At 40.7% G+C, this 210968-nt stretch overlaps 2 protein-coding genes, 2 long non-coding RNA genes, 2 other non-coding genes and 2 pseudogenes across 20 annotated transcripts in view; 5 read left to right on the top strand and 3 right to left on the bottom strand.

The window, feature by feature from the left end:
• Positions 1 to 891: 891 nt before the first annotated feature.
• On the bottom strand, positions 892 to 77797 carry XIAP (X-linked inhibitor of apoptosis). 3 transcript variants are annotated; one of them, XM_035008310.1, is made up of 8 exons: positions 77672 to 77797; positions 77276 to 77402; positions 40464 to 41372; positions 39295 to 39394; positions 38176 to 38254; positions 37459 to 37501; positions 31948 to 32148; positions 23296 to 23593 (listed from the first exon to the last, which is right to left on the bottom strand). In XM_035008310.1, the coding sequence occupies exons 3-8, from the start codon at positions 41338 to 41340 to the stop codon at positions 23400 to 23402; spliced, it is 1494 nt and encodes a 497-aa protein (XP_034864201.1). In that variant the 5' UTR covers positions 41341 to 41372; positions 77276 to 77402; positions 77672 to 77797; the 3' UTR covers positions 23296 to 23399. The 3 variants fall into 3 exon arrangements, with proteins under 3 accessions (XP_034864185.1, XP_034864201.1, XP_034864194.1); XM_035008294.1 differs by lacking the exons at positions 23296 to 23593; positions 77672 to 77797 and adding an exon at positions 892 to 1125 and having other exon boundaries at positions 77276 to 77519; XM_035008303.1 differs by lacking the exons at positions 23296 to 23593; positions 77672 to 77797 and adding an exon at positions 23620 to 24295 and having other exon boundaries at positions 77276 to 77517.
• On the top strand, positions 45047 to 47551 carry LOC118011006 (annotated as a pseudogene).
• On the top strand, positions 77409 to 100620 carry LOC118012609. Its single transcript, XR_004679760.1, has 3 exons — positions 77409 to 77492; positions 78814 to 78897; positions 100581 to 100620. It is a non-coding gene; the product is annotated as an uncharacterized LOC118012609 (long non-coding RNA).
• Positions 91451 to 91557, bottom strand: LOC118013735. Its single transcript, XR_004680110.1, has one exon. It is a non-coding gene; the product is annotated as a U6 spliceosomal RNA (small nuclear RNA).
• Positions 98302 to 98700, bottom strand: LOC118012598 (annotated as a pseudogene).
• A 101-nt stretch (positions 100621 to 100721) lies between the features above and the next one.
• On the top strand, positions 100722 to 116337 carry LOC118012616. Its single transcript, XR_004679761.1, has 3 exons — positions 100722 to 100756; positions 115780 to 115859; positions 116080 to 116337. It is a non-coding gene; the product is annotated as an uncharacterized LOC118012616 (long non-coding RNA).
• A 35151-nt stretch (positions 116338 to 151488) lies between these two features.
• On the top strand, positions 151489 to 151591 carry LOC118013640. Its single transcript, XR_004680079.1, has one exon. It is a non-coding gene; the product is annotated as a U6 spliceosomal RNA (small nuclear RNA).
• Positions 151592 to 173080: 21489 nt separating this feature from the next.
• Positions 173081 to 210968, top strand: part of THOC2 (THO complex 2) — a 119788-nt gene continuing 81900 nt past the window's right edge. For 9 of the 13 annotated variants that reach the window (XR_004679747.1, XR_004679746.1, XM_035008252.1 and 6 more), the window contains exons 1-7: positions 173121 to 173211; positions 192997 to 193055; positions 197907 to 197998; positions 200464 to 200515; positions 204763 to 204833; positions 205682 to 205803; positions 206383 to 206516. Coding sequence is in view for 9 of the 13 variants with exons in the window: in XM_035008252.1 (XP_034864143.1) it covers positions 173141 to 173211; positions 192997 to 193055; positions 197907 to 197998; positions 200464 to 200515; positions 204763 to 204833; positions 205682 to 205803; positions 206383 to 206516 (601 nt within the window). In the remaining 4 variants the exon portion in view is untranslated. Of the gene's footprint in view, positions 173212 to 192996; positions 193056 to 197906; positions 197999 to 200463; positions 200516 to 204762; positions 204834 to 205681; positions 205804 to 206382; positions 206517 to 210968 lie in introns of all 13 variants that reach the window. The other 4 variants (XR_004679754.1, XR_004679749.1, XM_035008281.1 and 1 more) reach the window with 1 other exon arrangement.

Here is a 210968-nt window from a genome sequence, read left to right as displayed (position 1 = left end):
CATGATCCTGGAGCCCCGGGATCGAGTCCCGCATCGGGCTCCCTGCTCGGCAGGGAGTCTGCTTCTCCCTCTGACCCTCCTCCCTCTCATGCTCTCTGTCTCTCATTCTCTCTGTCTCAAATAAATAAATAAAATCTTTAAAAAAAAAAAAGTTATAGTTAATCAAGGGAAAGGAAGAATTCTGAAATCAGCTTTCAGAAGTATCCTGATAAATGAATAGGTTTGAAAAAAATATTCAAAAAGAAAAAAAGAAAGAAAAGAAAAAATATATGATTCTATTTGGATAATAGGGCATTTTATTTGTGTAACAACTAATACAACATTTTTAATTTAAAGGTCAAACCATTGATTTGAAATGTGGCAGAGGACCCCCCCAAAAAATCTAAGATGCAGTAGCCTTTTCTTCTTTTGGCGGAAAGGGGGTTTCAGCTTCTGTTGACAAGAGAAAGAAACACTTTTATTACTATTTTCCCCTTTTAAGTAAAACAGAAAATCCCCCAAGTAGATTTCATGTCAATATAAATTTCGCTAGAAATAGTCAAGAGATGGGTCACCTGGGTGGCTCAGTCATTAAGTGTCTACCTTGGGCTCAGGTCATGATCCCAGGGTCCTGGGATCAAGCCCCATGTTGAGGTCCCTGCTCACCGGGGATTCTGCTTCTCCCTCTCCCTCGCTTCTCCGCCCTGGCTTGTGCGCTCTCTCTCACTCACTTACTCTCTCTCAAATAAATAAAATCTTAAAAAAAAAAATAGTCAAGAGAGCTCAGGATTATATATTCATATAGTTCCCCCCACCTTTTAATTTGTTTCTGCCTCCCTCTTACTTACATATTTCCAAGCACATTTTCCCTGTCCAGAAGAATTATCCCCATCCTTTAACCTGGGGTGAGAGGAATTTTCCACCGCAAATGTTGCTGTCTAGCAACTGTTCCCATAAATTATGTTTCTGAAGCACTGATTCTCCATGATTTCCAAAGCAGTATTCACTCCATACCCAAGGGGTCAACTTTTGGCACATCCTCAAATCTTGAAAGTAACATGGAGTTAATTACCATGTTCATGAGACATTGGTTGCCCCCTCTCTCTTTCTCCATGCGTGTGAGTTCACCCCTTTGGCGTGGAAGATCTGAGAAAAGAAGGTGAGAAGGAAAAATCAAAATATGATACCTTTAATTTCTATGTCCTAACAAGGGGCTGTAAGTACTTTTCTTTTATAATGCATTTGCCTTTGCAACTTCCCTTCGCATTGTGTGTGTGAGAGCTAAGGAGAATGAGGCAGTCACTTACCCTTCCAGTTTCATTATCTGGTAACTGGGAATAGTAAGACAGGCTTGACATGCTTTGGTTCTTTGAAGATAAAGTTAATAAATACAATACATGAATCCATTCTCCTTTTAAAAAATCAGAACATTAAAAAGGATAAAGCTGGGGTGCCTGGTGGCTCAGTCGTTAAGCGTCTGCCTTCGGCTCAGGTCATGATCCCAGGGTTCTGGGATCGAGCCCTGCATTGGGCTCTGTGCTCCGTGGGAAGCCTGATTCTCCCTCTCCCACTCCCCCTGCTCGTGTTCCCTCTCTCGCTGTGTCTCTCTCTGTCAAATAAATAAATAAAATCTTAAAAAAAAAAAAAAGGATAAAGCTAAAATCTCTATTGGTTAGGGCTCTCCAGAGAAACAGAACCTGCAGTATATATATACCTATGTCTATATAGACACTTATGCCTGTGTATGTGTATGTGTGGAGAGATAGAGAAAGACAGAAAGAGAGAGAGAAACTGGACTTATTATTAAGAATTGGCTCAGCACACAGTACGTGGCTGGCTCAGTCGGTGGAGCGTGTGACTCTTGATCTCAAGGTTGTGAGTTTGAGCCCCAAGTTGGGTGTAGAGATGACTTAAAAATGAATGAATGAATGAATGAATGAATGGCTCAGCACAATTATGGAAGTTGAGAAGTCCCAGGATCTACAGTTGGCAAGCTGGAGATTCAGGAGAGCTGACAGACTGGAGACCCAAGAGGAGCTGGTGTTTCAGTCTGAGCTGCTTGAGCAAGGAAGCCAGAAGAAGGGTCAGCCTTTCTGTTCTATTCAGGTCTTCAAGTGATGAGGGCCACGCACATTGTGGAAGGCAAGCTGCCGTGACTCAGTCTACTGATTCAAATGTTAATCTCATTCAAAAACATTCTCACAGACACATCCAGAATAAGGTTTGGCCAAACATCTGGGAACCCTGTGGTCTAGTCAATTTAACACATAAAGTTAACATAATCGTAACACATAATCACAGACCCTCCTGCTGGCCACCTTCCCAACTTGTTCCCCTCCCTTCTTCCCATAGAGAAACATTTTTTAGTTTGATGAGCATTCTTCCAGATAAATCTTTCTAAATACTTTTACTAAATAGGTATAGAAAAATACGTAGTATTGTAGTATGTTACATAAATGGTATCTTGCCATTCATATCCCTTTTTAAAAAAGATTTTATTTAGGGGCGCCTGGGTGGCTCAGTTGGTTAAGCGACTGCCTTCGGCTCAGGTCATGATCCTGGAGTCCCGGGATCGAGTCCCGCATCGGGCTCCCTGCTCAGCAGGGAGCCTGCCTCTCCCTCTGACCCTCCCCCTTCTCATGTACTCTCTCTCTCTCTATCATTCTTGCTCTCTCAAGTGAATAAATAAATCTTTAAAAAAAAAAGATTTTATTTATTTATCTGACAGAGAGAGAGAGCACAAGCAGGGGGAGCAGGAGAGGGAGAACCAGGCCCCCCACTGAGCAGGGAGCCCAATGTAGGGCTCGATCTCAGGACCCTGGGATCATGACCTGAGCCGAAGGCAAACACTTAACTGACTGAGCCACCCAGGCTTATGATCAGGGGGCTAACATCAGCAGACAAGTTTGGTGGAAGTGTGGAGGATGGACAATGGGGCAAGACTAGTCTCATGGGAACCTGCCAACAGGCGGTGACACTAGGTCAGAGGAGAGACAATGAGGTAGACCCTGGACTAAAGCTATGGAGGGGTGGATGGGAGGATGGGACAGTCAAGAGATATTTAAGAATTGCAATAAGAGCATTTGGAGGCCATTTGGATGAGGTAGGTAGAAGATGTGAGTCCCTATTTCTGCCATTCACTAAGATAGGAAATAGAGGAGAAAGAGTTTGGGGAGAGATGTTCTTGACTTCAGTTCTGAGTGCTTGCAAGATAAAATCTAAATTCCTTAGCGTGGCATTCAAGGTCCTCTATGATCTGGCCCTAAACTCTATTTCCAAGTGCATCTCATCAGTGTAGCTTTCCCCAATCAGATGACGGAAAGCTGTTCTTTCAGACTGTTTTCCTAAACCCCTGCCTCCTTCAAGTGTGTCAGGAGCAGGCCGGAGTATAACAGGGGAAACGGACATAGACAGAAGAATAGGTAATGTCCATGAGATAATGAAATAATGTGATGGTCCTTCCTCTCTCGCTCTCTCTCTCTATCACACATGATGAACAAAGAGGTGACATTTCAGCCGTAAGGTTGTTAAAAATGGCTCCCAGTGAATTATGCCTCCCTGTGTTTCACGTCCCTTTGTGAAGTGATTCTGTAACTCCTCCTAGCAAGAGGTGGAGTCTATTTCCCTTCCACTTTAATCTGGGCTGACCGTTTAACTTGCTTTAACCAATAATATGCAGCAGAAATGACATTCTGGGATTTCTGACCCTAGGCAGGTCTTAAGATAACCAGCAGTTTCTTGCTTTTGCTCTTGGAACCCAGTTGCCATGGCAGGAAGTCTAGGCTATGGTGCTGGGAAGAGGCTGTGTGGAGACAGAGGCCCTGGAGGATGAAACCACATGGAAAGAGGACCAGGTGTGACAGTGTTGCAGCTGAGCCCAGCCCTTAGATGACCCACCAGCTGAGGGAGCCCAGGCAAGCCCACAGAATTTTGGGGAAATAATAAATCAAGTTGTTTTAAGCGACTCAACCTGGGGGGAATTTGTTATGCAGCAATAGGTAAATGAGACATACTGGTAATGGATAGGTGGATAGGAATTCTTCAGGAAGATAATGGAGGAAAGAACTTTCTAGTCAGAGTGAGTGTTATGGACAAAGGCACAGAGGACAGAAAGGGCACAGCCTATCGCAGGAAGAGCAAATGGTCTTGTGTGTAAAAAAAAAAAACAGAAGGTGCACAGCAGGGAGTAGCTGATGAAAGGGAAGCTGGATCTAAGTCTGGAAGGGAAAAGTGTTATTACCAGTTGTAATTTAATGCTGAGCTTTGACTACATCACATCTTAGCATGTCATACAGGAATTGTGTTTCTCTGGTATTGTTCCTTGTTTCTTTGTGAGCAGTTCTCTCCCAAACTTCCTCAAAGAAATTATTAGGTCACCATCTAGTTTCTTTCAATGCCATCATGTAAAGATTACTAAGAAATGCTGTCAGAATTTAGCTGCCTGCCCAGTGGGTAGGTTAATGTTGCCTTTCATTTTTCTTTAATTTTTTTTAAGTAGGCTCCTCACCCAATGTGGGGCTCGAACTCATGACCCCAAGATCAAGTCGCAGGCTCTGCGCACTGAGCCAGTCAGGTGCCTCCCGCTTTCATTTTTCTTGAGTTTTCCTTGCTGTTCATTTATTAAAGACACATTCATTGAGTTCCTAGCATATGCCAGGCACTTGGAATTCGGAAAAAGTAAGCCACACTTTTTACCTTCTAGTAGGAAATTACAAAATAGCATGCTCAGCCACAGAAAGGAAGAAGAGGCTTCCATATAATAATTATCTAAGACAATACTGTATTTACAGAAAGAATTAACATCAAGATCCATTATTTGTTTCTGAAATAAGAGACTCTAAGTTTTTAAGTGGCCACGAAACTGTGACTGGCATAATGCCACCAGCTTTGGTTAGAGACCACATGGAATACTTGAATGTCAATGTAAACTTTGCTCAAAAAAAGCCAAATTAGGGGTGCCTGGGTGGCTCAGTCGGTTAAGTGTCCAAATCTTGGTTTCGGCTCAGGTCATGATCTCAGGGTCATGGGATCGAGCCCCACATAGGGCTCTGCACTCAGCGGGCAGTCTGCTTGAGATTTTCTCTCTCCTTCTCCCTCTCTCCCTGCCCCCCCCCCCACTCTCTCACTCGCTAAAATAAATAAATAAACCTTTAAAAAAAGCCAAATTACATATAGCCAGACTCTCTTTTCAGTTCCTATGTAATACTTTTCTGAAATCCTCATTTTTTAAGTTCTTATTAATTATTGTCCTTTCATTTTCTTCTTACAGCCTACGACCAGTTCTATGTTTTATACATTTTTCATTCATGTATAATTTCTCAGCCATTTGGAGGTGTTGGAATCAGCTCTGGACTAATACTTGCAGCCTCTGCATCTGGAGATTTTCATTGCTTTTCCCCTTTTTGCTTTGAATCATACTTAGGTCAATTCCCTTCACCCAGTCTTTCTTCTGGCTCATTAGCAGTTACTGTATAGCCCTTTTGTTCTTTTATAGTGTACCTAGCTGTCAGTTCCATTTTTGCCCACGTGTCTTTGAAACCCTCTAGGAGAGCAGCCCTTCCCTCTCTCCCATGTTTTCCCCAACATGGTAATCTTGATCCTGTGTCTGCTAAGTTATGAGCTCTCTCCTATTCCACGCTGACACTGAGATCCCTAACTCAGCCTCCAGGAAATTATTTTCCTCCCTGCTTGGATGATATCCTTCAAGTCTTCCTGGGGATGGAAAATATCATCCTGCTGAGCCTTCAGGATGTTGTTTGAAAGAATGTTGTAATCTGCCAGGAATATCTGCACAGTAGTTGGACTTTCAGTATATGCATTATGTATTATTGTTCAGCCACACCTAGTCTCGCATATCATACCCATAGGATACTACATGAAGATTTGACTTTGACCCGGAATTCTTTTCAGTTCTATATCAAGGTGTTTGTTAGTTTGAGTCTATCATACCCATAGGATACTACACGAAGATTTGACTTTGACCCGGAATTCTTTTCAGTTCTATATCAAGGTGTTAGTTTGAGTCTATCTGAATTACCTCATTATTGACTCGCACAGAATAATTTAATTGGAGAAGGTTTTAATACTTAAACAGATGGGCTGAGCTGGTTTTTTCTCTTTTATTCCCTCAGGACAATAATTACCTCACAGAGAATGTCAACTAGAGTCTTCCTCATGTCGCTTTGGTCCTATCTACTGCTACCTTTTTGGTTCAAATATATATTCAAAACCTAGCCTTAATATTTCTTCATTTCCAAAAAGAACCCTGTATCTACAACCTTTGCTGTACTTGATACTTAGTATGAAGGTTTAACCTTTATAAGATTTATTCATTTCTCAAAACAAATCTGGAGCAGTCATTTTGCAGTGATGGTACCTGGGTTAAGGTAAATTTCTGCCTAACCATCAGCATGATTCCCCATCCTTATTAATAAAAATACAATTCTATAATAAAAATAATAGACATTAGGAAGTAACATTAATTTGTTTTTAAAGTTGATATCTTAGGGGCGCCTGGGTGGCTCAGTCGTTGGATGGCTTCGGCTCAGGTCATGATCCTGGGGTTCTGAGATCGAGCCCCGCATCTGGCTCCCTGCTCAGCAGGGAGCCTGCTTCTCCCTCTCCCACTCCCCCTGCTTGTGTTCCCTCTCTCACTGTGTGTCTCTCTGTCAAATAAATAAAATCTTTAAAATAAATAAATAAATAAATAAAGTTGATATCTTAGACCAACTTTTACAAGAAATAAACAAAGATTGTACAATTCAGCATCTTTTTTTTTTTTTTTCCCCTAATTTGAAACCCAAATCCTTTACATGGAATGTTAAGTTGTAATCAAAAACCATTTCTGGGACGCCTGGGTGGCTCAGTGGATTAAGCATCTGACTCTTGATTTCAGCTCTGGTGGTGATCTCAGGGTCATGGGCTGGAGCTCTTTGTTGGCTCTGTGCTCAGTGAGGAATCTGCTTAGATTATCTCCCTCTCCCCTTGCTCCTCCCCCCACGCTCTCTGTCTTGCACTCTCCCTCTCTTTAAAATAAATAAATAAAAATGTTAAAAAATACAAACATTTTCTGCTTTTCTGATGTATCAAACTTTGGTTCTGAATCACTCAATCCTCAGAGGCCAGCTTACCTCTCAGGGGTGAGCTTTCTTCTTTTTGTCTCAGCCATGGGTAGTTTGTCTCCTTGCCTAATGTTTTTGAGTAGGGCCTAGAAAAGTCCTGGTTAACTTTTTTTAATTCAAATTCTTATTGAGATAATTGTAGATTTGCATATAGTTGTAAAAAATAATATAGAGATCCCTTGTACACTTTGCCCAGGTTCCCCCAGCGGTAATGTTGTGGGGTTCCTGAGTGAACAATCAAGAAAGAATTCTTTTTTTTTCTAAAGATTTTATTTATTTATTTGACAGAGAAATACAGCGAGAGAGGGAACACAAGCAGGGGGAGCTGGAGAGGGAGAAGCAGCCTCCCCACTGAGCAGGGAACCCGACATAGATCATGACCTGATCTGAAGGCAGACGCTTAATGACTGAGCCACTCAGGGGCCCCAAGAAAGAATTCTTGAGACTTTGTATGGTGCAACTTAATAACTTTATTTGAGTAGCACAGGGCCTACAGGACCTGTGGGCAGAAAGGGCTGCATTTTTCTGTATGAAGCTGGTGGTTATATGCTTAGAGCTCAAGGGAGAAGGGATGTACAGGGAGTATTAGATCATAAATGTCTTCTTCAAATTTCTACTCCTAAAACTACTTTTGTAAAATTTCTCTGGTGGTTATAATTCATTTTGATATCAACCATCAGTGAGATAGATATACAGGCAGTCACAAGACCCTTTAAGAATGTAGCAACCATCACGTATTTGATCCTTATCAGAACTGTGCAGGCTATAGGTCAGCCTTCTGGGCTAAAGGTGAACATTTTTCTGCTTCTATGCCTCATCAGTACATCTTGCAAAACTACAGTATTGTTGGGGAGGAAGAAACTTACTCTTCCTTTCAAAGTCCTTCTAGCTGGACTAAGAATCACATTGACATGAGACAGATTAATGGGAAAATTAAATTTAGTTTCATATATATGGGGAGTCCACACAGACATGAAATTTCAAAGACAGGCAACATGAGGCATAAATGACATCCTGAGCTAAGAAGAGGGGAAGGATCTAGGGATACAAAGGGGAAGAAGACAATTAGCAGGAAAAGTGAGAGGAGATGTTTGGAAAAAACAGTTGTCCATCTCCCTCTGCCCTCCTCTACCCAATCCTTGGCAACCACTAAGCTCTCCTCCATTTCTTCAATTTTGTCATTTCAAAATTGTTATATAAATTATAGATACTTTTCAAAAGTTTTCTGCACTTAGAGTGAGAAACATATACAGTGCTATAGTATTTCAAGAAGGGTAAAAGCCAAGCCCTCTTGGTGTTTTTTACTCCAATCAAAGGAAAATATTTCCTACCAGCAAAGTAAAAACAAAACTGACCCACTCTCTGGATATCTTAGTCTGTTTAAGTTCTAGTTTTGTTATGGTAACTGAAGCCATTCAGCAATGGGCACGGCTTTGAGTAGTGGTTGCTATGAAAGGAAGCTCTGTTCCCCCAGGTAGTGCAGACAGAACTCTGGGGTTGGAGGGAATGAAAGAAAGCTTTTGCCTGAGATTCATGTAGAAATTGTCACACATACTGCTCAGGTAGATGAAGATACTCCTATCACGCATGACATTCCAAGGGCTTAGAGACTACCTCTCAGAAGTCAAGAACAAAGATCAGACCTCTTTGGGGGCAAGGTTAAATTCTTTACTACACAGGGAAATCAACTGTAAGATTATTACAATCACACGATTGTAATACACAAACAATTTTATATTTCAAGAAATGTATTTGACTATTCTGAAATATATTTGATGCCTTTAAAGCCTTTAATAAACTACCAACAGCATTTTTTAGTTATTTTAAAAATAAAAACCATAACTTATTTTTTACTTCAGTTATAGCAAATAAAAATAAAGCTACTTTTTAGTTTTGCTTGGAAGGAAAAAAAGAAGAGAGGGCAGATCATTTGTATGTCCTTATATTTATCTTCCATTTCAACATCATCACTACCAACAGATTTTATTTTCTTCCTTAAAATGGGGAAACGCCACAGATAGAAGGAAATTAATGAGGCACACAACGATATGCAATGTGGGATGCTGGACTAGACCCAGGAACAGAAAATGAACACGAGGGGTAAAACTGGTGAAATTTAAGTAAGGCCAGTTGTTTACTGTTAAGTATTACTCTTGTGTATTTACCAAGGCTAATTTCCTGGTTTTCATTATTGTTCTAATTCCTTGAGTTGTTACTATTAGGGAAAGCTGAGTGGAAGATAAATGTGAAAATCCAGTATTGTTCTTGCAAGTCTTCTGTAATTCTAAAATTACTTCAAAATAAAAAGTTAAAAAAAAAGGAATCGTCACACATACTGACAGAATTCAAGCTGAGCTTAAGAAGAAGTTTTGATTTATACTCATATTCCATTTCATATTCCATCTTAGAACCAAATGTTCAGGAAAAAGTGTGCTTTCCTTTGAATAAAGATGGCACTATGGATCCAAGATCATTAGGATAGATAAGCTTGACATGCTTTTCCTGTGACGGGGAGGGATACCACATTCTCTCACTTCCTTCTGTCAAATGGTGAAATGGCAAAAGGAGTTTGTGAAAGGTGGCCCGAGTTAGGGGTCAATGGTTCTTTTTTCCTGTGTTCTCAATTGGCTTTGTTTTTCTAGGTTTCCCCTTACTACCCAGATAGATTCGAATGTTGTCAAAACATCTTGCTCGCATCTCCCCTCTAGTTTTCTGCTTGGCCAATCCCAGCCCCCCTCCCATCCCCAATTCAACAACTCAACATTTGGATTTTAGCATCTCTTTTCTTCTCCTGCTGTGGAGTCATCTAAAGAATTTCACCTGCTGTGTTTCCAACAGGCCAATTAAAATGGGGGAGAGGGGAGGAGGGAAAGAATAGGAATAAGAACAGCAAAGAAGAAATTACCAAGTATTAAGCAAAGCAAAGAAGGGCCTCCCGTTAGGTTTCAGTGAAGCCATTGAGCTGATCTTTTACAATCTTTGGGGATTATTATCAGAGAGGAGATGAGTGAGTCAATTGAAATGGGAAAATTGAGAAACGTAGGTAGAAAACTAAACTCCCCAGAAGGAAAGACTTTAAGAATCCTAAAGCCAAAGGATTAGTGGTCCTTACTACTACTGTGGGCTGCATTCGACTTAAAGGCAACTGGTATCAGGGCTAAATCATGTAGTAGTAACTTGAGAACAAGGAAAAAATCTACCTGAGCTGTGTAATTTTGAATACCTATTAAAGAATGAGTAGAAGGAGCCAGTCTGAGAGACTCACTGCAGGGTGTAATTATGCACTTTGAAAGCCAGGTTCATCCATGGATCTCAAAGCACATTACCAACTTCAATTATTTTTCATAACACCTCTGTGAGACCATTATTTCCTACAGACAGATGAAGAAACTGAGTCAGAAAGGTTACCAGGCCCCTTCAATCACACCATGACTCACCTGCTGAGTTGCTCCTATTTCCAATTTGTCATTTGAATTAACTGACAACTTCCACATGAAGAGGGAACACTAGAGCAGTGCTTTGAGTGAATTTTGGCTTCTTTTTTTAAAAAGATTTTATTTATTTATTTGTCAGAAAGAGAGCACAAGCAGGGGGAGTGGCAGGCAGAGGGAGAAGCAGGCTCCCCGCTGAGCAAGGAGCCCGATGTGGGGGAGGTGGGGCTCGATCCCAGGACCTTGAGATCATGACCTGAGCTGAAGGCAGACGCTTAATCGACGGAACCACCCAGGCATCCAAATTTTGGCTTCTTTGTTTGGATGCAAGGGAGGCTGAATTCTTTTTAAGATAGAATGCTGTTCAAAGAGTTATTATTTAATGGAATATGTGGAAATATATTAAAATATTATTCAAGACACATGCCAGAAACCACAGATAAGCCCATATAGCATAACAGCCCAAGTGGGTCCTTTTGTCCTCCATCATTAACCTTGCATACAAAACAAAACAAAACAACAAAGGTGTCATATACAATCATGAGGTTTTAGTATCTGGAATGACCTTACACAATCTCAGATCCTTTAGCTTTGGTCGCACCAATTTCATGAAACCTACTCTAATTATTGGTTCACACCCTCATTTGTCCTTCTGTGTTCCGACAATAATGATAGTCTATACCACACCATCTAGCACTGTATTACACCGTATTTACATTCTTTTGCTCCTTTGATATTCTGAGTTAGACAACACAGTGGTTACCAAAGACCCATGTAGTATGTTTGGAATGGGGGAATATCTTGTGAATGATGAATGTAAATCTCCTTTTGCCAACAAGACTGTAAACTCCAGGAGGGCCAAGCCTGGGTCTTATTTTCCGCTATCACTACCTCCCAGAATTTCTGAGTACACTGCAAGCACTCAATACACACTGTTGGTATGATTTAACAGGAATTAGGAGACGTTGGTGGAGGTCAGCAATGAAGTGAAACAAGGTTTCAGTTAACTCATTAAACAAGGTGGCTTAATTTGAATATATATTTCAAATAAAAAGGTGCCTATGTGAAAGTCATATATTCCATCTAGCCCCAGCAAAGGTGATGATGGCTGGAGGTGATGGTTGCCTGGTAAATGAGTATCTTTTCCCTTATCCCCCAACACACCTCACAAAACCTACTTTAGAAAATAACTTTACAAGTTTCCTGCTCAGAAATTCAAAACCCATCACATACCAGCTTGAATTTCTCTCACCTGTAGGGGGAGAGATGAAATGTGTACCCAAGGAGACCTAGTGCACATAAAGAGCCCTTGAGAATTTGCAATAAATGCCCTCGAATGGGGCGCCTGGGTGGCTCAGTCGGTGAAGTGTCTGCCTTCGGCTCAGGTCATGATCCCGGAGTCCCAGGATCTAGCCCCACGTCGGGCTCCCTGCTTGGCAGGGAGTCTGTTTCTCCCCCTGCCCCTCACCCGGCTCGTGCTCCCTCCCTCTCAAATAAATAAATAAAATCTTAAAAAAAAAAAAAACCGCCCTCGAACCTCTCATTCAAAACCCCCATTTTTAGTTCTTCAGACGTGTCAGACTTTGTTGACTCTAAGCTCTGCACATGCTTCTCTCCTAGCAAAAATCCCTTTCTCCACCTCCTTGACTACTTCAAGGTCCCCTCCTTCAGAACAGTCTCCCCGTGACCCTCCCCCAAACAGTTTGAATTAGAGAGTTCCTATTGCCCTTCAGTGCTCTATGACAGAACGGACCCCCTAGCATCTAGCACGGAGCCTGGCACATAGCAGGTGTTTGACGTTTGTTCATGAAAAGGGATGAAAGTTGTAGAAAATCAGCATGAATTCTAAATTGTATTATATTTGTCAATGCACAACTTTTAGATGAGGTTTTCCCACTCTGTTCATTTATTAATTTCTTCATTCCTTCACTTATACATCTATGTACTGAAAAAAAATAACTCTGTGCTTATTAATGGACTAGACAGCATGGTAGTCATTGCAAACACAGTGATTAGGAAGACATGGTTCCTGACCTCCAAGGTTTGCTTTGGCAATGTAGTGAAAAGTTCTCTTTCCCACTTCCAAATCCTTGAGATCAGAAACATAAATTTTGGAGGCACCTGGCTGGTTCAGTGGGTAGAGCATGTGACTCTTGATCTCAGGCTCGTGAGTTCAAGCCCCACACTGAGCACAGAGCTTACTTTAAAAGAAAAATTAAAAAGAAAGAAATATAACTTTGGGTTTTTCAGAATTAATTTTGCAATTCTAGTTGAGTAGATATGCTAAGGACCCCATACACGTATTTATTGCTTCTATTTGGTCTTGTGGTTTGGTATCATATGGCCAGCCAGGTCTTGCCATCCAAAATAGACCCTGGATTTGGACATATATACTCTAAGTTCAGACAGTGAGGCAGCCAGTCTAGCTAATTCATGCCAAAAATTAGCTAAAAACATTCTCACTGCCTATAAGAACAGCTTGACTGGTGATTCACCATATGATTTAGGTGAGTCACATAACCTTTATGTCTGGGGTTCCTCAGCTGTAAATTACAGAGATGCTAGGAATATAATGAATGAGAGACACAATGATGTAGTGTAAGAATACCAGACCGATTATTTTATTGTCCCTAAATTTAATCTGGTTTATGTATTCTTATTTTCACATGTTAGAAAATAGAGCTGACCTGACTGCCCAAGTAAATCTATTTGAGAGCCACTTGAATGGCAGGGTTTATGAATACAATTTCTACAATCGCACACAGCAACAATTTCTTCAATTATCTCTGTGCCAGTACCCATATACTTCTGATGTAAACACAAAGAGTAACCATGTAGGGGTGCCTGGGTGGCTCAGTCGTTAAGCGTCTGCCTTCGGCTCAGGTCATGATCCCGGGGTCCTGGGATCGAGCCCCTCATCGGGCTCTCTGCCCCGCGGGAAGCCTGCTTCTCCCTCTCCCACTCCCCCTGCTTGTGTTCCCTCTCTCGCTGTGTCTCTCTCTGTCAAATAAATAAATAAAATATTAAAAAAAAAAAAAAGAGTAACCATGTAGAGAGTGGAAGACATAGAGGTAATGTATATAAAGGTTTTTGAGAGTCATGGAAATGGCCAAGAAACTATATAAATGAATTTCATCACTGTATATCCCCAATTAATCAGATACTGGGTCCAGAACTGTTTCATTTTGTGTAAAACTAACCCATAATTAGTGCAGTAAACTCTAATTAGAGGAATGATTGCTTGGGCTTATATAGAGGGTTTATACTTTTTGAAGGTCTTTCATGTGCATTTACTCATGTGATCCTTGCAATGATCCTCTGAGGTAGGTGGAGTGGGGATTCTTATCCCCATGTATTAATATTTTTGTTACATTTTATTTTGTATAACTAACCAAATCTTGCTTTAGAACTTGTACTTAGCATAGGTCTTTTTACTTAATTCTTATATATCACATAAGAATATAATGTATACAAAAAGTTTATAGTGGGAAACCAAGAAAGGTTTTTAATAATCTTTTTAATAGTCGAATGACAAACAAACAAACAAAAAACCTAGTTGAAAGAAAAACAGGTTTTTCCAGACAAGTTAGGTCATTCTCTTAATGATTAACAGGCCTTTGTTAAATTTCTACTAGGAAATCCATGCACAATGTTTACTTAATGAAAAATAAAATGATGTTTAGTAAGTTTTTCTCCATTTCAGATTAATTTAATGGGGGGAGAATTGGGATATTTTTGTTTTTTTGTTTTTTTGTTTTTTTTTTTTAAAGATTTTATTTATTTATTTGAGAGAGAATGAGAGACAGAGCATGAGAGGGAGGAGGGTCAGAGGGAGCAGCAGACTCCCTGCGGAGCAGGAAGCCCGATGCGGGACTCGATCCCGGGACTCCAGGATCATGACCTGAGCTGAAGGCAGTCGCTTAACCAACTGAGCCACCCAGGCGCCCCGAGATATTTTTGTTTTTAATATAAATTCCTCTGGGGGAAAAAATAAGTTCCTGTGAAACATCAGTAACTGTTCATGAACATACTCTTGGGTTCTGTTTTCCTCAATACGGTTGTCAGTACTCTGGCAGAAGCAGAGCCTAATCATTGCCAAACAAAATTCCAGTATTTAATGAGAAAATACATTTTTGATGCTTTATACAAAAATGCAAAGCCCCTTGCATAAGCTAATGGAATTAAAAAGAAATCCCTAGTCCCTGGTCACGGAATAAAATTAAAGAAATACAATGCACAGACTTAAAGAAAAATAACTCTCAAAAGTTTATGTAACAAATGGACATCTAGAATTTTGTATGGACAGCAGTCCCCCCTTATCTGTGTGGGATACGTTCCAAGACCCCCAGTGGATGCTTGAAACTGTGGATATTACCAAACCCTATATAGGCTATATTTTCTCCTATAGCTACATACCTATGATAAAGTTTAATTTATAATCTAGGCACAGTAAGAGATTAACATTAATAAAGTAGAATAATTATAATATACTGTAATGAAAGTTATGTGAACGTGGTCTCCCTCAAAATATCTTATTGTACTGTACTCACCCTTGTGAGGATGGGCGATAATAGCATGTCTACGTGATGAGATGACGTGAGGGGAATGACGTCAGCGTGGTGACGTAGCAGCGTGAGGCTACTACTGACCTTCTGACGATCATCAGAGAATCCTGTTTCGGGACCACGGTTGACCGCAGGTAACTGAAACCATGGAAAGGGAACTAGATAAGGGGAGACTACTGTAAAATGTATCTTTTTAAAATACATATATATTTTTTAAAGATTTTATTTATTTATCTGACAGAGCGCACAAGCTGGCGGAGCGGCAGAGGGAGAGGGAGAAGCAGACTCCCCGCTGGGCAGGGAGCCCAATGCGGGGCTCCATCCCAGGACCCTGGGATCATGACCTGAGCCGAAGGTAGACGCTTAACCAGCTGAGCCACCCAGGTGCCCCCCAAAATGTATCTTTTTGCTTGTTTCATTTAAGTGACCTCTACATCCAGTGTAGGGCTCCAACTCATGGCCCCGATATCAAGAGTCACATGTTCTTCTGACTGAGCCAGCCAGGTGCCCCTGTAAAATATATCTTTAGTAAAGTTTATTGAAACAAAAATTAGACTTTGAAGCAGGATCATTGCTTAAATACCCTTACCTCAATTAATTATACTCTAGTTGTTCTTTTTTTTTCAAATTTAAATTCCTCTGGGAAACTGACAGGGGAAAATAATGATCAAAGTTTGGTTTCTCTTGAATTTTTATTCCTTATTTGTTTTGAACCAGTATCCTTCCAATATTTATTCCTAAGCTAAAGTTAACAAGTATCGGCCCATACAAAATATTTTTTATGCTGTTGTCATTAATTATGGTGAATATATGGTCTTGGAAATCTCAAATTAAACAGAGTAAGATTGGGGAAAAAAAACCCTGTGAGCAGACCAAATCTATTGAAAGCCCAATGGCCAGTTTATGTATTTGTTATAAGCAAATTAGTGGTTTGCAGGAATAGAACAGAAAAGAAAATCACCAACTTTCATCTAGCTTTAAGATTTTAATTTTGGTTACAGTTAAAGAGACCTATAGTGATTGGTAAGTGTGGATTTATGCAACTCTGAAGGCCTTTAGAGACCTGACACCACTACAGGAAAAAAGAATTCAGAGCTGCTATTTATTATGAATTACAGAGGCTTCCAACTCTTACATTCTATCATTGTAGATTGACTCTTCACATTTCACTGAAGCTTTGGCTCTTTCTAGAAGTGCAGATCTGTTCTGTACAATTTCAACCGATTCCCGTCACGCTACCGCTTGTGAGTGCATCTTCAAATATTTAACTCTTTCATTGCTTGACTGGAGGATAGTTTAATGGCATGGGCAATGTGGGGTTATTATGAATTTAGCAGTGAAAGGGCTGAAGATTTATACTCATAAAAATTCCAAAGAGTACTATGCAAGAAAGTTTTGTTGAAAAGTAGAATCAGAAGGGACTCTCAGGATGTTGTATTTTATGTCTTCGTGTTTTGATAATAGGAGAAAATACAGGACTGGATCAGCAATACGCTATAAGGAAAAGAAAGGTGAGGATGACAGTCATTTGCAGAGAGCTTATCAGTTTAATTTGTAGGTTTCAGCCATTTAGTTCTTTCTGGATTCAGACCCTTTACCATGTCCCAGGGGTTTTCAAACTTTAGCCTGCATCAGAACCACTTAGAGGGCCTGTTAAAAGATTGCTGCGTCAAGCCCCAGAGTTTCTGATTCCGTAGGTTTGAGATGGGGCCCAATAATTTGCATTTCTAACAAGTTCCTAGCTGATGCAGATGCTGCTGGTCCCAGGACCACACTTTGAGAAGAAGGTATCCATTCACCATGCAGTTAGCCTACTCATATATATATTTTAGATTTTATTTATTTGAGAGAGAGAGAATGAGCGGGGAGGAGGGGCAAAGGGAGAGGAAGCAGACACCCTGCTGAGTGCAGAGCCCTAAGCGGGGTTTGATCCTAGGACCATGAGATAATGAACTGAGCCGAAGACGCTTAACCGACTGAGCCACCCAGGTGCCCCCTTTTTTAAATTAAGTAAACTGTGTCCAGTGTGAGGCTTGAATTCACGACCTCAAGATCAAGAGTCACATGCTCTACCGACTGACACAGCCAGGTTAGCCTACTAAATTTTAATAAGTACCACATTTGTTCTATAATCTATAAACAAACTACAAATGACATAGTGAATACATACGTTTTTTTATGTTTTGGCTTTTTTTTTTTTAAGATTTTAAGTAATCTCTACGCCCAACCTGGGGCTCAAACTCACAACTCCGAGATCAAGAGTCGCATGCTCTACTGACTGAACTAGCCAAGGCACCCCAAGAACATAGTTTGAAAGTATTTTTAAATACCAGTTCTGAGGAGGTTTATTTACCCTAATCTTCAAATAGTTGACTTTAATTCTTATTCAGATGTCCATTAAAATTCAGCAACAGAAGGGAGTTAAAAATTCAATTTTTGTAAAAAAAAAAAGTTCTAATCTGGTATAGGTAGGTAACGGTAATTACAGAAGAAATGACACAATGCCTAGGATTTGTTCTAGAATATGCAAGCAAAAAAGGGGAGGGAAGGGGGAAATCCCAGATGAAACAAGATGGGCAAAATGTTATTTATTGAAGCTGAATGAGGAATTTCGTGGGGTTAGCTATACTTTCCTTTCTACTTTTGTGTAAGTTTGAAAACTTCCGTAAGAGAAAGCTTTTTATTTTATTTATTTATTTATTTATTTATTTAAAGATTTTATTTATTCATTTGAGACACAGAGATACAGAGAGAGAGAGAAAGCATGAGCAGTGGGAGAGGCAGAGGGAGAGGAAGAAGCACACTCCCCGCTGAGTCAGGAGCCCAATGCGGGGCTTGATCCCAGGACCCCGGGATCATGACCCGAGCCAAAGGCAGATGCTTAACCATCTGAGCCACCCAGGCGCCCCAAGAGAAAGCTTTTAAAAAAATTTTTTTTTGGTGCCCTCTGGGGCTTGAACTTTAAGAAAAAGCTTTGAAAATTCACATCTGGGCGCCTGGGTGGCTCAGTTGGTTAAGCGACTGCCTTCGGCTCAGGTCATGATCCCAGGGTCCTGGGATCGAGTCCCGCATTGGGCTCCCTGCTCTGCGGGGAGCCTGCTTCTCCCTCTCCCACTCCCCCTGCTTGTGTTCCCTCTCTCGCTGTGTCTCTCTCTGTCAAATAAATAAATAAAATCTTTAAAAAAAAAAAGAAAAGAAAATTCACATCTTTCTCAATGTTCACTAAAAGTGTAGTTGACATGTAAGAAGAAAGGTAGACTGCATTTAAATTGCTTGCTCAAGATTTGTTACAGTGACTATATTATCTCTTGGGAGAAACGGGCCAATCTTTGTGGGGAGAGGGTGTTATTATAGTTCATATTTTTATACATTTTAAAAACAGACTTTTCATGCACTTACAGAATTCTACAAATTAATATGAAAGCAGGTGTTTTTCTTTTTTTTTTTTTTAAATGTTTTATTTATTTATTCATGAGAGTCAGAGAGAGAGAGAGAGGCAGAGGCAGAGGGAGAAGCAGGCTCCCCACCTAGCAGGGAGCCCGATGCGGGACTCGATCCAGGACCCTGGGATCATGACCTGAGCTGAAGGCAGATGCTTAACCATCTGAGCCACCCAGGCGCCCTCTTTTTTCTTTTAACAGGACATGACTTGATGTGTACCTTAATGCCTGGCCCAGTGGCAGAAAATATATTTAGGTTTCATTTTAGTATTTTTTTTTTAAAGATTTTATTTATTTGATAGAGAGAGACACAGTGAGAGAGGGAACACAAGCAGGGGAGTGGGAGAGGGAGAAGCAGGCCTCCCACAGAGCAGGGAGCCCGATGCAGGGCTCAATGCGGGGCTCGATCCCAGGACCCCGGGAACACGACCTGAGCCGAAGGCAGACGCTCAACGACTGAGCCACCCAGGCGCCCCTCATTTTAGTATTTTTAAGAGGGCTATTTTATTTTTTCTGAGAAAGTAAAATAAATACAAAGTAGTAAGATATCATTTTAAAGAATAGTACTTTATTGAATAAGTTTTATTCACAGAAAAATAAGCTTTAATCTATGATGATTGCCAGATTATACAGTGGAAAGCAATTTTCTTTGTTTTCCATAGTGATGGAAAGGTTTCTACTAAATGAAAAAAGTCATAAAATTATATTCACAAATATAGCACTCTATCTGAAAACATTTCACGATTATTCACAACACTAATACAATGACATAAGAATCCATCATTCTGTCAGATTAAATATAACAGTAATGAAAAAATGCAAAATCTTCTAACAAAAATTACATTAAAGCCTTTATTACATCAAATCGAAAATGCAAATTTGTTACTAAGTATAGAGAAAATGACAAAATATACTTATATAGTAATTTTAAATGTTGCATTAATGATACACAATAAGAATGTAGGAAATGCCAAAAAAACTCTACGCATATTTTCAAACTTTAGTCTTCAAAATACAATCTTACCACCCAAAATATTAATGTAGTATTGTACAATTTGAAGATATATGTATTTAAGATTGTCCTATTGTATTAGTCATAAAGTGTCATTTAATATGTAGTGAAAGTTATGGTATAAAAGAAAGAATAGTTGAAAAAATAAACATTTGAGACCTCCCAGGAGAGGTAACTTGAAGTTTTTCACCTTCAAACTATGTCCCAGTCTGGGCTGCCACTAAGTAGCTAGATAGCTTTGAATAAATCACTTCACCTTTGAGCCTCAGTTGTCTCACCTGTAAAATGAGGAGGAAGAATCAGATCCTCTCTAAGGTCACTTCTAGCTCTGACACTCTAGGATTCTAGTATGCCGCTAGTGAAATTCACATTGTGCTAAGTGATTAAGAGTCAAATTGACACTGATAATGAAAGTGGGAATAAGCCAACTGTTCCTATTAGGAAAGCTCACCGAAATCGGTAAGAATAGTTTTTTCTTCCAGATTTTTTACGGAACTTAAATATTTTTAAGGACCTGACCTATTTATTATAATTTACATCTTAACTATGAGAAACGCCAAAAAAGATGAGTAAGAGTCACTGAAAGAGTTATCATCTAAGTTTCAGCCCAAATTTCCAGAGTCAAGGCAAACCCCTGGAGGGTGAGAGAGTGTGCTGGGAAGGGAATGAACATTTGTAGCAAGTATCTGACATCCAGGGTCTCCCTGAACTCTCCTGATTTTGTAAGATAGGTATTATTCTTATTTCAGAGATGAAGAAACAGCTCTCTTTTTTAAAACTATCCCCTCCTGTTTTCTTATTTCTCTAATGGAAATGAAAAACCTACCCCATTTCTCCCACTCCCCCACCCTTTCCCCTCATATTCATCCCCTGGGGAATCAGGAAATAAAACAATGATTTGGGCTTAAAGAGTACAATACACGCACCTAATGCTGTGGTGGTAGTCTCCATTCAGAGAGTTCAAAATACCAGTTTTATCCACTCAAAACAGGAAAAAAAACAACCTACCAAAATTTAAATAATATAACCACAAAAACAAAAGATCATAGTTAGGCAGGACCAAATCACATTATATACACCCATCACACCCACCCTACCCGATCTTAGCCCTTAACCAAAGGGGAAAAAAAAAAAAGAAAACTAAGATCGAACCTAGCAGGGAAGGCAATACAAAGCCGTTATTTAATATATTGGAGTTTACTTTATAAACATGAAACCCATTTTTCAAAAATTAAAACAAGGCTTTTGATCAGCACACCAAATTATTATGAATAAAGAGAACTACTTAGTACCAAACAACCTGACTCTTCGCATGACTAAAATGTAGTAAAATAGGTGGTGACTTCGAAATCTTTAGAGTGAACTTTCTAACAGAAAAGGAATGTCTACATGTAGATACGGAGAACTATTTTGGGAAAGGGGGAGGCGCAGATTTGGATCTGGTTATATTTTTGACCTTGCAAGTAATCATTTTTTGCACAACTAGATGGAAAGGATCCAGTGCTTTTTATAGTGAGAACACAGACAAACATTGGTAAGTCTTAAAAAAAAATGTGATTAGAAGTTGGAGTGCTGAGTGATTTCAGAACCTGAAGCAACAGCATTTCTAAACAATTCTTAAAATAAACTTGTTAGCCACATCAGCTTCATGCATTACATTTCACAACTCATGGGGAGAGAAAAGGTCTTTCTTAACTCTGAACATACAAGTTTTAAAAGAAGAGTTTTAATGAACTGAGGCTCCCAGAACAGGAAAAGCCTTATGTTAAAACAATTCAGTCCTTGGCCAACAACTAGATTGAACTACCTACCTGACTTGGAGCTGATGTGTTCTGGAAAACACATTTAAGAATCTTTAACATTTTTCTCCCCTTGTAATTTAAATTCAAAGCTTAGACTATATATGTAAAATTTAACTTAATGAACATTTAATTAAACCTAAGTGGAAGTGCAAAGGTAAAGAACTGAGAGTTTACACGATAAAACAAAAACCCCTAGGCAGTCATTTAATTTAAAAAGTTCTCATTTAAATTTGCAATGCTTTAAATGACTGTCACTTAAAATAGTCATCCACAGAGGTGACGAGAACTTGACAATACTCTTCCTCTTAGAAAATACGATGAAAATAGAATTTTTAAGTTTCACTCTCAAACATTTCTCCGCAGTAAAATGCCTCATTCACCTCTATGACAGGTCGGTTTTAGAATCCTGTAAGCAAACCCTGGGTGTTGTATGAAGCACTTCTAAACTTCTTATTTTTTATCTCTATTGACTTTTATTCAAGTTTTATTTTCTTTTTAATATTTAAACAAATATTCTCATTTTCTTGCCAATATTTTGTAATTTCCAAGAGATTTTAAGGATCTTGAGAGAACATTTATTTCAGAAGTATCTACTACTATTACTAGTCAAGGAAACAAAACAATTTAGGTAAAGACTTGACATTTTGTCCTATATACATCTTAATTATCCTAACAGTAAAAACACACACGAAACTTTAAAATACGAGATGATATGAGAAGCTCAACATGGAAAAGCTGTCCCTAAAACTACGAGCAGTGTACAAACATGCTTCTACTTTTTCCTACATAAGCTGACAGATGGTTAAAATACTGGGTTAACAAAGATCTTTTAGTAAAGTGACTTAGGCAGGCTTAAACTAGCAAGGATTAAAGATGAATCCTTACTAATTAATTGGAAGATCTGAGACATATTTTATATTTCATTTTACAAAATCAGGAATATTTATTTCGAAACAAGAGAAGACATGGTCTACCTGTCAGAAAACTACCACTCAGAAATATTTTTCATCCACAAAGCAGGAAAAACATAAAAACATTTAAATTTCACATTGGCACCAAAAAGGTTAACTGCTCTGCCTTCTTGGATTAGAAAAACTAAAGCTGAGCAATAAGTAGTTTTGCAGGCGTTTGAACATGCCTAAGCCTTTAAATCAGTAAAATACTTTCTAAAAATTCTGATTACAAAAGTAATACATACTTATAAAAAATCCAAACAGAACAAAATGAAAAAGTAGAAAGTGAAAGGCCCCTGCAACCCCCCTCTGGGCCCTACCCACCCCCCACCCCCCTCAAGAGAAACCACATTTAACAGTTTGGTGCTTTATCCGTCCAAATCTTTTGTTCTATACATATACAAAACACACACACCTTCATCTGACTCATTCTATACACAGTGTTTTGCCACTTCAGTTTACACTTAATATACCTTTGATATCTTTCCATGTCAGTACATGTTGGCTAGATGGTATTCTATCCTTAAATACCCTTTTAACAATGGCAAAATCATTTTTTACAATCACCCACCCAAGCACGTGTGTATAATTTTAAAAGAGAATGGACAAAATCCTAAAACACAAAGCAAACATCTAAAAATAATCTGTATCTTTCTACCAGTGTGGAACAGTTCATTCCTTTTCACACAAAACATTATGTGATTGGGGAGATTAACTAATCTCCACGTTTACACAGAATGCTCCATTTGTTAAGCCTATATGAAAAGAATGAAAAATTCAGTTGATTAATTCACTTACACTTAGAAACTAAGTTAGTGTACTACGAATACACATTGTGATCAGTTACAATATGCTTCTTAGTCTAGATTTCAATTAAATAACAGTAAAAAAAAAAAAAGATATACAACATAGCTAATATCCCCCAAAATCAAGAAATTCAAATTTTAGATTACGAACTAGAACACTGTAGTTTACATTTTGTCTACTTGGTAGCAAATGCTAATGGCATTCAATGCTGATTACTTAAAGTCAGTTCACATCACACACTCAATCAGGGTAATGAGAAGAACATAATGCGCCTAACTGTAGAGTTAGATTAAGACATAAAAATTTTTTGCTTGAAAGTAATGACTGTGTAGCACATGGGACATTTGTCAACTGCTTCAGCGCATTGTTTACAAGTGACCAGATGTCCACAAGGAATGAAAACCACAGCAATATTTCTATCCATACAGATTTTGCAAAGCTTCTCCTCTTGCAGGAGCCTTAGCTGCTCTTCAGCACTAATCTCTGCACAAAGAGAAAAGAAATGTGTTAATTTTTGACTTTCTTAGTTGTTGAAATGTATTGAAACAACACGAACCCCTACTATGTGCCAGGCGCTAATCAAGGGCGGGGAGACAGGATGACTCACACATGACACCTGCTCTTAAGCAGCTTGCAGGCTAGAGGAGAGAAGGACGTGAGCTGAGGCTATGGAGGGAAGCACAAAGTACAAAGTGATAAGTGCTATAATAAAGTTATGTACAAAGTGCTCGGGGACGAGATGAGAGAACGAGTTCTTCTGTTCAGATGAGCTGGGAAAAGCTTCTCAGGTTGGCAGCTGCAGGGTGGGGGATGGGGGAAATGGAGAAGTGACATTTAAACACGGCCGGCAACTTGCCAGGCACAGAAGCCAGGGTTAGGTAAAAAGAAGTGACACATGGAAAGGGCATGACTTACTCCAGAAATGGAGGAATGGATCTGAGGGACACTTCTGAAGTGGGACTGCTAGGATTTGGTGACTGAGTAGAAGTGAGGGGTGAGGAAAAAAAGAGGAAACAGTTGATTTTAAGATTTCTAGTGTGGCTGACAAGGGGATGGTGATGCCAAAAGGAAATATAGGAGGAGGTACTGGTTTGGCATTTTTCAAGTTGTTTTTGAGGTGTTTGCAGGGCATCCGTATATAAATGTCATTGGACAGTCACGTCTTGAGGTCAGGAGAAGGTAGGGCTAGAAAGAGAGATTTGGGTGCCATCAGCATACAGGTAATACTAAAGTGCTCGCTAAATTCAGCCTTTCCCAAATTAGGTTTGTGAAGTGTTAACAAATACGTCACACAAATGTGTTTCATGGTCAAACAGAACTATAATGACAGAGGCGCCTGGGTGGCTCAGTCGGTTAAGCGTCCGACTCTTGATCTCAGTTCAGGTCTCGATCTCACGGTTGTGAGTTTAAGCCCTGCGTTGGGCTCCACAAAAAAAGAACTATAATGAAATCATCATCAACAATGGCAGCAGTTAACAGTAACACAGCACTTATTACTACGTGCCAGGCATTATTCTAAAGGCATTACATATCTGTAATCTTTGTAGACCAGTGGTTTCCAAATGTGGCCGCACGTGGGAATCACTTGGGGCATATTTTTAAAAAGATTTCTTTATCTTTTTCCGAGATGGGGGGAGGGGCAGCAGGAGAGAATCTTTAAGCAGACTCCCCACTGAGTGGAGCCCCTAGGGGGCTCCATCACAGGACCCATGAGATCATGACCTAAGTCAAAACCAAGAGTTGGACGCTTAACTGATTGAGCAACTCAGGCGCACTTGGGACATTTTTTTAACGATAGATTGCTAGGCCCCATTAACTAAATCTAAAATTTCTGGGGTTGTTTTTTTTTATTTTGTTCCGAAATTAAAGTATGCAAAATAAAGAAGATATGGTTTTACACAATGACAACAATTTTTGGGATGGCACACACAGGCTCGGGAACCACTGCTATGAAGTACAGGTCAGTACAGTACAGTCTATGTCCCCTCTTAGAAAGTCACAATGCATGGCCCTATTTAACTACAGAGCTCCTTTTACTCCCCCCACTTTTTTTTTGTTCCCTCTTCATGGCATCCCTTTTAACATCTTGGGGAACACTTGTGTTGTTGTTGTTTTTTTAAAGATTTTATTTATTTATTTGACAGAGAGAGACACAGTGAGAGAGGGAACACAGGCAGGGGGAGTGGGAGAGGGAGAACAGGCTTCCCACGGAGCAGGGAGCCCGATGTGGGGCTCGATCCCAGGACCCTGGGACCATGACCTGAGCTGAAGGCAGACGCTTAACCACTGAGCCATGCAGGCGCCACATTTTTTTTTTTTTAAAGATTTTATTTATTCATTTGAGACAGAGCATGAGCAGGGGGAGAGGCAGAGGCAGAGGGAGAGGGAGAAGCAGGCTCCCAGCCGAGCAGGGAGCCCGATGTGGGGCTGGATCCCAGGATCCCAGGTTCATGACCTGAGCCGAAGGCAGACGCTTAACCATCTGAGCCACCCAGGCGTCCCCTTGGGAACACTGTTTTGAAAACAAGTTTGGGAAATAGTGGTTGAGTTTTATTCAACAAATATTTACTGAACATTTAACTAGGTTCTAGGAACTAGAGATACAACAATTAACAAATACATAGGCCCCAGGCCCCTAATTGTTCATAAACAAGAAACACAAGTAGACAGGAAATTATAATAGAGTGTACTGATAAAGGTAATTACAATGTGTTATGAAGAACACAGGAAGCGTGTGAGTGTGCACACATACATAAACAGAAGGCCTCCTGCAAGAAATTATACTTAAACTGGGTCCTAAAGGATGAGGAGGAGTTAACTAGGAAAGATGGAGAGGGGACTCTGAGGGAACAGAGGCAGTGGGAGAAGAATGTTCCGGGCAGAGGAAATGGCACAGGCAGGCTCCAAGGGGAGAGACAGAACAAGGCCTGTAAGTGCACGGGTAAGGCCTGGGGAGGGACACAGCATGACATGAGGGTACAGAAGGTTACAGGGGCCCGGTCATGAAAGATTTGGCAACCCACATAAAGGAGTTTGGACTTGATCCTGAGGGCCCTGGGGGCCAGTAAAGGGTATTAACCTGGAGAGAGAGAGAGAGAGAGAGAGAGAGATTTGTGTTTTGGAGAAGTATGCCTGACCAGGGGTGGAAAGTATTATTTAATCTCTTTCTTAAAAAGCAACCTCATGGTTTAATAATCAAGACTATAAGCTCAAACATGGACTGCATCAGAGATAAGATAAAGCACCTGTCCTCAAGAAGCTTGGTCTGATGTGCAGGACAGAAAAGAAAACCGTTCTAAAACAATGTTACGAATGCTCTCATAGCAGCGCAAGTAGAGAAGAAGGAGCTCCGGACTCTGTTGTGGGTCCTGGGGAAAGCTTCAAAGAAGGACCTCTAAGTGGAGCCTTGAAGGATGAGTTCACAAGATGGATTTAGGGGACTGGGGGTGGAGTGGGGAATGAGACTAGGTACACAGACAGGGAAAAGGCAGCTGGGGCAGAGGGAACAATGGAAGTAAAGGGTTGGCAACTCTACACTGATTTGTATTATATTAAAGCATTTAATCAAAAAAGTCAGAATCAAGTACATACTCATGCCCCCCAAAAAGGAGGAAAACAATTAAGAAATTCACACATGACTTTTGGATGTGACGCTCCAATGAGTAAAACGAACACTGGACCTCGAAGAGTCAAGTTTATAGAGACAGAAAGCAGAATGGTGATTGTCAGGGGCTGGGGGAGGGGGAATGAGGAGGTGTTGTTTCATGGAGACAGAGTTTCAGTTCTGTAGATAAAAAGATTTGTGGAGACTGGTTGCACAACTGTGAATGTACTTAACGCTACTGAACTGTACACTTAAAACATTTTTTTAAGAGGACACTGGACCACATGTCAGGAAACCTGATTTTTATTCCCAACTAGCTGAGTGATCTTTGCCAACAGCACATCTATACTTCAGTTTTCTTACTGAAGTAATGTAAGTTATTACATGATCTTTCAGGTTCACTTTGGTTCTGATGCTCTGATTCCATTTTACAGACCACAGTGGAATGAAATGTCTGGCCTACCAAACACTGTTATCAACTTTTTCTACCTTATTTCAGCCTTATGTACAGCTGCTTACTTGACATGGTGAGGCTCTGGGCATAGATTTTACCTCCTGAGACCAATAGTTTATCTCTGACAATTTTATTTCACTCAAGCCTTAGGGTAACTATTAGATTCTACGTCCTTTACTATGGCACCTTTCCCCTTCTAATTTCTTTAAATAATTAATTTATTTGAGAAAGAGAGAGGGAGAGTATACAAGCAGGTGGAGGAACAGAGGGAGAGGGACAAGCAGACTCCACGCTGAGCACAGAGCCCAACGCGGAGCTCAATCCCACGACCCTAAGATCATGACCTGAGCTGAAATCAAGAGTCAGACGCTTAACCACTGTGCCACCCAGGCGCCCCATCTTTTTTAAGATTTTATTTATTCATTTGAGAGAGAGAGAGAGCACGAGTCGGGGAGAGGCAGACTCCCCTGCTGAGCTAGTAGCCCAATGTGGAACTAGATCCCAGGACCCAGAGATCATTACCTGAGCTGAAGGCAGACGCTTAACCATCTGAGCCACCCAGGCACCCCCAACTTTTTTTTTAATTATTTATTTATTTGAGAGACAGAGAGAGTGTGAGCAGGGGGAGGGGCAAAGGGAGAGGGAGAGAGAATCTCAAGCAGACTCCCCACTGAGCATAGAGCCCGATGCAGGGCTTGATCCCACAACCCTGGATCGACCCTGAGCTGAAATCAAGAGTTGGATGCTTAACTGACTGAGCCACCCAGGCGCCCCAGCACGCTATGTATTCTTTAAAAAGAAAGAAAGATGCTATTTGGTACTATTTTTAGAAGACCATTTCCTGGGCTATTCTCTGTCACACAGCCATTGGGATAAAGCTAGTACTGAATCTAGGATTTCTCAGTAAACAACAGTAACAGTGTAGTTTTTCTAATAACTTCCACCTGCTTCACCTCAGTTAGGCCCGCCTTCTATTTTGTATAGAATTAAAAGAGTCTCTGTGCCAATCTTTACTCATCAGCCCTGGGGAAGAGGAACAGGCAGCAGCCCTAGTGTGAGAAGATAGCCTGTATCAATTAACCTCCCTCTCAATTTAATGAGACCAAGGAGAGGTCAACTGATGAATTCCAAATCCTGAGAGCTGCCCTTTGCTTAGGCCCTCCTTCCCACACCATCCTAGCTTGTAGTCTCTGTGATAAGAACCCCCATCAACTCCTGTTGGATAGAAAAGACACTCCCTAAAGCACTCTGTTCTCTTCCTATTACAACCCACTAAATCATCCTGTTGCTGACAGTACCTTCAGGTATAAAAACTAACACCTTATTGTCAAACTTGAGTTGTGGTTAAGATGCAGGGAAAAATGATATGATCACTTGTATTTCTATTACAGTAGAAAGATGACCAAGTCAGTGGTTCATTTTACCATTACCAGGACAAGTGAAGCTATAACAGGTTTTAAACAAATATCTACTTAGGAAAAGAGTAGTAAGCTTTCTGCTGAATGTTTTACATCAACTGATGAAATTTAAAAAAATCACTGTTATACTGTTTTGTGACTGATGTAATTATCTGAATGTTTTAGAAGCATTTGAAATAACTTAAAAATCAAAAGGGTCTATTCATTTTTTAATTTTAATTTTTTTTTTAAGTAAGCTCTACATCAACATTGAGCTTGCACTCAACCCTGAGATTAAGAGTCACATGCTCGGGCGCCTGGGTGGCTCAGTTGGTTAAGCGACTGCCTTTGGCTCAGGTCATGGTCCCGGGGTCCTGGGATCGAGTCCCGCATCGGGCTCCCTGCTCTGCGGGGAGCCTGCTTCTCCCTCTCCCACTCCCCCTGCTTGTGTTCCCCCTCTCGCTGTGTCTCTCTCTGTCAAATAAATAAATAAAATCTTTAAAAAAAAAAAAAGAGTCACATGCTCTTCTAACTGAGCCAACCAGGTGCCCCAAAATGGTCTTTAATGTAAAAAAAAAAAAATAGTAAACTTTTAGATTTATTAGCACAGGGAGAATTTTCAAACTTTGGGAGAGGTGGTCAAGAGCTCAGAGAACAATGACTATAACAACGTACCTCAGTACCCAAAATGTATTCACAGTTTGAAACCTTTTTTTTTTTTTAAAAGATTTTATTTATTTGACAGAGAGAGACACAGCGAGAGAGGGAACACAAGCAGGGGGAGTGGGAGAGGGAGAAGCAGGCTTCCTGCAGAGCAGGGAGCCTGATGCGGGGCTCCATCCCAGGACCCCAGGATCATGACCCAGGCCAAAGGCAGACGCTTAACGACTGAGCCACCCAGGCGCCCCTGAAACCTTTTCTTTAACCTTCGATGTTGCCATCAAACACTAGAGTTGCTTTCATTCTGAAAGAAGGAACTTATATTTTTTATCTTTTTTTCCTAAAAGGAGTTTATATGCTTCTCTTGCATATTATTTAATATACTTTTTAGAGGTGCCTGGCTGGCTCAGTCAATAGACCATGAGACTCTTGATCTCAGGGTTGTGAGTCCAAACCCCGACTTGGGCGTGGAGCCTACTTAAAAAAAAAGTTTAATACACTTTCTCTGTATGATTTACAGTACCAGGGGACTACTCATTCAAGCTGTATTTAGTAATATAGTGCTTTTACAGGTTTATATCACATGAAAAGTTGCAGAACACTCTAAGTCCATTTTAACTACAAAACTTACAGATTTCACACACAATCATAAAAGCCTTCATTGTTCTTTATCTAAATTAAAACACAAACCCACACTTAAATAAATCAGGGGTGCCTGGGTGGCTCAGTCAGTTAAGTGTCCGACTCTTTTTTTTTAAAGACTTATTTATTCTAGAGAGAGACAGAAGGGGGGAGGGGCAGAGGGAGAAAATCCTCAAGCAGACTCCCCACCGAGTGCGGAGCCTAATCCCACAACCCATGAGATCATGACCTGAGCTGAAACCAAGAGTTGGATGCTTAACCAACTGAGCCGCCCAGGCACGCCAGCATCCGACCCCTGATTTCAGCTCAGGTCATGAGGATCAAGGGATCAAGCCCTGCAAAGGGCTTCATGCTCAGTGGGGAGTCTGCTTGAGATTCTCTCTTTCCCTCTCCCTCTGTCCCTTCCCCCCTGCACTCTCTCTAAAATAAATAAATAAATCATTACAAAAATAAAATTAAATTACTAAATCAGTGGATCTTACTTGGATACCAATTAGGACAAATCAACTGTTAAGAATGTTTTAAGACAATGGGGAAAATTAGAACCAACTGATTTTCAAATGATATTATGGAATTATTGGTAATTCTGTTAAGTGTGGTAATAGTATGTTATGGAATAAATGTATTCCCCCCCCAAATTCATATGTTGAAGCCCTAAACTCCCAATGTGATGGGACTCACAGATGGGCTCTTTGGGAGGTAATTAAATTTATATGAGGTCGTAAGGGTGGGATGTGCTCATTATGGAATCAGTATCTCTTTTATTTCTTTTTTTCTTTCTTTCTCTTTATGTATGTATGTATTTTTATTTTTATTTATTTTAAAGATTTTATTTTTACATAATCTCTACACCTAACGTGGGGCTCAAACTCACAACCCCAAGATCAAGAGTCGCATGCTCTACCGACTGAGCCAGGTACCCCTGTATTTATTTTTAAAGTAAACTCTAGGGGCGCCTGGGTGGCTCAGTCATTGAGGGTCTGCCTTCGGCTCAGGTCATGGTCTCAGGGTCCTGGGACTGGAGCCCCGCATCGGGCTCCCTGCTCAGCGGGAAGCCTGTTCCTCCCTCTCCCACTCCCTCTGCTTGTGTTCCCTCTCTCGCTGTGTCTCTCTCTGTCAAATAAATCAATCAAATCTTTAAAAAAAACAAATAAACTCTATGCCCAACGTGAGGCTCAAACTCACGACCCCAAGATCAAGAGTCACATACTCTACTGACTGAGCCAGCCAGATGTCCCATGGAATCAGTGTATTTATAAGAAGAGGAAGAGAGACCAGAGTGCTCTCTCTTGGCCACGTGAAGACACAGAGAGAAGGTAGCCATGTGCAGGCCTGGAAGAGAGTCCTCATCAGGAACCAAATCTACCAGCACCTTGATCCTGGACTTCCCGGCCCCCAGAAATGTGAGAAATAAATATCTGTTGTTTAAGTCTATGGTATTCTGTTAGAGCAATCTGAGCACAGTTTAAGTTACTGTTTAACACAACAGTATTAAGATTATGTTAAAAAAAAAAATCCTTATCTGTTAGGTATATTTAAAGTATTTATAGGTAAATGATATATGGGATACCTGGAATTTTCTTTGAAATACCATAGCAAAAAAAGTTGGGGGAAGAAATGAAACAAGATTGAAAAATTGTTGATAATTATTGAATCTGGTTTATGGGTACGTGAGGGTTCATTTTAGTATTTTCTCCACTTTTGAGTATTTGTGAATTTTTTATTAACAGAAAGTTTTTAAAAAATGTTTATCCTAAGGGGGATATGAGAAGGAAAAAAAATGAATGGGTCACAAAGTCATATAAGAAACTAACCGGGGGTGCCTGGGTGGCTCAGTCGTTAAGCGTCTGCCTTCGGCTCAGGTCATGATCCCAGAGTCCTGGGATCGAGCCCCACATCGGGCTCCTTGCTCAGCGGGAAGCCTGCTTCTCCCTCTCCCACTCCCCCCACTTGTGTTCCCTCTCTCGCTGTGTCTCTCTCTGTCAAATAAATAAATAAAATCTTAAAAAAAAAAAAAAGAAACTAACCATAATGAAGTACTGTTAGGTGTTTCTTGCTTTTTAAAAACAGCCATGCATACCTTTTTGCAATGAAGTCTGGCTTGATTCATCTTGTGTATTGTCTTTCTGAGCACTCACTAGATCTGAAACCAGAATCTCAAGTGATTTATAGTTGCTCCCAGATGTCTGAATTTTTTCCTCCATTATTTTCTTAATGTCCTTGAAACTAAATCCCATTCGTATAGCTTCTTGTAACATAGGATTTTGGAAGATGGCATCATCTGAGATAAAAATTGGTGAGGAAAAAGAACACAGAGTTTAAACAATTATTTTCATTAATACAACTCAACAGCAAAGTACAGTTAAAAAGAAAAAGGTAAGCAGCAAGAAAAAAACAAAAAACAAACCAGCAAATCAAAGCTACTTTGGGAAGAAGATTTTGAAATATTTATTGAAATATTTAAGCACTGAAGAATCTTTCAGAATCTTATAATCATTGAAAATACAGTATTATTTTGTAGCACTATGAATTGAGATTAGGTGCTTTAAAGACCGAAGAAACAGTAAAAGATTAGGTAAAGAAATAGTAAAAAATTAGGTAAAGCCGATTCAAAGAAAAAGTTAAATGCTTCAAAAATCAGACCTTTTTTCAAATCAGCTGTACTCATTAACAGCTAACCTAAGTACTTAAAGAGTAGGTATCTTTCCCAAGTCCTTAGCAATTATTTTGGAAAAATCATGGGAAACAGGAGGAATTCACAGTCTGTGACCTTAAATGTGTGAGTTTCCTATCTCTGAGACTGAGTTTCTGCAGTCAAGGGGGGTGAACCAGATAAGGCAACAAAATGAACAGAAATTCACTGTAATGGTACTCAAAGTAGAAATACAGGTTATGTAGAGAACTGCTAAAAGAGGATACTTATTTACAACCTCTGATTCATCAATTCTACTTGAGTATTAAATGTAAGTACAAAGGTTCACCAAAAAAAAAAAAATCCACCAAAGACATGCACAAGAATATTCACAGCAGTGCCATTTGTAACAGCCTCAAACTGGGAACAACTTGAACATCTATCACCAGGTGAATGGATAAGTAAACTGTGGTATATTCAAACACTACACAGCAAGAAGAAAAATGAACTATTGCCACAGACAACATAATGAATCTCACAGATCTGATGAACAAAAAAGTCATCATAATGATGAGCCAGAGACAAAAGAATATACCATATGATTGCATTTATAAGATGTTCAAAACTAATCTATGGTAACAGAAGTCAGAACATAACTTAGGGTAGATGTTGATTGGGAAAGGGGCCTGAAGGAGTTTCTGGCATGGTGGAAATGCTCTATATCTTTTTTCTTAAAGATTTTATTTATTTGAGGGAGAGCACTAGCGGGAGGGGGATGGGCAGAGGGAGAGGGAGAAGCAGACTCCCCGCTGGGCAGGGAGCCCGATGCGGGGCTCAATCCCAGGACGCCGAAATCATGACCTGAGCCGAAGGCAGATGCTTAACTGACTGAGACACACAGTTGCCCCTGTTCTATATCTTGATTTGGCTGATGACTACACTGATAAATGCACGTTAAAATTCATTGAATTGAATACTTAAGATTAGTCTATTTTAAGCATTTTATTGTATGTGTATTGTATTTCAATAAATGTTTTTTAAAAAGAGCCGTTGGAAGGGGATTTGATTATAAGAAATATTACATGGTAAGTAACAAAAGAAGTAGGAAAGTAACTTAAGATTTCTGTTTGATAAAGAAAAATTCTGTTGGGAGGCTATAATGCACATAAAAGACCATTTATGAGACTACTAAAGCATCTGAATGAGAAATAAGGGCAGAAACTAGGGCAGAACCAGTGGATTTTAGACAATATTAAAAAGGTTGACTTCATCAGACCTGGTGGTTAATTAACTGTAGAGGGATTAAGGAAAGCAAAGAGCTTAAAATGATTCAAATTACTGGGTGACTTTGTGAACTGTGGAGCTATTAACCAACTTGTGGGGGAGGGGAAGAACAGGACTGGATTCAGTCTGAGTGGTTTTTCTTTAAAGATTTTTATTTATTATTTATTTGACAGACACACAAGCGAGAGAGGGACCACAAGCAGGGGGAGTGGGGGAGGGAGAAGCAGGCTTCCCACGGAGCAGGGAGCCCCATGCGGGGCTCGATCCCAGGACCCTGGGATCATTACCTGAGCTGAAGGCAGGCGCTTAATGACTGAGCCACCCAGGCGCCCCGTCTGAGTGATTTTTAGAAATGCTGAATTTGAGCTGCTTTTTGAGATTTCTAGGTGGAGATGTCCAGAGGTCAGCTGGACATCATGCTTTCCTGGTTCTACTATTTGGTTTTTTTTCCAGCTTGTTTCACTGGCTCCTTCTGCTCACCTGATTAGACATTGGTGGTTCCCTTCCATTCTCTCACTGATCGCCCCCTTTTTAACAATCTCTCTGGATACTTCCCCCACTACCACAATTTTACCCTTACTTATGTGAGTTCCAGGTTTTAAGACCCACCTACTTGGATATCCTGCAGGTATCTCAAGCTTATCTTGCTAAAAACCAAAAGCAGGGACAGCAGGATATCCACATGAAGAATAATTAAAATGGCCCCCACCTTACACATATATAAAAATTAACTCAAAATGGATCAAAGACCTGAATGTAAGAGATAAAACCATAAAACTCTTAGAAGAAAACATAAATGACCTTGGATTAGGCAATGATTTCTTAGATATAACACTAAAAGCATAAGCAACAAAAAAATAAGATAAATTGGATTTCATCAAAATTAAAAAAATCTATATACTTCAAAGGTACACCAGCAAGAAAGTGAAAAGAGGGGTGCCTGGGTGGCTCAGTCGTTAAGCGTCTGCCTTTGGCTCAGGTCATGATCCCAGGGTCCTGGGATCCAGTCCCGCATTGGGCTCCCTGCTCCGAGGGAAGCCTGCTTCTCCCTCTCCCACTCTCCCTGCTTGTGTTCCCTCTCTTGCTGTGTTTCTCTCTGTCAAATAAATAAATAAAATCTTAAAAAAAAAAAAAGTGAAAAGAACAAGTGAAAATATTTACAAATCATGTATCTGACATGGGACGTATATGTAAAAAACTAGAATATATAAAGAATTCTTATAACTCAATAACAAAAAGATAAATAACCTAACTAAACAATGGGCAAAGGCAATGGACATTTCTCCAAAGAAGACATACGAATGGCCAATAAGCACATGAAAGGATGGCTGACATCATTAGCCATTGGGAAATGCAAATCAAAACCACAATAAGATACCACTTTACATCCACTAAGATGGCTGTAATAAAACATACGGGGCGCCTGGGTGGCTCAGTCGTTAAGCGCCTGCCTTTGACTCAGGTCATGACCCCAGGGTCCTGGGATTGAGCCCCGCATCAGGCTCCCTGCTCTGCGGGAGGCCTGCTTCTCCCTCTCCCACTCCCCCTGCTGTGTTCCCTCTCTTGCTGTCTCTCTGTCAAATAAATAAATAAAATCTTAAAAAAAAAAAAAAGACATACAATAACTAGTGTTAACAAGGATGTGGAGAAACAAACTGGAAACCTTATACACTGCTAGTGGGAATGTGAAATGGTGCAGCCATGTTGGAAGACTGGCCCTTTTTTTTTTTTTTTTTAAAGATTTATTTATTTATTTGAGAGAGCGAGAATGAGAGAGAGTACACGAGAAGGGGGAGGGTCAGAGGGAGAAGCAGGCTCCTCGCTGAGCAGGGAGCCCGATGCGGGACTCGATCCCGGGACTCCAGGATCATGACCTGAGCTGAAGGCAGTTGCTTTAACCAACTGAGCCACCCAGGCGCCCCTGGCCCGTTTATCAAAAGATTAAATGTAGAGTTACTACATGACCCAGCAATCCATGCTGAAATATATACTCAGAATTAAAAACCTATGTCCACACAAAAATTTGCACACAAATGTTCATAGCAGCATCAGTATCCTTCATAAGAGCCAGAAAGTAGAAACCCAAATGTCTATCAACTAACTGATGAATGGATAAAGAGAATGTGGTATTATCCATACAAAGGAAAATTTTTCCACCATAAAAAAAGAATGAAGTACTCCTATAGGAGTACCACAACATGGATGAACTTCAAAGCCACATATGATTCCATTCATATGAAATGTCCAGAATAGGTAAACCCAGAGAGACAGAAGTAGATTGGTAGTTGTCTGGCTGGACCTGAGGGTGAAGGGGCAGCAATGGGGAGTGACTGCTAGTGACTGCTAATGGGCATAGGATTTCTTTTAGGGGTTACGATAATGTTCTGCAATTAAATAGCAGTGATGGTTCCACAACCTTGTGAATATACCAAAAACCACTAAAGTGTACAGTTTATAAGGGTGAAATTTTTGCTATATGAATTACATCTCAATTTTAAAACATTAATCCTAAACTAGAGTCTCATTAGTCATAAAAAGTACAGGATGCATTGTAAGGATGATTACTATCAAGAAATGTTATAGAATCTTCATTTGTGGATAATTTCAAAAATATAGGCTGGAATAAACGATTTCTTAAACTTTATTACTTATGTCCATTACAAACCTGTATCAAACATTATCAAAGTGGCTCACCTTCTTAAGCATATTTATGCATATATATAGTTTTGTCTTGTAACCCTTAAAATACTAAATAGATGACACTATAAGGAGTGGGGAATCAGTAGACATATTCTAAATTTACTATTTTTGAAACATGATGCCTAAGTTGAGAACGAGATCTACAGTGTGATGTAGGTTTCAGAAGACCCTGTTTATAGTCCTAGTTCCACTAATGATTTGTAATGTATCTGTGGGCAGGTCACTTAACCTCCTTGACTCTGTTTCTTCACCTGAAATGTGGGGATAATGGTATCATCTCTGCTTAACATAGTTATCTTTCTGGTTTTTAAAGAGGTTTACGATGAGTAAATAATCTTCGGGATAAAAACCTCTACACCTCTCTATAAGGGAACAGGAGGTAAACCAAACCATGTCCCTCTGTGAAGAAACTGGGGGAGGCACAAAGATGGCACGGGATAAGGAAGCAGGTAGGGCTGATCATGGTGATGGCACATTAGAGTGTTGGATTCATGATCCTGGCTAACTCAAGAAGCACCTGGGACAAAAATACACTTAACTCCTCCTTTTGTGATTTTAACAGAAATGACAATGGACAGCCTACAGCTGCTGCGCCTGAACTTAGAAAAGCTAACTGCCCAATCTCCATAGGAATGTTCTTTCTTAAAATTTTATTTTTTATTTTTTAGTATAATTAATATAATTTTATTTATATATAACTATATAACTTATCATTTAATATGATTTAGTGTAATTTTTAAATTTTCCAGTACAATTAATGTACAGTGTTACATTAGTCACACGAATGTTAATATATAAATATCTGGCTTAAATTTATAAGCACTTCATTAATTCTTAGATTTATAGCAATCTCATCTCAAATAAATATACCTTGATTACTTGAAAGAACAAGCTTAAGTCTCTACCCCATAAATAACAACTGTAATAAACTGGCAATGAAATTAGGAGTATAATTATTTTAATAAACATATTTACCAATTCTTTTAGTTAATGATGGTGTTTTTTCAGCAGTTCTTACCTAAAATAGAAATATGGATTATAAGTTAGAATTCTTTTTGGTAGAAGGCAATTACCTCAATTTGAAAAATTACACTAATCATGAATTTATAAATTGGCTTTATTCCAATTCAACACACGAAGGTTCGCAAGAGGCATAACGAGATCAAGCTAGAAGGAAGTTAAAAGATCATCTAACCCAATACATTCACTTTATAGACAAGACACTGAGGCTCAGGGAGCTAAAACAACTTAATGGAGGCAAGAGAGTTCACGGTAGGGCCATAATGGCAACTCTGGCCTCCCACTCCCACATGGTACCTTGGCCACTCCAGGACGCACCATCAATTTAGACACAGTTTTGAGATTTAAAATATTGTCTATGAAAAGCTTACAACTATTTATGACTATAAAACACATTACACAAAAGTCTAATTTCAGAAAGCTGAAGGATTAAGTATTTTAGTTCTTCAAGCCCACTTTTGTTTACAGTGAGAGGTAAATCAATCAGCTCATGGTGATTCCCTTTTCATAAATCTGCTTCAGGTTAAGAATAACAAGCATTCTTCAAGATCTCCCCTTTAAAGCTCACCATACATTATTAATTTAAGATACTATACTGTGAATTTTACACCAAGAAATCATTGCAAAAGAAATTAATATTTAAAAATATATATTCTACAATATGTGACTTACCATAGAGTCCTCAAGTGAATGGGTTAAATGAATATTGCTTATATATTCTTGTCCCTTCTCTTCTAACAGATATTTACACCTAAACAATTAAAAGAAGGTTAAACTTTGGTAGCTGATAAGTTAGTAAAGTATAAGTAAAGATATAATCTCTATGATCTTAATTCCATTAACTTGCTTTTTGGTATTTCTAAGAAGCTGCAAAATGAAATGTTATCCAATTCCCTATCAACTGTCATTTTAAAGTTAAAAAAAAAATGTTCCCTTTGTTATGCTACTTTGCTAATCTCAGTGAGGCAAAAAATACCAACTTGAGAACTTTCAACTTTTAAGCAAGTTATTAAATTATCGCTTTAAGATTTAAAATTTTTTTCAAATAGTTCATCTTAAATTTTATTTAGAGGATTAACCAACTGTACATTTTGAAGGAATTCTTTGGGCTTTCAACCTTTCCTTTTAAGGCTTTTTAAGGTTAAGGTTTATTTTCAAACAATTGCTCTGAAATTTTAAGTTGTACTATTTTGCAGGCCAAAAATTCTACACCACTTATATATATGTATACCTTATTTTTAAAGAAGCAAGATGGCAAAGAGACATTTAGTGTATGTCATTATCATTCTAAGATGCCATTGATTATAAGAAGCGTGATTATTTTATGTACCACCACTGCCAATTAAATTATGACCCACCACCAGATGTGTCCTCATTTCAAAAATTTGAAGATGTGAACAACTGTATGTCTTAGAAGCAGTGAGATACAGTACTATTTGATAGGGGGTGTGATGGGTTCTTAGGGAAAATCCTTGGCAACAAGCGCTCTCTTGTGCCCATCGTGAAAAGAGCCTACTTCCAACAACAAAACTATATATTCCCAATTTGGTGTTTAGAAACAGAATCATCTGAATGTCATAGATACAACACATAAGCAATGAATGCTTTGGTCACCACGGAAGGCTTAGGACTTTTTTTTTTTCTATAAAGTAGGTTACCCCATTTTTATAAAACTGGTGTGAATTGCAAGCCATGGTAAAGGCAAAAATAGTTGAGGTGAAAAGTTATTCAAGATTTTCCCACTGCAGTGTCTAACTTGCCTGCTTCTGAATAAACATTTAAATACCTTACCCTGGATACCACTTAGCGTGTTGTTCCCAAGGGTCTTCACTGGGCTTCCAATCAGTTAGCCCTCCTCCACAGTGAAAGCATTTTACTTTATCACCTTCCCCTAAAAAAAGACACAAGTAAAAATACATGTATTTGTGCAATTAGAAGCTACGCAAAAATACCCCCCTTAACACCATGAAACTAATCATTTCTAAATTACATGTAAATCTTATAGCTTCAAAGACAACATTCAAATTCACATCTAAGTCATAGACATGATTGTTTGAAGAGGAAATACACAGTAAAATCACTGATTCAATCTGAGGTATTTTACAAAAGGCGAAAATAAAACTGGCCAATTTTTATGTGAAAAATTACAATTGTTACCTTCTTTCTAATGTGTCATTTGGGGCCACCAATACTACACTTTTTCAAACTGTGAAACTTTAACAGTACTTAGCATAACAAAATTACAAAGTAAGTTTCTCTAAGGTTATAGCTACAGGACACTAAACAAGCCTTCAAGATTGCTGTAGGAGACGATGTAAATAAAATACTGAAATAAATAATATTTTGCATTTGGGCACTACTCAATCCTAAAATAAATGGGTCAGATATATAATGGTATAACTTTCCTGAATACACCTGGAAGCCATCACACTAACGGCCCTTCCTGACAAGTTTACAGCCATCCGTTTGAGAAGTGCTTATTTGAAGCAAGAAGGCATCATACAGGACAGCTTTCAAATATTCAGTCTATATACAAAAGGCAGAGATCAATTTTAATATCAGCCAAACTAAACTCTTTAATGTTAACTCTTTTTTAAATGAGGTGTAGAAAGAATGCATGTAATACTTGTACTGAGCACATACAGTAGGTGCTCAATTAATTAGAGTTACTGTCAGACCCATTCTTCTATCGAGGAGATCTATCATCTTTTGCATGTCATCCTTCTCCAAAAAACAATCACATAAAGGTAAACATAACTCACAATATGGTTGTCTTTCTCCCATACATGTAGTGGTTACATTGCAGATTCGACATAAGGGTTCGCAGATTAATACTGATATAAATAATCATGCCAGCCTACACCTAAATATTTACCAGTTCAAGGGGCTAAAGGCATCTACTTTTTAGGAGCACTGCAATAGTTGGAAACTTAGTAGCCTGGTTAAATAAGAAAGTTTACCTAAAGCATAAAATCCAGCTCTTGCAAGCTGCTCCTTGTTAACTGAGTATATCCATGTCCCAAAAGTAATGATCCGTGCTTCATAATCTGCCATGGCTGGATTTCTTGGAACGTTTGTTGAATTTGGGAAATTCCTATCAGAACTCACAACATCAGATTCACTTCGAATGTTAACATTCCGGCCCAGAACAAAGAAGCAGTTAGGAAAGTGTCGCCTGTGTTCTGACCATGCACGATCACAAGGTTCCCAATTTTTCAGTTTTCCACCACAACAAAAGCACTGCACTTGATCATCAATACCTGTGTAGTAGAGTCCAGCACTAGCTAACTCTCTTGGGGTCAAGTGGGCATAGTCTGGCCAGTTCTGAAATGACTTTAATCTAGCTTCTTCACTATACATGGCAGGGTTCCTCGGGTATATGGTGTCTGAAATATCTACGACCTGTCCAGTTCTCAAAAGATAGTCTGCATGAGTCTCGGATGGCCTGTCTAAAACAAAATGATTTCTGTTTCCCAGGTAGCTTTCCGCTTTATACTGACCATTTTGGATACCCGGATTTGTAGGTTGTGCAGCAGTATTTTCAAAATAAAAGCCACTGATAAATCTGCAATTTGGGGATACTTTCCTGTGTCTTCCAACTGCTGAGTCTCCATACTGCCACCTATCTATTGCTGCATGACAACTAAAGCACCGCACGGTGTCTCCTTCACCAGTATACAGAAAACCAGCTCGTGCTAGCGTTGATGCGGAAACAGGACTACTACTTGGGAAATTAGCAAAAGTTTTTAATCTATTAAATTCTTCTAGAAATTCTTCATCCTTATCGATGTCTGCAGGTACACAAGTTTTAGATCCTTCAAAACTGTTAAAAGTCATCTTCTCTTGAAAATAGGACTTGTCCACCTTTTCTAAAAAGAGAACATTACATTAGGAAATCCAAAATGTGAAATACAAGCAATATAATTTTGATATTAGGAGCTAACAAATTACTTACTGATGACATAAAAGTAATTACACAATCTCTAAGAAACACTGTAATTCCAAATACTAGAGCTCAATATTACCACATGATTCAAGTTATAAAGTAAAACCTAGCATTTTCATTTTTTAGAGGAAATAATATTTAAGCAGGTAAAATAGAACTATTCATTTTTAATTGCTTATTTTACATAAATGTGGAAACTATGTGATACAGAATATATTAAAATTATTAACCATGTAAAATTATTAATTAGGAAAAACAAAAGCATAAAATATGCAGATTCTTAAACTCTGCGTAATTGTTATAATGGATCATTATATATTCAAGGCATCAAAGTTCAGTTTTTACAATTTAAAAAAAAAGTATGTTCAGAATGTTAATGAATAAATTTTTTATTATTTACTTTTCTGCTTAGCAAAAGGTTGAGTTTTACTCACAATATTGGTTCCAATATGTCCTTTTTTTTTTTTTTTAAGATTTTATTTATTTATTTGACAGAGAGAGAGAGACAGCGAGAGAGGGAACACAAGCAGGGGGAGTGGGAGAGGAAGAAGCAGGCTTCCCGTGGAGCAAAGCGCCCGATGCGATGCGGAGAGCCAGATACGAGAGCCCAATGCAGGGCTCGATCTCAGGACCCTGGGATCATGATCTGAGCCGAAGGCAGATGCTTAACAACTGAGGCACTCAGGCGCCCCAGTTCCAGTATGTCCTTTCAGAGCATCAAATGTTTCTGATTTTCATGCATATGAAAATGGGACTCTTGTAGTCCATTTTTTGTTGGAATCGGATCATTTAGGATGTATATATTACTGCCCTCTAGAGGGTAGCTCAGGAAAAATACTAAGTATGTGTAGACCTTAATTGCAGGTACTTTTGCTATCAACTTCCCATGGTCAAAAAACAATCTGTTCAAATGGAAGAGAAGTACTACCACAGCCTCATCAAAGCTGCCAGATTACAGCTGTGTAACATTTAACCCAGATAAAATACTAAAAGGGACTAGCTGGGCTATGAGAAGGGTAGCCAGATAAATTATCCTCCAAACTTGGACACCTTGGAAAGTGAAAAATAATGCTGCTAATAATTACACTGGGACAACAGGCATAATTCAGGGTTGCCTCAGGCAAACCTGATTCTCCAGAATCTCACACTATTCCTAATACTCTGCTCAGTACATGCTTGGGGGGAAAAAAAAAAAAGACGGTCACAATAATTCTGTCTCTACTTTGTATGTGCATTAATTGATTTCTTGGGAAGAATTAGCAACCCCTGCATTATGTTGGCACAACAGGTCTTGGAACATCATCTCGGAGTAATGTTCAACGCAAGGCTTCTGTCTTGCAGGCTGGCAATAAACTTCAGTCTTTCCTGGCCTTGTCATTTACAATGGTAGTAATTCATATATACCACAAGAGCTGAGATATATCTGGATACAACAATTTTTGGAAGATAGACTCCATGACTCTTCATTATTGTTTCCCAGATGTCTGAAAACATTTTGACACTAGCGTCAAGACCCCTTGTTCAATCAGCATAAGGTGGATGACAAAAATCAAGATTCAAAGAAACCAAGGCTGGCTGACAGGCTGAGATGAAATTTTTTTTTTTTAAAGATTTTATTTATTTATTTGAGACAGAGAGAATGAGAGAGACAGAGAGCACATGAGCAGGGGAAGGGTCAGAGGGAGAAGCAGGCTCCCTGCCGAGCAGGGAGCCCGATGTGGGACTCGATCCCGGGACTCCAGGATCATGACCTGAGCCGAAGGCAGTCGCTTAACCAACTGAGCCACCCAGGCGCCCGCTGAGATGAAATTTAATAAGGATATTAAACATTACGTTCTGACTTTAGAAATCTGTTGCACAACTAAAGGAAAATGGAAACTTGGTTTAGAAAGAAGTCATGTGAAGGCAAACCTCTAGATTAAAATCTTGGGATTTTAGTTAATTAAAAATTCCATTATGAGGGGCTGGCTCAGTTGGTAGAGCATGAGACTCTTGATCTTGGGGTTGTGTGTTCAAGCCACATGTTGGGCATAGAGCTTATTTTAAAAAAAGTTCATTATGAGCCAACATTACATGGCTACTAAAAAAGAAACTTAAAGCAACTCCAGGCTGCATTAATGTCCAGATGTACAAGGTCCAGATCCAATTCAACTACATATTGAATATTATTTTCAGTACTGAAAACACTTCAGAAGGAACATTAACAAAGTGTCGTATCTACAGAGAGCAATCGGGATGATGAAAATGGTGTCCAATGAGGAACAGGTAGAAGAGCTGAGAGTGTTTATCTCAAAGGGAAAAAAAATGTGGGGAGAGGGCTGTAGAGGAAAGAATAATTACCATTAGCTATCTAAAAGGCTGTTATACAGGAAAGGGATCCAAATTCAGTGTAGCCTGAGGACAGAAGTCGAGTCAATGAATATAATTATAGCCAGTAAATTTTAACCCAATACAAGGAGGAACAGTTACAACAATCAACAGCGGTGCAGAATGGATTGGGGGTGCCTTGTAGATTTCTCCCATCATGAGAAGGCACTTGGGCATAGAGTAGGAGGCAGGACAAAACATTTCTAAGTCTATAATGACCCTGAAGAATTAATGCTCAATGTAATCCAGAACATATGAAAATTACCTTCTCTGAAGTGCTAAGTTTTATTTCTCAGGTCAATCAAAATAGAAGTATAAAATCAAGGATCTATTCTCATTTTGTAATAGCAGATATTTGTATGGTTCAAGTAGTCACCCCATTTCAGATATTATTACATAAAACTCCATCATTCAATAATAGCAGGAGAATCTCTATTTGAAGCTTTCAAGTGGAGACCTCATCTTCCCAGGGGTTATTTCCATGCTAATAGTTTGGATTTCACTGTTTTGAAAAGCAGATACTTATTTTTTTATTTTTTTAAAGATTTTATTTATTTATTTGACAGACAGAGATACAGCGAGAGAGGGAACACAAGCAGGGGGAGTGGGAGAGGGAGAAGCAGGCTTCCCGCAGAGCAGGGAGCCCGATGCGGGGGCTTGATCCCAGGACCCCGGGATCATGACCTGAGCCGAAGGCAGACGCTTAACGACGGAGCCACCCAGGCGCCCCGAAAAGCAGATACTTATTCAGAAGCACCCAACTGAACACTACATATACATTATCAGAGTGTGAGCTTTTGTTGAAGGGTGCGAAAGCAGAATTACCAGAGAGGTTAAGGGTGAAAAGGAGAAAAATGACTGACAACAGATAGAAACCTTGGGATTGGCGGAAGGCACCAAAAGAAAGGGATGAAAGAGAGGATTTTATTTATAAAGGATTTAAGTGAAGTGAAGGTGGAGAGATGATATTTAGAAAATAAGTATATATGGAGCACAGGAATTGTGAATAGAGAAGAAAATGGGGTATGGATATTGGAGAAGGGTGATAAAAAGCTTTGGATGTGAAAAAGTCTTAAGTGCAATAAAGTATGCTGAGATCATTTAAGGCTTCTTTGTGAAAGCACACTCACGCTCTGTATTGGGTAAGCAGAAAGGTAAGAAGGCACACAGAAAAATGTCAAAGAAAGCTCTGTAATTAAAGGGGCTAGGCAGTCAGTAATCTTGAACGGAATGGTGGTTGGGAAAAATGGTACTATGGAAACCAACAATGGCACAGAAAAAATCAGCAAGCAGTGCCACATGCATGGAAAATTTCAAGATCATGAGATGTTGTGTTTAAAATATACACATACCAAAAAAATACACTTACATGTACATATACATACATACACAGCACACATATACATTTAGCATAGTCAACTGAGTAAAGATAGCCACATAAAACCCACCTACTGGTATCTGCACACAATACAAAAGTTTCTACTTCTCCTAGGCTTTTATTACTGAAGTTGTCAAATATACAGAAAAAAGGTTATTTTAATGGAGAAAAGGACATAAAGTAAGGTATACATCAGACTGCCACCGCATGAAAACATATACTTACAGATAAGACTTGTTTTTGTTTTTTGTTTTGTTTTTTAAAAGATTTTATTTATTTATTCATGAGAGACAGAGAAAGAGAGGCAGAGGGAGAAGCAGGCTCCCCAAGGAGCAGGGAGCCCGACGCGGGACTCGATCCCAGGATCCCGGGATCATGACCTGAGCCAAAGGCAGATGCTTAACCCTCTGAGCCACTCAGGAGCCCCCAAGACTTGTGGGTTTTTTTTAAAGATTTTTATTTTATTTATTTGACAGAGAGAAAGAGTGCACACATGTGCACTCGAGCAGGGACAGAGAGAGAGGGAGAAGCAGGCTCCCCACTGAGCAGGGAGCCTGATGCGGGGCTTGATTCCAGGACCCTGAGATCATGACCTGACCCGAAGGCAGATGCTTAACCAACTGATCCACCCAGGTGCCCCTGGATAAGACTTATAAGGTAATTTTTTTAAAGTAAACTCTTCCCCAAACATGGGGCTTGAACTCATGACCCCGAGATCAAGAGTCACATGCTCTGCCAACCGAGCCAGCCAGGCACCCCCCCTTTTTTATTGTAAGGCAACTTTTATTAAGTGGGTAAATTAGGTTAGGGTGGCAGGAGTACAGGTGATCCTTTTCTCCATCCAGAATGTCTTTTTTTCCCCCCAAATGTCTTTAATAATATTTTCACTTACAGTCTCTCAGGTTGGCGCTGTTGGCCCGGATCAGGAGCCCAGTCATGGGCTAACTGCCCCCTCAACCTCCTCCACTGGAGCCCTGCAGAGAGTAGGGAGGGAATTGTGCCTCTACCGGCTGCACTGCCAGACCAGTCCTTGCTGTCCTGTGAAGCCCTGTGGAGCTCAGCAGAGCTGAGCACTGAGATCCAAGCTGACTCTACAGATGCATTTGGTGAGCTGTGGATTCCTGGCCTGCGGTTGAGTGTGCGCATGCGCCCACCTAGCACTCCACAGAGGCAGCCCGGCACTCAGCCGGACTGTGGCTGCCAGGGCATCCTGGAGGTGAAGAGTATGTCTGACAATCAATTTCATTGGTTTTTTGCTAGAAAGAGCAAAACTTGGACATTTTGAGTTTTGTGGATTACTACAACATGATCATAAAATACCTAATGTTGACAATTTATTAGGCCATGCAGATTTCCAGGGAGACTTACTACCTATAAATAACGATAATTATCACAAAGGTATTTCAACAAACAACCCACTACTTAGGATTTTTATACAAAAGAAGGGAGAGGCAGATAACAGTGCTTTTGGTACAGACATGCTAATGAAGAAGGAAAATGTTTTAGTCAATGCATTGTGTTCTGTCAACCACAGAAAAAAGCCACATCCAGTCATTGGTATGCCCCAAGATGTTAGACCTGCATCTTCTATTACAGACACAAATATTCTCCCAGAAACACATCATAGGGTTAGTTTATCTTTACAAACACAGCACTGAACATTCTCTAGGACTCTATAGCCAGGATGGTTTCAGAAAGCCCAAGGGAGACACCACATGGTTTAGATAAGTCCCAGGGATCTTTAACATCCTGGCTTATTCCAGATCAGGTTCACAGCACAGGGTTACTGGATATTAATGATGAAGTTTTAGAAGTTAATGGCATAGAAGTTTCAGAATAGAGTTTTGATCAAGTAATAGGATGACTGTAAACAGTTGCAATCTCATCGTAACAGCGAGACAAGTAAACCAGAATAATGTTAGGAACAGTAGGACTTTGGCAGCTCTAGCAAATCTACTGTTAATAATAGCCTTCTTTGCCATCCACAGCAAATTAAACCGTATGTTGACCAAAGGATGAAGACGACATTATTATTGAAGATAATGGTATGCTACAGAAGATTCCTAAAGCTGTTCTCACTACCAGAAAGCCTGGAATGGTTAACACACATAGAACAAACTTCGTTTCAAGTCTGGACAAAATGGTTTTATCCTTCTAATTGAGTTTAACATCCCTAGCAAGTTGCACGAACAGAATTTGAAACACATGTACCAGATCAAAAACTCTTAGATTATGGAACAATCATTATGAAATCATCATTCGAATGTTTTCTGAATAAAGATGTCGCTGGACTTGTAAATATGGCAGGGCTTGTAAATATGGCTAGTCGAAGAACTTTTAAACCTCTGAGTCAATGACCTGGAACAGGCATGAGAACAATAGTGTTGCAAGTTTAAAATGTTATGAAAATAAATAGAAACAGAAAGTAGATTAGTGATTGCCCATAGCTGGGGCAGGAGGGGAATAGGGAGTGACTGCAAATGGTTACTGGGTTTCTTTTCAGAGTAACGAAAACATTCTAAATTAGGCTGTAGTGATGGTTGCACAAATGTGAATATACTAAAAGCAACAGAACTGTACACTTTAAAATTAATTTTACGGTAGGTGAGATACATCTTGATAAAGCTGTTTAAATGCTAGTTTGGCAATTGTTAGTATAAACTGGTGGATCAGAGGTGATTTTTTTTTAAAGATTTTATTTATTTATTTATTTGACAGAGAGAGAGACACAGTGAGAGAGGGAACACAAGCAAAGGGAGTGGGAGAGGGAGAAGCAGGCTTCCCGCCGAGCAGGGAGCCTGATGCGGGGCTTGATCCCAGGACTCTGGGATCATGACCTGAGCCAAAGGCAGACGTTTAACGACTGAGCCACCCAGGTGCCCCTCAGAGGTGATTTTTTTAAAATTAATTAATTAATTAATTAATTAATTTATTTGAGACAGAGAGAACGAGAGAGAGAGAGCACATGAGAGGGGGTAGGGTCAGAGGCAGAAGCAGGCTCCCCACCGAGCAGGGAGCCCTATGCGGGACTCGATCCCGGGACTCCAGGATCATGACCTGAGCCGAAGGCAGTCGCTTAACCAACTGAGCCACCCAGGCGCCCACAGAGGTGATTTTTAATTAAAAAAAATTTTTTTAAGTAAACGCTACGCCAAACATGGGGCTTGAACTCACAACTCTGCAATCAAGAGTCACATGTTTCACCAACTGTGCCAGCCAAGAGCACTGGATCAGAGGTGATTTTAAGGCTAAAACAAAGGGAGCTTTGCTAATGAAATTATGCGCTTTTTATACAGAAAACTAGATGTTACTATACATTTTCAGAAGTAGGTGAGAGGGGCACCTCTCTCTCTCCCACTCCCCCTGCTTATGTTCCCTCTCTCGCTGTGTCTCTGTCAAATAAATAAATAAAATCTTAAAAAAACAAACAAACCAGAAGTAGGTGAGAGGACAAAATCACTTCTATTTGAAGTGGTTAAATATTTAACCACTAATATTTCTTTCAACTACATTCTTTAAATTCTAATATGAAGTCTAATTCTTATCTCTTTTGATACTCTGAGGACCTCAGTTCTTCTCAATATTTTATTTAATGTTCTTCTGTTCCTAATTGTTACAAATCATTTTCTGAAATGCATTTTTTTCTAACTTCTAAGAAAGCAAACCAATTGGCTGTTTTTAGGAGCTTCTTTCCATATTATGAAGCACTGAAGCTATGTTCCTGAATTATGAAATTCTGTGGGTTTTTAACATTCACTTTGTTCATCTTATGGCTTACATATTTATAAACTAGTTCCAAATAGATATAATTTGTTATGAAGTGCAGTTAATTGCACTGACTCTGGTAATATAGGAGACTCTCCTTTGATTCTTATCTTCATTCTCTCTCTCATTGCAAAGCATTCCTTTTGTTGTGTCTACATTTATGTTAGTGTGCTTTTGAACTCTTTTAATGTATTCAAGTAGTGTGAATTGTTTTGAATACAAAATACACATAGATTAAAAGATTTTTACACACAGGACAGATTTGTGTACTTTTTTTATACAAAGATTTTAGATCTTCAGTGGGATTATTACAGGATCACTGACTACACTTTAGGAGAAAGTTGTGGTATTTATTGTTGACAGAGTTTATCATCATATTATTTTCATTAGGCTATTTATTTCTCGCATATCCACTTAGAACAAATAAGAGTAAGGCTGCCAACTTTCATTCTTTGCCTGACTCCTTGGGTATTTATCATTGTACAATGTGCACAAGCACTACAGTATGCATGTACATAAAAATTAAGAATATCATGAAGTACATAGGTTCCCTACAGTTTACGTGTAATTCCCCCAAAAGCTATTTATTAATTTATTATTTTATTTTGATTAAGTAATCTCTATGCCTAATGTGGGGCTCAAACTTAGGACCCCAAGATCAAGAGTCACATGCTCTACTGAGCCAGCCAGGGACCCTTACTAATTAATTTTATGGTAGATCTACTAAAGGGTGCCTTTTTAAATTTATTTTTTAAAAATTTATTTATTTGGGGGGGAAGGGTGGGGCAGAAAGAGTCTTTGAAGCAGACTCTGTGCTGAGTGCAGAGCCCCATGCAGCCTTGATGCCAGGCTTGACTGATCTCACAACCCTGAGATACGACCCATTTAACCGACTATGCCACTAAGGCGTCCTTATGCATGCCCTTAGAAACAGTTGTGTGCTATTAAAACACTGAAAGAATCAAATGACTACATTCTGAAGGGCATATTCTCTGAACAGTGTAAAAAGAAAAAAAAAAGAAAGAAAAAGAAAATCCTAATTGGGGAAAAAAAAAAACCCTCTAATGTCAAAGCAATAGAAAAAATCCCATGCAGAGAGAAGTATTTTTTGTGAGATTTAATATCAGAACACTATTCAGAAATGTATTAAGCTTTTTAATAAATACCTGCCTTACTTGAAACAAAGATTAACAATTTTTTTAAAGATTTTATTTATTTATTTGATAGAGAGAGACACAGCGAGAGAGGGAACACAAGCAGGGGGAGTGGGAGAGGGAGAAGCAGGCTTCCCACTGAGCAGGGAGCCTGATGCAGGGCTCGATCCCAGGACCCTGGGATCATGACCTGAGCCCAAGGCAGATGCTTAACGACCGAGCCACCCAGGCGCCCCAAAGATTAACAATTTTTTTAAAAAGTTGTCTGGTAGTCAATTATTACTTGGCTTAGGCAATTTTAAAAAACAACGTACTCGGGCGCCTGGGTGGCTCAGTCGTTAAGCGTCTGCCTTCGGCTCAGGTCATGATCCCAGGGTCCTGGGATCGAGTCCCACATCGGGTTCCCTGCTCGGCAGGAAGCCTGCTTCTCCTTCTCCCACTCCCCCTGCTTGTGTTCCTGCTCTCGCTGTCTCTCTGTCAAATAAATAAATAAAATCTTTAAAAAAAACAAAACAAAACAAAACAAAAAAAACAACGTACTCCATAATATCATGAGTTTCAGTTATGACAGCATCTTCGAAAATATAAGTAAGCAGTTTCATATGTATACCAGACAGTGATGAAAGTCTGCAAATTAATACAAATTTATTTAAGATAGCTAACTAGGAAACTGTCTCTGATGACTGAAAATTAACCACTATAAATACCTATTAAAATTTAAGTCAAGGGGCGCCTGGGTGGCTCAGTCGATTAAGTGTCTGCCTTCGGCTCAGGTCATGATCCCAGGGTCCTGGGATCGAGCCCACACTGGGCTCCCTGCTTAGCGGGGAGCCTGTTTCTCCCTCTCCCTCTGCTGCTCCTCCTGCTTGTTCCCTTTCTCTTTCTGTCAAATAAACAAATAAATAAAATCTTTATAAAAAAAGAAAAAAAAATTTTAAGTCAAAATAGCACCTGAGTAATAAATCACCATTCTTAACAAATAAGTAAAAACCTTTAGTGTTGGGGCGCCTGGGTGGCTCAGTTGGTTAAGCGACTGCCTTCGGCTCAGGTCATGATCCTGGAGTCCCTGGATCGAGTCCCGCATCAGGCTCCCTGCTCGGCAGGGAGTCTTGCTTTGCCCTCTGACCCTATCCCCTCTCATGTGTTCTCTCTCATTCTCTCTCTCTCAAATAAATAAAATCTTTAAAAAACAACAACAACAACAACAAAAGACCTTTAGTGTTTGTTTTTTTTTTTTTCTATGAAGCTCATAGATCTTTATAATCTATCTATGCTTCACTCTTCTGGTCTCTGGAAGAAATTTATCCAATCACTACAGGCTCACTTAATGAACTACAAATTCTTTTCTTTTTTTTAAGATTTTATTTATTTGAGAGAGAGCACCTGAGAGAGCACAAGCAGGGGGAGCAGGAGAAGGAGAGGAAGCAGCAGGCTCCCCGCTGAGCAGGGAGCCTGATGTGGGGCAGGGCTCAATCCCAGGACCCCAGGATCATGACCCAAGCCAAAGGCAGCCGCTCAGCCAACTGAGCCACCCAGGTGCCCCTGAACTACAAATTCTTAACGTTATTCCTGCAACAAGGGGCTTTGTTAACCTCTCATCATGAAAAAGCATTTTTTAAGTAATTATATTGATATGGCACAACACAAAAGGAACTAAATGATTGTTACAGGTTGAATCGTGCCCCCACAAAAGATAGGTTTAAGTCCTAACCACTGGTTAGGAATGTGAACTTATTTGGAAATAGGTTCTTCGCAGATGTAATCAAGTTAAGATAAGGTCATTAGGATGGGCCCTCATCCACTATGACTGAAGTCCTTATGAGAAGAAACACAGACACAGAGGCACGTAGGGAAGATGGCCATGTAAAGATGGAGGCAGAGACTGGAGTGATAATGCATCAAAAAGCCAAGAACACCAAGGATCAGTGGCAACTCCAGAAGCTACAAGAAAGGCAGGGGACAGATTCTCCCTAGAATCTTCAGAGAGAATGTGGCCCTGTCAACACCTTCATTTCCAATTTCTAGCCTCCAGAACTGTGAGAAAATAAATTTGTTGTTTTAAGCCACTCAGTTTGTGGTATCTTATTATGGCAGCCCTAAAAAAACTAATACAATGATGTTAAAAATATGACAGGAATTATGCAAGCAATATATCCCTATTAGCTCCCACTGGAGCACTATTATGCTTAAATGCATTAAGTAATTAAAGGTATCTGTTTAAAACTCAGAAAATGTAGTTTTTAGAATCTCACCTATGACATCTTTGCTGATTCTTCCACTCAAAACCCCAGAATGATTACTCTTTATGCCACTACTATATCCTCTACACAATTTGCTGATGCTCCAAGTTGTACTAGAACAAGATTTGGGAATTTCTGCATGCATGTCTGTATGTGTGTATATATATAGTACATTGTTAGAATGAAGGTCTTTTTTGGCAAGGACTGTGTCTTATCATACCTGTATTCCCAATGCCTCAGGCAACGCACAACATGCAGTAGTGCTTAATAAATGTTGGGCGAAACAACAAATGCTGAACCACCTCTATTAGGTTACTGCTGTTATTATGCCACATCCTACCCACCATCTCCCCTGGACACTTGAGATCACCGTGAGCACTAAAAATTGTTAATATATGCCTAGGAAATGTGAATAAAATAGGAAATACATGCATACCATGCAAACAGTATAATTCTTCAGTGATAAAAACCTATACTAAAATCACATTTCAGGGGCACCTGCCTGGCTTAGTAGGAGAAGCATTTGAATCTTGATCTTGGGGTCATGAGTTCAAACCCCACCTTGGGTACAGAGATTACTTAAATAAAAACTTATTAAAATTCACATTTCAAAAATGTTATAGGATTAAAAAATTTTTTCATAGTAACAATCAAAATTTTATGTGTGTTCACCATAAAACACCATCATAATTTCAAATTTATCTTAAGATTCTTTCTTATTACATGCAGAAATATTATAAGTTTTGCTCATTAGTTGCCTTTTCCCCCTATAGAAGATCCAGCACAGAGATCTTTTTTTCCCATTTATTATTTTTAAAATTAATATATAACGTATTATTTGTTTCAGGGGTACAGGTCTGTAATTCAACATTCTTACACAATTCACAGTGCTCCCCATAGCACATATCCTTCCCAATGTCTATCACCCAGCCACCCCATCCTCCCCCCCCTCCACTCCAGCAACCCTCAGTTTGTTTCCTGAGATTAAGAGTCTCTAATAGTTCAGCACAGAGATCTTTTAAGATAAGAAACATCCTCACTGACATAAAAAGGAGGCCAATCCCTCTTTTAATTACCTTAAGGTATTAGCCAGTTAGTTCCCTGTTCACAAATAGCATTTTGAGGGGCGCCTGGGTGGCTCAGTCATTAAGTGTCTGCCTTTGGCTCGGGTCATGATCCCAGGGTCCTGGGATCGAGCCCCGCATCAGGCTCCCTGCTTCGCGGGAAGCCTGCTTCTCCCTCTCTGTGTCTCTCTCTGTCAAATAAATAAATAAAATCTTTAAAAAAAAAAAGCATTTTTACAAAGTTGTAGTATGTACGTAAATTTATCATAATATTAAGAAACTGAACTTTTAAAAATGATATGCCCTGAACAAAAAGAGTGTATCACCTTTAAAGTTCAGCTATATTTACATTAAAATTCAAATTTTAGTCAAATTGTTTCTTTATACTAGTAGGGTTCTTCAAACCATGAAGCCTATTTTAACTTTAAGTCATCTCTATACCCAATGTGGGGCTCAAACTCACGACCCTGAGATCAAGAGTCGCATGCTCTTCCAAGTGAGCCAGCCAGGCACCCCTCTTTCAACTTTAAATTAAAAGGTCAACAAAACATTTTTGAGGTTAATTACATTCAATCAAATCAAAAGTTTATTCCCTAAAATTAAGCACTATAGCCATTCAAATAACTAAATGGCTTTATGAGCACTTAGCTCATAAGCTCAGTCAATAACCTGAACTTATGAATACTGCTATATACAATATGTGCTTGATCATGAAACCTACTTCTGTAAACACCTGCAAGGGCATACTGAGAATCAACAAACAGAATATCAATTACATGTTCTATACTTGGTTTATAAAGTCATAGTAATACTTAAATTTTGAGCACAGACCTCTAGTCTTTGCCTAATTATTTATAATAATTAACTCCACAGGTACAGTTGCTCAGAATGGACACACAGTAAGGTATTCCCTCATCTTTTAACAAATTATGCAACTGTGTTCCCCAAAACACTGTTTTGAATGAGCAATACACAGGTTTGGGGCTCAATAATTCACTGAAGGCTATTACTATTATAATACTATACTATCACTATTACTATTATTCCCTCTTCCATTTCATTGGAAACTGTTCAGAACTTAAGCAATTTACAGTGCTTGCTAATCAGTTGCCTTTGATTAAAAAACAAACGATCTACAGTCCAAACTGTAGATCCATGACATAATTAATACTATTTACGCTTATTCAGAGCCCAGATTAAAACCGTTGCTAAAATTGGAACAGGCAGGAAAAAAAAATCTCAAGATGGATATTAACTCAATCTTTAATACAAATATTTTCCTTTTTATTTTTTAAACAATTTTAAAGATTTTATTTATTTATTTGGGGGGGGAGAGAACACAAGCAGGGTGAGAGGCAGAGGAAGAGGGAGAAGACTCCCCACTGAGCGTGGAGCCGAAACTGCTGATCCCAGGACCCCGAGACCATGACCTGAGCTGAAGGCAGACGCTTAACCCACTGAGCCACCCAGTCGCCCCTAATGTTTTCTTTTTTAAAAGAGAGGAATTAAAAAAGAATCTTACTACCCAGGCTGTGACCTTTAGTATATTTATCCTTTCAGAACCTTTTCTGTGTGCATATTATAAATATTTCTAGAGGGGATTTATTATACATGGTATTTTATAACTTGCTTTCTTTCTTTTTTTTTAAAGGTTTTATTTATTTTAGAGAGAGAGAGTGAGAGCATGACAGCAGTGTGAAGGGCAGAGGGAGAAGCAGACTCCCCACTGAGCAGGGACTCCCCAATGCAGGGCTCAATCACGGGACTCCAGGATCATGACCTGAGCTGAAGGCTGACACTTAACCGACTGAACCACCCAGAAGCCCTTTTTTTCCATTTAATAATATATCATAAGCATCTTCCCACATCAATCTTTATCTGAATTAGAACATTATTTTAAATGGATGACTAGTACATGACTATACAAATGTATCATGACCTCATCAAATCATAGTTCTTTTTTTTTTTTTAAAGATCCCATTTATTCATTTGACAAAGAGAACACAAGCAAGGGGAACGGGAGAGGGAGAAGCAGCACCCCCCTTGCCCGCCCGCTGACCAGGGAGCCTGACATGGGGCTCTGGGATCATGACCTGAGCCAAAGACAGAGGCCCAACCCAATGAGCCACCCAGGCACCCCTCAAATCATATTTCTTTTTTTTTTTTTTTTAGATTTTATTTATTTATTTGAGAGAGAGCATGAGAGGGAAGAGGGTCAGAGGAAGAAGCAGACCCCCCATTGAGCGGGGAGCTCGATGCGGGACTCGATCCCGGGACTCCAGAATCATGACCTGAGCCGAAGGCAGTCGCTTAACCAACTGAGCCACCCAGGCGCCCTCAAATCATATTTCTGAACACTAACTTTAGATGTATATTTTTAAAAAGAGACAATACACACATGATCAAACAATTCAAGAAGTCACCTCATTCATGCTACCCTGTACCTTAAACCCTCTGGTATTCCTTGAAGGGTTTCAGAACAAGCCTTCCCAAAATATGCCACTTTGGCATGTGGATTACTTTAAGCTGAAGTCAATCAAGGCCCAAAGAGGAAAAGCTTTACCTTCCCCTTAACTGCCTAAAGGAATTTAGATAAAGGGCTTGGTCCAGGAAGAGAAATCAGAGATAACTATAAAGAATTTGGGCTAGGTGTGCTTAAGCTGGGGGACGCTCTGCAGGGCCTGGAGATCAAACTCCTCTCTGTGTCCCACTCTCTCTGTAAGGCCTGGCAAACATTTGTTTATCAAACATTTGCTCTTCCCACCTTCTTGTAAACTGTCTTCCTCCCCTTTGAAGTCTCAGACCCCTATCCCCCTTCTCCTGAGCTCAGGATGGCATATAAGCCTCAACCACCTGACTGCCTGTGGCTCTCATGTTCTTACATGGCTTCTGTATGTACTTAAATTTGTTTTTCTCCTGTTAATCTTTTATATCAATTTACCAGCCAAAGAACCTAGAATAGTAGAGGAAAAAACTTTTCTCCCCAACAGTTGGTGAGCCAAGCAGGAGCAACTTTACTGACTGATCACTGCTTGCTCCAGGGCTATGGCACCTGAGAAATCTGGCACCTCTGATAGGCATGGCAGAAGGTAAGAATTCTTACCATGTCAGTCTTCTGGATCTCTGCCTGAAGGGTCCAGTGGAAATGAGAGTGGTGCAAGTCCTTTTTTTCCTTTTCTAAATTTAGATTAGCAGGAAAAAATATTTGTGAAACTAGTTCCTTGGGAATAGCAACTCTGGTAAAGATCTGTTATGAGTACTCTTGATTTTTTTTTTTTTGAGTACTCTTGATTTTTATTGATCCTTTTCCTCCCAGAGACTGTCACTGTTTTTCTTTGTCTCTGTTGCGTTGTTTGTCATAAGAAGGAAGACCATAGGGTAGAAACACAGGCATGTAAGTCTGCTGTTCAAGCAGGCCTCCCTGATTGGTGAATTCATGGTTCTCACCAGACCGGTGTCTGTTTAGACAAACTTTGCTGTGGGTTAATGAACACATGAGGTAAAGGCTGTTGCTAAGAAACATCTCGGAAGCCAAAGCCACAAGACTGGAGGGCATGGGTCAAGTATTTAAGAGCTATTACAGCACTGGCCACCTAATCCAAAGATTCCTGTATTAGAATAAATTGGAACAGAACAGGTTAGATTTATATTAGGTCACCTGCCAATCTCAAAGAAGTTTCCATGCAAGTTACTCTGTAAACTACCACATGATCCCCAAACCAGTGGCACATCCCTCTTAGGTATTAGTTTGGCTCTGAGAGACCCAAGGCTTAGCTAAAGCTGTTAACATACATATATAAAAAGCTGGATGAAGTTTTCCTTTTGTCTTGTTCTATGTCTTGAGAGCGTGGCTGTGTGACCAGTGAGAATACTGTCTCTTGTCTCTGCCAGCCAGAAGATGCACATACCAGTGTGCATCTTGGTGGCCAAATAGACTGGGGTTCTGAGACATGAAGTCACAAGCAGCACTCTTTTCATCTAACATGCCAGCTCTCAGGGGAGTCTGTCATAAGAGGTCCCAGTCCATAAGGGGCTTTTGTCATGTCAACCTTCGTTGTTTTGTTAGTGTTGGAAAAATCCCATTCTGGTAGTGCCTGGTGGGTGCCAGATTAGTGGGTCTGCGAGTGGAGGTTTTCTTGTGGGAAAACAAGAGACACTGTTTTCACACCATTCTTACAGCCTGTAACAACAAAGGGCTTTACTTTCTTAGACTATCTTTGGGAGTGAACTTTCAGGATCTTGTAAGGACTGAATCTTTTGCATTCTCTTGTGGGATACCTCTTGCATCCTTGGTTAAGCCATAAAAAGGCTTCCTGATCTGAACTGCTGTCAACATTAATAGACGCTACTTGTTGGGGGACCTCGGTGGTTCAGTCAGTTAAGCATCTGGCTCTTGATTTCCATTCAGGTCATGATCTCAGGGTCATGAGATCGAGCCCCCATGTCAGGCTCTGTGATCAGCAGGGAGTCTGCCTGAGATTCTCTCTCCTCTCCCTCTGTCCCTCCCCGCCCCATGTGTGCTCTCTCTCAAATAAATAAATCTTAAAAAAAAAAAATAGATGCTACTTGTCAATGGCCAGATGATGGATCTTCTGAAATGAAGAAGTTCTATATTTGAAAAAAAATTTTTTTAATGATTTTATTTACTTATTTGACAGAGAGAGACACAGCGAGAGAGGGAGCACAAGCAGGGGGAGTGGGAGAGGGAGAAGCAGGCTTCCCGCTGAGCAGGGAGTCCGATGCGGGGCTCGATCCCAGGACCCTAGGATCATGATCTGAGCCAAAGGCAGATGCTTAACGACTGAGCCACCCAGGCGCCCCTGAAAAAAATTTTTTAGAGAGTTCCCATCCTAAACAACTGTCTTCATGGTACCTATGGGAAGACCAAATTAAAAAGTAGACACAAAGACACAGAAGAGCTAGCCTTAGAGACTCCCTTAACAAGATGTAAGAATAGGGGAACCTGGGTGGCTCAGATGGTTAAGCGTCTGCCTTCGGCTCAGGTCATGATCCCACGGTCCTGGGATCGAGCCCCGCATCGGGCTCCTTGCTCAGCAGGGGGCCTGCTTCTCCCCCTCCCTCTGCTTCTCCCCCTACTCATGTTCTCTCTCTCTCTCTGTATCTGTGTGTCTGGAATGAATAAATAAAAAAATCTTTAAAAAAAAAAAAACAAGATGTAAGAATAGAAATTAGAATAAAAACTAAAGTCCCTAGTATGAATTCCCCTTCTTAAAATCTGGCCCATCTCTTCAGCAAATTCCTTTAGCCCCCAAAACTCCTTCACCTTCCTCAGAAAATTCCTTAAAACACCTAGCTGCTTATTTCAGCTTCCCTTTTCCTACAAGATTTACAGGGTGCACTCCAGCATGATCTCTAAGCCCAGGATAGACAGGTTATTCATGTAAATACTAAAAGTCAGAAAATAAATTTAACAGAAGCACCCAGGATGGACAATAATGCTCAGACATAAGGCTTATTTTGCTGGGTTCTATAATCAGGCTCCTCCAGCTTCCAGCCTTCCCATGCAATATCCCAAAGAATTCATGTCCCCTGGACAGCAGCCCTTTTAAATTATAAAAAGCCCTTTTACCTCTACTTTCAGGAGCCTACCAAATTTAAAGAGGAATTAAAAAATTAATGGCCATTTACAACCCCACTCAGAGGGATCCTGTTTGGCTAAGTGGTATTCTTTCCACCCATGATTATGCTGCAGTTATCAGACAAGCCAGACCACCCCCTGAAAACCTCCCCCTGCCTGGAATTTCTCCTAGGCCCTCCTACAAATATCAACTGAAGGCGATGTTTGGGGGCCGAAAGGGAGGCTCCTCCCCTTAAGGTGAATTCAAGGTTGAATTGTACACTAAGAAAGAAGGCCTTTATTAAAACGTCTTATACAGACTTTACAAAGGCATACTGCATTAAACTCAGAAAATGCTTGCTGTCTATCTGACAAGCATTTAAAAACTGACAAGATATTTAAAATATTTTTTTTCAGGGGTGCCTGCCTGGCTGGTTCAGTTGGTAGAGCATGCGACTCTTGATCTCAGGGTCACGAGTTCAAGCCCCACGATGGGCGTAAAGCTTACATAGCTCTGTGGCAGGAGACTGGCCAGATTTAAAGGTAATATTCAGAGCTTGACAGGAACTGTTTTGGCCTCCTCCCCTAGTTAAAATAAAACTATGTACCCAGAGGGAAAGAAAAATCTTTTAAAGCCCTTGTGAAAGGATTTATGGGTGGATCAACCTACGAGACCATTTAAGTTGCAACCCAATTCTTTGAGGAACTGAGAGCACCTGTCTTTATCTTACAAATCTTTGCAAAACTAGAAATGCAACTCTAGAGGCAATTCAAAGTTCAGCTATTCCTTTTCACCATTCCTAAAACCTCTATTTATCTCACAAGGCTTGTAAATATTGGCCTAAAGAAACCAAAATCTTTCTTGGAGGAACTTGCACTCTTTCCCTGTGACTTTGAGATGTAAGTGTAAACTCTTACATAGACCATCCCCAGTTCCTAAGAGTGGTGTGACAAAATGGCAGGGGGGACGGAGACCGTTTTAAAATACAAACTGCGAGCTTTGCTCAGCGGCAGTATCACAGCCGAGGAGGTTCATGTGAGGTGCAATTGTTGCTAATACAAACTGCTAAAAAGGCTTTTGTGCCCTAACTCTAGACTGCAGCCTCCTTAAATATTACCTGTCAAGGACAAATAACAGATCTTATAAGTCTTCTCCATAAATATGAGCAAAAAAGCTTCTATTCAGGTAAGCTAAACTTACTCTGTTCTAAGATTTTTTTTTTTTTCCCAGAGAGAAAGAGCGTGCCTACATGCAAGCATGAGCGGGGGAGGTACAGAGGGGGAGAAGGAGGAGGGGAAAGAATCTCAAGTGGACTCTGCCCTGAGCATGGAGCCTGGTGTGGGGCTTGATCTCATGACCCTGAGATCATCACCTGAGCCAAAACAAAAAAGTCAATAGCCACCAGGCACCCCCCAACTGTTCTTTTATAAACTAGTGAGTTTTGCATTATCATACCCACCTCATGGCTAAAATGCCCAGTGTGGATCTTGAATTCACAACCCCAAAATCAAGAGTCACATGCTCTATCGACCGAGCCAGTGAGGCACCCCTCTCATAGTTAAAATTTTAAAACAAAACCTACAAGGTCTCTAATTGTATTTGTGTATATGTTTATCTGTGTGTTGTAGATGGGTGGCATTTTCTATCTCCGGATGGTATTACTAAAATTAATTTGTAAAAGAGCTCTATGTAATTGGCTTAAAATTAAGTGCTTATAAATTAAGTATCCCGGGGCGCCCGGGTGGCTCGGTCGTTAAGCGTCTGCCTTCGGCTCAGGTCATGATCCCAGGGTCCTGGGATCGAGCCTCGCATCGGGCTCCCTGCTCAGCGGGAAGCCTGCTTCTCTCTCTCCCACTCCCCCTGCCTGTGTTCCCTCTCTCGCTGTCTCTCTCTCTGTCAAAAAAAAAAAAAAAAAAAACCTTTAAAAAAAAATAAATTAAGTATCCCTAAAGTTCTCAGGAATATAACAGAAATTAACCCAAATGCTTCTCAGGTCCATGTGATCTGGAAAAATATTCAGTACTGAAGTCAGTTAAAGTTGATTAGTTTAAGATAGGAGTCTGCTTGAGACTCTCTTCCTCTCCCTCACTTGGGCTCGCTCTCTCAAATAAATAAATAAATAAATAAATAAAGATTTAAAAAATAAAAAATAACATAGGCATGTCTTTAAGAGTTATCAACACTGAATATAATGCAGACATTCAACTTCTATTCTGCCTAGGTTTGCTAGTCAAATAAGTTCATGTTTGTTTTTTTTAAAGATTTTATTTGACAGAGAGAGACACAGCGAGACAGGGAACACAAGCAGGGGGAGTGGGAGAGGGAGAAGCAGGCTTCCCGGCGAGCAGGGAGCCCGATGCCGGGCTCGATCCCAGGACCCCGGGATCATGACCTGAGCCGAAGGCAAACGCTTAATGAATGAGCCACCCAGGCGCCCCAAATAAGTTCATGTTATAGCTTTTACAAAGTTTGTCAGCAAGAAAAATAGCTTGGGATGATGGCTGTCTAATGTCTCATGAAGTTTTTGTGACTAGTCTAAACCTAACTGTTGGGGAGCAAGTGATTTAGACAGATGTGAGATGTGAGTGGGATAAGAGTTTTCGGTTGAACTACTGAGCAGTAACTATATTTTACAGTATGTGTACTTAAAAACAGCTTCTAAAATCTTTTTGGTAACTTTATTATTTTATGTTTTTTTTAAAGATTTTATTTATTTATTTGAGAGAGAGAGAGAGCACAAGCAGGGAAAGCAGCAGGCAGAGGGAGAGGGAGGAGGAGGCTCCCCACTGAGCAAGGATGCCCGTGCAGGGCTGGATCCCAGCACCATGGGATTATGACCTGAGCTGCAGGCAGACGCTCAACTGACTGAACCACCCAGGAGCCCCCTTTTTGGTAACTTTAAAGTTTAGAGTTTTGCTAAGTTAAATGATGGAAGTTTACTGAATATCTAATTTCCAAATAAGATAAAATAATGAAACATTAATTACTGAACATAGGTTTTTATCTAGTTTTGGCTTCCTAGTACAGATAGACTAAAGATAAATATGGGTCTATTAGTAAACATGTCTTACGCCACATTAAAAGACTAAAATGAAGAAGCATATGCTTCTAGGAATTATGAAATGTACTCATAAATTTGCCACTCTAAAAGAATACTGGTGTAACAGTTCATAATTGCTTACTACTTAGTTTTAACTAAAAAGAAAAGCAGGTTGCGTTTTTGGCTAAGAAAGTGCATGAGGTATGGAAATGCATTTGTGTTCCAGGGAAAAGAAAGTAAATTTGTCCTGAAGTAAAACTGGTTATTTCAAAATGGGAAAGGTGAAAAGAAAGGACAAATAGAAAGTTGGGAACAGAGAAAGAGAAAATTCTACCTCGTGTAATCAAGCTGGCTAAAATTGAGTTGTTGGGGCATCTGGGTGGCTCAGTTGGTTAAGCGGCTGCCTTTGGCTCAGGTCATGATCCTGGGGTCCTGGGTCAAGCCCCGAATCAAACTCCCCGCTGAGCAGGGAGCCGGCTTCTCCCTCTCCCTCTGCCCTTCCCCCCTGCTCATGCTCACCCTCTCTCAGGCTCTCTGTCTCTCTCTCAAATAAAATCCTAAAAAAAAAATGAATTGAATTGTTATTACAAGGGTTTTTGTTTAATTTTATTTTTTTAAAAAGATTTTAGGGGCACCTGGGTGGCTCAGTTGTTAAGAGTCTGCCTTCAGCTCAGGTCATGATCCCGGGGTCCTGGGATCGAGCCCCACATCGGGCTCCCTGCTCGGCGGGAAGCCTGCTTCTCCCTCTCCCACTCCCCCTGCTTGTGTTCCCTCTCTCACTGCGTCTCTCTCTCAAATAAATAAATAAAATCTTAAAAAAAAAAAAGGTTTTATTGGGGCACCTGGGTGGCTCAGTCATTAGCGTCTGCCTTTGGCTCAGGTCATGATCCCAGGGTCCTGAGATCGAGCCCCACATTGGGCTCCCTGCTAGGCAGGAAGCCTGCTTCTCCCTCTCCCTCTCCCCCTGCTTGTGTTCCCTCTCCCACTGTCTTTCGCTGTCAAATAAATAAATAAAATCTTAAAAAAAATAAAAATAAAAAAAGATTTTATTTATTTGAGTGAGAGAGAGAGAGTGCATTAGCAGGGGGGAGGGGCAGAGGGAGAGGGAGAAGCAGACTCCCTGCTGAGTAGGGAGCCAGACACAGGGCCAATCCCAGGACCTGGAGATCATGACCTGAGCTGAAGGCAGATGCTTAACCAACTGAGCCACTCAGGAACCCCACAAGGGTTTTTTAAAAAAGCTTTAATATCTATATTATACTGATGTAAAATTAAAACTTAATTTTTGTTCATTTGCTAAAAAGACAACGTTTTCTTGGACTATTGGTCTGCTAAGAGATTGTGAAAGGTTTTTCTTTACCTTTTAAGTTATCTTCCTAGAAAGCAAAGATTTTGTGTTTTATTAAAATAATTTTCTGTGCTTTATCAGCTCTTTGGTTTTGCTCACAACTATGTAACCTTTTGTATTTGCCTTTAAAATCGTTTGTCACTCTGGTTAAACGGATAATTAATGTTTCATAATGATCTCAGATCCTATTTAGTCAAATCTTTTAAAATATTTTGGTATTTTTGACAAAGTTCCCAAAAATCAAATTGTAAATAAAGTCTTTTTGACCTCAAACTAGTTTGGGGATTTTTCCAAAGGGCCCTCTTGAACCTCTCAAAAGATTTGCTCTCTCCTTATCAAAAGAGAGATATTTTATTTTATTTTAAAGATTTTATTTATTTATTTGACAGAGAGCGAGCACAAGTAGGCAGAGAGGCAGGCAGAGGGAGAGGGAGAAGCAGACTCTCCACTGAGCAGGGAGCCCGATGCAGGGCTCAATCCCAGGACCCCGGGATCATGACCTGAGCCGAAGGCAGCCGCTTAACTGACTGAGCCACCCAGGCGCCCCAAAAGAGAGATATTTTAACTAATTAGGCTTATTTGGTGTGTTAAATTACATGGAAAGCATTGTCAAATAACTGATAATAACCTTCTTAAACCTAAGTGTTCCAGAAATCATGAAATTTCTAAAAATCTAGGGGTGCCCGGCTGCCTCAGTCAGTGGAGCATGCAAATCTTGATCTTGGTATAGAGATTACCTAAAAACCTCAAGAAAAAAACTCTAAATTCTAAAAAAAAATTCTAAAAATCTGTTACATCCTAGCTGGTATAATGTTTGCCATCTTAAAATGTATCTCACAAAAATGACCAAACTTCCTTGTCAACTGCATTATAATGAACGCTCATCAGATCTTCAACCACTGCCATTTTAAAATCTTTTGCCATTTACACTTATTTAACTCTGATGCTTTTGCAAGTCTTCCTGCAAAAGTGTTTCATCTTCAGAGAAAGTCGTGCGAAGGACTCTTTTTGCTTTTTTTTTTTTTTTAAGTAGGCTTCATGCCCCGAGTGGAGCCCTATAGAAAGGACTCTTGCCAGGTACTCTAGAATATGGGTTTCTGGTAACTTTAAGATCATAAAAACTGGGGGCGCCTGGGTGGCTCAGTCATTAAGCATCTGCCTTCAGCTCAGGTCATGATCCCAGGGTCCTGGGATTGAGCCCCACATCGCGCTCCCTGCTCAGCGGGAAGCCAGCTTCTCCCTCTCCCACTCCCCCTGCTTGTGTTCCCTCTCTCGCTGTCTGTCAAAAAAAAAAAAAATCATAAAACTGAACTGGGTAAGAATTTTCAGGACGATGGAAAAGCTGGATTCAAGAACAAGTATTAATTACATAATACTGTAAAGAACTGAAGAGGATGATTAGAATTCTTTATAACTTTTTGTTCTAGTTCATCTTTTATTTTCCAGATATAAGGAAACTTTTCTTTAAAAAAAAAAAAAGATTTTATTTATTGGGGCACCTGGGTAGCTCAGTTGGTTAAGCATCTGCCTTCAGCTCGGGTCATGATCCTGGGGTCCTGGGATCAAGGCCCATGTTGTTGGGCTCCCTGCTCAGTGGGGAGCCTGCTTCTCCGTCTGTCTGCCACTCTTCCTGCTTGTGTTCAGTCTCTCTCTCTCTTTCAAATAAATAAATAAATTTTAAATAAATTTACTTGAGAGAGAGGGAATACATGGACTCAACCTGGGAGAGGGAGAGGGAAAGAATCTCAAGTGGACTCTGCGCTGTGCACTGAGCCCGACATGGGCTTGATCTCACAACCCCCAGATCATGACCTGAGCTGAAACCAAGAGTCGGATGCTTAACCGACTGAGCCACTCAGGCGCCCCAGGAAACTTTTCTTCTTGAGCTAACTATGACCATAAGCAATTTGGTAAATTATATCTTTGTGAGCAGAATTGAAATATACATTTTTTTCTACCTGATCCATCCAGAATTTGGAAACTTAGTGAGTATTCTTATTTTCATGGCAATATAGTTATTTGCATAGGTTCTATAAGAATCTGTTCTCCTTGTAACAGGACATAACTGGAAACACTGGTTATAGTAGCAAGGCTTTGACTGGAATGCTATGTTTGAGAGAGACATACATAGACTGAGATATGACTAGACAGCTTTAAGGAGCTAAGGCTGACTTTATGGAGTCAATAAAGCCCCTTGGAAAAATCAACCTGGTATCTTGCTTACAGGGTTCCTGGTAGCCTTACCAGGTAAGTAAGGAAGGTCACCTTCTGGCAGGTGTAGGAACCTTAGGATATCCTGGGAACCTTGAAAAGAGAAATTAACCCAAATCTGTAAGTATTAACAGATTAAGTCCGATGGCAAGTCTTTGGTTTGGCTTTCTAGCCTCAAGAGGCTTTTAAAAAGTCCAATCAGATTCCTTATGAAAAGTTCCAACAAAGCAGATTAAAAGAGCCTATATGATAAATCACTATTGTTACATTTATGTAAATAGGCCAAGTTATTGAAACTAGACTGAATTTGCAAATAAACTGGTCTTACTGTGATTATCTTTGATAAAAATGGGGGTGATTATAGAGAGAAAAATTATGTTTCAGTAATATACCATTATGAATATCAAATTCTAGTTCTGTTGGGGTGCCTGGGTGGCTCAGTCAGGTTAAGCGTTCGACTCTTGATTTCAGCTCAGGTCTTGATCTCAAGGTTGTGAGCTCAAGTCCCACATTTGGCTCCACATGGAGCCTCTTAAGAAAAGTGGGGGGTCGCCTGGGTGGCTCAGTTGGTTAAGCGTCCAACTCTTGGTTTCAGCTCAGGTCATGATCTTATGGGTTGTGGGACTGAGCCCCATGTTGGGCTCTGGGCTTAGCAGGGAGTCTGCTTGGAGATTCTCTCCCTCTACTCCTTCCCCACTTATGCTCTTTCTCTCTCTAAATAAATAAATCTTTTTTAAAAAAATCTCAAATTCTAGTGCTATTGTCTTTGAGGTTCTACCTATAAACTGGACTGGATCCTGAGTTCAGAAGTTTCCTCCAGTATTTGGCTACAACTTGACAAACTAACATTTCCAAATTTATCCCACCCTTCTGAGTTGGAATCACTGAGAACTAAAATTGCCCCTTTCCCAAAGCCATGCGAGCTAAAGCTGGACAACTTGATATAAACTTCAGAGAAATCACCATGACAGCTCACATACACACAATCTTCATGCCTATTGCTATGTGGACCACTCAAAAAGATCACCAGAGACATTCAAACTACAAACCAGGACAATCTTTCAGAATGCTACTGCCTGCCCTCACTCCATCTGAAGATGCCTCGGACCGGACATCCAGAAATCCTCTCCCCTAACTACTTTCAGAACTCAGAAACTGGAACTTTAATCTGCTCTAATTATTAACCTTTTTCTTCCATTTCTATAGAAATTTCTCTTATCAAATACCAGATTGTTTGCACCACAGCCCTAACTTTGGGAGCCCAAGTGCTTCACCATCTCCTGAAATGAGACACAACTATTTAACTGAACTGACCTATTCTCAGGACTAAGAGACCGGTTCAATGAGATGGAGCATCATACCAACTCCACTTCTGGGCTGTGAAACTTCATGGGCAAGCTTCAGAGGCAGGACTAAAGGGTTTCAGAACAAGCCTTTCCAAAGTGTGCCACTTTGGTATGAGGATTACTTTTTTAAAATCTATTTTATTACTATTATTATTGATTATAATCTCTACACCCAACTGGAGGCTCCAACTCACAACCCTGAGATGAAGTTGCATGTTCTTCTGAATGAGCCAGTCAGGCGCCCCTTATTTTTTAAAGTAAACTCTACCCTCACCATGGGGCTTGAACTCATGATCCAGAGATCCAAAGTTGCATGTTTTACCAATTGAACCAGCCAGGCGCCTGGGGCATGTGGATTACTTTAAGTGGAAGTGAGTCAAGCCCCAAAGATTCAGGAAAAGGTTTTACCTCCTCAACTGCCTAAAGGAATTTAGATAGAGGGCCTGGTCCAGGAAGAGAACTATCACCAGAGATAACTACAAAGAATATGAGCTAGGTGTGGTAAGCTGGGGGAAGCTCTGTAGGACCTGGAGATCAAATTCCTCTGTGTTCCATTGTCTCTGTATGGCCTGGCAAACATTTATCAAACATTTGCTCTTCCCATCTTCCTGTAAACTGTCTTCCTCCCCTTTGAAGTCTCAGACCCCTACCCCCTTTTCTCCTGAGCTTAGGAAGGCATATAAACCCCAACTGCCTGATTGCCTATGACTCTCATGTTCTTATGGGGCTCCCATATGTATGTAATCAAATTTTTTTCCTATTAATCTGTCTTATATCAGTTTACCAGCCAAAGAACCTAGAAAAGTATAAAAAATAATCCCCCCCCAACACATTTCCAGTAGCAATCACTCTTACCAGTTTGTGTATTCCTCCACAGAGATGGTCTATGAACATACTGAGCCACCCAGGCGCCCCAGAAATAAACATTTTAAAAGACAGCACCATTTTTGTCCTGTTTGGCAGGGATGGCCATCACTGCCAACAATAAAAATCTAGCAGGGGGAAAGGTATGGGATAATAGGCACTCTTGCTGGTGGAACTAAAACTTGGTATACCTTTTGTGGTGGTAGGGATGGATGAAACAAGTAAAGGGGATTAAGAGTACACTTATCTTGGGGTGCCTGGATGGCTCAGTTGGTTAAACATCTACCTTCAGCTGGTATGATCATGATCCCGGGGTCCTGGGATCAAGCTCCTTGTCAGGCTCCCTGCTCAGAGGGGTCTGCTTCTCCCTCTCCTTCTGCCCCCCGCCCCTGCTTGTGCTCTCTCTCAAATAAATAAAATCTTAAAAAAAAAAAGAGTACACTTATCTTGATGAGCACCAAATAATATATGGAATTGTTGAATCACTATTGTACATTTGAAACAAATATAACGCTGTATGTTAACTACACTAGAATTAAAAAAAAAAAAAAATAGCACACCTTTCCTAGAGGGTAATGTAGCAATATATTCTAAAATCTTAAATATAGGGGCACCTGGGTGGCTCAGTTGTTAAGCGTCTGCCTTCGGCTCAGGTCATGATCCCAGGGTCCTGGGATCGAGTCCCACATCGGGCTCCCTGCTCCGCGGGAAGCCTGCTTCTCCCTCTCCCACTCCCCCTGCTTGTGTTCCCTCTCTCACTGTGTCTCTCTGTGTCAAATAAATAAAATCTTCAAAAAAAATAAAAATAAAATAAAATAAAATCTTAAATATAGGATTATCTTTTGAACCACCTATTCTAGTTGTAAGCATCGACTTTAAGGAAATGATCAGGGATTTTTAAAAAATGTATATATAAGGATATTCAATACAGTGCTATTGATAAATAAAAAAATTCAATGTCCAACAAATGAGGACAACACTTTGGTAATGTGAATACTAGGCATTCATTAAAAACTCAGGTTGTACAAGAATACTAAAGGACACAGACATATGTTCCTGCTGTTGTATTAAGCGAAAAAAAGCTGATTACAAAATACTGTGCAGTATTACCCTAATTATAAAAAAAATACAGATATATAAAGACAGGCCAAATTATACATCAAAATTCTACTGTGGTTATCTATGGGCAGTGGGATTATTGATTTTTATTTTCTTTGTGCTTTTCTTAATTTTCTAAATTTTATCCAGTAAATAGATTAGATTCTAACCAAAAGAGAAAAAGCGGTTGGGCTCTTGATTAGTCAGGTTCCTCATATAATCCTGCCCAGCGGACTGGGGGTGTTACTTGGCTATATGCCAGGTGACAATGCTTCCTTCATCTGTGAACACGTTAGTCCAGTAAACTATCAATAGCAGGGCCTGGTATTGCAAGGTTTTGGCTTTTCCTTCACAAAAGATCATTCTCGTAACAAGAAGGAAGGATATATTCTTGGTCCTTATCTTTTTGCCCATGGTGAGAATTTTTGCCAGTTTACTACTATGTAATATTACTGGTAGATTACTAACTCCGAGCCATCCCAATGAGAAAGAAGAAATTGTAAATTGATGTCAACACTGTCAATCATCAGGTTAAAAAAAAGAGAGAGAGATACAGGTCAACTCCCAGAGGTAAAAGCAGTAATCAGGTCATGTCCACAGTGGTTGGCCATGAACACATGTCTTTTGGTGCTCTGCTCAGTAGCAGTAAATCACCAGCAGAGAGGGCTGAGAAACACAGGTTGCTATGTGTGTGCTATGTCAATACCTGATTGCTACTTATTGTTAACTTGAGTTGAAAATGAAAGGACTTTGTTGAAAATGTTTGAGTGATGTCTATAGCTGGAGTTAACTATTCATTCACTGCCTTATAAAAATAATCAATTAATTTGGGGTCTGGTAAGAAGAAGAGTTGCCTGTAATCTTTCCCCAAAAATTCCCCTAATTTTTACAAAAGGGAAGTTCTGAATCAAGTACACTGTAAAGTAAAATCATATTTTGTAGACACCCACAAGCAAAACTTGTTCACCATAACTGACTGTATTTGTGCTGACAGGATAATAGAAATCACTCTTTCATTTTGAAGCATAAGGAAATTAAATGATTTGACTGAGGCCATAGAGCTGATTCGTGGCATAGAACTGGAACTTACTCTACTTGATACTTATCCAGATAACTTATCCTGACAGTGATTAGGATGCAGGACTTAAAAAGACAGATGGTAAAAAATAAAAAATAAAAAAAAAAAGGGGGCGCCTGGGTGGCTCAGTTGGTTAAGCGACTGCCTTCGGCTCAGGTCATGATCCTGGAGTCCCTGGATTGAGTCCCGTATCGGGCTCCCTGCTCGGCAGGGAGCCTGCTTCTGCCTCTGACCCTCCCCCTCTCATGTGCTCTCTCTGTCTCAAATAAATAAATAAAATCTTAAAAAAAAAAAAAAAAAAGTCAGATGGTTCTACAAGTGCCATGCTGAGGTTCTTTAATAGATGACTTGGTGAACGGGTAATATCTATCCTAGATATTTTTCAGAATCTTTCATGATCATGGGCGCCTGGGTGGCTCAGTTGGTTAAGCGATGGCCTTCGGCTCAGGTCATGATCCTGGAGTTCCGGGATCGAGTCCCGCATCGGGCTCCCTGCTCAGCGGGGAGTCTGTTTCTCCCTCTGACCCTCCTCCCTCTCATGCTCTCTGTCTCTCATTCTCTCTCAAATAAAATCTTTTTTTAAAAAAAAAAAGAATCTTTCATGATCATGTTGAGATCTCAAGCAAATGCTGAAACAAGTTCTTGATAAAAGCCGGTATCTTTTTCTCCAGTAAAAATATTCAGTTTGGGGCAGCTGGTGGCTCAGTTGTTAAGCGTCTGCCTTCGGCTCAGGTCACGATCTCAGGGTCCTGGGATCGAGCCCTGCATCAGGCTCCCCAGGGAGCCTGCTTCTCTCTCTCCCTCTGTCTGATGTTTCCCCTACTTGTGCTCACTCTGTCATATAAAGAAAGAAAATCTTTAAAAAAAATTTAGTTCTATCTGAAAGCCACTCTGCTGCCCATACACATTTAGGTTTGTTTTCTGTCTGGGTTTGAATTAAAATGACACCAAGTAAAGGAAACTGTCACAATAAGTGACTACAAGCCAAATTAAAACAATACCACATAGTTAATGAGTGCCCACGTGTTCTCAACTATCTACAAATTCATTTTCATTTCCCTCCATGCAATCATTTTACCTACATGTAAATATTCTCTCTAACCTACTACAACATGCTGAATTGAAACTAAAAAATGTCATCCTATTTAACAGAAGGTCAAAAACTCAACATGAGCTTGTGTGATTCCATGGCCCTTTCTTTTTTTCACCATGTTACCTCTGATAATAACTAAAATATGTATGTGAATTACAATTAGAAGGTTTTCATATGTGGTATCTCATTTAACCTAAGCAACATTATCACAGCCCCCATTTGAAATATGGGGAAACTGTGGTTTTCTGATTGTTACTCATCAAAGATCATATAGTAAATGACAGTCAAAAGTCAAACCCAGTGATTATGACCAATATAGGTCTAAGGAAATTACTCTAAGAATTACTGGCAAAAGGGTTGGTCTGGTGAGGTAGCAGAAAATGTCAACTCCTTGCCTTTTCAGGGCTTGAAAAATTAGTGGGAGCCACTGAAAGGTAAAGCACATAGCAATATGTGATTATATATATGAGAGGCCTGTGTTATGAGGCCAACAAAATTATCATGAGAGTACTTATAAAAGTTCAAACCACATGTAAGTATTTATAGATTCCAGGGAATGCACAGCAGTACCAGCTTTCCCCAGTTTAGGAAATCAGCCTTAACTCATGCAGTACAACCTCTGTCTGATCATCTGAGTTCAAGTTATTCCCAGTATGCACAGGTAAACCTGTTTTCACCACGACCCATATCCTTGAAAATACATTATAAAAGCAGATCATGGGGGCGCCTGGGTGGCTTAAGTCATGATCTTGGGGTCCTGGGATGAGCCCTGCAGGCTCCCTGCTCAGCGGGGAGTCTGCTTCTCCCCCTCCCTCGTGCTCTCAGTCTCTCTCTCTGTCTCAAATAAATAAATAAAATCTTAGGTATCCTTAACAAAGATTGGGTACCAATCATACCAAAATCAAATTCCAAAATGTATCAAATATCAGAGCTACAATACCATAATTGAAAATAATATAAGTCCATGCCAAGTCCTAAAAACTTACATAAAATATGCTTTTATCACACAAAGGACAATCTACTATTAAGTATAATCAGAGCACACAAAACCTGTTACTCATAAGTTTGGCCTCAAATTCTTTTGGTAGATACAGTAACTAATCAACAACTGCTTTGATTAATTTCTCAGAGCATAAAAAGTCCTTTGTTTCTAATTATCTAGAAGGCTTTAGAAGTTTTAGTTTTTCCTTTTCCCTCTAATACATTCCTTTATAACAAGCAAAGGCATTCAGTCAACAATTTTTTAAAAGGATTCATTTATTTATTTGAGAGAGAGAGACTGGGGGGGCAAAGGAAGAGGGAGAGAGAAACTTAAGCAGACTTGACTTGTGAAGCCCAACATGGAGCTCAATCCCACAACCCTGAAATCACGACCTGAGGCAAAACCAAGAGCTGGATGCTCAACCAACTGCACCACCCAGGTGCCCCTCAGTCAATAATTTTTTACCTGGCACTTACTACATGCCAGTCACTGTTAATACAGTGATGTTAGAACTTGGCTCAAAGCAGGCGGTGCTCACAGTGTGTTGGTTGGGTTGTCTCAAACTGAAAACCATATTCCTAAGTGCTATCTCAGCGTTTCTCACTTTAGCTCCTCAATTTATTCAAAGATACCAAGTTAGTCAATTTTGATCAAAGCACTACTACAAAAAGAGATCTTTTGAAATACAGCATGCAATGGAAGAAAAGCATGACTACCAGAGTGAAAGAAATCTGGATTCAAATCCTACCCCTGCCAACTTAATAGCTATTTGGACCTTAATCAAGTTACTGAACCCTTATGAGCTTCCATAAATTTTCTCTTCTCTGTGCTTTGATAATCCCAGAATGTCAAACCCAGAAGCCCAGTTTCTCCCTCTTCAACTTATTCTATACCCACCCTACAAGATAAAACAGGTCAGCTTTTAACACAGTAATGACACATATATCATTCTCATCTCCAACAAATTAAAATTCAAGTACTTAGCATGTGAAATTTTTAAATACTCAAATCATAAAAGCAGAAAAAAATGAAAAGTATAATCACAAATTATTAACGTTTATATCTCCACCTTGTTAATTTCTTATCATTTTATTTGAGATATTTATTCCAAACAGATTTTGGATTGTTATGTGGGATTTTTTTTCCTTGATAAAATCTGAGATAATTGGTTAAAAAAAACCTATTATAATGGATTTTAAATCTTTGGCATCAACTAGCCCAAACCTGTTACTTTATAAAATGAAGGAACCAGAGCATAGAATAATATACAGGATATGGAGCACCTGGGTGGCAGTCAGTCAAGTGTCCAACTCTTGGTTTCCGATCAGGCTGTGATCTCAGGGTTGTGAGATAGGGCCCACATCGGCTCTGCGCTCAGTGCGGAGTCTCCTTAAGACTCTCTCTCCCAGGGCGCCTGGGTGGCTCAGTTGGTTAAGCGTCTGACTTCAGCTCGGGTCATGATCTCAGGAGTCCTGGGATTGAGCCCCTGCATCGGGTCATCGCTCAGTAGGGAGTCTGCTGGTCTCTCTCTCCCTGTGCCCCTCCCCCCGTTCGTGCTTTCTCTGCTTCTCTCAAATAAGTAAATCAACCTTAAAAGAATATGCAGGATAAATAAAAACTACATTTTAAAAGAATTTTCATGACATAGGAAATCTTCAATATAGAATGTTGAATGAGAAAAAAGGATTACCACCATCTACATACAATATGAGCCTCAACGATAAAAGTAAATATAAAAGAATGGGATTATACTTATTCTCTTTATATTACTCTGAATTTCATAAATTTTCCATAATAAACATATTTATTTTATAATTTAAAATATTCAAAATATTCTGTTTTAAATTAAATGGGATATTTAATTCATAAAAAGCTTTGAAGAAAATAGAAATATGTAGGCACTGGGGCACCTGGGTGGCTCAGTCATTAAGCATCTGCCTTCGGCTCAGGTCATGATCCCAGTATCCTGGGATTGAGTCTCCGCGGGGAGCCTGCTTCTCCCTCTCCCACTCCCCCTGCTTGTGTTCCCTCTCTCGCTGTCTCTCTCTCTGTTAAAAAAATAAACAAAAAATCTTTAAAAAAAAAATAAAAAAATAAAATCTTTTTTTTAAAAAAAGAAAGAAATATGTAGGCACTGAGGGGTTTAGTGACTTGCTCACAAGCTCACAGCTAAATGGAAACAAAGCCAAGACAAGAACCCAGGCATCAAATCCAGGGCTCTTCTCACTGTACCACATGACCTCTAAGACATGAAAATAGTCACTATTCACCAGGAATTGCACTGGAAGAACTGGTAAAGAGCTGGAAGGCTGGGACTTTTTTTTTTTTTTTTAAGATTTTATTTATTTATTTGAGAGAGAGAATGAGAGACAGAGAGCATCAGAGGGAGGAGGGTCAGAGGGAGAAGCAGACTCCCTGCTGAGCAGGGAGCCCAATGCGGGACTCGATCCCGGGACTCCAGGATCATGACCTGAGCCGGTGGCTCCCCGAAACCTGGGACTTTTAAATTTTGTGAGTAATAAATACCTTTTTTCCCTTTAAGCCAAAAAAAAAAAAGAGTATTTGTTCAGTATCAGTTTCTTTTACAACTTCTGTTTTTGTCTCCTCAAATCTACTCAGATGACCTTAAACAGTGCTACAGATTACATTTTATAATACTATTACCAGATTAGAACACAGAGATAAAGTTTGAGAACTGACAGCTCATGATAATCTCCCAGCCTCAAGAGAACAAGGACATCTATTTTGCCACATCTGTCTTCTGAACCCTACACCACATAGTACAATCCCTGGCATATAGTAGGTGCTCAATAAATGTTTATTTTATAAAGCTTAACTTCCCCCCCCCTCACATTAGCACTAACTACCTGACTTTTAAATATTAGAACAAACAAAAACAGTAAAATATCAGTTTCATATCTGGGGTCTATAAGCATTTACAATATAAAGAATTTATTAAACAAATTAATGTTTATGGGGGCGCCTGGGTGGCTCAGTCGTTAGGTGTTTGCCTTCAGCTCAGGTCATGATCCCAGGGTCCTGGGATTGAGCCCTGCATCGAGCCTGCTTCTCCCTCTCCCACTCCCCCTGCTTGTATTCCCTCTCTCTGTGTGTCTCTGTCAAATAAATAAACAAAATCTTAAAAAAAAAAACCAAAAAACCCACAAATTAATGTTTATGACCAAATGTAAGGGGAACATTTATGTTAGTAAAATATTTCAAGCACTATACAAATTAATTGGCAAGTTAATTACAGTAATTCTTATCTATTGAAATGGGCCTAACCTTTAGCCAGCATTACTTTTTCTGCCTAGTTGGGAGTCACTGAATGCATTACAAAGCAATAGTTACAAAGGTAGCACAAGGGGTACCGGAGTATCCGGGACTTAGTCCAAGCAGTGCTAATAGGTAGATACATAATTGTGGGCAAATCACTTTCTCCTCTTTTGAGTCCTAGTTAACCTATTCATAAAAAGAAAAGAGGTGAAGTACTAATCACCAGAGACCCTTCCAATCTTAATTTTTAAAAATGATTCTTATCCACAAAGGTTCTACATTCAGATTTTTTCATTGAATCAAATTGGATATCTTGAGTGTTACAGTTTGCTATATTATTGGATAATGAAAAGTTTAGCACATTTTCTAAAAATATATAAAGATCAGTAGTAACATATATTCTTTTTACCATCTTATATTAGGGGCAATTGGAGAAAACAAGAAAAGAAATGTGAGCATCTGATAATCAGGCCTGCTTTGCCAGGTGGGCTGACCGGAACCATACTGGATTTTACAATACAGACCACTGATACATAAATGCATGTATGTCTTTACATACCATTGATAAACACTTATGTTGATATACACGTAGGTGTGTGAATTTTAAAAATTGTTTCCAATTATAAAATCAATACTTGTTTATCGTAAGAAATTCAACCAGTACATTAGACCACACGTGAAGTGCAGATTAAAAAGCATCCCACCCATCTCCATCCCTCCATTAAATAGCCACTGTTCACATTTTTCTTGTGTCCTTCAAGAAATTATCTGAGCATATTCAAATATGCATATGTACGTGTGTATAAATCTTAACCTAAACTGTTGCCACTTCTTGAATGATGGGGAAAATATCTCAAGCATTGGCTTCATAAACACGTTAAATACATCGAAAGTAGTATCACAGTTGTATGGTACGAAATGGTATACGCTTCCGAAGTGTGGGGTAGGTTAAATGTTCAATTTCCTTGCTTGGAGGCTATGTGCAGCAGTTGTTCACAAAGAGCGGTAAGCAAGGAGCCAGACAAGCTGGGCTCTAATCTAAGTAGATGAGTAGCCTTAGGCAAGCCATGAAATCTTCCCGTGCCTTAGTTTCCGCTTTTGTAAAATAAGAGGATTGGACTAAGATCCCTTCCAACTGTAAAATGTTTTAGTCCTAAAATGGCCGTCTTTAAGTGTTCTCTTGACCTGGTTGTAAGAAATCCGAAGTAAAAAAAGAGAAGAAACAAACACTATAGCAACCTCCAGTCTTACAAGAGTACATTTCTATGCGTCATTGACTATCAAGGTCTAGTGTGACAGACCTAGTGACATAATTATATTTGAAAACAAAGTAGTAGATTATTAAAATCGGACAGGTTTTTACAGAGCTTTGATTGACATTTTTCTTTTTTTTGGAGATGGAGGGGGCTGTTGCTTAGTTTCAGCAATAACCACCCCCTCCTCCTCCCGAAAACAATTAAGTGTATTATGGAGTTAAAATAATGAAACTGAAAGTTAGATTGAATTCTGTTTTACTCACAGAATATGCTGGGGAGGTGACTAGGGCAGCAAAGATTGGAAAGAATTACTAGCTAATTTCCTCTTCCGGAAGCTCTTTGGCTCCTATTCTTTCTGCTTCACAAGCCCTCGCCAGGCACACTCCACCCACTTCCATACCTGCCACACGCATCAGATTGGGGGGTGGGGAGGGGGCGGTCCTTTGATCATTAAAAAAGTTCTTTGACTCGATTTACCTTAGGGGTCACAGGGTTTAAGAAGGCACCCGGCCGGCCCGAAGCCATCCACCCACCCACGCCTTCCTTCGGCGCTCCCGGGAACCTGGGCAAGGAGCCGCGGCTGGGCCACCCGCGCCGCACAGGGGCGGCCTTCCCGCCCTCCCCCGCAGCGCGGGGCCCGCGGGGAGGGGGGGTGAGGAGGAGGAAGCCCGTACAGGCAGTACCCACCGCGCCAGAAGAGCCAGCCCGGATCGCCCGCGGCGCCCTGCGCGGTCCGGAGGGGAGGGTCCTGGAGGAGGGGCGGCCCGAGCCCCAATCTGGAAATGCCAACTCCGCTCTGCGGCCGGGCCCCAGCCTAGAAGGAAACGGAAGTCCCTTCGTCTCCCGCAGGCGCACCCACCAGCCCGCCCATCGCCCGGAGGAGCCCCGAGTCGGGGAACCCGAGGTGCGTCCACGACAGGGCCTCAAACAGACACCGGCCACGGTCGGTCAGTCTCATGGCCCTGGCCGCGCCACGGGGGCCCCCGGCTCCCGCTAGACTCCTTTTTACCGCCCCCGCGCGGGGACCAGCCTCCCGCCCTGCAAGGCCCCTCCTTCTTCCCCCTCCGCCATTTTCGAACTTACCCTTCGGGCCCTGGCGTCCTTGATTAGTGCTGAGCCCTCCCAGGGCGCAGTCAAGGTTCCGCCACTTCCCTGGGTCGGAAGGGGGCAGCCAGGACAATCGAAGCCCTCGTCCCCCCCCCAACCCCCCCCCAGCTGGAAGCCAGAGCCTGACCTAGCAAATGCGCCTGCGCAGTGGGTACCTCGCAGTCCCCGCCCCCAGCTCAAGCGTTTCCTCTTTAGCCTCGAGGTGTTTTTTTCCCACGCTTTTACCTGCTGGGCTCTGGTGTTGACCAGTTGGGGAGTAGAGGTAAAATTAAGGATGAAAAGAGAGCGAACAAGTTGAGTTCTCACTGTAGACCTGGCACTGTGATAGACGTATGACGTTTCTTTGTTGTTATTTTGACAACCCTGTAAGATAGGCCCTCTCTTATTAAACCCATTTTACAGAGGAATTTGAAGCCCAGAGAGGACAAGCCCCTCCACTAGCATGCAGCTAATAAATGAGGGAACTGAGGTTAGAATATGGTCTGTGCCCTAGATGGGAAGGATAAAAGGAAAAAGACATTCAGTTGGGACAGGAAGGGGATCGAGAGATAAAGGAAAATGAATAGGGAAGAAATTAGAAGGCAGGGAAACCGGAAATCTGGTACATAAAATGCTGATCATATCCTGGATTTATTTCGAGTATGCTGTAAGATTGTCAGACAGACAGATGAATTTTGTTTCACAAACTTGGGCTCCCTTATATGCTAGCGTAGTGACATAAGAGGTTCTGAATGAGTGTTTCATTTCAAGAGGAAGATTGTGAGTATCACCTGCATCCTCAAATGCTGCTGCTCTTGAAAAGGGCACTTGGAGGAAGGAGAGACGAGACTTCTTTTTGGTTGTTAGGCTTTTGCTAAATATTATTCCCTCCGATCCTCTTTTACTGTCATAGCTCTGAGAATCTCACATCTGACTTACTGCAGTAATAGGAATTGCAAAGCAAATAGTTATCTCATTTAATTCTCACAGCAATCTTATGAAATATGTAACTACCATTATTTCCATTTTACAGATGAAGACACTGAGGTTTAGAGAGTTTAGGTGGCTTGCCCAAAGTCACACTGCTAGTACGTGTGGGAGCTGCAACACTGATTCAAACCTAGATCTTCTGATTACAGGTGTGTCTGACCATTACCTGGTCTCCTGACTGGCCTCTCTATCCCTAGGACTGGTCCCCTGCAGTACAGCCTGCACAAGGCCATGTGAGTTAAACCCTTCAACACTACTTCCCGGATAATGTTAAAACTCCTTAGCTTTATGTTCACTCTTCCCTTGGGCACCCTCCAGTCAACTAAAAGAAAACCATCCTCAAAGTAGGATAGTAAATGCTTTATTCGTTGTCTTACTGGGTACTATAGCCTGGGAAAAGTCTTTCAGATGGCTCTGAAGAACTGCTCTGAAGCTCGTTAGCTACCGGGGATTATATATACAAAAGGGGAAAAGGGTATGCTTGCTTGCAAGCAGCTGTCCAAATACTTGTGCATCAAAAGGTATAATTTGTTACGGTTGTAAAAATTAAGGTTTAAAAGATATTAAGGTTTATTGATTTCCACATAGACACAAGAAAGACCCTTAGGTCTTCTTAATACTTTAGGTTTCTATCATGTTTGATTGTTTATTGGTTGCCTGTCTCTGCTTACTTGGTTTTCCGGTTCTTCCTGTTTTTGATTCTTCCTTGAGGTCGCTTGAGATGGTCACAGAAGGCTGTCATCAGTCATCGCCTGCAGTTTTAGTGCACACTACCTATCTTCTAACAAAACGCAACTATGAACTGTGCGCCTGCCCATCCCCAGCTTTCCTGCCTTCCATTCATTTACTCAAATGTCTCAAGGGTAGAAAGACTGCCCTTACTCAAAGCCTTCTCTGATTCCTTTAGCTGGAGGTCATCTCTTCTTCCTCCTCTGAACTCTCTTGACACTTGAATTTTTGTTTTTGGTTTTGTTAGCACCTTTTCAAAATTGTAATTAAATGTATGTAACATAGGGGCGTCTGGCTGGCTCAGTCAGTGGAGCATGCAACTCTTGATCTCGGGTTGTGAATTCCAGCCCCATGTTGGGCAAAGAGATCACTTAAAAAAAAAAGTATATAACATAAAATTTACCATTTTAACCATTTTTAAGTATACAGATCAGTGGCATTGAGTACCTCCAGAACTTTTTCATCTCACTTGGCACTTGAATTTGTGCCTTTGTTATGGATCGTAGTGCTTTCTGCCATGTAATATAGCTATTTGTGTACATGTCTTTTTTTTTTTTTAAAGATTTTATTTATTTATTTGACAGAGAGAGAGGGAACACAAGCAGGGGGAACAGCAGAGGGAGAGGGAGAAGCAGGCTTCCCACAGAGCAAGGAGCCCGACGCGGGGCTCGATCCCAGGACCCCAGGATCATGACCTGAGCCGAAGGCAGACGCTTAACCGACTGAGCCACCCAAGCGCCCCTATTTGTGTACATGTCTTATCTCACCTATACCTTAAGTTCATTTATGGTAAAATCTATGTCTAACTCATTTTTGTCATTTCTCCCAAACTCTTGGAGTCATCTTTAATCCGCCCCCCACTCTCCTATCCCACATCCAGTTCATCAGCAAATCCTGTCCATCTCAATTTTCAAAATAGATCCAGAATCCCACCAATTCTCATCGACACCATTATGACCCTGGTCTGTCTCTCTTTTGCACTTTAGCTTCCTCACTGGTTTTCCAGCTTACATCCTTGCCCCTCTCCACTCTGTTCACACAAGCAGCCAGAGCTGTCCTAATAAGTAAGCTCATTGTCATTTATCTGCTCAAATCCCTTCAATGGCTCTCCATTTCACTCAGGGTAAAAGCTACAGATGTGTAATGACCTACAGAGGCTGTTGTAGCCAGCCACCAGGATGATCTCTAACGATCTTTGCCTCTTGCTCTTCATGCCCTTGGCTAGTTGTCTTCTACAGTGAACTAGAGCTGACCTGTGTAAACTAATAGAATACTGTGGAAGTGATGGCATATGATTTAAAAGCCTAGATCATAAAAGGCATTGTGGTCTCTGCCTCCCTCTCTCTTGGATTGGTTGCTCTGTAGGAAGCCAGCTGTTATGTCATGAGGATACTCAAACAGCATGTAGAGAGGGCCACACGGGGAAAACCTGAGTCCTCCCCTTCTTCACATCTCCTCCTCCCCCACCACCAGCAAACACCAACCTGTCAACCACATGAGTGAGCCACCTTGGAAGAGGATTCTTCAGGCCCAGACTTCAGATGACTGCAACCTCTTGAAACCCAAAGCTAGAATCACCCAGCCAAACCACTCTTAAATTCCTGTGTATTGCTGTTTTAAATAGCTAAATTTTACTTATTTGTTTTTATTTTTTTACATAATCTCCACGCCCAACGTGGGGCTCAAACTCATGACCCCGAGATCAAGAGTCCCATGTTCCACCGACTGAGCCAGTCAAGTACCCCTTAAATAGCTAAATTTTAGGGCAATTTGTTACCCAACAGTAGTTAACTAATACAAAGGCTCTACACAGTCAGGGTCCTTGTACCTTTATGTCTTCATCTCCTATTTCCCCTTATTCCTTTAGCTTTCTTGCCTCAGGGCCTTTGGACTTGCTATTCACTCTGCACGGAACACTTCCCCCAGATATATCCATGGCTTGTCCTTCAAGTCTTTGCTTAATTGTAAACTTCTCAAAAAAAAAAAAAATTGTCACCTTCTCAATAAGGCCTACCATGACCACCATATTTGAAATTACAGCTTTTCTCATAGCATTCTCAATCTCCCCTGCTCTACTTTTTTCCCCCATGGCATCTATCACTTTGGAACATACTATATGGTTATTTTTTAAAAGATTTTATTTGAGAGAGAGAGTGAGAGAGAGAGAAAACGAATGGTGGGCAGGGACAGAGGGAGAGGGAGAAGCAGGCTCCCTGCTAAACAGGGAGCCCGAAGTAGGGCCTGATCCCAGGACGCTGGGATCATGACCTGAGCTGAAGGCAGACACTTAACCGACTGAGCCACCCAGGCACCCCGATTATTTTCTTTATTGTGTTTGTTTATTGTATGTCTGCTACCAACTCCTACTAGACTATAAGCTCCAAGAGGACAGGAATTTTTATTTTGTTCACTGATCTAGCCCAAGTACTTCTTGGAACAGTGTCTGGCACAGAGTAGGTACTCAGAAGATATTTGTTTAATGAGTGAATAAAAATTTGATAAACACGCCAGACCCTTGGTAAGTATTTGTTAGGTGAATTATCAGTTGGGAGATGTGACCAGCAAAGGCAGATATAGCTGATACAGCTGGGGTATGGTGTTTAGGTTTTATATGAAGGGACACAAGAGGTGTGATGTTAGAAAAATACAATCTATATAGAGAGGTTACTCTTGTCTGTAAAAGGATGTTTTGTTGTAATTGTTTTTGGTCGAGGAGAAGGAATATTTAGAGAGGAAAAGAACGAAGGTATATTAGCTTGAACCGTATGAAATTGCCAATGTTAAACCATTGCCAAATACTCCAGCAACTTAATATGGAGAAAGGAAAATAGCATAAAGACGCAGCAGGACTGAGAAAGAGATGGAATCAAGCATGAGTAGTGGCATTAACCTTGAATAGGAAAAAGGATACATCCTTAGAGGCTAAAAGTGATGAGATGTAGATAAGTAGAGAAGAATCTTGAGGGTGGTCACGACACCTCAGTGGCAGCTGGATTCCGTGGAAAGTAACATGTGTAGTTATCTGCTGAGAGGAAAAGCCAAGGTTTAGCACTAAACACTTCGCAAATGCAGTTGTAATTGGAAGCCCAACTAAATCAAGAGCAGAGTTGTTTTGAGTGAAGAAAGGTGGGGTGAGCCCTGACTTCCAGGCATTGCCCCCAGAGCTATGTACTTTCTGGCAGGAAGGAGTACACACCTGCATAGGCTTACTCTTGACTCATCACCAGAGAACAGCCTCTGTGAAGGTCATTCATGCTGAACAGTGTTTATCAGCAGCACCTGCCCCTCAGTCTCCTGACCTGCTCAGGTGTCTTAATCACTAACTTCTCCCTCCCTCCTTGCTGCCAGAAAGACTGCAACTGTAATTTCCTCTCTTTTGAGCAGTCATAGAGATGCCTGCCCTTATCTCGTGCCCGCAAAACTAGCATCTCCAGCCAGCCCTCCCTTTTTTCCTTTGCTTTTATCTTCCAGGACTCAGTCATACAGAAGAGACTTTTTGCTTGTTTGAGGTAGGGACAGAAGAGCTCGCTCTCAACTTAAGCTAACGGAAAATTCCGCCTGGGCTTTCTAATCTATTCCTTTGGTTGTACACAGTGGATTCAGTCTGCAAAAGTCCAACAACAACGTCAAGGTCAGGATATTGTCATGGTGTATCTGGAGAAGGGTGGAGGTGAAAGCTACAGGAGTTGAGGTCCAGGAGAGGCGCTAGCATGTTGGCGGTATCATCACCCAGGATGGTAATGGGATTTATGTTTAGGAAGGGAGACTAGGAGCCAAAGGCCACAGATGTCAATAGATGTGAGGAAGTGTCCTGAATGTAGATAGATAATAATTGTTAGCATTTCCTGAGAGTTTACCATATGCCAGGCACTGTCTTAAGTCTCTCATAATCCTCTCAGTAACCCTATAAGTTAAGTGTTCTTTTTATTCTCATCTTGACTCAGAACCTAAAATGGTGCCTGGCATATGGTAGGTACTCAAGCCAGATCGGGTCACTCCTCTGCCGAAAACCCTGCGATGGCATCTCACTTGGTAGAGGAAAAGCAGAGTGCTGTGGGAATTAGAGAGCTCTAGAAGCGGGGGGAGGGAGAAGAGTGAATCAGAGCTGGCTGTACACGGACTTCAGAAGGACAACCAAGAGTTAGCTAGCTGACATGGTGGGAGAAAGGCATTCTAAGGGGCACCTCGGTGGCTCAGTTGTTAAGCGTCTGCCTTCGGCTCAGGTCATGATCCCAGGGTCCTGGAATCGAGCCCTGCATCGGGCTCCTTGCTTGGCGGGAAGCCTGCTTCTCCCTCTCCCACTCGCCCTGCTTGTGTTCCCTCTCTCGCTGTGTCTCTCTCTGTCAAATAAATAAAATATTAAAAAAAAAGAAAGGCATTCTAAGCAGACATGTCAGCTGATGTGCTGACTCATGGAGGTAGAACAAAACAACATGCAGTTGGAGAATGGCAGTTAATGCCTTATGGCCGGAGTGTAGCCGCTAACATTTACTGAGTGTTTTTTATGTTCACATTGTGTTCAGTGCCTTACATAGATGATCACATTTAATCATCATGCAGCTCTAGGGAGGTGATATTATTATCCCCATTTTACAGGTAAGACAACTGGGGACAGAGAGGTTAGGTTGCCCAAGGTCTCAAAACTAGTAAGCCGGAGGTGTGGGTAGGTGGTAATGGGGGGATGGATGGAGCCTGACAAGAGACCTGAGGCTCTAGAGAGGTAGTCAGGGCCCAGATAAAATCCTTGTATATTAGTCTACTCGAGCTGCCATAATAAAATACCACAGACCGGTGGCTTACACAACAGAAATTTATTCTCTCACAGTCCTGGAGGCTTGAAGTATGAGTTCAAGGTGTTGGCAGGTTTACATCTGAGGTCTGTCCCCTAGGCTTGCAGATGGCCGTCTTCTGTGTCTTCCCCCTAGGTATGTCTGCATCCTAATCTCTTCTCAATAAAGACATCTGTCGTATTGGATTAGGGCACACCCTAATCACCTCATTTTAACTTAATTACCTCTTCCAAGGCCTTATCTCCAAATGCAGTGACATTCTGAGGTACTGGGGGTTAGGACTTCAACATGAATTTTGGGAGGAATACAGACCATTCTCTAACACCTTGCATGGCACATTAAATCGTTTGGCCTCTGGGGCGCCTGGGTGGCTCAGTTGGTTAAGCGACTGCCTTCGGCTCAGGTCATGATCCTGGAGTCCCGGGATCGAGTCCCGCATCGGGCTCCTTGCTTGACAGGGAGTCTGCTTCTCCCTCTGACCCTCTTCCCTCTCGTGCTCTCTGTCTCTCATTCTCTCTCTCTCAAATAAATAAATAAAATCTTTAAAAAAAAAAATAAATAAATCGTTTGGCCTCTATCATATAAGTCAGTGCTTCCCCAACCTGATGGTGAACCAGAATCACTTGAACAGCTTTTTGACACTACTAATTCTTGGATACTCCCCACTCCCGTGATTCAGAGTCAGGAAAGCTAAGCTATGTTTGGGGGAGATGTAAAGCTTCCCCACAGGCTCCAGCTGATTCTGGTGCTGTGTCTATCTGGGCTATGTTTTGGGGAAATCTCAACTCCAGGCTGATTAGAGACAGAAATGTGAAAGGCAAAACTTTGACATTTAAAAAAATTTTATTATTATTATTATTTTTTTTTCGAGAGAATAAGCACGAGCGGGGGGAGGGTCAGAGGGAGAGAGAGAGGGAAAGCGGACCCTGAGCTCACGACCTGAGCCAAAACCAAGTCGATGCTAAACCAACTGAGTCACCCAGGTGCCCTCAAACTTTGACATTTTTAAAGAAAATACAAGAGAGGGTGCCTGGGTGGCTCAAGTCAGTTAAACGTCTGCCTTCAGCTCAGGTCATGATCCCAGGGTCCTGGATCGAGCCCCACATTGTTGTCAGGCTCCCTGCCTGCTTCTCGCTCTGTTCCTCTTCCCTGTTTCTATTCTTTCTCTCAAATAAATAAATAAAATCTTTAAAAAAATAAGAAATAAAGAAAATACAAGAGAGTATAATTTCATCATAGGGTAGGAAATGATTTCTTAGACCACTGGTTTTCATGCTGTTTGCTCTCATATCCCTCAAAGAATTTTGAAAAATTATGGATCCACTTTTACATGTTTAATGTGACATAAAAATGTTTTCGTTATAAGTTAAGATAATTACAAAGGATGTAATTTCCAATATATTATAAATGGTGGCATAAAAACCAAATCTATCACTATTTTAAATGAAATCTAAATACCATAATGATTTGATACCCACTGTCATCCATTTGAAAATTAAAGGGATAAGCTCCTCTTTAATAGCCAGAAAATTTTTATCTATTTTTGTCTTTAATTCATTTTTCCGTTCCGCTTCCCCCATAGAATTTTACCTTGATGTGATATATTTTTATGCTTAAAAGTCCTTTATTGATCACCCTGTCATATTTCTTTGTAGCAAAAATGTGAATATAAAACAATTTCTTAGCAAATGTCCTATAAACATATTCTTAGCTATTAAAAAAATTTCTCTGGATTTAGTTATTTGTAACTGTTATTGGTATAAAATTGCTCAAAACATAAATTTTTTATACATTTTGATAAATGAATGGAAAACATCAAAGTCAAATTTTATTGGAAATGCACCCTTGAATGAGCTGGATTTTTTTTCCCCCTCCCATGTACTTATGGATAGATGAATGCAACCTGTTGCTGGAATGAGAGTTCAGTTTCAATTCTATTTTTGTTTTTATGAGGCACTGAGAAAATTGTTCAAACATGTAAGCATCTGAAAATATAAACAGTATTGTAATAGCATCGTAATTTAACTATTTGAGCTCTTTCTGAGTTGTTTGCCAAAAATCACATAGTGATCTATCAGAAATGTCTTTTTATGATCTCTTGTCTGGCTACTTGATTAGATTTTCCTTCAAATTTGTTGAAAGCAAAGGATTGGAAACCACCTGACTTGTAAAAGGATTTGTTACTCATTCATTAGAGTTATTTACTTTCTCACCTTCTAGGAACTATACTAAAAAGACTTTTTAGATGACTAATAACTGTACCTCTTTACTTTTTCACTGAGTGGTAACTTATTTAACCTGATATACTCAGAAAGGGTTGGAAAAATTAAGATATTGTTAATTTGAATGAATATTTGCCAATATAGAATTTTAAAATAAATGCTTCTATTTTATCTTGAACTTTAAATATATTTTCATATAGTTTTTGAAGCTACTGATCTGAGTTTATTCAATTTATAGGAAATGCCCACTATATAATCTAACTGGCAGTCCTATTCATCATAAAAAAAAAGTCAAATAAGACTTATTTTGTTTTAAAAAGTCTGACTTTTTTTTCCAGTTCAAATAAAAACGTGTTAATGCATTCCTTGTAACAACTATTTCAATTCTGAATTCTAATTCTAAGATAGATGAGGCAGAGCCTTGCCATGAATTTGTTGCCTGGATGATATAAGGCACTGCCACCCACAGCTCTCATTGCTTTGTTCTCATGGACCTGTCTCTCAGAAGCAGAAAAAGACACGAGACTTTGATTAGAGGAAGCTTCCTCAGCATCTACTTGTTTTTTTTAAGATTTTATTTATTTATTTGAGAAAGAGAGACAGATAGTGACAGAGACAGTGAGAGAGAGTGAGCACAAGTGGGGAGGAGAGGGAGAAGCAGGCTCTCACCGAGCAGGGAGCCTGACATGGGACTCGATCCTAGAACCCAGAACCCCAGATCCCAGAGATCATGACCTGAGCCAAAGGCAGACGCTTAACCAACTGAGCCACCCAGGCATCCCAGCATCTACTTTTTTTTTTTTTTAATTTTTTTTTTTTAAAGATTTTATTTATTTATTCATGAGAGACAGAGAGAGAGAGGCAGAGGGAGAAGCAGGCTCCCAAGGAGCAGGGAGCCCGATGTGGGACTCGATCCCAAGACCCTGGGATCATGACCCGAGCCGAAGGCAGACGCTTAACCATCTGAGCCACCCAGGTGCCCCCAGCATCTACTTGTTTTAAACAAGTAAAAAAATTGATAGAATTGTATACAAATGTCCATATCCTTGGCACCTAGATTCTGTAATTAGCATTTTGTTATGTTCACTTTAATACCTCTTTTTCTGTCTACCCATTGTTGGGGTGGAAGGCCTCCTGCTGCCCTGTGGTCCTTCGAAGTGGACTTAGAATCAAATTATCATGAGATGGATTGATGGGAGAAAACCAAATTTAATAGGCGTACGTATAGTAAATCTATAGACCTGGAGATTCCAAAGACAGCGAGGCAACATGAAGCTTACGTGAACTAAGGAGAGGTCTGAGGATACAAAGAGGAGAAGGCCATCAGCAGGAAGGTGAAGGGAGATGTTTAGAAAAACAAGGTTGTCCTATTTTGCAGGTTAAGTTCCTTACATAAAGGGGAGTTCCTGTTAATAGCTCTCTTCCTGGGGCACCTGGGTGGCTCGGTTGTTTGGGCATCTGCCTTCGGCTCAGGTCATGATCAGGGAGTCCCAAGATAGGTCCACATTGGGCTCTGTGCTCCGCAGGGAGTCTGCTTCTCCCTCTGCCCCTCCCCCAACTCATGCGCGCGCGCGCGCGCGCGCGCGCGCTCTCGCTCTCTCTCGCTCTCTCTCGCTCTCTCTCGCTCTCTCTCGCTCTCTCTCGCTCTCTCTCGCTCTCTCTCGCTCTCTCTCGCTCTCTCTCGCTCTCTCTCGCTCTCTCTCTCTCGCTCTCTCTCGCTCTTTCTCTCTCTCAAATGGATAAATTAAATCTTTAAAAAAAAAATAGCTCTCTTCCTGGTACAGGCTCTGCTTTCCAATGTAAATTTAGGCTGTTGTGGGGAACCCAGAGAGCCTTTCCTGCATCTCCTAGGTTTTGATTACTTTTAAGTTGAAATAATCTTTATGCCAAAGTGGCCCATCTTGGGGCAGCCTGCCCTGGGCCCCTATACCCTCCATTAACCCATGTTATGTTTTTATGCATTTTGAAGTAAGTTTCAGACATTAGTACACTTCACTCCTGAAAACTTCAACATGCATGTTATTTGCTGTTGTGTTTTTTTGTTTGAAGTAGAGAATCTTCATTCCCACCCCAGAAGCAACCACTGTTCTGTTTTCACTAGGAATTCATTTTCCCTGTTTTATAATCTCATATAAATACAGTATGTACACTTTTAACACCAATATTTTGATTTGCCCCTTTGTTTGGCTCACCAGATGTTTTATACTTAAGGGAATGAACAATACTAAGATTCATACTGGGGAAAAGGGATATAGGCATTTGTGAAAGGAAAGGTGGAAAAGGAGACCCAGAGTGAGGCCACCACACAGGCATTCTGAAATATTTCACTTTTAGGAAAGAATAGATATGGCAATTGAGAATCTAGAACTTAATTCCTTCAAAGCCGTCCATACTCTTAAACACCTTAAAAGTCTTCACATACTTTCAGGGAATATGTACCCTAGACCAAAGATCACTGTCCTAGACAAGGTGCATAAAGTACAACTGTAAAAGAAAAAAATTAGTAAATTCGATGGTGTTAAAAATTAAAACTTCTATGTAAGAATAGATACTATAAACAAAGAGAAGATATTTACAACATGTAAGAAATATGTAATTAGCATCCAGAATAAAAAGAGCACTTCTTGGGGTGCCTGGGTGGCTCAGTCAGAAGAGCATGCAACTCTTAATCTTGGGGTTGTTAGTTCGAGCCCCATGTAGGGTGTAGAGGTGACTTAAATAAATAAAACTTAAAGAGAGCTGCTTTTTTAAAAGATTTATTTATTTGAGAGAAAGCGTGCTTGGAGGAGGGGCAGAAGGAGAGGGAGAGACAGAATCTCAAGGAGACTCCACACTGTGCACAGAACCCAATGCAGGGCTTCATCTCTCTATCCATGAGATCACGACCTGAGCTGAAACCAAGAGTCAGATGCCCAACTGACTGAGCCACTCAGGTGTCCCGAGAGCTGCTTCATAAAGAAAAAAGATTAAAGACAAACAGCTTAACAGAAAAATGAACAAAAGATAAAAGTAGATAATATATACAGTAAAATATGGCTAATATGAAAATATGTTTGGCGTGCCTGGCTGGCTCAGTTGGAAGAACATGCAACTCTTGATCTGGGGGTGGTGAGTTCAAGACCCACGTTGGGTGTAGAGATTACTTAAATAAACTTTAAAAAAAGAGAAAATATGTTCAGTTTCACTAGTAATCAGAGACATGCAGATTAAAACAATAAAAACCCAAGAGAGATGAAAACATTTGTCCACAAAAATACTTGACAAGAATGTTTGTAGCAGCCTTATTCATAATAACCCCAAACTGAAAAGAGACTAGGTGTCTATCACCAGAAAAATGGATAAACAAACTGTGCCATATTCATGCAATAGAATTCTACTCAGCGACAGAAAGGAACAAACTAGGGGCGTCTGGGTGGCTCAGTTGGTTAAAGCATCTTCTTTTGGCTCAGGTCATGATCCCAGGGTCCTGGGATCGAGTCCCAAGTAGGGTTCTCTGCTCAGCAGGGAGCCTGCTTCTCCCTCTCGCTCTGCTTGTGCTCTCTCTCTCTCTCTCAAATAAATAAAGTCCTAAAAAAGAAAAGGAACAAACTAGTGATAGAGGGAAACACGTATTAATCTCAAAAGCATGCTGAGTGAAAGAAATTGTCCATAAAAAGTGCATATTGTATCTAGAAGAGACGAAACTAATCATGGAAAAACCAATCAGAGCAGTGGTTACCTGGTGGAAGTGGGAGCAGGGGTTGGCCTGGAGGGAAATTAGGGAGCTTTCTAGTGGTGATGGTAATGTTCTATATTTTTACAGAGGTCTGGGTTACATGTGTATGTGCATTTGTTAGAACTCAGCAAATACATATTCATGGTTTGGGCATTCCACTGTGTATATATTTTACCTTAAAAATCCGTAAGCAGGGGCACCTGAGTGTCTCAGTTGGTTAGGCGTCTGCCTTGGGCTCGGGTCATGATCCCAGAGTCCTGGGATTGAGCCCTACATCAGACTCCTTGCTCAGCAAGGGAGTCTGCTTCTCCCTCTCCCTCTGCCCCTGCTCATGTGTGCTCTCTCTCTCTCTCGCTCATTCTGTCTCTCAAATAAATAAAAATTAAAAAAAAAATCTGTAAGCAAATGTTGAACTCTTGTCAATGATATGCATGATGAAGTGTTTAGAGGTGAAGTATAAAGATGGTTTCAATTTATTTACTTTCAAATACATAACAAAATATGATGAATTGAATTATGGATGGAGGGATAGATAGACATGTGATAAAGCAAATATGACAAAATGCTCATGTAGCCACCACCTGAATTCACTGCATAATTTTTTAAACTTCTTTTTTTTTTTAAAAAGATTTTATTCATTTATTTGACAGAGAGACATAGCAAGAGAGGGAACACAAGCAGGGGGAGTGGGAGAGGGAGAAGCAGGCTTCCCGCCGAGCAGGGAGCCCAATGTGGGCTTGATCCCAGGACCCTGGGATCATGACACAAGCCAAAGGCAGAAGCTTAACAACTGAGCCACCTAGGCACCCCTTTTTTAAACTTTATGTTTAAATTTCTTTTTGTAATAAAATGTTAGGAAAAAAGCAGTAATGAGATACTATCTTACACCCATCAGGTTGGCAGAAACAAGAACTGACAGTGTTGTGTGAAGATGTGGTAAAATGTGGTGGAAGTAAAAACTGGTACCTTGGAGAGTAATTTAGCAATATCAAATAAAGCTAAAGATGCTCATATTTTATGACTTAGAAATTCCACTTCTAGTATATAACCTAGAGTTTCATGTGCCCAATAAGATATGTGCAAAATGTTCTTTGCAGCATGGTTCCTCCTAATTTTTTATTTTGAAATATTTAAGATATTAAGTTGTAAGAATCATACAACGAATACCTCTATGCCCTTTATCAATTGTCAGCATGTTGCCATATTTGCTTTATCTATGTGTAAATATACATTATTTTTTTCCTGAATCATTTGAGAGTAAATTGCACGGACTCCCTGAATACTTCAGCATGTGTTTCCTTTTTTTTTTTTTTTTTAAATAAGGATCTTTAAAGATATGGAACGCGTCACAAATTTGTGGGTCACTTTGTGCAGAGGCTGTGCTCAATCTTCTCTGTGTCGTTCCAGTTTTAGGGTACGTGCAGCTGAGGTGAGCGCAGCATGTGTTCCCTAGAGCAGAAGCATTCTTCTACAGAACCACAATACAACAATCCCACTCATTTTACCATTTGTTATAACGCTATTATGACTTATAATCTGTATTCAAATTTCTCTAATTATTGTAATGGTGTCTTTTCGAGGTGTTTAAAACTCCATCTAGAAGCCACTCAAATGTCACAGATTGTATTTAGTTGTCACTTCATTTAGTGTCCAGTAAAGTTCCACAGCCTTTTTTTTTTTTTTGTGCCTTTCAGGACATTGACTTTTGAAGAGCCTAGGCAAATTGCTTTGTGGAATGTTCTTTTGTTCGGATTTGCAACCTTTTAAAAAAGGGGAGCCAATTAGTTTCTTGGCCCCTCACTTAGTGTCAGAAACAGCAACAGCTTCCACTGGGTAGAAGGATGCTGACCTCGTCAGTGGAATCAGCTGTAGCCTCAACCCATCATGCTTTGGATGTAATCACCCCTTGGTTGTGTGGAATGGCTCAAGGCTTGTCAAGCTTACACATGAGACAAGGCAAGGCCAAGGCCTGACTGATTTGGCTGGTAAAGAGACAGCAAGTCACTTCTAGACTTAGACATTTTCTTTTTCTTTTTTTTTTTTTTAGATTTTATTTATTCATTTGACAGAGAGAGACACAGCGAGAGAGGGAACACAAGCAGGGGGAGTGGGAGAGGGAGAAGCAGGCTTCCCACGGAGCAGGGAGCCCGATGTGGGGCTCGATCCCAGGACCCCGGGATCATGACCTGAGCTGAAGGCAGACTCTTAATGTCTGAGCCACCCAGGTGCCCCTCTGCAGCTCTATTCCAAACGCATAGCATAGAGAGCTTCATATCCTATCAAAACCAGAGAGGTGATAAGAAACTGTCTCATGACAGCCTCCCAGAAAAGATAGGGAGGTGAGTGGGAGACGACCTCCCATGCTCTTGTGTTTCAGGAGGCTCACAGGCATTCCGCCACAACTCAGATAGTTCAAGCCTTTGCCTGCGTGGATATGTGCAGTGTCACCACGGGAGAGCCATTTCCATAATAAGGCTATTTCTCTATTGACAATGGCTAGAAACAGTAGCAGCGGTGAATGCAAGGACTCAAGCCTCTCTTGCGTGATCTGGCATTGACCTGGATCGATCATGATTTGGAGGAATTCCAAGTTCAGATTTTTTAGGTAACTGGATGTATGAGGTTAGTTCCTAGAATCTTTTGTTGTCCTAGAAATAGATTCATTTCCCTTTGCCACACTGCCAAGGGAGAGAATGGATTAGTGGTAGTTCACAAGTTTGGCTATTATGTTAATTGCAGTACGCTTTAATTTTATTATTTTGTCCTTTATAGAGTGTAGGCTTCATTTTCTCAATTAGTTCTTCGGGTTTTCTTTAGAAATTCCTAAGCAAAACTCTCTGTGTTAAGAGCTCTCAACTGGTGGTTGGGTCTAAATAATGGTTGCAGCAAGGTTTCTGTCCAGAGAGAGCACACTAAGTCAACACTTCTACTTCGGGATGGTGTCTGAACAAGGCCCATTCCTGTTTGGGTATGCCACATGTTACAAGGCATTAGGAAAAATTAAGACTAACATTCAAAAAGTCAATAACCCACAGGAAGCCTGTGGACTCTTTTCAACATAACGTATTGGAAGCCTGAGAAAATGTATGCCAATGATCAAAAATACTAGGCACTTGGGACATAAAATATGCAGCTGGGTTAGTTGGCAAAGTCAAAGAGGCTATTTTAAGGGGGGGAAGGCATCTTTCAAAAAATGGAAATATAGCTTCTAATGAGGAGAGAAGGGCAGTCTGAAAAAATATGGCAGCTCAGATACAAAGTAGAAATTACGTGGGCTAAAAAAGAATGAGGAGTTCTTTGCAGGGACTCTAAAGCTCCTCTCTGAAATATATCCGGGAGAAAGCCAGCTAGAGAATCAGTGGGATTACAAGGATTAAGAAGGGATATGACGTGTGGCAGGAGCCTGGGAGGTGGGGGTTTCAGGTTGCTGGTGGCTTAAATGAGACGTCTCTAGCAAAGCTTTGGGTGAGGCCATGGAGAGGTGAATGAGGAAGAGAAGTTTTATCTTTCCGTCTCAGTATCTTCTTTCCTCCTCCTACTTGATTTTCTCCCTGGATCCGCTTTGCTTTGCTCCTCTTTACCTTGAATGTCCCTTTTCTGCTTCTCCCTGACCAGATCTTGGTCATTTCCAAATTGTGGTGCCTAACCGAGATGGTAGAATGCTTTGGATTGGGCTCACTCTGTAGGCACACACTTCTCACCTAAGATCGGTACTAAGAGATGTTTGCACCTAAGTAGTTCTAATCAGGAATAGGGGAGGGGCGAAGAGTCACCTCAAGGTCCTTTGCTTCTTCTGCTGGTGTTTGGAGAGGGTAGACAACCTGGTCACCCTTGACCTAGTAGGGTTTAGCTAGGGGATCCTGACACCTGGTGGCTACACTTGGGAGGTGCAGAGTTCTTAATAGCCCCACTTCTTTACCATTTACTTATCATTTATTGAGCTATTAGCATGATATGAATCATCTCACTTAAAACACAACAACCCTCTGAAGTATCATTATTTTAACTTGACATATGAATTATTTATGTTAAATAGTTGTGAACTGATTTAAGCAATGGGGTAAGGGATTTTTTTTTTCTTTACTCAGCTCTTGGGGCAGTGCCTGCCACATAGTAGGTTCTCAGGAAATATTTGTTGAAATAACATTTTGTGTGGTGCCTGGATGGCTCAGGTGGTTAAGTGGCTGCCTTTGGCTCAGGGCACAATCCCAAGGCCCTGGGATGGATCCCCGTGTTGGGCTCTCTGCTTAGCCAGGAGCCTGCTTCTCCTTCTCCCTCAGCGCCGCCCCCCCCCCCCCACCCCGCCCCGGCTCATGCTCTCTTGCTCTCTCTCTCTCAAATAAATAAATAAAATCTTAAAAAAATATTTTGTACTTATCAACATCATGAAACATTAATTCAGAAGGCAGTATCTTTGAATAGAATTGATGTGGGGGTGTCTGGGTGGCTTAGTCGGTTAAGCATCCAACTCTTGATTTCAGCTCAGGTCTTGATCTCAGGGTCATGAGTTCAAGCTCCACAGTGGGCTCTGTGCTGGGCGTGGAGCCTACTTAAAAAAAAAATAATGTGAATGCAGTACTGCCAGCCAGATAAGCCTAGACTCAGTCTGCTGCAACTCTTGCTTAAATGCTCTTTCCCAGAAATCTCCCTGTCTCAGATACTTGGAGACCAAGTCTGCTGCTGAGAAAAATTCAAATCTATTGAAATTCTACTCACCTACAATCATCCTAGACTCTATCCTGGACACCATAAGGCTGAGTTCCTGTTCAAATGCGGCCATTTCATATTGAGCAACCACCAGAAAAACCACAAGTTTCATTCAGCTGAGGCTGCTCAAATGCTGCCTTCCTAGACTCCCCTACCTGCACATTAGGGGCCCAAGATGGATGTTTGTTGATAGGAACACTGAAGATATCTGGGATGATGGCCAATTTGTTAGAGAGGAAGACTGTGAATCAAGTGGCAACATTCAGTGAATGACAGGGAGAGAGAGAAAGAGAGAGACACTGACCAGTAGGTTGTTAGATGACCACAGTGAAGAAGAGAAAATGAATGGATGGTATGAACCTCAAGGAAGCAATGTTGGAAGAGTTATGGCTTAGAGGTAGTGATGAAGTGGTAGGAGAATGCCAACCCTATCTCTAGGTCCTGGGATATGTGGAGATGCAGGGAAGTGGTGTCTTGAGGGGAGAACCATGTTTCATTTAAGGCCAGAAAATGGGAGTGTTTCCATGGAAGAAGGTTTGTCTGTCTTTGAGTGAGAATTCTCTAGGGCCAAGTGGAAAGGTCTGAGAGGGAGAGGTGCAGTGGGAATTTGGGTGGGTGACAAAACACAGCAAAGTGTGGAGATGAAGAGAGAGGATAGATGATCAGAGGGGCTTCATCTTGGATAGTGGCCAAATACAGTAGAATGTAAAGAAGAGGGGTATTAGCTTTCCTCAAAGCTAAGGCAGGCTGAGGCCCTTGGTTTTGGTGGGAGACTGGGACATTTGGAGTCATTATTTTGAAACTCATCAGGGAGTTGCAGGGATAAAATCAAAGCCATCTGAGTGATTAACCCTGGCAGGTAGAAAAGACAGGGAGCAGAAGATGAGTAGTGCCTTGAAAAGGCTGAAGAGTGAAAGCCTCTACACCTTGGCTGACCGCATGTGAAAAAGAATGTTTTTAGAAGTCAGTAAGCTGCCCCACCAGAAATGCTATACTCTTAGGCCCCAAACTTTACTAGGCTCCTTGTTTTCTGATGTCAACATCTCTTTGGATGACAGCTTTCTGAAATTTCTTGGCAGGCTCTTGGTACTTCCTTTTTTATATTAAGATTATTTTTTGAGAGAGAGTGGGAGGAGGGGCAGAGGGAGAGTGAGAGGGAGAGCAGCAGACTCCCCGCTAAGTGCGGGGCTCGATCTCACAACCCCAAGATCATGACCTGAGCTGAAATCAGTAGTCAGCCATTTAACCAACTGAGCCACCCAGGCGCCCCTCTTGGTACTTCCTTTTAGACAGTTCTTGTTGATCCTCATGGAATTCATTAAGGTCTGAGTTCCTTGAGACCGTGGATCAACCATGTCTGTCTCTCGGATGCCCCTCTATTTCTGTCTCTGCCCATTTATGGGAATAAAGGAAGTGAAGCACTTCAAGATCCAGAGAGATTTTGAGGTGGAGAAGAAGGAAATTGAAGAAGCGTATGTTGATGTCCTCATTATTTCCTGTACAATGGAAAGCACGGTCAGTGACTGAAGGTGAGGGGGGTAATTCTTATCTCATATGGTTGTGAGCATTAAATGAAATAGTGGATGTGAAGCATTTAGCACAACATGTGACTCAATAAATTGGAGGGTTTTTATTTTTTTGAAATTTACTTATTTTTCAGTAACCTCTGTGCCCCATGTGGGGCTCAAACTCAAAACCCCGAGATCAAGAGTTGATGTTCTTCTGACTGAGCCAGCCAGGTGCCCCTAAATTGGAGTTTTAAAGAGCTCCCTGTGAAGAAGTCAAAGTCCTGGTTGGACATAGAAGTAGTCAAGGCAACTGACAGGGGTTGGGCAAAGTTTTAACTGGGGAGATGGTGTGGCGTTGGGTAGGTGGTGTGCAGCTAGGCAGCACTTAGCAATGGATGAGGGCACAGACAGGAGCTGGGATCTAAGCAAGGACAGACTAGCAAGCTACTAAAGGTGAAAGAAGAGGGGCGCTTGGGTGGCTCAGTCGTTAAGTGTCTACCTTCGGCTCAGGTCATGATCCCAGAGTTCTGGGATCGAGTCCTGCATCGGGCTCCCTGCTCGCGGGAAACCTGCTTCTCCCTCTCCCACTCCCCCTGCTTGTGTTCCCTCTCTCGCTGTGTCTCTTTCTGTCAAATGAATAAATAAAATCTTTAAAAAAAAAAAAAGGTGAAAGAATAAACAGGTTCCATCACATGGTATAACCTTAAGCAGTAAGTTTTTTTTTTTTTTTTTTTCCTTAAGCAGTAAGTTTTAAGTGAGGCATGGATCCTGGAAAACTGTTTGCTAGCTAGGGGGTTGCCTTAGACCCAGAGGTTATACCTTTCCTGAGTTGAACTTTAAGGGCCATTCATTCTGACCCATAATGGAGCTCAGAGAGCCCGACTTTGTATTTTTATCTCTGCAACCACCAGCCAGTATGATTTAGAGTTTAATAATACTTAGTAGGTAGGAAGAGGGAATAGAGAAATTGGGTTGGGGAAGGGGACTGGCAAAAGGAGAAATGAACGGGGGGAGCTTAGGATAGCAAAAGCCATATTGTTGGAGTGTTTGATAAAGGGATGAAGCAAAAAGAAGGAGTGTTGTGTAGGATAGCAGACAACTCTAAAAAAGAAGGGGAGGCAATGGAATTATAATGTGGTATATTTGCTTTCCCTCCATCAAATATAGTACCTGGAACTCAAATATGTGAGTGCTAGAAACTTAATTCTAAGTAATAACATAATAAACCTCTAAAATGTAAAATGAACTTATTTATTAAAAAAATGGATTAAAACTGTACTAACAAAATTAATAAGATGAAAAAACTGAGTAAGCGGCATTGACACAAAACACTTCCCTGGTTATGTTTTCAGTTCTTTGTCTCTCAGAATAAAAGATGTTGCTGTGCTTTATTTTATTTTATTTTATTTTTTTAAAGATTTTATTTTATTTTATTTTATTAAGATTTATTTATTTATTTGAGAGAGCGAGAATGAGAGAGAGAGAGTACAAGAGAGGGGGGAGGGTCAGAGGGAGAAGCAGGCTCCTCGCTGAGCAGGAAGCCCCATGCGGGACTCGATCCCAGGACTCCGGGATCATGACCCGAGCCAAAGGCAGTCGCTTAACCAACTGAGCCACCCAGGCGCCCCTAAAGATTTTATTTTTAAGTAATCTCTACACCCAACACCCTCACAACCCTGAGGTCAAGAGTTGCATGCTCTACTGACTGAGCCAGCCAGGCACCCCTGTTGCTGTGCTTTAAATCAGTGGGAAATTTTAAAATTCACTTGTTATGGTGTAAAAAAGAAATCTTAGTCCTATTTTCAATAGGTACTAACATATACTGGTAGTATTTTAACAGTCACAGCTGCTTGAGAAATACGGATGTTTGATGAAATGCGGTTGGCTAAATTATACTCACTTGTCCAAGGAGGAACATTCCTTTTTTTTTTTTTTTTTTTGTGGAACAAGAACCAAGTTTATTTGTTCATTTCTTGCATTTGAAGTATTCCTTGATGACATCCTTCACCTGAGACTCTGCCATAGTCCTTAACCTCCACACAACTGCAGCCAACCACTTTACAGGGTTTTCCCTCTGTCAGTTTTACAGAGGCCTACCCATTCCCCTAGTTTCTTTTGTCATCAACCTTGATTAGGTTGATTTGGTGTTCAGCACAAAGGGCCTCCACCAACTTGACATACATAGGCTCATCACAGTTGGATGCACACACACAAAGATGGGCCTGGTGCTTGTCTAAGGCTTTGTCAGCTTCGCGAATTCCACATGCTAGGCCATCGCATCGTGGATGAGGGCGGTCTTCAGCACCTCTTGTGAAGCAGTATTAACGTCCATTACACCTACGGCAGCAATGCCTTCCTCGGCCATGGTAGTGGATTACGAGTGTAGCCGAATCTTGACTGCACGCGACCTTCCACCTCCATGCGACTCGGTGGTGGCAGGGAAAGAGAATCTTTTTTTTTTTTTTTTAAGATTTTTATTTATTTATTTATTTGAGAGAGAAGGCATGCACACACGAGTGTGGAGAGGGGCAAAAGGAGAGGGAGAGACAGAATCTCCCATGTAGACTTCCTGCTGAGTGCAGAGCCCGACCAGACCCAAGATCATGACCTTAACAGAAACCCAAGAGTCAGATGCTTAACCGACTGAACCACCCAGGTGCCCCCAAAGAGGAACGTTCTAGGGAAATAGAAAGAAATCCTCAGCATTTAAGCAAGGTCTGTACAAAAAGAAAGGAAGTAGAAGCAAGGTATATTAGTATCCTATGGCTGCTGTAACAAATTACCCCAAACTGGGTCCCTTAAAACAACAGAAGTTTATTCTCTTACAGTTCTGGAGGCTGGAAGTCTGAAATCAAGGAGTCAGCAGGGCCTTGCTCTTTCCAAAGGCTCTAGGGAAGATTCCCTCCTTGCCTCTTAGCTTGTGTGGGTTCCCAGCAACCCTTGGCATTCCTTGGCTTGTAGATACATCCTTCCAATCTCTGTCTGTCTTCACATGGCATTCTCCTTTCTGTGTGTCTCTGTGTATCTGTGCCCCAAATTTCCTCTTCTTATAAAGACACCAGTCATAATTGGATTTAGTGCCTGCCCTAATCCAGTATGACTTCATCTAAACTTGATGACAGAAACGAGTGCCAGAAGACCAGAAGACATTCTCTTCCAAGACCATGCTTTGTGGTTACACCAGGACTGGGCACACCAGGACAAAGCCCTCACAAAGATAAACACTTAAAGCTAGATCATTACTCAGCCCATCTGGAGAACCCCACTCTCAGCTACCACTGGGTCTAGGGCATATACCTTCATCCCCTCTTGGCACCATCGCTGCCTAATCCTTCCCAGAAAAAGGTCAACATCCACTCCACCACTGTGAACCCTAAGAGGCAGCATCTGCCCAGGGAAAGGCATTTCTTTCTCCCTATATCAGTGCTTCACACACGAGGAGATAGCCCAGACCAAACTGGGGGCTATACCACAGCTTGGTGAACCAAGAGACAGCCTCAGCCAAAAACAGCTCATGAACATCTCTCTGCTCAGCAAGTCACTGGACAGTTGGGGTGACCAGACCACTAATCTGCATACTGAGCCGTAGTCTCCTGCCTAGGTTAGGAGTTGGATAGGTGACCACTTGGTACAGACAATGCAACCTCAGAGGGTATAGGACCAAGTCACAGCCCCCCAATTTGGCATACCAGGAACCATCAGTACATGAGTCATATCTGAGCCATTGCTCAGGATACTACAAGAAGGGCCTCCCCAGTCAGACCTGGACATAGATCCTTGCCCAGTGCTCAGCCTACCATGACACAGCCCCAAGCCTCATCCCATGCCCCCACTTGCTCAGCAGAACAGACCATGATGCTCGTTCCAGCACCAGCTGAAGCAACTGCCTTCAGGACAGGATCCTCCCTGTCCCTCTACCCAGCAAGACACAGGACAATCTTTGCTGAGGATCTGTATACTTGCCGCCCCTGAGAACAGGGACTTGGTGTCCTTATTTGACTCAGTGTTCTTAGTTGCTTAGGATAATGAACGAGAGACTTGGTTAACCTGAGACCTCACCCTTACCCCCTTGCAGCATGCCTGGACCCAGCCCCCATCCAGAACCCTCTCTTCTATCTCTTCATTCTTCATTCACTCCTTTTCTACTGGGTCCTTCCCCGAAGTCCCCCTTATAACTTACTGCATCTCTCTCTTCCATCCTAAACACCAAAGCCAGCCCTTTCTACTTCTCTCTCTTTTTTTAAGATTGATTGACTGATTTATCAGAGAGAGAGAACCAACGTGCACAAGCAGGGGGAGTGGCAGGCAGAGGGAGAAGCAAACTCCCTGCTGAGCAAGGAGCCCGATGCAGGACTCAATCCCAGGACCTTGGGATCATGACCTGAGCTGAAGGCAGACGCCCAACTGACTGAGCCACCCAGGTACCTCTCTACTTCTCTTTCTATTCATGTCAGAGTTGAGCTATTATTTATTTATTTGTTTGTTTGTTTATCTTTTAAAGATTTATTTATATATTAGAGAGAGCGGGAACATGAGCAGGAGGGGCAGAGGGAGAGGGAGAGAGAATCTCAAGCAGACTTTGTGCTTAGCTCAGAGCCCCACACAGGGCTTGATGTCACAACCCTGAGATCAAGACCCCAGCTGAAACCAAGAGTTGGACGCTTAACCAACTGCTTCACCCAGGCGCCCCAGAGCTGAGCTTTTAGAAGAGCATTCTGTAGCCCTGTGTCTACCTCCTCCACCCCTGTAAGCTGGCCTCTGCCATCATGCCTCAGTTACCACCCCCAAAGGTTGCTTGTCCAGCCCTCACCTCCTGGACCTGGTTGGGAGATCAGACACTGGGTTCCAGCTTCCTCAGTGAAAATATCTCCTCCTTCAGGTCCCTGGATTCTATTCCTGCATCTCCCTACCTTTCTACACACCCCTCGTGCCATCCCATGTCCCCATGGATGCTGTTCTCTAGGCCCCCAAAGATCTCTCCCAATGCCCCCTTCTTTGCACAACTTTCAGGTGACCTGTGAGGCTCCTCTCAGGTGTCCCCTCCCCAAGAAACCTTGGCTGATCCCACCCACAGTCCCTGGACTTACCTCTCTATCATAGTGCAACCTTGCATTCTGGGGAGTGCATCCCTCCCCTGCTAGAGCTTAGGTCCCCACAGGCTGGAACCCCCTGGTCCTCACCACTGGGTCCCCTGATTAGGGTGCAGAACCTGATTCTGAACCAGCTCTTGCTAAAACTGTGTGCCCCTGGAGCTAGAGAGCTGTGTGTTTGGAAGCAAGGGGGCAGCTAGGACCTGTGCATGGGATCCTGAGCTCCCAGAACAGGCAGGAGGCCTGCATATTGCTGGGTTGTGGGGGGGGAGCTGTTGCAGAAGGTGGAGGGGCTGTCAAATCAGGCCTGCTCCCAGCAAGTGGCAGCAAGGGCCACCTCTAATAACCCCCATAAGGGCTCAGTAAATGTGTGTTGAAACAGCTGAGAGGCGTCTGTGCAGACTTAGCCATCATGAGAGGCATGAAGAGCCCTTGAATTCCCGCTGTTAGTAAAGATAATTTGGCAGGCAGAAGAGAGGGAGGTTGCAGGAGCGGCTTGTAGAGCCAAGCACCCAGCTGCAACAGAACAAGAAGTAGTGGCCCGACAGTTTCAGGTCAAGTGCAGGGCTCTGATGGCTTCTGGGAAGTGAGGGGAGCCAAGCCCTTTCCTGTCTGCAGAACCAGAGCATTCTCCATAGTAATGGGTGGTACACACCCACACTATGATGGTGAGACCATCATAGAGGCCAGGGGTGGCATTAGGGTGACCAGCTGTCCCAACTTTCCTGGGACTGGGGGATTTCCAAAGAAGCGACACTTTCAGTGTGCAAACCAGGACAGAGCCCCGGGCAAACTGGGACAGTTGGTCACCCTTGGTGGCATTGGAGGGAGGATCAGTCTCAAGCAGGGCTCCCTTCCCCTCTGCTATTTAGAGCACAGGAAATCAAGGGGGCATCGGTCTGAGTTGCAGCCCCATCAGGATGTGCCAATGGGGCTATGGGCCTGTATCGAGTTTGTGGGTGGAGGGCTGCCTGGAGGTGGCATGGGTTGAGCCCTCTTCTCTCTTCTGGAGGGCTTAGCCTAAAGGAGTTGGGTCCCAGCTCTGGTTTGGGGGTCACTGTGTTTGGCAGGGGTGCTGTGAGGGTTAATGCATGTATTAACCTTCTATAAGGGCCAAGCCTTATGTGCAAGCTGCAAGTGAGATATGCAATAAGCCTGGAATTATCCTGAGCTGTTTTGCCACAGCATAAAACATTATGATTATTAGCGTAGCTCTGTGACGATGGACCCCAGGGATTTCAGGGCAGTTTTTACTACAGTGTCAGCATTGTTTTGTTTGTTTTTAATTGAGAATAAATTCACATCACATATAATTCGCTATTTTATTTTTTTAAGATTATTTATTTGGGAGTGAGAGCACAAGTGGCGGGGAGGGGCAGAAGGAGAGGGAGGGGGAGAAGCAGGATCCCCACCAAGTGTGGCCATGGCCCTTACAGAGGAGGACTACTGGAGCTTGCACCTGGCCTCTCCAGACAGCTTTCTGTGAGCCAGGCTTTGCCTGTGACACTCGTCCTTACTTTCATGCTGTATTGTATTCTTCTCCTGTAATAAACTCTACATTTGTAAGCATTGTCATGTTGCGTCTCTGGATCTTCGGTAGCAAGCCAACCCTGTTTTCACTACTGGGAACTTGAAGTAGGGGAGTTGTGCCTACTTCTTGTCTGGAGATTTGGGGGAGCAGGGGGACTGTAGAACTAAGCCACGCCAGCGTGGTATGAAAGAGCTGTAATGTGCCATCTAGACATGAGGCATCTAGACATATAGAACATGAGAGAGGTTCAAGGTCTGTCTGATTCCAAAGCCCATGCTTTTCATGACTTCTCTGTACTGCCCTTTCTCTCTTCATTAGGGATTCCTGTCACAAAGGAAGGCTTCCCATTTTATAGCCTTGTCTCTCTTCTTGGAACTGGGGCTTGGCGTGTTTTTCCTTCCTTCCTCTCTCCTTGCCTCCCTCTCTTGATTCCCTGTCTACTCTTAGCCCTTCTCCCTTCCTTTCTTCCTTTCCTCCCCATTTTGCTTGTTTCCTTCCTTTCAAAATTACTTTTCCTTCCTTCCTTCCTTCCCTCCCTCCTCCCTTCCTTCCCTCCTCCCTTCCCTCCTTCCTCTCTTCCTCCCTTCCTCCCTTCCTTCCTTCCCTTCTTCCTTCCTCCCTCCCTTCCTTCCTTCCTTCCTCCCTCCCTTCCTTTCTTCCTTCCTTCCTCCCTTCCTTCCTTCCTCCCTCCCTTCCCTTCTTCCTTCCTCCCTCCCTCCCTCCCTCCCTCCCTCCCTCCCTCCCTTCCCTCCAACTCTCCCTCCCTTCCTTCCTTTCCTCCTCCCTTCCTTCCTTCCTCCCTACCCTCCTCCCTCCCTCCCTTCCTTCCTCCCTTCCCTCCTTCCTTCCTTCTCTCCTTCCTTCCTTCCTTCCCTCCCTCCCTCCTCATTTACCATTGGGATTCTCCTATTGTCAATGCTGTCCTCTTGCAACCCTGGGTAAATACCTCACTTAACCCACTACTTCATACAATAGCTTGTAAAAACTGGACCCTAAGATTCATCTTAGCTTCCCACCAGCAGCATTGCTGGAAGAGCATGGAGGACACTCCCTAGACCACTTTACAAGTATGTGACAGACAGGGTGAGATAGCATACAAAGAGCTCTGCCTACAAGAAGAAAGTGCTGCGTATTTTCCATGGATCTTCTTACCCGCCCCCCAAATCTATTCTCCACCTTTTTCTGCCTTGTCCTGTACCCCGGGAGACCAACCTTTCCATGGTCTGTGTCACATGGGTTTCTGGTTGGGTTTGGCCAGTGACAGGTGCTGACATGAGATTAGAAGGTGGGAAGAGAGAGAAGTCAGAGTATTTATTCTTCCTGTTCCTTTCCTGTCCAGCCATGGTTCTGGAAAGGGCAGCATTCCTCGATGGCCACAACTGCTATCAGGCAACCCTCTTCCATAGTTCCTTCTCTCACCAGGCTCTGGCATTACTTCCCTCTCTTTGCCTCTTCTGGTCAAGGGATAGTAATGCTTTCCCTCTGTTGCTAGTCCCTGAACGTCTTACCATCCCTTGTTGCTTCCCTTATTCCTGCCCACATCTTCATTCAGCTCATCTTGGATAAATCCTTTGAGTGTGCCATCTGTTGCTTGCCAGGACCCTGCCTCATACAAGCAGGACAAGGAGCCGCCCTAGGACTGGGGCCAGGATAGCGCCATTTCCATGGAGCCTGGGGTTCTTCTCCCCATCAAGTGAGAGCATATGTTGTCAGAGCCATAGGCTTGGGACTAGAAAAAACTGCGAATCCAAATCTGATGTCGGGGTGCAAAAGACATTCTTTCATACAAGGCTCTTGGGCTTTGTGTGAAGAAGTGAGGTATGAAGGCCAGGCTTTGCTAGGACTGCCAGACCCTAAACAAAGAGGATGGTATGGAATCGCTGTTCACTCCTGACTTACTGGTCTGCGTCAGGGTGGCTCAGGTGCTCTCAAATCCGGACTTCATGGGAATGAACAATCTTATCTGAATCAGAAAGAGTGATAAATCAAGATGTCATTTTAGTCCTTAGTAGGGCAGTGTGAGTATGGCATATTTCCTTTGCCTACATTGTTCCCAAGCCAGCTATCTGGCATCCTCTCTGACCTCCTGGAATGATCGTAATCATCTGAGGTGACTATTGTGGGTCTCCTGGTTTGTGTTAATTGTTCCCATGGCTGGAATTCAACCATGTCTGTGCATGTCTCATAACTTGCAGGGGGGCAACACAAAGCTATTTATTTGCATCAGTATCAAATTGCACAGGGCACCTGTGTAAAGGAGGTTTTCACGGGCACTGGGGGAGATATGAAAATAAAGAAGATGGTGCCTTATTTTTCTTGGTTGTTGATTTTCCTGCCCAGCCTCAGAGACACGTATTTGAGCCCTATATATAGAGAGAGGCTAATGGCAAAAGCTGATGGATCTGGTTCCCCTCTGAAGTGTGATAGTGTGGGAGGGAGCACTCCCCTGATGCCTTGATAATTTGCAGTTTCAGTGGTCTAAGGAGGCTACACTCTTCACACAGATGTGGTGGTAAGAAAAATTATGCAAAATCTGGAAATAAGGCAAAAGGGTGTCCTTCCCATGTCATATTGGAGCCTTGTCTAACAGGTCTGCCTAAAGATTATTTAATTCTTGGGGTGCCTGGGTGGCTCAGTCGTTAAGTGTCTGCCTTCGGCTCAGGTCATGATCCCTGGGTCCTGGGATCGAGCCCCGCATCGGGCTCCCTGCTCGGCGGGAAGCCTGCTTCTCCCTCTCCCATTCTGCCTGCTTGTGTTCACTCTCTCACTGTCTCTCTCTCTGTCAAATAAAAAAAAAGATTATTTAATTCTCTAGGGAAATGCATTTTGTGAGACTTCCTATTGACTATTAAGGCCAAGTCTTTGTGAAGTCTTTGTTAACTTGCAGATTTTTGTTTATAGGGATGCAAGTGATTGAGTCCAGTAGAAAAGACCACACCCAAGGTAACAATGGTATTTCCCTACAGTCCATTAACTAGTATTGTATCTAATTTAGTAATCTTATTCTAGAATTATTTCTTTTAGTGCCTATATGCACTTTCTTTCAAATGCTCCTATGAATCAATTTACCATACTGCTGTTTCTTCATTAATGAGTTAAATAAAATTGGTATAGGTGCTAACTTTGTATTTTGTCCTAGTCATATTTTTTTAAAAGATCTTGTTTATTTGAAAGAGAGAGAGAGGGTGCCTGGGTGGCTCAGTTGGTTAAGTGTCTGTCTTTGGCTCCGGTTGTTGTCCCAGCGTCCTGGGATCGAGCCCCAGGGGTCAGGCTTCCTGCTCAGTGGAGAGCCTGCTTTTCTCTCTCCCTCTCCCTGCTTGTGCTCTCTCACTCTCTCTCTGTCAAATGGATAGATAGAATCTTAAAAAAAAGAGAGAGAGTGCACATGTGCAGAAGGGAGGGGCAGAGGGGAGGGAGAAGCAGGCTCTTCGCTGAACTGGGAGCCCATTGCCGGCCTCAGGTGTTTTATTGAGCGATGTGAAAAGAATGGTGGGCGCTATATGTTAACTATAGCTGACAGATATGTTTGTGAGGACATTAGATACAACTCCTGATGACTCCCAGACATCACTTGGTGAAATAAATATTTTACCCAAAGTTCCTTTATCTTGACTGTAAGACAAAAGGAAGTCAGAAGAGGGAGGCTGCCCAAGTTTCCCTGAGACATTATTTCAGAACCTTTTCCTGAAAACTTCTGGTTGGATATCTTTTTGCCAACTCTAACTCAGCATATCTAACACTGGGCTTATATTTTCCCTCAAACATACTCCTACCATTTCCCCTAGTCTATTGAATGGCACCTCTGCTCATCTAGTCCTTCAAGCCAGAAACTGGAAAGTCCTCTTGGACTTCTGCTTCTCCATCTTCTACCTATAATCAGTATTGTCAACCTAAATAAAGAGATAAACTGAGGCAAGCTGGAATTACCAGAAATTGAGTTTATTCAGGAATAGCAGAGGAATTGCAATTTGGAAAACCCATGCTGTAGCAAGCTACAGGCTAGTCCATTGAGGGCTTGGGTGGGCTGTATTCATGGGCAGAGTGCAAAGAAGGGGACATCCAGCCCCTGTCAAAGCAGTAAGTTCATTGGCTTGAGGACGGAGAGAGATTCCTAGTGGGTTTTCATTGGTCGGGAGATAAGTCTCAGTCTTCTTGTAAATCAGACATTTATGGGAAACTGGTCTGTCTCTCAATTCTTAAGTTCCATTCTTCCAAGTGTGTATCCATGAGATTCTCCATTTTGTATCCTCCAGTCCCATTTTATTTATTTATTTATTTTAAACTTTAAAAAAAAAATTTTTTTAAAGTAATCTCTACACCCAACAGGGGGCTCAAACTCATGACCCAGAGATCGAGAGTCACACGCTCTACTGACTGAGCCAGCCAAGCACTCCCTTCAGTTCCATTTTAATTTATTTTATTTCATTTTATTTTTGTTTAAGGATTTTTTAAAAAGTTTTAAGATTTATTTATTTATTTATGAGAGAGCGAGACCATGAGCACACAAGTGGGGGGTGGGGTAGAGGGAGAGGGAGAAGCAAACTCCTGGCTGAGCAGGGAGCCCAATGCAGGACTTGATCCCATGACCCCGAGATCATGACCTGAGCCGAAGGCAGATGCTTCACTGACTGAGCCACCCAGGCGTCTCTAAAAAAAATTTTTTTTAAGTTTTATTTATTTAAGTAATCTCTATACTCTACATGGAGCTTGATATCATGACCCCAAGATCAAGAGTTGCAAGGTCCTCAAACTGAGCCAGCCAGGCCCCCCTAAAGATTTTTTTAAGATTTTATTTTTAAGTAATCTGTACACCCAACATGGGTTTCAAACTTATAACCCCAAGATCAAGAGTCACATGCTCTACCCAGTGAGCCAGCCAGGAGCCCCTCCAGTTCCATTTTAGATTGAAATTTGTTTACACACCCAAGTCTTACTATCTCATAAACATTTATCCCTTCTTATTTAGTCTTCCTATTACTGCTTTCTCAATTCAGTTCTTAACACTTCTCACTTGATGAGCCTCCTCACCTGCCTCAGGGTCACCTTTCTTATCACCCATTCTGCCAGTCTGCTTTATATCATGTTGTCAGTTTCATCTCACTAAAAGAAAATTGTAATCATGTTACTCCTCTGATTAAAACCCTTCAAGGGTGGGGCGTCTGGGTGGCTCAGTTGGTTAAGCGTCTGTCTTCAGCTCAGGTCATGATCCCAGGGTTCTGGGATCAAGACCCACTTCTGGCTCCCTGCTCAGGGAAGAGCCTGCTTCTCCCTCTCCCTCTACTGCTCCCTCTGCCTCTCGCCTTGCTTATACTCTCTCACGCACACTCTCTCTCTCAGATAAATAAATAATCTTTAAAAATAAATAAAATAAAACCCTTCAAGAGAAGCCAGTGCAGAAGTGGAGTGGATGGAATTTAATGATGGAATGGATAAAACAATAAAGGGCATGAAAAAGAATCTTCAAGGGTTTCTTGCTGCCAGGCTCTTAGCACTAAAGCATTTTATGACCCGATCTCAACCTGTTTTATCAGCCTGGTCTCATCTCCAGGCCCTCCCTAGCAAACATCCTATACTGCAGTTACATTGCACTTGTCACCATGCTCTTTTGAGCTTCCTTGTTTTTGTGCTTTCTGTTCCTTTTGTCCTCTTCATTTATGACTATATTCCTAGTCACCTGCCAAACTCCTCCAGGTGGAAGTCACTGGTGTCTCCTTAAATTTTACACCCTACACACCTTACTTACCTCACCCTAGTCCCAACACTGATAGCCCTTGAAAATACCCCTATTAGATAATATTAAGCAAAAGAAATAAAGTGAAATAGAGTATTATAGTAGTCTCCCATTTGTTCTGGAAAGAAGGAAGAATTTCAAAAGCATTCATATATCTATCTATGTTTTTAAACACAAGACAAATAAACCAGAATACAACAAGGTTGATCACCTACAAGAGTTTGGGTCAGAGAGGAGAGATGGTACAGGAAAGATGTGGGAAGGAATGACACTCCTGAGTATGCATTACTACATAGTTTTGACTTCTAAAGCATATTAATATTCTATATATTCAAAAACGAAAAGTAAATCAATAAGGATGAGAAGGGGGAGGGGCGCCTGGCTGGCTCAGTCAGAGGAGTGTGCGACTCTTGATCTCGGGGTTTTGAGTTCGAGCCCCACATTGGGTGTAGAGATTACTTAAATAAATGAAACTTTAAAAAAAAAGTATGGGGGGAGAATGCTCAACTGAAAGCAAATGGAACAAATGAACCATACTGTATTTCAAATAACCACACTTAAAGAAGAGGTGGGGGCAGTAGAAAGGACTAATTCAAGTCATTTATGAACTCCCAGTCTGAGATGAGATGGGGTTATGAGGCAAGCAGAACTGCAAACAAATCCTGAACTCTCTTTAGTAGGTTTGGTTTTGGTAGAGGTATAGGCAAAACAATTCTGAAACGACTCAAGATAAAGGATTGAACAAATGAATAAATGGATCGATGTAGTTGGGCATCAGGGTTCTCACTGTAAACAAAGGGACATACAAATATGAAATGGGGAAAGGCAAGAAAGAACCCTGTGAGGATGGATTGGAATTGGAAGGATTGGTATGAACTCATTATTTTGGAAATATGTACATATATGTATATATGCATATTAATGTTCTCATTATATATCTGTATATGTGTGTATGTATATATATACATGTGTGCATATATTTACTAGTTCTGTCTAATGAAAGGGCCAAGAGGCAAAAACACCCCAGTAGTAATGAGTACACCTAATGCTCAGATCTTTAACTCTAATAATGTTTCCTCCTTAAAAGGAACCAAGCTCCTCAGAATAATGGCAGATTGCAGGGCTGGGACAGAGTAGGGATGAGATAAATCTGGAACATCTTTTTTTTTTTTTTAAAGTAGGCTCCATGCCCAGTGTGGAGCCCAATGCGGGGCCTGAACCCATGACCCTGAGACCAAGACCCGAACTGAGATCAAGATTCAGAAACTCAAACCAACTGAACCATTTAGGCACCCCAAACCTGGAACATCTTTTAGGTCATAAAGTAAGGAAGTGCTTTAAAAACAATGAGGGCATGTCATAAGTATACAGGAGCCAGCTTGAAGGAGCTCCCATTGGCCAAGTCTGGGAGTATTTGAGCACCAAAATAATAAAGTGTAGTGATAAATTATAAATCATTGAAAAAATAGAAATCCATGAATCCATACTGACAATCCATCCATCCACCCATCTATCCATCCATCAATAAGGGAGGAGGGTAAGCTCTTGTTTAAAGTAGAATTTCAAGTGCCCACTGATTAATGTAGAAAGAATTCTGGAGTAAGAAATTCAGTGTTTTGTAACTATTTTAAGTAAAATTTGGATCAGGCATGAATCATCAAAGGGTACTAAATCCAGGGGGAGTTTTTTGGGGCACCCGGCTGGCTCAGTCAGTAGAACATGAACTCTTGATCTCAGGGTCATGAGTTGAAGCCCCACACTGGGCACAGAGCTCGCTTACTTAAAAATAAATAAATAATTCCAGGAGAATTTTTTATGAGGAGCTGGCTATTTTCATTGCTTTAAGATGTATCCCCTACAGAATTGCTTATGAGTTTCAAGGAAGAAAAAAATAATTATACAGCAGAGAAATCTGACAAGCCCTTACCTAGGTGATTAAAATGAACATCACTGGGGCGCCAGTCAGTTAAGCGTCCGACTCTTGATTTCGGCTCAGGTCATGATCTCAGGGTCGTGGGATAGAGCCCCACACTGGCCTCTGCACTAGGCATGGAGCCTGCTTAAGATTCTCTCTCTCTCCCTCTTCCTGTGCCCCCGTCCCTGCTTGCATGCTCTCTCTTTCTCTCTTAAAAAAAATTAACATGGGGCGCCTGGGTGGCTCAGTCGTTACGCGTCTGCCTTCGGCTCAGGTCATGATCCCAGGGTCCTGGGATCGAGCCCCGCATCGGGCTCCCTGCTCCCGCGGGAAGCCTGCTTCTCCCTCTCCCACTCCCGCTGCTTGTGTTCCCTCTCTCGCTTGTCTCTCTCTGTCAATTTAAAGACGCTTAACATACAGGATGCTTAAATACAGGGGCACCTGGCTGGCTCAGTTGGTAGAGCATGTGACTCTTGATCTCAGGGTCGTGAGTTCTAGCCCCATGTTGGGTATAGAGATTACTTATTTATAAAAAATACATAATTTCAATGTAATCATGAGGAAATATTAGACGAACACAAAATGAGAAATATATATATATATTTTTAAGGAGGAGATGTATTCTTCAAAAATGTCTGTGTCATAAAAGACAAAGAAAGCAAAAAAAAAAAAAAAAATGGGGGCACCTGGCTGGCTTAGTTGGTAGAGCATGCAACCCTTGATCTCAGGATTGTGAGTTTGATCCCCCGTTGGGTGTAGAGATTACTTAAAAATAAAATCTTAAGGGCGCCTCAGTCGGTTGAGCATCTGACTCTTGATTTCTGCTCAGGTCATAATCTCAGAGTCATGGGATTGAGCCTGGTGTCAGGCTCTGCTCTCAGCAAGGAGTCTGCTTAAGAGTCTCTCTCTCCATCTCCCTCTGCCCCTCCCCGCCACCCTCTCTCTCTCAAATAAATAAATAAATCTTTAAAAAATAAATAAAATAGGGGCGCCTGGGTGGCTCAGTCCTTAGGCGTCTGCCTTTGGCTCAGGTCATGATCCCAGGATCCTGGGATCGAGCCCCGAGTCAGGCTTCCTGCTCAGCGGGAAGCCTGCTTCTCCCTCTCCCACTCCCCCTGCTTGTGTTCCCTCTCTCACTGTCTCTCTCTGTCAAATAAATAAATAAAATCTTTAAAATAAATAAATAAACAGATAAATTAATTAAAATAAAATCTTAAAAAAAAAAAAAGACAAAGCCTATGGAAATGTTCCAGACTAAAGGAAGCTAAAGAGACAAGATGTTGGTTCACAAACTGAAGTATATAGGGGTGAAGGGCAATGATATATAATACTCTTAAATAGTTCAGGGGAAAATATAGGTAGATAGATAAAGCATGCAAATGATAAAGCACATGGGGTAAAAAGTTAACATTACATGAATCTGGGTGAAGGTGTTGAAGGAGGTCATTGAGAGGGCATTACCCCTGATTGACCCATGAGCTAGACCCCAGGCAATCGGAGGCTCCTCACCTCCTCTCCTATCCTGGGAATGTATGTTCTGCCCACCGATCCCACAGTGGAAGCTGTTCCAAGGACGTAGCCTTGAGAGAATAAGGTGGTGTTGAGACCATCTGGACTATATACGCAACTGAACCCCATTAAGGCCTCTCTATATACTTTTTTTAAAAAAAGATTTTAGGGACACCTGGGTGGCTTGGTCAGGTAAGCATCTGCCTTCAGCTCAGGTCATGATCCCAGGGTCCTGGGATCGAGCCCTGCTCAGTGGGGAGCCTGCTTCTCCCTCTCCCTCTGCCGCTGCTCCTCCAGCTTGTGCTCTCTCTCTTTCTCAAATAAATAAATAAAATCTTCAAAAACTTTATTCATTTATTTGAGAGAGAGAGAGCGCGCGAGTGGGCGGAGGACCAAAGGGAGAGGGGCAAGCAGACTGCACTGAGCACAGAGTCCAATGCAGGGCTTGATCCCATGACCCTGAGATCATGACCTGAGCACCCCAAGGCCTCTATATAAACTTTTAAGATTTAGTGGGTGAGCACAGAGATTTTGTCATCTCATAGCCACCTAAGATAAGGCTTGCATGTAAGTTCTCTTGCTTAGTAAACCTGCCACCTACCAATCTGAGTGTTCTGCCTCTTTCTTTGGTCTCTCCCTGCCCTCCATGTACCAGGGCCAATTTTAGATTTCACCTAGGAAACTCCCAAGGTTTCAAACCAACAAAAGGTGTCCTTGATGCTATTTTTATTCTAGCACGCTTGCCCTAAGCTTGAAATTATCTCCAAATAAAAAGTTTAAAAAACAAAACAATAGTAGCTTTATAGTATGCGTCATATTATATTGTGATTGTGACTCCACTAGTCTGTGAATAATCACAGACACGGACTGTCTTTTTTTTTTCCAAGTAATCTCTGTACCTAATGTGGGGCTTGAACTCATGAACCCCCCAATCAAGAGCCACATGTTCCACCGACTGAGCCAGTCAGGCGCCCCAGACTTAATCACCGTTGCCAGGGCCTGAGTGTGGGTGGGCACCTTCACAGGACAGGGCAAATAGTAGGTATGCAATGCATGTTTGATGATTGAACATAAGCATTTGCAAATGAATGCCCCACAAAGGTTGTACTGATGAGGCTTAGTTCCTGGGTGATACTAGGCAAGGGTTCAGGCAAGTTAAGAAGTCTCTGCTGGTTCTCCTATCAAAGCATTTATAGGTTTCTTTTTCTTGTGGTTAGTATATCTTTTTTTGTAGTATTTCTTTTTTTTAATTAGAGTATAATTGACACATAACATGTTAGTTTCAGGTATACAATATAATGATTCAATCCTTTATACATTGCAAAATGATCACAGCAATAAGTGGTTACCTTCCATCATCATACAGTTACAAACTTTTTTTTTTTATAATGAAAACTTTCAAGATTTACTCTTTGGAACTTTCAAATAAGCAATACAATATTATTGACTATAATCATGTTGTATATTACATTGCTGTGACATTTATTTAATAACTGGAAGTTTGTACCTCTCAATCCACTTCACCATTTTACCCACTCTCCTCTCCCCTCCCTTCTGGCAATCACCAATCTGTTCTCTGTATCTATGAGTTTTATTTTGTTTTGCTCATTTGCTTTGTTTTTAAGATTGTACATGTAAGTGAAATCCTATAGTATTTGTCTTTCTCTGTCTGAGTTATTTCACTTAGCATAATATTCTCAAGGTCCATCCATGTTGTTGCAAATGGCAAGATTTCATTCTTTTTTATGGCTGAGTAGTATTCCATTATATATATATCAATATATATATGTATCACATCTTTTTTATCCATTTATCCATTGATGGACACTTAGGTTGTTTCCATATCTTAGCTTTTGTAAATAATGCTGCAGTGAACATAGGGAGTGCATATATCTTTTTGAATTCGTGTTTTCATTTTCTTTTGGATAAATAACCAGAAGTGGGATTGCTAGATCATATGGTAGTTCTATTTTCAATTTTTGGGGGAACCTCCATACTATTTTTCCACAGTGGTGTAGATTTCTTGATGTTATTGCCCCTTCCCTTCAGGGATTCATTTGATATCACAGGCATTATACCTCTGTAAGGCATGTGTTATGGATTCCTCAGTTCTGAATATGTTAAGCTTTCCTAAAGTAAAGCCCAAACAATTTTGTGCATGCTATGTTGAAATTTACCATTTCCTGTTACCTCTCTAATTGAGCAGACACCCTGAAAAATTTGTGAACACTCCCACACCACCTTCACAAAAAGATATGATTGTAAACCACAAAGAAGTCACATGATTCACTGAAGAAACTCTCCAAACAAGTGCCTGCCTCATTATATCTGCCTCTAATTAAGAGAATGATTCATCAGTATTCCATGATGGTTAATTGTCTTTTTTTTAAATTTTTTTTTAAGATTTTATTTATTTATTTGACAGAGAGAGTGAGAGAGCACAAGCAGGGGGGAGCAGTAGAGGGAGAGGGGAAGGGAGAAGCAGGCTCCCCACCGAACAGGGAGCCCGATGCAGGACTCTATCCCAGGACCCTGGGATCATGACTTGAGCCGAAGGCAGACGCCCAACCATCTGAGCCACCCAGGTGCCCCATGGTTAATTGTTTTTACTACTGCTTTTGACTATTTTCAAAAAAACCATAACTCAAAAAAAATTTTTTTAATCATAATTTACTCATTCATTAAATAAAAAAAATTGTTGAATATCTACAGTAGATACTGACCTGGTCCCTGAGGATGCAGTAGTGAACAAAACAGATATGTCTCTGGTGTCATGGAGTTTACAATGTAGTAGGGGAGACAGATATTAGACAAATAAGTATATCAGAGATTACCTTTGTAAAACTCAACATTAAAAAAAAATACAACAGGGCGCCTGGGTGGCTTAGCCATTAAGCATCTGCCTTCGGCTCAGGTCATGAGCCCGGGGTCCTGGGATCAAGCCCCGCATCGGGCTCCCGGCTCAGCAGGAAGCCTGCTTCTCCCTCTCCCTCTGCCCCTGCTTGTGTACACTCTCTAGCTGTCTCTGTCTCTGTCAAATAAATAAATAAAATATTTAAAAAAAATAAAAATAAAAAATAAAAAAATAAAAAAAGATACAACAGATTTCCAGGCTTAAGACTCAACGTTCCTAGAAATCATTTCTTTAGGAAGTTTGGGTGTATACATTTTGTGGTTTTACAAAATTATCATTTAGAGTCTTTCTATATAGAGTCTTTCTATATATCTCCTCCTTGGATTGAAAGTTAATGCTGTTGGCTTGTCATTAAAAAAGTAATAGAATTAACTTGTCAGCAATTTTCTCAGTAACATAAGAAAGGAGCGCTGTATCGGTGACCAGTGGAAACAGATGGCACACTAACATTTTTTGAAAGAAGCATTTAATAAAGTGACTATGTGCAAAATTTAGGTAGTGTGTTGAGAATCCACAAGTGATATTCCAGAACTAGCAGCTAGCAAGGCTGTTAGCATCCTTATACCTAACGCAGCAGACAGAGAGAGTAATTTCTTGAACCTGGGTGGGGGAGAGCAAGGGCCTTGTGGCAAGGGCTACTTGATGAGAGGAACTGTGACCTTCAGGTGAGGGAAACAGCCAGCCAGCCTACAGAAACCTCTCAGGGAACAAGTCATAGAAGTAGGTACCCCAACTTCGTTCTCCTCTATTCCAGCGATTTCCTGCCAGTCCTCTCCATTGGCCAAACCCAACTGGAAGCCAGGGGCCATGGAGCTCACCGGTATCTGTATATGGGTGAGTACGGAGCAAAGTAAGGAGTGGATCTGGAGGAGCAAATCATTAAAGGATAAGGAGCACAGGTCCTTAGTATTCTCTTCTCATCACAGCCTGAGTCTTAACTGTCTGACTCCACCTCTTTTATATTTTATTTTCTAATCTTACCATCTCTATTCCCCCTTTCTAATGTAAAACTGAGGCTCATCTTTGGAAGCTAATGCTTGTCACTTTTTCCTAGTTGTTGTAGAGGCTGCTTTGTGACCACAGGCTTGAGCCATGGAAACTCGGTCAAGGCAAAAGGGCCCATGGGACCCCAACCCCCTGGCTGAATCCAGACAGGCCCATCAGGCGACCCATCTCAAAATAGCCATAGGCCCCAACTAACCAACGGGCTGCTACGTACAACCAGGCACCGCTACCAAAAAAGGGAACATTTCATGCATCCCTCTCCCTCCTCACCTTCCCCCTTTAAATACAGCCCCCACCCACTGCCTCTTGCAGACAGTCTCTGCTTTGCTCCCTTGTGGTGTATTCAATAAACTTCTAGCTCCTTTGTTTGGCCTTGGGTGAATTCTTTCACTGCTGGGGCCACCGGCTTACACCCCATCAGGTTGCCCCACATTTGGGGGCCCCCATGGGATTGGGAGAGACACCACAGTTGTGACTTCTGGCCTTCTTACTCCCTCCCTCATCCCTTTGATCAAGATGTTTTCACCTGCTCTGGATAACCTTGCCCAGTTCAGCCCAAATTCTGGAACACAATTTTGGCCAAGGCCCTCGTAGCAAGAACTTCTTGCTTTAGCCCTGTGAGTGGCAAGTGGATGTAACCAAATGAGATGGGAGGCACTTACTTGTGTCCGACTAATAACTCAGTCACCACTCCGGTTCTGTTTAGCTCCACCCCCACCCCTTGCCTGGCAACCACACCCATGATTAGGATCACTGAGAACAAAGAGGCTGGACTCCAAACAACCAGGTTCAAAGATACCACCTACCTCATCAGAGGAAGGATGAAAATGGTTGGAGAGACTATGAACCCGAAGAACTAGTATTTCTTGCCTAAGCTGGATGATGAAATTTTTTTTTTTGGATGATGAAATTTTTAAAAAGGCAGGCTAGTAAAGAGTTCTGGCATGCATGGGAAAGAAACTCCAATTTCAGTCCCGTGGCTACCTTTAGAGAGGGAAGGTAAAGAGATCCAGGAGAAGTACAGAGGGAGCTCCAACTGGGGTTATATTTTATTTCTTAATAACGGAAATGCTGAAGCATATGGAAGAAAATGCTACAATTTGCTAGTGAATGGTAGGGTACTACTTATGAAATTCTTTGTACTTTTCTCCGTGTGGAGAGTACAGTTCGGAGGCGGGAGCAGGGGCTATACGTGACCGAGGAAAGCAGACAGGATGTAGAGAATAGTGCAATTATCTGTCTGCCAGGGTCCCAGTGGTGTTCTGGGAGCATGTTTCTTTAGTCTAGCCACAGGCTAACTGCCTCATGAGTCTGGAATCCTGATACGAGCAGTTTGGAGACCTGATAAAGTTTGCATTCCTAGCTCTGCTCCACAAAGGAGGTAGTCCTCTGTGGTAGTTCACAGCCAGTCTGTAGAGCCAGCCTGCCCAGGTCAGATCTTGCTTGGGCCACGTCCTGGCTGTGTCCCAGTTTACTCATCTGTAAAATGGGATGAGAAGGTCAACCCGTGTCAAAGGGTTGTTGAGAGGATTATGGCCACAGACTAAATTTTACGCTATTCTTAGGCTGTTATTCTCCCAGACAAGCTGAACTAATGAGAACAGTCCTCTAGCGTAGGGGTTGGCAAACTTTTTCTGTAAAGGGTCACATACTAAACATTTGAGGCTTTGCAGGCCATACAATTTCTGTCCCATCTGATGTAGGAAAGATGTTACGGCTCAAAGTCGATGGCCAAGAAAGAATTCTTGAGACGTCTTTGGTGCAAAAAGGTGGTTTTATTAAGGCACCGGGACAGGACGCGTGGGTAGAAAGAGCTGCACTGGGGTCATGAGGGGTGGTCCATTATATACTTGCAAGTTGGGAGGGGGTTAGGGACAGAACAAACCTCCAGGGTATTTTGGAAACAAGGTTTCCAAGATCCTGAGGGGGCTAGCTATTGTTAGGAAAGGGCGTTTATTACTGTTTAGTAAACCCTCAGTCAAGAGACCCTTCAGATGTGTATCAGTGGGCCATATGGAGGATGATTCCTAACATGTATTTTGCAGGGTGGGGGGCGCGGGGTGGAGATAAAGAGAGCTCCAAAGGAATTTCTATATGTTTAAAGTAGACTCATGGGATCCTGGAGGGTCCAGCAAAGATTGCCTTTTGTCCTTAGCAAAGTGTCAACATCTAGGCGTTGAGTCCCTAGAGGAAATGTCACTCTGCCTGTTTAGAGGACTTGTCAGTGGGCTATAAGTGGTAAGGAAATTTAATAATTCTTCTTATGCCTTTGTTTCCCACATCACCAACTACTTAACTCTGGTGTTTTGTTTTTAAAAATTTCATTTATTTATTTGACAGAGAGAGACACAATGAGAGAGGGGACACAAGCGGGGGTGGGGGGTGGGAGAGGGAGAAGCAGGCTTCCTGCAGAGCAGGGAGCCTGACGCGGGGCTTGATCCCAGGACCCTGGGACCATGACCTGAGCCGAAGGCAGCCGCTTAACAACTGAGCCACCCAGGCACCCCTTAACTCTGGTGTTGTAGTGAGAAAGCAGTCATGCACAATACATAAAGAAATGGATTATAGTTGTGTTCCAATAAAATTTTATTCATTACATCCGTTAATGACCAGTGGGAGCCAGAGGCCTGAGTTTTCAGGGCTCAAGAAGGGATTGGGGGAGTAGGGACTTCATTATCCTCTGGGGAGAGGGCATACATCGCAAAGACAGTGTATGAGGGTGGGTGTAAGGGATTGACTCCTGAATGGGAAGCGGCTTAAAGCAGAGCACTGTGAGCTGCTGAGGAGAAAGGAGGGAAGAATTAGGGAAGAGTTCCCTAAATTATTTGCAACTTCACACAAGTATACCCCTTGTGGGTTCTAGGGGGTCCTGATGTATTGCCCTCAGTCCTCAGGACAGCCAGACAAGGACTTAGTGTGGCTGAGCTCCTAGGCTAATCATCTGTCCATGAGCCATCTATCCATTTACCACAGTGTGCCCTAAAAAAATCAGTTTCTATGAAGACTGTTTAAAAAAAAGGCCCCAAATAGAGTCACTTGCAAACCAAGACTTAATTGCAAAATTTAACGTGACCTTTAAGCAGTCAATCGGAAATTTCCTGATCAACACTAGTGAAGTAATCTGCATGATAAGACCCCCCTGCCCTTCTTCCTAGGGAAAGGTGACCTTGCCTGAAACAAGCCTTTCTTTTCTTTTGCTAATAACTTCCTTGTTTCTGCCTGTACAAACCTTCCATTTTGTATAACTTTTGTACAGGGCCTTTCTACTTGCTAGATGGGATGCTGCCTGATTCATGAATTGTTGAATAAAGCCAATTAGCTCTTCAAATTTACTCAGTTAAATTTTGCTTCAACTGTACCATGACAAGAAATAGTCTGGGAAGACCAAATTAGGAAATAAGGAGTACCCAGGGTACCACTCCTGATCTTCCCACCAACCTAACTGTATGTACAGCTTTGAAATACATGCCTGAAACCTTAAGCCAAGAACTGCTTAAGGTCTTCTATATCAGGTAATCGCATACTAGGTAATTCAAACCAACCCTCCTTCTAAAGACAAGTAAAAAAGGTGGACAAAGTCTATGAAAAAAATGTTTAAAACCATCAAGAGAGCTACTGATGTTATAGGCATTTTATTAGTTGAACATCAAGGAGGTATTTAGGTAATAAGAGAATTTCATGAGCTACTTTATGTCAGACATTTTTTTAAAGGATTTATTTATTTATTTATTTATTTGAGAGAGAGAGAATGAGCAGGAGGGGCAGAGGGAGAGGGAGAATCTCAAGCAGACTTTGTGCTGTGCGTGAAACTTGACCCGGGGCTTGATCTCATGACACAGATCAGGACCTGAGCCGAAACCAAGAGTTGGGTGCTCAACCAGCTGTACCACCCAGGCGCCCCATATGTCAGACATTTTAACATTTAAATAAAATGGATAAATTCTTTGAAAACATAACTTATCAAACAATACAGAAAGAAAATAGAAAGCTCAAATAATATTAAAGTTTCAAGCCCAGAGCACTTCACAATTGAGTTCTACTAAATATTTGAAGAAGAAATAGCTCCAGTCTCTTCCAGAGACTAGAAATAGGATATTGCCCAACTTATTTTATGAGGATCCTCTAACCTTGGTACTAGAACAACAACAAGAACAGTCTGAGAAAGGCAAAATGATAGGCCAATTTCATTCATCAACATAGATGCAAAACTCCTAAACCAAATTTTAGCAAACCACGTCCAGCAATATATGGAGGAAAGTATAATATATCTTGAATAGGTTGGGTTTATGCCCAGAAATGCAAGGATATTTTGACAAAAGAAGCAATTGTTTTAATTGGCCATATTAACATATTTCTTTTCTTTTTTAAATTTTCATTTAAATTCTAGTTAGTTAACATATAGTGTAATATTGTTTTCAGGAGCCCAATTTTGTGATTCATAACTTACATATAATACCCAGTGCTCAATATGACAAGTGCCCTCCTTAATACCCATCACCTATTTAGCCCATCCCCACCCACATCCCTCCATCAACCCTCAGTTTGTTCTCTATCATTAAGAGTCTTATGATTTGTTTCCCTCTCTCTCTTTTTCCCCCCTTCCCATATGTTCATCTGTTTTGTTTCTTAAACTCCACATACGAGTGAAATTGTATGGTATTTGTCTTTCTCTGCCTGACTTATTTCACTTACCACTCTAGCTCCATCCACGTTGTTGCAAATGGCAAGGTTTTATTCCTTTTGGTGGCTGAGTAATACTCCATTGTATATATATACCACATCTCTATCCATTCATCAATTGATGGGCTTTTGGGTTCTTTCCACAAATTGGTTATTGTTGACAATGCTGCTATAAACATTGGGGTGCATGTATCCTTTTGAATCAACATTTTTGTATCCTTTGGGTAAATACCTAGTAGTGCAATCACTGGGTCATAAGGTCATTTTATTTTTAACTTTTTGAGGAACCTCCATACTGTTCTCCAGAGTGGCTGTACAAGTTTGCCTTCCCACCAACAATGTAAGAGGGTTTCCCTTTCTCTGCATCCTTGCCAACACTTGTTGTTTCTTGTGTTGTTAACTTTAGCCATTCTGACTGGTGTGAGATGATATCTCATCAGGGTTGTGATGTGTATTTCCCTGATGATGAGTCACATTGAGCATCTTTTCATGGGTCTGTTAGCCATCTGGAGATCTTTTTTGGAAAAATGTCTATTCATGTCTTTTTTTTTTATTATTTATTTGTCAGAGCACAGGCAGAGCAGGCAGAGGGAGAAGCAGGCTCCCCGCTTAGCAAGGAGCCCAATGTGGGACTCGATCTCAGGACCTGGGATCATGACCTGAGCCAAAGGCAGATGCTTAACCGACTGAGCCACCCAGGTATCCCTCTATTCATGTCTTCTGCCCATTTCTTAACTGGATTATTTGGTTTTTGGCTGTTGAGTTTGATAAGTTCTTTATAGATTTTGGATACTAACGCTTTATCTGATAGGTCATTTGCAAATATTTTCTCCCATTCTGCAGGCTGCCTTTTAGTTTTGTTGATTGCTTCCTTCACTGTGCAGAAGCTTTTTATCTTGATGAAGTCCCAATAGTTCATTTTTGCTTTTGTTTCCCTTGCCTCCAGCAACGTGTCTAGTAAGAAGTTGTTCAGCTGAGGCCAAAGAGGTTACTGCCTGTGTTCTCCTCTAGGATTTTGATGGATTCCTGTCTCACATTTAGGCCTTTCATCCATTTGAAATTTATTTTTGTGTATGGTGTAAGAAAGTGGTCCAGTTTCATTCTGCATGTTGCTGTCCAGTTTTCCCAACATTTGTTGAAGAAACTATTTTTTCCATCGGATATTCTTTCCTGCTTTGTCGAAGATTAGTTGACCATAGAGTTGAGGGTCCATATCTGGGTTCTCTATTCTGTTCCATTGGTCTATGTGTCTGTTTTTGTGCCAGTACCAGACTGTCTTGATGACTGTAGCTTTGTAATAGAGCTTGAAGTCCAGAATTGTGATGACAACAGCTTTGCTTTCTTTTTCAGGATTGCTCTGGCTATTCCATATTAACGTATTAAAAGGGAAAATCTTGTGGTAACCTCAGAAGATGCAGAAAAAACATAAAAAATTCAATATCCATTCAGGGGTGCCTGACTGGCTAAGTCGGTGGAGCATGCAACTTTTGATCTTGGGGTTGTAAGTTCAACCCCCACATCAGGTGTAGAGATTACTTAAAAATAAAATCTCTTAAAAAAAATTCAATATCCACTCATATTAAAAACTAATAGCAAAATAAGAAAAGATGAGAATGTTCTTTTTTAATTTTCTTTTAATTTTTTTTAGACAAGAACGTTCTTAATTTGATAAGGATCTTGAAAAAATTTAAAGCCATCATCGTATTTAATGGTGAACAATTGAAAGCTTTTCCTTTGAGATCATGAACATAACAGAGATGCCCACTATCATCACCATTTCTCTTTAACATTGTGGTGGAAGTCCTATGCAGTGCAGCAAGGGGAAAATGGTATAAGGTTTTGAGAGGATAAACCAGAATTTTTATTATTTGCACATGACATGACTATGTATGTAAATGTTCTAAAAGTACATACAGATCAATGATTAGAATTAATGGGACTGTTCAACAAGGATGCTAGGTAAAAGATCTATATAAAATTTAATTTTTTTTCCCATATGATGACAACAAATAGAAAAATGGAAATTAAAAGAAAAGGATGCAATATGCCAGCAGCATCATTTAAAAACCTTGGAATATCATACTGAGGAATTTCGGAGTAAGTGTACCAATCATGAAGACCACCAAATGTGCGGTCTCCCGATTGGATGGGGGGGCCACCAAATGTGGGGCAACCTGATAGGGTGGAGGCTGATGGTGCAGGCAGTGAAATAATTCACCCAAGGCAGAACAAAAGAGATAAAAGTTTATTGAATACACCACAAGGAAGTGGTGGGCAGGACAGCAAAGCAGAGACTGTCTGCAACAAGGCGTTGGTGAGGGGCCACAGTTAGAAGGTGGAGTAAGGGAGTATGGGGACATATGGAATTTTCCTTTTTTTCGTAATCTCAGGAACTGTGCCTGGTTGTAATTGGTCAGTTAAGGCTTATGGCTATTTTGAGGTGGGTGGCTTAATGAGCCCGTCTGCATTCAGCTAGGTGGTTGCTGTGGGCCCTTTTGCCTTGATTAAGTTTCCATTCCTCAATCCTGTTGCCTAAAAGTAGCCTCTACACTGATGTCTGCAATTTACTTTGAAATACACCAAGAATGACATGGATTAATGGATGGATGGAGAGTTGGGGAGATGAATAATACATGACAAAGCAAGTATAGTGAAATGTTAATCATAAAAATCCGGGTGGTGGATATATGGGTGTTCACTGTAATATTCTCTCACCTTTTTTGTATTTTTGAACAACATCACAATAAAATGTTGGAAAAGCCTTGAAACAAATATAATAAGAGAAGTTTATATATTCTATGGATAAAAATATAAAACCTTATTAAATATTAAAGAAGACCTAAACAGAGACGCCTGGGTAGCTCAGTCAATTGGGCATCTGACTCTTGATTTCGGCTCCAGCGGTGATCTTGGGGTCGTGGGATCTAGCCCTGAGTGGGGCTCTGTGCTTGGCAGGGAGTCTGCTTGAGATTCTCTCTCTCTCTCCCTGCTCTCTCCCTCTCTCTCCCAAATAAGTAGGTGGATCTTTAAAAAGAAAAAGACCTAAACTAATGAAGAGATACACTGTGTTCATGGAGTAGAAGACTAAATATTGTTGTCAGAGGAGGTCATTGAGAGAATGTGACCACCCAAAACAAGCTTTGTATGTATGGAAGCTCCCTTGCTTATGAAGACTGCCCCCAACCAACCTGGAGTGCTCTGTCTCTTTCTTGGGTCTCTTCCTGCTCACTGTGTTTGTGAGGGGGGAGGTGGTTTCAAATTTCACCCAGGGAGTGAACCAACAATTGTAAAAGTGTAAAATGATCTATAGATTCAATGCAATGATCTATAGATGCAATGTAATCTGTAGATTACAACTAAAATCCCAGCAGGTTTTCTTTGTAGAATTTGACAAGCTAATTCAAAAACATACATGGAAATCTACAGGGCCAAGGATAGCCAAGGCACTGTTGAACAGGGTGGGAGGCATTGCTGTAGCAGACATCAAGACTCATTGTAAAGCTATATTGATTAATACATTGTGATATTAACACAAATAAAGATAAGTCAGCCAGTAGAGCGGAACAGAGAGCCCGGGAACAGACTGATGATTTTAAGTGCATTAAAATTAAGAAATTCTCTTGGGGCGCCTGGATGGCTCAGTCAATTAAGCATCATTTGGCACAGGACATGATCTCATGGGTTGTGGGATCGAGCCCCAGATAGGACTCTGTGCTCAGCAGGGAGTCTGCTTAAAGATTCTCTCCCTCTGCCCCTCCCCCCGCTTGCTCTCTCGTGCTCTTTCTCAGATCTCTGTCTCTCTAGAATAAATAAATCTTAAAAAAAAAAGGCACCTTAACTTTATTGCTGCCCCTGTAAGCCATGATACAAATCTCACTCACGTAAGTGACCAAACAAGAACTGACAACTCTACTCTCTACACCCTGTCTTTTTTTCACACTGTAAGTTTTTGTTTGTATCTGTAGTTTGTTTTCATTGTTATATAGCAGTCCATTAGATGAACATGGCATGTTTTATTCATTCTACTTTTGAAGGACAGCTTCTATTAAACATATACATATATATATTATATATTATAGGGTACATGGAAAGGTATTTCTGCCAGATATATATCTGTGTGGAACTGCTCATTCATGAAATATGTATATTTTCAAATTTAGTGAATAATATCAGACAATTTTCAAAGGTGGTTGCAACAATTTACAGTCTCATTATTGCTCCATGTTCTTGTCAGCCATTGTTAGTGTCAGGCTTTTAGTTTTCACCAGTCAGGTGGGCATGCAAAAGCATCACATTGTAGTTTTAATTTGCATTTCTCTGATTGCTAATGAGGTTAAGCAAATTTTCATATATTTTTAAAGATTTTATTTATTTATTAGAGAGAATGAGATAGAGCATGAGGGGGGAAGGGTCAGAGGGAGAAGCAGACTCCCTGCTGAGCAGGGAGCCTGATGTGGGACTCAATCCCGGGACTCCAGGATCATGACCTGAGCCGAAGGCAGTTGCTTAACCAACTGAGCCACCCAGGTGCCCCAAATTTTCATATGTTTATTATCTAATTGGATTTACAGTTTTATGAAGTGACTACTCAGGTCTCTAGCCTATTTTTCTATTATGTTGTCTTTTGTCTTACCGATTTGTAGGAATTCTTTATTCATTTTGGAAAACGGCCATTTTTTCTACTGGATTTATTTGCAGATATCTACTCCATTCTGTGACTTGTCTTTTCACCTTATGGTATTTTCTGATAAAGAGAATTTTTTTTTTTTGAGAGGGAGGGAGGGGGAGAGAGAGACGAGAAGGTAGGGGAGGGGCAGAGGGAGAGAGAGAATCTTAAGCAGGCCCTATTATGCTAAACAGTGGTATGGATATAGACAGGAGAAATCCTACTGGTCTGGTATGTGTTAGAAGATTGCTCAGCGATTATGGGAGTGGAAGTCTGCATAAGGGTCCTGAACTGGGCAGAGGGCCATCCCTCACCTCAGTGGCTACTATGGTTAAGGACTGTGGGCTCTATGAGGGCTCCTTTATGTTGGGCTAAGACATGGTATGTGAAGGAATCCTGGGACTGAGCAGGGACCATATATGGTTGCTGGGCTGTGGTATGCATATGAGCACTGCTCTTTTTTTTTTTTTTTTTAAGATTTTATTTATTTATTTGAGAGAGAGAGAATGAGAGAGAGAGAACACATGAGAGGGGATAGGGTCAGAGGACGAAGCAGACTCCCTGCCGAGCAGGGAGCCCGATGCGGGACTCGATCCAGGGACTCCAGGATCATGACCTGAGCTGAAGGCAGTCGCTTAACCAACTGAGCCACCCAGGCACCCGAGCACTGCTCTTGAAAGAAGATGATTTGGAAGGAAAAAAATCGGTCAAGAAAAAGGGATTGTTCAAAATAAATTTGATGAAATATCACTTAAAATATTGCTGCAAAAACTCTAATAAGAGGGGCGCCTGAGTAGCTCAGTCGTTGGGCGTCTGCCTTCAGCTCAGGTCATGATCCCAGGGTCCTGGGATTGAGCCCCGCATCGGGTTCCCTGCTCAGCGGGAAGCCTGCTTCTCCCTCTCCCACTCCCCCTGCTTGTGTTCCCTCTCTCGCTGTGTTTCTCTCTGTCAAATAAATAAAATCTTTAAAAAAAAAAAAAAAAAAGACTTGCATGCGCTACAGACTGAGCCTGCCAGGTGCCTCAATATGTCATCTTCTCTTAAGGCCTGAAGGCCTGTTGAAATGCTACTTGGACCATACCATTCATTTGGCTTCATTTACTATCTTTAATTCTTTGAAGTGATATCAGAATGATATAGCTCAAAAACCCCAAAATATAACACATTCAGTGAAAAGAATCGCTTAACTCCCCTGCTCCACACATGCCCACTTATCACCCAGTGTATTATTTATGCAAATATAATTACAAAAACATGTTTTTGTGTCTCCCCTTTGTTATACAAAGGTAGAAGTGTACACATGCTCTTCACCTTTATGCCACTTGTTTAGAAAAATGGTTTGTATAACAACAAGGAGTCTCTTTGTACGGATAGAAGAGTCCTGTATCCTAATTGAGGTGATGGTTCCATGCATTTACACATCTGATGAAATTTCATAGAGCTGGGGCACCTGGGTGGCTCAGTCCGTTAAATGTCTGCTTTTGGCTCTGGTCATGATCCCAGGGTCCTGGGATCGAGCCCCGCATCGGGCTCCCTGCTCGGCGGGGGGCCTGCTTCTCCCTCTCCCACTCCCCCTGCTTGTGCTCCCTCTCTCGCTGTGTCTCTCTCTGTCAAATAAATAAATAAAATCTTTAAAAAAAAACTCTAATAGGGGCGCCTGGGTGGCTCAGTTGGTTAAGCGACTGCCTTCGGCTCAGGTCATGATCCTGGAGTCCCGGGATCGAGTCCCGCATCGGGCTCCCTGCTCGGCAGGGAGTCTGCTTCTCCCTCTGCCCCTCCCCCCTCTCATGTGCTCTCTCTCTCTCTCTGTCAAATAATAAATAAAATCTTTAAAAAAAAAAAAAAACTCTAATAAGATACTAACAAAAGAATGCCATCACATACTAACCATGACCACATGGAATTTATGTTAGAAATGTGAAGGTGCTTCAGTATAATGAAATATATTAATATTATAATATTTATTATATTAGTAGGGAAAAGGTAGAAAACATGATCCTCTTGATATATGCCTAAAAAGACATCTGAGAATTTCCTTGTATTTTATAAAACCTTACTGAAACAGGAATAGATGGGTATTGCCTTAATATGATAAGAAACATTGACCTCAAACAAAAAAACCAGCATTATCTTTCATTTTTTTTCCCTGAACTATCTACCTCCTGTCTGCTTTTATGGCTTGCTTAGCAAGCAACTGGGTATGGCCTAAAGAAAACAGTTACAGCTGGGGTGGCTGGGTGGCTCAGTGGGTTAAGCGTCTGCCTCCGGCTCAGGTCATGATCCCAGGGTTCTGGGATCAAGTCCCGCATCGGGCTCCCTGCTCAGTGGGAAGTCTGCTTGTCGCTCTGCTCGTTCTCTCTCTCTCAAATAAATAAAATCACAGCTTAGGATTTTTAAAAAACTTTAAATTTCAGCACTCTTCTGCCTACAGACAAATGGGTTGTGCAAATCTGTATAAATAAAGCTGCTCTGGAAGCCCCTTGGCAGGCTCCGTGGAAGCTGGAGTCTCTGGCTAGAAGTGGGGCCACTGGCAAAGCAGGCAGGTACAGTGTTCTTTTTTTTGTGAGTTGAGAATGTGAGAGAGAAGGAGTGTCACCATAGGATTACAAAACAGAATTGAGAAGTGTTATGTAATGAATGGCCTAGGCTGGCGGAAGAGAAGGGCGAGAGAGGTTGTCTAGCACGGAGCTTGTTGAATGCTTGAAATACTTTCAGCGCTACCTCAAGGGTCAGAGCATAAGGAAGCTTCAGTGAAGCCATCAGCTAGGATAGATGGGGTGGTCTATACTGGAATTCCTAAGGATCTCAGCTATTCGTCCCCATTTTCCTCACTACCTAGGTTTCTACTATTTGGTTTGCTAGTTTAAAATGATATCCTTTGAGGGGCTCCTGGGTGGCTCAGTCGGTTGAATGTCTGACTCTTGGTTTCAGCTCAGGTCATGATCTCAGGGTCTTGAGATGGAGCCCCGAGTCAAGCCTCTCATGCAGCTGGGCGTGGAGCCTGCTTGAGATTCTTTCACTCCCTCTCCGTCTGCCACCTCCCCCACACCCTGGCTTGTGTGCTTACTCTCCCTCTCAAATAAAACAATAAATCTTAAAAAAAAATGATATCCTTTGACTCCCACCTATGGCCTATATGGCAATCACTGAGTTACTTCTACATTTCTCCTTCACTTCCTTTTTGGGTTGTAGTTCTACTTTGTCAGAGAGCATTCTTCAACTCTTGATTCTCGTATTTGTTTTAGTCTTAGATTTATAATTAAACCTATTCAATTCTCATTATCTATTCTTTTGCCAAAAATTTCCAATCCTCTCTTAGTTGGATGAAACTTGACCCCTGGTAGAATCCTCAGAAAGAGTTCTTGAATACAAAATATCTTCAGTTCTTGAAAGTTTAAAACTAAAATCTGTGGCACACAATTTTTTTACTTGAGTTTCTTTAAAGTGTTTCTTCACTCTTGTCTTACTTCATATAATCCTATCAAGTGGTTTGATGCCACCGGATTTTCTTTTTTGTAGGTCACTTGTTTTCAGTTTTTTGTCCTTTTTGCCTGTAGATCCAAAGGATTTTTTTCTTTATCATTAATGTCTGTTTTATTAGACTGTGTCTCAGAGTTGATGGTCAGTTTTCCCAGTTATAAAATGGACTCTTTATTCATTTTTAATTTTTAAAAAATATTTTATTTATTTATTTGAAAGAGAGAGAATGAGAGAGAGCACACGAGAGGGGGGAGAGTCAGAGGGAGAAGTAGACTCCCTGCCGAGCAAGGAGCCCGATGCGGGACTCGATCCAGGGACTCCAGGATCATGACCTGAGCCGAAGGCAGTCGCTTAACCAACTAAGCCACCCAAGCGCCCCTCATTTTTAATTTTTTAAAAAATTTTCTTTTTAAGTAATCTGTACACCCAATGTGGGACTCGAACTTACAACCCCGAGATCAATAGTCACATGCTCCATGGACTGAGCCAGCCAGGAGCCCCTAAAATGGACTCTTTAAATATGTCGAATCAGGTGCTCTTTTACTCTAGAAAGTTTTGTTGAGATTTTAATTAAAAAATATTACTTCTGTTCATTATCTGCTTTTTCTTTTCTTTTTTTTTTTTTTAAAGATTTTATTTATTTATTTGAGAGAGAGAGAGCATGAGAGGGGAGAGGTCAGAGGGAGAAGCAGACTCCCTGCTAAGCAGGGAGCCCAGTGTGGGACTCGATAATGGGACTCCAGGATCGTAACCTGAGTTGAAGGCAGTTGCTTAACCAGCTGAGCCACCCAGGCGCCCCAATCTGCTTTTTCTTTTTAAGAGATTCAGATATATTATATCTAGCAGTTTCCTCTTTACCTCTTTATTTTGTTTTGGTTCTCCTGGCTCTTTTTCATTGTCATTCTTTCTTTCCTTTCCTGTATTATTCGATCATATCCATTCTCCTTTGGCTACTTCATAATTTGGTCTTCTGAGATGATTTTGTCTTTTTCTTCAATTTTTTTTCCTGAGTTCAGTCAGCACCCAGTTCACATTTTCCTGTTTGTTTCTATTTTGAGTTTTTGAATTTCTGATTCATAGTATTCTTTCACATCTGTAATTGCTTGTTTAATATATTTAACTCATTTTTTTTCTTATAATAGCTTTGTGTGGATGTTGGGTTCCTTTTTCTAGTCGTTATAAACTGTTGTAGGAGTTCTTGGTTCAGCAATAATAGTTGATGCAATGGGGGAAAAGTTTGGATGCCTTATTTGGTTTATTGGTTCAAGAGCACCCTCTTCTGTTGACATGATGAAGTACAGTTTCTTTAATAAATGGTGCTTTTGGGGGGAAGGGTCATTTGAACTTCTGATTCTGTGATGCTATTCCTCCAATAGATACTTCTCCCTTCCAAGTTACTGCCTTCTTTCTTAAGCCTCTTGTTCAGTGCAGTTTTGAGGCACCTTCCTTTTGACTCTTAGTGTTCAAATCCACCAGGTCTCAAACCTGTTCTTAGTATTTACTTAGTCAAGGTGTGACTTTCTCCTGAGTATGAACTCTAAGTGATGTTATCATGTTTTACTACTTCTGGTACCCTGAAGAAGCTCCTCTCTTCCTCACAATTCCTTTAAATATTTATTTATTTATTTATTTGAGAGAGTGCGTGCACGAGTTGGGGGGGGAGGGGCAGAGGGAGAGGGAGAGAGCGAATCTCAAACAGACCCCCTGCCGAGCATGAAGGCCAATGTGGGGCTCGATTCCATGACCCTGAGATTATGACCTGAGCCAAAACCAAGAGCTGGATGCATAACCAACTGAGCCACCCAGGTGCCCCTCTTCCTCACAATTCCTGTCTGACATTTCATATAAATGGAACTGTATAATATGTGGTCCTTTGTGACTGGCTTCTTTCACTTGGCATAATGTCTTCAAGATTCACCCATGTTGTAGCAGGCCATAGTTTATGTTAGGGTTCATTCTTTGTGTTGTGTATTCTATGGTTTTTGACAAATGTGTAATGACATGTATCCTCCATTATATGTTATATAGAATAGTTCACTGCTCTAGGGGTGCTTGGCTGGCTCAATCGGTTATGCATCCAACTCTTAATCTTGGGGTCGTGAGTTCAAGCCCCACGTTGGGTGTAGAGATTACTAAAAATTAAAAAAAAAAAGAATAGTTCACTGCTCTAAAGAATCCTCTGTGTTCCACCTATTCATCTATCCCTCCCCCAAGCTCCTGGCAACCACTGATCTTTTTACTGTCTCCATAGTTTTGCTTTTTCCAGAATGTCATATATGTTGTTGGATTCATACAGTATGTAGCCTTTTCAGATTGGTTTCTTTCACTTAGTAATATACATTTAAGATTCTTCCATGTCTTTTTTGTGGCTTGATAGCTCATTTCATTTTTTAACACTGAATAATATTCCATTGTCATCTGGATGTACCACAGTTTATTTTTTAAATTTTAATTAATTTATTTTAAGATTTTTATTTATTTATTTGAGAGAGGCAGAGAGAGAGAGAGCACGAGAAAGGGGGAGGGTCAGAGGGAGAAGCAGACTCTCTGTTGAGCAGGGGGCCCGACACGGGACTCGATCCTGGGACCCCGGAATCATGACCTGAGCTGAAGGCAGACACTTAACTGACTGAGCCCCCCAGGCGCCCCTGGATGTACCAGTTTATTTATCCATTCACTTTTTGAAGGACATCTTGGTTGCTTCCATGGTTTGGCAATTATGAATAAAGCTACCTTGCTCTTTTTTTCTGTGTTTCCCATATTTTGCTTCAATTTTGAAAGAGATTTTCACCTGTAGAGAATTGGTGTAACTAAGTTGGCATTGAAAGTATTCTTTTAATACTTTAAAGATCTCTTTCTAGGGGCACCTGGGTGGCTCAGTCGGTTGGGTGTCTGCCTTTGGCTGGGGTCATGATCCCAGAGTCCTGGGATCTGGGATCAAGCCCCACGTCCGGGCTCTCTGCTCAGCGGGGAGCCTGCTTCTCCCTCTCCCTCTCTCTCTGCCTGTTGCCCCCCCCTTGCTTGTGCTCTTTCTCTCTCTGTCAAACAAATAAATAAATAAATCTTTAAAAAAAATATATCTCTTTCTATTATCTTCTGGCTCCTGGGTCTGCAGTTGAAAAAATAGATTCATTTGAACAATTTCCTTTAGTTTCTCTTCTGGTTAATTGATTCTGTTTTTAGCTGTGTTTAATCTACTCTGAAACCTATCTACCAAGATCTTAATTTTGGTTATAATTTTCACTTCTATAATTTCTAGTTGGTTTGTTTTCTTTTTTTAAAGATTTTATTTATTTATTTGACAGAAAGAGAGAGCACAAGCTGGGAGAGCAGCAGAGGAAGAGGGAGAAGGAGGCTCCCCGCTAAGCAGGAAGCCTGATGTGGGGCTCAACCTCAGGACCCTGGGACCATGACCTGAGCTGAAGGCAGACACTTAACCAGCTGAGCCACCCAGGTGCCCCTAGTTAATTTTCAAAACTGTACTATCACTTTTCTAATTTCTATTTCCTACAGAAATGTTTAAATAAGGCTTTTCTCAGTATCTAGCATCCTAGTGAGTCTGTTTCTATTGTCTATGGTTTCTGATGGTTCTTGCTCATTGTGTGTTGTCTCTCACTATGGATCTGGTTACCTTTAATCATGTGTTGGATGTTATATTTGAAAATTATTTATAGAAATAATTTGAAGTCTGCAATATTCTCTTTTCCTAGAAAAGATTTGTTTGCTCCTCTCCAGGTGCCTGGGGGTACTAAGTGTGGGATTACCTTAATCCAAGCTTAAACCTTGATGTTTTCTGAGCTGTTTAAATGACAAAGTCGAAATGTAGACTTAATGAAGACTGATTTAATTCTGGGTCATCCTTACTCCTGGAATGTAATCCTCTAGTTTCCAAGCCCAAAGCCGGGAATAGTTTACCCCAGATTCCAACTCTTGTACACCTAGCTCCATGAAGCAACTCAGCTTCTCAGATGCCTCTTGGAACTAGGCAGACACCGTGAGGATAAAAGCATGCCTGCATGCTTCGCTAACCTCTGTGGGTTTCTCCCCTCTTTCAAATCTCCCACCAGTCACCTGATGGCTCACCTGAAGGCATTAGCAGTCTGAAAGCAATGCTTGAGGATTTTTTGTGTCCCCATTTCCAGAGTGCAGTTCTCTGAGTTCTGTCTCCAGAACAGGGTCTGTGTGGCCCTAGGAGTCCCCCTTTCGCTGGTACTCACCTCCAACTGAGCTCCATCTCTTTGGTTCCCAATTCCCACTCATAAGCACTGCTTGCCTGTCCACTGTTGTGTGTGTGTGTGTGTGTGTGTGTGTGTGTGTGTGTGTGTGTGTGAAAGAGAGAGAGGATGAGAGAGAGAGAGAAGTTATCCAGGGTCTAGGGTCTACCTTTCTGGTAGCTTCAGGTCACTAACTCATTGTCTCATCTGCTACCCTCACTTAAGGAGCACCTCTAGATTGGCAAATGCCTGTGGATAGAAGAGATCCCTAGCTTACTTCTTTGTGTTCTGACCACACAAAACCCTCACCACTACCGTCCTAGCCCAAGCTACCACCATCTCTCTCCTGGATGTAACTGGTCTCCCTGCTTCCACTTTCATTCCCCTATTCTCCGTATAGAAATGACAGTGATCATCTAAAAGAATAAATGAGACAGGACGCTTCTTTCTTTAAAACCTCCTAGTGATGGGGTGTCTGGGTGGCTCGGTCAGTTGAGTGTCCGACTTGATTTTGGCTCAGGTCATGGTCTCAGGGTCATGGGATCAAGCCCCACATTGGGCTCTGGCTCCACACTCAGCAGGGAGTCTGCTTCTCTCCCTCTCCCTCTGTCCCCCACCCTGTGCACACACTCTCTCTCTATATATGTATATAAAATAAATAAATCTTTTTTAAAAATAAAAAATAAAACCTCCCAGTGGCTTTTAAACCCACTTAGAATAAAATTCAAAGTCCTTCCATGACCCGTAAGGAGTTACATAAGCTGGCTTCTAGTTACCACTCAGATCTTAACACCTGCACTTCAGTCACACCAGCTTCCTTGCTGTTTCTCAAATAAACCAATCATGCTTGAGCCTTAGGGCTTTGTACTTACATCCTGTAATGCCCTGATATTCACATGGCTGGTTTGTTCACCTCCTTTAAGTTTCTGATCAAGTTTCACCTATCAGAAAGGCCTTCCCTGACCACTCTATATAAAATAGCATTTTTCTCCCTTTATTCTCTATCCTCTTATCCAGCTTTCTTTTCTTTTTTTAAAGATGTATTTATTTGAGAGAGTGCGTGCATGCACACACACACGGAGGAGGGAGGAGAGAGGGAGAGAGAGAAAGAGAATCTCAAGCAGACTCCCTGCTGAGCGTGGAGCCTAATGCAGGGCTTGATCTCATGACCCTGAGATCATGACCTGAGCCAAAATCAAGAGTCGGACACTTAACTGACTGAGCCACCCAGGCGCCCCCAGCTTTATTTTCTTTATAGCACTTGTCACCAATTGTCATATTATATGTTTATTTGTTTTTTAAAATACTGTTCTTTTTCTCCCACTAGACTGTAAGCTCCACCAAAACAGGAACTTTATTTTTTACGTCTAACATCTTAAACAGTGCCTTGCACATTATAGGTGCCATGAATTACTATATTAATGAAGAAATTGTGTAAAACCTATATTAGGGAAACTAATTTTTTCCAGAGAGACATCAAGAGATTGAATTTTGCGAAGGTGTTGATTACTCCTAAATTGATTTATAAATTTACAGCAATTCTGATTTTATTTTCTTTTTTTGAGGTTTTATTTTTAAGTAATCTCTACACCCAACATGGGGCTTGAACTTACAACCCTGAGATCAAGAGTTGCGTACTCTACCAACTGAGCCAGCCAGGTGCCCCTGTAGCAATCCTGATTTTAAAACCCCATAGTACTTTTAGAATAGTTGAAAAAATGATCTTAAAGATTCGTCTAAGTAGGGGCTCCTGGGTGGCTCAGTCAGTTAAGCGTCTGCCTTCAGCTCAGGTCATGATCCCAGGGTCCTGGGATCGAGCCCCACATCGGGCTCCCTGCTCAGTGAGGAGCCTGCTTCTCCCCCTAGCCCCTGCTCATGCTCTCTCTTGCTATCTCTCTCTCTCAAATAAATAAATAAAATCTTTGAAAAAAAAAGATTCGTCTAAGTAAAAACATGCAAGAGTGTCTGGGAAAGGTATAAAAAATAGATTAGAGGGAAATCTAGCTCTACTAGATATTAAAACAATTATAAGGTTACAATTTTAAAAGTATGATATGGTAATTAAAATAAGAAGAAGCAGAGGTGCCTGGATGGCGGTAGAACATGCAACTCTTCATCTCAGGGTGATGAGTTCAAGCCCCAAGTTGAGCGCGGAGCCTACTTAAAAAAAAAAAAAAAAAGGAGCAGAATAGAAAGTTTGGAAATAAACCAAGTGCATACAACAATTTAGATTTTGGTAAAGGTAGCATTTTGAAATCAGTAGAGAAAAGATAACATTGTCTAGTAAAGGTGTCTGGAAAACTAGCTAGCCAGCTGGAAAAATAAAGATGATGTACTACCTCATCCTTACTCCAAAAATACATTGAAATGTACCAAAGATATAATAGAACCATAAAAATAGTATATGAAAAAAATGGGTGAGGCTTTTGTAAGCGTGGCTCAAAACCAAGAAGCTCTAAGAGCAAAAAGACATAAATTCAACTACATAAAAAAACTTTAAAACCTGCAAAGCATAAAACACCATAAATAAAGATTAAAAAACAGGGGTGCGTGGGTGGTGCAATCAGGTAAGTATCCTACTCTTGGCTTTGACTCAGGTCCTGATCTTGGGGTCATTGTATCGAGCCTTGCGTGGAGCCCCGTGTCAGGCTCCACACTCAGCAGGAAGTCTGCTTGAGATTCTTTCCCTCTCTCTCTCTCTTCCTCTGCCCATCCCCCTGCTCACTTGCTCTCTCTCTAAAATAAATAAATAAATCTTAAAAACAACAACAAATTGGGGCACCTGGGTGGCTCAGTTGATTAAGTGACTGCCTTTGGCTCAGGTCATGATCCTGGGAGTCCCAGGATTGAGTCCTGCATCAGGCTCCCTGCTCAGCAGGGAGTCTGCTTCTCCCTCTGACCCTCCCCCATCTCGTGCTCTCTCCCTCTCACTTTCTTTTTTTTTTTTTTCTCTTTTAAAGATTTTATTTATTTATTTGTCAGAGAAGAGAGAGTGGAGAGCACAAGCAGGGAGAACGGCAGGCAGAGGGAGAAGCAGGCTCCCTGCCGAGCAAGGAGCCTGATGCGGGACTCCATCCCAGGACCCTGAGATCATGACCTGAGCCAAAGGCAGACGCCCAACCAGCTGAGCCACCCAGGCGTCCCTCTCCCTCTCCCTTTCTCTCTCAAATAAATAAAATCCTTAAAAAAATAAAATAAAATCTTTAAAAAAACAAATTGGGAAGATATATTTGCAACACATATGACCGACAAGACTTTACTTAATACAAAAAAGAATTCTTACAAATCAATAAGACCAACAAGACATTAGAAAAATGGACAAAGGATATGAGAATATACAAATGGTTAGTAAATGGGGGCGCCTGGGTGGCTCAGTCGTTAAGCGTCTGCCTTAGGCTCAGGTCATGATCCCGGGGTCCTGGGATCGAGCCCCGCATTAGGCTCCTTGCTCCGCGGGGAAACCTGCTTTTCCCTCTCCCACTCCCCCTGCTTGTGTTCCCTCTCTCGCTGTCTCTCTCTCTGTCAAATAAATAAATAAAATCTTTAAAAAAAAAACAACAACAACAAAACCCAAATGGTTAGTAAATGTATGAAAGATACTCCGCCTCATTAATAACCAAAGAAATACAAATCAAAATATTTCATTTGACCTATCAGATTGGTAAAGATTCAAAAGATTTGACCTAGCCACTACATTTTTGTGAATCTATTGTGTAGAAATACTTAAAGCTGGATATATAGTACTGATCACTGTGGAATTAATGATAAAGATGAAAAATTGATGAAAAACCCTTAAATATAGGGGGCTGGTTAAATAAATCATAGTAACCCATGTAATAGAATTCTACATAACAAAAGAATTAGATAAGTTGCTACTGTCACATTTTGAACTTTTTTTTAATTAATAAACTTTATTTTTAGAGCAGTTTTAGGTTTACAGCAAAATTGAGCAGAAAGTACAGAGCATTCTCAAATACCCCAGGTCCTCACACATGCACAACCCCCCCAACAATTGACATCCTATAACACAGTGGTAGATTTTTACAATTGATGAACCTATGTTGACACATCATTATCACCCAAAGTTCATAGTTTACATTAGGGTTCATTCTTGGTGTTGGACAGTCTATGTATTGTGTGGATTTTTAAAAGCAAGTGTAGAAATAAACAGCATAATTTCAGTATTATAAACAACATATATAAACATATCTGTGTGCATATAGCACATGTGTGCATGCGTGTGCGCATGTAAAATTCAAATGAGAATTGTCCTGTTTTGGAATTTTGCTAATGCTCAAAGCTGAGGTCCATTTCCTCCTCCTCCTCCTTCTTCTGCAGGTTTCAGAGCAAGGTTTAATGCTGTGCACATTCAAACATGAAAGCTATTTTCAGAAACAGAGTCCTAAGTCATGCTGTCAGTTTCCTTGAGGTGCATCTTGAGGGCATGGGCTGTTTCAGGCATGGCAGGAGCTAACATGGAAGGAGACAGCCCCACCAGCAGACACCAGAGGGGTCTGAGGAGGGTCAGTTTACTCATCCTTAGACTTGCCCTTGGTGTAGGGCACCCAGTCCAGAATCAGCCACCAGTCCGTGGCCCACACCAGCCTCCCAGTGTGAGGTCCACTTTCTAAAGAATGGACCAAGGACCTGCCAGGCACCCCCTCCAGCATGCACAAAAATACGGAATTGGTTCTTCAGCCATCATACTTGCCATATCACTAAGTCCATACGAAGAGAAGACCAGAAATTTGCGGCAAATTTATTGACACACAAACCAGACATCAGATTCAGGGGTTGACAGACTAAGGTGATGAATGATGTGGTTTTCCTGTTCAAATATGGGGGATCCAAGAGAATTCCTCAAAGCTAGGGTGGCTGCTGAGCTGCAGAAATTTGGAGACTGTTAATTTGGGTCTTCTGGGAAGCAGAGGCTGAGAGTGAGTTAAGAGTGTCAGAAGTTTATTGGGTAGGTAAACTCCTGGGAGACGTCGAGAGAGGGAAGGAGAATTGGACAGGGAAAACTTCAGACGATGATACACATTTCATACCTGTGAAAAGAAATGGCTGGGTGAGGGGGAGATACAGAACTGAGCAGGGAGAGTGTGCAGATGGATGGTGATGCAGATATGACATCTCTAAAGGGGGCAGAAAGTAGGATTGGGCAGAAAGAACCTGAGACCACAATGCAGATCTGACAAAGTTTCAGCCAACCCAATGGTGAGCTCCGGAGCAAAGATTGCCTGTTAGAGGAGTCCCATGTTGGGCAGAAAATGGACAGGTCCTAGTACCCCTGCCACGCTCAGTCATTGGCTGGAGGATGCCCAGAAAGTGAATCTTGGTTAAAACACTGCAGTGGGGGTGCCTGGGTATCTCAGTCGGTGAAGCATCTGCCTTCGACTCAGGTCATGATCCTGGGGTCCTGGGATTGAGCCCCGCATCGGGCTCCCTGCTCAGCTGGGAGTCTGCTTCTCCCTCTGCCTCTGCCGTTCCCCCTGCTCATGCTCTCTCTCTCTCTCTGACAAATAAATAAATAAAATCTTAAAAAAAACCCCACCGCAGTGGATCCTGAAGGTGCTGCAGCTGGAGGCTCTCAGCTACCTTCACTCCTTGCAGCTAAATGGCAAATTCTTTCTTGAAGGGAGAGCCCAGCAACGATCCTTCATGCCTGCTGCAGAGGACTGCCCCGGGAGTGCCACTAGCATGGAGGGTGGTGAAAGAATTTTTGAGAACTTGACACATGCCTCCTGGAATTTGGGGGCATCTGTGAACGTAGAGGATTCCCACTTCTCCCCCAGAGAATGCTGCAGGTGGAATAAAATAACCTACCATAGCAGGGTAAGGAGAGAAGGCACAAGTTGGGGGGGTGGAGAGGGGCTTGTTCTCTCTTTGGTCGGCATGGGGAGGATGCTTGAGTTTCCCAAGAAACAAGTAGGTGCCTCAGAATGAAGCTGGACTCCAGCTGTTGTGAAGTTATCCTGCTTTCAGCAGGTAACCTGTTGAGGTGAGGGATCCCCAGTTAGTAAGAGGCCATGAGGTATATTATTAGGGATAGAAACTGAAAGAAGGTTGCAAGTAAATCAGCAAGAGAGCCCAGTGTTCAAACTGGGGAACTGTGCAGTGTGGAGATTTTTTTGGCATCTCTGAAGAATCCATCTATGTGTCCTCCTAACCTCTACCTCCTCCAAAAGCAAGCATTAGGAATACCTGCCACGCTGAGGACATCAAGGCCAGCCTATATTAGGCAGGAAAGAGCGACAAAAGAGACCAGATAAGTAAAAATAAAAACAAAAATGAAACATCAAAAACAAAACACTTGGGGACGCCTGGGTGGCTCAGTCAGTGAAGTGTCTGCCTTTGGCTCAGGTCATGATCCCCGGGTCCTGGGATGGAGCCCCACGTCGGGCTCCCTACTCAGCAGGAAGCCTGCTTCTCCCTCTCCCTCTGCCTCTCCCCCTGCTTTTTCCCTCTCTCTCTCTCTGACAAATAAATAAAATCTTAAAAAAAAAAAAGGAAAACAAAACACTTGGCTCCTTTTCTCTAACCCCCCACCGCCCCTTACTCTAGGGGACCCAGAAGCAGCTGAGCGAGGGGAAGGAGAATAAAAGAGCAGTAGAGGTCAGGCCTAACCTGGGATGGGAGAAGACACTGTTTGAGCGGAGTGGTTGGAGACAAAGCTTTTTTTTTTTTTTTTTTAAGATTTTATTTATTTATCTGACAGAGCACACAAGCAGGGGGAGCTGCAGGCAGAGGGAGAAGGACAAGCAGACTCCCTGCTGAGCAGGGAGCCCATCTTGGGGCTCCATCCCAGGATCCTGGGATCATGACGTGAGCCAAAGGCAGACGCTTAACCAACTGAGCCACTTTGCCCTGAGACAAAGCTTTTTTGTATTTACACTCCACCAAATTAAAAATGTTCAATAAATCAGGGGCGCCTGAGTGGCTCAGATGGTTAAGCATCTGCCTTCAGCTCGGGTCATGATCCCAGGGTCCTGGAATCGAGCCCCACGTCCGGCTCCTGGCTCAGCGGGGAGCCTGCTTCTCCCTCTGCCTCTCCCCCTGCTCATGCTCTCTCTCTCTCTCTCTCTCTGTGTCTTGAATGAATAAATAAAATCTTTAAAAAAAAGTTCAATAAATCAATTATATATCCATAGATCTAAATATACATTGGAAAAAATTGGAAAAGATACATATCAAACTGTTGTTTATGGTAATTACTAGGGATTTAGGGGAAGTTATGGGTGGGGCACAATTTTATTTTTTACTTTATATGCTTCTGTATGAGTTTTATTTCATCAAGCACTAATTAGTTTTAAAGTAAAGAAAGTAAGTTAAGTAAAACAAGTTGTTTGAAATGAACTAACTGAAAAGTATTTGATTGAGAGTTAATTTATTGTACACATTCATGAAGCTCAATGGATCTCAAGGAGGATAAACATAAAGAGAGCGACAGATACACACAGCATAGTAAAATCCATTCTCTATATTTTTTGAGTTTTTTTAAGTGGTTGTTAAAAGGTTTATCCTCAAATTCTGGGAAGATGGCAGCTTGAACAAATGTCCATGGCATACTTTCTACTCAATTCTGCCTAAGAATAACACAACAGCCAGTGTAGGCAAGGTGACGGAGCCTGGAAGCTGCATCTAAGGCCATATTTCTTTTAGGATCCTCTAGTGGGGATGAAAAACAGATTCAAGCCAAGGTCATGCTCTTCTTGGGCAGCCTCCAGCTGCTAGTGCCTGACCATTTTTGCCCAATGTGGGATACTTCAAATAAGAGATCTTTGCTCCGGAGTTACTTCTTCGGTTGGCTGAGAGTTACTTCTTCGGTTTGATCACCTTAAATCGGGGTGAGAGTCAAGGGATAGTGGTAGAGGACAGGGCATATCTGTTGGAAACCTGGGATAATGACAGTGATTTTGTGGTTCTCTGAGGAAGTTCAGCCTGCCCTATGAAGCCTGGTCCTGCCTACCTGCTTTCCTGAGGTCCTACAGGGGCCTGATTCAGCTGACCATGGTGGACCTCCAAGAAAACGAATCTGTTGGTTTGAATTGCTACGGTTGGAAGAGATTTCCACTTGTATTCAGGGAGACATGGGACAGAGAGGCTTCCTCCCTGTGCCTCACAAAGGCATAATGGCTCTTCATCTAGTTTATTTCTGACCCACAAAAGCAAAAACTACTTAACTTTCTACCATTCACTACCATTTACCACTGCTCAAGAGATGCTAATTGCCTGCCCTAATTGCTAAGGAGTCAAAATCACAAGAAGGCAAAGAGAAATAACCCATTTAAGGAAAATGATTAACTAGAGGGAGGAAGACTAACTTGAACAATTAGACAGGTGGCTCCCATTAATGTAGAAAGGAAGAGTCAGAAGGGAATTATTAAATAATTAAACAAATTAATATTTGTAAAATGTTTAGAACAGTTCCTGTCATATACATGTTTGTTAAATAATAAACTATAACAAGAAGTAATGAGAATGCCCAAGGATATGGAATCGGAGCACAAAAAAGACCCTGTAGAACTAGAAAGTATGATTTCAGAAATTCAAAAATTCAGAACAAAAATCTTGCAAGCTTCCAAGCAGAAAGAACACATTCTGGAGGCATTGGTGGATGGTTGGAGGCAGGGAATACGGAGAAGCCAGAGTATTTCTTCACTTCCTTCTGGGCCTCAGATAGCATCGCTAGTAGTGATTACAGCTCCTCTGTAGCCCCAGCACCTACCAGACAGGCTTCCACTGAGTAACCCTGGCCCCTGGGCTCCAGTAAAACCACTTCCTGCCTTTGACACCCGCCCCCAGCCTAGGGGCAGTAGATGCTCCCTGCCTTTCTTAATCTCTGGGCTGTCCCTTATTGTCCCCTGTTTGGTTTATCAATTTTTCCATTATCTGTGTAAACCATTCCCTGTATTTTTATATTCCCTCTATTTTATTTATTTATTTATTCATTCATTCATTCATTTAGTGATCTCTACACCCAACATGGGGCTCGAACTCATGACCCCAAGATCAACAGTCACATGCTCTTCCAACTGAGCCGGCCAGGTGCCCCGTATAGCCCTCTATTTTATTTTATTTTTTATTTTTTTAAAGATTTATTTATTTATTTGAGAGACACACAGAGAGAGTGCAAGCAGGTAGCGGGGCAAAGGGAGAGGGAGAGAGAGAATCCTAAAGGAGACTCCCCGCTGAGTGCAGAGCCCGACATGGGGGGCTTGGTTCCAGGACCCCGAAATCATGACCTAAGCTGAAACCAAGAGTCAGATGCTTAATTGACTGAGCCACCCAGGCACCCCTCCCTCAATTTTAAATACTCAGAGCTGTTTCTATTTTCTGGTTGGACTCTGACTGACACTCTTACAAAGGAAAATAAACCAGGATTAGAGGTTTTTTCTTACAAGGCTATTTTTTTTAAAAGAGTTTATTTATTTATTTGAGAGAGTGTGAGAGTGTGAGTGAGAGAGCCCGAGTTGGAGGTGGGGGGCAGAGGGAGAAGCAGAGACCCACTGAGCCGGGAGTCTAATGCAGGGGCTCGATCCCAGGACCCTGAGACCATGACCTGAGCTGAAGGCAGATGCTTAACTGACTGAGCCACCCAGGTGCCCCAGCACTAGAGTTTTAATATATGACACAGAAAGCTGGAAAACACTGGAATACCATCTATAGAATGTTGGGAGTAGAGGATTGCTGGCTGACAAACCTATACCAGGCTTTGACAGGCTGCTTCTAAAATGGCTCCCAGTAATCCTCACCTCCTGGTATTCACTCTCTGTATAATTCCCTCTTCTTGTGTGTGTGTTGGTCCTCGTGACTTGCTTATCACAGACTATGGCAAAAATGATGGGATGTCACTTTCATAATTAGGTTGTGAAAAATTGTGGCTTCTGTTCTGCTTATGTTCCCTCTCCGGCTGTTCTTGTACTCTGATGTAGAGAGCCATCTGGCAAAAAAACTGAGGACCTCAGTCCAACAGCCAGCGAGGAACTGAATCCTGCCAAAAACCATGTGACTGATCTTGGACATGGATCCTGTCCCAGCTGAGCCTTGAGATAAGACTGCAGCCCCAGCTGATAATTGATGGCAGCCTGTGAGAGACCCTGAGTGGACACATTTATGGAAATCCTGAGAGATTGTTAAGTAGATGACTCAGTTAGGCCATGCTATTCCTGACCCGTAGAAACAGTGAGATCATAAATGTGTGTTGCTTAAGCTAAGTTTTATTTTTTTTAAAGGTGGAATTCAAGATTAAAAGCACTAAACAATACAAAAAGGGGCATAAATTGTTCGATCTTTAATGAAGAGATGAGCCATAAACCTTTATGTACTAAATTGTTACAGCAGCTTAAGATTTAAAACAAAACTCTTAGAAACACAAGAAGATTTTGATAAAAACCACAACCATAATGGGAGATTATAATATACCTCCTTCAAAACTTAACTGATCAAGTACACAAGAAATAAGCTAGAAAATAGATAATTTGGAGGCACCTGGATAGCTCAGTCTTTTGAGCGACTAACTCTTGGTTTTGGCTCAGGTCATGATCTCAGGGTCATGGGATTGAGCCCCCTGTTGGGCTCCACGTTCAGCGAAGAGTTGGCTTGGGATTCTCTCTCCTTTTTCTTCTGCCCCTCCCCCCTGCTCGTGCTTGCTAAGTAAGTAAGTAAGTAAATAAATAAATAAATAAAATCTTAAAAAAAGAAAATAGGGCACCTGGGTGGCTCAGATGGTTAAGCGTCTGCCTTCAGCTCAGGTCATGATCTCAGGGTCCTGGGATCGAGTCCCGCATCGGGCTCCCTGCTCCTTGGGAGCCTGCTTCTCCCTCTGCCTCTCTCTCTCTGTCTCTAATGAATAAATAAATAAAATCTTAAAAAAAAAAAAAAGAAAATAGATGATTTTTTTTTAAAGATTTTATTTATTTATTTGACAGAGAGAGACACAGCGAGAGAGGGAACACAAGCAGTGGGAGTAGGACAGGGAGAAGCAGGCTTCCCGCCGAGCAGGGAGCCCGATGTGGGGCTTGATCCCAGGACCCTGGGATCATGACCTGAGCCGAAGGCAGATGCTTAACAACTGAGTTACCCAGGCGCCCCAAAAATAGATGATTTGATTAATATAACCAAAAAGCTTAATATATGACTATATATATATATCCATATGCATCTAAAAATGTAAATTTTTTCTAATGTCCATTAACTGTGCTTCATCACAGAGGAAAAACTTCATAAATTTAACAGAAAATAATTTTTTTTAAGATTTTATTTATTTATTTGACAGAGAGAGACACAACGAGAGAGGGAACACAAGCAGGGGGAGTGGGAGAGGGAGAAGTAGGCTTCCCACCGAGGAGGGAGCACAATGCAGGGCTTGATCCCAGGACTCTGGGATCATGACCTCAGCCGAAGGCAGATGCTTAACGACTGAGCCACCCAGGCGCCCCGAGAATTCTTTTTTTAAGTAAGTTCTACACCCAACATGGGGCTTGACCTCACAACCCTGAGATCAAGAGTCACATGGTCTACTGACTGAGCCAGCCAGGCACCCCTAAGAGAGGAGATTTTAGAGGCTGCATTTTCTCATTGTCATCCAGTGAAATTAGAAATAAATAATAAAAGATGGTCAAAATATCTTTACTAGTTAGAAATTGAAGAACATCAATTTAATCCTAGATTAAAGAGAAAATAAAAACAGAACTCATAAAAAGTTTAGGAAGTAACAAAATATGGATATACCAAATTCTATGGGATCACCTAAAACTTTATTTAGAAGAAAATTTACAGTTCCGGGGCGCCTGGGTGACTCAGTCAGTTGGAGTATCTGCCTTCGGCTCAGGTCATGATCTCAGGGTCCTGGGATGGAGCCCTGCATCAGGCTCCCTCTGCTGCTTCCTCTGCTGCTCCCCCTACTTGTACTCTCTCACTCTCGCTCTTTCTCACATAAATAAATAAATGAAATCTTAAAAAAAAAAAAAAAACTTTCTAAAAAAAAAAGGAAGAGAATTCACAGCTTTAAATCAGGAATCACAAAAGTCTAGGTAGGTCATGGAGATGTACCAAGTGGCTAGATATAAAAGTGGAGGTGGGGCCTATGGAGACTTAGCAGGGACATGACTGCCCTGAAAGCACTGGAGTCCACCAGTCTGTGATACCCCCTTTAAATGCTTTTCGTATTAACAAAGAAAAAGGGCACCTGGGTGGTTCAGTCGTTAATCGTCTGCCTTCGGCTCAGGTCATGATCCTGGGGTCCTGGGATCGAGCCCCACATCGGGCTCCCTGCTCTGCGGGAAGCCTGCTTCTCCCTCTCCCATTCCCCCTGCTTGTGTTCCTGCTCTCGCTGTCTCTCTCTGTCAAATAAATAAAAATTAAAAAATATATATAAAAAAGATTTTTAAAAAACCAAGGGAAAAAATGGAAAATATGGAAACGAATCAACTAAAAACACAGTGGCAAAGCTGCACAATTATCTAAAAACATAAACGGCATTAATAAAGATAAAGCTAAAAAAATTAGTGAAACAGAAAATTGTCACAGGTTGGGTTCCCTGGGAAACAGATGCTGAGGAGGAAAGGATCCAAAAGGTTTATTGAGGAGTAAGGTCTGTGAAGCAGAAGAGGCAGGGCATGTTGGCGGCCCTGCAGACCTGACAAAGTCTCTGCCAGCTCACTGTGGAGCTGCACAGCAAAGATGTTCCAAGGATCCCGCATTGGGCAGAAAAGGCTATGCCCCAGTCCTCCCACCTTGCCCGGTCATTAGCCGTGGACATCCCAAGAGCAGTGTGACCCTCAGCTCAAAATCTGAGGTGGACTCTGAAGGTCCTAACGGCTGCCGGCACTCTTTGCGGCTGGGCAGTTAGTCCTTTCTGGAAGCGGGCTCTGAGTGTTGCCTCTCTGCCACAAAAACAATAAAAAGTGGTATAAAAAAATTAATAAAACCTCAATAAAACCAAAAGCTGGCTTTAAAAAAATTAATTCAGTTTATTAAAGCTTCCGCCTTTTGTGGCAGAATTTGCAAAATTGTGCTGCAAGTGGAATCTATGGGCACAGATCTGCAAAGAGGGGACATTTAGACTATGTTGAATGGTATCAGGTAAAAACAAGTAGCCTTCAAAGCCCTGCCTTCCACAGTGGGGCCTTTAAGTCCCTCATCTTTTTAAACCAGCCTTCCTTCCACTGCTCTGTAAATAAGGAACTGATTTTTAATGATCTGAAATTAAGAAAAAGCTACCCCTCCTAGAAAACCAGAGAGGATCGTTGTATCAGGAAGGGCTTGGCTGGGACCTTGGACAGGGTATGTAAATGTGACCTTGAATCCCTGAGGATTCAGAGATTTGGTGGACCCAGTTTGCCTCAACTGCCCAACTCCCTGAGATTTCCTGCCAGTTTCTGCACTGGCTTGACCGGCAAAATTCAAATGGGAAAACCTCACAGTCATTCCAGTTTTCTGGAGCTCCATGATAACATGTAGTAACAGCTGATAGGATGTATTCCACACATTGTATTATGGAATTTCTTCAAGGAATTGCTAAAATATATGGAGCTGATTGTTTTGTAGTACTCCTACATGTTTTACCTAGATTAGATTCTAGATTGTCAATAGATCCATTAAATGGCTCTGGAGACTTAGCACAGTAACTATTCAGAACATTTGATCAACCTCAGTGGCAGAAATGGAAGAAACTGCACTGTCCAGTATGCTGATCACTAGCCACATGTGACTACCGAGCACCCAAAATGTTGGTAATCCGACTGGAAATGTGCTAGAAGTGTAAATACATGCAGGATGTCAAAGAGTTGGTATGAAAAAGAAAAAGGAATGTGAAATATCTCATAATTTTCCATACTGATGAATATTGATGTATTTTGGATATATTAGAGAAAATACATTAAGGTTTATTTGACCTGTTTCTTTTAACTCTTTTTAATGGAGCTACTAGTATTTAAAATCACACATGCGGAGGTGCCTGGCTGGCTCAGTCGGAAGGACGTGGGACTCTTGATCTGGTCGTGAGTTTGAGCCCCACATTGGGTGAAAAGATTGCTAAAATAAATTTTTTTTTAAATCACACATGTAGCTCACATTTGTGACTTGCATCGTATTTCTATTGTACCGTGCTGCATGAGATATTTACTGTGAAGTTTCTTGAATCCCTGTTCTTTTAAAAAAATTATTTATTTTCTGAAATTCCAGTGTAATTAACATACAATTTGAATTCCTCTTCTTTCGACTCACTCGGAGTTTCAACTAGCACAGCAATGTTGGTAAACCCATCCTTCTGGCTTGCTAAGGCTTTAACTGTATAAAGGCTGATGTATGTCATTACTGTGTTCATCTTCAGTTCTCCATAATCTTTTGATTGATGGGGAGGTGATGTGAAGATATCCAGCGTCTATCCACAATGGAAAGTGCACATCGAGAGAGGGGAACATGATGGGAAGGTCCTAAGCAGGGGCAGCAACAAAACAACAAAACCCGCATTAAGTTATCCTGCCCCGCGTGTGATAATGGTTCCAGCGAGTCCTTTTGTTGACCGACCTGTGAAGGCCAACCTTCTAGGTGTGCATTCAGCTGAGATCCTGCGGCTGTGTACCACTGTGTACCGCCCGGGCACTCGGCTGGACATCTGGTGCAGGAGGATGAACCGAGCGGCGGCCGGGCAGTGCGGCTGGAGCGGCTCCAGGAGGGCCCAGGCACCGCGAGCCCGGCAGGGAGGGGGGGTGGTGGCGGAGAAGGAGGAGGAGGAGGTGGCGGAGGCGGCGACAAAGGAGGAGGTGATAGCATCCGGGGCCGCGACGCCGGAAGATGGGGCGGGCTGCTGCTTCCCTAAGCCCGGAAAACCCCGGCGTCACCGCTTCTGCGCGGCGGAGCCGATTCCCCGGAGCCGCCACCACCGCCCTGTCGCCTCCGCTGGGAGTGACCGGGTCCCCGGGCTCCGCGTTCACGCGCCTCCCGCCTGACTCGGGGTTGGGCTTGCCCGCCCGCCCGCTCCCCAAAGCCGAGCTGTTTGGAAAGGACCAATAAAATAAATCAAACTCTTGGCTAGCCAGACTAAGGTAGGAAGGAAGAAAAGGAGGAAGGGGAGGTAAAATATTAGTAATGACATTTTGGATAAAAACAGATCTATATTAAAAGACTTTAAAGAGAATCTCGTGTGCAACGAATGTGAATATACAGAAGGAATGATGGATTTCCTGGCAAACTATAAGCTACCAAAATTGGCCCAAGAAGGAGAAAACCGGAAGAGAGCAGTAACTGTAGAAGAGAATGGGAAGTCAGCAGGTCCGGGTGCTTTCGTAGCGAAGTCCTAGATAACCTTTAAGAAACAAATAATTTTAATGTCATTTGGTCCCTTCTAGACAAGTGTTTTTAAAAACATCTGTAGTGAAGGACCCGCTTTTAAAAAATTTTACAATTATTGTGGATATATACTTTTGTAAAAGTTAATAAGAGTATTAGAGAAATGAAATAAGCAAAGTGCAAGCGCAATTTTTAAATTTTAGTATTCATCAGAAATAAATTACATTTCATTAAATATAATCAAAACCAATTTAACATAGGGACAAAAAAGTAATTACAAAAATGGCATGCATTGTTCATGGATGAGTCCAGCGATCACTGCTTGGATGTCATAGCAATGTCTAATTGCTATTAAGATTTCTAGGGGCACCTGGGTGGCTCAGTCGTTAAGCGTCTGCCTTCGGCTCGGGTCATGATCCCGGGGTCCTGGGATCGAGCCCCACATCGGGCTCCCTGCTCAGCGGGGAGCCTGCTTCTCCCTCTCCCACTCCCCCTGCTTGTGTTCCCTCTCTCGCTGTGTCTCTCTCTGTCAAATAAATAAATAAAATATTAAAAAAAAAAAAAAGATTTCTAAACCCTCTCCACTTCTGTACTTATCCCGTCAGGGGTTGGTAACAAACAGTCCAGGGACTGGCACCAGTTCTCAGACCACAGAAACAGATGGAAAGATCCCAGATTAATTTTTTAAAGTTAGTATAGTCTTACATATGGTTATATGATACTAAAATATTTGTACAAAATATACATATAGAAATTCCAAATAAAATCTTAATAAGCGGAATCTAGCAGTGTAGCAAAAGAATAATGCACCATGACCAAGTAGGGTTTATTTCAGAAATGCAAAAATGATTCAACATTAGGAAGTTTATCAACATAATTTAGGACATGAAACAATTAAAGGAGAAAACCTATAGTATTATGTTAATAGAAACTGAAAAGGCATTTGAAAATTCAGCAGCCATTCTTTTTTTTTTTTTTTTAATTTTTTTTACGTAGACTCCACACCCAGGGTGGAGCCCAACACAGGACCTCAGCTCGCAACCCTGAGATTCAGACCTGAGCTGAGATCAAGAGTCAGATACTCAGGGTGCCTGGGTGGCTCAGTCATTAGGCGTCTGCCTTCAGCTCAGGTCATGATCCCAGGGTCTTGGGATCAAGCCCCGCATCGGGCTCCCTGCTCGGCGGGAAGCCTGCTTCTCCCTTTCGTACTCTCCCTGCCTGTGTTCCCTCTCTCGCTATGTCTCTGTCAAATAAATAAATAAAATCTTAAAAAAAGAGATGCTCAACCGAGTGCCCCTTCAGGAGCCATTCTTAATAAATATTTCAAGTAAAATAGAAATTTATTTATTTATTTTTTAAAATAGAAATGTAAAAGAAACTACTTAGCTATGATAAAGATTGCTTACCAAAACTCAACAGCAAACATTATACTAACTGATAAAATAGTAAAGTCATTTTCATTAAAATCGTGAATGAGAGAAGGATGCTGTCACCACTATTCTTCAACATCATTTTGGGTGCTCTAACTAATCTAGAAGACAAGACAAAGAAGTATTATGTGTAGCCTACTGTTAATTGTCTTCAAAATTCTGTTCTCCCCTTCTTCCTTTGAAATATAGTTTGAGCTAAGGACATGGCTGGGAGACTACATTTCCCAGTTTCTCCTGAAGCTAAATGCAGCCATATGACTGTGTTTGCACCAGTGGAATATGCATGGATGTGATGAGGTCAACATATCCCTCAAGTGCTTAAAAGGAAGTTGTTTATCCTAGACTTTTCTCCCACCCTGTTCCTCACGGGCTGGAACATAGATGTGACTGTAACTTGACCGCAATCATGCAGATGAGTAGAACACTCCAGTAGATGGCAGGGCAATAAGATGAAAGGAACATGGGTCACTGAATAACCTGGAGGAGCAAGGGTATTTGTTCACCAGCCTGGACTGGTCAGCGACTGTGTAAGAAAGAAAGAAACTTCGATCTTATTTACACCACTATATTTCTCTCTCTCTTTTTCTCCCTCTCTCTCAGGGGTGTTCAGCTTTTACCACAACTAAAATGATAGGAATTCACATTAGAAAGAATATGCAAGCATTATCCGATTTATTTTTTATTTGTTATTTTTATTATAAGATTTTTTTTTTTTAAGTAATCTCTACACCCAGTGTGGGCCTCGAACTTACAACCTCGAGATCAAGAGTCACATGCTCCACTGACTGAGCCAGTCAAACGCCCCCCCAATTATCCTATTTAAAAAATTACATTTGTAGAAAACTTACTAGATTCTAGTTTTACAAAAACTGCCAGAAGTAATATAAGTTTTTGGTGAGATGGTTAACTATATGAAAATAGGCAAAACCCAATAATATTTATGTTATCAATAACCAGCTAGAAATAGTAATGGGAAAGTATTCCATTCACAACACTGACAAAAATTTCAAATGCTTAGGAGTAAGGGGTGCCTGGCTGGCTCAGTAAGTGGAGCGTGAGACTCTTGATCTTGGGGTTGTGAGTTCAAGCCCCACATTGAGGGTAGAGATTACTTAAAACTTAAAAAAAATACCTAGGAATGAATGGAAGAGGAAATATACAGAATTTATATGAAGAACAGCATAGCTTCTTATTGAAGAACATAAAATAAAATCTGAAGAGGGGCGCCTGGCTGGCTCAGTCGGTGGAGCCTACAACTCTTGATCTCAGAGTGCTGAGTTCGAGTCCCATGTTGGGTGGAGAGATTACTTAAAAAAAAAGATCTGAAGAAATGGAAAGGACATAATGTCATAAGAACAGTAATCTTCCCCAAATGACAAATATAATGCAATTCAAATAGGACTCTTATAAAAATCTCATATTATTCAATTAATCATAAAAATTAATATTTTATTTATTGTTTTAAATGAATGAAATATTCATATGGTCCAAGTTCAGAAGTTACCAAGAGGCATGCAGCTCTCTTCACCCCTCCCCCACCCCTCCCTCACCCCTCCCCCAGCCACTCAGTTATCTTCTGCATAGACAATTTAGGTCACAAGTTTCTCCCATTTACTTTCAGAGATATTTGAATCATTTTTTTACACAACATTCCCACTGTTCTTCATATTGCTTTGTCTTAACAATGTAACTTTGTGCTTCGGCAGCACATATACTAAAATTGGAACGATACAGAGAAGATTAGCATGGCCCCTGCGCAAGGATGACATGCAAATTCGTGAAGCGTTCCATATTTAAAAAAAACAAAAAACAATGTAACTTTGAGATGTACCTAAAGAGCTTGCTTCTTGTTCCTTTGTGTATACAGACTTTCATTTTAGGGATACATCATTGTTTAACTAGTTCTCTTTTGATGGACTTTAATATTTATTTTTTATTTTATTTTTTTGATGGACTTCAATATTTAAAATACCTTACCAATCTCCTTCTATTACAAATAATACTTCAATGAATAGCATTGTATATATGATTTGTATATTCCCAACTATATATATATATAAGATATATTTCTAGACATAGAATTTCTGAGTCAAGCAGCATGTACATTTTAAATGCTTGTAGATGGTGCCAAACTGCTCTCCATATAAGTTGTATCAATTTATATTCCTACCAACAATGTATGAAAGTGGGTGTTTTCCTGCATTCTAACAAAAATAGCATTTTATTAAACTTTTTGGTCTTTGTGTATCTGTGAAGTGTGGTTTCATTTCACATTTTACTAATTATGATGAAGTTTGAACATGTTTTCATACATTGAAGAGCCATTTATATCTATGTTTTGTGAACTGTATGCTCATATTCTTTGCCCGTTATTCTCCTGGGTTGTCGCTTATTTTCTTGGTGATTTTATTGTGACTCCCTACATGTTATGGAAATTGGTCCTTTGTGAGATTAGTTGCAAATATATTTTACCAGATATTAAAGGTACCATAGAATCACCATAATCAAAACATATTGATTCCTGTATGGTACGTATACAGGAATAAAAACTTGATCAATGAAATATAATTGTCCAGAAACAAAATCCAAATAAGCATTGTAAATTAATAGATAACAAAAGCAGCACTTTAATTCAATTGTTTGATAAACTGATGTTGACACAACTGGCTATCCACGTGAAAGAAAACAGCCATGCCCCTATCTCATACCATATCAGAAATATAACTTAGATATTTTATTATTTTACTTATTTACTTGTTTTAATAAAATTATTTTAGAGTCCAGAAATAAACCTATTCATATATAGTCAATTATTTTTAAATAAAATTATTTTGAAACAATTTTAGATTTACAGAAAAATAGCAAAGATAGTATAGAGTTTCCATATACCTTTCACCCGTTTCTTTTGTTAACATCTTATATTAACCTAGATGGTACATTTGTCATAATTTGTTCAAATACAGCAATATTGATTCATTTTTATCAACTAAAGTCCATACTTTATTTAGATTTCCTTAGTTTTACCCTAATGTCCTTTTTCATTTAGATTTCCTTAGTTTCACCCTAATGTCCTTTTTCATTTCCAGGATCCCATCCAGGATACCACATTACACTTAGTAGTCATATTTCACTGGGCCCTTTTTGATTGTGACAGTTTCTCAGACTTTCCTTGTTTTTCATTACCTTGACAGCTTTGAGGAATACTGACTGGTCGGGTATTTTGTAGTATGTTCCTCGGTTGAGGTTTGTCTTCTCAATATTAGACTTGTGTTATGGGTTTTGAAGAAGACCACCGCAGAGGTAACATGCCATGTCATCACATATTAGCAAAGAGGACATATTATCAAAATAACATCATTGTTCCTATCAACCTTGATCACCTGTTTGAGGTAGCGTTTGTCCGTCTTCTCTACTGGAAAATTGCTCCCAGCCCCCCCGCCCCCCGCCAATGCTCTACTCTTTGGAAGGATGCCACAGTGCACAGTCCACACTTAAGTAGTGGGAAGTTATGATGTACCTCCTTGAGGGCAGAGTGTATACATAAATTATTTGGAATTCTTCTGAGTGGGAGATTTGTCTCTTCTCCCCTATTTCTTTATATAATCATTTATTTATAATAGTATGAATCTACTTTGTACTTATAATTTAACACTACTATTTCTTGTTACTTAAGTTGTTCCAACTTTGATTATCAGGAGCTCTTTCAGTTTGGCTCCTGTGTCCCTTTGACCTACCTTCATCATTGTGGATTTTTTTGAAGATTTTATTTATTTATTTAGAGAGAACAAGCAGGGGGAGGGGCATAAGGAGAGGGAGAGAATCTCAAGCAGACTCTCCACTGAGCACGGAGCCGACATTGGGCTTAATCTCACAACCCTGAGATCATGACCTGAGCTGAAACCAAGAGTTGGATAATTAACTGACTGTGCCACCCGGGTGCCCCTGAAGGTAGATTATTTTAAAGGATTTTTTAAAAGCTTATTCAGTTTTATTTTATTTTTGGTAATCTCTACACCCAGTGTGGGACTTGAACTCATGACCCCAAGATCAAGAGTTGCATGCTCTTCCAGCTGAGCCAGCCAGGCGCCCCTGAAGGTAGATTTTTTTGTTTTAAAAATTTTAGTTATTTATTTGACAGAGAGAGACACAGAGAGAGAGGGAACACGAGCAGGGGGAGTGGGAGAAGGAGAAGCAGGCTTCCCGCTGAGCAGGGAGCCCGATGCGGTGCTCGATCCCAGGATCCTGGGATCATGACCTGAGCCGAAGGCAGATGCTTAACGACTGAGACACCCAGGCACCCCTCATTAGGCTATACTTCTAAGAATGCTTATGGCAGGGATTGAGCCCCACATTGGGCTCCCTGCTTGGTGGGAAGCCTGCTTCTCCCTCTCCAGCTCCGCCTGCTTGTGCTGTCTCTCTCTGTGTCAAATAAATAAATAAAATCTTAAAAAAAAGAAAAAGAATGCTTATGGCAGCATTGTTTGTGGAGGCAAATCTGGAAACTACCTGAATGTTTAGCAGTAGGAAAGTAGATATAGTTATCCATATTACGGAATTTGACACAGCTATTAAAATATGAATTAGATATATAATTTATTGATCTGAAGATTTTCATGAAGCCTCATAAAATGAAAAAAGGTTATTGCAGAACAATGTGTATGGCATGAGTTTTTTTTGGGGGGGTAACAACCAACAGCAATGGCAACAAAACCCCTCCATATGTGGATTTTTCAGTATGAACAGAGGCCAGAGAGGAGATGGGTTAGGTTGGGTTTCCTCACCGTGAGACACTGAGGCAAGGCTTTGAGTACAAATAGTCTATATGGGAGGTGATAGGCATCGGTAGAGAAATAGAAAAGTGAGTCATGGAAGGAAGGAAAGCAATGCAAGGTGCATTAGTGAGCAGGCATGGTTCTGGGCAGTTGGGTCTCAGTCCTCCGGGGGAATCTCTAGGTGGCCATGGAACACAACTCAAGGTTGTCTCACCTGGGCCGGAGGCGAGGAAGCTGGCACTATTCCCTGCCAGTCTTGTCAGGGTATGGCCTCATTTCTTTTGGCTGGCTTGAGGGATTTTCAGAGGCTTCCACTTAGCCATTTCTATCATAATGGCTTCTACTTGTTAGGTGAGGGAACAATTTGAGGGTTCTTCTAACTGCTGAATATGTCTCTTCCAATAATATACTCAGGGACCAGAGAAATGACCACAGAAAGGGTGTGGATCCATTGGCTTCACTGTAAGACTTGGGCCAAGACTCCATTTCCTATGAAGCCTCCACACATCGCACTCTAACAGAGGGCCCCATGATGGTGCTTTAGGTTCCCTGACATCAGCTCCACAAAATATGGGTATTCCTTTCCCCCCTACTTTACCGTCACACGGATGAATGGCTTAGGTCCTGTGGAGGCAGAGTCGTTGGAATCATAACTGTATATATTTGCTGTGGATTTGCAGGGTCCTTCCTCAAGGGGACTTGGCCTTTCTTCACTTGATCAATTCTGGGTCTGAGAGACTGCTCAGGGATGGAAACTTGACAAAGGATCAGATTTTTCCACTGTGGCAACCGACAGTCTACTGCTCAAGTAGTCTTGATTTGTTTATCTTTATTTTTTTAATTTTATAAGAAATACTCTTGCTGGTTTCTGTTATGAGCTGAATTGTGTCCCCCCAAAATTTGTATGTTGAAGTCCTAACCCTCAGTATCTTAGAATGTGACATATTTGGAGATAGGGCCTTTAAGGAAATAATTAAGGTAGAATGAGGTCATTTGGGTAGGCCCGAATCCAATATGACTGGTCTCCTTATAAGAAGAATAAATTAGGACACAGACAACACACAGGCAACCATGTGAGGACACAGTGAGAAGGCAGCTATCTTTAAGCCAAGGAGAGAGACCTCGGAAGAAACTGACCCTGCCAACAATTTGACCTTGGACTTCTAGCTTCTAGAACTGTGAGGAAGAATCTGACCTTGCCAACAATTTGATCTTGGACTCCTAGTTTCTGGAACTGTGAGGAGATAAATTTCTGTTGTTTAAGCTATGAAGTCTGGTATTTTGTTATGACGCCCCAAGTGAACTGGTCCAGCTTGCCATCTGTATTGTTCCCAAGAATGCCATAGTTTACTAGCCATCTCTACAGATCCTTGCAGATCAAAGCCCCATCTTTGCCATTCCAGATTTGGTGTCTATAATGGTTATTACACTTTCCTTGACTCTGACAGTTAACTGCTGCCACCTGTCCTCTGCTATTTTAGAATCCTATCATCCCCATTGACACCAAGGAGCCTAAATTACATAGTTGTCTCCCCTATCATGAACCCTGACCCACAGAAGACAACCACCATGGAGCTTTTCCACAATGCCAGTAACACATTCCTTGTTGCCTTAATAAAAAAAAGTGTCCTCTGGGCCCTTCCAGGGGACGCCATCAACTAGCGTGCTTTCTGGTCTTACATAAGGAAGCCATTCTAATGTGCCCACCGCTCTGAGCTTTTTGACCCATCTCTCTGTACTCTGTCAAGGCAATTCCAACAACTCCCACTTCATTTACTATATAGGCTTTGTTGTTTCCAAGTTTCAAGGAGCCATTCCAGCAGCATACTAGGACTGACTCCAGGTATCCCTGCCAGGATGTGGAATCCTGAGTCATGGGAGAGTGTTCCAATATCAAAAACTCTTCCATATCTAGTTTTATATTCTTCCCTGGCCCAGCCCCCTCAAGATCCATTCCCAGGTTTATGCTCTCAATTCCAGCAAGTATATATTCACTAAGTCCTACAACTATTCAGTGAATAATCTCTTTTATCTCCTACCAGAAATGGTATTTCTCTGCTTGGGCCATACTAAGAATTGTCCCTAAAAGAAATATGCTGAAGTGGGGACAGATCTTAAGGAAGACAAGCATCATCCTCCTATGTAACTCTTATCACTCTCACAATCAAATCTGGAACTGATTTTTAGCCTAGACTGACCCTTTCTGGAAGGAATTAAAAAAGATAAAAGTTCCCATGAAGGCCTTCTGCTTCCTTACTGTTCCTTGACTTAATAATTGGCTAACCAAGCTTGTCATCTGCTTTCTTTAGGGTTTCCATGGTCATTGACAAGAGCAAACCAACTCCCTGATTTTCAAAGTTTTCATCTTTCAAGTGCTAGAGCTATTGCATGAACCGGTGCATTTCCTTCCATTTGTATCCTATCCCAATCCAGCATAGGCGAGAGTCTCATCAATTGTCATTCTACAGCATGCCAGAGATTGCCACCACTCTACCTACCAGCAGTAGTGAGGTCTTTGTGTTCCTATGTTGTATGAGTAATCTAATTCCAGAATCCCATCCTGAAGGTCTACTTCAAAAGACCACTTCTGGTACTGGCTGTCTTACTTTGGGCGAAACAGACCCTCAGAGAAGTATTTGAGAGCAAGTGGTTTATTTGGAAAATAATCCTAGGAAGCCAAGGAGGGAAAGTGGGGAAGTGAGACAGGTAAGACAGGGAAAGCAATACAAGGTCTGTTAATGAGCAGGTTAGTGCTGTGGGCCACGGGGACTTGACTCTCTTGGGACCTCAGGAAGACAAAATAGAACATGCATCAGGGTTTCCATTCAGGAAACAAGGACGCTGGGATATTTTTCCTACATTCATGTTCATCACTAAGAGGTTTGCTCCTATGGACCTTAACTCCCTGCTACTTCTGGCTAAGCACACTCCTGTGGCCAGCAAGTCATCAGGCAGAGTCACAGGTGCCTGCAGTAAGGAGTCATTGAAAGAGAAAGGACGAATGCCTAGGGGACACTGGGAGGGCCAGCAACACAGGATGTTAACCTTTTCTTTACATACACTTGTGTCCTTTTTCTGGTTGAGGCGAGCATGTGCCCTGTGCACTGGCTTCCAAGGGGCAGGAAGATGAAAGATTTCCTCATTTAGACTTTATAGTGGGTAGTGCAGTCCACCAAGGCTGTACACACTGGGGACTCCCCCCCAGATAGGAAGAGGAATTGGATGTTGGACAGAAAAAAAATTCCACTATGCACACATTTCTTTTTTAAGATTTTATTTATTCATTTGGGAGAGAGAGAGAGCATGAGTAGGGGGAGGTGCAGAGGGAGAAGCAGACTCCCTGCTGAGCAGGGAGCCAGACATGGGGCTCGATCACAGGACCCCGGGATCATGACCTGAGCCCAAGGCAGACGCTCAACCGACTGAGCCACCCAGGCGCCCTCCCCACTATGCACACATTTCATGATCAAGTTAGGTCTCTGTGACATGTGGTGATGTTCACTCACAGCCATTTATGCCTACTTGTCACTCAGAGATGTTTTTGTCTGCATGTAACTGGATAAATACAAGAGCTGAAAAGTATGGGTCTATGGTTTGTTAGTTTATTTTCCCCTCACAGAACAAGAAGGCTGGAAGTCAGCAGTAGCTGGCATTTCTTCAGCAGCTCAACAATATCAGGGCTGAGGGCTGCACAGGTCTCTTGGCCTTTCCCTCAGTGTCACCAGATGACTTCTATGGCTCCACATTTGAGGCAAGAATAAGGAAGAAGAGGAAGGGACCATATTGTGTCAGGAAAGCAACCGTTTTCTCAAGGAATCCATGCATGAGTTTCCTCTGTCCGCTCTAACACAGCTCCGTGAATGTAGTGGCTTAAAGCAACACAAGCTTATCCTCTTACGGTTCTGGATGTGAGAAGTCTGAAATGGGTTTTGCTAGGCTAAAATCACAGTGTTGGTAGGGTTGCCGTCCTTCTCTGGGCTCTAAGGGAATCCTGGTTTCCTTGCCAGAAGGTGCCTGTATTCCTTGACTGGTGGTTCCCTTCCATCTTCACAGCCAGTCACATCACTGTGACTTCTGCTTTTTTTCATCACATCTCTGACTTTCTGGCCCTCCATCTGCCACATTGAAAGATCTTTGTGATGACCTTGGGCCCACCTGGATAATCCGGGATACGCTCCCTCTTCTTCTTCTTCTTTTTTTTTTTGTTTCACAGTTTTATTTAAATTTTAGCTACTTAACATATAGTGTAATATTGGTTTCAGGAGTAGAATTTAGTGATTCGTCACTTATGTATAACATCCAGTGCTCACGCTCCCTCTTCTAAGGTCAACTGATTAGTAAGCATAATTCCATCAGCAACCTTAATTCTTTGCCGTGTAACCCAACAGATGCACAGGTTCTGGGGATTAAGATGTGATTGAGGGGACCATGATTTGCCTACCACAACCCATTTTTGCCTCATTGGCCAAAATTCTAGCTGGAAGGAGGCTTGAGAGTGGGAGCTGGATTAGCTGAACAACAGCGTCTGCCATATCTTGCTAGCACTTCTTTAAGTTTGTAATTACATATTTCTTGTGTGATTTTTTTCCCCTAGTAGATCCTATATTCCACGAGAGCAAGAACCATGTCTGTTTTGCTCACCATTGTATTTTCAGCATATAACACGGTACCTGACATAAGAGCAGCTCAGTAAATTTTTAGTGCATAAAGGAATGCATGAACAAGTACAGAGACACAAACACATGCACACATATGGAAAAGCATACTGTAGCATTTTCTGGGTCATAGCCAAGAAATGGAAGCAATCTAACTGTTCATCTATAGGAAACTGGTTATATAAATTGATTGATTTTTGAAAAGTAAACCCCTGGTACATGTCTACAAAAGAATATTCAGCCTTTGTAAACAATGAGACCGATCTGAAGTGTAGGGACATGAAAGGATGTTCATTATTTGTCACTAAGGGAAAATGCAAGTTGCAGAACAGCACGTATTGTATGACCCTATTTATGTGATAGAGAATAAACTGAAGCTTATTGCCCTCGGGAAGGAAGAACACAAGGAACCAGAAAAAACAAAGAGTCAAATTCTTGGCCTTGGATTGTTCTGGGAACCCACACCAAGCACATTCCTGTCTCATGGTCTTTGCACTGATTGTTCTTTCTGTCTCCAATACTCCTTCCTCACATATTAACATATTGATATTAATTAACATTAATGTTAACAGCTTGCTCTCCTCTTTCATTAAGTCTCTGTCCAATATCATCTTCTTATAGAGGGCCTGACTTGACCACCCTGTCTTAAACAGCATGCCCTATCACTCTCCATTCCCATGATCCACTTTATTTTACATGACATTATATATCTATTTAATTGTTTATTTTTTTAAGTAATCTCTTCCCCCCCCCAACGTGGGGCTCGAACTCACAACCCCCAGATCAAGAGCCACATGCTCTACTGACTGAGGCAGCCAGGCACCCCTTGTTTAATTGTTTATTATATCACTTCTCCACTTGAACGTAAGCGCCATGAGGCCAGGGATCTAGGTGATTCTGAGGCAGGTTGCTGGAGTACCTCAGTTTAGGAATCACTTCTAACTCTTAGGACAGCAGTTCTCAAAGTGTGGTCTGCAGACCAGCAACATCAGCATCACCTGGGGACTTGTTAGAAGGGCACATTCTCAAGCCTCACCTACTGAGTCAAAACCCCTGGGAGTAGGGCCCAGCAGTCTGTTGTTAAGAAACCTTCCAGGTAGTTCTGATGCCCACTCAAGTCTGAGAACAACTGACTTTGCTTCTCTTTTTTAAGCAGCACTCCCTGGCTCTTTTCCCAGGGATCTTTTCCAGGTAGAAAGAGGTTAACTCTCTTCCCTATCCTTTCCTCTATGCTGCTCCTAAGAATGTTCTGAATAAGATAGAAATGTTGAAATTCTGTGTTTAATGTACCTTAATTTAACTTAAATTTTTCTTGAACTTTACCCTCTAGGAAAGGGGCTGACAGTCAGCATTTTTGGCTTTGCGGGCCACCGAGTCAGATTCAACTACCCAGCTCTGCCACTGGAGTGGGAAGGAAGCCAGAGACAATATGTAAATGAATGAGCATGGCTGTGTGCCAATAAAACTTCATATATGGACACTGAAATTCGAATTGTCAGCAATCTGGTGGCATAATGTGTACATAATATGATGTTATTTTGCGTCTCTCTGATTACATTCATTTGGCCTCTTCTGTGAAATGCTTGCCCATTTCTTTTGCCCCCTTTCCTATCTGCTAAAGGGAACTCATTCCAGTGCGCAGTTCCTTTGGGCATTCCTTTTGTATGGAGGGAGATGAAGCCTGATATGTGGACATACACAGTGAATCCTGAAAAGTGGCAAGTATCTTGGCTCATTGGAGGCATAGAAGAACAATGTTGCCATACCAGTGGCAAGGATGTCTGGGAAAGAGATACGTAGATGGGCCCCTGGGGTTGGTTCCAAGTGTGCGTATCTTTGTCTCACATTAATATTCACCAAAGAGCATCCATTGCAGAGTAGATGCAAATCCAACCAGGTGGGTAAGCCAAACTTTCTCCTTGGCCACCATAGTACTTGTGCTGTGGGCCCCGGAATAGGTGGTTATGCAGGCAGGCGGGGAGGGAGGCAACACATGGGCCCAGCCGCATGGGCTTCACCTCTCCAAGGCTGGTTTAGCTACTGCCACCTGCTGAGTGCCCAAGAAGCCAATAGCAGAGAGCAATGGTGAATCCTGTATACGGTGTCGATGGCTAAAGGAACACTAGCCAGCCACCTTATGGTCTTAATTCCATTAGGTCCCTTCCACCTTGGAAGGGTGAGTGAGTTGTCTTTGAGGGAATCAACACATACTTTGGATTTGGGTTTGTTTTGCCTGCCTGTACTGCCTCTGCCCAGTGCTACCGCCTCCTCATTTGCTTCACAGGTTTCACTCTCCAGTAAATGCTTTGCATCCTAACTCAATTTCAGCTTTGGCTTCCTAAAGAATGCAATCTGTGACAACCTCTTTTCTAGGGGGAAATGAGACACTTGTAATGCGTGGTATGCACTAGATGATGATTACGCAAATTATCAGCGATGGTGGCTTGAAATGGAATACAAGTGGAGGGCAAAGCTTTGGGAAATCAAGTGACTAGAGCACTTAGTCCCTATGGTGACAGTGATGATTGCAAAGGATGTGGCTAAGGCTAACTGCTTCTGATGACCGTAGAGAACTTATACAGAAAAGAGGACAAATGGAAAACCTTGTATGCACAACACAGATCAGAGTGGAAAATCAAAGAGCCTCACTGTCACCATTCAAGTAGTCTTTATTCTCCTGGAACTGTCGGATGGATATGCCTGACAGTCATGCCCAGGGACTGATCATAAACGTTGCAGAGGTGCAGCACTGATTAAAGGTATGGCCTTGTTAGAGCTCTGAGGTTAACTGATGGGCTCTTCTGGGGAAAGAATAGGACCCTAACACAATGAGTGGAAATATTTGGGCATAAACTGATGAAGCTGAGAAAAATTTAGCCTCCACGTTTCCCTGAACCTTCCTTGCCAGGAGAAGGAGTCATATGTCCTTTCTCTAATGGTACCAGCCTTCCTCTGCATAAAAACCTTTTGGTGACTTCCAGGGGGGTGTTTGCCTCACAGGAAATACTGATTCTCCTCAGGACTAACCCCGCACAACAGTTCAGTGTCTCCACTCCCATAAGAATCATTGGATTTCAGTATAGCCTATATGCCCTAATGCCCAAGGAGAAGGGAATGTGGAAGTGGACCTATGATGTGCAGTCTGCTCAGTGCCTACCACTAACTCTACTCGTACAAAGACTGCAGTAGGGTTTCCTGGGTTGTGGGATTTTCAGTTTTAAAAATGTGACAGTCCCAGGAAAATTTGTATCAGTCAGTCACCCTATTGGGAGGACACTCTTCACTAAAGCATTAAGAAATATATTAGGTGTTATACGCAACTAATGAATCATTGAACACAACATCAAAAACTAATGATGTACTATATGCTGGCTAATTGAATTTAATTAAAAAAAGAAATACATTGGTGAGGGGAGCACCAGTATGATTGAAAAGCTCTATGGAATAGCCTCCGTAGGCCAGAGATGATAGTGGGAGATGCTTCAGTGGAATTGGACACCCTGATTTCAAAAGGACTAATGGAGTCCTAAAGGGTAGAGTCTAGGGGATGGTGCTTAACTGTCAGAACTAACGTGGATGCAACTGACATAAAGCACAAGGATAGAGTATTTTGACCTCTGTCTGTTGCAGGGGGTGATTGTTTATGGAATTTCCTAGGAATGCAATAGATGTGATATAGAGAAATAGAAAAATTCTAGGTCTGGTGGACAAAAATTTTGCAGACTCTTGAACTCTTACTCTGTTCCCAGATCTACTAAGCCAGTTCACAGGTCTGGAGGTCCTTGATTTTTTTTTTTTTTTTTTTTGAGCTCCTTGATTAAGGGGGAGGACAGATCTCTTTGAGAAAGGACCTTACTGCAATGCTATCACAGATGTATACTGCAAATCTTCTTTCAAATGTTCCTCAGACTGAGACCTATGGTCATTTACTAGGAGGCCATGACCAGGATAAAGAAAATATCCAGAACCTTCTGAGGGTTATAAGATTCCAGCTCTGAATTAATGCTAATTATTGGACAGTGTACCACTGTGGTTCATTTCCAGAGTGGGGACTTAGGGAGTCAGGTGATAAATTAGGTCTTGGTCTGAGTTCATTTCAGTGGGAACTTGGACCCATCTTGGCCGAATCACCACACATTATTTTTCTGACTCATGATCCATGGAGGGAGGGCTCTCATTATAGGAAAGGTCAAGTAGTATCCCCTGGAACTGTATCCCTCTCCCCTTTCACCTCTACTGCCAATAAAGTAAACCAAAGCAACACCAAATTCCTGGGGCAACTGAAGAGATAAGAGCCACCACCAAAGACTTAAACAATGAAATCGTGATGACTCCAACCACATGCCCCTATATAACTTGCCTGTTCAGCCTGTGGGTAAAGGCATATAAGTTTTGGAGAATGCTTTTGAATTATTGTTCATTTAATCAGGTTGTGACACCAATCACAACTGTGTTTCTTAATGTGGTATCTTTATTGGAATAAATCAACCCAGCCTCTGGCACCTATTGACCTAGCAACGATCATCAGCAGAGATAATCAGAAATAGTTTGCACTTGCTCTCTTACCTCAGGGCTATCTCAAACTATGCTGTTTTCTGTTATAATCTAGTCCAGAAGGAACTTGTCTTTTTATTCCACAGGCATAATGCTGATCCATGACACTGATGGCATTATGCTAATAACTCTGAGGAGCAGGAAGAATCAAGTATACTAGATGCCTCATGACCAGAGGATGGGAGATAAGCCCTGTGAAAGTTCAGGAGCCTGCTACATGGATGACATTTCTAGGGGTCCAGTGATCTGGGGAATGTCAGAATATCTCTTCTGAAGTAAGAGATAAGTTGTTTTTCCTTGCACTGCCCACCACAAAGAAAGAAACCAATACTTGGTGGACCTCTCTGGATTTAGGAGGCAACATATACCGTATTTGGGTATGCTGCTCTAACCCATTTACTGAGTAACCTGTAAGGCTGCCAGTTTTGAGTGGGATCTGAAGCAAGAAAAGCATCAGCAATAAATCTGAGTCTGTGGTACATGTTCAGTGAAGCCTCAATAGAAGCTTCATAGCACAGACTCTTAGGGTGTTGAAGTAAGGCCAGACTTTCCTTAATTGACAATTATTTTCCATTTGAAAGGCAATGCCTCTGTTGCTTCCAGGTTCTGATAGTGACTGAATTACTGACCATGAGACACCAGGAGACTATGTGACTTGAATGGGCCATTAGGAAATGGGTATTATCTAATCCACTCAATCATCAAATGGCCATGTGCAGCAGCATTCTATTGTTAAATAGAAACTGTGAATGAAATCAGATCTGAGAAAATTGGGAAAGTAAAAGTGAAGTGAATGAGGAACTAGCTCAGACTCACAGGGTACTTGCTCCTACTATATCACTGCCTCTCCATCAGCCCCTACACATGGCCTCAAGGACAGTTCTCTATAATCATCGAACAGAGCAAGAAAACGTAGGCCTATGGCTTTATAGATGGGTCTGCATGGTAGGCTGGCACCTGGCAGAAGTAGGTCCAGGTGGCTGACAGCTCCACTCAGGGATGGCCCCTAAAGACAGAGGTAAAGGAAAATCCTGCCAAGTAGTACATCTAATTGTAGAAGGAGAAATGGCCTAATATACTGATGTAGACTGATTCAGGGGCAGAGGCTAACATGTTGGCTGGATGGTGAAGAATGTGGAAAGAACAAGATAGGAATTTGGTGATAAGGAGGCCTAGGAAAAAGATATATGCATAGGCCTCTTAGAATGGGCCAGAAGTGTGAAGATATTTGTGTTCCATATAATTGCGTCTAGAGGACACCCACTGTGGAAGAGGCTGTCAGTAATCAGGTGGATAATATAACTTATTCTGTTGATGTTAGCCTCTTTAGCCACTCTAGTGCTTGCTCAGTAGACCCATATACAAAATGGCTGTGGCAGCTGGGATGGGGTGTATGTATGGGATCTTTGCTCACTGAAGCTGATTTGTCTATTACCACTTTGAATTGGCAATCTGCTTATCAGCAGAGACCAAACGCTGAGGCACCAATATGGCACCATTCCTTGGGGGCGACCAGGTAGTCATCTGGTGGCAGACTGGTTATACTGAACCCCCTTCCATCACGGAGGACGCACTGACTGTCTTCACAGGAATAGATACATATTCTGAATATGGATTTGCTTTTCATGCCTGCAAAGCTTCTGCCAGCACCACCATGTGGACTCACAGAATGCCTGATTCATCACCATGGTATTCCACCCAACATTGCTTCCAACAAAGGAACTCAGTTTAGTGTGAAGGAAGTGTGGCGATGGGCTTGTCCCCATGGAATTCATTGGTCTTATCACATGTCTCATCACCCAGAAACAACTGGCTTGATAGAATGATGACATTTCCTGCCAAAGGCTCAGTTATGGCACCATAACCTGCAAGTTTGGGGTACTGTCCTACAGAACCTAGTATATACTTTCTTTTTTTTTTTTTTAAGATTTTATTTATTTATTTGACAGAGAGAGAGAGCACAAGTAGGCAGAGAGGCAGGCAGAGGGAGAGGGAGAAGCAGGCTCTCCAAGGAGCAGGGAGCCCGACGTGGGGCTCGATCCCAGGACTCTGGGATCATGACCTGAGCCGAAGGCAGCCGCTTAACTGACTGAGCCACCCAGGCGCCCCATAGTATATACTTTAAACAAGGGGCCAATATATCATATCATCTCCCTTGTAGCCAGAATGTATGGGTCCAGGATTCCAGAGGTAGAGGTGGGATTGACCCCTCTCCCTGAAGAAATATTTGCTTCCCATCCCTACATCTTGGACTCAGTGGGTTAAGAGGTTCTAATGCCCAAGGGAGAAATGCTTCCACCAGGGAACATGTCAGGATTCTGATGTTTTGGAAACTGACACTGCCCTCTGGCCATTTTGTGTTCTTCTTGCTGTTTAACTAACAGGCAGACAAGGGGTCACTGTACAGACCAGGGTGGTCTATCCTGATTACCAAAGGCAGATTAGGTTGCTCCTATGCAATGGAAGCAAGGAGAACTATCTCTAGAACCCAGGGGCTTCACTGGGGTGCCTCTTATCACTCCTTTGTTCAATAGTACTGGTCAATGAAAACTGGTAACCCAGTCAAGGTAATATTATAAGGGTTCAGATCCCCTGTGGGGATGAAGGTTTATGTCACTCCACCAGGGAACGTATTCTGTCCTACTGAGATGCTGACAGAGGGCAAGGGAAGCATGGAGTGGGTGGAAGAAAAATTGAAGCTATGATTATCAACTTAGGGCCTGCGTCTAGTTACAGAAGCAGGGACTATAGCAACTATTTTTTTTTTTTAATTTTTAAAAAGATTTTATTTATTTATTTACTTGAGAGAGAGAGAGAGAGCGCATGTAGGAGGAAGGGCAGAGGAAGAGGGAGAGAGAGATTCTCAAGCAGGTTCCACTCCCAGCATGGAGCCCTATGCAGGGCTTGATCCCATAACCCTGAGATCATGACCTGAGCCGAAATCAAGAGTCAGATACCTAACCGACTGAGCCACACAGGCACCCCTATGGCAACTATGTTTTATCCTTAGAGCGGCCTTTCCCTTCTACTTTGTATGAAAAGCACTGTTGGTGGTTAATATTTTAGATTTCATGTGAGCATATGAATGAATTGACATCCCCCTGCAATGATAGAGTAGCTGATGGGTATTTGTACATTTTGTTTGAGGTCATGGGGATTTCATCTGGATGAGGGGCAAGAGTGGTGTGGAGGGGCAAAAGGAATGGTCAGTGCTGGGAATTCTCTGTTTTTCCTTTCAAGGTTCGCTTTACATCCTTCTCCACCCAGCTCTTTTCCCTGACCCACATTAACTTTGGCCCATTTGGCACCCCTACATTATGGCTCTGAGTAGCCATCAGCCAATGGGAGGTATCAGCAACAGGAGATCAGATGGTGGAAGGAGAGAAAGGTCAGGAAATTTATTTCCCACATTCCCTCCCTGCAGGGATGTGAGTTGGCAGTGATTCTTCTATAGAAGGCCACAGTTCCTGTTGAATGTTCCTTTCCTTATTATTTTATTTTTCCTTTTTGCCTTAGTTTTTGGTAACCATTCCCTCTCCTTGCCCCTTCAGGCTTACAATTACTGACATCTTCCAGTGTTGCTAGCTCTGAGGTGCTTCACCATCTATTGTTGATTTCCCTTAATTCTGCCCACCCACATCCTTGTGCATGGTTCCTTCATTAAACTGTCTTTAGGGGTCCCTTGCTGGCTCAGTCCATGGAGCACGTGACTCTTGATCTCTGGGTTGTAAGTTTGACTCCCACATTTGGTGTAGAGATTACTTAAAAATAAAATCTTGGGGCACCTGGGTGGCTCAGTCGTTAAGCGTCTGCCTTCGGCTCAGGTCATGATTCCGGGGTCCTGGGATTGAGCCCCGCATCGGGCTCCCTGCTCAGTGGGAAGCCTGCTTCTCCCTCTCCCACTCCCCCTGCTTGTGTTTCCTTTCTTGCTGTGTCTCTCTCTGTCAAAGAAATAAATAAAATCTAAAAAAAATAAATAAAATCTTAAAAAAAATAAACTGTCTTTAATTATCCATTTTGAGTATGTCATCTGTTTCCTGTCATGAACCCAACTGATACAATTCCTAATATTTGTTTATATATACCTTCTCCCATTTTTGTAATCAGTCTTTCCAGAGAGGTTTATCAGTCTTATTAGACTTTTCAACCAACCGGTTTGGGTTTTATTGATCTTTTGTATTAGACATTTTTTTATTAATATTTGTTATTTTGAAATGTTCTTATTTCTGCTTTCTCATTTACTCTGTTATTGTTTTTGTAGCTTCTTAAATCAGATGCTTAGGTTTTTAATTTCCAGCCTTGCTTCTTTATTTTTTTAAATATTTTATTTATTTATTTGACAGAGAGAGAGAGTGTGAGCATAAGCAAGGGGAACGCAGGCAGAGGGAGAGGGAGAGGGAGATGCAGGCTCCCCACTGAGCAGGGAGAGCCTGATGCGGGGCTCAATCCCAGGACTCTGGGTTCATGACCTGAGCCAAGGGCCGATGCTTAACCGACTGAGCCACCCAGGAGCCCCAGCCTTACTTCTTTAATCATACAAAGGTTTCACAATATAAATTTCTTTCTAAATACCACTTGGGCTGCAACCCATAATTTTTAAATTAGTTTTCTTTTTTCTTAAGTAGGCTCTATGCCTAAGGTGGGGCTTGAGCTCACAACCCCAAGATTTTTTTTTTTTTTAAAGATTTTATTTATTTATTCATGACAGACAGAGAGAGAGAGAGAGAGAGAGAGGCAGAGGGAGAAGCAGGCTCCCAAGGAGCAGGGAGCCTGATGTGGGACTCGATCCCAGGACTCTGGGATCATGACCTGAGCTGAAGGCAGATGCTTAACCATCTGAGCCACCCAGGTGCCCTCACAACCCCAAGATTAAGAGTCACTTCCTCTACCGACTGACACAGCCATGTGCCCCTATTAGTTTTGACATGTAATATTTTCATTATTGTTCTGTTCTAAGTATTTTCTAATTTTTAGTATGACTTTTTCTCTTGACATGTGATTTCAAAGTATGTTTTAAAATTTCCAAACATAGATGTTTTCTTTATCTTCTTGTTACTGATTTCCACTTTAATTGCAGTGGGGTCAGAAAATGTGAACTGTTTGAGACTGAGTCTTTGAAATTTGTTGACTTTTTTTTTTTTTAACCTAGCATATGATTAACTTTCATGAATGTTTCATGTGTTGGACCACTACTAGATGACATATTGCTTTTGTATGAATTAGGAAAATGTGCTCTTTCTTCCAGATGGATGTAACACCACACCCGAGCATGTGGTTTGGCAAGTGGAGCATGGGATGAATTTTGACCCCCACTTGTCCCCTTGGCTAGGTGCTTTTGATCAGTGAACAATCTGTACGTGGTGACTCTTTCATGTGTTCTTGCAAAGAATGTTTATTTTCCAGTTGCTAGGTACAGTGTTCTTGTATATCTACTAGAACAAGCTTGTTCATTTGATGTTCAAATTTTCTACATCTTTACTGATTTTTTGTCTGCTTCATCTATGAATTTATGAGAGAGATGAACTAAAAACTCACTGTGGTGGTGGATTTGTCTATTTCTCCTTATATCTCTGTTAATTTTTGTTTCACATAGTCAAAGCAGTTGAATACATTCAAAGTTAGTATTATTACATTTTTCTGTTGAATTGAAATTTTTATCAGTATATTGTAACCTTCTTTATTTTAAAAAAAATATTTTTAGTTTAGTTTTTTTTTTTTTAAGATTTTATTTATTTGCGAGAGAGAGAATGAGAGACAGAGAGCATGAGAGGGAGGAGGGTCAGAGGGAGAAGCAGGCTCCCTGCAGAGCAGGGAGCCCGATGCAGGACTCGATCCCGGGACTCCGGGATCATGACCTGAGCCGAAGGCAGTCGCTTAACCAACTGAGCCACCCAGGCGCCCCTAAAAAATTATTTTTAAAAGATTTTATTTTTAAGTAATGTCTACACCCAGCATGGGCTTGAACCTACAACCCCAAGACCAAGAGTTCCATGCTCTACCAAATGAGCCAGTCAGACACCTTTTGTAACCTTCTTTAAATCTAGTAATTATTTTTCCCTTGAAATCTGTTTTGTGTGATATTAATCTAGCTATAACAGCTTATATTTTGTTGATCATACTATTTGCCTATGTATTTTTTCCATCATTTTTACTTTCTGACTTACTGTGTATGTGTGTTTTGGGGGTATCTCTTAAAGATAGCTAGACTTCTTTATTTTATTTTATTTTTTTTAAAGATTTTATTTATTTATTTGACAGAGAGAGACACAGCGAGAGAAGGAACACAAGCAGGGGGAGTGGGAGAGGGAGAAGCAGGCTTCCCGCAGAGCAGGGAGCCCGATGCGGGGCTGGATCCCAGGACCCCGGGATCATGACCTGAGCCGAAGGCACACGCTCAACGACTGAGCCACCCAGGCGCCCCTAGACTTCTTTAAATCCAGACTGATAATCTTTACTTTTAACTGGAGCATTTGGTTCATTTACATTTATGCAATTATTGATATATTTAAGTTTAAATCTACCATCTTCCTCTATTCTCTTTGTCCCACTTTTCCAAAAAGTTTTTCCTCCTTTCTTGCCTTTTTTGGATTGGTGGTTGATTTTTTCCTCTTTCTCTCTTTTAATTTTCCCCCTTTTGGTAGTTTGGAAGAGATATAATATGCTTTTATGTTAGTGGTTATCCTAGAAATTTTAATACGTATATTCAACATAATTAAGTCTTTAGTTAATAGAAATCCATTACCAATACTCAGCATTCTAGGGCACAATTCCACAAAGAGTACAGTTTTTGCATTCATTCTTCGATTATTTTATTTATTTTGTCTTGTTTTGCTTGACCTTACAGTGACCTAAAATTAAACTATCACTCCATGCATCAGACTGTCAACATTGAAACTACCCAATCCCTAGCCTTCACCACAGACCTCTGTCCCTGCCTAGTCCATTGGTACTCTGGAGCCAGTGAGATCACCAGGGAACAGTACTCTTAGCTGCTGAGATAATACCAGACTCTGATAGCAAAGAACAGGCAAGCCAACAGCAAAGATGCAAAAGATGTGATAGCTTTGCAATCTTATAGAGCAAAAAGCCAATTAGCTCTGAGGAATTCCTAAAGGAGTCATCATAACATGTAAAAATAGTTCTGCAGGCTCTGGAAGAAGGGAAAATCAAAGCTTCGAAGGGCATCACTGCAGTCAGGTCATACCACATTTGTAGCATACTGAGTAGTATGCATACTGCTCACAGTTCAGTGTTTGGAAGGAGAAATCACTCTGATACAAAGTGGCAAGGTAAACCACAATACAGCAGAATATTGTCAGTGGCTCTCAACAGGGGGTTATTTTGCACTGTAGGAGACATTTTGTAACGTCTGGGGAAACTGTTGTAACAACTGGTGTGTGTGTGTGTGGGGGGGGTTCTACAATACACAGGATCCTCCCTGTCCTCTGCAAAGAATTATCTGGACTCAAATGTGGATCGTGCCCACTGCTATGGGTTATACAGTGAAGTATAGATAAGCAGCAGGATAGTGTTTCTTGTATCACAGAAGCCATCCTGTAATAATGATTTCACATTTCTTTAAGGCAGGATGATGGTACAGCAAGGATTCACTATACCTTTTTGTTGACACTTGAAAAATCCATAATAATGAAAAATGAAAAGATCAGCAGGCACTCATTTCTCTGAACCTCCTTGAAATGACAAAGGGTTTTTATGAGCAGATGTCACTAAAACTAAACGGTGTGTATTTTCTAATTAGTGGCTTTAGGATTTCAAAATCAGACAGGACATTAGGAGACTAGATATAGCTGATGAAAAACAATCATGAACAATGTGGTATTTCCCCAGGGCTTATTATGAATACAGCCTATCCCTCCAACAGCTTTTCAATGCAAATGAACCTGGTGCATTTGGTGAAAATTGCCAAATTTAGAAGATACTAGTTCTAAAGTTCATACCTTAATATATGTGTGGTAGGATTTCTTTCTTTGGTTTACCTCTATTTTCTAAAATTTCTGCCAAACACTTATTTTTAAAACTTTTTTTGTTTTGAAAAGTTGCACAAATAGAACAGAGAATCCTTGCATGTCCTTCACTTAGACTCCTAAAATGTTAATATTTTACATTTGCTTAATCATCCAAGGGTTTTCTTCTGAGATATTTTAAAGTTGCAACATAATGCCCCATTATCTCTGAATACTCCAGCGAGTATTAAACAAAGACTTTCACATTAATCATACTACAAGTATAAAAATCAAGAAATTTACATTGATACAGTATTATTAATCTATAGATATTCAGATTTTGTCAGTTGTCCCAGTAATACCCCTTTTAGCAAAAGAAAAATGTTCTTTTTCTGGCTGGGGATCAGTTGTCATGTCTGTTTCTATTAATCTGGAGGATTAGTGACTTTGATGATTTTGAAGAGTGCAAGCCAGTAATTTTGTAGACTGTCCCTCTATGGGTTTGTTTGATGTTCCCTTATGATTAAATTCAGGTTATGCGAATTTTGGCGTCATGAATGCTACAAAATTGGTTAGTGTTTTTCTTAGCACCTTATCAGGAGGCACAGAATGCCCATTTCTGGGCGTGCTGATTTTCATCACAATTAGGACGGTATCTGCCATGTTTTCCCACTGTAGTTTTTATTTCGCCTTTGAAATCATAGTATCTTGGTCGGGAGATACTTTGAGACTCTGTAATGTAAACAAGTTGTTTCTTATGGTAATTGCGCCTCCTAGTTTTGTCTAAGGTTACAGAGGCAGAGGCTGATTACAGTAGGGTGTCAGCACTGGTGGTGGCAAGTGTTTCCAAGGGTCAATTTCTGCTTGTATCCCTTATATTAGCATGTCTAGCACATAGTAAGTGGCTGCTTCTTTCCTGATTCATTTCTTTTATCTCAGCAGTTAGTAGGGTGTATTGTAATTGATCTGCTTATGTTTGTCTTTCCCACAGACTGTGAGCTCGTTGAGGGTAGGCACAATGGCTTATTGCGTCTCTGTCCCCTGTCTAGCACATACTAGGGGCTTGAAAAATACATGTTTGAATTAGTGGCCTGGAGTAGATACTACGGAAGAAGATAAGAGCTATGAATCGGCCTGGGGATGGCATTTTTCCTGTTCTAAAGGGAAGCTAGGGCAAGGGTTGTAGAGGGCGCGGTCGGCGCAGTCACTCTGCAAAGGAACCCATGGGTCTCAGCCACCTAGTTAAAGGCAAGGCCTCGGGTTTCCGCGGGTGGGGAGGAAAGTGGGGCGGGAAATCGAAAACCGAACTCGCAGCTCCCGGCATTCCCCGTGGGCGGTGCTCCCCTTTGACCCCTCGCTCGCGTGCTACACATCCGGGCCTCTGCTACTAGTGAGGGGAAGATGGCGGCCGCAACTGTGGTGGTTCCCGTAGAGTGGATAAAGAACTGGGAGAAATCAGGGAGAGGCGAATTGTGAGTGTCCGGGCTGGAGGCGGGCGCATGACCGGGCCGGGCCCGGGCGTCAGCCGTGCTCTCCCATGTGGGGAGAGGTTGTGGGGGGAAGATGTGCCCCCTCCCCCATCCGGGCGGCGGGTGTGGATGGTTGGCTAGGAGTTTCGAACTCGGGGAGGAGAGGTGCTGGTAACCGTCGCCGACCTCCTTCCTTCTCTGGCTTCTCTGAAATCTCCGTTGCCCGCCGTAGGCTGTGTTCCTTTAGTCTCTTAGCAGAACTCCCGTTTCGCCCCTGCGGGTCCCCGCGCTCCCGCTCCGTCTCTTTTTGTCCCCCTCTTCGCTTGAGCTCACTTGGCTCCTTTCTTTTTACGGGGCCGCGCCGGGGGGTTTCGGACTTCCCATCTCTCTGTCCCATTTCTTCACTCTGCGCCCGTTCGACTCTGCAGTTTGGAGCCCGACGCCTCCTTTGCCTGAAGTCCGAGGAGGGCGAACCGTCCCGACTCCCTCCTCTCCTCTCCGCCCGCCGCCGCCGCGGTGCCCGGGGCGTCGCGAAGAGCCCCGCTTGGTACCTCTCTTCCTCCCGGGGAGCGGTCCTTTCGGATTGTCCCGGCCTCGCGCGGCGCCACTGGCCGTGGGAGAAGTGTAGCTGGGATTGCCGCTTTCCCCGAAGACCTACCGGCATTTCTTTGCTCCGTTTTTTCACTTTAGAGCCATTTCGGGTTTGATTCAACTTTCGTCATTAAATGTTTCCTAAACCCCATTTTGTCCTGGGACTGCAACTAATTTTGGCAACTCTCCAAGGTTCTCGAGTACCTGGAATAACGCGTTTCCTTTAGTCATAAAACTTGTTTTTTTCCCCCCGGTAATACAGAAAACAGTAATTTGCCATACCCGCGGTTTCCTGGCCCAAAATTTCAGTTCGCGCTCTCTCGGAAAGAAAGAAATCGTTTAAGGAGTAAAACCCCAGATTCAAAAACAAATAACTTATTTCTAATTTTTCTCTGAATCGCTTTATTAGCTAAAGCTCAACATTGTATGAGATTAACTCTCCTTAGCCATTTTTGCTGTTGTCTCCCGTCCTCCCCCCCAGTCAGTTTAGGTTGCTGGTGCAAAAGATAACGAATCTTTGTAACTTCGTTACTTCGAACGAAACCAGGGGAATGCGTTGCCCGATCTTCCGCGTGTGATATTGCTAGCCTGTATGGCCTCTTCCCCCCCCCGCGCACTCGCACTGCTTTACGAAGTCTTAACTGTGTGAGCTCTAGAATTGTAATTTCCTGGGTAAGCGGCGGTCTTAGCCACTTAACTAGCTGAGTGACCTTGGGTAAGTTCCTTAACCACTTTGACCGTTTCCCCTTGAGTAAATTGGGATTAATAAGTACTCTACTCAAAGGATTGTTGTGAAGACTAAATAATGCCTGTAAAGCACTTGGCTTATAGTAAGTGCTCAAGTGATAGCTATTGAAAGTAATATTATTATTCCAATCTTTAGATATTTAAACTTCTCTGGACAGCTCTTGCTCTTAAAGTCCGTACCACCCAGGTTAGCAATTAATTGGTCTTTGACTCTTTCTCCTGCGTACTCTTGTACTCTAACGAATTGAGAGACCCTTGAAGAGTGGGGACTATGTTTCATATTTATTTTGGTTCAACCCTCCCGCCCCCCCTCCCCCGCTCCCACCCCTTCTCCCCCTAGCTTTTCTAGCATATGCTTAGAGTGAGTGCTTATTGGTTTATTAAATGAGAAGTCTATTCGATAAACATTCATTTTTAACTGTTAGGAACATTTTCCAGATCCTTGTACATGCTATTTAACAAATAGCTATTAAGTTCCTTGTGTGCAGGGAAGGCAGGATGGGAGGTTACCTAACCAAACCATCATTTTCATCTATATTAGATTAGGATAACCTCCCCAAACTGATAAATCAGTTCATTGTTTTGTTTACCTACTTAGTTATTTAGGGCCTGTCGTCTTCAGTAGATTGCTCAGCTTCCTCCTTCCAGCTGTTTTTGACAGTTTTATTATTATTACTTTCACCTTAGAATGAGTGGTATTAGAGCTAGGAGGTGAAATTCTGCTTGACTTCTTACCGGCAGTGGTTGGAGAAAAATAGTGATGTAGGAGGTTGAAGTACCTCGTCAAAATGAGATTTTGGATTCACTTTATGTATATTTGCATGATCCATGCTACCCGTATTGTTCCTGAAGAGCTTTTTCAAAACTTGTTGTTAGGGCTTATTTGTATGTAGTTATTCCATGGCTTGAGGAATGTAGTTTGAATTACCGTAGATCCAAATCAGTGTAGTCAGTTTTATAATTATATTCTGTTATATGAAGAGAGCATAAGGTGTTAATTGTATGACATAATGAAATGTTTTAAATAGGCAAACACATCACCATCCAGTACTTAGGTTTCATTTATTTGACCTCTTCCCCTCTTTCAAAACTTTGTTGCATATAGTCTAACTTCAGAGTTCTTTTATCTAGCATTTTCATTTTATTAGAATGAATGGTCTTGTAAATATATTACCAAAAATCCTTTCCTTTCTCTGAAAACAGAGCCTCTTACTTATAAGCCAGCAACTAGAAATGTTAAAAACGAAGGTAATGTGCCAACAAATTATTAGTGAATCCATTTATAGATTTGGCTTTTAGAATATGACCAATATTTAAAATAATATCTTGTGTGGGTTTTTAGTTTTTAACGAGATAAATTAGCAGATGAGATTTAACTTGACTGAAAATTATCTTTTAAAGAAAAATGCATGAAATATTTCATGAGGTTTTTAGTTCATTTCTTTTTTTTTTAAAGATTTTATTTATTTATTTGACAGAGAGAGACACAGTGAGAGAGGGAACACAAGCAGGGGGAGTGGGAGAGGGAGAAGCAGGCTCCCTGCAGAGCAGGGAGCCCGATGCGGGACTCGATCCCAGGACCCTGGGACCATGACCTGAGCTGAAGGCAGTCGCTTAACCAACTGAGCCACCCAGGCGCCCTTTAGTTCATTTCTTGTCGGTCACTTCTTACCAGTATATTTTGGGAGTTGTAGTCAACTTCAGCCACATAGTGTTAAAGCAACACATGAGATGTATGGGGCATTTAGTAAATTTCAGAGAGGGCAGTTTCTTAATTAAGATTTTCAATAAGTTGAAAAGCATCTGTATTAAGATGGAAAGTCTTGGCTTTGAAGAATAAGCTTTGTTAGGTAATTATGGGGAAAAGAAAAAACTTTATTTTGCTTGTCTAAGTGGTCAGTCACATACCTAGCTAACCTGTTGTTTCCAGAGATACTGATTATGTTTTTAATGATAAATTATAGAACTCTTAAAGTGATCTTTACCCACAGATACCAAAAGGACAAAGGAGGACTACCAAAACATAATTATTAAGGGTTTTTTCTAGTAACATTTAGATCTATTCTTAAAAGTTTCACATCTAAATGCAAACTTATGAATTCTGCCACATATGAAAGATAAGGATTTAATCACTTCAATTTTGGAATTAGAGTTTTAGTTTCTTGACAACTTCATATAAGCATAGAACTTGCCATGATTATGCTAATAAACTTGCATGTGCTGGTAGATCCAGTGGTGAATTTTGTTTTTAGTAGAAATCATTAACACAGTGAACTCAACATTTCTTTGTGTCACAAGCAACTTTAATGGAGGGTTTATGTTCCAAGGTCTTAATCTGTCCTCATGTCCATACTTGGTCTAATTTTGCCTCATGTCCATACTTGGTCTAATTTTGAAATACCTATATTTGTTGAATATTATCTATTTGTTCCAAGAACTTAATTATATAAAAAATTTACATATCAATTAGAAATTTTTGTTAGATCTCACCTTATTAATTATTGGTCGTTATAATAAGCTTTTAAAATTTAATTGCCAGATGTTTTGATTGCCATTCTTTTTCTTTTGCTGCTGCTAAATGATTTTACATCTTCCAGAACTTAGCTGAGTGCATTTGGACGTTCATTAAATGTCTGACCTGAATTTTTTGGAGGGAGGTAGGAGGAAGGAGTTTATGGCAAATCATCATTCAAAGAGATTTGTCTTGGTAGTTGTCTTTTTTTTTCTTCAAAAGATGCTCTAAATTCAGCTGAAGTTTTATCTGAAGCCTTTTCTTCATATTTTAGTTTTCATTGGCATTCTTTTTCTCATTTTGACCTGTATTCACAAATTAAGAATAAATCTTGGTCCTTTTTCCTGGTAAGAGAAATGGCATTTTTCAAAAAAATGTTGTATCAATATCAGGAGATTTTCTAGGCTATTGCTTTCTTTGTTAGAAAAATTAAATTATTCTCCAGTGCTTAAATATTAAGGTAGAAAGAGCGCTATTAATGTACTTGTGTGCAGGAACCTTTGTTCTTTTTTAAACATTTCCTGTTCCCTTTCCTCCTCATAAAGTGAATATTTTCATTTTCATAAATGCATGTTTCAAGATAAAACTGCATGCCCAATATTTCATTTTTGTGTTATATTTCTGTTCTGATAATGATAGTAGAGGTAGTACTTTGCTTCACCAAATTTAGCCTTTTTTGTTGTTTTGCTTTTAAGAATTAATTGAAGGATAGATTGACATCAGTGTTTCATATGTGAAGCCAACTTTGAGATGGTGACCATAATCAAGTAGCTCAGGCTTGTGCTGTTTCCTTTTTTACTGGAAAATGGGTTCAAGTAAGGTAGAAAGCTAAATACTCAAGAACTATTCACAAAATACCTCATGAGTCCTTGGAGGAATTTAAGACATTCAGTTTAAGTTTCACAGGTCTTTGACAGAATGTAGATTCTGTCTTTGTTCTCAGGGACCTGAGACAGCATCTCCTCCATAATAGTACCAAATTGTTTTAAAAGTGGAAAAACTGGCAAACTCAATTATTTGGAGGTTATGAGAGGAATAAAATAATCACTTAGACTGAGGCAGAATATTTGATTATTTTTTAAGCCACGTTAAAATGGGCAACTGCTGGAGGTAGTTTTGGTTTTTTTTCTTCCTTTATAATTTAGGATAGATTACTAAAACTGTTTAACGGGTGTGGTAGGACATGCAGTATTCAAAAACAGAATTGTGTTTTTTTTTTTTTTTTTTTTTTTTTTAAGATTTTGTTTATTTGACAGAGAGCACAAGCCAGGGGAGCAGCAGAGGGAGAGGGAGAAGCAATGTGATGAGGGGCTTGATGTGGGCCTAATCCCAGGACCTGGGATCATGACCTGAGCTGAAGGTAGACGCTTATCGGACTGAGGCACCCAGAATTGTTTTTTTAAGGATACTTTATGATTGATCTTCTGTTAGTGAATTACTTAGGGAGAAGAGCATGGACAAATTTACTGATTGGGGAAACATTCTTAGCAATTGGTTTAGTTTCCTCCTACAACTAGAGAAAACTGTTTTATACTAGGGAAATAAAAGTATCTTATGCAGGTGAATTGCCTTATCGTAATAAACCATCAGTGATTCCTTACACAATTTGAGCAAATCTTTGAGATGCTAATTAATAGTTCATGATGACATTATCACCTACATTCTAATGAGTATGTTTGTGGCCTTGTGACTGACAAGATGGAATTATGTTTCAATTACTTCTTAAAATTATGTAACAATGGCTGTACCCATTAGATTAGGTGGGATGAGGTGGGAACACTGACATTCCCTCCTCCCCACTGGAAGGATTATTGTGAAAGACATGCTTTAAACTTATTAAAACAAACAGAAAATGAAGCTATTGAAAATGTAAACAAGCATATAATGTTCACCATAAGGAATATTTGACCTTGCTTTTTAGTAGTCTGGATACAAAGGGAAAGATGAGTTACTTGATTCCATTCCATTCTTCTGTCAAAAACCAGTGTTTCCTACTACTACTTTCTAAAGGGAATTGAACCTTTGGGGACAGTGAGAACCACAAGGAATTGTTTTAATACTTTATAACAAATATTGAAGTGATCTTGATATACTTTTTTTTTTTTTTTAAGATTTTACTTATTTATATGAGCGAGCGAGAGAGAACCAGCGAGAATGAGAGAGCCCAAGGAGGGGGAGCTGCAGAGGGAGAGGGAGAAGCAGGCTCCCTGAGGCCCAACACGGCTGGATCCCAGGACCCCGGGATCACGATCTGAGCCAAAGGCAGACACCTAAATGACAGAGCCACCCAGGCGCCCCAACTTTGTTATATATTTACTCTTAACAGAAAAGAGCTACATGGTAGACATTTTTAGGTTACATTTTGTGATGCTAGTCTGAAGCAGATTTTTCTGTGTTGCTTGTTGGAAGGAAGATTGACTTTGTTTTATATTTCAGATAAGCTTGTGGTAGGTTTAACATTTTGAGAAATTAAAAGCTTTACTACTGTTCTCAGCACATTGGAAAGCCTGTCTAGTTCTTCAGGGAAGTAGTTGAAAGTATTTGGGGTCAAACTTAAATCAGTTTATTTTACCATTTATAATGTACTCTCTGAAAATTTCTTTCTGTTTTTTAATAGGAGTTGGTTAAGAAACTAATAACTAAATGAAAATTTCAAACTGCAGATTTAATTAGTCTCCATTGGCAAGGCCTTTTTATTCTTTGACTTTGAAGATAATTTTGTGAGACCTACGTGTGAATTGTTGATCAAGAAAAGTTTACTTTATTGACTTTATTTATTTATTTTTTTTAAAAGATTTTATTTATTTGCGAGAGAGAGAATGAGAGACAGAGAGCATGAGAGGGAGGAGGGTCACAGGGAGAAGCAGACTCCCTGCTGAGCAGGGAGCCCGATGTGGGACTCGATCCCGGGACTCCAGGATCATGACCTGAGCCGAAGGCAGTCGCTTAACCAACTGAGCCACCCAGGTGCCCTACTTTATTGACTTTAAACAACCATACTCTGCTCATCATGATGATGGAGTATTGAAATAATCAAAAGACAGAGTGGTGAGCTGCAATAGCTGCAATAATCTGCAAAGTAGATAATCTCTCTGTGGGTGATTGTAATGTGGCATAGTTCACTTTAGGTGTGATATAGAGTGATATTCTAGAAGTCTTTTTTTTTTTAAAGATTTTATTTATTTATTTGACAGAGACAGAGATAGTGAGAGCAGGAACACAAGCAGCGGGAGGGGGAGAGGGAGAAGCAGGCTTCCCCCGAGGAGGGAGCCCGATGTGGGACTCCATCCCAGGACCCTGGGATCATGACCTGAGCCGAAGGCAGACGCTTAACGACTGAGCCACCCAGGCGCCTGATATTCTAGAAGTCTTAAAAAATTATTTGTTTTGACTGTGGAAAAAGGATTGCTAGACATAAAAGTAAAAAACACGCATTCATTGGTTTTCTTTTTTGTTAGAGCCTTGTGCAACTTGTAATAAGAATATTTCTTTTTGTAAATTGTGCAATTAAAACAATGCAGAAAATTGCATAAAACTTAAATGTAGAGCTTAAAGAATCAGTGTAATATGCACATCCATGTAACTCACACCTAGGTCAAGACAACCGCCTTCCAGATAGCACACTTTTTACCTCTCCGTGGTAACCATTATCCTGACATTTATGGTTTTCTCTTCCTTGTTTTTATTTACAGTTTTACTACCCTATAAGCTTAAGTTTGTTCTTGAATTTCCTATAAATGGAATCATAGAGGGTGTATTCTCTTGTATCTGGCTGCTTTTGCGCAACATTATGTCTTGAGGATCCATCAGTATTTTTGCAAGTATTTGCCATTCTTTGATTTTCATAGTTACAAGATGCTCCATTGCATAACTCTACCATAATTTTATTTCTTGTGCTATTGATAAACAATTTTGCTGTTTTGAAATTTCAACTATTACCAACAGCGCCAATGAAACATTCTTATACAAGTATCTTGGTGTATATAAGCATGTGTTTTTGTGGGATATATACTGAAGTGTAGAAAATCGCTGGGTTCTAGATTGTGACTAACTTTAGCTCTCCTATAAACTGTGAAGCTATTTCAAAATACACTCCCAAAAGCAGGTGTATGGGAGTTCACCTTGCTTCGCATCCTCGCTAACATTTAATATTGTCAGACTTTAAAGATTTTATTTGTCAGAGAGAGAGAGCACAAGCAGGGGGAGTGGCAGGCAGAGGGGGAAGTAGGCTCCCAGCTGAGCCTGATGTGGGACTCTATCCCAGGACTCTGGGATTATGACCTGAGCCAAAAACAGACGCTTAACGGACTGAGCCACCCAGGCATCCCTAATATTGTCAGACTTTAAATTTTTTGTCAATATTTGTGTAATGGTGTTATATCGGGGCTTATATTTTCATGGGCATCTTTTTTAATTTTAATTTTTTTTAAAGATTTTATTTATTTGTCAGAGAGAGAGAGAGAGTGGGCAAGCAAAAACGCACAAGCAGGGAGAGCGGTAGGCAGAAGGAGAAGACAGGCCCCCCCCGAGTCAGGAGCCCGATGTGGGACTTGATCCCAGGACCTTGGGATCATGACCTGAGCCAAAGGCAGACACTTCACCGACTGAGCCACCCAGGTGTCCCCATGGGCATTTTTTTATATGTTATTGGCTGGTTGGATTTTTGATTTCTTGTGAAAGGCCTCTTTATATTTTTTCTTCCATTTTTCTATTGGATTGTTTGCATTTCTTTCATTGATTGATTTATTTTTAAATTTTTTAAAAAAGATTTTATTTCTTTATTCGTAAGAGACAGAGAGAAAGAGAGGGGGGGCAGAGGGAGAAGCAGGCTCCCCGCTGAGCAGGGAGCCTGATGCGGGACTCGATCCCAGGACCCTGAGACCATGACCTGAGCCGAAGGCAGATGCTTAACCATCTGAGCCACCCAGGTACCCTCTTTCATTGATTTGGAGGGGTTCTTTGTAGAGTCTGTATTTGTGTCCTTTGTGAGTTATAGTGTGTATGTGGCAGATATCTTTTACTCTTTGGCTTGCATTTCCATTCTTAAAATGGTGATTTTTGATGAACAGAAGTTATTTTAATGTCAAATTTATTGATCTTTTGCTTTATGATTAGTAGTTTTTTTGTGTTTAAGCAGTCTTTTCCCCATTCCAAGGCAAATGAACTTATCCTCCTATGATCGTCTGGAAACATTATTTTGCTTTTCATTTTTAAGCCTTACCTAAATGGAGTTGATTTAAAAAAAAATTTTTTTTTTTTAAGACTTTTTATGTATTTATTTGACAGAGAGAGACACAGTGAGAGAGGGAACACAAGCAGGGGGAGTGGAAGAGGGAGAAGCAGGCTTCCCCCGGAGCAGGGAGCCTGATGTGGGGCTCGATCCCAGGACCCTGGGATCATGACCTGAGCCGAAGGCAGATGCTTAACAACTGAGCCACCCAGGCGCCCCGGAGTTGATTTTTATATGTGCTATGAAGTAGGGTTTGCAATATATTGTTGTGGATGATGTATATGAAGAAAATCCAGCCTCACACAGATAAATAGTTGGAAAAAGGAGGAGAATTTTAATAGTCTTTTCAGGTAATTGTATATATTCTTCTTTGGTATCATGTCAAAATTTGTCAGGTGGTTGTTTCTTAATGGTTTGTTGCAATGCCAAATCCAGAACCACATCAGTGAACTTTTTGTACTATGTTAAAATGCATTTGTCTTTTATTTGAAATCTTTTATCCATGAATTATTTTGCATTGGTCGGTTGGAAAATACTGGTTCCCTGAATGATGCAGCTCTTCCAAATATTGACACAGTACATTGTATTAAATTAAAAAAACCCCACATTCTTTAGTATCATCACTGAACTAATCAGGAAAGTTTTTATGAATTGGGAATTAGTCAAGTCCATGGTGGCAGCTGTAAGTTTTTCACTATTTGGATTTTTGTTTGAAACCTCACATTTTATCATTGGCATCACATACTCTCAGTTGTTTTCCTTGAAGTGACTGGCTCAGTTGGTTCATTTTTGAGAAAACGCCTGCCAAAGACCCAAGTCTGAATAACCATTGTTTGTCAGTTGTTCTTTCAAGTAAAAATGGCATTTTATGAAAAAGCAGCTAGCTTAGCTCACAATTTAAACAGTTGCTTAAGTGATTTTCCTGGAGACAACTACAGTATTTTGGTGTGTGGCAGAAATGCTTTATGTGTACCTTCCATTTTGTCACATAGAATATTAAAATACATGTTCTTAAAAAAAGGACGTGTTCTCAGGGCTCAGGATTTAATTAAATTAATATTTTTTTTTACTACTTCATCAAGCACATTTTTTTTTTATTGTAGATAAAAACGCATAACGAGATCAGCCTTACCAAATTTTTAAGTGAACAGTACCATATTGTTAAAGATAAGCACAATGTTGTACAATAGATCTCTGGATCTTTTTCGTCTTGTGTAACTGAAGTTTTATACCCATTGAATAGCAACTCCCCATTTCTCTTTTCCTCTAGTCCCTGGCAGCCATTGAAATTACACTTTCTGCTTCTATGAATTTGACTCCCTTAGATATACTTCATATAAACAGAATTGTGCAGTATTTATGCTTCTGTGACTGACTTATTTCACTTTGCATACTATCCTCAAGGCTCATCTATGTTGTAGTATATGACAGGAATTCCTTCTTATAGCTGAAGGAATATTCAGTTGTATGTATATGCCACATTTTCTTTATACATTCATCTGTTGATGTGCATTTAGGTTGTTTCTACCTTTTGGCTATTGTGAATAATGCTGCAGTGAACATGGGAGTGCAAATACCTTTTTGAAATCCTGATTTCAACTCTTGTGAATAAATACCCAGAAGTGGGATTGCTGGATTGTAGTTCTATTTTTAATTTCTTGAGGAATTTCCATACTGCTACCCGTAGTTGCTGCACCATTTTACATTTCCACCAACAATTCACAAGGATTCTGGTTTCTCCTCCCCAGCACTTGTTATTTTCTTTTTAAAGAATTAATTTTTGACAGCAGTTTTAGGTTAACCGAAAAATAGAGAAGGTACAGAGATTTCCCATTTACCCCTTGCCCCCACACATGCATAGCTATCTTCTTTATTTTCAACATTCCCCACCAGAGTGGTACCTTTATTGTTACAGTTGGTGAATCTACGTTGACATATCACAATCACCCAAAGTTCATAGTTTACCTTTGACTTCATTCTTGGTGTTGTATATTCTGTGGGTTTGTATAAATGTGTACTGATATGTATCCTCTGTTACAGTATCAGAGTATTTCCCCTGTTCTAAGTATCCTCTGTGTTGTTTGTTCATCTCTCTGGCTACCCCCAACCCCTGGCAACCACTGATCTTTTCACTCTCTCCATAGTTTTGCCTTTTCCAAAATGTCATATAGTTGGGAATATATACTATATAGCTTTTTCAGATTGGTTTCTTTCACTTAGTAATATGCATTTAAGGTTCCCCCATGTTTTTTCATGGCTTGAATGCTCATTTCTGTTCAGTACGGAATAATAGCATAGTGTGGATGTACCATTTTATCCATTCACCTACTGAAGTACATCTTGGTTGCTTCCAGGTTTTGGCAATTATGAATAAAGCTGCTGTAAACATCTATGTGTAGGTTTTTGTGTGGACATAAGTTTTCACTTCTTTTTTTTTTTTTTAAAGATTTTATTTATTTATTTGACAGAGAAAGACACAGTGAGAGAGGGAACACAAACGGGGAGTGGGAGAGGGAGAAGCAGACTCCCTGCCGAGCAGGGAGCCCGATGCGGGACTCGATCCCGGGACTCCAGGATCATGATCTGAGCCGAAGGCAGTCGCCTAACCAACTGAGCCACCCAGGCGCCCCAAGTTTTCACTTCTTTTGGGTAAATACCAAGGAGTGAGATTGCTGGATCATAAGGTTAGAGTATGTTTAGTTTTATAAGAAGCCACCAAACTGTTACAATGTGGCTGTACCATTTTTCATTTCCACCAGTAATGATTGAGAGTTCCTGTTGTGCCACATCCTTAATAGCATTCAGTATTGGCGGTTTTCCAGATTTTGGCAATTCTAATAGGTGTGTAGTGGTATTTTGTTTTAATTTGCATTTCCCTGATGACATATAATGTAAGGCATCTTTTCATATGCTTATTTTGCCATCTGTATATCTTTGGTGAAATGTCTGTTAAGGTCTTTTGCCCATTTTTAAATTGAAGTTTTTTTTATTGAATTTTAAGAGTTCTTTGTATATTTTGGATAACTCCTTTATCAGGTGTTCTGTTTCTGTTTTTTTTTTATAATGGCCATCCTTACAGAAGTAATACCTGTGGTTTTGATTTACATTTCTCTTGATAAGTGATGTTGTACATCTTTTCATATAACTATTGGCCATTTTTATGTCTGCTTTGGAGAAATGTGTTCAAGTTCTTTGCCCATTTTTTAATTGGCTTGTTTTTTTGCTATTGAATTATAGATGTTCCTTATATATTTTGGATATTAACCCCTTATCAGATATATGGTTTGCATATATTTTCTTCCATTCCATAGGTTGCCTTTTCATTCTGTTTCCTTTGCTGTGCATACAATTTTTAGCTTGATGTCCTACTTGTCTGTTTTTCCTTTTGTTGTCATAGCCAAGAAATCATTGCCAAGACCAATGTCATAAAGCTTTTCTCTTAGGAATGCCACAGTTTTGGATCTTAAATTTATGTATTTAATCCATTTTGAGTTGGTTTTTGCATGATATAAGTGTCCAATTTCATTCTTTTGCATGTGATTATCCATAAATGCTTTTGAACTCCTCTGTTTATTTTTCAGGTCAGTTATTAGTTTTTTTTTTTTTTTTCCTTTAAGTAGGCTCCATGCCCAATATGGGGCTCAAACTCACGACTCTGAGATCAGGAGTTTCATGGTCTACTGACTGAGCCAGCCAGGGGCCCCAGTTATTACATTCTTTAGCTCCAGAATTTGTTTGGCTCCTTTTAAATATTTTCTGTCCTTTTGTTGAAAATCTCATTTTATTGTTGCATTTTCCTGAGCTCATTGAGCATCTTTATGATAGTTATTTTAAATTCTTTGTCAGGTAACTCATGTATCTCTAATTCTTTTTTTTTTTTTTTTAAAGATTTTATTTATTTATTCATGAGAGAGAGAGAGAGAGAAGCAGAGGGAGAAGCAGGCTCCCAAGGAGCAGGGAGCCCGATGCGGGACTCGATCCCAGGACCATGACCTGAGCCGAAGGCAGATGCTTAACCGTCTGAGCCACCCAGGCGCCCTGTATCTCTTAATTCTTTAGGGTCAGTTTTTGGAGACCCATTTTGTTCCTCTTATTGAGCCGTCTTCCCTGTTTCTTTATGTTCTTTTTTTTTTTTTTTTTTAAAGATTTTATTTATTCAGTTTAGACACACAGAGAGAGCGAGCATGAGCAGGGGAGAAGCAGAGGGAGAAGGAGAAGCAGGCTTCCCGCCGAGCCAGGAGCCCAATGTGGGGCTCGATCCCAGGACCCTGGGATCATGATCTGAGCCGAAGGCAGACGTCCAACCATCTGAGCCACCCAGGCGCCCCTCTTTACGTTCTTTTTAATTTTGTGTTTGTATGATTATATTTGAAAAAACACTCCTCTCTCCCAGTCTTTATGGACCTGCTTAGTACAGGGAAAAGCCTTTACCAATCAGCCTGGCTATAGATTCTGGGGGCTTCTCAAACCTTTTCTCTGGATGTGTCTTTTGGATTTATGTGTGTAGATTCCACATTAAAGGAATTTTCCAGTTTCTTTTTTTCAGAAGCTTGTACTCTTGTATCCTTTGGTGTCCATCTGTTGTACTCTGGGTCCTATGAAGTAGCAGCATACCACCCAGCTCTTTTTTGTTCTTGGTGGCCCCTAGGCAGCTAGAGTAGGTTGGATGCTGTCACTGCCCTAGGTCAGTCTAAACAGAAACTAGTCCTTCAGGCAGTCCCCCCAAAAGCTGGAATGTTGGATATTCTTTCTCCCCTGAGGGAGAGGTTGCTGAGCTGTATTGGTTTCTGTTTGTTGTAATATGGATTCTCTGAATCTGCAGCTTGCCACCCAGCTTTTTGTTGTGTTGTCAGCAGGCCTCAGGCACCTAGGGTATGCAAGGTCCTGTCTGTGCTCCAAGATGTTCAGGAAAGAAACTAATTCCTCAGGCAGCGCCTACCCCAAGTCAGAATGTTAGATATAAAGTCCAGTCTTCTCTTTCATCCTTAGGGGGAATTTGGGAGCTGGGAGATTTTTTTCCTAATTGTGTGGTGCTGTGCCAGGAGGAAGGACTGTGGTGAAAGGGTGACATGAATTTTCCTGCTGGCTTTGATGCAGTTGGTTTAGTGCTCACCTGGTGTGCAGGAGCTTCTTAACTGGTTTCTGAATTTCTCATGATGGGAATTGGTATGTGTATTGTTGTTGAGTTGGTGTTTCTTTGGGAGGAAGGAAAATGTGGGACTTCCTGTTCTGCCATCTTGCTGATGCCACGCCCATCAAGTACCTTCTTAAGTGAAACTGGCTTTTGTTTTGTGAATGATCATGAAAAATAAAATAGTTTGGTGACATCTTACACGGGACTGGCTTTATTCTTTCCTTTGATTTCTTTCTTTTTTTTTTTTTTAAAGGTTGATTTGAGAGAGAGCGAGCGAGCATGCACATGTGGGTTGGGGGAGAGGCAGAGGGGGAGAATCCCAAGCAGACTCTCCACTGACCAGAGAGTCCAATGTGGGGCTCAGTCTCAGAACCCATGAGATCATGACCTGAGCCAAAATCAAGAGTCCGATGTGCAACCAACTGAACCACCCAGGTGTCCCTCTTTCCTTTGATTTCTTGGTCATGGAGAATCAATGAAGCAGTTTGGTGCAAGTGCCTTGATATGTGCTAAGGTGCCAGCTCTCTTTCCTTCCTTTTCTTTTGAACGGTTAGTGCAGGGGCGCCTGGGTGGCTCAGTTGGTTAAGCGTTGGACTCTCGATTTCGGCTCAGGTCATGATCTCTCAGGGTTGTGAGATCGAGCCCCATGTAGGGCTTCAAGCTGGGTGTGGAGCCTGCTGAGAATTCTCTCTCCTCCCTCTGCCCCTTCCCCCTCTAAGAAAAAAAAAGAAATGAACTGTTAGTGTAAATGTTAATACTGCAAAAAAGGGAAATGAAGTCTTAGTATTATTATGAATATGGTTTTGACCTTGCAGAACTCTAGAACGTGTCTTGGGGATCAGAGGTTCATGAACCACATTGTCAGAACTGCTACTTTACCAAATTATAACGGTTCCTTTCTGTTCCTATTTTAAGTCTTTTTTAAAAAAGTAGTGAATGGATGTTGAATTTTGTCAAATGTCTTTTATGCATCTGTTGAAGTCGTGTGATTTTTAAAAGTCAGTTTAATGTGGTGAATTAATCTGAACCAACTTTGTGTATTTGGGATAAACCCACATAAGTCTTGATGTATTTCAATATTTCCATTTATTTATATATTTAATACTGCACATGTTTAAATACCACAAGGCATATTATTGTTATCAGTTGATATTCTTTTAGAATTACCCATATACTTGCCACTTTTTCCTCATTTCTTGCTTCAACTCCAAAGTTCTCTCTGGAATAACTTTTATTCTGCCTAAAAAATGTCCTTAAGTGTTTATTTTAGTGTGTGAATCAGTTATTTGTCTGAACTTCAGTCCTTATTTTGCCTTTTCTTGGAACTTGGAACTGTTTTTTGGGTGGGCAAATACTTTGTTGTAGCACTTTGGGTGTATCTTTCAGCTATCTTTTGCATTCAGTGTTCTGGTTGAGAAGTCCTGAAGATACTGTCTTTTTTCCCTCAGGTGCTTAACTGATTTTATCTTTGGTTTTCTCTAGCTTTATTATGATGTGTCCAGTTGTGGATTTTACTTCAGTTCTAGAAAACTGAATTCTTGGCTATTATTTCTTCAAAAATTGTTTTTGTCCCTGTTCTCTCTTCTCTCTGGAATTCCAGTTAAGCATACCTCTTTTCACTGTTTTGTGTATATCTATCCTTCTTTACAGTATTTAAATTAATCTAATGAAGAGGTATTTAAAATATAAGTTTTTTTTTCAACTTTCAGTTTTTTTGTTTTTAAACTTTATTATTGGAAAAAAATCTCAAACAGATGAGAAGGTATTCAGAATACTAATGAAATCATCCATCAGTCAGCTTTGCTAGTTCTCAACTGCTGGCCAATCTTCTTTCACCTAATACCCCACACCCATTTTCCCATTCTCATTTTATCCGTGAATATTTCAGTATTATCTTTTAAAGATACATTTTTATAAAATTTATAAAATGATTTTTTTTAAGATTTTTTTATTTATTTACTTGAGAAGAGAATGAGCGAGAGAGAGAGCACGTGAGAGTGGGGAGGGTCAGAGGGAGAAGCAGACTCCCCGCTAAGCAGAGAGCCCGATGCGGGACTCGATCCTGGGACTCCAGGATCATGACCTGAGCCGAAGGCAGTCACTTAACCAACTGAACCACCCAGGCGCCCCTATAAAATGATTTTTTTGAAGATTTATTTGAGAGAGCATGAGAGAGAGTGAGCTGGGGGGAGGGGCAGAGTGAGAGGGAGAAACTCAAGCAGACTCCCTGACGAGCACAGAGCCCACGTGGGACTTGATCTCATGACCCTTAGGTCAGACCTGAGCCGAAACCAAGAGTCAGATGCTTTAACTGACTGCACCACCCAGGCGCCCCCAAAGTTTATAAGATCTTTATAAAATACTCTAGTTGACTCAGAAATATTAATTTTAAAAATACTTGAAAAAAAAAATACTTGTTTGAAACAGGATCCAAACACTGTGATTGATGTATCTCTCAAGCCTTTTTTAACCTGAGGATTCCCGGCATCTTTAATTTTTTCTTGCAGTGTATTTGTTGAAGAGACTGGGTCATTGTCTGTACAGTTTCCCACAGTTCGAATTTAGGTTCATGGCTTTTTTTTTTTTCTTAAAGACAACTTCATAGGTGGGTGGTGTATTCTTTCATCAGGATTAGGACACACAAAATGTTTGATTGTCTCTTGTGATGTAAACAGTTATTGATAGATGTTTAGATCCTTTAATTTATTAGGGATCTTTAAATGGTGTTCTGTCATTCCTTTCTTTATTAGCTGAAATACTTCAGTACAGAGACATTTCTTTTTTTTTTTGTAGTTTTAAATTTTATTATATTATGTTAGTCACCATACAATACATCATTAGTTTTTGATGTAGTGATCCATGATCCATTGTTTTCGTATAACATCCAGTGCTCCATGCAGTACGTGCCCTCCTTAATACCCATCACCGGGCTAACCAATCCCCCCTCCCCCCTCCCCTCTAGAACCCTGTTTGTTTCTCAGGTCCATAGTCTCTCATGGTTCATCTCTCCCTCCAATTCCCCCCCCCCCATTTTTCCCTTCCTTCTCCTAATGTCCTCCATGTTATTCCTTATGTTCCACAAATAAGTGAAACCATATGATAATTGACTTTCTCTGCTTGACTTATTTCACTTAGCATAATCTCCTCCAGTTCCATCCATGTTGATGTAAAAGTTGGGTATTCATCCTTTCTGATGGCTGAGTAATATTCCATTGTATATATGGACCACATCTTCTTTATCCATTCATCTGTTGAAGGGCATCTCGGCTCTTTCCACAGTTTGGCTATTGCGGACATTGCTGCTATGAACATTGGGGTGCATATGGCCCTTCTTTTCACTACATCTGTGTCTTTGGGGTAAATACCCAGTAGTACAATTGCTGGGTCATAGGGTAGCTCTATTTTTAAATTTTTGAGGAACCTCCACACTGTTTTCCAAAGTGGCTGTACCAACTTGCATTCCCACCAACAGTGTAAGAGGGTTCCCCTTTCTCCACAACCTCTGCAACATTTGTTGTTTCTTTCCCTGTCCATTTTTGCCATTCTAACTGGTGTAAAGTGGTATCTCAATGTGGTTTTGATTTGGATTTCCCTGATGGCTAATGATGATGAACATTTTTTCATGTGTCTGTTAGCCATTTGTATGTCTTCTTCAGAGAAGTGTCTGTTCATCTCTTCTGCCCACTTTTTGACTTGATTATTTGTTTTTTGGGTGTTGACTTTCAGAAGTTCTTTATAGATTTTGGATACCAGCCCTTTATCTGTAGTGTCATTTGCAAATATCTTCTCCCATTCTGTGGGTTGCCTCTTTGTTTTGTTGACTGTTTCCTTTGCTGTGCAGAAGCTTTTTATCTTGATGAAGTCCCAAAAGTTCATTTTTGCTTTTGTTTCACTAGCTTTTGGAGATGTATCTTGAAAGAAGTTGCTGTGGGCGATGTCAAAGAGGTTACTACCTATGTTCTCCTCTAGGATTTTGATGGATTCCTGTCTCACATTGAGGTCTTTCATCCACTTTGAGTTTATCTTTGTGAGTGGTGTTAGAGAATGGTCGAGTTTCATTCTTCTGCATGTGGCTGTCCAATTTTCCCAGCACCATTTATTGAAGAGACTGTCTTTTTTCCATTGCATGTTTTTTCCTGCTTTGTGGAAGATTATTTGACCATAGAGTTGAGGGTCCATATCTGGGTTCTCTATTCTGTTCCATTGGTCTGTATGTCTGTTTTTGTGCCAGTACCATGCTGTCTTGGTGATCACTGATTTGTTGTAATATAGCTTGAAATCGGGCAACGTGATGCCCCCAGCTTTGTTTTTCTTTTTCAACATCTCCTTGGCGATTCGGGGTCTTTTCTGATTCCATACAAATTTTAGGATTGTTTGTTCCAGCACTTTGAAAAATGTCATTGGAATTTTGATCAGGATAGCATTGAAGGTATAGATTGCTCTGGGTAGCATAGACATTTTAACAATGTTTATTCTTCTGATCCATGAGCATGGAATATTTTTCCATCTTTTTGTGTCTTCTTCAATTTCTTTCATGAGTGTTTTGTAGTTCCTAGAGTATAGATCCTTTACCTCTTTGGTTAGGTTTATTCTGAGGTATCTTATGGTTTTTGGTGCTATTGTAAATGGAATCGTTTCTTTAATTTCTCTTTCTACAGTTGCGTTGTTAGTGTATAAGAAAGCAACTGATTTCTGTGCATTGATTTTGTATCCTGCCACATTACTGAATTGTTGGATGAGTTCTAGTAATTTGGGGGTGGAGTCTTTTGGGTTTTCCACATAAAGTATCATGTCATCTGCGAAAAGAGAGAGTTTGACTTCTTCTTTGCCAGTTTGAATACCTTTTATTTCTTTTTGTTGTCTGATTGCTGTTGCTAGGACTTCTAGTACTATATTGAACAACAGTGGTGAGAGTGGGCATCCTTGATGTGTTCCTGATCTTAAGGGAAAGGCTCTCAGCTTTTCCCCATTGAGGATGATACTCGTTGTGGGTTTTTCATAGATGGATTTTATGAGCTTGAGGAATGTTCCTCTATCCCTATACTCTGAAGAGTTTTAATCAGGAAAGGATGTTGTATTTTGTCAAATGCTTTTTCTGCATCAATTGAGAGGACCATATGGTTCTTCTCCCTCCTCTTATTAATGTGTTCTCTCACATTGATTGATTTGCGGATGTTGAACCACCCTTGCATCCTGGGGATAAATCCCACTTGGTCGTGATGGATGATCCTTTTAATGTATTGTTGGATCCTATTAGCTAGGATTTTGTTGAGGATTTTGGAGTCCATATTCATCAGTACAGAGACCTTTCTTAACAATTATTGGCTCATGTGTGAAAGGCAGATTAAGTGTTTTTTATTCATTTCCAGTTTTCAAAAATAATGAATTGATTTACTAGCATGCTCCAATTCTGACCAATTAGGGTTTTTAGGTTTGTTTTATTCTCATTATAAACTAATGGATTTAAACACATCTGATATGTTTCCAAATATTTTTAGTTGATGTAATTTGCTGTCTAAGGGTCATCTATATTAGGATTGGAAATGAATGCAGATTATTTCTATTTTATTCTAGTTTGCATTTATGCCGGATCCTCAGTGAAAATAAAAGCCATGATAGTTCAACTTACAGAGGTAAGACTTTTAAAAGTATCATAGCTATTATTTTTGGCTTGGTCAAAATTAATAGATGTTCTGTTTTACATTAAATTGTTATGAATGAAAAACAAAAGCTGTGAGATAGTTCACATTATATAAAGCCTTTATATGAGTATATTACCGTTAGGATTAAAACTGTAGTTACAGTAAGACTATTTCTGTATATAGATGTTTGATCTACATAAGAGTCATATATTGCTTGGCTTTTATCGTTGTGACATGGTATATTTGGCCAAATATCAGCAGTTGCTAGCTGTATTAAAAATTATACAGGCTAGCTATCAGTCATAAACAGAAGAGAAAAGCTAGTACGGAAAAACTATTCAGATTTTGTTTGCACTAGGAAATATCCAGAAACTGAGGTGGTGTTTTTACTAAAGCTGGTTATGTTTAGGTAGTATCTGGGGATCTTATTAAAGGCAATTGTCATGGAAAACATTAAAAGCAAAGGAGTTGTTTACTGCATATCACAAGTATGATTTATTAAGTAAGATGTAATTAAACAGGATGTAAATTTTAATTTTAAAGGCTTTTACTATTTAGCATTTATTAATTTAAAATTAGGCATTTGGATTTAGAAAAGGAGGGGCAAAAACAAAAGCAATTACATCTAGTAAGGTTAAAGCATTTTCTTTTTTTTTTTTTTTAAAGATTTTATTTATTTTATTTGAGACAGAGAGAATGAGAGAGACAGAGAGCACATGAGAGGGGGGGAGGGCCAGAGGGAGAAGCAGGCTCCCTGCCGAGCAGGGAGCCCGATGCGGGACTCGATCCAGGGACTCCAGGATCATGACCTGAGCCGAAGGCAGTCGCTTAACCAACTGAGCCACCCAGGCGCCCAGGTTAAAGCATTTTCATATGTAGCTTTCGCTGAGGGTAGAACCCATAACAGTTTTTTCAATTTAGAAAAAATAATTTATAACCACTAATCTATTTTAAATAAAAAATGATTAAATAAAAATTCATTATAGTTATTTAAATTATGCCTTTGTGAATAGAAGATTAAAAACAATGTTTTTCTATAGATTTACTTTTGTTTTATAAAAAAATAAATATTAATATGATTAAGATTTTTAAAGAACATTTGAATTTTTGAGTGGAAGCATTTTTTTAACAAATGAGCCTCTTTTTTTTTTTTTTTTTTGTCATTTGGGTAAGACCTGTTTTAAGACTTAACATTCCTAGCCTGCACCCCCACTTATTTTCCAATTTATCCTACTTATAAAGTTGCATGATCTTTCATAAAGATTTCTGAGGTTGTTATAATGCCTTTTCTTTTGAATAAGTCAGTTGACTGCCAGAATTGTAAGAAAGTAAAGAAAGACTCCTTCCTAAAAGCACTTGGATACTTAACTTTTTTTCTTCCCTATGTTTAAAAGAAGTTTATAACTTCTCAGTTAACTTTGATCTTGTCTGTGATTGAAATCTTATGTGGGTAAAATAAGAGAAAGAATTTTCAGAAAACTAAATAGTGTAATACAGGATGATTACTCTTCAGTTTTAAATGGGACTATATGGATCTTTAATAACTACCGGATTATTGTTAATTTGCATGGTTGTTCTGATTCATGTATGAAACCAAAAATAGTTATGAGCGTGGCCTCATTGACATAATTGCCAATGCTCTCTTTCACCTGCCTTTGCCTGCTTCCTCAATACATACGTTCTTTGGCTGGTATCTGCCAACAGTCAAGCTTTGGTCTAAGGGCTCCAGTTGGTAGTCCATGCAGAAAGCTAACTGAAATGTCATTTCTTCAGAATTTCCTTCGTTCTGTCTTAGGGGGATTGAGTTTGGGTAGTGTTCCCTGAGCCCTTTCCCTTTCTGCCCCTCCCTTCCCAGTTTCCTTTGCTCACACTACTCCTTTTTATAAGTCCCTTCCCCCCAATAAAATGATATTGTAATGATGGCTGATAAACAGGAGTAGTCCTGACATAACCAAGAACTAGTGTCTTCAGTGTTCAAATCCCACAAAGAATGTCTAAGAATCTCTAGAAGTCCCTTTTACTTGTGGCTGCCCTTAAAACTACTTTTTCTGAGGGGCGCCTGGCTGGCTTAGTTGGAAGAACATGCAACTCTTGATTTCCAGGTCATGAGTTTGAGCCCCACATTGGGTGTAGAGAATACTAAAAATAAACAAGGGAAAACCCCTACTTTTTCTGAAATGTTAGCATTAAGATGAAATCTTTTATTTATTTTTGTGTATAATTATAAGGTTTGCTAAGTTTTTCTCCATGTTGTAAATGTAATGTTTTTCAACTTTAGTATAGATTTTACAGAATTTTGTGGGGTTAGCCTTGGTAGTCTTAAAGTACCACTTACTGTTTCTATGGCTAAAATACAGTAGATGTTCCTAACCACTTAAATGGGCATTTAAAAACATGTGAATTGGGGACTGCCTTTGCTCTTTTGTGGATAACATTGTGATTGTTTTCATGTCACTTAGTGTTAGCAAAATGACCTGGGCTATTTGTTCTCTGTTTTAATCTCCTTCTCTGATTAAGATTAGAATTTCCTCAGCTCCTATGAGCCCATATTCCTTTTTTTTTTTTTTTTAAAGATTTATTTATTCATTTGAGAGAGCGAGAATGAGAGAGAGTACATGAGGGGAGGAGGGTCAGAGGGAGAAGCAGGCTCCTCGCCGAGCAGGGAGCCCGATGCGGGACTCGATCCCGGGACTCCAGGATCATGACCTGAGCCAAACGCAGTTGCTTAACCAACTGAGCCACCCAGGTGCCTGAGCCCATATTCTTCTGGGAATTTTATGTTGTTCAGCTGTTTTGTCCTTCCAAGAATGATTACTTTTTTTTTTTTCCCTAAGTTATCTGGATAACTTTAATTTTATTTATTTATTTTAGAGGTAGCACACACTTGAGGGGGGGGGCAGAGCAAGGGAGAGAAGCAGACTCCCCACTGAGTGTGGAGCCCAATGTGATGCGGGGCTCAAGTCCATGAGCCTGAGATCATGACCTGAGCCGAAATCAAATCGGATGCTTAACCAACTGAGCCACCCAGGCATTCCTAGTTTTTAATTTTTTTAAATATTTTATTTTTAAGTAATCTCTACACCTAAGATGGGCTCGGACCTACAACCCCGAGATCAAGAGTTGTATGCTCCACTGACTGAGCCAGCCAGGTATCCCTGGATAACTTTAAAAATGAGTGTTATTTGTTGTAAAAGCATTTTATTAATGGAAATTGAAAGCATGAAATTGACCTCATATTTCTACCATACTAACAAATAGAAATTTTTTCCTTTGCATTTTAGCTTTTATATAGTTTATTATAAGCATAATGAAGGCATATTTATGAAAAAGGTATAGAATATGTTTAATAATGAATTCTTTATTAGGAATTGGGATACTCTGGCTGTATTTTTTTTTTTTAATTTTTTAATTTTAAAGATTTATTTGAGAGAGAGAGTGAGAGAGGGAGCACAAGTTGGGGGAGGGAGAGGGAGAAGCAGACTCCCTACTGGGCAGGGAGCCCGATGTGGGGCTCAATCCCAGGGCCCCGGGATCATGACCTGAGCTGAAGGCAGACGCTTAACTGACTGAGCCACCCGGGCTCCCTCTGGCTATATTTCTTTAGCAAATAATTTAATGGACAAATTTATTTCATTGTAAAATAATTGTGAATTAATAAAATTGTAAATAAGGTTGTTTAAAGGGATATTGGTATGTTTTGATTTATATGCTATCCCTTTTTTGTGATGAGTAGTCAAACTAAGGGACAAGATTTTTAAATATTTGATGTTTTACTTGCTATTTTGCCCTGAAAGATTTTTGATTCCCTTCAGAAAGAAAATTTACTTTATTTTACAGCTGTTTTTAGAGCTACTTGTTTTTCTACTTTTTTTTTTAATTATTGAAGTATAGGGGGCACATAATAAATTAGTTTCAGGTGTACAACATAGTAATTCAACAAATCTATAACTGTACATTATGCTGTGCTCACCACAAGCATAGGTACCATCTGTCACCATACAGTTGTTTTTCTACTTTTAATGAGAGGAAGGAGGTAAAGTTTTCAGTGTATAGGACTAAAGAAAAATATGGCCCGAAGGAGGTAGTCATGTGACCATTAGCTCCCCCCTCCCCGGGCCGAATTCCTTCTCCAGGGAAGGAAGCTATGGTAATAGTGAATGAGACTATCTGTGGTTGACAGTTCTCATAGAACTGCCATTTTACATATGTATGTATGTAATTATTTTAGTTTGAATTCTGATAGGCGAAAAGATCTAGATTTGGGGAGACATTCTCCGAGAGTAGGATACGGATACAACTTGATTTTATATTGACTGGTAGTCTTTACCTGTTGTCAGTGTAGCCCTGCGAGTGAATTGGCTATGATCCCAATATATGTAGACAAAGCTGTGAAATATCCTGGTGAGAGAAATGGTTAAATTAGTTTATATCCACCTGCTGGAATTCCATGCAATCACTGAAAATAATTTGGGAGACTTTGGTAGCATAAGAAAATACTTTAAAAAGTGTTTGTGGGGGAATCCGAATACCAAATGATGTACACTGTGAATGCAAATATGTAAAACATGTAGATACGTAGAAAAAGATTGGAAGGAAATGTTTAAGCAGTAGTTATGTTATAGTAGTGGAGTCAAGGTTAACTATTTTCTACTTTTAGTGTTGTGTTTTTGTGAAAGTAAAAGGGAAAAAAATCTGTCAGAGAAAAGCATTAGAAGTATATTTTTCTTATTTTTGATCCTTATAATTCTGAGAAGTAGGAAATACAGAGGTCTTCCCTCAGAAGGGTCTACCTTTTATGTTCAAGAGATTGTGTTCTTACACTCTTTCTTTTATGTTCAACAGATTTCCAGCAGGCTCTTTATGAGTTATCATACCATGTCATTAAAGGAAATCTAAAGCATGAACAGGCATCTAATGTTCTTAATGACATTAGCGTAAGTATACACACACACACACACACACACACGTTTTTTAATTTAATAACTACATATTTCTTTTTGCCTTTGATACAAAGATCCCTAAAGTATGTAACTTGCATTTCATTTTGTTCAGAATTATAGTAGTGGATGTTTTAAGGCAATATTGATAAGCCGTTGTTGCTAGGTTGAAATTTTAATCTTTGGTTGTGAATAAAGCAGAAAATGTTAGGTAAGCTGAGAGGGCAAAGAAAAAAAAAAGCCTGCCTTGGAACAAAATCACGATACACTTAATTAAAAATGCTACTATAAAAATAATTTGACTAGAATATTTTTCTCACAGTGGAGCATATCAAAACATTTTCTTTTGTTTGCAGTTATGTTTAGAAATTAAATATACTTTAAAATTTGAGGATTAAGTTATTTTAAATTAAATTGAGGTTGCATAGTTGTAACTAATGCTCACTTGATGCCAGTTTTCATGTGTTTGCTGTGTTAGAAAATATTAATAACTAGATTTTTTCCCCTAACCTTTAGGTGATTTTTCTGTCTCTTTTTTATTAGACAATTTAAGTTAGATTCAGACCAGATACTTTTCATAGGTGTTTGGTATTTGAATTGTAAGATGAGCTCTCAAATTGTAAGGGTGTTGTTTGTAAACCAGTAGTTAAGTTTCTTAGCTTAAGTAGTTAAGTGGTGTATTATTCTATTATTATTAGGCTGGATTTTAACCTTGTATAGATAAAATTATCCATCCAGTTGAGAACAGCTTTCATAATGAGTATTATTGACATGTAGGACCTGGAGCTTCTTGATACCAGTACGAATTTCCCTTGTGCTGCTTTAAGCTTCTGTAGCCTTTTTCTGTTAGGATAGGTAATCTCCTTCATATGCTTTCTGTGCTTTTCTGAGGATAAGTCGTAAGGAATTTCTATGTTTAGCTGTTGTGATTTTTTTTCCCTTACATATTGAAACGTATTTGAGCAGTCAAGGTTCAATATGAATTTCTCTTTTATCCTTAAACTGTCTCTATCTGACCACAGCAGTATTAATTCATGTTGGAGTAGTCTTTTTTTTTTTTCCAACAACTAATATTCCATGTTGAAAACTCTTGTTTTGCTCTTTTCTTCAAGTAGCCTGAGTACTTGCATTCAAGTAGACATAGCAAAAATTCATAGCCCTTAAGAAACTTTTGAGACTGAAGTCTGGTGTGCAATTAAGTTTCTTTCATTCTGTAAATTGGCCATTGGTGTAGTCTGTTTATGGATTCGATTCTAATATTTTTCCCATTTTTTGAAAGTGAATAGTCCAAATGGATTTAATATGTATTTTGTTTTTACTTAGCTTCCCCTTTCCTTTGAGTCTTTATATATACCTTTGCACCTGGATTGTCATTGTCATGGCTTTCTCATAGCCCCATATCTCACTGTCCCATATCTTAGCCATGGAAGCATATCTTGCATGTCTCTTACAGTGCCAGTCTTTTGTTGTTGTTGTTCTTGTTAGGATTATATTTCTTTCCTTTACTCTCTGAAAATAGGCTAGTTTAAGGGTTGCTATAGTGCCAGCAAACTAATTGCAGTGATTGAACTATGATCCTTACTAATGGAAAATGTCTCTAAAATTGGGCATGGGAGTGGGAAGTCAGGAGACAAATCTAGAATACGTGTTGAAGTTTTCATCCAGAAATGAGGGGAGAATTTTGGCTTACAAAGGCTACAAACATCAGTGCATAAAGAAAATAAAGATGGATTTTTGGTAATTGTTTTCATCTTCAGAGAATCTTGAGTTATGGAATGACAGCTTGTAATTGTTTTTGTATTTTTTAGATTTCTGTTCCGATACCACTAGGACTTTTGCATAAATCAGTGTTGATTGAGGCATGAGCACATTTAAAGTTGTAGATGAAAAATGTACCATTTTTAACAGGTTTAAGGTACCCAAATTCCAGTGGTTTCTAACATGAAACTTCATTGGAAAAGTGTCATTCATTTGTGCTCTTTAATATTTCCTGAGGTGCTTGTTAGGTTTTTTTTTTTAAAGATTTATTTGACAGAGAGACAGCGAGAGAGGGAACACAGAGAGAGGAAACACAAGCAGGGAGAGTGAGAGAGGGAGAAGCAGGCTTCCCGCTGAGCAGGGAGCCCCATGCCGGGCTCGATCCCAGGACTCCGGGACCATGGCCTGAGCTGAAGGCAGACGCTTAATGACTGAGCCACCCAGGCGCCCCGCTTGTTAGGTTTTTTTTTTATCAAGTGTTTTATCAAGTTATTTCATGGTAGACATTTAAACATTTTTTTTTCCAACTGTTGTCTCTTTTCTGTTTTCTCTGTATTATGAAACTTGAATTTTATTATTTGTCAACGTAGTGGTGTTGGGGTTTTGTTAGGTTTTAGGTTTTACTGAAGAGTATTATTCTGAAACCATACTTGCTAGTGTGCTGTTCTTGTATTTACTATGAATAATTATATTTTTATAATTAGGAATTTCGTGAGGATATGCCCTCCATTCTTGCTGATGTATTCTGCATATTAGGTAGGTATCAATCCTTTATTTCACCTGTAAAAAGTGCTGTAGGGTAGATTAATGTACTGTGTTTAAAAAAATGTTTTCTTTAAACTATTTGTAGGAACTAGACTGTATCGTTTCTTTATAGAGAATATAGTGTTGTAAATCAAATGAGTATGATCACTGTTTATAAACTAGCTTTAGATATAGTTTATAATTTAAATAGTCTGAGTTTTGCAGAATGTATGTTTATATAAAATTGAGCTAAATTAAGTCCTTTCAAGTAGAAAAAAGCTAAGTTTTTTGAAGTTCAGTTAGTCTGAATTATTCAGATTTTAGTAACCACATAATTAATTTTACTCAATGGAGTTTATCAATGAATGTCAGAATCTCAAACTTAGGACACTCAAGAGATAGTTACTTTGCTGTTATACTCTTTTGATTCTTCTTAATTTTAGAAAGAGCAAGAAGAGCCAAAGTAATCAAAAGTACTTTTCTTTTGAGGATGAGAAACCAGCTTTGGAAGTAGCAACTTCTCTATTTGTCCAGAATAAATAAGAATTTATGCAAGATAAAAAAGGAATATTTCTTTGACTTAGAACAAAAGGTAGTGTCCTTCCATGGGAAGCATGGATTTAAAAAATAATGTATATTATAAATTTATTTCTTTTAATTTTAGATTTGAATTAAAATAACTTTGAGCAGTTTTCCCCATCAATGTTATGCTTTCTAAAACTTTGATCTAATAGAAACCTTTACCAGACATTTTAATATTCACTTTAAAATAAAATAAGACATCCTCTGAGAGTTTGTCAAGCTGGAGTGAATTAATTTAGCTCATTAATCTTAATTTCTAGAATAGATAGGTTACTTAAATGTCTTACTGAGAATCTGGGAATTTGATCTCATCAAATCTGAATGCCTGGTGCTTGATCCTTCAGGATGTTTAAGATTCATAACAGCAGTAATGTCAGGAATAGGTCAAAATGTGTGTGGACTGTGAGTGATAAAAGAGTAGACCACTGATGGGCTGATCATATGTCCCACTTTTGTTTTTTTCCCCCTGGCATAATTAATAGTGCCTTATTTCGATTTTAAAACTGTCCTGGTTTGGATCATTAAGTATAAGTTCATACTATCTATTGAATGGATTTATGCCAGCAAGAACAACAAAACCTTTTAAGCTTAATTTTTTAAAGCAGGCACTAAAGGTATTACATTATGTATGTTACATATAAATATACCTTGAAACAGTTTAAAAAATTTTAAAAAATGGTTTTTACTATAAATTTGTAGGACTGAAAGAGTGATTTGTAGGTAACATTTTGTGGAAGCTGTTGTTCCTTGATAGTGTCAGGAGTATATTTTATGTCTTTTTTGGGGGTAATCATCAGCTATCAGCTTACTAGTAAGTTCCAATAATTTCTTTATTGATTTATTCTATTAGGATATATTTTCCCTTCATATTTACTTTAGTAATAGGAATTATAAGTCATTGTTTTTTACTATTAACATAAATTTATGAGGATGTTTGGTTGCTCTTGGGAAATTTCTTTTAGCCTATCCAGTCAATTTTTACAAGCAAGATTAGAATGGCAAACTTGGAAAGAGAATTTCCCTTACCTGTCCCCCCTCACTCACCCACCCTCACTGTTAGCAGGAAAAAAAAAAAATGATCGAAAAATGACCCCAGACCAAACTAGGGAATAGGAGTAAGAATGGGAGCTACCTCTAATAATGATAATGGCAATAATAATGTAGATGCTATTTTTGGAGCACCTTCTATGTTCTAAGCATTGTGTTATGCATTTAATTTCATTTTAATCTTTACAGCAACTTCTGTAAAGTAGGTGTACATATCAGAAAATTGAAGCTCCGAGAAGGGATTTTTCAAGGCCACATAGCCAGTAAAACAGGGTTTGAACCTGGGTCTTTTTGGTTCCAGAGCCCATAATTTTTTTTACTATACCATGTTGTCTTTCTAATATTTTAAGAGCTATAAGAAAAATCATTACTGTACTTTCCTGGTTAAGATAACAGTTTTCTTTAAAAGACTAATTATGTAAGAATGAGGGGGCCTGAGAGCTATATTAACCTGGAGAGGGAAGTCTGATGTAACTTGATGCACTGATGGGACCTCTGAGCTGGAGTGGGTGGTTGGTGATACTGGGACCTAGAGTTGGGAATGGTTGAGGGCTTTTTAGTAAAATCATAGGGGAAATTAAAGAGAATTTACTAGGTACTGATTTCAGGGTTTATGAGTCAGGGATAATGAATGAATTTATTAGAATAGCTTCATTAATTAGGACAAAAAGAAGAAAGAAACAGGGAAGACATAATTGTGCTAAGAGAGTTGTGTATTGATTGTTGAGATAGCTCAGCAAAGAAGTTTACTGAGGTCTTACTAAGCATTTCTTAACATGGTCAGAACCCAGAGAGTGGTACCTTGAACAGGTCAAATGGCTAAGAGGAGAGGAGACTTGGCTTGAAGAGGATGAACCTGCTATCCAGGTGCTCTGATCTTAGGGACTTTGGGGGTAGATCTTAGGGACTTTTGGGCCTTGGTAGATAGATGTTGGTTAAAAGAATGGGCACAGTTTATTTCTTTTATTTTTTTATTTTTTTAAATATTTTACTTATTTATTCATGAGAGACAGAGAGAGAGACAGAGGCAGAGGGAGAAGCAGGCTCCCCACGGAGCAGGGAGCCCGATGTGGGACTTGATCCCAGGACCCTGGGATCATGACCTGAGCCGAAGGCAGACGCTCAACCGACTGAGCCACCCAGGCGTCCCAAGAATGGGCCCAGTTTAGTCCTGACCCCTGAAGATCAGTATCCTTGAAGTTCTAGCCTGAGGAGGGACCAGAAAACCAGATAACAGGGAGACAACTAGGAATCCCTGGAAGGGATTGATGAGATACACATGGATTAAAAGTCTAATTAAGAGAATGAGATTGTATTGCAGTTTATGTTGTATAAATTATACCCTCAAATTCTCTTAATATGCTTGAGCTGACCATGTGCTTAGCTACAGTGGCCAGGATATTGGGAAATGGCACTGTCCAAGACGGGAAAGAGGAGAAGGGCCAGGAAAATGTGGAAATGTTTGATGATAAATTCTTTTCTCTTTTGATTCTCAGTTACGGCAATAGAAAGTAAACTGAAGCAAATCAGTGGTAGGACATCTGGGGAGAACTGTAGAACCCTTAGGAGACAATTTTATTATATCACTAAAATCGGTGTCTCTTATAAATTACGAGTTGACCTTAATACAATAGTATGTAATCATTAAAGCAATAATCCTGAGATCAACTTTGTAATCCTGTCAATCCTGGTTGAATTTTTTTAAGTCTTTTTTTTTTTTTTAATTTTTTTTTTTTTTAATTCATAAGAGACAGAGAGAGAGAGAGAGGCAGAGGGAGAAGCAGGCTCCCCGCCTAGCAGGGAGCCCGATGCGGGACTCGATCCCAGGACCCCGGGATCATGACCTGAGCCGAAGGCAGACGCTTAACCATCTGAGCCACCCAGGCGCCCAATCCTGGTTGAATTTTTTGATGCTTGGCATTAAGAGCTAATTGTTTTATTTCCTCCATACTTCATAAAACTGACAAATTTTCTGAATAATCTACTGAAACTCGGAGGTCTCAGTTTCTTAATATTTCAATAGGAAGAAAATAAAAATCATGAATAATTTTTGTTTGCTGACTAGAGTAATTCAAAACGGGGTGTTAAAAAATACTCTTTTAATACTGTCTTTTCGTAGAGTTGATGGCCAGGTAGTTTGGTTAGAACATGGTGCCAAGGTGGCCAAGGTCAAAGGTTTAATCCTCACAAGTAATAAGATCTTTAGTGTTAGAAGAGATCTTTGTTGTCACCTAGTTCAACTTTACACCTAAGGAAGGAATCTCTTCTTCAGCATCTCTGATGTGTTGTCATTTAAACTTTGCTTGAATATTTCCATTTTTGAAAACATTATTTTTTTGAAATTTTGTTGCTTCCAGTGCCATAGCATGTAACTCCTGTGTAATCAACTTACCATTTTATGGATATGCCATTGGTCACAGGGTCAGTCTCCAGTATCAGGAGAAATTAATTCTGAGCATTCATATGCATATGAAGGACAGCTCCTGCTTACTATAGTTGCAAATTTGTTTCCAATTTCAGAATGAGGCATTTTAAAATTAGCTAGTTTTAAAGAAAATAAGTATCTTATTATAGTGCTGGAGACAGTCTAGAAAAATCAAACTTTCATGTTTTTTTTTCCATCATTATAGATATTGAGACAAATTGTTTAGAAGAAAAAAGCAAGAGAGACTATTTTACACAATTGGTATTAGCATGTTTGGTAAGTTATAAAAAAATACTTTCCCTTTCTAGATTTTTACATTGAACAATTATAATCACAGTTAATCATGTTAATGGAGGAGGATATTGACATTCAGTTGGCTATTCATTATAAGGTGAGATTTGGATTTTGAAATGGAATGCTTTGTAAAATTAGACATGCTAATTATGTGAAATATGCATGCTTCATATCAATTAAACTATCTGTATATATCAAACTTTTGGTGATATTCCTGACCTAGTAAGTTCCTAAATAAGGAAAAGGTAAGCATCTATCAAGTGAGTAGAAATGATGTGGACAACTTTTAAACTGAACAGTTTTTCATAAACTATTAGGCAAGGAGAAAAAGAATGGAGGTAGTTTAAAAATAATAAATTCTAGAACTTGTCATAATCATTGTCGAGTAAACCATTTTATGTTCATAAATTTAGAACCAAGGAGAAATGCTATTACTCAGACCTGGAAGATGGCCTTATATTCGCTGTACTAGAATTTTACTTAAACAATAGAAAGTAATGAAGGCTGAAGGTGCTGTATTACTCTTAAAGAAAAATTCAGTTGACATAGGTTTAATCAGAATTTCATTTGTAGGCTGTGTACAGCATGCATATAATTTTTTAGTGAGTTTTATTTAAAGAGCTGTATGTCACATTTTTTTCAGTATTTGGAGAGTCATCATTTTTGTTAAATTGAAGTTCCAAGCTTTTTTTTAATAAATTGAAATTTATTGATACATATTTAATGTGATTTTAATATTCTTATTTGGGAAAAATTATTTTGAGTGTATTTAAATTGTGGATATATTAGAATGCTAAGGAATAAATGGCCTTTAATATTTTTTAATACAGTATTTAGTTTCAGACACAGTTCTAAAGGAACGCCTGGATCCAGAAACATTGGAATCATTAGGGCTTATCAAACAATCACAGCAGTTCAATCAAAAGTCAGTTAAAATCAAGACAAAACTCTTGTAAGTACATTTATCTTTATGTTGCAGATCAAGTATCTGAGTATGTTTTCTTTAGTTCTCATTTTGAATACTAGATGTTTCTAACAGCAGTTTGAAGATTTTTGTTGTTGTTGCTGTTAGCATGTCTTGTGTTTTATCCTTTTAAAAGAAGCATAGGATTATTGAGTCAGCCGTGAACTTTACCTGTGTGAAACCAGTGTTAATTTTTTTCCATATTAGAAGTTAAAGTAATATTCAGTGCTTTTATTATTACCAATAAAATAATTTACAAGTATGGCTATACTCTAGGGTATATTGTTAGTCAACGATGGAAATAGTGGCATGCTGTTGTTCCTTGGGATTAGCAATATTCCTTTTTTGTGTTACTGGTTTTCCCTGTGTAATTAACATTGGGGTGTCTCATGAATCACTGTTATTTTCTATTTTAAAAGATATACAAAGAAGTAAACTTTCAACAACTATTCTTATAATTGTTCTATATAAGAGAAATAATGAAAATTCAATGAGAATACGGTACTTTTATGCAAGCTTGTTAATTGAATTAATTTTATCCCCTTTATGATGTTTATCTAATTTCAGTTATAAGCAGCAAAAATTCAATTTGTTAAGAGAAGAGAATGAAGGTTATGCCAAGCTGATTGCTGAATTGGGGCAAGATTTATCTGGAAATATTACTAGTGACTTAATCTTAGAAAATATAAAATCTTTAATAGGTAAGACATGTCTAATAATATGTGTTACTAAGTTTTTTTAAAACTGTTGGAGAATATCCATAAAGACAGAATGGATGCATTCCCCCATGTAGGTTTCTTTTTTTCAATTAAGAAATGAGAGCAGTGTCTAGATAGTACTTTTAAGATTTTATCAGTACTAGTAAAATTTGGGATGATATTTATGAGAAATCTTTTTGTCATTGCTACCTATGTGTTTGTATTCATTTCTTTTTTCTTTTTATTGTTATTATTTTCATCGTATTATTTGTTTCAGGGGTACAGGTCTGTGATTCATCAGTCTTACATAATACACAGCGCTCACCACAACACATACCCTCCCCAATGTCCATCACCCAGCCACCCCATCCCTTCCACCCCCCTCCACTCCAGCAGCCCTCAGTTTGTGTCCTGAGATTAAGAGTCTCTTATGGTTTGTCTCCCTCTCTGGTTTCGTCTTGTTTCATTTTTCCCTCTCTTCCCCCATGATCCTCTGCCTTGTTTCTCAAATTCCACATATCAGCAAGATCATATGATAATTGTCTTTCTCTGATTTATTTCGCTTAGCATAATACCCTCTAGTTCCATCCACATTGTTGCAAATGGCAAGATTTCTTTTTTTTTTTTTGATGGCTGCATAAGATTCCATTGTATATGTATACACACACACACACACACACACACCACATCTTCTTTATCCATTCATCTGCTGATGGACATCTAGGCTCTTTCCATAGTTTGGCTATTGTGGACATTGCTGCTATAAACATTGGGGTGCACATGCCCCTTCAGATCACTACATTTGTATCTTTGGGGTAAATACCCAGTAGTGCAATTTCTGGGTCATAGGGTAGCTCTATTTTCAACTTTTTGAGGAACCTCCATACTGTTTTCCAGAATGACTGCACCAGTTTGCATTCCCACCAACAGCGTAGGAGGGTTCCCCTTTCTCCGCATCCTCGCCAACATCTGTAGTTTCCTGACTTGTTAATTTTAGCCATTCTGGCTGGTGTGAGGTGGTATCTCATTGTGGTTTTGATTTGTATTTCCCTGATGCCAAATGATGTTGAGCACTTTTTCATGTGTTGGTTGGCCATTTGAATGTCTTCTTTGCAGAAATGTCTGTTCATGTCTTCTGCCCATTTCTTGATTGGATTATTTGTTCTTTGGGTGTTGAGTTTGATAAGTTCTTTATAGATTTTGGATACTAACCCTTTATCTGATAAGTCGTTTGCAAATATCTTCTCCCATTCTCTTGGTTGTCTTTCAGTTTTGTTGACTGTTTCCTTTGCTATGCAAAAGCTTTTTATCCTGATGAAGTCCCAGTAGTTCATTTTTGCCCTTGCTTCCCTTGCCTTTGGTGATGTTTCTAGGAAGAAGTTGCTGCGGCTGAGGTCAAAGAGGTTGCTGCCTGTGTTCTCCTTTAGGATTTTGATGGATTTCGTCTCACATTTAGGTTTTTCATCCATTTTGAGTCTATTTTTGTGTGTGGTATAAGGAAATGGTCCACTTTCATTTTTCTGCATGTGGCTGTCCAATTTTTCCAACACCATTTGTTGAAGAAGATTGTCTTTTTCCATTAGACTTCTTTCCTGCTTTGTCGAAGATTAGTTGACCATAGAGTTGAGGGTCCATTTCTGAGTTCTCTATTCTTTTCCATTGATCTATGTGTCTCTTTTTGTGCCAGTACCATACTGTCTTGATGATTACAGCTTTGTAATAGTGCTTGAAGTCTGGCATTGTGATGCCACCAGCTTTGGTTTTCTTTTTCAACATTCCTCTGGGTATTCGGGGTCTTTTCTGGTTCCATACAAATTTTAGGATTATTTGTTCCATTTCTTTGAAAAAAGTTGATGGTATTTTGATAGCAGTTGCATTAAATGTATAGATTGCTCTAGGTAGCATAGACATTTTCACAATATTTGTTCTTCCAATCCATGAGCATGGAACGTTTTTCCATTTCTTTATGTCTTCCTCAATTTCTTTCATGAGTATTCTATAGTTTTCTGAGTACAGATCTTTGCCTCTTTGGTTAGGTTTATTCCTAGGTATCTTATGGTTTTGGGTGCAATTGTAAATGGGATCAACTCCTTAATTTCTCTTTCTTCTGTCTTGTTGTTGGTGTATAGGAATGCCACTGACTTCTGTGCATTGATTTTATATCCTGCCACTTTACTGAATTCCTGTATGAGTTCTAGCAGTTTTGGGGTGGAGTCTTTTGGATTTTCCACGTCAAGTATCATATCATCTGAGAAGAGTGAGAGTTTGACTTCTTTGCTGATTCAGATGCCTTTTATTTCTTTTTGTTGTCTGATTGCTGAAACTAGGACTTCTAGTACTGTGTTGAACAGTAGTGTTGATAGTGGACATCCCTGCCGTGTTCCTGACCTTAGGGAAAAAGCTCTCAGTTTTTCCCCATTGAGAATGATATTAGCTGTGGGTTTTTCGTAGATGGCTTTTGTGATATTGAGGTATGTACTCTCTGTCCCTACACTGTGAAGAGTTTTAATCAAGAGAGGATGCTGTACTTTGTCAAATGCTTTTTCTGCATCTACTGAGAGCAGCATATGGTTCTTGTCCTTTCTTTTATTAATGTAGTGCATCACATTGATTTGTGGATGTTGAACCAACCTTGCAGCCCAGGAATAAATCCCACTTGGTCGTGGTGAATAATCCTTTTAATGTACTGTTGGATCCTATTGACTAGGATCTTTTTTTCTTTTAAAGATTTTATTTATTTATTTGACACAGAGAGTGAGCGAGCACAAGCAGGGGGGGCAGCAGGCAGAGGGAGAGGGAGAAGCAGTCTCACCAAGCAGGGAGCCCGACACGGGGCTTGATCCCAGGACCCTGGGACCATGACCTGAGCCAAAGGCAGACGCCCTGCAACTGAGCCACCCAGGCGCCCCCTTTTGGCTAGGATCTTGTTGAGAATTTTTGCATCCATGTTCATCAGGGATATTGGTCTGTAATTCTCCTTTTTGGTGGGGTCTTTGTCTAGTTTTGGGATAAGGTAATGCTGGTCTCATAAAATGAGTTTGGAAGTTTTCCTTCCGTTTCTGTTTTTTGGAACAGTTTCAGAAGAATAGGTACTAATTTTTCTTTAAATGTTTGGTAGAATTTCCCTGGGAAGCCATCTGGCCCAGGGCTCTTGTTTGTTGGGAGATTTTTGATTACTGCTTCAATTTCCTTGCTGTTTATGGGTCTGTTCAGGTTGTCTGTTTCTTCCTGGTTCAGTTTTGGTAGTTTATACGTCTCTAGGAATCCATCTATTTCTTCCAGATTGTCTAATTTGTTGGCATATGGTTGCTCATTATATGTTCTTATAATTATTTGTATTTCTTCTGTGTTGGTTGTGATCTCTCCTCTTTCATTTATGATTTTATTTATTTGGGTCCTTTCTATTTTCTTTTTGATAAGTCTGGCCAGGGGTTTATCAGTCTTACTAATTCTTTCAAAGAGCCAGTTCCTAGTTTCATTAATCTGTTCTACTGTTCTTTTGGTTTCTATTTCATTGATTTCTGCTCTGATCTTTATTATTTCTCTTTTCCTGCTGGGTGTTTGTATTCATTTCTGTTCTCTCTAGTATTTCTATCTTTAATTTTTAAGTATTTCTCAGTAATTTTATAGAGGGCAGAAAATAAGCAAATGTGAAAGTTTAATAAAATCTTTATTGAATTCTCGAAACATGGAGATGTTTAGGTCTTTTGAGCTTGATTTAAAAAATATCTTTACAAGGGACTTTGATACATACATTATTTTATCTTTACAACAGCCTGTTAAAAATAAGTGTGGCAGATGTTGTGAAAGATAGGGAAGTGTTATTCTCCCTACCTTTTAAGTAAAATTTCTTCAGCTTTATTCTTTTCATTTGCATTGAGCATTTGGAGGAAATAGTTGGCTTCTGTAGAAAGGAGGAATGAATGGTAGAAAAATAGGGTAATCCTGATTTTTCAGAATGGAGAGAGTTTTTGCTATTATTTGTTGGTTCTTGTGCTATCTTAGGGAAGATTTCACAGCACCTAGATGTCTTAGATTTTGAGACCTGTTGGAGAAGTCATGTTCCCTGCTTTACTGGTTATATTTTAGGGGATGGTTATGCTCCACTTCTTAGTTTTTCTACACGTTTGAAATTTGTGTATGACTAAGAAAGAGAGAGGAAGTGTCCCCCAGTCTTCATTCCCTTCCTCCATTCTTATGTATAGGGACCCAGATAAAACTAGATTTACTACAGTTACCTTTGTTTTTAGCTTAGACTTTTGGTGATCAGCAGGTGTAGCAGGTAAGGAGCTTTTACTTTAAATTTATCCTTTTTAAAAGTTTTTATTTAAATTGCAGTTAGTTAACACAGTATAATATTGGTTTCAGGTATACAATATAGTGGTTCAACACTTCCATGCCACACCCAGTGCTCACCACAAGTGCACTCCTTAATCCCCATCACCTATTTCACCC

This window comes from Mirounga leonina, unplaced genomic scaffold (assembly GCF_011800145.1).
Source record: "Mirounga leonina isolate KUSES-001 unplaced genomic scaffold, KU_Mleo_1.0 Mir_101664, whole genome shotgun sequence".
Taxonomy (NCBI): domain Eukaryota; kingdom Metazoa; phylum Chordata; class Mammalia; order Carnivora; family Phocidae; genus Mirounga; species Mirounga leonina.
This window is presented reverse-complemented; position numbering and strand designations above follow the sequence as displayed.

Excerpts from the sequence above, each read along its gene's own strand:
- XIAP (XM_035008310.1), bottom strand. The coding sequence starts at position 41,340 with ATGACTTTTAACAGTTTTGAAGGATCTAAAACTTGTGTACCTGCAGAC. Across the intron at positions 39,395-40,463 it reads AGCTGGATTTTATGCTTTAG|GGGAAGGTGATAAAGTAAAA; the intron begins GTAAACTTTCTT and ends GTCTTTTTTTAG. Across the intron at positions 37,502-38,175 it reads ATTCACTTGAGGACTCTATG|GTAAGAACTGCTGAAAAAAC; the intron begins GTAAGTCACATA and ends TTTCTATTTTAG.